General features: G+C 43.2%; 3 protein-coding genes, 2 long non-coding RNA genes and 1 pseudogene across 5 annotated transcripts; 3 read left to right on the forward strand and 3 right to left on the reverse strand.

Annotated features, from left to right (window-relative positions):
* The first annotated feature begins 31,950 nt into the window (after positions 1 to 31,950).
* On the forward strand, positions 31,951 to 234,895 carry LOC140849964 (lanC-like protein 2). The gene is made up of 7 exons (XM_073239173.1): positions 31,951 to 33,576; positions 186,291 to 186,408; positions 226,295 to 226,502; positions 227,322 to 227,469; positions 228,513 to 228,659; positions 231,303 to 231,485; positions 233,226 to 234,895. Exons 1-6 carry the CDS (start codon positions 33,391 to 33,393, stop codon positions 231,423 to 231,425), a joined length of 930 nt encoding a protein of 309 aa, XP_073095274.1. The 5' UTR covers positions 31,951 to 33,390; the 3' UTR covers positions 231,426 to 231,485; positions 233,226 to 234,895.
* On the forward strand, positions 33,583 to 43,826 carry LOC140849966 (uncharacterized). Its single transcript, XR_012132466.1, has 4 exons — positions 33,583 to 33,969; positions 34,677 to 34,738; positions 36,843 to 39,583; positions 42,628 to 43,826. It is a non-coding gene; the product is annotated as an uncharacterized lncRNA (long non-coding RNA).
* On the reverse strand, positions 53,355 to 68,269 carry LOC140849963 (neutral amino acid transporter B(0)-like). The gene is given in 9 exon segments (XM_073239172.1): positions 53,355 to 58,218; positions 58,221 to 58,342; positions 59,761 to 59,895; positions 60,038 to 60,229; positions 60,983 to 61,216; positions 63,126 to 63,292; positions 64,174 to 64,221; positions 64,646 to 64,688; positions 67,054 to 68,269. Coding segments are annotated over 9 exon segments (1,620 nt in total). The 5' UTR covers positions 67,620 to 68,269; the 3' UTR covers positions 53,355 to 58,105.
* LOC140849965 (uncharacterized) lies at positions 86,360 to 89,831 on the reverse strand. Its single transcript, XR_012132465.1, has 2 exons — positions 87,349 to 89,831; positions 86,360 to 87,096 (listed from the first exon to the last, which is right to left on the reverse strand). It is a non-coding gene; the product is annotated as an uncharacterized lncRNA (long non-coding RNA).
* On the forward strand, positions 117,916 to 130,358 carry LOC140850047 (small ribosomal subunit protein uS8-like; annotated as a pseudogene).
* A 14,887-nt stretch (positions 234,896 to 249,782) lies between the features above and the next one.
* LOC140849967 (neutral amino acid transporter B(0)-like) lies at positions 249,783 to 263,419 on the reverse strand. Its single transcript, XM_073239174.1, is given in 9 exon segments — positions 249,783 to 253,626; positions 253,629 to 253,750; positions 255,083 to 255,217; positions 255,360 to 255,551; positions 256,300 to 256,533; positions 258,395 to 258,561; positions 259,443 to 259,490; positions 259,915 to 259,957; positions 262,232 to 263,419. Coding segments are annotated over 9 exon segments (1,686 nt in total). The 5' UTR covers positions 262,798 to 263,419; the 3' UTR covers positions 249,783 to 253,447.
* Between the last annotated feature and the right edge of the window lie 24,939 nt (positions 263,420 to 288,358).

Below are 288,358 nucleotides of genomic sequence, written 5' to 3' on the forward strand. Positions count from 1 at the left end.
GCGGAGACACTCAAGGCGGAGCCAGGGGCTGGGCTCAGAAGAGCCTGACAATGGGCATGAGGGCAGGCAGAGCACAGGGTCAGGAGGGACTCTCACAGGACAATGCCACCCACTGGTAGAAAATACATAAAGAAGACCAGATTTGAAGGAAAAGATAGAATTCCACCTTGGGTTGGTGGAGTTTACGGTACCTCTTAAGGCCTCCGAGACATGCAAAGAAAAACAAATAAGGCCCTTGTCTTCCAGGAGTTAAGAGTCTAGAGAGGCTGACAAATCCATTAGTGACTGTAGGGTGAAATACTCCATTAGCTATGCTCACATGAGTTGGACACACAGACAGGTAATCAGATACCATTGCAGAAGTAGGCCAAGGGTGACTTCTCAAAGGAGCAGAAGCATGGACTGATTTTTAAAGGCTGAATTAAAATTAACTGGGTAGAGATAAAGGAGAGAAGAGAAAGGCAAATGTGAAAATTTGTGTAGCATGAAGCAGCATAATATATTCTGAAAATATAAGAAGCAGCTGAAATAAGGGCCTCAAACAAGACAGTGAAAATGTGGGCAGGATGGGTTTGAGACATTCTACTGAGGCCAGCTCCTCGAGACTCAAAGATTGCCTGGTTGTAGGGGTGGGAAGGGACCAGTCTTAACAGCGCCTAACACCACCAGGACATGGCTGGTGTTTCACTGAAACATTTGTTCTAGTAAATGTGGAACTATTCACCTAGTAGAGACTTCAGGTGAGACCTGGATTTGGTGAGAAGCTGGAGGTTAGGAACAGTGAGTTTGAGATTTGGGAAAGACAAGTGGGTAGCAGCTTGTCTCTGACTCTGTAACTGACCCGAGGTTTCTAAAATCTTTGTTCATTAGAGAAGGGATTCTGGCCCCAACCATGATCCCATGAATGACCCACAGAATCTAAGTTCTGTATTCTATGCTAATCTTTACTATTTTTCAAATATGTCCACAACCCACCCTGGTACACTTCTGGCTGGGATGTCACTTCCTTTCAAAAAAGGACTTGAGCTCTCCATGAGCCAAGGTCCAGAGGGGAGATTATGGGTCTGATCCACCTGCTTCACAGCACAACCCTGAAAATGACAGCATGAGCTCATGGGAGCCAGAGCCAGCATCTCCGTATTTGTACAGTGGAACACTTTGAATAGCTTCCCAACCTGGTACCTCATGACAGCATTTTACCCACAAGCTACTATTCCAGGTGAGCTTCTATGTCACACTCTCCGTACCCACCCAGGCTGGGCTTTTCCCCTAGGATTAAAGAATAGGTGGTAAGGAGGAAGGCCACAAGTGAGACAGAGGAAGGTGCTGCTCTTTCTCTCTCTGTGAACATTTAGTGCAGGTGTCACATCACGTCAGTAGAATTTCATAGCATGTTCTACAGCGCTGACACTGTTCTGGAAGCTACTGGGGACTCCTTATATTGCAACATTGTTCATTGTGTTTCCAGGGGAGAAATAAATTGGTAAAATGTGCATGTATGAAATGGAGATGAAATAGGTCAACTTGAAAACTACTTTAAAATTTTCTAAGGGAAAAAGATACAGCTTGCTGTCACCCTTTATAACCAAGAGTATCTTTTTTTCATCAATCCAAAAAATTGTGTTATAACTCATACACTGTCTCTTCTGTCTGTTGGTCACAATTTAATTTAAAAGGATAGCATAGGTAATATAGTCAATAATATTATAATGCTTTTATTTGATGACAGCTGGTAATTACACTTACCTTGGTGAGCACTTTGTAATGTATGTAAGCATGGATTCATGATGCTGCATACTGGAAACTACTGTAATATTGTATATCACCTATACTTAAATAAAAAAATTAAAATTAAGTTAAATTTTAAAAAGAATATCTGAAAGAACTGAGAAATTGTGTGTGGAGTAGGATTGCCAGAAAAATTATATACTATTCAGTTAAATTTAAATACCAGAAAAACAGCAAAAATGTTTTTAGTATAATTATGTTCCATATTGCATAAGACATACTTACACTAAAAAGTTATGAATTGTTTATATGAAATTCTAATTTAATGGGGCACCCTGTATTTTTGTTACTAGATCAGGCAACGCTAATATGGAGCAGTCTGAAATTTACCTTCAGCTTCCTAATACAGATACTTTAAATGTATTTATCCACTTGTTTAATGGGTCCTTCCTTGTTCCAGGAAGGATCTGAAGTAGCTGAATATCATTATGTCTTTCTAGGTGACAAGGTCACCACGACTCACTAACCCTTTCGAGCGAAGAGAAAGATCATCCTCAGACAGCAATGTGGGGGGCCCTCCCCTCAGGCTGTTGGAGACCCAGGCAGGGAATGACGGGCTCCTATTCTGGGAGACAACCGACACTCCCACACAGCAAATTCCGATTACATTTCATCCCTGGAACTTCTCTGCTCAGGGCATCTATTTTCTCATCATGAAGCTGGAGTTGAACTTACAACAAATGGGATGAGGGCCAAGAGTATCTATCTCACTTGCAGCCTTCCTCCCAACCCCCTATTCTTTAATCCTAGGGAAAAGGCTAAGCTTGTCACTTCCCAGTCTATTCGTTCATTCTGATCCCTAAGGATGGTTTCCCAGTAAGTCAAGCCGTCCTTCAAATACCCACGGATCCTGTCATTCATGCTGTGTGACATGGGACTGGCATTCTGAGCTGATTCCATTTAAGTCAGAAGTGGAGCCAGGGAGGGAGACACTCAGACAGTGGCATCTTTTAAAAGTTGTGTGTTATCATGACAACTGCAGAGATTATGAGCAGGACTTCAGAGAAGTGTGAAAGCAGCTGTGAGAAAGAGAGAGAGAAAGGGCCATTCCAACTTGCCCACTCTCCTAACAGGGCTGAGCCTACCCCCAGCCTTAGCCCTTTCAACGTTTAGAAACTGGTTGAACCTCTGAGGTAAGAAATGCCACTGAAAAGCTGTCCTTTCAGGTTTCAACTCTATCTGGCCTTCCTGGGAAGGGAGAGAGGACATGAAGAGCAGGGCTGGCTGTCTCCATTAAGGGCAAACATGACAAGGTCTGCAGAGGCCCAGGCCCACGCCTGATCTTGACACAACCTAAAGATCCTAGCAAGTTGCAGCTGCTAGGATGTCATCTTGAGTCACTCATTAGAAAAGTCTGAATAAGTACCGAAACCATATACCCTAGCCTACTCCAGATGGCTTGGAGCCCTTCTAGGCCATTATCATGTGAATAATTTTGGGGATTCACAACAGTGGTATATGATAAGTATGTGTAAATGTTATGTTTTTTTGTAATAGAGAAACAGAGGCATTGAGGTTACTTAAGATCCTATGTTAAAATATTTTTCATTTTTATTTTTAAAAAATATTACTAAAGTTTAAAATATACACAAAGTAGAATAATGAAGTAAACCCTCCATGCCCATCAATCAGCTACATTATCAACTCATGGCCCATCTTATTTCAACTCCCACTTTCCCCTGTCCCATATTATTTGAAAGCATATCCTAACCATTACAGCATTTCATCCAGAAATTCTGGTTTAGTATGATTCTACAAAAGATAAGAATTCCTTTTTAAACACAGCCACAAGAAAGAATTAATTTCCTCGGTAGCATCAATATCAAAGTTCAATGTTCAATTGCCCAAGGATTTCATAAATGTCATAAATTTATTTTTGGTTTGTTTGAACCGGGATCCAAATAAAATTTATATATTCAGATTGGCTGACATGGCTCTTGAATCTAAAAGGCTCCCTCTGCATTAGTTTCTTTCCTTGCAGTTTGCTTGTTGAAGAGTCCAAGGCCCTTGTGCAGCTGAGTTTGCCATAGTGTAGATTGCTTTGGTCAAGTCCATGAGGTGTCACTGAACATATTTCTCAGTCCTCTGTATTTCCTGCAGTTGATACCGGAGGCTTGATCCATTTTTTTCTCTTAAGATTTCTTCATAGGTGGTGCTGTCTACTTCCAGGAGGAAGTGTTTGTTGATCTGGTTCTCTCTCTCCTGAAGTTATCTTCCATTGACTGTTCAGACACTCAAGACCTAGATCTCTTAATACATTATTGGCTGTGGAAAGGTAATATTTATTCAGCCTTTCCTTTTCTATCTGTTAGCTCAAGTACAGCCACGACAGGAAACTGCCCATTTCTAGTGTCTGGCACAGTTCACAGGGAAAAGGCAGGTTAAAGCCTTGATTTTGTTTCTTTCACTTACATACCACTTTTCAATGAGCCACTTTCCAGAATGATGAGCTCACTCACCAGCACTTTCCAATAGTAGTCAGTGAAGCTTCTTGTGTGTGTGGTAGGATGGTCATGCACTTAAACATATTTGATAGATCAAATATAAAACAGAAGATTTTAAAAATTTGAAATGTAATCAACAAGCTTGCATCAATAATTGAATAAAATGCAATTTGAGAGATCACTCATATGTCATAAAATTCACCTTTTTAAAGTATACAATTCAGCAGTTTTTAGTATGTTCACAAGATTGTGCTACTATCACCACTAATTCCAGAGCATTCTTATAACCCCAAAAGAAACCTACAACTGCTACCAGTCATTCTCTACTCCTTCTTCCCCTCAGCCCTTGGCAACCACTAATCCACTTTCTGTTTCCATGGATTTGCCTGAAAATACATTATTTACAATCATGTTTGTAACACTGAAGAAAAATGACTGTATGTAAAGCCAGAAAGAAAATCTCAACAAATGTCAAAGGACTGATAGCATTCTCTGACTGCAATGCAAATCAGTTGGAAATAAATGACAAAAAATATCATGTGACTGGAAGATCAACAACACACTTATTTGATTCATGGATCAAAGAGTCAGTGGATCATAATATCAATATTTACAGTATGTAAGAAATTACTTCTTCTGCAGCAACTTAAACCCAAATTGAAAAATGTTAGACAGCAACATAAACATATAATAGAATTTTTCAGAATTCTTTTATGGAAGCATGGAAGAGAAAGAAAGGAAGAAATGGAGGAAGTTCACTGGTCTCAGGAACACTGGAAGGCCACAGGAGGGGCGGGAGCCTGTACATGAGCTGAACACTAGCTTGGTGGCTGGAACAGCAGAGGGAGAGGTAATGCGGCAGACCCATAGTTTCAGAATGCTGGAGGCACTGGACCGCAGGCAGCATCATTTTAAGCTGGGGTTGCCATACTGAAGTGAGTGCTTCCTGCAGCTCTGCTTTCTCCAATGTCTCCTCCACTGGAACCCCCTGCAGTCACGACAGACATCCCCACAGCTTTTTCCAAGTTCTGTCAGGGCAAGTGCTGGTGGCTTCCTGACTGGTTGCATGATGCATAAGAATCCCTCTCAAAAGTTAAACAGCTTTCAGCATTTCTGTATTTCTGATTTCATGCCAACTCACTCCAATAATTCATTAAAAGTTTCATGAAACCTACATTTTAGCTTGCATTTCAAACTTATGTTTAAAGTAGCAAGGTTGTAGGCATCTACAGCAATATCACTTGAATGACTTTGTCAACTAATTATGGATCAAACTGCTCAGATGAACATAGGGTAATGGAAGGAAGCGTGACCACAGCGATGGAGTGAACAGGTTGATCAGCACCTGGCAAGCTAAGGAAGCCACGCTTGGCCCTCCCTAGCCACTGAGACACATCTGACTCTACCATATCAGCTAATGATACAAGAATTATGTTACCTGTATTCTCTAGAATTCTAAAATTTTTAAATATATATTTCTGAGGGGAATGGAGCTGTTGTGATTCAGCCTGGGGGAGGTGGCTGAGCAGAGTTTGCATCAGATGGCATGGCTGGGCCCACGCTGGAGTACCTGTCACAGCTATTTTGCCAAGGCCTATGGTGGTGTCAGAATAGAAGGAACACCGTCCACAGGACACTGTGGGGGCAGCAGGAGTAATTCAGCATGCACAGCGGGTAGCAGACTCCGGTTCCAGGCCATGCTGGCAGCAAATTCCAGAAACCCATGATCAGCAAACATCTAAGAATGCTAAAACACTCTTTGGGCAGCAAGAATAGTCTGTGGGTCCTGCATGACCAAACCTAGATCCATGTTCCCTTGTCTTACCAGAAAACAAAAGTGACAGAAAGGTGGAGGCCTGGGGTTCCAATAATGACTGGTTTTGTTACCAAGGACAGGAAGGCTCATTCCTCTTTGCTCTGTTGTCCTTTCTTAGCATCATGGCCAAGAAAAAATTATAATTTATGGAACTTGAAAGTTCAAGTTGCTTGAAAAATTAGTGTAGAATAGTAGTGACTGGGTTTTCCTCTATCTTGCCAAAACGCATGTCAAGTGCCCTTCGCCCAAGCCACGGTGTGAGGGCTCACAGATGGGCAGCTGCCAGGCCACTGGCTAAGCACCCACAGTACACCTGCTCTGAGTCTGCAACTGAAGCATGAAAGTCAGACCTATGAATAAAATACTTTAAAATATTATTTTGCTCTGAACTTGATTTACAAAGCATAACAGAAGATATGGAAGGAATTTTTCCAAGATAAACAACCTGGAGAAGGGGGCAGGTCATGTTATTTTTGCTACTCATAGTAAATCACCAAGCATGGAGATCACAAAGGAGAATTCTTGATCCCCAAGATCAGGGAAAATTTCTCTTGGTGACAATGTTCATTATTTTATGCTAACTGTAATACATAACATTTCAACATAAGTCTAAAGAAGGTGCTAGTTAGAATAAACTGAGCCAGCATGTGGACATCTCCTGCCTGACAGGGTTTCCTGTACACTTAGCTTCTTCACAAGGAAGAGGGAATGAGTGGGAGGACTCCTCCAAGAAGCTGGCTCCTGGCTGCTGCTCTTCTCTCCTATTTCTACTCTCTCCTAATTCTCTCAAGGATGACATACACATAGGCATTTACAGAGTATAGCTACCATGTGACATTGTATGCAGACTTCAGGGTAAAATCATAAACACCATTTAAATAAATAACAGGTACACATTTTCTTAATCAATCCAGGCTCTAAGTATTAATCATATAAAATTTCCAATTAAGTCCCATCTATTTTTGAAAAATAATGTAGAGTCGTTTAAAAATATATAGTAGCAATAGTTGTTATCAAAAGCTTAAGAAACAAAAAGTTTGAATGGATAATCCTATCACCAGTGATTATTGCAGTATAACAGTGAGTGTAATGCATATGCATACACATGCACACACACACATACATGCAGAAATCTTGGTTCTGAGTTAAACATTTGCAATTTCAGTGAATCACAAGTAACTCCAAATTCCACAAGGTATAAATGTCACTTTGGTTTGGAAAAATGTCACTAAGTAATGAGAAGTCTTGCTCAAGTTCCTGCCTTGATTGCCTGGATATCTGGATGTCTTAAATAAGTATGTAAGAGGACCCAGATCCAATCCATGGAAGTATATTTATTTGAAAACCCTACTGATAGTGACAGAGACCCATTCACACTAAGCATGTAAAGAAAGTGCTGGGGATAATAAACAGTGATCTCACAAGCAGGAAACACATGTGGAACTCATAAGGAATGAAGAAAATGGGGAAGCCAAAAACCAGAGCTATACTCTCTCCCCTGTCTTAAGGATTTATTTGCCTCAATTTGCTCTGTCTGTATCTCTGTCCTCCTACCCCAGTTTTCTCTGCTTCCTCCTCTGGAAAGTGCCCAGAAAAGGCCCCCAAGGATAAATGAATCTTAGTCCTGTTACCCAGAGAAACTGTCAGATTTTCAGGGTCTCAGTTTCAACATCACTAGAGTGCAATCAGATTGGCACAGCTCTTCTCTGATGGCCAGACCAAGGACTGCTAGTTCTTTGCAAGAACTATCTTTTTTTCCCAGCTTTGAAACCATGTTTATATAATTCAGTAGAAGACAAGAGTTCATGCATCCATCCATCCCTGTTCTTATTCAACTGAGTTATGTCAATCTAGTGTTAATATGTTAACCTACTACATCTTTCAGGTATTTACAGTTTATTTATAAGTATAGATTGAAAAGTTTTATGTAAACTTATCTCAGGCAATTTTTCCTGCAGGCTGGGGGGAATGGGTGGTTTGAATAGAAGAAAAAGTGAACCAGAACTCAGAGTTGCCTTAAAAGTGATCTAACTCTGGGGGATCAGATTAAAGATGGTGGCGTGAGAGGTGAGACAGAGACCTCCTACAAAACCACACATGATATGAAAATATACTTAATATAACTAATCCTAACAGAGGAACAGGAAAGAAGGCTGCGCCAGACTGCATGCACTTGGAGAAAAGAGCAGACCTCAAGGAACCTCACGGAACAGGGTAACGTACCAGAGCCATGATCTAGAGGAACTCAAGCCCTTCCCCGATCCCAGCTCACCAATGGGATAAAGAGAAATGGAGCGGGGAGAGGAAGCCCTTGAGACCTCTCTGGGAGCACGAACCTACTTTGCATGGTGCTCTGGAGTTTTGTGGGATTGGAAAGCTAATACAGGTGGAATGCTTGGAGAGACAGAGATTCCAGCTGCTTGCGGAAAACAGGGATCCACATCCGGCTGCTCTGGGACAAAGGAAAGGCGGGCGGTCTGAGAGGCATCCTCACAGCCAGAGGACTGCTGAAGGGGCAGGGATTGCATGGGGCTTGCTGCTCAGGAGAAACGATAAGTGGATAAATTGTCCAGGCGCACTCTGCACAGCAGGTTGGGAACTTTCAGGAGCTTCAGGCGCTCCATCACCCTGCCAAAGCAATACTGAGAAGGAAGAATAAAGTGGGGAGGATTACACTCCCTGACTTCAAGCTCTACTACAAAGCCACAGCAATCAAGACAATTTGGTACTGGCACAATAACAGACCCATAGACCAGTGGAAAAGACTAGAGAGCCCAGATGTAAACCCAAGCATATGCGGTCAATTAATACATGATAAAGGAGCCATGGATGTATAAAGAGGAAATGACAGGCTCTTCAACAATGGGCGTTGGCAAAACTGGAGAGCTACATGCAAGAGAATGAAAGTGGATTATTGTCTAACCCCATACACAAAAGTAAACTTGAAATGGTTCAAAGAACTGACTATAAGTCATTAAACCATAAAACTCATAGAAGAAAACATAGGCAAAAATATCTTGAATATAAACATGAGCAACTTTTTCCTGAACGCATCTCCTCAGGCAAGGGAAACAAAATAAAAAATGAACAAATGGGAATACATCAGACTGAAAAGCTTCTGTACAGCAAAGGACACCATCAACAGAACAAAAAGGAATCCTACAGTATGGGAGAATATATTTGTAAATGACATATCTGACAAGGGGTTAACATCCAAAATATATAAAGAGCTCACACACCTCAACACCCAAAAAGTAAGTAACCCAATTAATAAATGGGCAGAGGATCTGAAGAGACAATTCTCCAAAGAAGAAATTCAGATGACCAACAGGCACATGAAAAGACACTCCACATCACTAATTATCAGGGAAATGCAAATTAAAACCACAATGAGATATCACCTCACACTACCTAGGATGGCCAACATTGAAAAGACTAGGAACAACAAATGCTGGTGAGGATGTGGAGAAAGGGGGATCTTCCTACACTGCTGGTGGGAATGTAAAATAGTTCAAACATTGTGGAAAGCAGTATGGAGGTGCATCAAAAAAACTAAAAATAGAAATACCATATGACCCAGAATTCCACTCCTAGGAATTTAGCCAAAGAAAACAACTTCTCAGATTCAAAAAGACATATACACCCCTGTGTTTATCGCAGCACTATTTACAGTAGCCAAGATACGGAAGCAATCTAAGTGTCCATCAGTAGATGAATGGATAAAGAAGAGGTGGTACATATACACAATGGAATACTATTCAGCCATAAGAAAGAAACAAATCCTACCATTTGCAACAACATGGATGGAGCTGGAGGGTATTATGCTCAGTGAAATAAGTCAAGCAGAGAAAGACAAGTGCTGAATGATTTCCCTCATTTGTGGAGTATAACAACAAAGCAAAACTGAAGGAACAAAACAGCAGCAGACTCACAGACTACAAGAAGGGACTAGCAGTTAACAAAGTGGAGGGGTGAGGGAAGGTAGGTGGGGATGGAAGGAGAAGGGGATTGAGGGATATCATGATTAGTGCACACGGTGTGTGTGGGGTCACAGGGAAGACAGTGTAGCACAGAGAAGACAAGTAGAGACTCTGTGGCATCTTACTACACTGATGGACAGTGATTGCAATGGGGTGTAAGGGGGGACTTGATAATGAGGATGAGTGTAGTAACCACATTGTTTTTCTTGTGAAGCCTTTGTAAGATTGTATATCAATGATACCTTAATAAAAAAAGTGATCTGACACTGTGTGCATGTCTGGACCCAGAAGAGTCCATTTCAGAGTCCCTTTCATGGAAGATGGAACTGGCCCAGGCAGGTGCTAGAGGCTTATTTCCACAAGAATTTAAAGGCTGAGAAAAACCCATCAATGACCTCTGAGACTTGGCATCAGCCCTGTCCTCCAGACAGAGGGCAATATAACAAGTTGGGCCTCTGTTGAAAGAATAGCCCTTGAATTGAATATCCACCCTGACCTTGGTCAGCTGTTCCTGCCCTCTTGTGAAGGGCAGCTTCCCATAGAAGGGACCATGGACTTCCTTGGTATACAGATTCTCAGCCATGAGAACCTGGCACTTTGTCTTTATTTTATTTTATTTTTTAGATTTTATTTATTTATTTATTTTAATTAAAATTTTTATTAAGGTATTATCAATATACACTCTTGAGAAGGTTTCACATGAAAAAACTATGTGGTTACTACATTTACCGATATTATCGAGTTTCCACTGATACCCCATTGCAGTCACTGTCCATCAGTATAGGAAGATGCCACAGATTCATTATTTGGTTCTCTGTGCTACACCGTCTTTCCTGTGACCCCTCACACCATGTGTACTAAACATAATACCCCTCAATCCCCTTCTTCCCTCCCCACTGGCCCTCCCACACTCCTCCTCCTATTTGGGAACCCCTAGTCCCTTCTTGGAGTCTGTGAGTCTGCTGCTATTTTGTTCCTTCACTTTTGCTTCATTGTTATGCTCCACAAATGAGGAAAATCATTTGGCACTTGTCTTTCTCTGCCTGGCTTACTCCAATGAGCATAATACCCTCTAGCCCCATCCATGTTTTTGCAAACGGTAGGGTTTGTTTCTTTCTTATGGCTGAATAAGTATTCTATTGTGTGTATATACCTCCTCTTCTTTATCCATTTTTCTACTGATGGACACTTAGGTTGTTTCCATATCTTGGCTATTGTAAATAGTGCTGTGGCAAACAAAGGAGTGCATATATGTCTTTGTCTTTTTCAAACTGGGCTGCTGCATTCTTAGGGTAAATTCCTAGGAGTAGAATTCCTGGATCAAATAGTATTTCTATTTTGAGTTTTTTGAGGAACCTCCATACTGCTTTCCATAAAGGTTGAATCAATTTATATTCCCACCAGCAGTGTAGGAGGGTTCCCGTTTCTCCACGTCCTCGCCAACATTTGTTGTTGTTTGTCATTTCGATGATGGCGATCCTTACTGGTGTAAGGTGATATCTCATTGTGATTTTAATTTGCATTTCTCTGATGATTAGTGATGTGGAGCATTTTTTCATGTGCGTGTTGGCCATCTGAATTTCTTCTTTGAAGAACTGTCTGTTCAGATCCTCTGCCCGTTTTTTAATTGGGTTATTTGCTTTTTGTTTGTTGAGGTGCATGACCTCTTTGTATATTTTGGATGTCAACCCCTTATCAGACATGTCATTTATGAACATATTCTTCCATACTGTAGGATGCCTCTTTGTTCTACTGATAGTATCCTTGGCTGTACAGAAGTTTTTAGTTTGATATAGTTTCACGCGTTCATTTTTGCTTTTGTTTCCCTTTCCCAGGAAGATATGTTCATGAAGAAGTTGCTCATGTTTGTATTCAAGAGAGTTTTGCCTATATTTTCTTCTAAGAGTTTTATGGTTTCATGACTTACATGCATGTCTTTGATCCATTTCGAGTTTACTTTTTTGCATGGAGTTAGAGATTAATCCAGTTTCATTCTCTTGCATGTAGTTGTCCAGTTTTGCCAACACCAGCTGTTGAAGAGGTTGTCATTTCCCCATTGTATATCCATGGCTCCTTTATCATATATTAATTGACCATATATGTTTGGGTTAATATCTGGAGTCTCTATTCTTTTCCACTGGTCTATGGATCTGTTCCTGTGCCAGTACCAAATTGTCTTGATTACTGTGGCTTTGTAGTAGAGCTTGAAGCTTGGAAACGAGATCCCCCTGCTTTATTCTTCCTTCTCAGGATTGCTCTGGCTATTTGGGGTCTTTGGTGGTTCCATATGATTTTTAGAACTGTTTGTTCAAGTTCTTGGAAGAATGCTGTCTGTATTTTGATAGGAATTGCGTTGAATCTATAGATTGCTTTAGGCAGGATGGCCATTTTGACAATATTCGTTCTTTCTAGCCAAGAGCATGGGATAAATTTCCATTTATTAGTATCCTCTTGGATTTATCTTAGGAGTGTCTTATAGTTTTCAGGGTATAGGTCTTTCACTTCCTTGGTTAGGTTTATTCCTAGGTATTTTATTCTTTTTGATGCAATTGTGAATGGAATTATTTTCCTGATTTCTCTTTCTGCTAGTTCATTGTTAGTGTATAGGAATACAATGGTTACTGTGTACTAATTTTGTATCCTGCAACATTGCTAAATTCAGATACTTATTCTAGTAGTTTTGGAGTGGAGTCTTTAGGGTTTCTTATGTACAATATCATGTCATCTGCAAACAGTGACAGTTTGACTTCTTCCTTACCAATCTGAATGCATTTTATTTCTTTGTGTTGTCTGAGTGCGGTGGCTAGGACCTCCAGTACTATGTTGAATAAAAGTGGGGGAGAGTTGGTGTCCTTGTCTTGTTCCCAATCTTACAGGAAAAGCTTTCAGCTTCTCACTGGTAAGTACAATGTTGGCTGTGGGTTTCTCATATATGGCCTTTTATTATGTTGAGGTACTTGCCCTCTATACCCATTTTATTCAGAGCTTTTATCATGAATGGATATGGTATTTTTGTCAAATGCTTTTTCTGCATCTATGGAAATGATCATTTGGTCTTTGTCCTTTTTCTTGATGTGGTCAATGATGATGGATTTTCTAATGCTGTACCATCCTTGCATCCCTAGGATGAATCCCACTTGATCATGGTGTGGGATTCCTCTAAGATCCTCTTGATGTATTTTTGAATTCAATTTGCTAATATTTTGTTGAATATTTTTGCATCTATGTTCATCAGGGATATTGGTCTGTCATTTTCTTTTTCTTGTGGTATGTTTGCCTGGTTTTGGTATTAGAGTGATGCTGCTTTCATAGAATGAGCTTGGAAGTATTCCCTCCTCTTCTGTTTTTTGGAAAACTTTAAGGAGAATGGGCATTATGTCTTGTCTAAATGTGTGATAAAATTTAGCAGTGAATCCATGTGGTCCGGGGGTTTTGTTCTTGGGTATTTTTTTGATTACCAGTTCAATTTCATTGCTGGCAATTGGTCTGTTTAGATTTTCTCTTTATTCCTGTGTCAGTTTTGGAAGGTTGTATTTTTCTACAAAGTTTTCCATTTCTTCTAGGTTATCCAGTTTGTTAGCATGTAGATTTTCATAGTATTACCTAACAATTCTTTGTGTTTCGGTGGTGTCCATTGTGGTTTTTTCCTTTCTCATTTCTGATTCTGTTTATGTGTATAGATTCTCTTTTTTCTTATTAAGTCTGGCTAGGGGTTTATCTATTTTGTTTATTTTTTCAAATAATCAGCTCTTGGTTTCATCAAGTTTTTCTATTTTTTTATTCTTTTTATTCAATTGTATTCAATTTTTTATTCAATTTTATTCATTTCTTCTCTGATTTTTATTATGTCCCTCCTTGTGCTTACTTTGGGCCTCATTTGTTGTTCTTTTTCCAATTTCAGTAATTGTGAATTTAGACTATTCATTTGGGATTTTTGTTCCTTCTTTAAATAGGCCAGGATTGCTATATACTTCCCTCTTAGAACTGCCTTCACTGTGTCCCACAGAATTTGGGGCTTTGTGCTGTTGTTTTCAGTTGCCTCCATATATTGCTTGATCTCTGTTTTAATTTGGTCATTGATCCATTGGTTATTTAGGAGCATGTTGTGAAGCCTCCATGTGTTTCTGAGCCTTTTTGTTTTCTTTGTAGAATTTATTTCTACTTTTATACCCTTTGTTCTGAGAAGTTCATTGGTAAAATTTCAATCTTTTTTAATTTACTGAGGCTCTTTTTGTGGCCCAGTAAGTTGTCAATTCTGGAAAATGTTCCATGTGCACTTGAGAAGAATGTGTATCCTACTGCTTTTGGTGTAGTGTTCTGTAGATGTGTGTTAGGTCCATCTGTTCTAATCTGTTCAATGCCTCTATCTCCTTACTTATTTTCTGTCTGGTTGATCTCTCCTTTGGAATGAGTGGAGTGTTGATGTCTCCTAGAATGACTGCATTACATTCTCTTTCCCCTTTTAATTCTGTTAGTATTTGTTTCACATATGTAGGTGCTCCTGTGTTGGGTGCACAGATATTTATAATGATTATATCCTCTTATTGCATTGACCCCTTTATCATTATGTAATATCCTTCTTTGTCTCATGATTTTCTTTGTTTTGAAGTCTATTTTGTCTGATACAAATACTGCAACACCTGCTTTTTTCTCCCTATTAATTGCATGAAATATATTTTTCCATCCCTTCACTTTTAGTCTGTGTATGTCTTTGGGTTTAAAGTGAGTCTCTTGTAGGCAGAATACAGTTGGCTCTTGTTTTTTTATCCATTCGGTGACTCTATGTCTTTTGATTAGTGCATTCAAATCATTTACATTTAGGGTGATTATCAAAAGGTATGTACTTATTGCCATTGCAGGCTTTAGATTCATGGTTACCAAAGGTTCAAGGGTAACTTGCTTACTATCTAAGAGTCTAGCTTAACTCACTTAGTATGCTATTACAAATACAATCTAAAGGTTCTTTCCCCCCTCCCCTGCTCTTTTTCTTCCTCCTCCATTCTTTATATATTAGGTATCATATTATGTACTCCTTGTCTATCTCTTGATTGACTTTGTGGGTAGTTGATTTAATTTTCCATTTACTTAGTAATTAATTGTTCTACTTTCTTTACTGTGGCTTTATTACCTCTGGTGACAGCTATTAAACCTTAGAAACTCTTCATCTATAGCAGTTCCTCCAAAATACTGTAGGGACAATTAGTGGTAGGCAAACTTAGCTTTTGCTTAACTGGAAATCACTTAATCCATCCTTCAAATTTAAATGATAGTCTTTCCAGGTAGAGTATTCTTGTTTGGTGGCCCTTTTGTTTCATTGCATTAAATATATCATGCCACTCCCTCTGGCCTGTAAGGTTTCTTTTGAGAAGTCTGATGATAGTCTGATGTGTTTTCCTTTGAATATGTTCTTTTTTCCATATCTGGCTGCTTTTAAAAGTCTGTCCTTATCCTTGATCTTTGCCATTTTAATTTTTATATGTCTTGGTGTTGTCTTCCTTGGGTCCCTTTTGTTGGGAGATTTGTGCATTTCCATGGCCTAAGAGATTATCTCCTTCCACGGATTGAGGAAGTTTTCAGCAATTACCTCTTCAAAGACACTTTCTATCCCTTTTTCTGTATCTTCTTTTCCTGGGATCTCTATAATGCAAATATTTTTCTGTTTGGATTGGTCACATAGTTCTCTCAATATTCTTTCATTCCTAGGGTTCCTTTTTTCTCTCTGTGCTCAGCTTCTTTTTACTCCTGTTTTCTAATTTCTATTTCATCTACCATCTGCTCTGCCTCATCTAATCTGCTTTTAAATCCCTCCATTGTATGTTTCATTTTGGCTACTGTATTTTTCATATTTTGTATCTCATTCTTGAATTCCTCCCTGAGTTAGTGAATATTTATCTGTAGCTCTATGATCATGTTTATGATTTTTATTTTGAAATCTCTTTCAGGAAGATTGATGAGTTCAGTTTCACTTGGCCCTCTTTCTGGTGTTTGTGAGATTTGGTTTGAACCAGGTTCTTTTGACATTTCACATTTGTAGGTGGCGCCCTCTAGGGCACAAGTCTCCACTCTCTGGAGATGCTCAGCCCCTGGAGCAATGGTGGGGGTTGCAGGGGATCAGTGCTGGTGCCTTTCAAGAGGAAAGAGCTCTTTACTGCTTCCCGGCTTCAGTGCCTGCCTCCACTGCCTGTTCCAGTGGGCTGAGTGTGCAGGGAGAATCTTCTATAGTTTGCACTTGTAGCTGCTATTGGCAGGGCTGCCCTCTGGGTGGCCTGGCCCAGTGGCAGGGGCAGCTGATTTGCTAGTGGGTGCCATCTGTGAGGAAGGAGTATTGTGCTGAATTTCAGGATGGGGGACCTCATAGTTGCACTGCCAGCGAGGAGAGTGGTGCACCTGAACCTTCTGAAAGTTCTCAACCTGCTGGACATAGTGTAACAGGACAATTTTGTCCAGCTATCCATTCTCATGAGTAGCAAGCTCTGTGAAATTCTTGCCATTTTAGCAGCCCTCTCACTGTTGGGAAGCCTCTCAGACTGCCCACCTTTCTTTTGTCCCAGAGAGGACAGTTGTGGATACCTGTTTTCCACAAGCTGCTAGAATCTCAATCTCTCCAATATTCCACCTGTCTTAGTTCTCCAATCCCACTAATGTCCATAGCACTAGGCAATGTAGGTTTGTGCTCCCAGAGCAGGTTTCCAGGGCTGGGTGTTCATCAGTCCTAGGCCTCCACCCCCTCCCTGCTCTGTTTCTCTTCCTCCACTGGTGAGCTGGAGTGAGGGAGGGGCTTGGATCCCTGTGGATCATGGCTTTGGTACTTTAACCTTTTCATTGAGGTCTGCTGTTTTGCCCAGGTGTAGGCAGTCTGGTGCAGGTTTCTTTCCTGTTGTTCTTTCAGGATTAGTTGTATTTGCTATATTTTCATATTATATGTGGTTTGTGAGGAGGCTCCTGCCTCATCTCTCATGCTTCCATCTTTAAGCCTATTCCATTCAGAAGCTTTTTAGTTTGATGTGAGTAATCCTGCTTCTTCATTTTTTATTGTTTCCCTTGCACAAGGGCATGTATACAGGAAAAACTGCTCATGCTTATGTTCTAGAGATTTTTGCCTATGCTTTCCTTTAAGAGTTTTATGTTTTCATGTCTTACATTTAGGTATTTGTTTCATTTTGAGTTTACTTTTGTGTATGGAGTGAGACAGTGATCCAGTTTGATTGTCTTTCATTTAGATGTCCAGTTTCCCCAAGAAAGTTGAAGAAACTGTCTTTTCCCCACTGTATATTCATCACTTCTTCATTATATATTAATTGACTATATGTGTGTGGGTTTATGTAGGGGCTCTCTATTCTGTTTCATTGATCTGTTGGTCTGTTCTTGTGCCAATACCATACCATTTTGATTATTGTAGCTTTGCAGTATACTTTGAAGTGAGGGGTGTAATACCCCTGGCTTTGTTCTTGTTTCCCAGGATTGCTTTGGCAGTTTGGGGTCATTTTTGGTTTCATATCAATGTTAGGATTACTTGCTCTAGTTCATTTAAAAAATGTCATTGGAGGGGGTGGAGCCAAAATGGCAGCGTGAGTAGAGCAGTGTAAATCTCCTCCCAAAACCACATATATTTTGGAAAATACAACAAAGAAAACTCTTCCTAGAAGAGAGACCAGAAGACACAGCACAACAGCCAGACCACATCCACACCTGCAAGAACCCAGCGCCTCACAAAAGGGGTAAGATACAAGCCCTGGCCCGAGCGCCCCACAGCCCAGCTCCGGGCGGGAGGAGAGGAGTCAAAGCGAGGAGGGAGAGGGAGCCCAGGACTGCTAAACAGCCCTAGCCATCCGCATCAGAGCACAGACACAGTGCATGCGTGGGGAGCTGGAAACTATGGAAACAGGAGAGTAAGACCTGCAAGCAGGTCCCTGCAGATGGCGAACCCAGGACAAAGAAAAGCGAGTGCTTTTTGGAAGTCTTAAAGGGATAGGGACCCCGCCACCTGACAGAAGCATCCTGAGACACTTAGTCCAGCAGTAGGGAATCTGGGGAACTCTGGGCACTCTAACACCTGGGCAGCAGGGAGCATGGAGGCCTCTCACAGAGATAAATAGACTCCCAACCATTCCCCCTCCAACATGGCTCCACCATATCAGAGCAGAAACCCGAGGCAGGCGACGCCCACAGCAACAGTGGAGATAAACTCCTTAGCAGCCGGGCAAGAATCAGAAGCCCTTTCTGCACCAGCACAAGCCATTAGGGGTCACTGTTCTCCCAGGAGAGGAAGGTGACAAACCAACAAGAAGGGAAGTTCTTCCAGCTGTCACTAGTCCCAGCTCTGCAAACTATCTCTATCACCATGAAAAGGCAAAATTACAGGCAAACAAAGATAACAGAGACAACACCAGAGAAGGAGACAGACCTAACCAGTCTTCCTGAAAAAGAACTCAAAATAAAAATCATAAACATGCTGATGGAGATGCAGAGAAATATACAAGAGCTAAGGGATGAAGGTCAGAGGGAGATTACAGATGCCAGGAAGGAGATTACAGAAGTGAAACAAACTCTGGAAGGATTTATAAACAGAATGGATAAGATGTAAGAGGCCATTGATGGAATAGAAACCAGAGAACAGGAATGCATAGAAGCTGACACAGAGAGAGATAAAAGGATCTCCAGGAATGAAACAATATTAAGAGAACTGTGTGACCACCCCAAAGGAACAATATCCGTATTTTAGGGGTACCAGAAGAAGAAGAGAGAGGAAAAGGGATGGAAAGTATCTTGGAAGAAATAATTGCTGAAAACTTCCTCAAACTGGGGGAGGAAATAATTGAACAGACCATGGAAATACACAGAACTCCCAACAGAAAGCACCCAAGGAGGACAACACTGACACATAATAATTAAAATGCAAAGATCAAGAACAAGGACAGAGTATTAAAGGCAGCCAGAGAGAGAAAAAAGGTCACCTACAAAGGAAAACACATCAGGCTATCATCAGACTTCTCAACAAAAACCTTAAAGACCAGAAGAGAATGGCATGATATATTTAATGCAATGAAACAGAAGGGCCTTGAACCAAGGATACTGTATCCAACATGACTATCATTTAAATATGAAGGAGGGATTAAACAATTCCCAGACAAGCAAAAGCTGAGGGAAATTGCTTCTCACAAACCACCTCAACAGGGTATTTTAGAGGGACTGTTCTAGATGGGATCACTCCTAAGACTAAACAGATGTCACCAAAGAAAATGAAATCACAGCAAAGAAAGCAGACGAACAAAATACTAACTAAAGGCAAAAATTAAAATCAACTACCCACTAAAAGCAGTTAAAGGAAACACGAAAGAGCACAGAATAAAACAACCAACATATGAAGAATGGAGGAGGAGGAATAAGAAGGTAGAGAAGAAAAGAATCTCCAGACAGTGTATATAACAGCTCAATAAGTGAGCTAAGTTAGGCAGTAAGATACTAAAGAAGCTAACCTTGAACCTTTGGTAACTGCAAATCTAAAGCCTGCAATGGTAATAAGTACATACTTTTCAATACTCACCCTAAATGTAAGTGAACTGAATGCACCAATCAAAAGACAAAGAGTAACAGAATGGATAAAAAAGCAAGACCCATCTATATGCTGCTTACAAGAAACTCACCTCAGACCCAAAGACATGCACAGACTAAAAGTCAAGGGATGGAAAAACATATTTCAGGCAAACAACAGAGAGAAGAAAGCAGGGGTTGCAGTACTAGTATCAGACAAAATAGATTTCAAAATAAAGACTGTAACAAGAGATAAAGAAAGACACTACATAATGATAAAGGGCTCAGCCCAATAAGAGGATATAACCATTATAAATATATATGCACCCAATACAGGAGCACCAGCATATGTAAAACAAATACTAACAGAACTAAAGGGGGAAATAGAATGCAATGCATTCATTTTAGGAGACTTCAACACACCACTCAGCCTAAAGGATAGATCCACTGGGCAATGAACAACACACTAGAACAGATGGACCTAATACACATTTATAGAACTCTACATCCAAAAGAAACACGATATACATTCTTCTCAAGTGCACATGGAACATTCTCCAGAATAGACCACATACTAGCTCACAAAAAGAGCCTCAGTAAATTCCAAATGATTGAAATTCTACCAACCAACTTTGCAGACCACAAAGGTATAAAACTAGAAATAAATTCTACAAAGAAAGCAAAGAGGCTCACAAACACATGGAGGCTTAACAACATGCTACTAAATAATCAATGGATCAATGAACAAATTCAAAGAGATCAAAGAATACATGGAAACAAATGACAACAACAACACAAAGCCCCAACTTCTGTGGGACGCAGCGAAAGCAGTCTTAAGAGGAAAGTATATAGCGATCCAGGCACACTTGAAGAAGGAAGAACAATCCCAAATGAAGTCTAACATCACAATTATTGAAACTGGAAAAAGAAGAACAAATGAGGCCTAAAGTCAGCAGAAGGAGGGACATAATAAAGATTAGAGAAGAAATAAACAAAATTGAGAAGAATAAAACAATAGCAAAAATCAATGAAACCAAGAGCTGGTTCTTTGAGAAAATAAACAAAATAGAAAAGCCCCTAGCCAAACTTATTAAGAGAAAAAGAGAATCAACACAAATCAACAGAATCAGAAATGAGAATGGAAAAATCACGACAGACTCCACAGAAATACAAAGAATTATCAAAGACTACTATGAAAACCTATATCCTAACAAGCTGGAAAACCTAGAAGAAATGGACAGTTTCCTAGAAAAATACAACCTACCAAGACTGACCAAGGAAGAAACACAAAAGTTAAACAAACCAATTACGAGCAAAGAAATTGAAACGGTAATCAAAAAACTACTCCAAGAACAAAACCCCCAGGCCAGACAGATTTACCTCGGAATTTTATCAGACATACAGAGAAGACATAATACCTAATCTCCTTAAAGTTTTCCAAAAAATAGAAGAGGAAGGAATACTCCCAAACTCATTCTATGAAGCCAACATCACTCTAATACCAAAACCAGGCAAAGACCCCACCAAAAAAAGAAAATTACAGACCAATATCCCTGATGAATTTAGATGAAAAAATACTCAATAAAATATTAGCAAACCGAATTCAAAAATATATCAAAAGGATCGTACACCATGACCAAGTGGGATTCATCCCAGGGATGCAAGGATGGTACAACATTTGAAAATCCATCAACATGATCCACCACATTAACAAAAAGAACAAAAACACATGATCATCTCCATAGATGCTGAAGAAGCATTTGATAAAATTCAACATCCATTCATGATAAAAACTCTCAGCAAAATGGGTATAGAGGGCAAGTACCTCAACATAACAAAGGCTACTTATGATAAACCCACAGCCAACATCATAGTGAACAGCAAGAAGCTGAAAGCTTTTCCTCTGAGATTGGGAACAAGACAGGGATGCCCACTCTCTGCACTGTTATTTAAGATAGTACTGGAGTTCCTAGCCATGGCAATTAGACAAAACAAAGACATACAAGGAATCCAGATTGGTAAAGAAGAAGTTAAACTGTCACTATTTGAAGATGACATGATATTGTATATAAAAAACCTTAAAGACTCCACTCCAATGCTACTAGAACTAATATCAGAATACAGCAAAGTTGCAGGATACAAAACTAACACACAGAAATCGGTGGCTTTCCTATACACTAACAATGAAACAATAGAAAGAGAAATAAGGAAAACAACTCCATTCACAATTGCATCAAAAAGAATAAAATACCTAGGAAAAAACCTAACCAAAGAAGTGAAAGACCTATACCCTGAAAACTACAAGACACTCTTAAGAGATATTAAAGGGGACACTAACAAATGGAAACTCATCCCATGCTCATGGCTAGGAAGAATTAATATCGTCAAAATGGCCATCCTGCCCAAAGCAATATATAGATTTGATGCAATCCCTATCAAATTACCAGCAACAATCTCCAACAAACTGGAACAAATAGTTCAAAAATTCATATGGAAACACCTAAGACCCCAAATAGCCAAAGCAATCCTGATAAGGAAGTATAAAGTGGGGGGGATCTCACTCCCCAACTTCAAGCTCTACTACAAAGCCATAGTAATCAAGACAATTTGTTACTGGCACAAGAACAGTGCCACAGACCAGTGGACCAGATGAGAGACTCCAGACATTAACCCAAACATATATGGTCAATTAATATTTAATGAAGGAGCAATGGACATACAATGGGGAAATGACAGTCTCTTCAACAGATGGTGCTGGCAAAACTGGACAGCTACATGTAGGAGAATGAAACTGGACCACTGTCTAACTCCATGCACAAAAATAAATTAGAAATGGATCAAAGACCTGAATGTAAGTTATGAAACCATAAAACGCTTAGAAAAAAACATAGACAAAAATCTCTTAGACAAAAACTTGAGTGACCTCTTGAACATATCTCCAAAGGCAAGGAAAACAAAAGCAAAAATGAACAAGTGGAACTATATGAAGCTGAAAAGCTTCTGTACAGCAAAAGACACCATCAATAGAACAAAAAGGTACCCTACAGTATGGGAGAATATATTTGTAAATGATAGATCCAATAAAGGCTTGACATCCAAAATATATAAAGAGCTCACCCACCTCAACAAACAAAAAACAAATAATCCAATTAAAAAATGGGCAGAGGAACTGAACAGACAGTTCTCCAAAAAAAATTCAGATGGCCAACAGACACATGAAAAGATGCTCCACATTGCTAATTATCAGAGTAATTCAAATTAAAACCACAATGAGATATCACCTCACACCAGTAAGGATGGCTACCATCCAAAAGACAAACAACAACAAATGTTGGCAAGGCTGTGGAGAAAGGGGAACCCTTCTACACTGCTGGTGGGAATGTAAATTAGTTCAACCATTGTGGAAAGCAGTATGGAGGTTCATTAAAATGCTCAGAATAGACTTACCATTTGACCCAGAAATTCCACTCCTAGGAATTTACCCTAAGAATGCAGCACTTCAGTTTGAAAAAGACAGATGCACCCCTATGTTTATCGTAGCACTATTTACAATAGCCAAGAATTGGAAGCAACCTAAGTGTCCATCAGTAGATGAATGGATAAAGAAGATGTGGTACATATGCACAATGGAACATTATTCAGCCATAAGAAGAAAACAGACCCTACCATTTGCAACAACATGGATGGAGCTAGAGGGTATTATGCTCCGTGAAATAAGCCAAGTGGAGAAAGATAAATATGAAATGATTTCACTCATATGGGGAGTGTAGAACAAAGAAAAACTGAAGGAACAAAACAGCAGCAGAATCACAGAACCCAAGAATGGACTAACAGGTACCAAAGGTAAACGGATTGGGGAGGATGGGTGGGTAGGGAGGGATAAGGGGGAGGAAGAAGAAAGGGGGTATTATGATTACCATGCATAATGTGGGGGGTGGGAGAAAGGGGAGGGCTGTGCAACACAGAGAAGACAAGTAGTGATTCTACAACATTTTGCTATGCTGAAGGACAGTGACTGTAATCGGGTTTGTGGTGGGGGGGACTTGGAATAGGGGAGAGCCTAGTAAACATAATATTCTTCATGTAATTGTAGATTAATGATAACAAAAAAAAGAGAGAAAGAAAAGGGGGATTACTCCCTGATAGGATAAAACTAACTGCAAATCAACGATTAATGCATGCTTTCCACATCCTTAATCTTGATCTTTCAAAGGGTGTCAGATGATCAGCTATGGAAGTACATTTTTCTGATAATATTCCTTCCTCTTAAAAAAAAAAGCAGCTCCTTGCAAACCGTTTGGTGTCAAGCTGCCTGTGAATCTGGGTTTAGTTTCACTGGTGATCTCCAATAGGTTCTTCACAGTGGTATAAATGTCATATCAAAGTGTGGGCAAGGGGTCTGTTTGTGTTTATACAGAGGATCAAAGCCTAATTTGGCTACACAGAAAATGAATTAAGGTACGATATGAAGAAGAACTTCCAACATCAACATCCTCTGGAAGAGTCATTCCAGAAGATGATCATCAAAAAACTTCAACTAAGATCCTGGCGCTGCTACAGTTGTAGCTGCAGTCATCCCACCGGTTCCTGGACTTGCCATTATAATGAAGAAGGAGATATCTAAGCTGGCCTGTGCATACAGTAAAACAACAAATTTGACTGGATCTATACTGTTGGAACTCAACCAAGAATTAGGAGAAGTGCAAGTTGCAGTGCTCCAAACTCTTGCGACTATAGACTATCTACTGTTAAAAGAACACATGGTATGTGAACAGTTCCCAGGAATGAGTTGTTTTAATTTGTCTGATTTTTCTCAAACTATTCAAATTCAGTTAGACAATATCCATTGTATCATTGATAAGTTTTCACAAATGCCTAGAGTACCTAACTGGTTTTCTTGGTTTCACTGGATATGGCTGGTAATTGTAGGTCTGCTTTTGTTATGTAGCTGTATTCCTATTATGTTAATGTATGTGCACAATTTAATTAGTAGTTTAAAACATATACATGCTTATGTTACTCTACAAGAAGATATGTCAAAGAAATAATCAATCTTCCCATGTTTTCTTCCATCTGCTATTTCTATAGCTTTTCTTCTTCCTTCCTAATTACAACCCTTTAGTATAATTCATGCCTCATATCGAAAATTACTGAGTATCATAATTCTTCCAAGTGGTAAAGATACCTCAAGACAAATGCTGGGCATAGAAGCCACAGGGCATAAATTTGGCAAGAAGTAAAAAGCTAACCTTTTCAAACAATGTGGCTTCTCTCTCACTTACCAACTTTACATTTCCCTGTATGGCCCCGGAAGATGACTGGTTAGCCAGAGACGGGTAAGATTCCTCAAGGGAGGAACAACCTAAGACAGGCACAGTCACAGGGGGGCCATCAGGAGAGAAATTGGGGACCAACAGAGGTGAGGCTTAGAACCTCACACCCCCTGTTTTGAGAGAAATCTTCCACATCTGTGGATGTTTTGTTGCCCTTGTCTAGCTTGGATTAATACTTAGTCTATAGGCACACACCTGATCATCTACATTTGCCCTCTTACAGCACTAAATTATGTTTTCTACCTTTATCTTGCATCTACTTACCACTTCAGCATTTTATTTAAAATAATAATAATAATAATAATAATAGTAATAATAATGGAGAAATGTGGGATTCACATATAAATCAAGTATAAAAATCAAACGAATAATCATATCTGACTTGATTGTTTATAGTTCATGATGCGTGATCAAAACCGAAAGTTTCTCTGATATGACTGCCCTTGCACTGTTCACCATGTAAAAACTTATTCACTATGTAAGAACTTGTTCACCATGTAAGAACTTGTTCGTTATGCTTCAGAAGATTGGAGACTGTTGAGAAATAGGCTTGGGGTTGATTAATGACTGTGCATTGAGTCCCCTGTACAGAATTTTATTGTTGTTAACAACCATTTGATCAATAAATATGAGAGATGCCCTCTCAAAAAAAAAATGTCGTTGGAATTTTGAGAAGGATTGCATTAAATCTATAAATTGCTTTCAGCAGGATAGTCATTTTGACAATATTAATTCTTCCTATCCATGAACATGGAATAGATTTCCATTTATTTGTATCTTCTTCAATTTCTTTTATGAGTGTCTATAGTTTTCAGAGTATAGGTCTTCACTTCCTTGGTTTAGGTTTATTCCTAGGTGTTTTACTCTTTTTGTGTAATTATAAATGGAGTTGTTTTCTGATTTCTTTTTCTGTTAGTTCATTGTTAGTGTAAAGGAATGCAGCAGATTTCTCTGTAATTTTTTATCCTTCAACTTTACTTAATCCAGTTATTAATTCTAACAATTTTTTGGTAGAGTCTTTAGTGTTTTCCGTATATAGTATCATGTCTTCTGCAAATAGTGACAGTTTAATTTCTTCCTTACCAATCTGGATGCCTTTTCTTTTCGTCTTGTCTGATTGCCATGGCTAGGACCTCCAGTACTATGTTGAATAAAAGTGGTGTGAGTAGTCATACATGTCTTGTTCCTGATCTAAGAGGAAAAGCTTTTCAGCTTTTTGGCATTAAGCATGTTTGCTGTGGGCTTGTTGTATATGACATTTATTATGTTGAGGTACATACCATCTATACCCATTTTGTTGAAAGGTTGTATCATGAAGGATGCTGAATTTTGTCAAATGTTTTCTCAGCATCTTTTGAAATGATCAGGTGGTTTTTTACCTTTCCTTTTGTTAATGTGGTGTATGGTATTGATTGATTGACAAACATAATGCCATCCTTGCATCCCTGGAATAAATCCCACCTGATCATTGTAGCTCCAGGAATAAGAGGGTTCCCAGCCCAGGGCAAGTTCTATATAAATCTGGTGAAACTGGAGATGGACAAGGGGAAAGGCAGGATGGGTTAAAAGGGTTTATTTCTCACAGCTTCATTAGCCAGACCCCACACCATCCATCCCCTCCCACTGTGACATGTACTACCTTCCCCTGCCCAATGGTGGATCCATGGTGACTGGCAAACACAAGATCAGTTATGTACCAGAAACAGAGGGGAGGAGAGAATGGCTCTTTCCTTTCCATCCCCTACCACAGATTGACCAGAAGCTCCACCATGGTAAACATCCATTGGCTATGTAAATAGACTAAGGTCAGGTGGGAAATTTTGGAAATTCTGGGTGAAAACTTCCATTTACCCCACAATTATGATGGATGATCCTTTTGATGTATTTTTGGATTCAGTTTGCTAATATTTTATTGAGAATTTTTTGCATTTATGTTCATCAGGAATATTGGTCTGTAATTTTCTTTTTTTGTAGTGACTTTGGTTTTGCTATTTGAGTGACGCTGGCCTCATTGAATGAGTTTGGAAGTATTCCCTTCTCTTCTACTTTTTGGGAAACTTTAAGGAGGATGGGTATTAGGTCTTTACTAAATGTTTGATAAAATTCAGTGGTGAAGCCATCTGGTCCTGGAATTTTGTTTGTTGAGAGTTTTTTTATTGCCAATTCCATTTCATTACTGGTACTTTTTCTGTTCAGGTTTTCTGTTTCTCCCTGGATCAGTCTTGCAAGGTTGTATTTTTCTAGGAATTGTCCAATTCTTCTATGTTGTCCAACTTACAGGCATACAATTTTTCATAGAACTCTCTAATTCTTTGTATTTCTTTGGTATCCATTGTGGATATTCACTTTTTGTTTCTGATTTTGTTAATTTGTGTCATCTTTCTTTTTTTCTTGGTAAGTCTGGTTACTTAGCCCATTTTGTTTATGTTCTCAAAGAATCAGCTCTTGGTTCCATTGCTTTTTTCCATTGTTTTATTCTTCTATTATTTATTTCTGCCCTGATCTTTATTATGTCTCTCATTCTACTAACTTTGGATTCATTTTTTTATTTTTCTAGTTTCTTTAATTGTGAGTTCAAACTGTTTATTTGGGATTGTTCTTGTTTCTTGTGGTAGGCCTGTATTGCTATGTACTTCTGTCCAAGAACCACTTTTGTGGTGACCCACAGATTTTGGACTGCTGCATTTTTGTTTTCATTTGTCTCCATGTAGTGCTTGATTTCTGTTTTGATTTGTTCATTGATCCATTGATGATTTAGAAGCATGTTATTTAGCATCCATGTGTCTGTGGGATTACTTTGTTTTTGTGTGTGTGTTATTTATTTTAGTTTCATAGCATTGTGGTCTAAGAAGTTGCTTGATACAATTTGATTCTTTTTGAATATATTGAGGCTCTTCTTGTAGCTTAGTATGTTATCTATTCTGAAGAACATTCCATGTAGACTTGATAAAAATGTGTATCTTGCTTCTTTTGGGTGGAATGTTCTGTACATATCTGTTAAGTCAATATGATCTAATGTGTTGTTTGTGCCTCTGTTTCCTCATTTATTTTTTGTTTGGCTGATCTGTCCATTGATATAAGTGGCATGTTAATGTCCCCTAATATGAATGTATTGCCATCTTTTTCCTCCTTTAGTTCTGTTAGTATTTGTTTCACATATTTAAGTGCTCCTATATTGAATGCCTAGATACTTATAATGGTTATATCCTCTTGTTGAACTGACCTGTTTATCATTATGTAATGTCATTCTTTGTCTCTTGTTAGTTTCTTTGTTTTGAAGTCTATTTTGTCTGGTATAAGCACTGCTATGCCTGCTTTTTCTCCCTATTATCTGCATGGAATATCTTTTTCCATCACTTCATTTCTTATCTGTGCATATTTTTGGGTCTGAAATGAGTCTCTTGTAGGTAGCATATAGATGGGTCTTATTTACATGTAAGTTATTTATTAAGAGGTATGTACTATTGCCATTTTATCAATTGTTTTCTGGTTCTTTTTATACCTCCTCTCTATTCCTTTCTTCTCTCCTGCTCTTTTCTTGTTATTTGATGTTTTCCTTTAGTGTTGTGATTGGATTTCTCTTTTTTAGTTTTTGTATATCTGTTATAGGCTTTAGGTTTGTGGTTACCATGAGGGACAAGGATAGTTTCCTAACTATATAACAATATATATTAAGTTGACAATTGCTCTATTTCAAACACCATCTAAAAGCACTTGTTTTTTATTCCTCTTCCTCCTCAACTTTTATGTATTAGATGCCATAATCTGCATTTTTTGTATGTGTTTAGTTGATTTTACTACTTTTGTTTTGTTTTGCTTTAATTTCATACTTGGTTGGTAAGTAATTGGTCTACTACTTTTACTGTGGGTTTAGTTTCACTGGTGAAAACTATTTGGGCTTAAGAAATACAAAAGTCCCTTTTACATATCTTGTAATGCTGGTGTAGTAGTGATGAATTCCTTCAGTCTTCATTTATCTGGGAAATTTTTAATCTCATTCAAATTTGAATGATAATCTTACCAAGTAGATTATTCTTGGTTGTATGTCCTTCTGTTTCAATACATTAAATATTTCAGGCCACTCCCTTCTGGCCTATAAAATTTCTGCTGAGAAGTCTGCTGATAGCCTGATGGAGTTTTTCTTATAAGTAAATTTTTTTCTCTATAGCTTCTTTCAGTACCATCTCCTTATCCTTAATCTTTGCCTCTTGACAAATTTTTAAATGTACAATATATTACTGTGGACTATAAGTACAGTGTGGTACAGCAGACCTCTGGAGCCTAGAGCCTATTCATTTTGCTTGATTGAAATTCTATGTATGTATGTTATGTAGTATCTTCCATTTTCCTCTTTCCCCAGTCCCTGACAACATCATTCCACTTCTTGATTGCATGAATTTGACTACTTCATTCAATTTAGGCCATTTTAAATCAGATTATTAGCTTTTTTATAATTGAGTTGTAAGAGTTCCTATATATTTTGAAGATTAACTCCTTATCAAATATATGGTTTGCAAATATTTTCTTCCATTTCATAAGTTACCTTTTCACTCTGGTGATTGTTTCCTTTACTGTGAGGAAAAGTTTTAGTTCAATGTAGTCCTACTTCTATATTTTGTTTTTGTCGCCCGTGCTTCTGGTATCATATTTGTGAAATCATTGCCAAGATCAATGTCATGAAAGTTTTACCCAATGTTTCATCTTAGGAGTTTTATAGTTTGCGGTCTTATGTTTAAGCCTTTAATCAATTTTGCATTGATTTTTGTATGGTATAAGGTAATAGTCTAACTTCAGTCTTTTGCATATGGACAAGCAGTGGATAACCATTTTCCCATACCACTCCTTGTAGAGAAATTTTGTATTCTTGTGTATCCTTGACACCCTTGTTCAAGGTCAGTTGACTCTAAATATTGAGTGGGACAGTCACATGGTGTTCTCCCTTCTCCAGTAATATTATTTCTGAAGTTGGAGAAGGTATTCCCTCAGGGTGTGTGGGGCGCAGGGCAAATAGTGTTTTGAGGGACCACTATTTACACAATCTGAATCATCCCAAGTCAGTGTATCAGCCCCATTCTGGTGGCCTAATCACTCTTAAGGCACTCTCCTAGAGCTTGGGTCCAGCCATGGGACCCAAGGAAAACCGCCAAGGAGAATGTAACTTATACTCATTACAGAAAAATACTGTAATTTTTTTCTGGAAAGTTTCTTACCTCTGCAACTGCTCTGTGTACCAAGTAGGACAGATCCCCCTAGCTTATGAACAAGGTTACATGAGAAGTAATTATTCATATTCTACTGTCTCATTACCTGCAAACTATCCCCCCACCCCAAATATGTCATTTCATGATACACCTCCAATGTTTGTGAAAAAGTCTGCCCTGAGTGCTGCCTCTGCTTTGCAGCAAGCCCCATTACCTGTGCCACCCTGACAGCTATGCCTGGTCTGAAGTAAGGAGGGGGAAATGCAGAGTTAAAGGTGAAGCCCATTCTTCCTTCAGCGTAATGACGTTCTCTTCGTATGACCAGTCCCATCATTGGTTGAGCTGGAGACAAGGCCAAGCCTCACACTGTTCTCAGAATCATGCCATGTCTGGAAACAACTGAGGCTTTCCTCCCAGGCCACGTGGTTGTTCCCAGCTCACAGAGTGTAAAGAAAAGACAAGCTCCTTGCAAACCGTTTGGTGTCGAGCTGCCTGTGAATCTGAAAACAGTCTTAGAGATGGCTGAACCACAGCAGTGAGTTCCCTGTTCCCTGCTGTATCTCTAATATCCAATCTGAGTAAATCCTTGTGTCTGTTATATTTTGGGGCACTCGAGTTTGTCCTGAAAGCATGTAGCTCTCAGTGTGGTGGCCAGAATGAGTCCTGCAGAGCTTCTGTGATGCCTCTTGCTCTCATAACCTTTCCTGTGATCTAACCAACTTCTGGGCTTCTTTTGTCTTCTTATCTGTGTGTTCATCTAGAACAAGTTAAATCCTCCAACTGATCCCTAAGGGATCTAGAAATCAAAGTAGATATTTCAGGCAGTCATGATTGATTTTGACCCTGTGAGGAAAGAGTATGGGAAGAGTATGAAATTGTCTTTTGATTCAGAAACTTTCAAGAATAATCATGCCCTCCACTGATAGGAGCCATTTAGGTGGTCCCCACCAGAAGTCCTATGACAGCAGTGCCCTGTCCTCAACAACCAGGTGTGTCCTCAGCCACAGTGAAGGGTGCTGAGAGCTGCCACAGGGACAGGAGCAGAATAAGATGTTCTCCAATCCACCATCACTTCTTCCTGGGAATGCCTACAGAACCCAAACTGGGTTAAAATCTATCACGCTTCTGGTTTCTACAACTATCATACAAGTATTAGCATCCAGCTTACATTCTAAATTTTGCCACAAGCTTTAAATCTAGTGGAGTATCCATGACTACACACAAAATGTGGTTCAGGGTCTCCAAACTGTCCTTTTATGTTTGAATGGATACCTAGCCTTTTTTTCATCTCAATTTCCGACATAAATTGAGTCCCACAAAGCAAGAAATTATACAAATGACATCAAAATCCATGAGCTGTCACAGGGAGACCTTGTAAAAAAGACAACAGGAAACAGCAAATATAAGATGAGGTAGGTGCTCTTTGCAGTATTCATCTGCACCTTGGACTGCACTGAATTTACTGTATCTCTGAAATGAAATATGCCGGGTGGAACAACTGAAGGCAGCGGTTCTCTAATTTTGTCTCAGAATCACATTATACTCTTAAAATTTATTGAGGATCCCAAATAATTTTTATAAGGGCAATATCTATCAATGTGTGCCAAATTAGCAATTAAAACAAAAAATTTAATTTTTTAAAAATTTGTCAAAATAGTACCTGCAGTCAGCAACATTTAGGGAAAGATGCCAGTTGCTTAAATAGGGTTTGGACTTTTTAGTTTTTGAAAATATTGGTTGTCCTTAGGACAAATTTGTGTATTTGCCCACAGCTTTCCACAAGTATCCATCAGATTTTAAAAAGAATGAGAAAAACAGTCTTCACCTCACACCAGGGGTAGAAAGAGATCAAAGGTCAGCAGGCTGAACGTGGCAGAAATGGCCATGGATGACTCAGCAGCACCTGCCAGTGTTACAGCCTGAAAGACTCAGGCTTTCGGGACCACCTGCCATAGGTTATTTTAATGAAGTCCCTGAGGTGGGAGAGGGACACCTCCTAAGGCAAGTATCAGTAGTTAGGGGACTGAACTTCCTACATGGGAAGTCATGAAAATTCGGGAGCAGTGAGGAAATTTCCTTAATTGAGGTTGGGGGAAAGATGGACTCTGGGCAGGGGAATGAAGCAATAAAGTCAGGCTGGCCCTCAAGGGATGCCCCTGTTACGGGCATCCGTTATGTCACTTCTTTTTTCCTGGACTTTGAGGATAGCTGTGCTGAGCACACTTTGTTTTCCAGTCTTCCCCTACCCTGGAATATCCCGTGGTCATCCTATCTGCAGGGGGTGTTCCTGCGCACAGCCCTGTGCAGCCGGGAGCCCATAGGGCAGGCAGCAGGGGGAAACCAGGCCAGAGGCAGGATTGGTCTTTTTCTGTGCTTGGTGCTGGTTTTCTCTATCACGTGACTTTTTGTTATGTTAATATATACTTTGCTTCGTTCCAGAAAAGAATTCATATCACTCTATGCTACAGTCCTTACCGAGAATTTCTCATCCAGTGACTTAGAATCCTAGGGGCAGAAACTATATTTTTAATCTCTACCTTGTCATCACCTAGTGCCATCTGGCATTCAACTAATGTCTAAACGGAAAAAAACGGAATTCTTTCCCTCAAGGAGAAATCATTACGTTTGGTTCCAAATAATTAAAGAAGCAATAAGAACAAAGAGAACCATTAAAGACTGATAAGTAATCATACTATTACTATATAAAGGTCAAGATTTCCTTGTGTCCTTTTATTATACATGTTATGCTCCCGGGCAATTAAATTAATATTGGAGGAATCTCTCGGGGTAATTAAATATTTAGATGATTAAGTATTCTTTCACATGATCTCCCGGTAGGCGGGAGAAAACGCGGGTCACTGACGGCGCGTCCACGCCGCACAGCGTGAGGGCGGCGAGCTCCTCGCTCCAGGCTGCCCGGGGGCACGTGCGGCGCCCGCTTCCCCGGAGAAGTCGCGTACAGGACGGGGCCGTGCAGGCGCTCGGAGGCCCCCCGGCTGCAGGGGCAGTGAGTGGGCGCCGCGGGCTCTGAGCGGCTGCGCGGGCGACGCCGGAGCCCTCGGAGCGCACCCGCCGCGGCCAGGCCCCGCAGGAGGCTCCGGCCGCTCCGAAGCCCCCCGCTCGTGGCCTTCCTAAAGGGCCCCTCGCTGCCCGCCGTGCGGGGCCCCGGAGAGAGGCTGCCCGCCGCCAGTGCGCCGCGGCCCGGCAGCGCCGCTCCGGTGGAAATGCGCCGGCAGGATACTTGTCCCGGTGCGCACGCCGTACCGCGCGGCCGCGGAGGTGAGGCGCGCGACGGAGATGGGGGAGGCCATGTCGAAGAGGCTGAAGCTGCATCTGAGCGCGGAGGCAGAAATGGAGGAGCGGGCGTTCGCCAATCCCTTCCTGGACTACGAGGCCGCCGCCGGAGCGGCCGAGGAGCCAGGCTTTGCTCGCCCCCCGCCCACCACCGACGAGCTCGGCCTGCCTTTCCACGACGACGGGAAGGTGAGTCCGTGGGCCGGGCGGGGTGTCGCGGGAGCTCGGGCGGTGGGACCGCCCACCCGCTCCGTGACGTCATCCGACCGCGCCCCGCGCCCCGCAGGGTGGGCCAGGGAACCGCGGTCAGCTAACGGCCCCAGGCTGGACGGGCCTGGAGGGCTGCTGCTCACCGGGACACTCTTCCAGGCGGGGTCCTTCCTAGTCTCCCGTGCCGTTGGAATGCACCTGTGGGGCGCTATGTTTCGTAGCCCTTGGAAGCGTCCGTCCAAGCTCCAGGGTCGGAGGATGTACAGGGCCCTGAGCACACGCCCACCTCGAGATGTGAAACGAGCCCGATGACAACCTGTAAGATAAATTCTAGCCGGAATAAGCAGGCAAAGAGAGGCAACAAAGGGCCAGGTAATTTATTTAAATACCCCCGGGTGAGGTTCTATGGCCTTCTTGCCGGAGGCCATAGAAGTCACGCCCGGTTAGGGAGGTGGGGCGCTTATAAGGGCTTAGGAGGGGGAGGAGTGGGCAAACTATCTTAGGAGGGTGTTGAGAGGTATGATTGGCTAAAGGTGACATAATAGACAACTAGAAACTTTTTTCCTTCCAAGAGGGAGGAGGCTGACATCCGGGTCCCTGTTGGCACATCAGGATGGAATTCAGGGAAAGCTATCCCATTTCCATATACGGCACGGACTTTGGGGTCTGGTCTGTTCTCCCCCTATGGCATCTCTCAGTTCTGTTTGCATGTCCTTGTTTTTCCTTTCTCCAGCCTAACATTCCAGCCTTTTGGTCATAATGGGCGATGACTCAATCTGGCTACTTTGCATGTCCTTGTTTTTCCTTTCTCCAGCCTAACACAACCGCTTATGGCTTTTCTGAGGCCAGCTCTTTCGTGGGGTCCGGCTCCTGGTCCCCTGACCTTGGAATTTATGGCTTAGAACCCACAAAAGCATAGTTCATACCTGGTAGCATCATTTTGATGGGTCGTGTGTGTGCCCAGGTATCTGAGTACACGTTAACATGGTAGGGGAAAAGTGGAAATAAAAGCGTGAATATCAGCAGAACTGTTTTCAGGTTTGGTAAAACCACGTTTACTAATCATCATTTCTTCACAGATCTCAGTGTTCTAAGTCTCACTTCCCCTCCGGAGCTCCCCATGTATTTTGTATTTGGAAAGGTAAAAGTTTGCCAAAACTACTAATAAAATTTTGAAGGGGGCATTTGTCTGAGTATGGAATCTTAGGCAAGTGAGGGTTCTCTAAATCCCTTTTCTTATATGTAATCAAAAACTGGATAAAAATAGGGGTGTTAGTGATCGAGTTAGCTAAAATGCCTAAGTTGACTTGCAAACTGCCTTATAAAGCACCTTCTATACCCCCAGTACATGTCAGTCTCTTTCTTCCCCGTGAAAATTCAGTCCTGTGGCTTAAAGTTCACATGCTATTAGTTTTTCTCTAGATTTCTTCTGTTTGCAAATACATAAGTGTAACTCCGGGAGACGAAATCACAGGATAAAATACCTCTAACACTGAAATCAGTCAAAGGGGAAAATAAAGCTTAAAACCCGTTTATTGCTTACAAACTGCAGACCAGGGCAGTTTGTTTCCTGATCAACCCAAAGTAAATTAGACCTCTTCCACACCTCTCAGGTTCAGATAAGCCCTCAGTTGGCTGGATAATGACCCATTGGCATCGAGATGAACCATTCTCCACCCCTGAGGAATGCCTATTGATGTGCAGATACCCTAAAGCGATACTTCTCTCCACCCCTGAGGATGCACTAAAGCCAGACAGGATATTCTGGAAACATAACAATTTTACCCACAGGCCACTCCTCCAGAAATCTGGCCTTACACTTTACTCATTCCCCCTTTTTCTCAGTGGCCCCTGGGCCTGAAATCTGAAACATTGTGACCAGACTAATGAATACAATAGCAACAGTAATAGAATCATGATAATCCTCAAGCCAGAGGATTCAGCCTATGCAGATTAAGTAAATGTGCTTTACAACACAATCTCTCACTAAGCACAAAATGTTTAATACACTAACACACTATTATTATTTGCTACACTTGTTTACTCATTCCTAACAACCATGCTAGATTACTCACAAAACTTTTACCGAACATTAGACAAAATCAAGCCGTCCAAAGCTCGTCTATTTCAGCTGTCACATGGCAGCTGCAGCCAGGGGGCACATCCTGGCCACAAGGACTGTAGAAGAAAATAACCATGATCTTTGGGGTCACTCTGCTGTTACTCCACAAATACACAGGAGGCCAGCTTCCAGGCCTTTTCCCCAAGATGCCAGAAGAGCCAGCCATCGCCAGTCTATGTGTTGAAATATCCACGGCCACGTCCATTTAACAGTATCTAATTTCCACTTTATTTCTAATTGCTGCACCCATATTTGCAATGCATGTCCAGTAAAGTGGGTATCTTGATCGGACTCGATCACTGGCAGCTGGCCATAGGCTGCAGAGAGACGCTCCAGGCTCCTCTTGGTGGTTTGCTGATCCTCATGACATGCAGAAAGAGAACCAATAGTCCAGTAGCCGTATCCACAAAAGTCATGGCATACTGATATCCTTTTGATATGGACAGAGGCTCATATAGTCTGTCTGCCAGCTGAGGAGGGCTGTTGTTCCCCTTACTACTGTCCCATGCTGCTGTGGGACTTGGTGTAAGTCCCTCTGAGAGCACACAAGGAGCTCTTTCCAGGCTCGGCTGGCTTCTTCAAAAGTCAATGGTAAGCCCAACCAATAGGCTATAGCCCACATTGTCTTTTGCCCCATGTGCAACAAATGTTGATATAGCCATTGGGCCACATCAGAGGCAGGCTTTCCTTCTAGCCAGAGCACCTGGGCCAATGTGTCTGCATTATTATTCCTTGGGGATGCCAAAGGCAAATGGCCAGTCACATGATATACGTAGGTGTCTGTGCCACACCACTCCGTGGCCTTTGTGTCCAGTCTCACACCCACCCTGCGATGGGACAGGTGGTTATTACCTTGGTTGGAGCTATTCCGTAATGGGCTCCATAGCCAGCAAGGCGTGGTACACAGCACCCAGTCGCTTCTCTATCAAGGTGTACCAGACCTCTGCTCCTTTCCATAGTTGTGACCAGGTTCCAGCTGACAGCAGGAGCAGCTGAAGCAGCCTGCGGCTTTGGCCATGGGCCTAGGTCAGCGCAGGCAGAGGTGGTGGTCACACCTCCATGACCACACAAGTGCAGACAAACGTTCCTCTGCGCAAGCGCCACTTCTCACCATTATCTCTAGGGGCAGCGCTCCCAAAGGACATCCACTATGACAGATTTCGGGTTCACAGATGCTGTCGACTACCACCAGATGTAACTCCAGGGAGAGGAAATCCCGAGACAAAATACCTCTATCAAATGGAGCAATAAAGTTTAAATCAGGCAAATGGAAAAATAAAGTTTAAAACCCATTTATTTCTTAGAAACTGCAGTTCAGGACCGTCTCTTTCCAGCTCTGGCTGAAGTAAATTACACCTCCCCCTCACCTCTCAGGTTCAGATAAGCCTTCTGTTGCCTAGGTAACTACCCATTGATATGGAGATGAACCATTATCCACCCCTGAGGAATGCCTATTGATACGCATATGCATTAAAGCCATACTTCTCTCTACCCCTGAGGATGCACTAAAGCCAGTTGAGATATTCTGGAAATATTACAATTTTACCCAAAGTAAGATTTCTCTTACGCTTGTGACTTAGTGATCAAATTTTTTATAATAAAAATAAATCTCTGCCAAGATTTAAAAAGACCCGTCGTTCATACTTCTCAGTTGCTATGTCAATACTCTTTGGAATAACAAGGCAATAACTGTTTACTTAAATGAACTTCTGACCACCATTTGAGTCTCCATGAGAACAATGAAGAGATGTGAGCACTCGAGTTTCATTTAATACCTCACAAAAGGAGATACACTCTGGTTCTGAAATTACATTCTTTTCTTTTTACCCTTTATATATGGTAAACTTGATTTTGACCTCAACTATATACGAAACTGACTTATGTAAAGAAAATAGAACCACAAATAACTAATTGGGCTTTGTTATTATTTATCTCTATGCAATTAAACAAAAGTTCGGGTGGACCCTGTACCAGTGTTTTGATCATATGATAAAGAAAGGGAAATGGAAATTGTGTTGTTCCTGGACATGCAAAGGAGAGCACATTAAGGTGAGAGGAGCATTGTGATTTTAAAAGGTGGAGACAATGCTTATTAGTTACAGGAAAATCATAAAAAGACAAGTTGTCTTCTGTATAGATATTTTATGATTGGCAGATTTACATTTGTAATTCTTAAAATGTTAAGATAGGAATGTAATTAAGATAGAAGATTTCAAATATATTTCCATTTGTTTTGATTGACATGAAGTCTTAAGAAAATTGAGGGTGTTATGGATTGAATTGTGTCTTCTAAAAAGGCATGTTGAAGTCAACTGCTGAATTTTCAGAATGTACCTTATTTGGAAATAAGGTCATAGCTGATGTAATTAGTTGAGACAAGGTCACACTAGAGTAGGGTGGGCTCAATCCATATAACTGGCATCCTCCTAAGAAGACAGAGACAGAAGGAGAAAAGATGGCCAACTGATGGTGGAGGAGAGATTGGAGAGGTGTGGCTACAAGGAAGTGAATGTCATAATTGCCAGCAAACTAGAAGATGTAGAAGGCAAGGAAGGATCCTCCTCTACAGGTTTCAGAGGGTGCATGGCCCTGCCACCAGTGTGATTTTGGACTTAGAACTGTGGAACTATACATTTGTGTCGTTTTAAGCGTCTAAATTTGTTTCAGCATCCCTAAGAATCTAATGCAGAGGGTAATTTGTAAATTAGGCATTGAGAAACAATTTTATCTTGATGATATGTGCAGTTAGTGAGGAAAGATTACATAAAATCTACCAACACAATACTAGCTTATTCTCAGTATTCTTTAAGACATTTACTCAATCCTATTTTAGATTAGTTGTATATATGTATGGTATAGTCAATCAGTAAAATTCACCTCCAATTCAAAAGCAGCTTGTCTGATTCTCTGAATCATGTTGGTGTGAGTAGGCTTTTGTAACATTTCTCACAACATTGGGACAGATATTATTGTAAGAATAGAAATAGGTTAGCATAAGCATAGCCATCTTAAAGGCCTAGAAGCCATTTTCTGAGTATGTGACTTAGAAAGAAAAACTGGAACTGGGTAAGGCCTTGAAAAACAAGTTAATCATGAGCACCGGGTGGTGGGCAGCTGTGACCCTTGGTCAGCTAACCTTGGTCAGTAAATCTTACATACCAAGCTTATCGTGCAGAACCTCCCTAACCATTGAGGAGTAGTCTTACCCTGCCCTTGCTTAACCCCAGGATATATGTCTTGCAAGAATAATGTATAGTTATAGAAAATTGCTATGAGTTAAGTGCTTTGAAATTGCTATATAAACCCTTGGCTCTGAGTGCTCGGGGTCCTTGTTGAGACCCACTGCATCGGGCTGACTTGGACCCCAACTAGTTGGCTGAATAAAGACTTTGCTTGAATTTACATCTCTATGCCTGTGTATTTTGTTCTCTGGGGAAGCCTCGGAAGCCTGCACCCTAACATTTGGGGGCTCGTCCGGGATACGAGCAGCTTCCCTGAGAACAAAGGACAGCTGGAGGCAAGGTCTAATTGTCCGGACGGGGCAGTGTAATTCGAGGGTCGCCCCCTCGTGTCTGCATAAATCCATTATAAAGCAGGAGTCGCCATCCCGTGTATGGTCTCGGGTTAGTGGTCCCGAGTGAGGAAGTCCGGGCTGGTAGTCCCGGCCCCCAGGTTAGCAACCCTGGGTGAAGCCCAGGTAACCAATCCTGGCCCTAGGGTCCGAGTGACTCGGCCTTAGGAAGGCAAATCCGATCGGCAGAAAACTGGCGCCCGAGGAGGAAAAGATCGAGCTCGTCACCCTGCGGCAGTCCGAGTGGACGCCCTTCAGGAGAATTACGAGAGTTTTTGAAGACCCTGAAAGTGGTGAGTGTGGTGCGCACCAGAGTGAGAGAAGGACCGGTCCGAACGAGTGCGATCAGATGTGGTGTGTGTGTGCTTGGTGTTATCATTGACTGTTTTACTGTGTTTTGGTTTCAGTTTATATTTTTTTTTGCGCTTCTCATTTTAAGTTTCCTTGTTCTAAGGTTCTCCTGCTCTCTCCGTTCCTCCTTTCTGCCACTACATCATTCCCCGCGGGCACGGGTCGGGCAATTAAGAGCCATTAGGGCGCCCGCCGCTAGAAGACTCCCGTGACAGGATAAGGGGGTCACAGCCGCGAATCCCAGATAAATTCGCGTCCCCCGTGGAAGAAAAACTGTGCAACGACAGGCACTCGTTCACAAGCACATACAACAGTCATTTTGTTTGAAGTGGCATCTTCATCCTTCGCCTTTGTCTCCCTCATATTCTTTTTCCTTCTTTCTCACCATGAGACAGACTCAGACGACCCCCTAAGTGTGTAAATGAATATATCTTTCTACCTCCGGATGGTATTAATGAAATTGATTTAAAGACAAGCGCTTGTGAAAATTGGGTATTCTAAAACTTCCAGAAAACCTGATAAAAAGTGTTAAGCATTAATGCTAATTTGAGTTTGCCTGAGGCGGGCATGTCCTTGTAGTTATCAGCTGCCTAAATTTACCTGAGGTCATTTAAGTCATGTTATCTGCTAAATCTTTTAAAAATAAAATGCTTAAAGGCTTAGCTTTGTCTAATATTCAGTAAAGGTCTTGTAAGTAATCTAGAATAGTTGTTACGAATGAGTGAACTAAATGACTGAAGCAAGTGAACCTCTTTTTAATTGTGTGTTACAGTGTGTATACCTACCTACTGCCTGAGAATCTTTGTAGAAACCTAAAACCTTAAAGTTTTGCTAAGTTAAGAAGATATACTCTATGAGAGATTGTGCTGTAAAGCTCATGGTTACAGAAATTATAAAATGTGTTCATAAATTTGTCAATCTAAAGAATGTTAGTTTAACAGTTTACAATAGCCTGCTTCTCGGTGTTCACTGGAAATTAAAGTTTCTAATGGTTTTAAGTTTTAATTAAAACTATTTAAAGTAATAAAACATTTCTCTATCTAAAAAATGTATGTTTTAATAAGAAAAAGTATAAAGAATGAAAAGTCTTCTGCATGCTAAAGAATGTGTTTTGTGATAAAGAAAGTAACTTTGTTCTAAAGTACAGCTATTTGTTTAAAGAGAGAAAACAGCGTGGTGCCTTTTGTTGTAGAAGACCCGCTCAGCATGTTGCTTTGGGGGGGAGGGTCAGGATGTTTAGAGATTAAGTGAGATAAACCCAGTCAAGCCGCAGGCAAGCCCAGGCTAATTCTCACCGGCTTATGTGCTTGGGACCATAGGGCAAATGAAGAATAAATTACTATATTCTTACAGATATAGTCGTGCCTAGTAAAATTAAAGCAAGTGAGTCTTGATATCAAGTGCACAGCAAAATTAGAATCTTGTTTCTAGTTAAACAGTTTTCTTTAACTGTTAGTCTGCTCTTAATGTTGAAAGATCAAAGCAGTTTCTCATGCTTAAAGTCTCAGTGAGTTGCCAGAATATTAAAAAAAAAAAAAAAAAATGAAATCATAATATTAAAAAGACGAAAAGCTAAAGTTTGTTAACAACTGTATAAGCTTTATTTGCCTTTGAAATATTTTGTTATTGAAAACGATTGCATGGCCTGAGAAATTGAATTATTTATTCCATATATTTTTATAAGTGGAAAAATCTCTAACCCACAAATGATTAAAGTTGTTACTGATTATTTGTTTTCTTAATTTATCCACCTAAGCAGAATGGTAACAAAGCTTTTTTCAGCTGATTAAATGCACTTAGTTAACAAACCAAAATTTATTCTTAAAAAATTAAACTAGAATCTAGACAAGATTATGTTTCTCCCAGAAAAACAAGTTTCACTGTAAAAGTTTAAATGGACAAACGTGTGACCACTTTTGAGAAAGGTTGTAATAGATTTTTTTGACAACCACCAGGTCTTCTTGTTTAATTTATATGCTGTATGTTTTAAAAGAAAAAAAACATGGGGGATGAAAGGAAAGGAGCGACACATAGCAGCAATTAACCGGAGAGTTCCGCTTTATTAGGGAAAAGTGCTAGGTTATATAGGAAGGGGCATGAATTGATTGAGGTGTCACTTCTACGGAGCTGGTGGCTGTTGGCTAGGTGCTGGGATTGGGAGGGGAGCGAGAGGTGATTGGGCTTCAGGTGGCGCCGGCGGAAACCAAGGACCCCGAAGAGAAGCCAGAAGTTTGCCATCTTACTAGTAGTAGTCCTTCAGAGGACTCTTCATATTTTTTTAATGCAAATGATCTTAGAGCTTTTAATAGAATTTGCATAGCAGCTTATATCTACTATTAAAGAGTAAAACATTCTTGAAGCTTTCAGAGAAGACCTGTAGACTTAAGCACTTTCTCTGCTTTTTTTGTATCTGGTCTTGGACACTTATGCTAAGTTCAAAAAAAAGTGCTTTTACCTCTAGTTAACTCTGATATTTTCCAGAGGGCCCCTGGAACATGTCAGAAGAATTTTTTTCTCATTAGAGAAAGTATTTGACTAATTTGGCTTATTTATCTGATATATATTTATTTATTTACCAGGAAAGCACTGTCAAAGAGAATGATGCTAAACTTTGTTACTAAATGTTTTGTATTACAGAAATAACAGAATTTCCTTATGTCAACTGTCTTACAGTAAACTCTCATCAGATCTTTAACCATTGTCATTTGTAAGTCTTTTGTCATTTATAGTATTATCCCTAAACTGGTAAAGAACTAGATTTCAGCAGAACGGGTATTAGTTACATAAGATTACATAAACTAAAGAAAATGATTTTGTGTCTTTTTGTTTCAAATGTTGCTGATAAAGTGTTTTAACCTTGTTCTCTTAAACTGACAACAGTTTAGTAAATGACTATCTTTATGAGCAGAATTGAAACTTCCTTCTCTCTACCTGATCCCTCCAGAGTTTAAAAACTTTCAGTGACTGTTTTTGTATTCCATGGCAGTATGTTTATTTGCATGAGTTCAATAAGAATCTGCTTTCCTTGTGAGAAGACTACTTAAGAACACTGGTTATACTGCCAGGGCTTTGACTGGAATGTCATACCTGAGAGACATGTGCATGGACTCAGATGTGAACAACTTTAAGGAACTAAGATTGACTTTATAAAGCCAACAAAGCCCCTTGGAAGAACTGGCCTAGTACCTTGCTTACAGAGTTCCCAGCAGCCTTACCAGAAGCCACAAAACTGCAAATAGTAATAGAAGCGCCAGCCTTCTGAAGCCCTCTCAACTGACCAGTAATAGAGACCTAGCTGCACCCTTTACTGCACCCCCTTCTCAGCACGAAGCAGCCAGAGCGGTCATCGCCCCTTTTCCCTAGCAGCAGCTAGAGTCCCTATCTGTAGAAGACAAAGACCGAGACTCACTTTATCCTCTGCAAGTAGGCAAAGAACCTGCATTAAGAGAGTTCCTAAAACTTACACCTCCCTCTACAACAAGACAGAAGTAATCAGCACCACCCCAGCTTATTCTAACAAGTAGTAGGCCCGCCAAACCGGAGTCACTCCATGTGTTACCTTTATCAAAGAACGCATTAGCACCGTGCAAATCATAGTGTTGAGACAGAACTATCAGAGTGTTAACCAAACAAATGACCCCTAATTTCATGATTGAAATAGATACAAGAAGAAGAGGGGAATGTAAGAATAGAAATAAGTTAGCATAAGCATAGCCATCTTAAAGGCCTAGAAGCCATTTTCTGAGTATGTGACTTAGAAAGAAAAACTGGAACTGGGTAAGGCCTTGAAAAACAAGTTAATCATGAGCACCGGGTGGTGGGCAGCTGTGACCCTTGGTCAGCTAACCTTGGTCAGTAAATCTTACATACCAAGCTTATCGTGCAGAACCTCCCTAACCATTGAGGAGTAGTCTTACCCTGCCCTTGCTTAACCCCAGGATATATGTCTTGCAAGAATAATGTATAGTTATAGAAAATTGCTATGAGTTAAGTGCTTTGAAATTGCTATATAAACCCTTGGCTCTGAGTGCTCGGGGTCCTTGTTGAGACCCACTGCATCGGGCTGACTTGGACCCCAACTAGTTGGCTGAATAAAGACTTTGCTTGAATTTACATCTCTATGCCTGTGTATTTTGTTCTCTGGGGAAGCCTCGGAAGCCTGCACCCTAACATTATAAGAAGCAATTGATCAATGTAGTAGCAGTTTTTTAAGAAATATGAAAGGTATCTAAGTAGACACTGTTGGCTGCTTACCTAAGAGCCATTTCTTCCCTTCCTTTTACTTCATTTTGTTGTGGCCATGGACTTTAGGCAAAGAGCCCAGCACCAGAGCAAAGTCATGATTAATCCGAGTCGGTGATTCTCAAAGTGTTCTTCTCTGTCCAACAGCATCACCTTTATCAAGTGTGTTGTCAGGATCTAATCTGGAGACACAAACCACACAGTAATTTGATAGGGAAAGTTCAATATAAAGAGTTATCATTAATCATAACAACATTGGAGCAATGAGAGATTGCCTCATAAGAAGTAAACAATTCTGAAGTGTAAGAACAGCAGATTTAAGGAGCAGGGCCATTCCTTAGTAACTGAACGAACATTTATTATCTCACACATTTCCTGAGGGTTAGGAATCTAGTTGCCAGATTCCTGAGAGTCTCTGGCTGAGGGTGGCAGCCAAGCTGTCAGCTCACAGTTGTCTGAAGGCTCAGCTGGGGCTGGAGGGCCTGCTTGCCCATCACTCTCAGGGCTGTGGGCAGGTTTCCCTACTTCCTGGTTGGAGGCTTCAGGTTGTCACCACAGGCGTCTCACCACAGGCTGCTGGCTTCCCCTAGAGTGACCGAAGAATGTGCTAGAGCACCCAGGATGGAAGCTGCAGTCATTAGCAATGTGACCTCAGAGGTGAAGCACCATCCCTTAAGCCAAGACCTTACATCCAGCCCACACTCACGGGAAGAGGTCGCACAAGACCATAAATACCCAAAGGCTTAGAGCCTTGCATCCAGGACAGAGATCTGGGTTTCTTGGGGAGGCAGAGGCATAGCCATAGCTCCCTGGCTGTAAGAAACGAAATGTTGCTGTTGAGCCAGTGGAACTTGCTGGAAATATATCCTCCAGAACCATGAAATGAGTGTTGTAGTAAGTGAGACTATATAAAGAATGTCATGGGGCACCAGAGAAGGAGGAAGAGAGATTAATTCTGCCTGTTGGCATGACAAGTAGCAGAATATGTTGCCCCAAAATACACTTCTTTGAACTGATTACTTTTGAGAAATTAAGAGGAGAATCTCTGAAAATAAAAGGGCAGATATCTTTTGTAAGAGACATGTGCATGTATAAAAGACATCTCCATTTGTAAGGACGTCTCCTTGTCAGTACCAGGTAAAGAAGGATGACTATGCAGAAACTCTCATCAGTGGAGGAGGCATAGATACAGATCTCTGTAAGAACCCCAGCCAGGTTTACTGTGCTTTTCCTGGTCACCTCCCCACTACATCTCTTTAATCTTTAGCTGAAGATGGTATTTAAATGGCAGCTTGAGCCCTCTTGGGGAGTTACTCATTTTCCTCTCTATCTCCCCTGCATATTTGAGGTATATATGGTACTAAACTTCTGTTTGTTCTTGTCATGTTAATCTATGTTTTATTACAGGGGGAGAGGTGGTCTCAACCAAGAAGAACCTAGAAGGAGGGAGGGAAAATTATTTTTTTTCCCCTCTAGGCATAAGGGAAGGCTTTTCAGATAAGATGACATTTATGTGGTGCTTGAAGGGTTAAGTGATGTTAAACTCAGGCATATTTTTAATTTTTTTTAAATTTTATTAAGGTATTATTGATATACACTCTTATGAAGGTTTCACATGAAAAAATGTGGTTACTACATTCATCCCTGTTATCGTGTTCCCCTATACCCCATTGCAGTCACTGCCCATCAGTGTAATTAAGATGCCACAGAGTCACTATTTGCCTTCTCTGTGCTATACTGTCTTTCCCCTGATCCCCCCACACCATGTGTGCCAATCATAATATCCCTGAAACCCCTTCTCCCTCCCCCCCAACCCACCCTCCCCCATCCCTCCCCTTTGGTAACCACTAGTCCCTTCTTGGAATCTTTGAGTCTGTTGCTGTTTTGTTCCTTCAGTTTTGCTTCATTGTTATATTTCACAAATGAGAGAAATCATTTGATACTTGTCTTTCTCCACGTGACTTATTTCACTGAGCATAATTCCATCTAGCTCCATCCATGTTGTTGCAAATGGTAGGATTTGTTTCTTTCTTATGGCTGAACAGTATTCCATTGTATGTATGTACCACTTCTTCTTTATCCATTCATCTACTGATGGACACTTAGGTTGCTTCTATATCTTGGCTATTGGAAATAGTGCTGCAGTAAACAGGTGCAAATGTCTTTTTGAATCTGAGAACTTGTATTCTTTGGGTAAATTCCTAGGAGTCGGATTCCTGTGTCAAATAGTATTTCTATTTTTAGTTTTTTGAAGAACCTCCATATTGCTTTCCACAGTGGCTGAAGTAGCTTACATTCCCACCAGCAGTGTAGGAGGGTTCCCCTTTCTCTGCATCCTCACCAGCATTTGTTGTTCTTAGTCTTTTCAATGCTGACCACCCTAACTGGTATGAGGTGGTATCTCCTTGTGGTTTTAATTTTCATTTCACTGATGATTAGTGCTGTAGAACATCTTTTCATGTGCCTGTTGGCCATCTGAATTTCTTCTTCAGAGAATTGTCTCTTCATATCCTCCACCTATTTTTTAATCGGGTTATTTGCTTTTTGGGTGTTGAGGTGTGTGAGTTCTTTATATATTTTGGATGTTAACCCCTTGTCAGGTGTTGTTTACAAATATATTCTCCTATACTGTAGATGCCTTTTTGTTCTGTTGATGGTATCCTTTGCCGTACAGAAGCTTTCAAGTTTGATGTAATCCCATGTGTTCATTTTTGCTTTTGTTTCCCTTGCTCGAGGAGATGAATTCAGAAAAATGTTGCTCATGTTTCTATTCAAGAGATTTTTGCCTATGTTATCTTCTTAGAGTTTTATGGTTTCATGACTTACATTCAGGCATTTGACCCATTTCAACTTTACTTTGGTGTATGGTGATAGACAATAATCCAATTTCATTCTCTTGCATGTAGCTGTCCAGTTTTGCCAATATCAGTTGTTGAAGAGGCTGTCCTTTTCCCATTGTATGTCCATGACTCCATTATCATGTATTAATTAACTATATATACTTGGGTTTATATCTGGGCTCTCTAGTCTTTTCCACTGATCTATGGGTCTGTTCTTGTGCCAGTACCAAATTGTCTTGATTACTGTGGCTTTGTAGTAGAGCTTGAAGTCGGGGAGCATAATCCCCCCAGCCTTATTCTTCCTTCTCAGGATTGCTTTGGCTATTTGGGGTCTTTTGTGGTTCCATATGAATTTTAGAATTATTTTCTCTAGTTCATTGAAGAATGCTGTAGGTATTTTGATAGGGATTGCATTGAATCTATAGATTGCTATAAGCAGGATGGCCATTTTAACAATATTAATTCTTCCTAGCCAAGAGCATGGGATGAATTTCCATTTATTCATGTCCTCTTTAATTTCTCTCATGTTTGTCTTGTAGTTTTCAGGTTATAGGTCTTTCACTTCCTTGGTTAGGTTTATTCCTAGGTTTGATGCAATTGTGAATGGAGTTATTTTCCTAATTTCTCTTTCTGCTAGTTCCTCATTAGTGTATAGAGATGCAACAAACAGATTTCTGTGCATTTTGTATCCTGCAACTTTGCTGAATTCAGATATTCTAGTAGTTTTGGAGTGGATTCTTTAGGGTTTTTTTATGTGCAATATCATATCATCTGCAAACAGGAACAGTTTAACTTCTTCCCTACCAATCTTGATGCCTTTTATTTCTTTGTGTTGTCTGATCGCCATGGCTAGGAACTCTGGTACTAAGTTGAATAAAAGTGGTGAGAGTGGGCATCCTTGTCTTTTCCTGATCTTAAAGGAAAACCTTTCAGCTTTTCACTATTAAGTATGATGTTTAATGTGAGTTTGTTGAATATCGCCTTTATTATGTTGAGGTACTTGCCCTCTATACCCATGCTGTTGAGAGTTTTTATCATGAATGGGTGTTGAATTTTGTTGAATGCTTTTTCAGAATCTATGGAGATGATCATGTGATTTTCTTCCTTTTTATTGATGTGGTGCATGATGTTGAGGGATTTTCAAATTTCATACCATTCTTGCATCCCTGGCATGAATCCCACATGATCATGATGTATGATCCTCTTGATGTATCTTTTAGTTCGGTTAGCAGATATTTTGTTGAGTATTTTTGCATCTATGTTCATCAGGGATATTGGTCTGTAGTTTTCTTTTGTTGTGGTGTCTTTGCCTCGTTGTGATATGAGAGTGATGGTGGCCTCATAGAATGGGGTGTATCTATTTTGTTTAATCTTTGAGAAAATAAACAAAATAGATAAGCCCCTAGCCAGACCAATCAAGAAAAAAAGAGAATCTACACACACAGACAGAATCAGAAATGAGAAAGGAAAAATTCCTCCAGACACCACAGAAATACAAAGAATTATTAAAGAATACTATGAAAAATTATATGCCAGCAAACTAGATAGCCTCAAAGAAATGGACTTTTTAGAAAAATACAACCTTTCAATGCTGACCCAGAAAGAAACAGAAAATCTGAATAGACCAATTACCAGCAACAATATTGAATCAGTAATCAAAAAACTAAGAACCAAAGACCTGGACCAGATGGCTTCATTGCTGAATTTTATTAAACATTTAGTGAAGACCTAATACCCATCCTCCTTAAAGTTTTCTGTTATCTTTTTTCGCCCCTTCACGTTTAGTTTGTGTATGTCTTTGGGTTTGAAGTGCATCTCTTGTAGGCAGCATATAAATGGGTCTTGCTTTTTTATCCATTCTGTAACTCTGTGTCTTTTGATTGGTGCATTCAGTCCATTTACATTTAGGGTGATTATTGATAGATACATACTTATTTCCATTGCAAGCTTTGGATTCGTGGTTACTAAAAGTTCAACAGCAGTCTCTTGCCTATCTAGCAGTCTGCCTTAACTCACTTATTATGCCATTATAAACACATTCTGAAGATTCCTTTTTCCCCCCTTCTTTTTCTTCCTCCTCCTTCTGTTTATATGTTAGGCGTCATATTCTGTATTCTTTGTGTATCCGTTGACTGACTTTGTGGGTAGCTGATTTAATTTTGCATTTGGTTAGTATTTAATGGGTCTACTTTCTTTGCTGGTGTTTTATTTTCTCTAGTGACAGTTATTTAGCCTTAGGCACACTTCCATCTATAACAGTCCCTTTAAAGTACACTGCGGAGATGGTTTGTGGAGGTAAATTCCCTCAACTTTTGCTTATCTGGGAATTGTTTAATCCCTCCTTCATATTTAACTGATAATCCTGCTGTATACAGTATTGTTGGTTCAAGGCCCTTCTGCTTCATTGCATTGGATATATCATGCCACTCCCTTCTGGACTATAAGGTTTCTGCTAAGAAGTCTGATGATAGCCTGATGGGTTTTCCTTTGTAGGTCAGCACAGGGCTCAAGTGGTTCAGTTGCAGCAAGGGCGCTCCCTGTAGCTTTGGGACCGTGGTGGGTAACACGCTGGCCTACCTCTATGAGGAGCATTGGATGCCCTTTGCTGCTTGTGCGCACTGTGTGAGACGGCACACTACTTGTTGGGCATTCTGGAGGCAGCCAGCATGTGCTACTAGCTGGAGGGCAGCTCACTGCTGCGTACGCCCACCGCAGGGACATCATTCCCTGGGACTACAACATGGACCTGGGCATCTACCTGGAGGACATGGGCAACTGTGAGCAGCTGCAGGGCGCCAAGGTGGGCTCAGTGTTGGACGAGTGCAGCTTTGTGTGGGAGAAGGCCGTAGAGAGTGACTTCAATGTGCAGTACAGCAAGAGCAATGACCTGCATGTGGACGTGTGTCCCTTCTACCCCCACAATGGGATCATGACCAAGGACATGTGGCTGGACCACCGGCAGGATGTCGAGATTCCCTAACACTTCCTGCAGCCTCTCGTGCCCCTGCCCTTTGCCGGCTGCATGGCACAGGTGCCTAGCAACTACCACTGCTCCCTAGAGCTCAGGTTCAGCCCGGGGGTCATCAAGAACGCTGAGTACCCCAATCCTGCACTCCTGAGTTTGGCAGGAAGTGTCTGAAGCTTCAGTGCCTACGCCTGGGGTTGGGGGGACATTCGGGCACCGGGAGCTGTCATTTTTCTTGGTGCTGCTGGAATTTGGTGGACAGGCCAGGGATGCCAAGCCGCCCTGTAGGGCCCAACACCATCCTGCACATCAAAGAAGTGCCCTGCCCAAGATTTCCAAGAAGCTGGGCTCTAGGGCATGGACAGTTTTGGAAAGAGAGGAAGAAAGTATAGGTTCTGGGGCTGAACTGCAGCAAGTCAAACTCCACCTCTACCACTTAGATTGTTGGCTTTGAGCAAGTCCTGTTTCTCTGTGCCTCTGTTTCCTCTAGAATTCAGGGAGTGCTATCAGTGTCCAGCACACGAAGAGCCCTCTGGACACTTGCTCGCTGGGGTTCTTTCTTCCACTAGAGGGCGCCATTGCCCTACTGTGGGGCCAGAGCCTCTGCTCCATAGCTCTTGCATTTCTTGAGCCTTTGGTCTTCTCTCCAATCCCCACTGCCTGGCCAGTCGGACAGGATGCCTACCCTATCTCCTCTTCTTCCAGAATGCGACCTCCTCCTGGGAGAGCCCTGTGAGGCCTGTGCTGCTTTTAACCCTATCTTGGGGATCAGGAAACAGGCTCAGATCTCTGAGGTGCAGCTGTGGTTAAGAACCACTCCATGTTAACTGTGTTACCTCGTTCTTTTAGTTCTCCGCACCCGTTAGCCTACTTGATTATTGGGTTAAACAATAATCAGAGTTCACATTTTCTGAGAACTTACTGTATGTCATCGTTCTCAGTGTTTCACACAGATGAACTGATCTATCCCTTGCCTCAGTCCTCTGAGGTGAGAGCTGCTATTGTTCCAATTTTACAGTTGAGCAAACTGTGGCCACAATGGTAATGTTACTTGCCCAAGGTCAGACAGCTCAAGAAGTGGCAGAGCGGGGAGTTGAACCCAGCCTGTCAGTCTAGGAGCCCACACGGAAGTTGCCCTCTGTGCCCCTCTCTACAATGGTTTGGAGAGGAACTTCTGGGAGGCCCCACCACACAGCGGGGAAAGCGATGGCTGCCTTCCTTTGGTAATGATGCACTTAAGAGTAAGTACTGTTGGGCCGTGTACCCCCAATGTGTGTATTTATTTATAAGTTATATACAGGTACCACTATCATTCTGTATGTTAGTAATAAGGCTTAAATTATTCCATTCTAAAATTAAAAATATATAAGTTTTGTTTACTTCTCATTATTCCAGTCACTTGTCCCACACACCTCCCAGGAATGTGCACCTGGCTTTTGGGACCACAGGCTCTGAAGTGCGGAGACCTGGGTTCAAACCCTGGTGCTGCTGCTTCCTGCCACACTGAACCTGGGCTGCCCTCACTGCCTCTCTGCAACTTGTTTTGCACCTGGAAATGGGGGTAATGAGTGCTTACCCCACGGGGGTGCTCTGAGGCACTGGAGTGGAGTCAGGGCTGGGTTTGGTTACTGTCTTGGCCACTTAACCTTCTTTGTGATCTTAGGCAAGTCACTGCCTCTTTCAGCCTCTAGGTTGGGCAGAGGGATTAGTGATATACTGCAGAAGTGTAAAGCCCTTGGAGGAGGAGGCAAGAGAAGAGAAGATGCAAATTTGGCCCAGGCTCCTGAGGCTCAGACTTCCAAAGCCTGACTTCTTATAACTCAGCCTCTGTTTTTAGCAACTAAACCTGCAAATGGCTGGCAGAGAGACTGTTGGGTTCTCATGGAGGCTTATAGGAACATAATGGGGATGATCTGGGTTATCCCTGTGATCGGGTGAGGGTTTTGGCTCTTGGAAGGCATGGCCTAGAGGTGGAGATGTCTTATAATATGCAGGGTGTCTCCACACAATGAAGTATTGTTCCTTGTCACACAGTTTTAAATGTGCCATTGGACTTTCATGATGCATGGGTGATACTCAAAATACTTGGCAACTGGCACAGTGATATAAATTAATATATAAATGTATGAACCAAAAATTTAAAATATTTTTTTCTCTAAATAATCAAAACCATCTACCTATATGTACGTATTTCTTTAAATCATTTGCCAAGAACATAAGTTGAAGCACGAATCATTCAGAAGTTATTGTAAGGATTTTGTTTTTAGAAATTGTTGGTGTGATTTTTTGATTGACATAGCTGCGTATTTCCTATAAACATACGCATGTTTATAATATAACCAAGTCTTAGAGGTGATTTGATTAGGGAACCACATCAAATGGTTCTAGCAATTTTCCATTAGACTGAGACCATCAGGTGACTTGAGTTATCAGTAGATGAAGAATTCTCTTAACATAGTGTTTTGATGTTTTTTCCGCTCTTTGTTGTCCCTCAGCTAACAGCAATTACATTAAAAACTTTTCTAGCCATTACAGTACTATCTCATAGTTTTGTATATTTAATATCTTTATTACCAACTAAGTAATGAGATGACAGGAAACCCGTTGCACCAATTAACTTGAACAATGAGTTTATATCAGAACATGTACTTTTGAATTTTACTGTTTGCTCAATTACTTTTGTACTATTAACCAGCCAGAACTGGAGTACTGCAGGATTTTAACCAGCACATCCCTACCAGTGCATACTAACTTAAGTTTTAAGGTTATTTGGAAAAATCAGGTTAAGAATTATCTGAGCTCAGGAACTAATTTTCTCCTCATGCAACGTCCTCTTTGTAAGGTTTTAATAGGTTCTGAATTTTCCAAGTGCCACTACCACGTTAAATGAGGGTAGCTTATATGTGTTTTGTTCAAAACTTGGCTAAAGATTGTCAACAATCTTGGAAAATCATGTTTCACATGGCCTGTGGTAATTAGACACTGATACCCCATGTTTCCAGCCATGATGAGAACTGCACGCATTACAGGTATAAACATCTGGCTACCTCCTTGGGTTCTGGGAGGTGGCCCCACACATTCATATATTGAAATGCATATTATAAATGAATATCCTGTTATTTCTCCTTTTTATTACAGTTAGAGCCATGTAGAGACTGTTTTTAAAATCATGTGCAGGTCATATTGTCTATGTAGTTCATTTCAGGAGAGCCAAGAGGACTTTCCCAAAGCCAGCCTTCAAGCCAGCCCAGGCACTGGTATGGCCATGCCAATGGGGAAAACATGAAAACATTATTGATTACTGTTCTGTTGGTCAATGTCACTGCCACGAGCTCCCTATTATTACCCTTCTGGCTCTTCCTGGGGACACACTGGGCACAGCAGGAGGGAAGGGGAACCATGTCCCAGATGCTGTTGGGGGGACTGATAGCCTGACCAAGTAGTAAATACTTTGTGTATGCCTCATCGCCCTGCGCATTACAAAACATTTGCTATGAAAAGTAAATGCCACTCAAAGATCTAGGTACAACACACGTTATACACAATGGCCCCAAGCTGGAACCCACCCATGTCTGTTAACAAGTGAGTGAGTAAACAAGTGGTGCATCCAGACAATAGAATACTCTTTGATGATTTAAAAAAATAAAAAAGGAATTAACTACTGATACATGCAAAAACATGACTAGATCTCAAAAGAATCATGCAAAGTACAAGAAATAGGATGCAAAAAGCTACATACTGTATGATTCCACTAATGTGAAATTCTAGAAGAGATCAAGCTGATCCTTAGTGACCAAAAGCAGCTCAGTGGTTGCCTGGGCCTGCGGTGGAGGGTGGGACAGACTGCAAAGGAGCAGGAAGAAATTTGGTGGTGGTGGGAATATTGTGTATCTAAGTTGTGGTTTTTCATGAGCATATGCATCTGTCAAAACTCCTCCAATTGTTGACTTTAATGAATGCAGTTTATTGTATCAAATTACACCTCAATAAGGTTGATCCCCGCTCCCCAAAGAAAGCAGACTGGGAGGGCAGTTCCACAAGCCTAGATATATTGATCGTTCTCTACAAGGGACGACGCTGAGTCATTAGTCCGTGCCTGCCTGCCCCCCCATACTGTTATTCTGAGTCCAGAACTCAGGACCAAGCCCAACCCAAGACCAGCCTGAGCCTCCCTCCCAAGTCAGGTTCCTTCAAAAGAACAAGAAGAGTGTCCCAGTAATAGGAGTAGGTGGATGAATGGAGGAAGGGAGGGAGAGGTGGGAGCCCCACCCCAGAGTGGCTGTCCAGGTGCTTTTCCTCTATTCTTATGTAATTTTCACCAGTGGCCTTTGGGTAAGACATAGCCATTGTCACCAGAGGGTGAGCCCCATGCTGTGCTGGGCGTATGGCAGTGAACAGGACAAAGGTGGCTCCCTCACGGAGTGATCACATCCTAGTGGAGGCCAGGTCTGGGAGCCACTGAAGCCCCGGTCCACCCTGGGTAGGTTGGGATGGTTCCCATCTTTCTGTATAACGTAGATCAGCATTTTAGGCAAATTAGTGGCATGTGCCCAACAAAGTTTTTAAATGGCATAGAAAAAAGTGGGTAGGTACTGTTTGGTGGAATTTAGCCCAGTTACAGAGTTTTCATATGGACACATAATGTGTACACAGATTGTATATGCAATACATTACATCTGCAGGTATGCACCTTTTTAAACAGGCATCCCTCAAATTCTAAATCTAATGCACTTCCAACAAAGCATTAAATAGTAACTATCTTAAGCAGGGAAAACGATGCCTTCACTGCTCCACCCAAAACCCCAACTGATTTCCCCACGTATCATTAAAACAATCTTAAACACTTCCATAACAACCCACAAAGGACTTTGGCATATTAGAAAGCATTGGAAATCTCACTGACTAAGTTATTCAACACTTAACAAACTCATTAGTGGTTATGCTGTGTGCAATACACGATTCTGCCCAGAACCAGATATGAATTATATTTTCCTTCTGCACTGCAATGATCATGAGATGTAACTAAATAAACTGAAAAATGATGCTAAAGATACTCAAGATACCATCTATAATGGAACCCAAATTGGTGCTGCCTCTAGGCACCTAGCAGAAGTCTACTTAGGGACCGAGGTTGGGGGCCATAGTATCAGTAGCGTGTGACATGCTGCAGCAGTGTGCAAGACAGTATCCTGCTTGGATAGGTGAGCCGCACCTGATATCATCCATACCCTGGATATCTACAGGAGTTCAGCAGTTGCAGAGCAGTTTTTTAATTCAAATAGCAAATTCTGGATTTAAAAAAGCACGTCATTATTGGGGATGATTTAAAAGTCAAAGTTCAGCTACCAATGGAATCTTGCATTCCCACATAGGTGATTATGGTGGAAAATGAATTCCCACCATGAGCTGTGAAAAATTCTTAACTGGAAGATGATATACATAGGATAAAATGCACACATTTTAAGTGTATGGGGTAATTCTCCCAAATATATACATCTATGTAAGCAGAACCCATATCAAGATATCGAACATTTGCTGTATCATTGAAAGCTGGCTTCTGTCCTCTCCTAGTCGGTAAGTTCCCCTCCTAGGTCACCACTGTTCCAGTTGCTCTCCCCATGGACAGTTTAACCTGTTCAAGATCCTCATATAAATGGAAATGTACAGTATGTACTATTTCCAGCTCCTTTCACTCAAAATATTATCTGAGAGATGCATCTAAGTTATCTAACTTGTATATCAATACTCTATTTTTGCTGAGTAGTTCACATCGTACTTTTGACTCTGCCAGTTTATACAACTGACTCATTTCCAAATGTTGACAATTTTGGAGAGAGCAGCTATACATATTACTATAACGGTAGTTTTATGAGTAGGATTTCATTTCTCTTCAGCAAATACCCAGTAGTGAAACTACTGAGCTGTAGGGCACATGCACATTTTAACTTGATAAGAAACTGCCCAGTGATTTTCCAAAGTGACCGGATTACTGTGCATTCACCCCAGCCACGTGTGAGCTGTCCAGTTGCTCCACATCAGCAGCATTTGGTACTGTTTTTTTTGTTTTGTTTTTGATTTTTGCCATTTCGATAGGTGGAAGTGCTATCTCCCTGTGGTTTACAATGGTGTTTTTTGATGAACACTTAGTTTATTTCAATGAAGTCCAACTTACCATGTTTGGGTTTTGTTTTTTCTGTGTGGCTAGTGCTTTTAGTCAAATTCTTAAAAACATCTGATGAGATATGCTTGACAATTTTATTACTCAAAAATGTCCTCTGCCCAAGCATATATAGTCAATTAATATACCTTAAAGGAGCCATGGATATACAATGGCAAAATGTCAGCCCCTTCAACAGCTGGTGTTGGAAAAACTGGACAGCTGCATGTAAGAGAATGAAACTGGATTATTCTCTAACTCCAAACACAAACTTGAAATGGATCAAAGACCTGAATGTAAGTCATGAAACCACTAAACTCTTAGAAGAAAACAGGCAAAACTCTCTTCAATATAAACATGAGCAACTTTTTCATGAGCATATCTCCCAGGACAAGGGAAACAAAAGCAAAAATGAACAAGTGGGACTACATCAAACTACAAAGCTCTGTACAGCAAAGGACACCATCAGTAGAATAAAAAAACATCCTACAGTATGGGAGAATATATTCATAAATGACATATCCAATAAGGGGTTGACAGCCAAAATATATTAAGAGCTCACAAGCCTCAGCAACCAAAAAGTAAATAATCTGATTAAAAAATGTGTAGAGGATCTGAACAGACAGTTCTCCAAAGAAGAAATTCAGATGGCCAACAGGCACATGAAAAGATACTCCACATCACTAGTCATCAGAAATGCAAATTAAAACCACAATGAGATACCACCTCACACCAGTTGGGATGGCCAGCATCCAAAAGACAACAAATGCTGGCAAGGATGTGTAGAAAGGGGAACCCTCCTACACTGTTGATGGGAATGTAAATTATTTCAACCATTGTGGAAAGCAGTATGGAGGTTCCTCAAAAACTAAAATAGAAATACCACTTGACCCTGGAATACCTCTCCTAGGAATTTACCCTAATAATGCAGGATCCCAGATTCAGAAAGACCCCTATGTTTATCGCAGCACTATTTAGAAGAGCCAAGAAATGGAAGCAACCTAAGTGTCCACCAGGACATGAATGGATAAAGAAGATATAGTACATATACACAATGGAGTATTCAGCCATAAGAAAACAAATCCTACCATTTGCAACAGCATGGATGGAGCTAGAGGGTATTATGCTCAGTGAAATAAGCCAGGTGGAGAAAGACAAGAACCAAATGATTTCACTCATCTGTAGAGGATAACAACAAAGCAAAAGCTGAAGGAACAAAACAGCAGCAGAATCACAGAACCCAAGAAGAGACTAACAGTTATCAAAGGGAAACAGACTGGTGACGGTGGGTGGGGAGGGAGGGAGAAGGAGATCAAGCGCATTGTGATTAGCACACATAATGTAGGGGGGGCATGGGGAAGGCAGTATAGCCCAGAGAAGAGGAGTAGTGACTCTATAGTATCTTACCACACAGATGCACAGTAACTATAATGGGGTATGTGGTGAGGACTTGATAAAGGGGAAAATCTAGTAACCACAGTGTGGCTCATGTAATTGTATATTGATGATACCATAAAAAACTGTCCTCTGGAGTTACAGTAGTACTTGTCCTGCTCTCCCTGAGTCCCCAGAGTTCCAGGAAGTGTTTCTCTTAAAAACAGTGAAGGGAACAAAAGGCCTGGGGACACCATGGGAAGTATCATGGAGAGAGTCACAGAATACTCACACAAACACACAACACACACACACACGCACACACACCAGCTACAGCCATCAAAAGAACTAGCAAAGGAGCCAGCAACCGGTCTGAACATCCTTCAAATCTGTATGGTGACCTGCGCCCTGTGCCCTGAGACAGGGAGGCCAGGCAGGCTCCCAGGATGGGGTGTAGAGGACACTCTTGCTGTTTCTAGCCTTGAGTGGAGGTGGGAGTTGAGGACTGGGGAGATTTGGGGAGATACACACACACACACACGTACATCCCAGCAATGAGACCTCTCCAATGTGATGTCAGGGAGGAGGCCGGAGCCCCTGGCTCCCTGGAGTGTGTGGGTAGGGCCCCCGGAGCCCAGTTTGTTTATTAATCCCTCCTCATGATCCCAGTGTTCAAAGTGCCCCTGCTCAGTGTAGGGAAGGTTCCTCATAGACCTTACATGAGGGATTCCCTCTTGTAAGTGTCAGCATCCCCCCCAGGTTCTGCACCACAGGGTTTGAGGAGGGGGTTTCCCTCCCCCGGAGCCCAGTTTGTTTATTAATCCCTCCTCATGATCCCAGTGTTCAAAGTGCCCCTGCTCAGTGTAGGGAAGGTTCCTCATAGACCTTACATGAGGGATTCCCTCTTGTAAGTGTCAGCATCCCCCCCAGGTCCTGCACCACAGGGTTTGAGGAGGGGGTTTCCCTCCCCAGTAGAGACTGGCAGCGGAGTCAGGGGCCTTCAATCTTCACTTGGATCAGCTCGGGCACCGGGCTCCGGGACTCTGTGCGATCCACACAACTTTGCAGGAGTCCTGCCCCAAAGGCGTCACCTTCCACATTGAGGATGGTACAAGACCGGTCTCTGAGGGGGTAGGAGTGATGGGGAAGTGAACGGGAGGGGAGAGGTCAGGGCTCAGCCCTACCTCCTGCTCCCTGAAATCTTGAATTCCCCAGCACACCCTTCATGGAAGCCTGTTCAACTCCTGGACCCAGAAGCTCATCCCTCCATCCTCCCTGGACCCCAAATGATCCTTCTGCCAACAAAGCACAAGACTTGTTCCTTCTGGAACCTAAGTCATCCCTCTCTTTTGCTGGAGCCCCAGGAGACCCATCTACTTCTCCTCTTCCCCCTGAAACCCTCAAGTCTCCCTCAGGCTCTTATTCCCCACTGGAATCCTAAGGATCTTTCCTTTGCTTCCTCTTTTACACTATGTATGTGCATGTGTGCGTGTGCGTGCCGCTTTAGAAAATGGAGCTATAATACTCATACCATAAAATTCACCCTTAGAAGTGTACAATCTAGTGGTTCTTAATATATTCAGACTTTTGCAACCATCAGCACTATTTAATTTCAGCATCTTTTCACCACTCCAGAAAGAAACCTCCACAACCCATTAAGCAAGTGACACCCACCCCCACCCCATCAATCCCCAGCCCTAGGTAACCACTGATCTATTTTCTGTCTATAGATCTGCCTACGCTGGACATCTCATACAAATGGAATCACACAGTATGTGGTCCTATGTGTGTGGCTTCTTTCACTTAGCATAGGGTCATCCATGAATATATACATGTATCAGAGCTTCATTCCATTTTATTGCTGAATAATATTTCATCATATGGATATGTGACATTATGCACCCATTCATCAACTGACAGACATTTGGGTTTCCACCTGTTTATTTGTTATTCTGAATAATGCTGCTATGAACATTCATGGACAAGTTTTTCTGAACGTTTTCAAATTCTCTCAAGTACATATCTAGGAGTAATATTGCTGAGACATATGGTAACTCTATATTTAACTTTTCAAACCAAATTGTTTTCTAATCTTTTATGTGTTTAAAAGCTAATCGTGATAGCTAACAATTATGTAGCATTTACTACTGACTATGGGCTGTTATAAAGCAGTTGCATGTATTATGTCATCCAATCCTCAAGGAGAGACTAGTCTTTCCATTTTACAGTTGGTGAAACTGAGACACAGAGATTAACTACTTGTCCAAGGTCACTAATAGCTAGCAAGGGTGGCAATGGGCTTTGAACACAGCAGCCTGGCCTACGGATCCACTTTAGTAACCACTGGTGTGTGTTACCATTTTACGGTTCTCAAAACCCCAGAGATCACTTCCGGCCCTCTGACTGGAATATTCAAGCTCTCATTCCCTTTTCTCTAGACCTCCTTCCTCTTTTCTAGCTAGAGGTGCTCAATGAACCTCCTGCTCCTCTCCACTCCCAGGGGTGCCCCTTACCCGCATTGAGCCACAAACCCACACTTACAGAAACCAGTCCACAGCCAGGAACAAGGAGATGTCATGAGCTGGGAGACCGACTACCTCGAGGAAGATGGCCACCGTGAGGACACCTCCACCGGGAATGGCCGCAGTACCCACGCTGGACGCTATACCGGTGACCCTGGGGGAGGTGGGGAGGTCACAGAGATGCCTCGGTGGTGGGAGAAGCTGCCACCCGAGCTCTGCTCCCCTCAGCCTGAGTTTACTCTCAGAGGAAGGGTCAGGTGCGTCGGGGCTACTAGCAGCAGTCACCCCGCACTCACAGGATGGTGATGATCTTCGCAAAGTCCAGGGACTGGTGGTTGAGCTGCGCAATGAACACCGCGGCCACACCGTGGAAGAGCGCACCACCATCCTTGTTGAACGCGGCACCGATGGGCAGGACGGAGCAGCTGATATGCTTGGCGACGCCATTCCTCTCCACGCACGTCGTCATCGTGTGCAGCGTGGTGGAGCTGCGAGGAACGGGACCACCCTGCAGTCATTTTGGGAGGTGCCCCCCGACCGCCCCACCCCTAGTCCCCCCCACGCAGGCCCGGTTCACAGCCAAGGCTCTGCCCAGCAGCCTACACATGTCCCCAACTACCCCCAGGCCTCCACCCACATGGCTCCCTAGCTCTCCAAGGCATTCCCTTTCCAGGGGCAGAACAGGGATCCCCAGAATGCAAAGATTCCAGCATGCCTGAGTCCTGGGCTCTCTGGGGTAGAACAGACTGCCGCCCTTCAAAATATACACAAAAATCCGTACCTAAATCCTGTGATGCCTGAGAGCTCACTGGCCCACACCCCCTTCCCACTGCACCTCAGACCACCCCTTGCTTTGGGGATGTCGCTGCAGGGAAGAACCGAGTTCTGGGGGGACAGGTGAGCAGAGACGGGTGAGATACCCAGGAGAGAAGGTGGAAGGCACTCCCAGAGGCTGGATGCAGGCTGGAGCACCCGCGTCCCAGGACCAGGCCTTGGCAGGGAGGAGGAGGGCTCTGAGGAAGGACAAAATCTCTACGGCAGTGGCTTCCTTAGAAATTCCTTATGGCGGCGGGGGTGGGGGTGGGGTGGAGGTTCGGGGTGGCAGGACCTTCTGAGAAACTTAGGAAAAGCATGGTCCCTGTACGTAGATCCAATGTCCCCAAATACAAAATTTCGGGGATCTTCTTCATATCAAAACCCTCAGCTTAAAAATGCTGGCCTGTCCTACCCCAAAGCCACACCTGGAGGCGGTCTTGAAGGCAGTGACCAGCGCTGTCCTGATGCCCCACAGGAAGCGGTAGGGGTTTTTGCAGGTGAAGACAAAGTAGATGAGGGGCAGCACCAGGAGCCCATGGAGGGCATGGCCCAGCAGGCAGCACAGGATGTATTTGCCAAGGATGGTGAAGAGCAGCCCCACGTCCTGCATCTCCACGATCATGCCAGCCACCAGGAACAAGATGCCCATAGGGGCATACCTAATTACCAAGGAGACAGATTGCAGTTTCTGACCACATGCTCACCCAGGGCCAGGCACTGCGCCCAGCACATGGCATGACCACAGACCCCTCATAGTCAGGAGGTGCCCAGAGCAATGTGTGCTGAGGTTGACACCTCCCCTGCCATCCTCTAGGCTTTCTCGCCTTGAAGATAGGGCAGCAGGGAGATAAAAGACACGTTCATCACCACTTGGAGGAAGGTCACTAAGCAGATTTGGACTTAACACATGATGGAGAAAGAAACATCCACTGTGTGTGGAGCCATTTACATTTTTGAGTTTCCTTTACTATAGTAGGCAGTATGACTTAACCCAATATAATTATCTCACCACATCATGAAAAATGAAACGGCTGTGGCTCATGTCTTAACAACAGCTCTCAGACATGAAGTATTACTGATGTGCTAAGCCCTTGAACGTGACTGAATCTTCACCACGACACTATGAGGGAGCTCTTATTTTAGCTTCTTGTAGCTACAGTTGAATTAAACAAAATCTTATAGGTCCGTAAAACAGGGATATTAATGCTACCAAGCTCATAAGAATGTTGGAAGGATAGAATGAAATGCCAGTTGAAATGACTTGAAAGCATTTTCTACATAATACAAGGTCTGTAAATTTCAGCTGGGATTACTATAACCGTCTCCTGAAATGACTTCCCTCAGGTGTTCGTGCCTCCCAAACAGGAGGCTTCCCAGGACTGCCTCCTTGACTGTTCAATTGCCAGGGCCAGTTGTCTCCCAACCCACTTCTCCTTAGTAGCAAAAGAAAGGCATCATTTCCCAGCCACCTGTGCAGCTAAGGTTTGGTTCTGGCCAATAAGATATGTCCAGCAGTTGTACAAGTAAAGTACTTGATAAATAGTAGCAAATATTGTTTACTGTGGACATGCTCTTTAGGTTAGTCACTGCCCCAAGAGCTTTATACTTTCCAATTCATTTGTGCCCAGTACAATAGGCCCCATTTTCCAGACAGAAACAGTCACAGCAGGAAAATCAGCCTCATTTTCCAGATGGGAAACAGTCACAGCAAGATAAGTAACTTGTGGTAGGGCACACAGCTGGGAAGTGGCAGCAGCACAGTGGGAACGCAGGCCGCTGCGACCCAGCCTCTCTGAGTAACTGCTCTTATTTGTCAAGGAGCACTACATTCCACACAGCAGCTTCTTCGATGTTAGCTACACTGGAACCAGGGAGGGTGGGGCTGTGTGATTCGTTAAAAATGCAGGAACCAGGGAGGGTGGGGCTGTGTGATTTGTTAAAAATGCAGCAACCCTGGTCCCTCTCCTGATTTCTGGCCTTCTAGATCTAGTGTAGGTCCTGAGAATCAGTGTGAGACTGTATGGAGATGAAACTGGGGAAAGGGGCAAAGGGGGAAAGTTGGATGTGTGTGCACGTCTTCTTTTCCCTCATTATCTGAGGTCATGTAACAAAACTCATGGATAACAACATAGCTAACCTGAAGTGAATGCTCACAGGTGCCAGGCAGTTAAAGCACTTTCTAATAGCTCCAACTGTACCTTAGTCACTCGTTTCTTCTTCGTAATAACCCTATAAAGTAGGCACTATTTTAGACCATTGATCCAAAGGCAAACATTTGATTACATTTACATCTCTGAAATTGAGATGCATTAGCTAAGCTGTGGTCAGAGGCTGTCTTTGTTATCTACCAGTAGGATCCAAAAGGTGCTAGCATCAGTCTTAGCTCTATGGACTACAACAGTGTCCGCATATAGAGGAGGAAATTGAAGCACAGGGAAGGTAGTCCACTTGGCCAAAGTCACACAGCCAGGGGATGGTCAACACTGGATTTGATGCAGGCCATTTGGCTTCAAGGAGAAGATAGAAGTTTGCCTCATCCCACATCCCCAGCCCCCACCCACCACTTACCACATGATCCAGGACACCAGCACCTCGGTGGCACCATTGAAGGAATTGAAGAAGTGGATGAGCAGCTCTCCCTCAGGCCCCAGCTTCTTCAGGGCCATGCCAAAAATGATGGCAAACATCACCAGGCCTAGAATGTTCATACCTTCCACCTCGCCTCCAACAGGCACCTTTGTGCAAGGAATAGATGGGGATAGGACGGCAACACTCGGTGAGCCTGCACAGTCACTAAGGGCCTCTCCTGGGTACTCCCAGGACCCAGCAGAGATAGGACAACACATAGGGCCCCTTCCTCCCAAAGCTCACAGTCCAGGTGCAAGGGAAATGGACCTGTCATCAGGGACCACCCAGAGTGGGCACGGGAACCCAGGGGAGTACAGGAGCTGAGAGAACGATGCCAGTTTGGCGGCGGTGGGGAGGAGAATCAGGGAGGGCTCCCTGGAAAGGGGCTAAGATCTGGACGGTGAACCAGGTAAACAGGGGTGCTGGAAGGTTCTGGAGAGATGAAACAGTGTGTAACAGACTAGAAATGCGGGCAACTTGAGCTTTCAAAGAACGTAGAGAAATGCACTGGGGGTGGAATGGAACGAGCCAGGCAAAGGTGGCTGGGCAAGGGCAGGGTCCCATGGACTGTGGTGAGGAGCAGGCTGGACTTTTCTCTGAGGGCACTAGGGAGCATGACAGGCTTTGTGGGGCAAGGGAGAGGCAGGGTCAGGTTTGTACTTTGGAAAAACTACCCTGGCTGCCAAGCTGAGGGTCGGGGAAGAGGGGCAGGCCTGGGAGCAGGCCAGGGTAAGATGGGGAGAAAAGAGACGCCTGGATCAGGGCCAGCCCATGGGGAGTGGGAAGAGGAGGGAAAATGCAGAATCCAGAAAGGCAAAAAAGACAGAAATGGGGAAGGGCCTACAGAGAGTTTAAAACAAATTCCACATGAATTATTAGAGACACTGAGAGCAAACAGAGGCAGAGCAACACCACAAAATGGGAAAATGGAAAAACCCCAACAGTGTGCCAAGGGGTGCGCCCCCCCCATCCCGCCTTCCGCTCTCACCTTCACCTTAGTTCCGTCGATCCCTCTCTCATCATAGGAGGTAGCATACTGCAGGTGGGGTTGGGAAGAGTCAGTGTCAATTGCCACCGGGACTCGCCCACCCCATGTTGACACTAGCAATGCTCAAAGGCTGCCCTAAATGTCCCTTAAACATGACCTCCCTTCATCCTGCCAGCAACCCTGCCGAGGTAGGTCTTTCATACCTCCATTTTCCAGAGACAGAAACCAAGGCCCAGAGAGGTAGAGGCACTTGCCTGGGGTCACAAAGCTAGAATTAGAACCCAGAGGGGCTCAGAACTCATATTGTCATTTCTACATAAGGAGCATGGGTGGGTTTCAGAGCCACCCAAGAACTCTGCAGTGTGGCCTGTGAATATGTGGGCATGTGTGCCTTTCCAGGCACCACGGTGCTGCATCTGGCTGTCTTGCTGCCGACCCACCACCCACTCCTCAGGATACCCCTCAGACTCACTGAGCGGAAGGCTGCAGACACCAGGTTGGAGGGGAAGACATTTCTGCAGAGATAGACATGGAGGTAGTTATTAGTAGCAAAGGGGGAACTCAGGGAGTATCTGGGGGCTGGCCTGGCCTTTGGAGGTAGGGGAGGTCCCATTTGCACCCAAATATGGCCCCCACACATGCCTGAGCCAGGTTCAGTCATGCGAAGTGTGGGGAGTCTGAGCTGGCCTCCTAGGACCCCAGTAGGCTGGTGGTCCAGCCCTGAGGGATTGTGGACTGTGAGTGAGGAATGCTGGCTGTGCAGTGCAGGCTGGGCAGGGTCACCAGGGGCCTCAGTTCCAGCCCACAAGGCAAACCTAAGACCCTGGTCATTTTGCATCAGCCTCTTCCTCCGGAGGGCTGGGAGGGCTGATAAAAGTGCTGGCCCTGGGGACTGGCTGTGGGTGGGAAGATGTGGGGGGAAATCTGGGTGTGCTAGAAAGAGGCAGTGAAAGAAGATGACAAGGGGCTGTTTGTGTGACAAATGTGCATCTGTGCTTCCATGGCCACTGGTGTGTGACCATGTCTGAGTGTTTCTTGGTGTGTAACAGCATTCATTAAACCCCAGTAAGTGTGTGACACAGCCAGATACTGGCCATTTGGATCTCATACTGTGACAGAAATAACAGCAAAAACGCATTTTCAGTAGCTGTAGTGAGTGCTTTGCATCGGTCTACTCATGTAATCCTCAAGCAGCCCTTTGGGATTTGCACTATTGTCCTTGTTTTACAGAGGCCCAGGTGAACTGGGGAGCCTTGGAGAAACTTACCCGGCTAGGAAGTGGTGGCGAGGGGATTTGAACCCAGGCCTAGTACTAACCATTCAAGGTCCTCCCTCTCCCCAATGATGTGGCTGTACAGTTCTTGCTGTGGGTCGGTAAACACTGTTGGTATCTGGCTGGGAGTATGGGTCAGTGTTCAGCTACGTGGGACAGTGTTGCTACATGGCCACGCAGATGTGTGTGTGAGTATGTGCTCTCGAACGTGTGTTCAGGCAGTGTTCAATGAATTGACATAGTCAGTGGCATCAATGCATGGCTGTTTGTGTAAAGGGGAGTCAGGACATGGTGTGTGTGTGGCAGCTGGTTTAAGACCATGTGTCAGTGTGAGATGTCGCAGTTGTGGCTGAGTGTCTGTGCCCCTGTGTCCAGCTGTGTGTTAGTTGGTATAAAGTTTTGTGGCTCTGAGATGTTCCAGCTAAGTCTGAGTGGCTGGCCAAGTATGAATTACATCTATTTTGGCACACGGGGGAAGCCCACACACGCAAACAGCCTTCAGGTGGGTGTGCCTGTCTGCAGTTTGGCCTGTACCCACCCAGGCTAGCCAGGGCCCGGCCATGGCCCAGCTAATCTCCCGCAGACAGGAGGTGCTCCTCCCACCCCACCCTGAGCGTGCTGCAACTTCTAAATAAGCCTGCCCAAGTCTCTCATCTCAGCCTGCACCCATGCCCCAAGGTGCTGGGGGAACCCAGTCCTGTGACTCGTCACTTCCTTCCCCCACCTCCAGGAAGTCCCCAACCAACCTGGAGCCACTGAATCAGCAGGCCCCAAAGGCAAGGCCATGTGGGCCCAGCAGTCTGTCCTCCTAAGAACAGGGAGGCCAGGGCTGGGTGAGGACAGTACTTTCTTGGGTGGAGGAGCAGAGGCCAGAAGGAAAAGGATCTGCCACTTTCTGATTGGCCCCCTTCTGGGCAGCCTTGTTGTGGGGAGCCCAGACAGAGGGGCGCAACAGGAAGGAAAGTTGGTGGAGGGGGCAGGACTCTCCAGGAGCAAATACAGGGGAAGCCACCAGGGCCCAGCTGCAGCGGGTGTGGTAGGGAGGCTGAGAAGGCAGCCTGGGCATGTCCAGATGGCGCACTGTGCAGGGAGCTCATGGGCTGGAAGGGGGCCTGGGGGAGGGTCACTCGGTTGTCCTCAGACCCTCCAGGGGCTCCTTACTCAGGGGTCCCAAGCCCTCTGACCCTAGACTCAGATCTTCATCCAGAAGCCCCATCCTGGAGCCTTAGCTGCCCGAAGATCTCCTTGCAGGTTCCCCACAGGGTGCCCTCCCCTCAGGAGAGACCCTCGTCTATGCTCCCGACCCTTCTGAGCGCTCCTCGTCCAACCCCCTCCAGGACTGTTGCCTATCACCCTCATGGCCCTTACAGCCCCAGGCCACACCTTTAGAAGCCTCCCTCCCCCAATCTGCCCTCACCCTCTGTGCCCTGACCCCACAGAGGGCCGGAGCTTCCCCCACCATCCATCCCATCGTGTCCTTCTGAGGCCCTGAAGATGCCCTGGCTCTGGAGGGCCCAAAGCCCCCCCTGTTCACGCGGTCCCTCCCGCCATCCCTAACGTGGCTGAAGCAGCCTCGTCTCCCCTCCACCGGGCGGGCGGGGTCTGACCTCACAAGATCCAGGAACGAATAGAGCACCTCCTCGCTGGAGTCCCCATCCGCGGCGTCCGTGGCTCCGAATGAGCTGCTGGCGGCGAAGGCGACGCCTGGCTGCATGGCCAGAGCCAAGCCCACCCCGAGCGCGGACGCCAGCAGTGTGGTGACCAGGAAAAAAAGCAGCGCCCAGGCGCCCAGACGGCCCAGCGCGCTCAGGTCCACGTTGGCGGCGCCTCTGATCAGGCTGCTCACCACCAACGGCAAGATGATCATCCTTAGCAGGCGCACTAGCAGCTCGCCCGGGAAGGCGAAGGCCACCAGGCCCGCGGGGCCCAGCGCTTGTGCGCCACCGGCCCCCGACACCCCTAGCCCCAGCGCCACGCCCGCCACCAGGGCCGTCACGGTCAGCAGCACCAGCAGGTTAGCGCGAAGGCAGCGGCGCAGCTGGTCGCGGGAACCGCAGCAGCCACCTCCCGCCGCGCCCGGGTCCTCTGTGGGGACCAACTCCGGGACATCGTTAGCGGTGGACTCTGCCGCCGCGAGCACCTTGGGGTCTCCCTTAGGTGGATCGGCCATCATGACGGATGCCTCGGGGCTCCCCAGCGCCCGGAAGCCGGGAGCTTCTTGGGGTTCCTTCCCAGGACGTACACGTTCCTCAGAACTGAGCCGAGTAACAGAGCCTGGAGGCGGAACTCGGGAGGGTTCCTTGGAGTGGTGAGTTCGCAGCGCCCAGGTTCCTTAGCCTTTGGGAGCTGGAGTGTCGGGGACTGCTAGGCTGGGCGCTGGGGCTCTGATCTTCCAGACTATGTCCGGTGCCCCAAAACCGTGACTTGGGAACCCCTGGGTTCTCTTGGGCGTCAGGCACACAGGAGATTCTCTGGCTGGAACCTGGGTCCTTTACTGCTGAAGAAGGTGCCCCCACGGCGGCGATCTTCAAGAGGTCCTGGAAGCGCAGATCCGGAACTTCCCAAGGTGCTGGAGGCGGCGACTAGGGTGCCTGGGTCCTGGAAACCAAGGGCTCGGGAGCCCAAGTCTGGGGCCCGGGAGGCCAGCTCCAGGAAATGGGGAGCCAGATCCCTGGGGCCGGGAGGGGAAATCCAGGCCCCTGGGTGCGGAAGGCGGCGGTCCGGGATCCCAGAAGATGGCTATTAGCAGAAAGGGAACCTGCCGCGCGCCTCTGAGCGGAGTTGGCGGAACCTAAAGGGATTAACGGCAGGCGTGAGGCTTTGAGAGGGCGGGAGGGGGTGGGGGGCGCTGGCCGAGGGCGCTGATTGGCTGCAGCGCGTTTGGAGGCCCCCCCTCTCCTGGGACCGAGGGGCGCGGCCCCGGTGACGGTGGGGCCCGAGACGGGGTGAAGGACAGACGCTTTTCCCCGGCAAAGTAATTGGGCGGATTGGGGCCCCTAAACTGCAACTAAACGCAGTCGCAAGAGTGTCCGCAAAGTGGAAGTGATCCGCCGGCGCTTAATTTGGAAACCTGCTCCTCCTGGGGCTCCTGAGTTCCATCTTCTGTCTCCCTGCAGATTTGAATTCCTCTAACGTAAAACGCAGATTAAAAAGCTCACCCCTCAAAGGATTGGTGTAAAATTAAAGTGAGATGGATGGAGTTATTAATTTTAAAATGTTAATAATTTTTAAGTAAGTGTTCCCCATTCGGATTCTGACCCAGCAATTAATGGCAGTTATTATATTTGGGATTGTAATCCACTTCGCCCAGGGTACCCAATTGGCAATTCAGCCAGTAAAAATTATAATTCAAATTAATGACTGTGCTAATACATTTACGAATGTTTCACCGAAAATTTCTTCTGTATTTCATTACAAAAATTTTCAAACGTACACAAAACTGTGAAGTATTTTACAGCACCCATTTCCCTTCCTCCTAGAGTTTACAACTACTGCATCATATACTTCTATATCGTACTTCCATCCATTGATCTCTCCGTCTGTCCATTCACCTTTTTTGATGAATGCCAAAGTAAGTTGCTCACATCAGTGTGCTTTCCCTTTAAACACATCGCCCCATTTGCATTAATTGATCAGAGTTCAATATTTGCACACAGTTCTTTTCTCTTTTTAGGTAAAATTTACATAAAATGCAAAAAAAAGTGCCATTCGCTGATTTTTGAACAGAAGTATTTGGGTGATTTCACTGGAATATTCATAACATCTTGGTGAGGTTGGACCTGTTATTATATCCATTCTCCAGATGGGTAAAACTGGCCAGAGGAACTTATGGGGGCTTACAGCCAAAGGAAGTCACTTGAGGCCACATCTGGGGAGGTTGGGAGTTGCACGCCTACCTGCCGAGGCCTAACCCTACCTGCGGGGCTGCCTCCCTAAATCCTTTTTGGTCACGTGGATGTTTCCAGTGAATCAATCATGACTCCCTGCTCTGCATAGCAGTGCTGAAATCCTACTTCCTTCCCCACCTGACAACATTTCAGGTTTTCACACTTGCTCCAAAATTAGGGATAGTGATAACCTCGGAAGCTTTCTCCTGCAGCAGCTATGGGGCCTCAGACAAGACACAACCTCAGTGAGCCTCAGTTTCCACATCTGTAAAGCGGGAGGAAGAATAATAGAGCAAAACTCCTTGGGTGCTGTGTAGATCAAATAAGATACGTTCAAAACATTCAGGCAGGGTACAGGGTACCCCTTAATAAAGTTAAGTAGTACTGCTAAGATGACTGCTATTATCGTTGTTATTGAAGGATATGGTTGAGGCCCGGACCAGCTCCAGATGCTGCTGGGCCCTAGTGGTGAGCTCTCCCTCCTGGTCACTGCCAACCCTAGACCTTCTTTCTGGAAGGAGTTTGAGAGCTTGTGGTGATTCCCTGCGAAATGTGAGGCACTGGGGTCAGGCTGCAGCCCTGAAGACCTCCTGTGTCTCTCAGATACTCTCCTCTCCCAAATCCTCCCATTCTTAACACCACCCACCTCCCATCCACATTCATTCAACAAACTCTTGTTAAAGCCTGGTGTGCTTGGTTCTGTGCTGGACACTGAGAGTGTGGGTCCTAGAGCCGCACAGACATGGGTATAAGTCCCACCTCCACCCCTTCCCAGTTGAACATCAGTTCCATTTGTCCTAGAGTCAAAATGAATATAAAAATTTGATCATGCACACTGTGACTGTGGATACAAAATATGAGGGCACAATTCCTGAGTATTCCATGCATTCTCTAAATATTCCTTCAGTATTTACTAAAGCCCAAGTGCTTTCCAAGGTGCTGGGGATTCAGCAGTGAGAGAAAGAAAAAGAAAAGAAAGATGAAGCTCCTTGTCGGCCTTCTAGTGAGAAGAAACAAGGAGATGAACTTAGGCTGTCAACGGGGTAAGTGCTGGAGAAAGTTCGAGCGTTGCATGGAAGAGAGAGATGCTGTGGTGAAGATGGGCCCCTTTGAGGAGGTAACATTTGCAGTGAGACCTAAATGAAAGAAGGAGCCCACTGGGACAGTATGGGAAGAACATTCCAGTGAGAGCAAAGAGCAGTTTCAAAGCCATCAGGCAGCAGTAGGAGGGGCTTCCTGCCCTGTTTGAAGTGCTGTTTGGTGTTATCTTATCTCCATTAAGCCTTGGGACCTCACTCTCCCATTTCACTGATTTGGTAGCAGAAAGGGGATTTGAACTCAGGTATCTGTGGTCCTGGTCCATGCCGTGAACGCCTATTGGTTACCATGGCTACCCCTGCATTTGGCTCCTTCCCACATACAGACATTTCCTTCAATGGACCATCATTTATTCTGAGCACAAATGGGTGGTGCCAGGGACCCAGTGGTGTCCAAGACAGACCCATCCCCAGAGAGTAATGATGCAGACTGAACAGGGCTGGGACAGTGGAACGAGGGAGGGATGTTTGACTTGGCCTGGGGTTCAGGGAGGGCTTCCTGGCAGAAGAGGCGTTAGAGCTGGGATAGGATGGGGTTAGACCAATCCCAGGAATCTGTATTCCAGGCAAAGAGAATGCTACAGGCAACAGTCCAGAGTTTAGAAGAGCCTGGGATGTTCCCAAGATCTAACATAGTCACCGCCACCCGCTGAGTGGCCCCAGCATCTTCCCTTGGTATAAAGTCGAAACACTTCAGCTGGGCACCTGTCTGTTTCACTAATACATTCCCTCAATCATTAAACAAACTACATCCACAGAACAGAGTGCTGAGAGAAGTCAGATGGAATGAGACAGACGGGGAACTTGGCTGAGGGTCTGTTTCTGTAATAAATCAGGTGGTCAAGAAATACTGTTAGGGAAGAAAAATTAAGGTTCAGAAAGTATATAGGACAGGGCACCTTGCCGTCTATGGGGACAAACACGAATATATAGCAGCTTCTGTTTCAAATGCACCGAGTGTCTCTACAATAATGCATAGACGCTGCCCAAAGCGGTTGCTTTAAGAGAGGAAAATTGTAGCTTTGCAGTTCAGTGTGAGCACCATGGTTTGCTCAACTGTGAAATGGGAATAGTCGTAGTGTCTGCCTCAGAGATCATGGGGAAGTGAACCAAGTTTGTGTGTGTTAAGTAACTGTGGTGGTGCCTGGAAAACCACAGAGTCAGGGTGTCTTTAGCAGTGAAGACTTTTTGAGATCAACATTTTATCTAAAATAAAATCAAAAAGGCCTTTTTCATACTTTCCTTCACACACAGACTGGGCTCCCCTCCCAGGAGTGTTCAAGTCCCAGGCCCTCGGGCAGAGGGAGCCTGAGAGGCACCAGGCGGGCCCCAGCAGCTGGTTTCAGGGCCTGCAGTAGCAGCTGGCCTGGCTGGGGGCAGGGAAGCTTCTGGGAACCCTTCCAGTGGTCAAGGCCCCAGGGTATGAAGAAGCAGCCCAGGCAGGGAGGAGAGGTGCAAGGAGGAGGCTGCAGGGTTGAGGGACTCCTGAATCCCAGAACCTGCAGGGAGTGTGGGATGGGTCAGGCCAAAAGGTTAGCGTTTGTGGTTTGGTCCCAGATTGGACAGGAGTGTCCCACCCCCTGCCCTCCTCAGGTTTAGAGAAGAAAATATACCAACTGGTCTCAGGCAGCTCTTCTCCCACGCAGTCAAACCTCCTACCCAGATTCAGATTTCATTATTGGGAAAAAAAAAAAAAAGAGGAAAGGCCTGGGGCTCTGGGAAAGAGGTGAGAAAGACCAATAGGAGGCTGGACTGAGAAGTGAGAAATCTCGGCTCCCCAGAACAGAGAGGCTTTTCCTAGCCTCAATTTCCCACCTGTGAAATGGGTATCATTCTGGAGGGTGTCCTTGAAGGGTCCCCACCAGTAAGATGGCAAACTTCCGGCTTCTCTTCGGGGTCCTCAGTTCCCGCCAGCGCCACCTGAAGCCCAATCACCTCTCGCCCCCCTCCCAATCCCAGCACCTAGCCAACAGCCACCAGCCCCGTAGAAGTGACACCTCAATCAATTCATGCCCCTTCCTATATAACCCAGCACCTTTCCCAATAAAGCGGAACTCTCCGGTGAATTGCTGCTATGTGTCGCTCCTTTCCTTTCATTGGTGCTGAAACCCGGGAAACAGGACACCCCAACTGGGCCCTGTCTTCCCCCCGACACCAGCAGCAGCTTGCCGTCATCCTCTTTTTCCGGCGCTGGCCCATCACACTCACCACTCCTCTCTGGCCTTTAGGTAAGTTTTCCCCCAGGAGTGGGCCACTCTTCCCCAAGCTATCACAGTGCCATTGACCGTGATCATCCGGCAAGGCCCTGACACTCGGGGATGAGGAGGGAACTCTCCCCGCCTCAGGCCTTCACGGCTGCGGCAGACCCTCAAGCCCCTCCTCCGACAGCCATAAATCCCCGCCTCAAGCCTTTACGGCTGCAGCGGACCCTCAGGCCCCTACTCCAACAGTCATAAACGCATTCACCGTCCCTTCCAACAGTGCTGAAACATTTTAAGCAAAATTTCCCCGGGGTGGGCCACTCTTCCCCGAGCTATCGCAGTGCCATTGACCGTGATCGTCCAGCAAGGTCCTGACGCTCGGGGATGAGGAGGGAACTCTCCCCGCCTCAGGCCTTCAGGGCTGCGGCGGACCCTCAGGCCCCTCCTCCGACAGCCATAAATCCCCGCCTCAAGCATTCAAGGCTGCTGCGGACCCTCAGGTCCCCCCTCCAACAGCCATAAACCAGTTGACTCCTTTGCGGATGAGAACGCTCCCTTTCCCCGCCCCCTCCTCCTTCTGTTCCGTCCTCCGAAATCTGTTCTGCCTGCCGAAAACGCGTAGCGCTAGGTACCTCGTGACTCCGGCACTCTGCCTTCTTAGGGAAGTCTGGGTGACGACCCACACTTCCTAAGAAATTCCGACTCGTATACGAGTTTCCGCAGACCACCAAGGATCATCGGAGACGCCCTTTGTCTCCTTGCAGTCTGCTTCCAGTCCGAGGATCTCCATTCGTCTTCCCCTGTTTGTCTCCTTCTCTGTCCTTTAGCCATGGGAGCCTCCTCATCCCTCCCTGAAAGTTCACCTCTTGAATACCTGCTTAAGCATCTGGCTACCCTCTCGCTGACGCCTGATATAAAACCAAAACTTCTCCATAAATATTGCTCCCAAGATTGGCCGACATACCCCCCCTAGACAATAACAACCAATGGCCTGCAGGGGGAACTCTTGATCCTAACATCACTCGCCATCTTTTTAACTACTGCCAGCACCTGAAAAAAATGGAAGGAGATTCCCTATATCGAAGCTTTCCGCCTCCTCCTCCCCCTGCCCCCTCCCAAGTTCTCCTAGCCTGCAAGCCGCTGCCCCCACAGAAGCCTCCCGTTCACTCCCTTCCCCTTCTCCTACAACAGCACTTCTCCCTTCCTCCCCAACCATCTCCTCACCCATCTCACCTCCTCCACCTTCATTACCTGCAGATTAAGCCTGAGCCTTTCAGCCCCCCTTTAACTAGGTCCCAGGGGCCTCTCAGTCTTTGCCCTCATCACCTGTTTCTCCCGTTAGGGACCGCCTTTGTCTTCTCACATGTTTGTAGAGAGAATGGGAAAGCACCTTCCCCCATGTCTAAATGCAGCATGGGAAAGCACAAGCTTGAGAACAACCGGTGCAGTCCTTAGAAGTTATCTGTCCACAAAAACATGTGCAGTCCTTAGAAGAAATCTGTCCACAAAAACATATCTTGCCAAGAATCCTCACTCTGAAAATAGGGAGACCTTGAAGATGTGTAGAAACACCACCCCTGCTTCTAAATATGCCCTTCCCCCACTTGCGGATGTGGCAGGAATGGAGAACAAAGAACATTCTGTTTACGCATTCCATAAGCAATTAACTGGAGCCCTGCTGTAGCTCAGTTAGTAGAGCATGGGACTCTTAATTTCAGAGTCATGAGTTCAAGCCCAACTAGAGCGGCAGAAGTAAGCAGCTGGGCTGTTAGCTGGCAACACGTGGGTCCGATTCTATCTTTATTTATTTTTTTGCCCCCTTCTGCACTTCAGAACCTGCTCGACTAGGCACGGCTGGACCGTGTCACTCCCCCACAGACTGAGCCACAACCCTTCAGTCCCCCTCAGACTCAGTCCTGAGAGCCTCCCAAAATTATCACCCCCCACCGGAAGGTAGCAAAATCCAAAGGCATCGTGCGCGTTCACATCCCTTTCTCCTTAGGAGATTTAGCCCAACTAGAGAAACGCCTAAGTTCCTTTTCCACTGATCCCATGACATACATCAGGGAGTTTCAATGGACACTCCAGTCTTACAGCCTCACGCATCATGACATTTTCATGCTCCTGGCCAATACTTTCCTCCCTGAAGAGCTTAGACGAGTTTGAGACTTCGCCCAAACGCATGCTACCGAAACCAACAGGACTGACCCCACCTATTCCCCTGGCGCCACTACTGTCCCTGAACAAGACCCACACTGGGATTATAACACTGCCGTAAGTCTCCGCTCTTGAGATATTTTTGCCTCCTGCTTAATACCAGGTCTGAAAAAGGCAGCTCGTAAAGTAGTCAATTTTCAAAAGCTCCAAGACATAATTCAAAAGAGAGACGAAATCCCCTCCGAGTTCTTAGACAGACTCACTCAAGCCCTATTACAGTATACCAGCCTGGACCCAGAAACACCTGAAAGAAGACGTATCCTTATGACATACTTCCTAGCTCAAAGCTACCCCAACATTAAAGCTAAACTCAGTAAGTTACAACAGGGCCCCGCTACCTCCCAGACTGAGATCCTAACAGTGGCTTTTAAAGTCTTCCATAACAGGGAGGAGGAGAAAGAACGCCGTAAACAAAAAGCTAATCAGGCCAATTTCCAGATGATGGCCCAGCTGATAAAACCACAACCTGGGCGCCCCTCTACAAATAAGCCCCCCCCCCCAGGAGCTTGTTTCAAGTGTGGAAAAGAGGGACATTGGTCAAGGGCGTGCCCCTCCCCCAGATCTCCAACCACCCCATACCCCAGATGCCACAAAATGGGCCACTGGGGATCTGATTGCCCAACCACACGAAGGGGAGGCTGGATGAACAACCCCCATCCTAAACCCGCCGTAGTGGGGCTGGCAGAAGAAGATTGATGGGGCCCGGGAGCTTCTCGCCCAACCATTTCCATCACCAAACAGGAGCCCAGGGTTACTTTAACAGTAGACAGTCGCCCCATCTCCTTCCTCCTAGATACAGGAGCCACCTTCTCACTCTTGTGAGAATACCGGAGCCCTACCATGCCAGCCATTACTCCTATAGTCGGGGTAGGAGGTAAACAGATTTTCCATTCAAACACCCCCCCCCCTTTTTATTCACAATCCTAGACAATCCCATACCTTTCTCCCACTCCTTCCTGGTTATGCTCCAGTGTCCCATCCCTTTACTAGGACGAGACATCCTTTCCCTCCTCCACGTTTCCATAACTATATCCACTCCCACAGCCCCCAGTACTCGCTTTCTGATGGCCCTCATAGCCGACGACACCCCTTTACCCAAAGAAAGCTCCATTTCCGCCCTCATACACCCTGTAAATCCCAAAGTTTGGGACATTACAAGCCCCTCTGTGGCCCTATGTCCCCCTGCATCTATCAAATTACGTGACCCCTCTCAGTATATCTCTCAGGCCCAATACCCCCTAACCACTTCAGCCCTCATAGGTCTCCAACCCATCATTCAAGATCTCTTAAACAAAAATTACCTCAGACCCACTCACTCCCCATTTAATACCCCCATATAAGCTGTTAAAAAAAACCAACAGATCTTACCGCTTTGTCCAAGACCTTCGCCTCATCAACATAGCCGTTGTCCCTATCCATCAATTAGTTCCAAATCCATACAGCCTTTTATCACAGATCCCTGCCTCAGCATCCCACTTCTCAGTCCTAGATCTCAAGGACCCATTTTTCTATCCCTCTAGACCCCTGCACCTGGACGGACCCATACACAAGACATTCTGAACAACTCACTTGGACAGTTTTCCCACAAAGCTTCCGAGATAGTCCCCATATTTTTAGACAGGTCCTAGCTCAGGACCTCAAACAGTTTCATCATGATCACACCAAGTCCACCTTATTACAATACATGGACAATCTTCTACTCTGCAGTCTCTCGTGAGAACAGTCTCAACTTGACACTGCCTCCCTACTTAACCTTCTAGCTTCCAGAAGTTACCAAGTATCCCTTGTCAAAGCTCAAATCTCTTCCCCTTCTGTCACTTACCTTAGATTCCTTCTATCTCAACAAAGAAAGTCCATTACCTTAGACAGAAAATAGCTCCTCTCCGACCTGCCCATTCCCAAAACCAAGACAGAAATCCTTTCCTTTCTAAGCCTAGCTGGATATTTTAGAGCATAGATCCCTAACTTCTCCCTGATTACTGTAGGCAAGACCCCTATACGACCTCAGCAAGAGCCCCCCTAAAAAACCATTATCCTCCTCACCCCGACACTCCTACATTAAGCTCCATCAAGCCCTTGTAGAAGAACCAGCTCTCCATCTTCCTGATTTGTCGAAGCCCTTCTCATTATACATTCATGAGAGGTCCAGTCAAGCTCTAGGAGTCCTAAGCCAATATTATGGCCCATCCTTTGCCCCAGTAGCTTATCTCTCCAAGCAATTAGACCCCACAGTTCAGGGATGGGCCCCCTGCCTACGAACATTAGCCGCTAGACAGCTCTAGCAGAAAGAAGCTCATAAACTGACATTAAGGGTGCCCCTTAAAATTCTGTCCCCACATCACCTAAAAGATCGCTTAACCTACAAAAGTTTACAGACTCTCCCTCCCTCCAGACTCCTCACCTTACTGTCCTCTTTCCTCCAAAATCCCATTCACCCCCTTTGCCATCCATATCCGAATCATGATTTTTTCCTTCTTTACTGCTCTCTCGCTTTTTTCCCTCATTCCTATTGTCTTCCCCACCACCCCAGCCTCCTTTGTACGGCGATTCAAAGTCAGACAGACTTACACACAGCATCAAACAAAAGTTACTGCCCTCATTGCCACACCAGACTGCCCTCTGAAAAGCTGCTCTGAGCCTTTATACCTCCACTTTCCTCCCTCCACCGAAGTGTTCACTAGCAGCTACCCTCATTCTCCCTACCTCTGCTTCCTCTATGACCAAAAACAAGCCTATTGCAGGCGATGGCCAGACACCTACAGGAGATGTCCCTAGTAGTCTTGCGCCATTCACTACATGGGTAACTTCCAGTACCCACAGTATTACTCCTCAAACTGTTTCATGAAATATCCCAACGGCTCATTCTCCTTATCAATCCCAGATCCCTGGGACTCTCGATGGGCTGCCAGAGTCACAGCCTCAGTTTACTACGGGGGATCCTCGACCCCCCACGGTACCCTTCATATCTCTTGAAAGTATATTCCGTCTCATTCCCAGATCTCTCAAGTTGCATCAGATATCAGACATTCCGAAAAAGTCTTTATCCAAACTCTTGACGGCGCCTCTTCATCTTCTTATCCCCACCCCTCTTCCAATTTCTCCTACTCTTCATTACAGCACATTCAGGACACCACCATCTTTCTCAACCACACCCTTAACACAGCCAATTGTTTCTTGTGTGCATCACTACAGCGCCCACTGCTGGCCACCGTGCCCCTTAATATTTCCAACTACTCCTTCCATGCAGAAAGACAATCCCTCTGCCCCCTGGCAGACATACCCCTATGGGAACCAGAATACGTAGATAATCTCACCATCCACCACTGTGTAGGCCCAACTCCACCCACCTCCAGCGCACTTCACTGCCTCTCTATCTACACCCCTACCTCCGGCTCTAAGACTTTTACACAACCGGGACACTTCTTTTGGTGTAATGGCAGTCTTTTCAACTCACTGCCTCTCAACTCCAATACACCCTGCATTCTCGTCACCCTAATCCCACAGTTTACACTTTACAGCATGGCAGAATTCCTTGAGCTCCAACCTCCCTTGCCCTCGTGCACAAAAAGAGCTGCTTTCCTTCCCATCATGGTCGGTATCTCTTAGATCACCTCAGCCATTAGAGCAAGGTTTTCGGGAGAAGCCTTGGGTCACTCTCTATGGGCAGTAGACATCTCAACGCCAAACTTGAGGTAGCCCTGACATCCACTGCCGATTCCCTAGCCTCTCTCCAAAGACAAGTCACTTGGCTAGCTAAGGTCACCCTTCAAAACCGGCGGGCCCTAGATCTGCTTACAGCAGAGAAGGGCAGCACCTGCGTCTTCCTCCAAGAAGAGTGCTGCTATTACATCAATGAATCCGGCATTGTAGAAACTGACATTACCAAACTCACCGACCTTGCCTCCAGTCTCCACTCTGCTTCCAATTCCAACCCATTCTCGTCAATACTAACAAACACCCTCCTCACCTGGCTCTGGCCCATTGCAGGCCCCATAATAATCATTCTTCTCGCCTGTCTCTTCTTACCCTGTATAATAAAGTTCATCAAATCCCAAGTCGGAAAAATCTCTAATCAAGCTTTCAACCAGTTTTTACTCAGGAACTACCAGCTTCTGGCCACAGAAGATCCCTCACCCTCATGTGACCTCCTCATCACATGCTGAGATAGACCCCTCTCTCCACTAGAAACTGTTCCTGGAAACAATGGCTGCAGACGCCTGGCTCCTGACACCCATATCCTCTTAGCACCATTGGAATCAACAGATCCTCAACCTATGGTTACAGGGAACCTTCATTGATTTCCAAACCTAAAGAAGTCCACATCTACTCATCCTTACTGTGGGGAGTCCTATCAACCCTTTCCTCCCAATCCTCAAGCCCTCACTCCCTTCTCCGCCCCCGTTCAGCAGGAAGCAGTCAGAGAGAAAGCAACGTCCACAAACCCATAGAGGAGAAAGGGGGGAATGAAGGGTCCCCACCAGTAAGATGGCAAACTTCCGGCTTCTCTTCGGGGTCCTCAGTTCCCGCCGGCGCCACCTGAAGCCCAATCACCTCTCGCCCCCCTCCCAATCCCAGCACCTAGCCAACAGCCAACAGCCCGTAGAAGTGACACCTCAATCAATTCGTGCCCCTTCCTATATAACCCAGCACCTTTCCCTAATAAAGCGGAACTCTCCGGTGAATTGCTGCCCTGTGTCGCTCCTTTCCTTTCAGTCCTCCTGGAGAAGACTGGTGTCTGACAACAGGTCGGGATTGAACAACGTCCAGGCCTTCAGCCTTCTCCATCAGACCTGTGATCAGGAGCCCCCAGAGGATATGGCCTCTCCTCCTCCCTCAGATGTGCATCTGTGTGTTCAGCAAATGTTTTATGAGCACCTTCTGTGAGCCCAGTCCTGCACTGGGTGGTACTGGGTACCCAGCCATGACTGATACAGGCCTAGCCCCTGCCACCCTGGTTTCATAGTCCAGTGAGGGGACAGACAGTGATGACCCAGAGAAGCGTTGGCACGGAGGAGCTCAGAGGGGAAGCCCATCCGGGGAAGACAGGACAAGAAGGGCTTCCTAGAGGAGGGGGCATGTGAACTACATTTTGAAGGATGTCAGAACTGATCAGTGAAGGTAAGAGGAAAAGGGCATAGGCGGAGGACACAGGTGAGAAATGTATGGAACCAAGAATAGTCCCATTTGGTTGGAGAGGAAAATTCAAGGGGAAATCTGCCAAGAAATGAGGTTGGTGTGGTGGGGATGGGCCATATCAGGTAGGAGAAATAAAAAGGCTGAAGTTAAAACCATTCACTGAACATGTTTTACCAAAGTGTCTGGCCCTGTGGTGGGTCCTGCTGGGGTTACAGTGATGGCCAAGGTGGGCTCCGCCCTGTCCTCTCGGAGTTCATCACCTGTGTCACTGTTTCTCAAACTTCCTGTCTCACAACCCCCTTTGCACGTTAGAATGCAGATTCCTGGGCTCCAAGGCTACTTCAAAATGGAGGGAAGTAAATTCCTACCACCTGCCGAGTAGGAGAGGAGAATGCAAATATTGGTGAACATCCCTATAGGCGGTCACACTTTGCTGATTCTAGAATTCTGCTCCTTTGATCAGAGTCCAGGGGTTCTTAGTACACTCTGGTTACCTATATTTTCAAACTTCCTGTGTTAACCTATTGGTAAGACAGGAAATAAAGTAATTGCTCTCAAGTATCTAATTAGAAAAATATTAAATATCAGAGCATATTGCAGAAGTTCGTTGTTTCATGAAATTTTAATTCACGTGTGTGTGATCATGCTTGTACATACACGTACTATGTTGTAAGTAATATATACATTCTGCTGTGTGTTAAGAGTCTTCAATTCAAAACAGTTTGAAAACTGTAGGCTACTGGCCCTATGATCTGATCCACTCCGAGCTTCTAAGTCCTTTCTCGTCCTCCCTTTTTTCCACACACCTTTCTCTTCACTTAACGGACATCAGATTTTTACTCAGAAATGCCCTGAGCAGTCCTCCAGACCCTCAGGCTGGGTCAGATTTCCCTCCAGTCTCCTGCAACCCCCTGGACTCCCTCCATCCCAGCCCTGTCCGTTCTGGGTGATTCATGGTCTGTCCCCTTGTAAGTCCAGGGAGAGGAAATCCCAGGGCAAAATACCTCTAAGAACCGAAATCAGTCAAAGGGAGAAATAAAGTTTAAAACCCATTTATTGTTTACAAACTGCAATGCAGGGCTACCTCTCTCCTCGGCTCTGGAAGAACCAAGCCAGTAAACAACCCAGCTCCTCCCTTTAACTCTCAGATTCAGCCACACCCACGGCTGCCCAGGTAATTACTCATTGACATGGAGATGAACTTCCGTCAGCCCCTGAGGATATGCAAATGACCCAAAGCCTGGAGAGATATTCTGGAAATGTTACAATTTTACCCACAGGCCACCCATCCAGAAATCTCGCTTTACAATCTACTTGTTCCCCTTCTTCTGTTGGATTCCCCTGAGGAAGGCGCTGCCCCAAATCACTCACCAAAGACGTTTCTTGATGCAACAAGCAAGAGGAATTTATTCGGAAGCCAACTAGTTGGGGTCCAAGTCAGCCCGTCCAGCAGGTCTCAACGAGGACCCTGAGTACTTACAACTAAGTGGTTATATAGGATTTTCTGACGCATTCAGCCCTAGAGATTTACCATGGTTACAGATTATGTTGTAGTAACAAGATAACAATACTACATAGCAAGATAACAATACTACAAAGGCAGTAATTTTTCAAACCTACGATTTCTGGGTTAGTGCCACGTCCTGGGGGTGTAGCAAGGTAGGGTCAGCTTTTATGCTTAACTAACCGAAAGGTTAGCGCTGCCAGCAGTCATGATTGATTAACTTGTTTTTCCAGAGGAGTTACCTGGTTTCAGTTGTTCCCTCTGAGTCATATATCAGAATGGCTTTTTTGGGCTTCAAGATGGCCACTCTTAAGCTAACTTATTTCTCAGGGAGGTTGGGGTCCTACATTCCCCACTTCTTTTTCTGAACATTCTAATCATGGAATGTTGGTTTCTTCTTGTTGTGTGAGGGTATGATACTGTTGTCTCAGCATTAGCACCTGCACAGCACTTACTCTTTCTCTAATAAAGGTTATTACTCGATTTAAAATGCAGGGACTTAAGGTGAGGAGCAATATTAAAATAAGCAGGGGTCCTGCCAAAGTGGATATTAGAGTTGTAAGCCATGGGGATCTAGAAAACCAGGATTCAAACAGGCTCTGGTTAGCTTCTCGTTCTCGCTTTCGCTGATTTAATCTTTCTCTTAATTTAGACATTGAGTCTCTTACTACTCCAGTATGGTCTGCATAGAAGCAGCACTCTTCCTTTAGAGCTGCACACAATCTACTTTCTTTTAGAAATAGTAAATCTAACTCTCGTCTATTTTGTAGCACTACTTCAGAGAGAGGTTAGGGACTTTTCAAGTTTAGAAATAGACTGTTCTATAGTTCTCAAATCTTCACCGATAGCTATTCTTAGTCCTTCATAATGTTGGTTTCCTTGTATAATTGCAGCTGCCCCTGGTCCTACTCCGGCTGCGACTCTTACTCTTAGTAATACAGCTAGAGTGAGTGAGACTGGCTCTCTTTTATACCTTAGTTTAGGTTCTAATTCTGCCACGAATGATAAGTCATCATGATACATTAGTCTGGGTACTAACTGGACCATGATACAGAAATCACGGGAGGAGTTGAAGGCAGAAGTAGAGACACATGGGGTCACTCCAGTGTTACAAGCCCACCATCTCTTGGGAGGAGGGATTAAATACCTGTTTTTACCAGGGAAGGCTATGGGTATGGTCTCATTCTTTCTTCTACAGATAGAGACTCTAGCTGCTGCTAGGGAAAAGGGGCGATGACCGCTCTGGCTGCTTCGTGCTGAGAAGGGGGCGCAGTAAAGGGTGCAGCTAGGTCTCCATCACTGGTCAGTTGAGAGGGCTTCAGAAGGCTGGCGCTTCTATTCTGGGTTTCATTTTTATTACTATTTGCAGTTTTGTGGCTTCTAGGCAAGATAAAACAAATTGTGTTATTAGGTTATGTAGCAACATCTGGAGTTGGATTTTTTATTCTGGAAGGAGGCTACATTATTGAAATGATACTTCTCTCTAAAATCACTCTCATTTTTACTAGAAGTAACTAGGTTAAGAAAATAATTAACAGCTGGCTTGATTATTTGCACAGGTGCAGCAAGAAGAGCAATTGATTACACAGGCTCTTTTAAATATGCTTTGCTGGAACTTTTTGTAAGGAATTTCAGATTGAACTTTTAAAGGCCTCCTGAGGCCAGACAGCCAAGCCAGACTTGCCATCAGGCTTTACCTGCAGTACCTGTAGATTTGGATGAATTCTTCTCTTCTCGAGGTCTCTGCACCTGCCAGGAAGTGACCTTCTTTACTCACCTGGTAAGGCTGCTGGGAACTCTGTAAGCAAGGTACCAGGCCAGTTCTTCCAAGGGGCTTTGTTGGCTTTATAAAGTCAATCTTAGTTCTTTAAAGTTGTTCACATCTGAGTCTATGCACATGTTTCTCAGGTATGACATTCCAGTCAAAGCCCTGGTAGTATAACCAGTGTTCTTAAGTAGTCTTCTCACAAGGAAAGCAGATTCTTATTGAACTCGTGCAAATAAACATACTGCCATGGAATACAAAAACAGTCACTGAAAGTTTTTAAACTCTGGAGGGATCAAGTAGAGAGAAGGATGTTTCAATTCTGCTCATAAAGATAGTCATTTACTAAACTGTTGTCAGTTTAAGAGAACAAGGTTAAAACACTTTACCAGCAACATTTGAAACAAAAAGACACAAAATCATTTTCTTTAGTTTATGTAATCTTATGTAACTAATACCTGTTCTGCTGAAATCTAGTTCTTTACCAGTTTAGGGATAATACTATAAATGACAAAAGACTTACAAATGACAATGGTCAAAGATCTGATGAGAGCTTACTGTAAAACAGTTGACATAAGGAAATTCTGATATTTCTGTAATACAAAACATTTAGTAACAAAGTTTAGCATCATTCTCTTTGACAGTGCTTTCCTGGTAAATAAATATATATATATCAGATAAATAAGCCAAATTAGTCAAATACTTTCTCTAGTGAGAAAAAATTCTTCTGACATGTTCCAGGGGCCCTCTGGAAAATATCAGAGTTAACTAGAGGTAAAAGCACCTTTTTGCATTTAATTTTTTTAGAACTATCATTACACATTTATTGTCTATATACTCAGCACAGTAAACAAGATATCTTAAAAAGTGGGGCAGCAGGGGAGACTGCTGCTGTCAATTTTTAAAGACAACATACAGAAAGTCAAACTAATTCTAGGTTACTAAGCATTCTTGAGAGAATGGTAGCAGATGGTAGATTCTTCTGCTTTCATCTTCAGGAGGGGAAAAAAGCTACAATAAGAATTCATATTTAGCTGAAAGAACTGTCTAAACTCAAGGCAGAGTATAATATCACCAGGCATACAAAAGACTTGTTAGAGATACATACAAAGAATGAATATGGCTATAGTCAAATTCAACTTAAAAGTTTAAGCAGAATCTCAAATTTAAATGTCTCTTTCTTTCACACAGATATTCAGATATGACCAGAAATATGATTTGAGATGAAAGAGATCAGGCATTTTACTTCTTCATTTAGGGACTGAGAAATGATGACCTTTGGCTTACAATCAATAGCTTACAAACAGTGAAAATAATAAGAACATAACTCAGCATAAGTGTCTAAGACCAGATACAAAAAAGCAGAGAAAGTGCTTAAGTTTACAGGTTTTCCCTGAAAGCTTCAAGAATGTTTTACTCTTTAATAGTAGATATAAGCTGCTATGCAAATTCTATTAAAAGCTCTAAGATTATTTGCATTAAAAAATATGGAGAGTCCCCCATGTTTTTTTTTTAAAACATACAGCATATAAATTAAACAAGAAGACCTGGTGGTTCTCAAAAAATCTATTACAACTTTTCTCAAAAGTGGTCACACGTTCGTCTATCTAAACTTTTACAGTGAAACCTGTTTTTCTGGGAGAAACATAATCTTGTCCAGATTCTACAGTTTAATAAATTTTGGTTTGTTAACTAAGTGCATTTAATCAGCTGAAAAAAGCTTTGTTACTATTCTGCTTAGGAATTCAATTTTTCAGGCCATGCAATTATTTTTAATAACAAAATATTTCAAAGGCAAATAAAGGTTATACAGTTGTTAACAAACTTTAGCTTTTAGTCCCTTTAACATTACGATTTCATGGCAACTCACTGAGACTTTAAGCATGAGAAACTGCTGTGATCTTTCAACATAGAGAAATGCCCTCTCTATCACTTTAAGCAGTTCTAACCAGAACTCAAAACTATTAGAAACTTCAAGCTCCAGTGAACACTGAGAAGCAGGACACTGCAAACTGTCAAACCAACATTTCCTAGACTGACAAACTTACGAACACATTCTACAATTTCTGCAACCATGAGCTTCACAGCACAATCTCCCAGCAAACACAGAGCACATCTTCTCAACTTAACAAAACTCTAAGGCTTTAAGTTACTACAAAGATTCTCAGGCTGCAGGTAGGCATACACACTGCAACACACAATTAAAAAGGTGTTCACTTGCCACACTTATCCAGTTCACTTACCTGCAACAACTATGCTAGCCTACTCACAAGACCCCCACTGAACACTAGACAAAGCCAAGCTTCTAAGCATTCTATTCTTAAAAGATTTAGCAGATAACATGACTCAAATGACTCTAGGTAAACTCAGGCAGCCGACAACTACCAGGACATGCCCGTCTCAGGCAAACCCAAATTAGCATTAATGCTTAACACTTTTTTATCAGGTTTTCTGGAAGTTTTAGAACACTCAATTTTCACAAGCGCTTGTCTTTAAATCAATTTCATTAATACCATCCGGAGGTAGAAAGATATATTCATTTACACACTTAGGGGGTTGTCTGAGTCTGTCCCATTGTCAGTATAACAATTATTAGGCACATGAAAGACACAAAAAACAGAGACACACACAGATTAGACACACAGCGGCCGCTTTTTGTTTTTTTTTTCCTCAGATTTTCAAACAGAAACCGAAAGGAATCAGAGGGTTGATATTCCTGGCGCCTGAAAATCATCCCTATCTCATCAGATTTACCTTGCCAGAAAAACAGACGGGAGGCTACCAGGCGTCCCTGGCCTCCCAACCTCCCCGAGGCGTCCCTCAGGGTTGCAGCCTGCGGTGCTCCTAGTACGTCTACCGACCGCAGTCTCGACCCCTTTACAGGATCGGGACAGCTGCCAGACAGTGGGTACCCCTTTACAGAATTCTGACCGGTCTCACTGAAAACAGAAGACAGAACACAGACAACTCAAGGCGCCACTAATCTTACCTCTTCCTCCAAGAGCGACTTCGGGAGTGAAGCGGGGTGAGCGCATGATCCCGGACGAGCCCCCAAATGTTGGATTCCCCTGAGGAAGGCGCTGCCCCAAATCACTCACCAAAGACATTTCTTGATGCAACAAGCAAGAGGAATTTATTCGGAAGCCAACTAGTTGGGGTCCAAGTCAGCCCGTCCAGCAGGTCTCAACGAGGACCCTGAGTACTTACAACTAAGTGGTTATATAGGATTTTCTGAGGCATTCAGCCCTAGAGATTTACCATGGTTACAGATTATGTTGTAGTAACAAGATAACAATACTACATAGCAAGATAACAATACTACAAAGGCAGTAATTTTTCAAACCTACGATTTCTGGGTTAGTGCCACGTCCTGGGGGTGTAGCAAGGTAGGGTCAGCTTTTATGCTTAACTAACCGAAAGGTTAGCGCTGCCAGCAGTCATGATTGATTAACTTGTTTTTCCAGAGGAGTTACCTGGTTTCAGTTGTTCCCTCTGAGTCATATATCAGAATGGCTTTTTTGGGCTTCAAGATGGCCACTCTTAAGCTAACTTATTTCTCAGGGAGGTTGGGGTCCTACACTTCCACAAAGGTCCCTGCGCGAGAAAACTGGATCACTGTGACCAGACTAATGACATAACAATAGCAACAGCAATAAAATCATGACAATCCTCTAGCCAAAGGATTCAGCTAGGTTCAAAGTCTTATGCAGATTAAGTCCATAGCTCATCCATTCCATAGGCAGTCAGTAGGCAGGCAGTAGTGGAGGGTTCAGAGCAATCATCATGCAGCAGCTGCACCCAGGGGGGCCCATTCAGGCCACAAGGGCAGTAGGAGAAAATAACCTTAAGGGCAATAAGATACATGTTTTAATGATGCCAGCATAGGTAAATCTTGTCCATCAGGTAGGATACATGCAAGAGAGTTGTCCTGTGATAATAAAACAGTGGCACGAATGGGATCTTGTCCTGCTCTAGTATACCAGAATTTCACCCCGCTCCCAGTGGGAATTATAGATGGGTCAATATATAGGGCTATGGGAGGTACATGCACTGGTCATAAAGATAAAACAAAACTTCACCGCAAGATGCTCTTACCTTCTGGATGTTTTGGGTACACTGCTGTGACCTTGGGGGTCATTCAGCTGATACTCCAGGAATATACAGGAGGCCAGCTTCCAGGCCTTTCCCCCAAAGTGGGAGAATTGCCAGCCATTGCTGGTCCAAGTGTCAAAATGTCCAGTGCCAGGTCCAATCAACAGTGTCTCCAGGGCTCAGTGCCATAGGGGCTGGCAGAAGGATGTTGCTCTGCTGCCCATATCCTAGTTTCAATAACTCTAATTTGGTTTGGACGTACTATTGGATTCCCCTGAGGAAGGCGCCGCCCCAAATCACTCACTAAAGACGTTTCTTGATGCAACAAGCAAGAGGAATTTATTCGGAAGCCAACTAGTTGGGGTCCAAGTCAGCCGGTCGCAGCGGGTCTCAACGAGGACCCAGAGCACACAAAGCCAGAAGGTTTTATAGCATTTTCAAAAGGGGTAAAATTTTCCATAATTACAATACAGGGTTTTTTCTATAGGCTCATAAATCTTTTGCTGGCGCCACATCCTGGGGTCTGGTTAGATGAGATTGTTGGATTCCCCTGAGGAAGGCGCCGCCCCAAATCACTCACCAAAGATGTTTCTTGATGCAACAAGCAAGAGGAATTTATTCAGAAGCCAACTAGTTGGGGTCCAAGTCGGCCCGTCGCAGCGGGTCTCAACGAGGACCCTGAGCACTTACAACTAAGTGGTTATATAGGATTTTCTGAGGCATTCAGCCCTAGAGGATTACCATGGTTACAGATTGTTTTGTAATAACAAGATAACAATACTACATAGCAAGATAACAATACTACAAAGGCAGTAATTTTTCAAACCTACGATTTCTGGGTTAGTGCCACGTCCTGGGGGTGTAGCAAGGTAGGGTCGGCATTTATGATTAACTAACCGAGAGGTTAGCGCTGCCAGCAGTCATGATTGATTAACTTGTTTTTCCAGAGGAGTTACCTGGTTTCAGTTGTTCCCTCTGAGTCATATATCAGAATGGCTTTTTGGGCTTCAAGATGGCTACTCTTAGGCTAACTTATTTCTCAGGGAGGTTGGGGTCCTACATTCCCCACTTCTTTTTCTGAACATTCTAATCATGGAATGTTGGTTTCTTCTTGTTGTGTGAGGGTATGATACTGTTGTCTCAGCATTAGCACCTGCACAGCACTTACTCTTTCTCTAATAAAGGTTATTACTCGATTTAAAATGCAGGGACCTAAGGTGAGGAGCAATATTGAAATAAGCAGGGGTCCTGCCAAAGTGGATATTAGAGTTGTAAGCCATGGGGATCTAGAAAACCAGGATTCAAACAGGCTCTGGTTAGCTTCTCGTTCTCGCTTTCGCTGATCTAATCTTTCTCTTAATTTAGGCATTGAGTCTCTTACTACTCCAGTATGGTCTGCATAGAAGCAGCACTCTTCCTTTAGAGCTGCACACAATCCACTTTCTTTTAGAAATAGTAAATCTAACCCTCGTCTATTTTGCAGCACTACTTCAGAGAGAGAGGTTAGGGACTTTTCAAGTTTAGAAATAGACTGTTCTATAGTTCTCAAATCTTCATCGATAGCTATTCTTAGTCCTTCGTAATGTTGGTTTCCTTGTATAATTGCAGCTGCCCCTGGTCCTACTCCGGCTGCAACTCCTACTCTTGGTAATACAGCTAGAGTGAGTGAGACTGGCTCTCTTTTATACCTTAGTTTAGGTTCTAATTCTGCCACGAATGATAAGTCATCATGATACATTAGTCTGGGTACTAACTGGACCATGATACAGAAATCACGGGAGGAGTTGAAGGCAGAAGTAGAGACACATGGGGTCACTCCAGTGTTACAAGCCCACCATCCCTTGGGAGGAGGGATTAAATACCTGTTTTTACCAGGGAAGGCTATGGGTATGGTCTCATTCTTTCTTCTACAGATAGAGACACTCTAGCTGCTGCTAGGGAAAAGGGGCGATGACCGCTCTGGCTGCTTCGTGCTGAGAAGGGGGCACAGTAAAGGGTGCAGCTAGGTCTCCATCACTGGTCAGTTGAGAGGGCTTCAGAAGGCTGGCGCTTCTATTCTGGGTTTCATTTTTATTACTATTTGCAGTTTTGTGGCTTCTAGGCAAGATAAAACAAATTGTGTTATTAGGTTATGTAGCAACATCTGGAGTTAGATTTTTTATTCTGGAAAGAGGCTACATTATTGAAACGATACTTCTCTCTAAAATCACTCTCATTTTTACTAGAAGTAACTAGGTTAAGAAAATAATTAACAGCTGGCTTGATTATTTGCACAGGTGCAGCAAGAAGAGCAATTGATTACACAGGCTCTTTTAAATATGCTTTGCTGGAACTTTTTGTAAGGAATTTCAGATTGAACTTTTAAAGGCCTCTTGAGGCCAGACAGCCAAGCCAGACTTGCCATCAGGCTTTGCCTGCAGTACCTGTAGATTTGGATGAATTCTTCTCTTCTCGAGGTCTCTGCACCTGCCAGGAAGTGACCTTCTTTACTCACCTGGTAAGGCTGCTGGGAACTCTGTAAGCAAGGTACCAGGCCAGTTCTTCCAAGGGGCTTTGTTGGCTTAATAAAGTCAATCTTAGTTCTTTAAAGTTGTTCACATCTGAGTCTATGCACATGTCTCTCAGGTACGACATTCCAATCAAAGCCCTGGTAGTATAACCAGTGTTCTTAAGTAGTCTTCTCACAAGGAAAGCAGATTCTTACTGAACTCGTGCAAATAAACATACTGCCATGGAATACAAAAACAGTCACTGAAAGTTTTTAAACTCTGGAGGGATCAAGTAGAGAGAAGGATGTTTCAATTCTGCTCATAAAGATAGTCATTTACTAAACTGTTGTCAGTTTAAGAGAACAAGGTTAAAACACTTTACCAGCAACATTTGAAACAAAAAGACACAAAATCATTTTCTTTAGTTTATGTAATCTTATGTAACTAATACCTGTTCTGCTGAAATCTAGTTCTTTACCAGTTTAGGGATAATACTATAAATGATAAAAGACTTACAAATGACAATGGTTAAAGATCTGATGAGAGCTTACTGTAAAACAGTTGACATAAGGAAATTCTGATATTTCTGTAATACAAAACATTCAGTAACAAAGTTTAGCATCATTCTCTTTGACAGTGCTTTCCTGGTAAATAAATATATATATATCAGATAAATAAGCCAAATTAGTCAAATACTTTCTCTAGTGAGAAAAAATTCTTCTGACATGTTCCAGGGGCCCTCTGGAAAATATCAGAGTTAACTAGAGGTAAAAGCACCTTTTTGCATTTAATTTTTTTAGAACTATCATTACACATTTATTGTCTATATACTCAGCACAGTAAACAAGATATCTTAAAAAGTGGGGCAGCAGGGGAGACTGCTGCTGTCAATTTTTAAAGACAACATACAGAAAGTCAAACTAATTCTAGGTTACTAAGCATTCTTGAGAGAATGGTAGCAGATGGTAGATTCTTCTGCTTTCATCTTCAGGAGGGGAAAAAAGCTACAATAAGAATTCATATTTAGCTGAAAGAACTGTCTAAACTCAAGGCAGAGTATAATATCACCAGGCATACAAAAGACTTGTTAGAGATACATACAAAGAATGAATATGGCTATAGTCAAATTCAACTTAAAAGTTTAAGCAGAATCTCAAATTTAAATGTCTCTTTCTTTCACACAGATATTCAGATATGACCAGAAATATGATTTGAGATGAAAGAGATCAGGCATTTTACTTCTTCATTTAGGGACTGAGAAATGATGACCTTTGGCTTACAATCAATAGCTTACAAACAGTGAAAATAATAAGAACATAACTCAGCATAAGTGTCTAAGACCAGATACAAAAAAGCAGAGAAAGTGCTTAAGTTTACAGGTCTTCCCTGAAAGCTTCAAGAATGTTTTACTTTTTAATAGTAGATATAAGCTGCTATGCAAATTCTATTAAAAGCTCTAAGATTATTTGCATTAAAAAATATGGAGAGTCCCCCATGTTTTTTTTTTTTTTAAACATACAGCATATAAATTAAACAAGAAGACCTGGTGGTTCTCAAAAAAATCTATTACAACTTTTCTCAAAAGTGGTCACACGTTCGTCTATCTAAACCTTTACAGTGAAACCTGTTTTTCTGGGAGAAACATAATCTTGTCCAGATTCTACAGTTTAATAAATTTTGGTTTGTTAACTAAGTGCATTTAATCAGCTGAAAAAAACTTTGTTACTATTCTGCTTAGGAATTCAATTTTTCAGGCCATGCAATCATTTTTAATAACAAAATATTTCAAAGGCAAATAAAGGTTATACAGTTGTTAACAAACTTTAGCTTTTAGTCCCTTTAACATTACGATTTCATGGCAACTCACTGAGACTTTAAGCATGAGAAACTGCTGTGATCTTTCAACATTAAGAGCAGACTAACAGTTAAAGAAAACTGTTTAACTGGAAACGAGATTTTAATTTTGCTGTGCACTTGATATCAAGACTCACTTGCTTTAATTTCACTAGGCACGACTATATCTGTAAGAATATAGTAATTTATTCTTCATTTGCCCCATGGTCCCAAGCACATAAGCCGGTGAGAATTATGCCTAGGCTTGCCTGCGGCTTGACTGGGTTTATCTCACTTTATCTCTAAACATCTTAACCCTCCCCCCAAAGCAACAGGCTGAGCGGATCTTCCACAACAAAAGGCACCAGGCTGTTTTCTCTCTTTGTCTCTCTTTAAATAAATAGCTGTACTTTAGAACAAAGTTACTTTCTTTTACTTTCAACAAAACGAATTTCCATTCTTTACACTTTCTCTCATTAAAACATACATCTTCCAGCATAGAGAAATGCCCTATCACTTTAAGCAGTTCTAACCAGAACTCAAAACTATTAGAAACTTCAAGCTCCAGTGAACACTGAGAAGCAGGACACTGCAAACTGTCAAACCAACATTTCCTAGACTGACAAACTTACGAACACATTCTACAATTTCTGCAACCATGAGCTTCACAGCACAATCTCCCAGCAAACACAGAGCACATCTTCTCAACTTAACAAAACTCTAAGGCCTTAAGTTACTACAAAGATTCTCAGGCTGCAGGTAGGCATACACACTGCAACACACAGTTAAAAAGGTGTTCACTTGCCACACTTATCCAGTTCACCTACCTGCAACAACTATGCTAGTCTACTCACAAGACCCCCACTGAACACTAGACAAAGCCAAGCTTCTAAGCATTCTATTCTTAAAAGATTTAGCAGATAACATGACTCAAATGACTCTAGGTAAACTCAGGCAGCCGACAACTACCAGGACATGCCCGCCTCAGGCAAACTCAAATTAGCATTAATGCTTAACACTTTTTTATCAGGTTTTCTGGAAGTTTTAGAACACTCAATTTTCACAAGCGCTTGTCTTTAAATCAATTTCATTAATACCATCCAGAGGTAGAAAGATATATTCATTTACACACTTAGGGGGTTGTCTGAGTCTGTCCCATTGTCAGTATAACAATTATTAGGCACATGAAAGACACAAAAAACAGAGACACACACAGATTAGACACACAGCGGCCGCTTTTTGTTTTTTCTCAGATTTTCAAACAGAAACCGAAAGGAATCAGAGGGTTGATATTCCTGGCGCCTGAAAATCAACCCTATCTCATCAGATTCACCTTGCCGGAAAAACAGACTGGAGGCTACCAGGCGTCCCTGGCCTCCCAACCTCCCCGAGGCGTCCCCCAGGGTTGCAGCCTGCGGTGCTCCTAGTACGTCTACCGACCGCAGTCTCGACCCCTTTACGGGATCGGGACAGCTGCCAGACAGTGGGTACCCCTTTTCAGAATTCTGACCGGTCTCACTGAAAAACAGAAGACAGAACACAGACAACTCAAGGCGCCACTAATCTTACCTCTTCCTCCAAGAGCGACTTCGGGAGTGAAGCGGGGTGAAAGCATGATCCCGGACGAGCCCCCAAATGTTGGATTCCCCTGAGGAAGGCGCCGCCCCAAATCACTCACCAAAGACGTTTCTTGATGCAACAAGCAAGAGGAATTTATTCAGAAGCCAACTAGTTGGGGTCCAAGTCGGCCCGTCGCAGCGGGTCTCAACGAGGACCCTGAGCACTTACAACTAAGTGGTTATATAGGATTTTCTGAGGCATTCAGCCCTAGAGGATTACCATGGTTACAGATTGTTTTGTAATAACAAGATAACAATACTACATAGCAAGATAACAATACTACAAAGGCAGTAATTTTTCAAACCTACGATTTCTGGGTTAGTGCCACGTCCTGGGGGGGTGTAGCAAGGTAGGGTCGGCATTTATGATTAACTAACCGAGAGGTTAGCGCTGCCAGCAGTCATGATTGATTAACTTGTTTTTCCAGAGGAGTTACCTGGTTTCAGTTGTTCCCTCTGAGTCATATATCAGAATGGCTTTTTGGGCTTCAAGATGGCTACTCTTAGGCTAACTTATTTCTCAGGGAGGTTGGGGTCCTACAAGATCACCTTTGGAATGTCTAGGGTGGTTCTAGCAAGATAAGCTAGGCATGTATGATTAACTGATTTACGGTTGGCTAACTAAAGGTCACTACAATTGACACAGGCTAACTAACTTGTTTTTCAAGATTCTAATGATTTTCCTTCTTCTGGGTTAGGGGGTGGTATTTAGGCCTTAAGATGGCTGTACTTATGCTAACTTTTGATTCTTCAGATCCTACAGTACAATTGTATAGGAGAGGCAGCAAGGTATGTGAGCATATCCACAGGGCTCAAAGCTCCTTTACATGGCTTCTCATTCAAATTCCACAGCACTGTCCATAGGGGAACCGACCAATCCCATAGGCTATTGCTGTCTGACTTCAGGCCAGGTTTCAACAAACCGTTGTGTCTCTCTATCATGCCTGCCCCAGTAGGATTATATGGTACATGAAATTTCCACTTTATTCCTAATTGCTGCACCCATTCTTGTAATGCATGTCCAGTAAAGTGGGTGCCTTGATCGCTGTCAATCACCTCCATCTGGCCATAGGCTGCAAACAGATGATCCAGCCCCCTCTTGGTGGTTTGCTTATCTGTACAACATGCAGGAAAAGAAACCAAGTCCAGTAGACTTGTACACACAAATCATGGCATACCAATATCCTTCTGATATGGGCAGAGGCCCCATATACTCTATTTGCCACCTGACAAGAAGTACTGGTCCCCTTACTATTGTCCCATGTTGCTGTGGGACTCGGTGTAGTAAGAATAGAAATAGGTTAGGAGGGAGCCAAGATGGCGGCGTGAGTAGAGCAGTGGAAATCTCCTCCCAAAAACACATAGAGCTATGAAAATATAACAAAGAAAAATCTTCCTAAAATAGAGACCACAGGACACAGGACAACATCCAGACCACATCCACACCTGCAAGAACCCAGCGCCTTGTGAAGGGGGTAAGATACAAGCCCCAGCCCGGCGGGACCCGAGCGCCTCTCCCCCCGGCTCCCGGCGGGTGGAGAGAAACCGGAGCGGTTTTTTTTTTTTTTTTTTTTTGGCGAGCGCTTTTTGGAAGCCTTAGAGGGACGGGCCCCCGTTGCTGGGGAGGCAGGGTGGCGGGACCGGTGAGGAGGTGCCTGGGAATGGCGCCAGAGGACAAAGAATATCCCGCGTTTCTCCCTGCGAGACCTAGGGGCGGGTGCCTGAGACCGGTGCCTGAGGACGGAGGAGGTCGCGCGTTTTTCCCCTTTTTTTCTTTTTCTCTTTTTGGCGAGCGCTTTTTGGAAGCCTTGAAGGGACGGGGACCCCAGTGCTAGGGAGGCACGGTGGCGGGACTGGTGAGCGGGTGGCTGGGACCGGCGCCTGAGGACAAAGAATATCCCCCGTTTTTCCCTGCGGGACCGGTGGGCGGGTGCCTGAGACCGGCACTTGAGGACAGAGGAAATCGCGCGTTTTCCCCCTTTTTTTTTCTCTTTTCTGCGAGTGCTTTTTGGAAGCCTAAAAGGGACAGGGACCCCGGTGCTAGGGAGGCAGGGCGGCGGGACTGGTGAGCGGGTGCCTGGGACCGGCACCTGAGGACAAAGAATATCCCGCATTTTTCCCTGTGGGACCGGTGGGTGGGTGCCTGAGACCAGCACCTGAGGACGGAAGAAATCGCGCGTTTTTCCCCTTTTTTTCCTCTCTTTTTGCCGAGTGCTTTTTGGAAGCCTTGAAGGGACAGGGACCCCGGTGCTAGGGAGGCAGGGCGGCGGGACTGGTGAGCGGGTGCGTGGGACCAGTGCCTGAGGACAAAGAATATTGAGCGTTCCTTCCCTGCGGGACCGGTGGGTGGGTGCTTTTTGGAAGCCTTGAAAGGACAGGGACCCTGGTGCTAGGGAGACAGGGCAGCAGGACCAGTGAGCGGGTGCCTGGGACCGGCACCTGAGGACAAAAAAAAAAAAAAAAAAAAAATCGCTTGTTTTTTCCTTTTTTTTCCTTTTTTTTTTTTCTCTTTGTTTCTGTTCCCTCTCTCATTGTTGCTGCTGTTGTTTTGGTTTGGAGAGTGCTTTTTGGAAATCTTAAAGGGGCAGGACAGGTCACTTAGACCAGAAGCAGGGAATCTGGGGATCTCTGGGCACTCTAACCCCCTGGGCAGCAGGGAGCACAGAGGCCCCTTACGGAGATAAATAGTCTCCTGGCTGCTCCCCCTCCAACGGGGCTCCACCATTTTGGAGGAACAGCCCCAGCCAGGCCAAGCCCACAGCAACAGCGGAGATAAACCCCAAAGCAACTGGGCAGGAAGCAGAAGCCCTGTCTGCGCACAGCTGCCCAGCACAAGCCACTAGAGGTCGCTATTCTCCCAGGAAAAGGCTACAAACCAACAAGAAGGGAAGCTCTTCCAGCGGTCACTTGTACCAGCTCTGCAAACTATCTCTATCACCATGAAAAGGCAAAACTACAGGCAGACAAAGATCACAGAGACAACACCTGAGAAGGAGACAGACCTAACTAGTCTTCCTGAAAAAGAATTCAAAATAAAAATCATGAACATGCTGACAGAGATGCAGAAAAAAATGCAAGAACAATGGGATGAGATGCAGAGAAAAACGCAAGAGCAGTGGGATGAAGTCCGGAAGGAGATCACAGATGTCAGGAAAGAGATCACAGAAGTGAAACAATCCCTGGAAGGATTTATAAGCAGAATGGATAAGATGCAAGAGGCCATTGAAGGAATAGAAGCCAGAGAACAGGAACGTATAGAAGCTGACAGAGAGAGAGATAAAAGGATCTCCAGGAATGAAACAACACTAAGAGAAATATGTGACCAATACAAAAGGAAAAACATTCATATTATAGGGATACCAGAAGAGGAAGAAAGAGGAAAAGGGATAGAAAGTGTCTTTGAAGAAATAATTGCTGAAAACTTCCCCAAACTGGGGGAGGAAATAATCGAACAGACCATGGAATTATACAGAACCCCCAACAGAAAGGATCCAAGGAGGACAACACCAAGACACATAATAATTAAAATGGCAAGGATCAAGGACAAGGAAAGAGTTTTAAAGGCAGCTAGAGAGAAAAAGGTCACCTATAAAGGAAAACCAATCAGGCTAACATCAGACTTCTCAACAGAAACCCTACAGGCCAGAAGAGAATGGCATGATATACTTAATGCAATGAAACAGAAGGGCCTTGAACCAAGGATACTGTATCCAGCACGACTATCATTTAAATATGATGGTGGGATCAAACAATTCCCAGACAAGCAAAAGCTGAGGGAATTTGCTTCCCACAAACCACCTCTACAGGGCATCCTACAGGGACTGCTCTAGATGGGAGCACCCCTAAAAAGAGCACAGAACAAAACACACAACATATGAAGAATGGAGGAGGAGGAATAAGTAGGGAGAGAAGAAAAGACTCTCCAGACAGTGTATATAACAGCTCAATAAGCGAGCTAAGTTAGGCAGTAAGATACTAAAGAAGCTAACCTTGAACCTTTGGTAACCACGAATCTAAAGCCTGCAATGGCAATAAGTACATATCTTTCAATAGTCACCCTAAATGTAAATGGACTTAATGCACCAATCAAAAGACATAGAGTAATAGAATGGATAAAAAAGCAAGACCCATCTATATGCTGCTTACAAGAAACTCACCTTAAACCCAAAGATAAGCATAGACTAAAAGTCAAGGGATGGAAAAACATATTTCAGGCAAACAACAGTGAGAAGAAAGCAGGGGTTGCAGTACTAATATCAGACAAAATAGACTTCAAAACAAAGAAAGTAATAAGAGATAAAGAAGGCCACTACATAATGATAAAGGGCTTAGTCCAACAAGAGGATATAACCATTCTAAATATACATGCACCCAATACAGGAGCACCAGCATATGTGAAGCAAATACTAACAGAACTAAAGAGGGAAATAGACTGCAATGCATTCATTGTAGGAGACTTCAACACACCACTCACCCCAAAGGATAGATCCACCGGGCAGAAAATAAGCAAAGACACACAGGCACTGAACAACACACTAGAACAGATGGACCTAATAGACATCTATAGAACTTTACATCCAAAAGCAACAGGATATACATTCTTCTCAAGTGCACATGGAACATTCTCCAGAATAGACCACATACTAGCTCACAAAAAGAGCCTCAGTAAATTCCACAATATTGAAATTCTACCAACCAATTTTTCAGACCACAAAGGTATGAAAGTAGAAATAAATTCTACAAAGAAAACAAAAAGGCTCACAAACACATGGAGGCTTAACAACATGCTACTAAATAATCAATGGATCAATGAACAAATCAAAATAGAGATCAAGGAATATATAGAAACAAATGACAACAACAACACTAAGCCCCAACTTCTGTGGGATGCAGCGAAAGCAGTCTTAAGAGGAAAGTATATAGCAATCCAGGCACACTTGAAGAAGGAAGAACAATCCCAAATGAATAGTCTAACATCACAACTATTAAAACTGGAAAAAGAAGAACAAATGAGGCCTAAAGTCAGCAGAAGGAGGGACATAATAAAGATCAGAGAAGAAATAAACAAAATTGAGAAGAATAAAACAATAGCAAAAATCAACGAAACCAAGAGCTGGTTCTTTGAGAAAATAAACAAAATAGATAAGCCTCTAGCCCAACTTATTAAGAGAAAAAGAGAGTCAACACAAATCAACATAATCAGAAATGAGAATGGAAAAATCACGACAGACTCCACAGAAATACAAAGAATTATTAAAGACTACTAAGAAAACCTATATGCCAACAAGCTGGAAAACCTAGAAGAAATGGACAACTTCCTAGAAAAATACAACCTCCCAAGACTGACCAAGGAAGAAACACAAAAGTTAAACAAACCAATTACAAGCAAAGAAATTGAAACGGTAATCAAAAAACTACCCAAGAACAAAACCCCGGGGCCGGACGGATTTACCTAGGAATTTTATCACACACACAGAGAAGACATAATACCCATTCTCCTTAAAGTGTTCCACAAAATAGAAGAAGAGGGAATACTCCCAAACTCATTCTATGAAGCCAACATCACCCTAATACCAAAACCAGGAAAAGACCCCACCAAAAAAGAAAATTACAGACCAATATCCCTGATGAATGTAGATGCAAAAATACTCAATAAAATATTAGCAAACAGAATTCAACAGTATATCAAAAGGATCATACACCATGACCAAGTGGGGTTCATCCCAGGGATGCAAGGATGGTACAACATTCGAAAATCCATCAACATCATCCACCACATCAACAAAAAGAAAGACAAAAACCACATGATCATCTCCATAGATGCTGAAAAAGCATTTGACAAAATTCAACATCCATTCATGATAAAAACTCTCAGCAAAATGGGAATAGAGGGCAAGTACCTCAACATAATAAAGGCCATATATGATAAACCCACAGCCAGCATTATACTGAACAGCGAGAAGCTGAAAGCATTTCCACTGAGATCGGGAACCAGACAGGGATGCCCACTCTCCCCACTGTTATTTAACATAGTACTGGAGGTCCTAGCCACGGCAATCAGACAAAACAAAGAAATACAAGGAATCCAGATTGGTAAAGAAGAAGTTAAACTGTCACTATTTGCAGATGATATGATACTGTACATAAAAAACCCTAAAGACTCCACTCCAAAACTACTAGAACTGATATCGGAATACAGCAAAGTTGCAGGATACAAAATCAACACACAGAAATCTGTAGCTTTCCTATACACTAACAACGAATCAATAGAAAGAGAAATCAGGAAAACAATTCCATTCACCATTGCATCAAAAAGAATAAAATACCTAGGAATAAACCTAACCAAGGAAGTGAAAGACTTATACTCTGAAAACTACAAGTCACTCTTAAGAGAAATTAAAGGGGACACTAATAAATGGAAACTCATCCCATGCTCATGGCTAGGAAGAATTAATATCGTCAAAATGGCCATCCTGCCGAAAGCAATATACAAATTTGATGCAATCCCTCTCAAATTACCAGCAACATTCTTCAATGAATTGGAACAAATAATTCAAAAATTCATATGGAAACACCAAAGACCCCGAATAGCCAAAGCAATCCTAAAAAAGAAGAATAAAGTAGGGGGGATCTCACTCCCCAACTTCAAGCTCTACTACAAAGCCATAGTAATCAAGACAATTTGGTACTGGCACAAGAACAGAGCCACAGACCAGTGGAACAGATTAGAGACCCCAGAAATTAACCCAAACATATATGGTCAATTAATATTTGATAAAGGAGCCATGGACATACAATGGCAAAATGACAGTCTCTTCAACAGATGGTGCTGGCAAAACTGGACAGCTACATGTAGGAGAATGAAACTGGACCATTGTCTAACCCCATATACAAAGGTAAACTCAAAATGGATCAAAGACCTGAATGTAGGTCACGAAACCATTAAACTCTTGGAAAAAAACATAGGCAAAAACCTCTTAGATATAAACATGAGTGATCTCTTCTTGAACATATCTCCCCGGGCAAGGAAAACAACAGCAAAAATGAGCAAGTGGGACTACATTAAGCTGAAAAGCTTCTGTACAGCGAAAGACACCATCAATAGAACAAAAAGGAACCCTACAGTATGGGAGAATATATTTGAAAATGACAGATCTGATAAAGGCTTGACGTCCAGAATATATAAAGAGCTCACACGCCTCAACAAACAAAAAACAAATAACCCAATTAAAAATGGGCAGAGGAACTGAACAGACAGTTCTCCAAAAAAGAAATACAGATGGCCAAGAGACACATGAAAAGATGCTCCACATCGCTAATTATCAGAGAAATGCAAATTAAAACTACAATGAGGTATCACCTCACACCAGTAAGGATAGCTGCCATCCAAAAGACAAACAACAACAAATGTTGGCGAGGCTGTGGAGAAAGGGGAACCCTCCTACACTGCTGGTGGGAATGTAAATTAGTTCAACCATTGTGGAAAGCAGTATGGAGGTGCATCAAAATGCTCAAAACAGACCTACCATTTGACCCAGGAATTCCACTCCTAGGAATTTACCCTAAGAACGCAGCAATCAAGTTTGAGAAAGACAGATGCACTCCTATGTTTATCGCAGCACTATTTACAATAGCCAAGAATTGGAAGCAACCTAAATGTCCATCTGTAGATGAATGGATAAAGAAGATGTGGTACATATACACAATGGAATACTACTCAGCCATAAGAAGTGGAAAAATCCAACCATTTGCAGCAACATGGATGGAGCTGGAGAGTATTATGCTCAGTGAAATAAGCCAAGCGGAGAAAGAGAAATACCAAATGATTTCACTCATCTGAGGAGTATAGGAACAAAGGAAAAACTGAAGGAACAAAACAGCAGCAGAATTACAGAACCCAAAAATGGACTAACAGGTACCAAAGGGAAAGGAACTGGGGAGGATGGGTGGGCAGGGAGGGATAGGGGGGGGAAGAAGAAAGGGGTATTAAGATTAGCATGCATGGGGGGAGGGAGAAAGGGGAGGGTGGGCTGCACAACACAGAGAGGACAAGTAGTGACTCTACAACATTTTGCTAAGCTGATGGACAGTAACCGTAATGTGGTTTTTAGGGGGGACCTGATATAGGGGAGAGCATAGTAAACATAGTATTCTTCATGTAAATATAGATTAAAAATTAAAAAAAAAAAAGAGAAAGAAAGAAAGAAAAGGGGGATTACTCCTTAACAGGATAAAACTATTGGTAAATCAAAGATCAACGCATGCTTTAAATATCCTTAATGTTGATCACTTAAAGGGTGTCAGATGATCAGCTATGGAGGTACTCTTTTCTGATAATATTCCTTTCTCTTAATTAAAAAAAAAAAAAAAAAAGAGCAGTTACTGTGTGCTGACCTCCAATGAGTTCTGCACAGTGGTATAGAGGGCATGTCAAAGTGTTTGCAAAGGGTCTGTTTGTTTCTACGCAGAAGATCAAGGCCTAGCTTGGATACCCAGAAAATGAACTAAGATACGATATGAGGAGGAGCTTCCGGCATCAGCACTCTCTGGAGGACTCGTGCCGGGGGATGATCATCAAAAAGCCTCCACAGGGATCCGGACGATGCTGCGGTTGTGGCTGCATCCAGCCCACCGTCTCCTGGACTTGCCATAAGAAGGAGGAGGGAGATGTCTAGGCTGGCATGTGCATACAGTGAGACAACGAATTTGACTGGATCTGTACTGTTGGAACTCAACCAGGAGTTGGGAGGGGTGCAAGTTGTAGCACCCCAAAATCTCATGACTATAGACTATCTATGGTTAAAAGAATATATGGGATGTGAACAGATCCCAGAAATGGGCTGCTTTAATTTGTCTGATGGTTCAAGTACAGTTGGACAATATCCATCATATCATAGATAAATTTTCACAAATGCCTAGGGTGCCTAAATGGTTTTCTTGGCTTCACTGGAGATGGCTGGTAATTATAGATTTGCTTTGTTTATGTCACCGTATTCCTATTATGTTAATATGTGTGTGCAAATTAGTTAGTAGTTTAAAACCTATACATACTTAAGGTACTATACAAGAAGATATGTCAAAGAAATAATCAATCCTCCCAAGTTTCCTTCATATGCTACATCTATAGCTTTTCTTCTTCCTTCCTAATTACAAACCTTAAATAGAATTCGTGCCTCATATCGAATTTACCGAGTATCATAATTCCTCCAGGTGGTAAAGATACCTCGAGACAAGTGCTGGGCATAGAAGCCACAGGGCATAAATCTGCAAAGAAGTAAAAAGCTAACCTTTGCAAACAATATGGCTTCTCTCTCACTTACCAACTTTACATTTCCCTGTATGGCCCCGGAAGATGACTGGTTAGCCAGAGACGGGTAAGATTCCTCAAGGGAGGAACAACCTAAGACAGGCACAGTCGCAGGGGGGCCATCAGGTGAGAATTTGGGGATCAACAGAGGTGAGGCTCAGAACCTCACCCCCCCTGCTTTGAGAGAAATCTTCTGCATCCGTGGATGTCTTGCTGCCCTTGTCTAGCCTGGATTAATACTTAGTCCATAGGCACACACCTGATCATCTGATCATCTATATTTGCCTTCTTACAGCACTAAACTATGTTTTCTACCTTTATCTTGCATCTACCTACCACTTCAGCATTTTATTAAAAATAAAAATAATAATAATAATAGGAGAAATGTGGGATCAACATATAAATCAAGTACAAAAATCAAATGAATATTCATATTTGACCTGATGGTTTATAGGTCATATTGCATGATCAAAACCGAAAGTTTCTGTGATGACTGCCCTTGTACTGTTCACCATGTAAGAATTTATTCACTCTGTAAGAATTCGTTCACCATGTAAGAACTTGTTCGTTATGCTTCAGAAGATTGGAGACTGACGAGAATTAGGCTTGAGATGGATTAATGATTGTACATTGAGCATTGACCCCCCTATACTGAATTTTATTGTTGTTAACAACCATTTGATCAATAAATATGAGAGATGCCCTCTCAAAAAAAAAAAAAAAAAAAAAAAGAATAGAAATAGGTTAGCATAAGCATAGCCATCTTAAAGGCCTAGAAGCCATTTTCTGAGTATGTGACTTAGAAAGAAAAACTGGAACTGGGTAAGGCCTTGAAAAACAAGTTAATCATGAACACCAGGTGGTGGGCAGCTGTGGACTTTAGTCAGCTAACCTTGGTCAGCTAATCTTACATACCAAGCTTATCGTGCAGAACCTCCCTGACAATTTAGGAGTGGTCTTATCTTGCTCCTGCCTAACCCCAGGATGTATGTCTTGCAAGAATAATGTGTAGCTGTGGAAAATTACTATGAGTTAAGTGTTTTGAAAATGCTATATAAACCCTTGGCTTTGAGTGCTTGGGGTCCTTGAGACCCGCTGCGTCAGGCTGACACTTGGACCCCAGCTAGCTGGCTGAATAAAGACTTTGCTTGAATTTACATCTCTATGCCTGTGTAGATTGTTCTCTGGAGAAGCCTCGTAAGCCCGGACCCTAACAGTGTAAGTCCCTCTTACAGCACACAAGGCACTCCTTCTGGGCTCTGCTGACTTCTTCAAAGGTCAATGGCAAGCCCCACCTACGGACTACAGCCCACATTGTCTTTTGCTCCACGTGCAGCAAATGCTTGTGTAGCCATTGGGCCACATCAGAGGCAGGCTTTCCTTGTAGCCAGTGCACCTGGGCCAATGTGTCTGCTTCATCATTCCCCATGGATGCCAAAGGCAAATGGCCAGACACACAATATACCATAACAGTCTTAGTCTGACCAGAGGCCCATAGGTCTTGCACAACTGTTACCCCTAAAGGGGCTGGTGACCATCCAAGGTGGCATGATACCATGTCAGTAGCCACAGGGTCAAGCCTTGATATATGGCCCAGCTGTCAGTGCAGACAACTATGAGAGAAGGTTCCTGGGTGATCACAAGTCATACTGCCCGCAACTCAGAATTCCCCTCTCCATTCTCCATTCATACTATCTCAGTCTTAGGATGGAAAGCCACAGCCCTCTACTTTGGGGGCTGCCCATGACTATAGTCATCTGTGTACCAAGCAACCTCAGGTATAGGGGGGCTTTTTCCTCCTGATAAGGACTCTCAGCTACCAATGGCTCAAAAGCAAGTTCATTGTGCTTTAGACTGCTATAGGCCACTGGCCCCAGTAAGCGTTGGAGTTCTCCACTTAAGTGCTGCTAAAGAGGGGTCCACCTACTGTAAATATGTGCCCCCTTGGCCAGTGTAGGTGTCTGTGTCATGCCTCTCTGTGGCCTTTGGGTCCAGTCTTGTACCAACCCCACAACGGGATAGGTGTTTATTACCTTGGTCAGAGTGGTTCCAGTGATGGGCTCCATAGCCACAAAGGCATGGTACACAGCAGCCACTTGCTTCTCTACCAAGGTGTACCAGACCTCTGCTCCTTTCCATACTTGTGACCAGAATCAAATAGGTTGGCGTGTCCATTCATCCAAAACAATCTTTGATTACAAGAACATCAAGCTCACAGGGCCTTGATGGGCCCATTACATTCAAGGCCTGTACAGCCTTAACTGATGACTTGGCAGCAGTAAAAGTAGCTGCACATACCTCATCCCAGTCCCACCTGATGCCCCTTCATACCAACCAGTACAAATGAAAGGAAAGCAGCGAAACAAAGCAGCAATTCACCGGAGAATTCCACTTTATTAGGGAAAGGTACTGGGTTATATAGGAAGGGGCATAGGGTGATTGTGGTGTTACTTCTATGGGGCTGGTGGCTGTTGCGTACGTGCTGGGATTGGGAGAGGGGCGAGAGGTGATGGGGCTTCAGGTGGTGCCAGCAGGAACCAAGGACCCTGAAGAGAAGCCGGAAGTTTGCCATCTTATTGGTGGGTGCCCTTCATTACCCCCTTTCTCCTCTATGGGATTGTGGACGTTGCTTTCTCTCTGACTGCTTCCTGCTGAATGGGGGTGGAGAAGGGAGTGAGGGCTTGAGGATCGGGAGGAAAGGGTTGATAGGACTCCCCACAGTAAGAACGAGTAGATGTGGACTTCTTCAGGTTGGAAATCAATGAAGGTTCCTTGTAACCATAGGTCGAGGACCTGTTGATTCCAATGGTGCCAAGAGGATATGGGTGTCAGGAGCTAGGCATCTGTGGCCATTGTTTCCAAGAACAGTTTCCAGCGGGGAGAGGGGTCCATCTCAGCATGTGGTGAGGAGGTTATGTGAGGGTAAGGGATCTTCTGTGGCCAGAAGCTGGTAGTTCCTGAGTAAAAGCTGGTTGAAAGCTTGATTAGAGATTTTTCCGACTTGGGATTTGATGGACTTTATTATGCAGGGTAAGAAGAGACAGGCGAGAAGAATGATTATTATGGGGCCTACAATGGGCCACAGCTAGGTGAGGAGGGGGTTTGTTAGTATTGAAGAGAATGGGTTGGAACTAAAGCAGAGTGGAGGCTGGAGGCAAGGTCAGTGAGTTTGGTGATGTCAGTTTCTACAATGACAGATTCGTTGATGTAATAGCAGCACTCTTCCCGGAAGAAGACACAGGTGCCGCCCTTCTCTGCTGTAAGCAGATCTAGGGCCCACCGGTTTTGAAGGATGACCTTAGCTAGCGAAGTGACCTGTCTTTGAAGAGAGGCTGGGGAATCGGCAGTGGATGTCAGGGCTCCCTCAGCTTTGGTGTTGAGATCTCTAACTGCCCATAGAGAGTGACCCAAGGCTTCTACTGAAAACCCTGCCCCAATGGCTGAGGTGGTCAAAGAGATACCGACCATGTTGGGAAGGAAAGCAGCTCTTTTTGTGGGCGAGGGCAAGGGAGGTTGGAGCTCAAGAAATTCTGCCATACTGTAAAGTGTAAGCTGTGGGATTAGGGTGATGAGAATGCAGGATGTATCGGAGTTGAGAGGCAGTGAGTTGAAAAGACTGCCATTACACCAAAAGAAGTGTCCCGGTTGTGTAAAAGTCTTAGAGCCGGAGGTAGGGGTGTAGATAGAGAGGCAGTGAAGTGCACTGGAGGGGGGTGGAGTTGGGCCTACACAGTGGTGGATGGTGAGATTATCTACGTATTCTGGTTCCCATAGGGGTATGTCTGCCAGGGGGCAGAGGGGTTGTCTTTCTGCATGGAAGGAGTAGTTGGAAATATTAAGGGGCACGGTGGCCAGCAGTGGGCGCTGTAGTGATGCACACAAGAAACAATTGGCTGTGTTAAGGGTGTGGTTGAGAAAGATGGTGGTGTCCTGAATGAGCTGTAATGAAGAGTAGGAGAAATGGGAAGAGGGGTGGGGATAAGAAGATGAAGAGGCGCTGTCAAGAGTTTGGATAAAGACTTTTTCGGAATGTCTGATATCTGATGCAACTTGAGAGATCAGGGAATGAGAGGGAACATACTTTCGAGACATATGAAGGGTACCGTAGGAGGTCAAGGACTCCCCGTAGTAAACTGAGACTGTGACTCTGGCAGCCCATCGAGAGTCTCAGGGATCTGGGATTGATAAGGAGAATGAGCCGTTGGGATATTTCATGAAATGGTTGGAGGAGTAATACTGTGGGTACTGGAAGTTACCCATGCAGTGAATGGTGCAAGACTACTAGGGACATCTCCTGTAGGTGTCTGGCCATCGCCTGCAATAGGCTTGTTTTTGGTCATAGAGGAAGCAGAGGTAGGGAGAATGAGGGTAGCTGCTAGTGAACACTTCGGTGGAGGGAGGAAAGTGGAGGTATAAAGGCTCAGAGCAGTTTTTTAGAGGGCAGTCTGGTGTGGCAATGAGGGCAGTAACTTTTGTTTGATGCTGTGTGTAAGTCTGTCTGACTTTGAATCACCATACAAAGGAGGCTGGGGTGGTGGAGAAGACAATAGGAATGCGGAAAAAAAGCGAGAGGGCAGTAAAGGATAAAAAAGTCATGATTCGGGTATGGATGGCAAAGAGGGTGAACGGGATTTTGGAGGAAACAGGACAGTAAGGTGAGGAGTCTGGAGGGAGGGAGAGTCTGTAAACTTTTGTAGGTTAAGAGATCTTTTAGGTGATGTGGGGACAGAATGGTAAGGGGCGCCCTGAATGTCAGTTTAGTAGCTTCCTTCTGCAAGAGCAGTCTAGTGGCTAATGCTCGTAGGCAGGGGGCCCATCCCTGAGCCGTGGGGTCTAATTGCTTGGAGAGATAAGCTACTGGGGCAAAGGATGGGCCATAATATTGGCCTAGGACTCCTAGAGGATGACTGGACCTCTCATGGATGTATAATGAGAAGGGCTTTGACAAATCAGGAAGATGGAGAGCTGGGGCTTCCACAAGGGCTTGTTGGAGCTTAATGAAGGAGTGTTGGGGTGAGGAGGATGGTTCTTCAGGGGGGCCCTTGCAGAGGTCGTACAGGGGTCTTGCCAACAGGGAGAAGTTAGGGATCCACGCTCTAAAATACCTAGCCAGGCCTAGAAAGGAAAGGATTTCTGTCTTAGTTTTGGGAACGGGCAGCTCAGAGAGGAGTCATTTTCTGTCTAAGGTAATGGACTTTCTTTGTTGAGATAGAAGGAATCTGAGGTAAGTGACAAGAGGGGAAGAGATTTGAGCTTTGACGGGGGATACTCAGTAACCTCTGGAAGCTAGAAGGTTAAGTAGGGAGGCAGTGTCAAGTTGAGATTGTTCCCACAAGGGACTGCAGAGTAGAAGATTGTCCATGTATTTTAATAAGGTGGACTTGGAGTGATCATGATGAAACTGTTTGAGGTCTTGAGCTAGGACCTGTCTAAAAATAAGGGGACTATCTTGGAAGCTTTGTGGCAAAACTGTCCAAGTGAGTTGTTGAGAATGTCTTGTGTATGGGTCCATCTAGGTAAAGGTGAAAACATCTTGGGAGGAGGGGTCCAGAGGGATAGGAAAAATGCATCTTTGAGATCTAGGACTGAGAAGTGGGAGGCCAAGGCAAGGATCTGCAATTAAAGGGTGTACGGATTTGGAACTAAGGGATGGATAGGGACAATGGCCATGTTGATGAGGCAAAGGTCTTGGAGAAGGCAAAAAGATATGTTGGTTTTTTAACAGCTAATATGGGGGTATTAAATGAAGAATGAGTGGGTCTGAGGTAATTTTTGTTTAAGAGATCTTGAATGAGGGAGGAACAACCTAAGACAGGCACAGTCGCAGGGGGGCCATCAGGTGAGAATTTGGGGATCAACAGAGGTGAGGCTCAGAACCTCACCCCCCCCTGCTTTGAGAGAAATCTTCTGCATCCGTGGATGTCTTGCTGCCCTTGTCTAGCCTGGATTAATACTTAGTCCATAGGCACACACCTGATCATCTGATCATCTACATTTGCCTTCTTACAGCACTAAACTATGTTTTCTACCTTTATCTTGCATCTACCTACCACTTCAGCATTTTATTAAAAATAAAAATAATAATAATAATAGGAGAAATGTGGGATCAACATATAAATCAAGTACAAAAATCAAACGAATATTCATATTTGACCTGATTGTTTATAGGTCATATTGCATGATCAAAACCGAAAGTTTCTGTGATGACTGCCCTTGTACTGTTCACCATGTAAGAATTTATTCATTATGTAAGAATTCGTTCACCATGTAAGAACTTGTTCGTTATGCTTCAGAAGATTGGAGACTGACGAGAATTAGGCTTGAGATGGATTAATGATTGTACATTGAGCGTTGACCCCCCTATACTGAATTTTATTGTTGTTAACAACCATTTGATGAATAAATATGAGAGATGCCCTCTCAAAAAAAAAAAAAAAAAAGAGATCTTGAATGATGGTTTGGAGGCCTATGAGGGCTGAAGTGGTTAGGGGGTATAGGGCCTGACAGATATACTGAGAGGGTTCACATAATTTGATAGACGCAGGAGGACACAGAGCCATGGAGAGGCTTGTAATGTCCCAAGCTTTGGGATTTACAGGGTGTATGAGGGCGGAACCGGAGCTTTCATTGGGTAAAGGGCGGTCGTCCGCTATGAGGGCCATCAGAAAGGGAGTACTGGTGGCTGTGGGAGTGGATATAGTTATGGAAATGTGGAGGAGAGAAAGGATGTCCCGTCCTAGTAAAGGGATGGGACACTGGGGCATAACCATGAAGGAGTGGGAGAAAGGTATGGGATTCTCTTGGATTGTGCATAAAAGGGTGGGTGGGGGGGGGTTTAAAGGGAAAATCTGTTTACCTCCTACCCCAACTATAGGAGTAATGGCTGGCATGGTAGGGCCCCAGTATTCTCGCAATACTGAGAAGGGGGCTCCTGTATCTAGGAGGAAGGAGATGGGGCGACCGTCTACTGTTAAAGTAACCCTGGGCTTGTTTGGTGATGGAAATGGTCGGGCAAGAAGCCTCCAGGCCCCATCAATCTTCTTCTACCAGCCCCACTACGGCAGTCTTAGGATGGGGTTTGTTCATCCAGCCTCCCCTTCTGGTGGTTGGGCAATCAGACCCGCAGTGGCCTTTTTTGTGGCATCTGGGGCATGGGGTGGTAGGAGATCTGGGGGAGGGGCACGCCCTTGACCAATGTCCCTCTTTTCTGCACTTGAAACAAGCTCCTGGGGGGGGGGGGGGCTTGTTTGTAGAGGGACGCCCAGGTTGTGGTTTTATCAGCTGGGCCAACATTTGGAAATTGGCCTGATCAGCCTTTTGTTTACAGCGCTCTTTCTCCTCCTTCCTGTTATGGAAGACTTTAAAGGTCACTGTTAGGATCTCAGTCTGTGGGGTAGTGGGGCCCTGTTCTAACTTTTTGAGTTTAGCTTTAATATCGGGGTAGCTTTGAGCTAGGAAGTATGTCATAAGGACATGTTTTCCTTCAGGTGTTTCTGGGTCTAGGCTGGTATACTGTAATAGGGCTTGAGTGAGTCTGTCTAAGAACTCAGAGGGGGTTTTATCTCTCTTTTGAATTATGTCTTGGAGCTTTTGAAAATTGACTACTTTACAAGCTGCCCTTTTCAGACATGCTATTAAGCAGGAGGCAAAAATATCTCGAGAGTGGAGACTTACAGCGGTGTTATAATCCCAGTGTGGGTCTTGTTCAGAGAAAGCAGTGGGGCCAGGGGAATAGGTGGGGTCAGTCCTGTTGGTTTCAGTAGCGTGCATTTGGGCAAAGTCCCAAACTCGTCTAAGCTCTTCAGGGAGAAAAGTATTGGCCAGGAGCATGAAAATGTCATGGTGCATGAGGCTGTAAGACTGGAGGGTCCATTGAAACTCCCTAATGTATGTCGTGGGATCAGTGGAAAAGGAACCTAGGCGTTTCTCTAGTTGGGCTAAATCTCCTAAGGAGAAAGGTATATGAACGCGCACGACACCTTCAGATTGTGCTACCTCCCGGAGAGGGGGCGATAATTTTGGGAGGCCCTTGGGACCGAGTCTGAGGGGTCTGAAGGGTTCTGGCTCAGTGTGTGGGGGAGTGACACGGTCTAGCCATGCCTAGTTGAGCAGGTCCTGAAGTGCGGAAGGGGGCAAAGAAAATAAAGAAAGATAGAATCAGACCCACGTGTTGCCAGCCTGCAGCCCAGCTGCTTGCCTCTGCTGCTTTAGTTGGGCTTGAACTCATGACTCTGAGGTTAAGAGTCCCATGCTCTACTAACTGAGCTACAGCAGGGCTCCAGTTAATTGCTTATGGAATGTGTAAACAGAATGTTTTTGTTCTCCATTCCTGCCACATCGGCAAGTGGGAGAAGGGCATAGCTAGAAGCAGGGGTGGTGTTTCTACACATCTTCAAGGTCTCCCCATTTTCAGAGTGAGATGTTTTGGCTCATCTTCGAGGACAAGATATGTTTTTGTGAACAGATAACTTCTAAGGACTGCACCGGTTGTTCTCTTGCTTGTGCATCCCCATGCTACGTTCAGACATGGGGGAAGGTGCTTTTCCGTTCTCCCTGCAAACATGTGAGAAGACAAAGGCGGTCCCTAATAGGGGAGAAACAGGTGATGAGGGCAAAGATGGAGGAGGCCCCCGGGACCTAGTTAAAGGGGGGCTGAAAGGCTCAGGCTTAATCTGTGGGGGACGAAGGCAAAGGAGGTGAGATGGGGGAGGTGATGGTGGGGGAGGAAGGGAGAAGGGCTGTTGTAGGAGAAGAAGGGGAAGGGAGTGAACAGGAGGCTTCTGCAGGGGCGGCGGCTTGCAGGCTAGGAGAACTTGGGAGGGGGCGGGGGGAGGAGGAGGCGGAAAGCTTCGATATAGGGAATCTCCTTCCATTTTTTCAGGCGCTGGCAGTAGTTAAAAAGATCACGAGTGATGTTAGGATCAAGAGTTCTCCCTGCGGGCCATTGGTTGTTATTGTCTAGGGGGTATGTCGGCCAATCTTGGGAGCAATATTTACGGAGAAGTTTTGGTTTTATATCAGGCTTCAGGGAGAGCGTAGCCAGATGCTTAAGCAGGCATTTAAGAGGTGAACTTTCAAGGAGGGATGAGGAGGCTCCCATGGCTAAAGGACAGAGAAGGAGACAAACAGGGGAAGATGAACGGAGATCCTCGGACTGGAAGCAGACCGCAAGGATACAAAGGGCATCCCCGATGATCCTTGGTGGTCTGCGGAAACTCGTATATGAGTCGGAGTCACAAGGTACCTAGCGCTAGGAATTTTCAGCAGACAGAACAGATTTTGGTGGATGGAACAGAAGGAGGGGGGGAAAATGGGAGCATTCTCATTTGCAAAGGAGTCACCTAGTTTATGGCTGTTGGAGGGGGGCCTGAGGATCTGCTCTAGCAGTGAAGGCCTGAGGCACGTATTTATGGCTGTTGGAGGAGGGGCCTGAGGGTCCGCCGCAGCTGTGAAGGCCTGAGGCGGGGAGAGTTCCCTCCTCGTCCTCGAGCATCAGGGCCTTGCCGGACGATCACGGTCAATGGCACTGCGATAGCTCAGGGAAGAGTGGCCCACCCCAGGTAAATTTTGCTTAAAAAGTTTCAGCAGTGATGGAAGGGACGGTGACTGCATTTATGACTGTCGGAGGAGGGGCCTGAGGGTCTGCCGCAGCCATGAAGGCCTGTGGTGGGGATTTATGGCTGCTGGAGGGGGGCCTGAGGGTCCGTCACAGCCGTGAAGGCCTGAGGCAGGGAGACTTCCCTCCTCGTCCCCGAGCGTCAGGGCCTTGCCGGATGATCATGGTCAATGGCACTGTGATAGCTCGGGGAAGAGTGGCCCACTCGGGGGGAAAACTTACCTAAAGGCCAGAGAGGAGTGGTGAGTGTGATGAGCCAGTGCCGGAAAAAGAGGATGAGGGCAAGCTGCTGCTGGTTGTCGGGGGGAAGACGGGGCCCAGTTGGGGTGTCCCATCTCCCGGGTTTCAGCACCAGTGAAAGGAAAGGAGCGACACACAGCAGCAATACACCAGAGAATTCCGCTTTATTAGGGAAAGGTGCTGGGTTATATAGGAATGAGCATAGGGTGATTGTGGTGTTACTTCTACGGGGCTGGTGGCTGTTGGCTAGGTGCTGGGATTGGGAGGGGGGCGAGAGGTGATTGGGCTTCAGGTGGCGCCTGCGGGAACTGAGTACCCCGAAGAGAAGCCGGAAGTTTGCCATCTTACTGGTGGGGACCCTTCAATAAGGGCTTCAGAATTTGTGCCAACTGTGGGATAAACACACTCCAGTAGCCTAAAACACCCAAAAACTCTTGTAATAGTCACAGTGGTAGGGGTGGGGAAAGCCTTGACTTTGTCTATGACTGCTTCAGGAACAACTTTAGTTTTACCTGACCAGACAACCCCCAAGAATTTCACAGACAAACCAGATTCCTGAAACTTGGTGCTGTTTACAGTCCATCCTTTTCCTGTAGATGTTACAACATTCTAGGAACTAGCCCTTCTAAATCTGAAAGAGAATCAGATGTGAGCATATCATCAATGTAGTGATACAACTGCATCGTTTGCAGTTTCCTCCATGTGGCCAAGTCCTGGGCTAAAAGTCTATGACAGATGATGGGACTGTGAAGATATCCCTGTGGAAAGTTAGTGAATGTCCTCTGCTGGCCTTCCCACATGAAGGCACACTGTTCCTGGCATTCCTGTGCTATGTCTATAGAGAAGAAAGCATTGGCAAGGTCTACTACATAATGATACATTTCCAGTTCATGGCTGAGGGTGTCCAGAATGTCTGCTGTAGAGGGGACAGCAGCATGCAAAGGCGGGGCTGACTTTATTCAAGTCCCTGTAGTCTACAGTCATATGCCAGGAGCTGTCTGGCTTTCTCACTGGCCACACTGGGGAGTTAAAAGGACTATAAGTGGGCTTTATGATGCCCACCCTCTCCAACTCCTACAGAAATTTCCAATTTCCTTGTGCCCCCCCAGACAATTTATACTGCTTAATATTTGTCACCCACTGGGGTACAGGCAGAGCTACAGGTGGGTGCTTAGCCTGTCCTCTTAGAACTGCCTTTACCACACATACCCTCAGTCTGAACTCACCTGCAGTGGTCTGTAACCACAGGCCCTGCAGGATACCTACCCCCAAAATACATTCAGGAATGGGAGAAATGTATACAGTATACTCCTCTGGGGGTAAACGCCCTATCCCCAGTAGGATCTGGGCTTTCTTCACTCTAATTGCCTTACTCCCATAGTCATCTATCATAGCAGGGGTACCAGGAAAACACTCTGGGTTGCCGTGAATCAGAGAACACTCAGCTCCAGTGTACACCAGTGCCAGACAAATTGTGCATTCACAGGGGACCAATGAATTGCTAATTCTACATGTGGACTCTGGTCCCCACCATGTCCCCCAAGGTGGGGACTTTGACCACTCCCTCAGTCTAACTGCGATGCCAAATTGTCTTCCTGTGAGGGTGAGGGCTCAGGCAAATCCTGAGTACTGTCTCCATGAAGTTTTGCAGGGACACAGGCCGGGCATGAGGCTTTGACTCTGGTTTTCATGTCCTGGACCTCAGCGGCTGGAACTGCTGCTCTGGCTTTAATTGGTGCCACAGTTCTAACAATATTCTATTGGGCTTCCCATTGAGTTTTTCTTTCACTACCCTGGCCTTTATCAAATCAACCCACATGTGGGTCCTCGAGACCTTCATGGGGCCTTTTGCACCAATTCTTTCAGTTGTGCCCTGTACTTTCCTATGTGCCCTTATTGTTTCAAACTCCCCCAGATCTGTCAAAGTACAAGCAGCCTCTCTTATGGGTTGTCCTAGGTGGGGGGCAAGAGTATTCACTAGGGACGCAAAGAGAGATGTGGGAGCTGTATGCAACACCAGGTTTCTCATTCCTATAGTGAACACCTCCTCATCAGGGCCCTGGGGGTCCATATTATAGATGATATTTTTCATACCCAATTCCCTCAGTACCTGTTGGACCTCTGCATACATTTTCCAACTACTGGGAAAATATGTAAAATCACCCTGATTAGGCCAAACTGTCCTGAGGGCAGCTGTCAGCCATTCCAGGAGTGTCTGATTCCCTGATGTGTGACCGGCATTTTGCAACCATCGCTGGAGGGACGGGTGAGTCATTACCCGACACAACAATGTTTTCCACCCCCACATCCCAGAGGTGTAAAAACCATTGAGGCAGAGATTCTGATGGCCTCTGCCAATACTGGACCCCCTCATGCCCACCAGCTCATCCTGGGTATAGGGGTGGAGTATGGAGTGCTCCACAACCTGGAGAGGGGGCTGCTACTCCCCAGGGAGCCTGCAGTTGTTTCATTTGTATTATCTTAATTGCAGCTCAGCAGGCCTTTAAAACAAGAAAAGATGGTACCTCCAGCAGTGGCCTGGGTAGCACATCTGTCAATGGCCCCGCCTCCTACTCTTCTCCCTCCAGCTCCTTCACCAACGGCTCCTCTTCAACCATTTCCAGGGCTGAAGGGACTGCTCTTTCCTCCCCCTCCCCCATGGCCTCCTGCAACATGACTTTTCCTGCTGTCTCTCCCTTTACCCCCCACACCACTAAGGAATCTTCTAGGAGCCTGACCTGTCTTTTCAGTAACTCTCTTCTTTAATAGCATCCCATAGGTAATCTCTCAGCTCCTCCAAGGGATGCTGAAGTGTGTCTCTCTCCTGCCCAAGTCCCTTGATAATCCTCTTTCTCCTGTATAACATTTTCCACTATTTCAATGAAAAGGGAACCTACAATGCCAGCCACTACATGGCCTCCTAAGGTCTCCAAGCAGTCTTCCAACTCACAGAGGGCTAATTGTGCAGCTTCCGGTGTTCCCACCCTTCCCCAGTTTTGGGGAAGGCCCCCCTTCTCTGGGAGGTACTTTACTAGACCAATTCCCCACTAGGGGTTCCCAAGTTAGAAGCCCCACAACTGTGGTGATAATAACAGGTGAAGCAGCACCCTCTGCTGCTGCATCTGCTGGAACGTCACCACCATCCACAGAGCAGTGCTCTCAGAGCTTGCACCCATTATGACAGATTTTGGGTACATAGGAATCCTGCTGACTGCTGCCAGATGTAAGTCTGGGGAGAGGAAATCCCAGGGCAAAATACCTCTAAACACCGAAATCAGTCAAAGGGAGAAATAAAGTTTAAAACCTGTTTATTGCTTACCAACTGTAGTCCAGCACCATCTCTCCCCACTGCTCTGAAAAAAGCAAGCCAGCCAGCAAACGAGTCTTCCCTTTAAATTCTCAGGTTCAGACACACCCTCGGTTGCCCAGGTAATTACCCATTGACATGGAGATGAACTTCTCTTCACCCCTGAGGATATGAAAATGCCCCAAAGCCAGGTAAGATACTCTGGAAATGTTAGAATTTTACCCACAGCTATCCATTGGGCTGGGGGAGAGGATGTGTCAACCACTGTGAATTCCCCAGCAATGCCGGGTGTGGGGCCAGGCAGACAGTAGGAACCCTGGAAATGTGGGCTGACATTTTAGATACAGGAAGAAAAGGAGGGAACAGATGCTGGGGTATATCAAGGGGAGGATGCACAGACCTTGCTTAGGTCTTCTGTGCCGGCTAGAAAGCTGCAGTCTAGGGCAATGGAGTCAGACACAGACACCTGGCTCCTACCTTTCTAATTACTTCTTTAACAGCTTGTTGTCTGGGCTGCTCCACCCTGCTTTCCCCAGCTGCAGGCTCTCAGGCCTCTGAGGCTTGTAGTATAACAATAACTCAGGTTTCCGGGCTTTGAGGCCTTGTGGGGTGGGGGCAGCGGTGGCAGGTACTACCCTCCCTGCAGATCCTGCCAAGTTTGTCGGAGCTCTTTCCAGGGCAGCTGCCAAGCCACCACTCCAAGCCCTGCCCTGGGGTCCCACAGGTGTCCTGGGGCCTGGATGACCTGGATAGAGGACCCCACAGCCCATTCACTGAGAGTATGTGGGTGTCCTCTCTGAGGGCTGCTGGCCTGAAGGACCAGGATATTGTGAGTCTGGAGACATGGCCACCTGAGACCGTCTGAAGCTGGAGGAGTCCTCAGGTGTGGAGTAAGTCTCACACTGTAAGCAGCCAGCTGGGTCTCCTGAGAAGAAGCCAAAGGGCCACTGCCTCACTTCCTGAGAGGACTGTGGGGCCAGCGGCCTGACTCTGTGAGGCATGAGAACTTGCCTTTCGGCCCGAGATGAGGGGGCAGTCCGAGGGCTGACTAAGGGTACTGGACAACGTCCTGCCAGTGCTGGATGGAGGGCTGCAGTGTGGGCTGGGAAAGGCAGGCCTGAAGGCCTTGTCACCCTGGGCTCAAGGACGGCCTCAGCTCATGAAATTTGAAGGCTCACAAGAAACCAACAGGGTCCTTCCCCCTCTTGGTACAGACAAGAAAACTAAGTCACCAAGTCCCACAGCATACCATTGGAAGAGCCAGGGGAGAAGCTGGGTATGGGGAGGGGGAAGGGGAGGTGGGGTATCAGGCCAGGAAGAGGGAGGGGCACAAGGCTTCCAGAACAGGACAAGCCATGAGGTTTCACAGCCTGAGAAGAACAAACAGATACCATCCACTCCGTTTTTTTCCAAAGTGCCAATTAAAAAATAAATTTTTTTGAGGTGAAAGTCATTTGACATAAAAAGTAACCATTTGGAAGCGTACAAGTCAGCGGCATTTAATACATTCCCCATGTCTAGTTCCAAATCATTTCCATCACCCTGCCGAGGAAACCGAGTAGCCATTAAGTAGTCACTGTCCATCCCCCCTCCCAGCCCCCAGCCTCCTTTAGTGTGCTTTCTGTCTCTGTGGGTTTGCCTCTTGTGGACATTTCATGCAAATGGAATCCTACACTCTGTGCTTATGATGGTCTGAATGTTTGTGTCCCGGCCAAATTCACGTGTGGCAACCTAGCCCCACAGTAATGGTATTAGGACAGGCCTTTGGGAAGTGATCAGTCATGCATGGCACATGCAGCCTTATCAAAGAGGCTCCAGAAAGCTCCCTCACCCCTTCCACCACGGAAGATACAAGTCTGCAGCCAAAACAGGGCCCCGCCCTGCCAGTGCTGGCCCCTGACACCCAACTCGCAGCCTCCAGACCCATGCACAACAAATTTCTGTTGTTTATAAGCCACCCAGTCTGTGGTATTCCGTGGAAGCAGGACCAAGACGGTGACCTATTCCCTCTGGTTTCTCTTATTTGGCAATCCACCCAATATTTTGATTTAATAGCAGTAACTAACGTTTATTGAACACTTGCTGCATCCCAGGTGCTGCTCTCAGCACTGTTCATGTATTAACCTATTTGAGCCTCTCGGCAAGCCTGTAAGGTGCTCATGATTGTTAACCTCATTTTACAGTCCAACGAAGAGACTACGGGAGAGGCGGCCCGACCTGCCCCAGGTCACAGGGCTGGTAAGTGGTTGAGCCGGGACTTTTGTTTTTCTCCTTTTTATTTTATCTTATTATTATTTGTTAGCATCTAGAACCTCATTCTCTTGGTACTGTGGTAAAATGTGAGTAAAATGTCACTGACTATTCAGCCATCTTAAAGAGAACAATTCAGCAGCTTTGAGCACATTCACAGTGTTTGAGATTGTCCCACTTTCTATCTCTGAACCTTTCACCACCGCAAAGAGCAGAAACAGGATTTGAACCCAGCTGCATCCAGAGCCCTAGCACTGGCTCTCCACCCACTCTGTTCCCACTCTGCCTCTCAATTGAAGAATTTAGCAAGTGGGCAGGACCAGGTCCCCTCTTTGGAGTTAGGCCTGCAGGGTGGCGTGTGGCTATTGGGTTGTTGGTGAGGGGCAACCAGGGTCTGGGATCTGGCACCAGGTCTGGCACTCCATGGGCTCTTCTCTCTGCCTGGAACTTTCCCTCCATTCCCAGCTCTTTGCCTCCTGTGACCATGAAGGGGATCTCTAAAAGCAGAGGTTACCAAAGTGTGCTGATGCAGAAGAGAACAGAGCCAACAAGCCAAGACTGGCCTCATGGCATCATTCAAGCCCCTGGAGCCAGCTGTGCCTGAAGCCGGAAAATGTGATGATTTTTCACTCAGAGGAGCCAATCAATTCATGATTTTTCAGAAGACAGTTACAGTGGGGATTTCATCTTCTTGGAACAGAAAGGGCCAAAGTGAATGAGTGGGAGTTTGTGTGGTGATAGGTGCTGGGAAGTAAGCTCTCAGAGAAGGGAAATAAAGGTATGAGCAAGCAAGTGTGGATGGGAGCATGGCCCATGCCAGGGACAGGCAGAAGATTACCAAGGTGGCTATCATGTGGAGTTTATGAAGGGTCATGGTGCAGACTTCCAGTTGCAAGACAAACAGACAAGATCCGCCAGTGAAGGGCCTCTGCCTTGGGAAGATCAGAGGCTTCATCCTGGGCGCAGTGGGAGCCATCACAAGGTTTAAGCAGCAGAGTTTGCATCTCTAAGAGAAGCCTCTGCAGCCTGACCCACTGCTGGTGGGTGTGGAAATTGGTGCAGCCTCCATGGGAAGACATTAGGCAACAGGTATTCATGTGAGAACACCCATACCCTTGACACAGCCCTTCTTAGAGGGGTTTATTCCTGGGCAACAGTCGTATGTGTGGGAGTTCACCAAAGCACTGTCAGTGTTAGCAGAAGACCGGAAACAAATTAATAGCTCATCAGCAAAATATCTATGGCCTACCCATACCATGCAGCTTTACAAAAGAATGAGCCAAATCCCTGTGCATTACAGTGGTCGCGAGCTGGGAAATAATCACTGGCTTTCTGGGAGTGGATACAGCGCTGCTTTGTATGGGTTGCCAATGTCACTGGTGTAAATACTCCCACCATGGCTGATTTGAAGCCATCAATGTGACACTGACTGCAGCGTTTGCAAGAAACAGCAATAGCTCACCACTATGTAGTATTTCTACCAGCAGACACAATAGATGTAAAACCTCTAGGGCAGAAATGGTAGTAAAATGTGCTGCAATAATTAGGAAGCAGTATTTTTTTTTTGGTATCATTAATCTACAGTTACATGAGCAACATTAAGTTTACTAAACTCCCCCCATCATCAAGTCCCCCACACATACCCCATTACAGTCACTGTCCATCAGCATAGTAAGATGCTATAGAATCACTACTTGTCTTCTCTGTGTTGTATAGCCCTCCCCGTACCCCCACACACATTATGTCTGCTAATAGTAATGCCCCTTTTTTTCCTCTTATCCATTGCTTTCCAACCATCCTCCCCAGTCCCTTTCCCTTTGGTAACTGTTACTCCATTCTTGGGTTCTGTGACTCTGGTGCTGTTTTGTTCCTTCCGTTTTTTTTTTTCTTTGTTCTCATACTCCACAGATGAGTGAAATCATTTGATACTTGTGTTTTCAACCTGGCTTATTTCACTAATACCCTCTAGCTCCATCCATGTTGTTGCAAATGGTAGGATTTGTTTTCTTCTGATGGCTGAATGATATTCCATTGTGTATATGTACCACATTTTCTTTACCATTCATCTACTGATGAACACTTGGGTAGGAAGCAGCAAGTTTTTGACTACTTATTATCTTTGTGTTTTATACCATTTTTTACTTAAAAGTTTAATTTAATCTTTAGTAATGGTGATGTTTAACAAGTTGCTTTCAAAATACCCCAAATCTTAGCAGTCAGCTCTCACAAACTGTTACAAGCCAGGCCCAGCATGCCAGTGAGGCATTTCCAAAGTGAGAAAGCAAAAGCCTGCTTCTGGACAGGGCTCTGCAGGATTGAATCTGACCCCCAACACTCCCTCTCACTCATTCTTCTCCAGTCACACTGCTTTCCTTCCTGGATCTGAAAACACTTCAGGTTCACTCCTGCCTCAGGACCTTTGTACTTGCTGTCTTCTCTGCTGTTCCCACCCTTACACCCAGATTTCTAAATGACTTGCTCCCTTACCAGTATCAGGCCTTTCCTCAGATGTCACCTGTTAGTGGGGCTTTCTCTGACCACCTTGTCAAAAAATAGTAACCTGCTTCCTTAATATTCCAATGCTTTTGCCTGCTTTATGTTTTGTTAATCACACTTACCATTGCTTTTTGACCTATTAAGTAGTTCAATGTACTTGTCATTTTATCTGTCTCCTGTCTGTCTCCCCGACTAGAATGTTAGCTCCAGGAAAGCAGGGAATTTTGTCTGTTTTCTTCTGTGCTGTATCCCCAGTGCCTAGAACAGTGCCTGGCATATAGTAGATTCTCAATAAACATGTGTTGAATAAATGAAAATACTCTTGAGCAAAAATCTAAGGTGTAGAATCCTGTGAATAACCTGAACAGTATTACCTCATATTCGCTTACATACAATAGCCTAGCTCTGGGAGAAATCTCTTGAAACTGGTGGCCCCAGTGCCTCCCAGAGGGGGGCCTTGGAGAAGGGAGAAGAGAAGGCTTACACTGTATCTCTGCTTGGACTTATAGAAATCTGTGCCATGTGCCTTTAATTATCTATTAACATTTTTTTCAAGAGTTCTGTGAAAAATACCACCTCCGACTGTTGTGGAGACCAGGGTCAGTGTGGAGGAGAGCAAGCCCAGGCTGTGAGAAGGTGGGGACAGTGACCTGAGAGAGGGGACCAGACAGTGCTGCTAAGCTGTTGTGGCCTGTTCTAGAAGGTCATGTGGTGGAATGTTCTGCACACAGCCCTTAGAAGGTCCTGGGAAGCCAGATCTGTCCCTTAGGACCTGCCCTCTGCCCATGGCAGCTACAAGCCAGCCACAGGCTCTTCCAAAAACATACATTGGTCACCTCGCCCCTAAGTAGAACGATCCCTCTAAGTTCCTCCACCTCCAGCTGGCCTGAGGACCAAAGCTCGGGGCCTTTCACACGCGGAGTCCTGCCGGAGTCCTCCCTAGTCCTCCTCCTCACTTCCTCTCTGCCCTCCTTCCTTCTCCTGCTCCTCCTCCGAGCCCCACACAGCCTGCCCCAGGGCCTCGGAATCACCAGCTCTCTTTGCTCCACACCTTTGCCTGTGCTGTTCCCTCTGCATGGAACTCCCTCCTCCAACCTCCTCACCAGACTGTGGTTTTATCCCAGAAATTCTGGCTTCCTTCTTTCACATACCAAAGATTTGCCAGGCATCAGGCTCTCTGCCAGGGATTAGGGAGCAGGGGCCGAGGAGAGGTCACTTCCTAGCTGGAAGGCAGGAAAAAAAGTGTCAACAGAAACTAGAAACAAAGGACTTTCTTGAAAGAGTTAAATGCTGCAAGGACAATTGTTCTGCAATCTGACAGAGGAGGAGATGCCTGGTGAGGAAGTGAGAAGAGAGCATCACGCACAGGGAACAGCAAGTGCAATGGTGCAGAGGTTGGGGAATAAGCTTGGAGAGTACAGGAATCAGAAAGAAGGCCCTGTGGCTGGCTTCAAGGGAGTGAGAGAAAGTGTCATCAGTTGGGGCTGAAGAGCTGGATTGCCATGGGTGTCGGACTCTATGAGGAGCTTGGCGGCCGCTTCCCCAGGAAGACCTCCTTGACTGCATCAGATACCCCTCCCTCGCATCTCGATCCTGTTCATTCTAGGTTGTCACTCTCTCGTCACTCATGTGTCTCTTCTACTGCCCTGTGATGGCAGGGCTGTCACCACTATATTCCCAGCACATGCCTAGGTACACAGCAGGGGCCCAGAAAATGCCCAGCACATGCCTGGGTATATAGCAGGTGCTCAGTAAATGCCCTGGTCACCACAGGAAGGCTCGCCTTCTCTACCTCCCTACCTTCCCTCAGCCTTCACCTCTTCCTGGCCCAGCCCCCGTGTTCCTGAGCTCCCTGCCTGGCCACTTTCTTTCATCCCACCACCAAAGGCCATTCTACGGGAGGATTCCCAGCTTCAGCCACCTCTGCTGGGCTGCATGCCTGTGGTGAAGGCTCTGAAGTGGTCAGATAAACAGGGATAGCCTTGGGTTGGACCAGAGTCAGGGAGTCTTAAAGGACACAGAGGTTTCTAGGAATTATAATTCAGGGGGAAGATGGATGGGAGACAGGCAGGGTGTGGAGCCAGCAAAGGGGCTCGTACATTTCCCGATCGTAACTACGTCCAGGTGCTGACTCATTTCATGTCAGCTCCTTTTTAAAAATAGTGTAACTCATTAATTTAAATACGTGAGATATGGTCAGGGTGCAAAGTTCTTAAGACTTAAAAGGCAAGGGGAAAAGTATCTATTTCACAATTTTTAAAAATTAGAAAAAATGCCTCTCCCATTGGGTGGAGGCAAGTCAGATTGTTAAATAACATTTATCTGTTCTCCACCCATTTCCCCCTCCTGGAGGCAACTACTAACACCAGTTTCACCAAGAACATTTGTTCAAAAAATATAAATTGAGCAGCTACTATGTGCCAGCACTGTTCTGTGGGCTGAGGGTATAGATGATGGTGAGCAATGGAGGCTGGAGTCCCAGCTATTGAGCTGATACTCTAATAGAAGACAGACTAGGGGAATATGGACTGTAGCAGATGTTAAAACACTGAGTGGAGAAAAGTTAAGTATAGTTGGGACACAGGGGCTAGGGAGTCAAGTTTTTGTTTTTGTTTCTGATAAATCAAAAGAGATTAAACATCAGTTTTGTGTGCTGATGGGGATGATCTAGATTCCTAGACTCTGGAGGAGAAGCAGAGGGGAGAAGGGAGAATGGCTGGAATGTTATCCTTAAGCAGGCAAGAGGGGAAAGGAGCCTGGACTCAGGGTCATAGTTCATCATTAGTAGGGAGATGTGTTCTCTAAAGATGGCCACAACAATCATTCCCATCCCACATGCTCTCAGAGTGTGACTTTGACATTTCTCCCATTGAAACACAAAAGTGTTTTTTGTGAAGTTGTGTTCCCTCCCTTTTCTTAAGCTTATTTTTTCTTAAAGTATCATTAATATGCAATCTTATGTTGGTTTCATAGGTACATCGCAGTGGTTCAACAGTCCCCATGATCAACTTATACTGTGATTGTGAATTATTGTGCCCTTTTATCCCCCTCCCCTTCCCCTGGCAACCACGGTCACTTCTCTGTGTCTATAAGTCTAATGCTGTTTTGTTCCTTTTGTTTTGCTTTTTTTTCATATTCCACAAATAAGTGAAATCATATGGTATTTGTCTTTCTCTCCCTGGCTTATTTCACTAAGCATAATAGCCTCTAGATCCATCCTAGTTGTTACAAATGGTAGGATATCTTCTCTTTTTATGGGTGAATAAAATTCCATGGTATACATGAACCACCTCTTTATCCATTCATCTATTGATGGACACTTACATTGCTTCCATATCTTGGCTATTGAAAATAGTGCCACTATAAACATAGGGGTGCATATATCTTTTCAAATTGGGGATTTTGTTTTCTTCTGGTAAATTGCTAGGAGTGGAATTACTGGGTCAAATGGTATTTTTATTTTTAGTTTTTTGAGGAAGCTTTCCACAGCAGTTGTACCAATTTGCAGTACCACCAACGTTGTAGGAGGGTTCCTATTTCTCTGTGCCCTCACCAGCATTTATTGTTTCTTGTCTTTTGGATAGTGGCCATTCTATCTGGTGTGAAGTGATAACTCATTGTGGTTTTAATTTGCACTTTCCTGATGATTAGCAATGTGGAGCAATTTTTCATGTGCCTGTTGGCCATTTGTATTTCTTCTTTGGAGAAGTGTCTGTTCAGGACCTTTGCCCATTTGTTAACTGGCTTATTTGTTTTTTGGGTGTTGAAGTGTACAAGTTCTTTTTATATTTTGGATGTTCACACCATATCAGATGAATCATTTACAAATATATTCTCCCATATTGCAGGATGCCTTTTTGTCCTGCTGATGGTGTCCTTTCTGTACAGAAGCATTTTAGTTTGATGTAGTCCCACTTGTTCATTTTTTGTTTCCCTTGCCCAAGGAGACGCGTCCAGGAAAACATTGCTCATGCTTATATTCAAGAGATTTTTGCCTATGTTTTCTTCTAAGAGTTTTATGGTTTCATGACTTACATTCAGGTCTTTGATCCATTTCAAGTTTGTTTTTGTGTATGGAGTTAGACAATAATCCAGGTTTCATTCTCTTACATGTAGCTGTCCAGTTTTGCCTACACCAGTTGCTGAAGAGGCTGTCTTTCCCCATTGTATATAAATGGCTCCTTTATTGTATATTAATTGGTCATATGTGCATGGGTTTATCTCTGGTCTCTTTATTCTGTTCCGTTGATCTATGTGTCTGTTCTTGCGCCAGTGCCAATTTGTTTTGATTACTGGAGCTTTGTAGTAGAGTTTGAAATCAGGGAGTGTAATCCCGCCAGCTTTGCTCTTCTTGCACAGGATTGCTTTGGCTATTCAGGGTCTTTTGTGGTTCCATATGAATTTTAAACTACTCTAGTTCGTTGCAGAATGCTGTTGGTATTTTGATTGGGATTGCATTGAATCTGTAAATTGCTTTGAGCAGGATGGCCATTTTGACAATATTAATTCTTCTTACCCATGAGCATGGGATACATTTTCATTTTTTGGTGTCTTTTATAATTTCTCTCATGAGTGTCTTGTAGTTTTCAGAGTATAGGTCTTACACCTCTGTGGTTAGGTTTACTTCTAGGTATTTTATTCTTTTTGATGAAGTTGTAAATGTAATTGTTATCCTGATTTCTCTTCTCACTAGTTTGTTGTTTGTATATAGGAATGCAACAGATTTCTGTGTATTAATTTTGTATCCTGCAACTTTGCTGAGTTCAGTTATTAGTTCTACTAGTTTTTCTCAGGGTTTTCTATGTATAATATCATGTCATGTGCAAATAGTGAGAGTTTAATCACTTCCTTACCAGTTTGGGTGCCTTTTATCTCTCTGTGTTGTCTGATTGCTGTGGCCGGAATCTCCAGTACTATGTTGAATGAAAATAGTGAGAGTGGACATCTTTGTCTTGTTCCTGATCTTAGAGGAAAAGCTTTCAGCTTTTTGCTGTTAGGTATGATGTTAGCTGTGGGTTTGTTGTATATGGCCTCTATTATGTTGAGGTAGTCTCTATACTCATTTTGTTGAGAGCTTTTATCATGAATGGATGTTGAATTTTGTCAAATGCTTTTACAGCATCTACAGAGATGATCATGTGATTTTTATCCTCCTTTTTGTTATTGTGGTATATGATATTGATGGATATGTGAATATTGTACCATGCTTGCATCCTGGAATAAATCCCACTTAGTCATGATAGATGGCTTTTTTGATGTATTTTTTTAATTCAGTTTGTTAATATTTTGTTCAGTATTTTTGCATCTATGTTCATCATGTATATTGGTCTGTAATTTTATCTTTTTGTGGACACACAGAATGAGTTTGGAAGTTTTCCCTCCTCTTCTAGTTTTTGGAATGCTTTAAGAAAGGTGGGTATTAGCTCTTCTTTAAGTATTTGGTAGAATTTGGCTATGACACTGTCTGGTACTGGAGTTTTGTTTTGGGGACTTTTTTTTTCTTTCATTACCAGTTCTATTTCATTGCTAGTAATCAGACTGTTCAGAGTTTCTCTTTCTTCCTGGGTCAGTCTTGGAAGGTTGTATTTTTCTAGGATCTTGTCCATTTTTTCTAAGTTGTCCAATTTATTGGCTTATAATTTTTCATAGTATTCTCTACTAACTGTTTGTGTTTCTGGGGTATCTGCTATGATTATTCTTTCTTCATTTCCGTTTCTGTTTATTTGTGTACACTCTCTTTTTTCTTGATAAGTCTGGCTAGGGGGTCTATCTATTTTGTTTATTTTCTCAAAGAACCAGCTCCTGGTTTTATTGGTTTTTCTATTGTTTTATTCTTCTCAATTTATTTATGTGCTGATCTTTATCATGTCCCTCCTTCACTGACTTCAGGTTTCATTTGTCTTTCTTTTTCTAGTTTCTTTAATTGTGATTTTAGACTGTTTATTTAGGATTGTTCTTGTTTCTTGAGGTAAGCTTTATTGCTGTGTACTTTCCTCTTAGAACTGCCTTTGCCATGTCCCACAGATTTGGGGCTGTTGTGTTTTGTTTTCATTTGTCTCCATGTATTGCTTGATTTCTTTTTTAATTTTTTCATTGATCCATTGATTATTTAGAAGCATGCTCTTTAGCCTTCATTTGTTTGTAGGTCGTTTTGTTTCCTTTGTGTAATTTATCTAATCCTGCTTCTCTCTCCCTATTATTTGCATGGAATATCTTTTTCCACCCTATCATTTTTAATCTCTGTATGTGTTTGGGTCGGAAATGAGTCTCTTGTAGACAGGCTATAGATGGATCCTGTTTCTTTATCCATTGTGCCACTCTATGTCTTTTGATTGGTGCATTCAGTCCATTTACATTTAAGGTGACTATTGATAGATAAGTACTTATTGGCATTTTATTAATTGTTTTCTGGTTGTTTTTTAAAAATCCCTGTTTGTTTCTCTCATACTTTCCTCTAGTTATTGATGGTTTTCCTTTGTGTTGTAAGTGTATTTCTCTCTTTTTTTTTTTACATTTATTTTTGTGTGTGTGCGTATTTATTGTAGGCTTTAGTTTTGTGGTTACCAAAGAATCAAGGATAGCTTCTTACTACATAATAGTCTATCTTAAATTGCTGATTACTCTATTTCAAACACAATCTGAAGGTACTTTTTTTCCTTCTTATTCCTCCTCCACATTTTTCATATTAGATGTCATAATATGCACTTTTTGTGTATCCCTTGACTGATTTTCTGCATAGTCAATTTTGCTTCTTTTTTGCTTTAATTTCATACTTGATAATTAGTTGGTCTACAACCTTTACTCTGGGCTTATTTTCACTGGTGAAAGGTACTTAGCCTTAGGGTCATTCCCATCTAGAGCAGTCCCTTTGCTATATTGTGTAACACTAGCTCGTGACGGCATATTCCTTCAACTTTTATTCATCTAGAAATTGTTTAATACCTGCTTCAAATTTAAATGATAATCTTGCCAGGTAAAGGATTCTTGGTTGGAGGTCCTTGTGTTTCAATATATTAAATGTATTTTGCCACTACCTTCTTGCCTGTAGAGTTTCTGTTAAGAAGTCTGCTGATAGCCTGATGGGATTTGCTGTGTAAGTAAACTTTTTTCTCTCTCTGGCTGCTTTCAACCCTCTCTCCTTATCTTTGATCTTTGCTATTTTAATTATTATGGTGGTGTTGTCTTGCTGGGCGTTTTCTTTTGTTACAGGATCTCTGCACTTCCATGACCTGAGTGTCTATTCTTTTTCCTAAATGGGGAAGTTTTCAAGAATTCTTTCCTTAAAGAGAGTTTTTAACCCTTTGTATTTCTCTTCTTCTTGTACCCCTATTAAGCAAAGATTGTTTTGTTTGGATTGGTCACTTAACTCTCTTATCATTCTTCTACTTCTAGAAATCCTTTTTTTCTCTGTTTCTCAGCTTCTTTGTTTTCGTGTTCTCTGATTTCCAACTCTATCACCATTTCCTCTACCTGACCAATCTACTCTTAAATCCCTCCATTGTAGATATTGTCTCAGATACTGTATTCTTCAGCTCTGAGTGGCCCTTTTTCAGTTCTTCTATCTCTTTGTTGAAGTCCTCCCTGAGATCTTGAATACTCTCCTGGAAATCCGTGAGCATGTTCATGACTTTTATTTTGAAATATTTGTCAATAAGATTGGTGATCGCTGTCTCATTTAGCCCTCTTTCTGGGGATCTGTCCTGCAGTTTTTTTAGATCATTTTCCTCTACCTGCTCATTTTCTCAGGGATTCTGTGTTTCTTCCTTTCTATTAGATGTCTCTGCTGTGCTTTCTGGTATAGAGTAATAGCTTTATGAAGAAGGTGTGCTCTGGTGCCCAGAAGCTCAAATTATTTACTCTTTAGAGCCTGGTTCTATTTTGCAGTGGCCCCAGCTACTGTCATGCCATGGGTGGGGCGCCTTTCTGTCTGGTGTCTGTAATGGCCCAAGTCTGTGTGGGCAGTGGCTTGAGCTGTTGCCTTTGTGATCACCTCAGAAATCTCTGTTGGGCTCACTGTGGATGGGGCTGCCCTCCACCTGGCCTGCAGCAATGGCAGGGCTGCAGGGCTAATGGGGTAGGCAGACAGATGTGTGGTCCTGCCCCACCTGGACACACAGTACTGGGTTTGGACACCCACAGGGAGGAAGGAGCTCTTGGGGATGGCTCCTCTGGACACTCCCTGGGTGGGCTGAAATGGAGCCAAGGAAGCTGGGAGAGTCTCCCTCTGCATGCCAGGCAGTAAACTCTGATACTGCTGCTGTGCCAAGTGGGCTGGCTCCCAGCCGTGCATGCAAGGGGGATCCTCTGGGACAGCACTGCCACCAACGGGGATGGAGTATCTGGAGCTCTCAAGTGTTCCTTATCTGCTGGGCCAAGGAAGGGCTGTGGAGGTATCTTCTACCTGCCCTTTCTCCTGGGGAGAGAGTTCCGGCCAACCCTTGCCCTTCTGCTATTCCTCCCACTGGTGGCAGGTCATTCAGACTGCTGCCTCTGCTTTGGGTATCTGGACTAGCATACTGGCTAGAGTCTCAGCCTCATAGTGTTCTTCCTGTACCTGGAGTCCAGCCCTACTAGTTACCAGTACCCAATATACGGTGGGCTTGTGCTCCCAGAGCAGATCTCCAGGGCCAGGTGTGCAGCACTCCTGGGTTTCTACCCACTGCCTGCTCTGTTCCTCTTTCTCCTGCCCTGTTGGATGGGGTCGGGGGAGGGCTTGGGTCTTGCCCAATCTCAGCTTTGCAACTTTACCTTTTTCTCTGTGCTCCTCTCTTCTTCCTCCAGTGCATGGGGTCTGTTCTTCAGGCTTCGGGTCATTTTCAAGTTTCATTGTATTTGCTGTATTTTCTTCTTCTATGTGTTCCTGGGAGGAGGTTTCCACCTTGAATTCCTCTTCCACCATCTTTAAGCCCTACACCGTGTTCCCTCTCTTTGAACCTGGGCAAAACTTTGTGTCTGCCTTGACCAATAAATTGTAGTAGAGGTGAAGCTTCCAAGGCTACCTCATTAAATGGCAGGCACTTCCCACTTGCTCTTAGGGCACTCACTCTTGGCACTCAGCCACCGTGCTGTGAGGAAGATCAGCTAGTCAGAGAAGTTGTATGGAGATGTTCCAGCAGTGAGCTCAGCTGAGGTCCCAGCCAGCAACTGCCAGCACCAACTGCTGGACACGAGTAAAGCCTCCTCCAGCTGATTCTAGCCACCAGCCATCAAGTCATAGCTGGTGTACAAGTCTTGCCAGGTAAGGCCCCAGACATCACAGAGCAGAGACAAGCTCTCTTTACTGTGCCCTGTGCAAATTTCTGATGTACAGGACCAGTGAATATAATACAAGGGTTGTTTAATGTTTGGGGCTCTTTGGTATACAGTAGCAGATAACTGGCATACCATGTAATAGGAGAAAATGAGGGTTGAAGGGTGATAGGATTCTGGTGAACTTTTCTTCTGATTAGTTCTCTTTTGAGGTAGGAAGCAAGATCCCCATTGACAGTGGGCAGGAAGACAAGAGGTGCAGGAATTTGAGAAAAGAGGAGAAGGTATTAAAACATCCAGGGACCAGGCCTACTGCACATCCTGGCCACAGCTCTCAAGAGCTCAAAAGCATTAATGCCAAAAAGAGAGGCACATGCCAAGTTCTTGTTAGGCTGTGCTTCAGAGTTATTTTCCAGTTTCTAATTGTGATAATGAGGCATGATTACATTGGCAAATTTGAAATCATCGATGTTTACAGAGGTGGGAATTTGGTGAACCTCACAGGTGGTTTGGTTTTATTGTGCCAATAACCAGAGCTGGCATAGTGGACCAAGAGGAGGCACAAGAAAAACACACAGGAGAGAAAGTTCTGGGATTTTTTTTCTAGGGTGTGGTACATACATAGAAATAAAATACCTCAAAGAAAAAAAATGAAATGACATTCTGGCTCATGCTACAACTATACATGAACCTTGAAAATATTAGGCTAAGTGCAATAAGCCAGACATAAAAAAACAAATATTGCATGATTCAATTTACATGAAATATTCAGACTAAACAAATCTGTACATACTGAAAGTAGATTAGTCGTTACCAGGGGGCTGGGGAAAGGAGAGAATGGGGAATTAGTGTGTAATGTGAACAGTTTCTTTGGTGTAATGAAAAAGTTCTCGGGAGGAATTCTGGAGTGGGATGCCAGATGGAGTGACCTGCGAATGTTGATGATTGCACAACATTGTGAACATGGTTTATGGCACTGAATTGTGTCCTCTAAAATAGTATATTTTAGGTTATGTACCTTTTGCTACAATTTCAATTTTTTAAGGATACTGAAAGAGCAAATGGGCTAAGGTTCTTAGAGCGATTTGCCAGACATTAGCACCCCCTTGAGGTCCAAGTTCCTGAAGGTCAAGGAGATGTGTCAACATGATTAAGGGTTTTTCTCCAGCCACTCATCTGAGCAGGGACAGCCCACATTAGGCGGATAGTTGGGGTCCTTCCTCTGAGTGAGAGGAGCAAAAGGAGTTCAGGACGGGTGCAGGGAAGCAATTGCAGTGATCAGCCACAGGTTGTAAACTGGGTGAGGGCAAAGTGGCCCCAAAGTAGGCGGAAAGGACAGAAAGCAGTTGGATTAGTGGAACGGAGGTCCTGGTCCGGTTGAAGGAACTCTGGAGTGGGACGCCTGATGGAGTGATCTGGAAAAGCCCAGGTGGGGTGCTGGTGTGGATAGCCTGAAGCTGAGGTTGTGCAGGGAGCGGGTGTGGGTGCTGGTTGAGACTGGAGTCCGCTCTGGTCATGGAGGGAGGACGGGACTGAGGAATGCTGGAGGCAAGGTGTTTGGGGGAGGAGAGGTCCAGGCGCTGAGGTGCCAGGGCCCTGGGACAGTCATCTCCGTGCATTCGGAAATGCCCCAGACGTTCCAAATGGAAAAGACAGGAAAGCATAACCACAGCTGGAAGACTGAGAGCCAGGGTGCCAGGGTCCCGTTAGACTGCCCCCAGCCAGCATGATAGGTGGTACAGTGGGATTCATAACCTTCAAAAATAGGTCAGAAACACGGGAAGATAGTGGCATGAGTAGTTCATTGGAAATCTCCTCCCCAAAACATATATATTTATGAAAAATACAATAAATACAACTATTCCTAAAAGGGACACCAATGGATACAATACAATAGCCAGGATACATCTACATCTGTGAGAACTCAACAGCATACGAAGGGGGTAAGATACAAGCTGCGGCCAGGCGGGACCCGAACGCCCCCCCACCCCCACCCCAGAACCTGGCAGAAAGAAAGGAGTCAGAATGGGAAGCTAGTGAAAACCCAGGACTGCTAAACAAACAGCTCTAGAAATCTGCACCCAGAGTGCAGACACAAGGTGCACTTGTATATTAGAGAAACAGAAAAGAAAAATCTGCAGGCAGGTCCCGGCAACTGGCGCCCCTAAGACAAAAGATAAGGGAGTGCTTTTTGCAAGTCTTAAAGAGACAGGGACCGCATAGCTGGACGACTTCGTCCCGGCACAAACAGCCAGCAGCTGGGAATCCCGAGGAACTTTAGGTGTCCTACGTCCCTGGGCAGCAGCGCAGCTCTGAAGCCCCTCGTGGCACTACACAGCCTGCCAGTCGTTCCCCCAACTGGTCTGGACCCCGACACACTGGCCCAGTAGTGGGAGAGTGGCAGCATGCACTGGGGACGGTTTGGCCCAAGGGGACCAGGAGTGACCCGCATGTGCCAGCGGTGCCAGAGGGGACTGGGAGAGGTCCACGCAGGCCCTCGGTGGTGGCAGCGACTGAGCAGCCTGGGAGTGGCCCATGCATGCCAGCAGAGGCAGCGCTAGAGGGCCAAGGCAGAGGCCCATGCACACCTGCAGCGGTGCCAGAGGGAGCAGCCATGCTCCCAGGAGTCATGCAGAATCCCAGCCTGACTCACAGCCACCCAGGCCACACCCAAAGGCTGCTGCTGGCACACAGCTGCCGGGCAGGTGTGCCGATATCACGGAGGAGTGCACCTGGTGTGCCTGCCACTCCCTGGAGGGCTCTGCGCTGCTCTGACAGAGACCCCATCCACAGCAGCTTAGGGGACTAACCCAGTGGCTACTCCAGGAGTGCAGGTAACAGTCACAGGCAGTGGAGAAGGGCAAGGCCTCCAGTAAGCAGGAAAGGGCTTTCTTCTCCCAGCTGACACACCCACAACCTGCCTACAGCCACCCCTATCACCATTAAGAGGCAAAAAAATTTAGTCCAGTCCAAGATAGTTCACACAACACCTGAAAGAGAATCTGCAGAGACAGACCTAACCAGTCTCCCTGAAAAAGAATTCGACATAAAAATCATAAACATGCTATTGTAGCTTCAGAGAAATATACAAGAGCTAAGGGATGACGTCTGGAGGGAGTTTACAGAAATGAAACAATCTCTGGAAGGATTTATAAGCAGAATGCATAAGATGTAGAGGCCATTGATGGAATAGAAACCAGAGAACAGGAACACATAGAGGCTGATGCAGAGAGAGATAAAAGGATATCCAGATATGAAACAAAATTAAGAGAACTCTATGACCAATCCAAAAGGAACAGTATCTGCATTGTAGGGGTAGCAGTAGAAGAAGAGAGAGAAAAAGGGATAGAAAGTGTTTTCAAGAAATAATTGCTGAGAACTTCCCCAAACTGGGGGAGGAAATAGTTGCACAGACTACCGAAGCACACAGAACTCCCCAGAGAAGGGATCCAAAGAGGACAACACCAAGACACATAATAATAAAAATGGCAAAAGTCAAGGACAAGGACAAAGTATTAAAGGCACCAGAGAGAGAAAAACGGTCACCTACAAAGGAAAACCCATCAGGATATCATCAGACTTCTCAACAGAAACCTTACAGGCCAGAAGAGAATGGCATGATATATTGCAATGAAACAGAAGGGCCTTGAACCAAGGATACTGTATCCAGTACGATTATCATTAAAATATGAAGGAGGGATTAAACAATTCCCAGACAAGCAAAAGTTGAGTGAATTTGCCTCCTGTTACCACCTCTACAGGGTATTTTAGAGAGACTGCTCTAGATGGGAGTACTCCTAAAAAGAGCACAGAAAAAAAACCCCAACATATGAAGAATAGAGGAGGAGGAATAAGAAGTGAGAGAAATAAATAATCAACAGACTGTGTTTATAATAGCTCAATAAGCGAGTTAAGTAAGACATTAAGGTAGCAAAAAAGCAAACCTTGAACCTTTGGGAATCACAAATCTAAAGCCTGCAATGACAATAAGTAATAAGTACATATCTTTCAATAATCACCCTAAATATAAATGGACTGAATGCACCAATCAAAACACACAGAGTAATAGAATGAATAACATAGCAAGACCTATCTCTATGCTGCTTACAAGAGACTCACCTCAAACCCAAAGACATGCACAGATTAAAAGTCAAGGGCTGGAAAAAGATATTTCATGCAAACAACAGGGAGAAAAAACCAGGTGTTGCAATACTAGTATCAGACAAAATAGACTTCAAAACAAAGAAAGTAACAAGAGATAAAGAAGGACATTACATAATGATAAAGGGCTCAGTCCAACAAGAGGATATAACCATTATAAATATATATGCACCCAACACAGGAGCTCCAACATATGTGAAACAAATACTAACAGAACTAAAGGAGGAAATAGAATGCAATGCATTCATTTTGGGAGACTTCAACACACCACTCACTCCAAAGGACAGATCCACCAGACAGAAAATAAGTAAGGACCCAGGGGCACTCAACAACACATTAGAACAGATGGACCTAATAGACATCTATAGAACTCTACATCCAAAAGCAACAGGATACACATTCTTCTCAAGTGCACATGAAACATTCTCCAGAAGAGACCATATACTAGGCCACAAAAAGAGCCTCAGTAAATTCCAAAAGATTGAAATCCTACCAACCAACTTTTCAGATAACAAAGATATAAAACTAGAAATAAATTGTACAAAGAAAGCAAAACAGCTCACAAACACAGGGAGGCTTAACAACAGGCTCCTAAATAATCAATGGATCAATGACCAAATTAAAATGGAGATCCAGCAATATATGGCAACAAATGACAACAACAACACAAAGCCCCAACTTCTGTGGGACACAGCAAAAGCAGTATTAAGAGGAAAGTATATAGCAATCCAGGCATATTTAAAGAAGGAAGAATAATCCAAAATGAATAGTCTGATGTCACAATTATAAAAATTCAAAAAGAAGAACAAATGAGGCCTAAGGTCAGCAGAAGGAGGGAGATAATAAAGATCAGAGAAGAAATAAATAAAATTGAGAAGAATAAAACAATAGAAGAAAATCAATGAAACCAAGAGCTGGTTCTTCGAGAGAATAAAGAAAATAGATAAGCCTTTAGCCAGACTTATTAAGAGAAACAGAGAATCAACACACATCAACAGAATTAGAAACGAGAAAGGAAAAATCACGACAGACCCCAGAGAAATACAAAGAATTATTAGAGAATACTATGAATACCTATATGCTAACAAGGTGCAAAACCTAGGAGAAATGGACAACTTCCTAAAAAAATACAACCTCCAAGACTGACCCAGAAAGAAACAGAAAATCTAAACAGACCAATTACCAGCAACGAAACTGAAGCAGTAATCAAAAACTACCTAAGAACAAAATCCCGGGCCTGATGGATTTACCTCAGAATTTTATCAGACATACAGACAAGACATAAAACCTATTCTCCTTAAAGTTTTCCAACATACAGAAGAGGAGGGAATACTCCCAAATTCATTCTATGAAGCCAACGTCACCCTAATACCAAAACCAGGCAAAGACCCCACCAAAAAATAAAACTACTGACCAATATCCCTGATGAAGGTAGATGCAAAAATACTCAACAAAATATTAGCAAACTGAATTCAAAAATACATCAAAAGGATCATACACCATGACCAAGTGGGATTCATCCCAGGGATGCAAGGATGGTACAACATTCGAAAATCCATCAACATCATCCACCACATCAACAAAAAGGACAAAAACCACATGATCATCTCCATAGATGCTGAAAAAGCATTCGACAAAATTCAACATCCATTCATGATAAAAACTCTCAACAAAATGGGTATAGAGGGCAAGGACCTCAACGTAATAAAGGCCCTATATGATAAACCCACAGCCAACATTATACTGAACAGCGAGAAGCTGAAAGCATTTCCTCTGAGATCGGGAACAAGACAGGGATACCCACTCTCCCCACTGTTATTTAACATAGTACTGGAGGTCCTAGCCACGGCAATCAGACAAAACAAAGAAATACAAGGAATCCAGATTGGTAAAGAAGAAGTTAAACTGTCACTATTTGCAGATGATATGATACTGTACATAAAAAACCCTAAAGACTCCACTCCAAAACTACTAGAACTGATACCGGAATACAGGAAAGTTGCAGGATACAAAATTAACACACAGAAGTCGGAGGCTTTCCTACACACTAACAATGAACTAATAGAAAGAGAAATCAGGAAAACAATTCCATTCACAATAGCATCAAAAAGAATAAAATACCTAGGAATAAACCTAACCAAGGAAGTGAAAGTCCTATACCCTGAAAACTACAAGACCCCTTTAAGAGAAATTAAAGAGGTCACTAACAAATGGAAACTCATCCCGTGCTCCTGGCTAGGAAGAATTAATATTGTCAAACTGGCCATCCTGCCCAAAACAATATACAGATTTGATGCAATATCAAATTACCAACAGCATTCTTCAATGAACTGGAACAAATAGTTCAAAAGTTTGTATGGAAACACCAAAGACCTCGAATAGCTAAAGCAACCTTGACAAGGAAGAATAAAGTGGGGGTGATCTCACTCCCAACTTCAAGCTCTACTACAAAGCCACAATAATCAAAACAATTTGGTACTGGCACAAGTACAGAGCCACAGACGAAGGGAACAGAATAGAGACTCCAAACATTAACTCAAACATATATGGTCAATTAATATTCGATAAAGGAACCATGGACATACAATGGGGAAATGACAGTCTTTTCAACAGATGGTGCTGGCAAAACTGGACAGCTGCATTTAAGAGAATGAAAGTGAATCACTGTCTAACCCCATACACAAAAGTAAATTCAAAATAGATCAACAACTTGAACGTAAGTCATGAACCCATAAAACTCTTAGAAAAAAACATAGGCAAAAATCTCTTAGACATAAAAATGAGTGACCTCTTCTTGAACATATCTCCCTGGGCAAGAGAAACAAAAGTAAAAATGAACAAGTGGGACTATATCAAGCTGGAAAGCTTCTGTATAGCAGAGGACACCATCAATAGAACAAAAAGGTATCCTACAGTATGGGAGAACATATTCATAAATGACAGATCTGATAAATGACATCCAAAATATATAAAGAGCTCACACAGTTCAACCAACAGAAAGCAAATAATCCTATTAAAAATGGGCAGAGGAACTGAATAGACAGTTCTCTAAAGAAGAAATTCAGATGGCCAACAGACACATGAAAACATGCTCCACATCTCTTTTCATCAGAGAAATGCGAATTAAAACCACAATGAGATATCACCTCACACCAGTAAGGATGGCTACCATCCAAAAGACAAACAACAACAAATGTAGGTGAGGTTGTCGAGAAAGGGGCACCCTCCTACACTGCTGGTGGGAATGTAAGTTAGTTCAACCATTGTGGAAAGCAGTATGGAGGTTCCTCAAAATGCTCAAAATAGAAATAACATTTAACCCAGGAATTCCACTTCTAGGAATTTAACTTAAGAATGCAGGAGCCCAGTTTGAAAAAGACAGATGCACCCCTACATTTATCGCAGCCCTATTTACAATAGCAAAGAAATGGATGCAACGTAAGTGTCCATCAGTAGATGAATGGATAAAGAAGATGTGGTACATATACACAATGGAATATTATTCAGCCATAAGAAGAAAACAAATCCTACCATTTGTAACAACATGGATGGAGCTAGATTGTATTATGCTCAGTGAAATAAGCCAGGCAGAGAAAGACAAGTACCAAATAATTTCACTCATCTGTGGAGTATAAGAACAAAGGAAAAACTGAAGGAAGAAAACAGCAGCAGACTCACAGAACCCAAGAATGAACTAACAGTTACCAAAGGGAAAGGGACTGGGGATGATGGGTGGGAAGGGAGGGTTAAGGGCAGGAAAAAGAAAGGGGGCATTACAATTGGCATGTATAATTGTGGACGGGGTACGGGGCGGGCTCTACAACACAGAGAAGACAAGTAGTGATTTTTCAGCATCTTATTATGCTGATGGACAGTGACTGTGAAGGGGATGTGGGTGGGACTTGGTGAAGGGGGTAGCCTAGTATACATAATGTTCTTCATGTAATTGTGGATTAATGATACCAAAATTTTAAAAATGGAAGGTTTAGCTCCTCACTGAGCTGCTTTTTTATCCCACATCACTCTAATTCACCCAAAGGGCATCTGGCTGGAACAGACCCTGCCATCCTGAGGATGTGGAGTTGTCATGACAGCCGCATCTCCATCACCATTGCATTGGGCCAGGGGGTGGGGCCTGACATCTGCCTCCATGGAAACAGCCAGGTTCACATTCTGTAGGGAGAGCGTCAACATCTGGAAGACCTTTACTGATCTGGGATTCTTTTTCTAACCAGCCTTACTGTCTCCTTTAGGAAGCCTTCCAGGATTGTTCCATAGCCCTCCTCCCTGGCCCAATCTGGCTTCTACCCTGGGTCCCTGATTTGGGGAGAAGAGGAGGAAGCCATGCAGGGAGTAGGGGGTGTCTGAGGGTTCATGCGAGAGAGAGGTCATCAGGAGAGACATCCCTAATATTTCATTCAACCAATATTTATTAAGGACCCACTATGTTCTGGGAATTGTGCCAGTGCCAGAGACATAGTGGTAAATAAAATGAAATCCCAGTCTTCATGGAGGGGACATTCTATTAGTAGGAAGAAGACAGATAATTAGACTAGCAAAACATACAGAGCAGTGCTGTCCAGTAGAAACAGAGTGGGAGCCACACAGGTAATTTTTACTTTTGTGGTAGCCACATTAAAAAAAGAAAAAGAAAAAGGCAAAAATAACTTTAATAATACATTTACTTCACCCAATTAAGGTAGGCAGCATAAAGACTCCCAAAGATACACACATACCAATTCCCTGGACTTGTGAAAGTGTGACCTCACATGGCAAGAGGGACTGCAGAAGTGACTAAAAAGCTGGAGATGGGGAGATCATTCTGGATCATCTGGATGCACCCAGTGAAGTCAAGGATCCTCAGAAGGGAGAGAGGGAGGCAGGAGAGCCCCAGAGAGAGGGAGTTGTGCTGACGGAGGCAGAGGTTGGAGTGAGGCAGAGGGCACTGAGAGCAAAGGAATTCGGACAGCTTCTAGAAGCTGGAAAAGGCAAGGGAACAGACTCCTCCCTAGAGCCTCCAGAAGAGACACAGCTTGATTTTAGCCCTGTAAGACTCATTTGGGACCTCCAGAACTGTAAGATGATATATCTGTCTTCTAATGAGCCACTAAGTGTGTGGTAATTTGTTACAGCAGCAGTAAGAAACTAATACACCCATATTTCCAAATTACTATCATTTCAACATGTAATCAACATAAAAATTTAGAGATTTTTGCATTCTGTTTTTTCATTTATACTACATCTTCAAAGTCTGATGTGTATTTTGTACTTAGAGCATGTCTTAATTTAGATTGGCTACATTTCAAGTGTTAATAGTCACATGTGGCTGGTGGCTCACCTATTTGCACAGGTGTAGAATGTCAAATGGTGATAAATGCAGGGGAGAAAGCTAGGAAGTGCTGGCAATAGTTAGGAAGGGGAATACTTTGGAATTTTAGGTAGGGTGTTTAGGGCAAATGCCAGAAATGTGAGAAGGATCCAGTTGTGCGAGCAGCTGAGGAAAGGGCATTCCAGGAGAGGGAAGAGCTGGAGTGAACACCAAGCCAGAAGCCAGCAGGTGGAGCAGAGTAAGGGCAAGAGTGGCAGTAAATGACATGGGGACGTTAGGCAGGGTGACAGGTCATGTGGGGCCTTGGGGGACTTTGGCTTTGCTCTGAGGAATTGTGGAAGTGTTTTGAGCAGGGAAAAGACTTGATTGCCTTGGGTTTTAACAGAGTTATTGTGACTGCTGGGTGGGGGACAGGCTGTGAAGGCAGAAGACAGGAAGCAAAGTCATAATCACTAAAGCTATTTTAGTTATTGAACTCTAACCACCACTACTGGCTGATATTTACTGGGGGTTCCCCTATGTGCCAGGTGCTGTGCTAAATGTATTTGGTGCCTGGCTCATGAATTTCCTCACATCACTGTGATCCCGTTTTAAGGATGAACAGACTGAGGCTCAAAGAGATACAGTTGCCACGTTAGCCAAGTTCATTCAGCCCTTAAGTGCCAGAGCTGCAGTTTGAACCCATGGCTGTCTGACTCCAAAGCTCCTGCTTTTCCAAGGTTTCCATGTATGGTAGCTCAGGTTGGACACTGCACAATTCTAGAGGGCACCATTCCCATAGTGGACATAATATCTTTGTTTATGTTTTTTAACCATTGCCAGCAGATGACATGAAATGTCTCGCTCTAGCAAAATTATTATATTATGATAATTTTCCAGAAATAGAAGTAAAGTATCTTGAAGAGAGGACACCTTTTCTAATTTGTTGAAAGAAGCTGTAAGGGCTAGTGATGACTCTGCTTAATTCCTATATAAGTCTCTGTGTCACTACCTACTGCTGCCATTGTGCTGAGTAACAAACAACCGCAAAATCTCAGTGACTTTTAAGAATATATATTGGTTTTTGCTCCTTAGTCTATGGGTCAGCTGGTTAGCTCTGCTAAATTGGCTGGGCTCCATCTTATATCTGGGACTGCAGCAGGTATCATGAGTCCTCAAAGCCCTTGGCTCTTCCCACATCTTTCATCCTCAGGCAAGCTAGCCTGAGCATGTTCTCATGGCAGAGGAGCAAGAGAAAACATGTGCACCCTCTTGAGGACCAGGCTCGTCTGTAATCACTTGCACTGCGTTGTGTTGGCAGAAGCCACTTACATGGTCAGCCCAGACTCAAGGAAAGGAAGGAGGCTCTCACTCTCGATGGGAGATGCTGCACATTGTAGAAGGCGCAGAAATGGAAAGGAGAGAACTGAGAACATTTTTTCAGTCAGTTTACCACAGGCTTCTTTGACTCGTAGAAAAAGATTCCAGAAAAACTAGGTCTTCCAGAAGCCGCTCAATTGATGATGAGGTTAGGACCCTACCTGGGGGATCCCACCATCTGAGGAAAGAGGCAGATCCACCCACTTGCACCCACAGCAGCAGGCTAGCCCCATGCAGGCTAAGTTTTCAGGGGATAGGATTTCTGGAAGAAGTAAGTGTGGCACACTCAGCACTATTTTCTCCACGTTCCTCAAACACCCAAGTTTGATCCCACCTCAGAGCCTTTGGGCTTGCTGTTCCTCCTACCTGAAACGGAAAAAATTCGCACTTGTGTATCACTGACTACAATGAGAATTGTTACAGCCTTTCTGAAAGGGAATCTGGTAGCATCAGTTACAATCGGAAATGCATTTTATCCTTGACTCAGCAACTCCATTCTTCGGAATGCATCCCACTGAAATCAAACCTCCAGAATGAAGTAAAGGTATATATGGAAGGGTGTTTGCTGGAGGACTACGGTAACAGGAAACTGAGAATCAAAGATAGAAACCTATCTTTGGGTCAAATAAATGACGGTCCACCCACTTGGTGAACAATTAATGCAGTCATTCCAAAGAGTAACCTAGAATCCATTCTAATGGGCTTGGTTCATTGGTCCCAACTCCAGCTGCACAGTAGCATCACCTGGGAATGTTTAAAAATGCTCATTTTCAGACCATACCCCAACAGCCATCAGAGTCCATGAGGCCAGAGCATCAGTATTTTGTAAAACTCCAAGTGATTCCAAACTGCAGCCAGAGTGGGAACCACTGACTTGTAGGGCTTTCCTGTGGCATAGAGTGAGGAAAGAAGGAGGCAGGGGTGTGAGTGCAGCGAGCCCAAAAGGAAGCCCCCACAGATTGGTTTATCAAGCTATGTGTCAGGCTGTCTTCTGTGCATTTAGTTGTCATAACAACTCTATGATGAGTGACTGTTGTTATCCCCATTTTACAGATGGAAAAACTGAATCACAGAATGATTTAGGCATTTGCCCAAAGCCACAGGCTATTAAGTGGCAGATTGGGACTTGAATCCAGGCCATCTGGTTCCAGAAACTGCTGTGCTCTGATTACTAAACTTCATATATGTACATATATATGTATTTAAATATAGATTCACGTATTCATGTATGTAATATTCCTATATATATATTTCTACATCTCTAGTCTTCCTATATGCAGAATACCCTTATGTTTCTATATACAGTATTTATATATAATGCCTATATACTTTTCAAATAATATTTATGCATATTACTATAATATAGTTTTCTTATATATGATATTCCTATTATAGGCATACTACTTACAGGCGTAATTCTTTATAGGTGTAATGTCCCTATGTATTCATATATAATACTGCTATATAAAATATTCTCAAATATTTCTTGCTTTATGATATTCCTTTGTATATAACATTCATAAATGTAAAATATTCATTTTTATAATATTCTACGTGTTTCTGTACATAATGTGCCTAAACCAACATTTCCATATATATTCCTATAAAGTTGACCCTTGAACAACATGGGTTTGAGTTGCCCGGGTACACTTCACACACTGACTTTCTTCAATAAATATACTGGAAAAGTGTTTGGAGATATACAACAATTTAGAAAGACATTTTCTTTTCTCTAGCTTACGTTATTCTAAAAATACAGTATATAACACACATAACATACAAAATATGTGTCAATCAATGGTTTATGTTGTTGGTAAGGCTTCTGGCCAACAGGAGACTATTAGTAGTTAAGTTTGGGGGGAGTCAAAAGTTATACACAAATTTTCAACTGCACATAGGGTCAGCACCCCTAACCCTTGCATTACTTAAGGATCAATTGTATATACAATGTTCATATATATATGAGTATATATACATAGTATTCCTATATACAACAGTCTTATATATAGTATTCTTTTGTATTCCTATACATAAAACTTCTTTTTAAGTAATGTTCATATATATTATGTAAAAAACCCTTTTCCAGTGAAAAATGAACATTCCATGTGGTTTAAACTATGATTATATGCACTGGAGGAAGGATCCCAGGTTTTTGGGATGGGGCAGGAGGTGTCAGGGGGAGAAAGATGGGAGAAGAAAAAGAAGAGCTGATTGGAGAAAGGTAGCAGAGGTCTCCCAGCCCAAAGGGAAGGCAGGCCGGGCTGGGGGGCTCACCAGAGGGACACCGACCGGCCCAGGCCACCCTGGACCAACCACCAAGGGGCTCTTCCCAGCTCCCTGGGGAGGACGAACTGGGGAGCACAAAATAACCATGTTCAGCAAATTGAAGAGTCCTCATTTAAACTTTAAATGAAAAGATTTTCTTTAATTTCCCTTCTAAGCCCCCTGGCCTTGGCCCCAGTTCACACACTCATTCCTTCACTCATTCACGTCACCACTGTATCCCCAGCACCTCTGTGGCACGGTAGACACCTCTGTAGACCCTTCCAGGCACTAGGGAGGCAGTGGTGAGCAGACTAAAGTCCCACCCTGGGAAGCAGTGCACGATGACAGGCAGTGTAGAGTCAGCTTTATGGGCTTAAGTGCTGGGCAGTCGGGGGAGCAGACAGAGAAGGGGGCTCTGCTGGGGGTGGGGAGGCACAATAATAAAAGGCTCCTCAGGGAAGCCCTGGGAAGAAGGGTGCCCTTGACAGACAACCTGAAGGAGGTGAGAGGGTGACATATGATGATCTGTAGGGAAGAGGGATTCAGGCAGTGGGACAGCATGTGCAAAGGCTCTGAGGCGGGAGCATGTCTGCTGTGTCAAAAAATGGCAAGGCAGCCAGTATTGTTTCCTCTCTCCCTACCATGTGATATCTTGGCCCACGTTCCTCCCCTGCTCAAATCCCTTCTGAGAACCCGCACCCCAGGCCTGCTTGGATAGGGAGAACTTCCAGCCTTGCCACCTCTCTCACTTCTTTGAAGGGTGTCCTACAAATTCAGCTCAAATCTGACACTATCTACATAGCCTTGAATCCCACTGGTAAAGGGCACCGTCCATAAGGCCATCCCTATGTCAGAGCCAATCAAAGTCCAGGCTGTCACCTGTGCTTCTAGCCCACTGGCTAAAAATCAGAGGTTCACACAACCTCAGTTGGGTCATTTGTTAGAACGACTCACAAAATTTGGATCATTTTTAGAACAACTCCCAAAATTCAGAGAACTTATTATAAAGGATATGGGCTGGACAACCAGATAAAGACGTAGCTAGGGCAAGGTCCGGAAGGGTCTCCAATGCAAGGAGCTACTGTCCCCGTGGAACTGGGATGCGCTGCCCTCCATCCACAAGGATGTGTTCACCAGCTCAGAAGCTCATCAAAACTTGTTCAACAGTTTCTATAGACGAGAGGACAATTCAAGATGATGAAAAGAGAACATATAAATGGAGCTCTAGGTTAAGATGTGGCCACATACCTGAGGTGAATAAACACCTACAATTACATACTACATATTTAGGACAGAAAAATCACAAGTGGTAACACACAGGGCTGCACATCTTTTACTGTCCAATAAAATTAAATAGGTAAAAGTCCTTGCTGACTTTTGAATCTAAACGTAGATGCAATTTATATCTAATTGCAGAATCTATATTCAAGACGTCATTTGTTTCATGGTTGTAGCAGAAAGGGCATTGTGAAATAAAGTGAATCTCAACTACTGTGCTACTTGGGAAAGAGGAGCCCCCCAGAAAGGAAAGTGAACAATTTAAATTAACTGTCAAGGAAAATTTTTGGCCGTGCTGCAAACAAACTAGAAATCTTTCAGAAGACGCACCTACAGACACACACACAAAGACCGAGCAATTAGAATGGAATCAAATAACCAAAATCACAGGAAACTTCATTACTATTTTAAAGTCCATATAATGCTCCACTACTATTGAAATGACTCATCTCTCCTATACAGTGCAAATGAAGAGGCTGTCACAATTTTGCTCATGAGAATACTGTTGGCTTTCTTTTTCCAAATTTTCAGTAATAAAACTTTAAAGTATGTTATCTGTGATTACAAAGAGAAAATTAACCAATGTAAAATTGACCTAAATTAACATGGAAAGTAAACGGGTGGGGAGAGAGAAGGGTTTTTATAAACTATCGAGTGTAACGCCCCATCCCCTTCCCAGAGGGTGGAGAGTGGGGCTAAAAACCCAACCTCTTTTCCCTGGGTCTTCCTAGTGATGGGCTCCAGCCTGAAGCTACGTGGGGGCCCCACACTAAGTCACCTCGCTAGCATGTTTGATCACTCAGGGGTGGTCAAAAGGGTTCCTGATGAATAATAAGACACTCCTATCACTTAGGAAATTCTGAGGAGTTCAGGAGCTCTACGCCAGGAAAGGGGACGAAGTGGGAGAAAGATGGACGCTGGACAGGAGAATGAAGCAAGAAAGTCAGGCTGGCCCTCAAGGGATGCCCCTGTAACGGGCATCCCGTTATGTCACTTCTATTTTCTTGAACTTTGAGGATAGTTATGCTGAGTACACTTTGTTTTCCATTTTTCCCCTACCCTGGGATATCCCGTGGTCATCCTCTCTGCAAGGGGTGTTCCTGCGCACAGCCCTGTGCAGCCGGGAGCCCATAGGGCAGGCAGCAGGGGGAAGCCAGGCCAGAGGCAGGATTGGTCCTTTTCTGCGCTTGGTGCTGTTTTTCTCTATCACGTGACTTTTTATGTTATGTTAATATATACTTTGCTTTGTTCCAGAAAAGAATTAATACCACTCTATGCTACAATCCTTACCTTTCCCAACCACTGACTTGGAATCCTGAGGGCAGAAACTCTTTTCAATCTCTATTTTGTCATCACCTAGTGCCGTCTGGCATTCAACTGTTTAAATTGAAAAAAAAAAGGAATTATTTCCCTCAAGGAGAAATCATTACGTTTGGTCCCAAATAATTAAAGAAGCAATAAGAAGAAAGAGAACCAGTAAAGACTGATAAGTAATCGTACTGTTACTATATAAATGTCAAGATTTGCTTGTGTCCTTTTATTATACATATTACGTTCCCGGGCAATTAAATTAATATTGGAGGAATCTCTCGGAGCAGTTTAAGTATTTAGATGACTGAGTATTCTTTCACATGATGTTCCCCTACCAAAGACATCCGTTTATTCAAAACAAAGGGATTTAAAAAAAAAAAAAAAAAAGGCCGGTGGCTCCTCCTCCAGACACCCCCCTCCCAACAGTGGTGAACAGAAGGGGCTTTTCCCGCCAGAGGCACTATCCTTGCAGTGTTTGGGGCTGTTCAGAAACTCTCATCCTTAGAAGAGATTTTTTCCTAATATCAAACACAGAGCTGCTGCTATTCCCGGGGTCTGTGCGCCCCGGGCCGAGGACACCTTTCCCCAGTCTGCGGGAGAAAACGCGGGTCGCTGACGGCGCGTCCACGCCGCACACAGCGTGAAGGTGGCGAGCTCCTCGCTCCAAGATGCCCGGGGGCACGTGCGGCGCCCACTTCCCCGAGGAAGCCGCGGACGGGACGGGGCCGTGTAGGCGCTCGGAGGCCCCCGGATTCAGGGGCGGCGGGTGGGCGCAGCGGGCTCTGAGCCCCGCAGGGTGGGCCAGGGAACCGCGGTCAGCGCACCGCCTGGGCTGGACAGGCCTGGAGGGCTGCGACTCGGAGGGACACTCTCCCTGGCGGGGCCCTTCCATGTCGCTCGTGCTGTTGGAATGCACCGGTGGGGCGCTCTATTTCGTGGCCCTTGTAAGTGTCCGTCCGAGCTCCAGGGTCGGAGGATATGCTTGGCCCTGAGCATGGTCCCACCTCGAGCTGCGAAACGAGCCCGCTGACAACCGCTTATGGCTTTCCTGAGGCCGGCTCTTTCGTGGGGCCCGGCTCCTTGTCCCCTGACCTTGGAATTTATGGCTTAGGAACCGCAAAAGCATAGTTCATTCACGGTAGCGTCATTTTTTTTTTTTTTTTTTTTTTTTTTTTTTTTTTACCCAGCACTTTTTTTTATTGTGGTAAAATATACATAACATAAATTTTACCATTATAACCATCATTAGGTTACAATCCAGTGGAAATAAGAATATTTACTATGTCATACAACTACCACCACATTTCTACAACTTTTTCATCATTCCAAACAGGAACTCTGTACCTGTTAAAAATAACTCTGCATTTCCCTCTTCCCCCAGACCCTGGTAACGTCTGTACTACTTACTGTCTCTATGACTTTGCTTATTCTAGGTATCTTATATAAAAGTACAATCCTATAGTATTTCTCCTTTTGTGTCTGGCTTATTTCACTTAGAGTATTTTCAAGGTTTATATTGTAGTACGTATCAGAATTTTTTCCTTTTTAAAGTTTAATAATATTCCCTTGTATGTATAAGCCACATTTTGTTTATCCATTCATCTATTGATGGACATTTATGTTGTTTCCACCTTTCGACTCTTGTGAATAATGATGTTATAACCATTAGTACATACTATCTGTTTGAGTCCCCACTTTCAATTCTTTGGGTACATACAGAGAAATGGAATCACTGGATCAACCCAGCACTTTTTTTTTTTTTTTTTTTTTTTCTCCTATTATTATTATTATTTTTATTTTTAATAAAATGCTGAAGTGGTAGGTAGATGCAAGATAAAGGTAGAAAACATAGTTTAGTGCTGTAAGAAGGCAAATGTAGATGATCAGATGATCAGGTGTGTGCCTATGGACTAAGTATTAATCCAGGCTAGACAAGGGCAGCAAGACATCCACGGATGCAGAAGATTTCTCTCAAAGCAGGGGGGGTGAGGTTCTGAGCCTCACCTCTGTTGATCCCCAAATTCTCACCTGATGGCCCCCCTGCGACTGTGCCTGTCTTAGGTTGTTCCTCCCTTGAGGAATCTTACCCGTCTCTGGCTAACCAGTCATCTTCCGGGGCCATACAGGGAAATGTAAAGTTGGTAAGTGAGAGAGAAGCCATATTGTTTGCAAAGGTTAGCTTTTTACTTCTTTGCAGATTTATGCCCTGTGGCTTCTATGCCCAGCACTTGTCTCGAGGTATCTTTACCACCTGGAGGAATTATGATACTCGGTAAATTCGATATGAGGCACGAATTTTATTTAAGGTTTGTAATTAGGAAGGAAGAAGAAAAGCTATAGATGTAGCATATGAAGGAAACTTGGGAGGATTGATTATTTCTTTGACATATCTTCTTGTATAGTACCTTAAGTATGTATAGGTTTTAAACTACTAACTAATTTGCACACACATATTAACATAATAGGAATACGGTGACATAAACAAAGCAAATCTATAATTACCAGCCATCTCCAGTGAAGCCAAGAAAACCATTTAGGCACCCTAGGCATTTGTGAAAAGTTATCTATGATATGATGGATATTGTCCAACTGTACTTGAACCATCAGACAAATTAAAGCAGCCCATTTCTGGGATCTGTTCACATCCCATATGTTCTTTTAACCATAGATAGTCTATAGTCATGAGATTTTGGGGTGCTACAACTTGCACCCCTCCCAACTCCTGGTTGAGTTCCAACAGTACAGATCCAGTCAAATTCGTTGTCTCACTGTATGCACATGCCAGCCTAGACATCTCCCTCCTCCTTCTTATGGCAAGTCCAGGAGACGGTGGGCTGGATGCAGCCACAACCGCAGCATCGTCCGGATCCCTGTGGAGGCTTTTTGATGATCATCCCCCGGCACGAGTCCTCCAGAGAGTGCTGATGCCGGAAGCTCCTCCTCATATCGTATCTTATTTCATTTTCTGGGTATCCAAGCTAGGCCTTGATCTTCTGCGTAGAAACAAACAGACCCTTTGCCCACACTTTGACATGCCCTCTATACCACTGTGCAGAACTCATTGGAGGTCAGCACACAGGAACTGCTTTTTTTTTTTTTTTTTTAATTAAGAGAAAGGAATATTATCAGAAAAGAGTACCTCCATAGCTGATCATCTGACACCCTTTAAGTGATCAACATTAAGGATATTTAAAGCATGCGTTGATCTTTGATTTACCAATAGTTTTATCCTGTTAACGAGTAATCCCCTTTTCTTTCTTTCTTTCTTTCTTTTTTTTTTTTTTTTTTTAATTTTTAATCTACCCTTACATGAAGAATACTATGTTTACTATGCTCTCCCCTATATCAGGTCCCCCCTAACAACCCCATTACGGTTACTGTCCATCAGCTTAGCAAAATGTGGTAGAGTCACTACTTGTCCTCTCTGTGTTGTGCAGCCCACCCTCCCCTTTCTCCCTCCCCCCCATGCATGCTAATCTTAATACCCCCCTTCTTCTTCCCCCCCCTTATCCCTCCCTGCCCACCCATCCTCCCCAGTTCCTTTCCCTTTGGTACCTGTTAGTCCATTTTTGGGTTCTGTAATTCTGCTGCTGTTTTGTTCCTTCAGTTTTTCCTTTGTTCCTATACTCCTCAGATGAGTGACATCATTTGGTATTTCTCTTTCTCCGCTTGGCTTATTTCACTGAGCATAATACTCTCCAGCTCCATCCATGTTGCTGCAAATGGTTGGATTTTTCCACTTCTTATGGCTGAGTAGTATTCCATTGTGTATATGTACCACATCTTCTTTATCCATTCATCTACAGATGGACATTTAGGTTGCTTCCAATTCTTGGCTATTGTAAATAGTGCTGCGATAAACATAGGAGTGCATCTGTCTTTCTCAAACTTGATTGCTGCGTTCTTAGGGTAAATTCCTAGGAGTGGAATTCCTGGGTCAAATGGTAGGTCTGTTTTGAGCATTTTGATGCACCTCCATACTGCTTTCCACAATGGTTGAACTAATTTACATTCCCACCAGCAGTGTAGGAGGGTTCCCCTTTCTCCACAGCCTCGCCAACATTTGTTGTTGTTTGTCTTTTGGATGGCAGCTATCCTTACTGGTGTGAGGTGATACCTCATTGTAGTTTTAATTTGCATTTCTCTGATAATTAGCGATGTGGAGCATCTTTTCATGTGTCTCTTGGCCATCTGTATTTCTTTTTTGGAGAACTGTCTGTTCAGTTCCTCTGCCCATTTTTTAATTGGGTTATTTGTTTTTTGTTTGTTGAGGCGTGTGAGCTCTTTATATATTCTGGACGTCAAGCCTTTATCGGATCTGTCATTTTCAAATATATTCTCCCATACTGTAGGGTTCCTTTTTGTTCTATTGATGGTGTCTTTCGCTGTACAGAAGCTTTTCAGCTTAATGTAGTCCCACTTGCTCATTTTTGCTGTTGTTTTCCTTGCCCGGGGAGATACGTTCAAGAAGAGATCACTCATGTTTATGTCTAAGAGGTTTTTGCCTATGTTTTTTTCCAAGAGTTTAATGGTTTCGTGACTTACATTCAGGTCTTTGATCCATTTTGAGTTTACCTTTGTATATGGGGTTAGACAGTGGTCCAGTTTCATTCTCCTACATGTAGCTGTCCAGTTTTGCCAGCACCATCTGTTGAAGAGACTGTCATTTTGCCATTGTATGTCCATGGCTCCTTTATCAAATATTAATTGACCATATATGTTTGGGTTAATTTCTGGGGTCTCTAATCTGTTCCACTGGTCTGTGGCTCTGTTCTTGTGCCAGTACCAAATTGTCTTGATTACTATGGCTTTGTAGTAGAGCTTGAAGTTGGGGAGTGAGATCCCCCCTACTTTATTCTTCTTTTTCAGGATTGCTTTGGCTATTCGGGGTCTTTGGTGTTTCCATATGAATTTTTGAATTATTTGTTCCAATTCATTGAAGAATGTTGCTGGTAATTTGAGAGGGATTGCATCAAATTTGTATATTGCTTTCGGCAGGATGGCCATTTTGACGATATTAATTCTTCCTAGCCATGAGCATGGGATGAGTTTCCATTTATTAGTGTCCCCTTTAATTTCTCTTAAGAGTGACTTGTAGTTTTCAGAGTATAAGTCTTTCACTTCCTTGGTTAGGTTTATTCCTAGGTATTTTATTCTTTTTGATGCAATGGTGAATGGAATTGTTTTCCTGATTTCTCTTTCTATTGATTCGTTGTTAGTGTATAGGAAAGCTACAGATTTCTGTGTGTTGATTTTGTATCCTGCAACTTTGCTGTATTCCGATATCAGTTCTAGTAGTTTTGGAGTGGAGTCTTTAGGGTTTTTTATGTACAGTATCATATCATCTGCAAATAGTGACAGTTTAACTTCTTCTTTACCAATCTGGATTCCTTGTATTTCTTTGTTTTGTCTGATTGCTGTGGCTAGGACCTCCAGTACTATGTTAAATAACAGTGGGGAGAGTGGGCATCCCTGTCTGGTTCCCGATCTCAGTGGAAATGCTTTCAGCTTCTCGCTGTTCAGTATAATGCTGGCTGTGGGTTTATCATAGATGGCCTTTATTATGTTGAGGTACTTGCCCTCTATTCCCATTTTGCTGAGAGTTTTTATCATGAATGGATGTTGAATTTTGTCAAATGCTTTTTCAGCATCTATGGAGATGATCATGTGGTTTTTGTCCTTCTTTTTGTTGATGTGGTGGATGATGTTGATGGATTTTCGAATGTTGTACCATCCTTGCATCCCTGGGATGAACCCCACTTGGTCATGGTGTATGATCCTTTTGATATACTGTTGAATTCTGTTTGCTAATATTTTATTGAGTATTTTTGCATCTACATTCATCAGGGATATTGGTCTGTAATTTTCTTTTTTGGTGGGGTCTTTGCCTGGTTTTGGTATTAGGGTGATGTTGGCGTCATAGAATGAGTTTGGGAGTATTCCCTCTTCTTCTATATTGTGGAACACTTTAAGGAGAATGGGTATTATGTCTTCTCTGTGTGTCTGATAAAATTCCGAGGTAAATCCGTCCGGCCCCGGGGTTTTGTTCTTGGGTAGTTTTTTGATTACTGTTTCAATTTCTTTGCTTGTAATTGGTTTGTTTAACTTTTGTGTTTCTTCCTTGGTCAGTCTTGGGAGGTTGTATTTTTCTAGGAAGTTGTCCATTTCTTCTAGGTTTTCCAGCTTGTTGGCATATAGGTTTTCATAGTAGTCTTTAATAATTCTTTGTATTTCTGTGGAGTCTGTCGTGATTTTTCCATTCTCATTTCTGATTATGTTGATTTGTGTTGACTCTCTTTTTCTCTTAATAAGTTGGGCTAGAGGCTTATCTATTTTGTTTATTTTCTCAAAGAACCAGCTCTTGGTTTCGTTGATTTTTGCTATTGTTTTATTCTTCTCAATTTTGTTTATTTCTTCTCTGATCTTTATTATGTCCCTCCTTCTGCTGACTTTAGGCCTCATTTGTTCTTCTTTTTCCAGTTTTAATAATTGTGATGTTAGACTATTCATTTGGGATTGTTCTTCCTTCTTCAAGTGTGCCTGGATTGCTATATACTTTCCTCTTAAGACTGCTTTCGCTGCATCCCACAGAAGTTGGGGCTTAGTGTTGTTGTTGTCATTTGTTTCTATATATTCCTTGATCTCTATTTTGATTTGTTCATTGATCCATTGATTATTTAGTAGCATGTTGTTAAGCCTCCATGTGTTTGTGAGCCTTTTTGTTTTCTTTGTAGAATTTATTTCTACTTTCATACCTTTGTGGTCTGAAAAATTAGTTGGTAGAATTTCAATATTGTGGAATTTACTGAGGCTCTTTTTGTGAGCTAGTATGTGGTCTATTCTGGAGAATGTTCCATGTGCACTTGAGAAGAATGTATATCCTGTTGCTTTTGGATGTAAAGTTCTATAGATGTCTATTAGGTCCATCTGTTCTAGTGTGTTGTTCAGTGCCTGTGTGTCTTTGCTTATTTTCTGCCCGGTGGATCTATCCTTTGGGGTGAGTGGTGTGTTGAAGTCTCCTACAATGAATGCATTGCAGTCTATTTCCCTCTTTAGTTCTGTTAGTATTTGCTTCACATATGCTGGTGCTCCTGTATTGGGTGCATATATATTTAGAATGGTTATATCCTCTTGTTGGACTAAGCCCTTTATCATTATGTAGTGGCCTTCTTTATCTCTTGTTACTTTCTTTGTTTTGAAGTCTATTTTGTCTGATATTAGTACTGCAACCCCTGCTTTCTTCTCACTGTTGTTTGCCTGAAATATGTTTTTCCATCCCTTGACTTTTAGTCTATGCTTATCTTTGGGTTTAAGGTGAGTTTCTTGTAAGCAGCATATAGATGGGTCTTGCTTTTTTATCCATTCTATTACTCTATGTCTTTTGATTGGTGCATTAAGTCCATTTACATTTAGGGTGACTATTGAAAGATATGTACTTATTGCCATTGCAGGCTTTAGATTCGTGGTTACCAAAGGTTCAAGGTTAGCTTCTTTAGTATCTTACTGCCTAACTTAGCTCGCTTATTGAGCTGTTATATACACTGTCTGGAGAGTCTTTTCTTCTCTCCCTTCTTATTCCTCCTCCTCCATTCTTCATATGTTGTGTGTTTTGTTCTGTGCTCTTTTTAGGGGTGCTCCCATCTAGAGCAGTCCCTGTAGGATGCCCTGTAGAGGTGGTTTGTGGGAAGCAAATTCCCTCAGCTTTTGCTTGTCTGGGAATTGTTTGATCCCACCATCATATTTAAATGATAGTCGTGCTGGATACAGTATCCTTGGTTCAAGGCCCTTCTGTTTCATTGCATTAAGTATATCATGCCATTCTCTTCTGGCCTGTAGGGTTTCTGTTGAGAAGTCTGATGTTAGCCTGATTGGTTTTCCTTTATAGGTGACCTTTTTCTCTCTAGCTGCCTTTAAAACTCTTTCCTTGTCCTTGATCCTTGCCATTTTAATTATTATGTGTCTTGGTGTTGTCCTCCTTGGATCCTTTCTGTTGGGGGTTCTGTATAATTCCATGGTCTGTTCGATTATTTCCTCCCCCAGTTTGGGGAAGTTTTCAGCAATTATTTCTTCAAAGACACTTTCTATCCCTTTTCCTCTTTCTTCCTCTTCTGGTATCCCTATAATACGAATGTTTTTCCTTTTGTATTGGTCACATATTTCTCTTAGTGTTGTTTCATTCCTGGAGATCCTTTTATCTCTCTCTTTGTCAGCTTCTATACGTTCCTGTTCTCTGGCTTCTATTCCTTCAATGGCCTCTTGCATCTTATCCATTCTGCTTATAAATCCTTCCAGGGATTGTTTCACTTCTGTGATCTCTTTCCTGACATCTGTGATCTCCTTCCGGACTTCATCCCACTGCTCTTGCATTTTTCTCTGCATCTCATCCCACTGCTCTTGCATTTTTCTCTGCATCTCATCCCATTGCTCTTGCATTTTTTTCTGCATCTCTGTCAGCATGTTCATGATTTTTATTTTGAATTCTTTTTCAGGAGGACTAGTTAGGTCTGTCTCCTTCTCAGGTGTTGTCTCTGTGATCTTTGTCTGCCTGTAGTTTTGCCTTTTCATGGTGATAGAGATAGTTTGCAGAGCTGGTACAAGTGACCGCTGGAAGAGCTTCCCTTCTTGTTGGTTTGTAGCCTTTTCCTGGGAGAATAGCGACCTCTAGTGGCTTGTGCTGGGCAGCTGTGCGCAGACAGGGCTTCTGCTTCCTGCCCAGTTGCTTTGGGGTTTATCTCCGCTGTTGCTGTGGGCTTGGCCTGGCTGGGGCTGTTCCTCCAAAATGGTGGAGCCCCGTTGGAGGGGGAGCAGCCAGGAGACTATTTATCTCCGTAAGGGGCCTCTGTGCTCCCTGCTGCCCAGGGGGTTAGAGTGCCCAGAGATCCCCAGATTCCCTGCTTCTGGTCTAAGTGACCTGTCCTGCCCCTTTAAGATTTCCAAAAAGCACTCCCCAAACCAAAACAACAACAGCAACAATGAGAGAAGGAACAGAAAGAAAGAGAAAAAAAAAAAGGAAAAAAAAAGGAAAAAACAAGCGATTTTTTTTTTTTTTTTTTTTGTCCTCAGGTGCCGGTCCCAGGCACCCGCTCACTGGTCCTGCTGCCCTGTCTCCCTAGCACCAGGGTCCCTGTCCTTTCAAGGCTTCCAAAAAGCACCCACCCACCGGTCCCGCAGGGAAGGAACGCTCAATATTCTTTGTCCTCAGGCACTGGTCCCACGCACCCGCTCACCAGTCCCGCCGCCCTGCCTCCCTAGCACCGGGGTCCCTGTCCCTTCAAGGCTTCCAAAAAGCACTCGGCAAAAAGAGAGAAAAAAAAGGGGAAAAACGCGCGATTTCTTCCGTCCTCAGGTGCTGGTCTCAGGCACCCACCCACTGGTCCCACAGGGAAAAATGCGGGATATTCTTTGTCCTCAGGTGCCGGTCCCAGGCACCCGCTCACCAGTCCCGCCGCCCTGCCTCCCTAGCACCGGGGTCCCTGTCCCTTTTAGGCTTCCAAAAAGCACTCGCAGAAAAGAGAAAAAAAAAAGGGGAAAAACGCGCGATTTCCTCTGTCCTCAAGTGCCGATCTCAGGCACCCGCCCACCGGTCCCGCAGGGAAAAACGGGGGATATTCTTTGTCCTCAGGCGCCGGTCCCAGCCACCCGCTCACCAGTCCCGCCACCGTGCCTCCCTAGCACTGGGGTCCCCGTCCCTTCAAGGCTTCCAAAAAGCGCTCGCCAAAAAGAGAGAAAAAAAAAAGGGGAAAAACGCGCGACCTCCTCCGTTCTCAGGCACCAGTCTCAGGCACCCGCCCCCAGGTCTCGCAGGGAGAAACGCGGGATATTCTTTGTCCTCCGGCGCCGTTCCCAGGCACCTCCTCACCGGTCCCGCCACCCTGCCTCCCCAGCAACGGGGGCCCGTCCCTCTAAGGCTTCCAAAAAGCGCTCGCCAAAAAAAAAACCGCTCCGGTTTCTCTCCACCCGCCGGGAGCCGGGGGGAGGGGCGCTCGGGTCCCGCCGGGCTGGGGCTTGTATCTTACCCCCTTCACAAGGCGCTGGGTTCTTGCAGGTGTGGGTGTGGTCTGGATGTTGTCCTGTGTCCTGTGGTCTCTATTTTAGGAAGATTTTTCTTTGTTATATTTTCATAGCTCTATGTGTTTTTGGGAGGAGATTTCCACTGCTCTACTCACGCCGCCATCTTCACGGTAGCGTCATTTTGATGGGTCGAGTGTGTGCCCATGTATCTGAGTACACGTTAACTTGCTAGGGGAAAAGTGGAAATACAGGAAAGCGTGAACATCAGCATAACTGTTTTCAGGTTTGGTAAAACCACGTTTACTAATCATCATTTCTTCACCTGTCTCAGTGTTCTAAGTCCCACTTCCCCTGTGGAGCTCCCCATGTATTTTGTATTTGGAAAGGTACTGAAAGGAAAGGAGCGACACACAGCAGCAATTCACCAGAGAAATCCACTTTATTAGGGAAAGGTCCTGGGTTATATAGGAAGGGGCATGGGGTGATTGTGGTGTTACTTCTACGGGGCTGGTGGCTATTGGCTAGGTGCTGGGATTGGGAGGGGGGCGAGAGGTGATTGGGCTTCAGGTGGCACCGGCGGGAACCGAGGACCCCCGAAGAGAAGCTGGAAGTTCGCCATCTTACTGGTGGGGGCCCTTCATTTCTCCCTTTCTCTTCTATGGGGTTGTGGACGTTGCTTTCTCTCTGACTGCTTCTTGCTGAACCGGGGTAGAGAAGGGAGTGAGGGCTTGAGGATTGGGAGGAAAGGGTTGATAGGACTCCCCACAGTAAGGATGAGTAGATGTGGACTTCTTCAGGTTGGAAATCAATGAAGGTTCCCTGTAACCATAGGTCGAAGACCTGTTGATTCCAACGGTTCCAAGAGGATATGGGTGTCAGGAGCTAGGCATCTGCGGCCATTGTTTCCAGGAACAGTTTCCAGCGGGGAGAGGGGTCCATCTCAGCGTGTGGTGAGGAGGTTATGTGAGGGTAAGGGATCTTCTGTGGCCAGAAGCTGGTAGTTCCTGAGTAAAAGCTGGTTGAAAGCTTGATTAGAGATTTTTCCGACTTGGGATTTGATGGACTTTATTATGCAGGGTAAGAAGAGACAGGTGAGAAGAATGATTATTATGGGGCCTGCAACGGGCCAGACCCAGGTAAGGAGGGCGTTTGTTAGTATTGACGAGAATGGGTTGGAATTGGAAGCAGAGTGGAGGCTGGAGGCAAGGTCGGTGAGTTTGGCAATGTCAGTTTCTACAATGCTGGATTCGTTTATGTAATAGCAGCACTCTTCCCAGAGGAAGACGCAGGTGCCGCCCTTCTCAGCTGTAAGCAGATATAAGCCCCGCCAGTTATGAAGGGTGACTTTAGCTAGCGAACTGACCTGTCTTTGGAGAGAGGCCAGGGAACTGGCAGTGGATGTCAGGGCTCTCTCAAGTTTGGCATTGATATCTCTAACTGCCCATAGAGAGTGACCCAAGTCTCCTCCCGAAAACCCTGCCCCAATGGCTGAGGTGGTCAAAGAGATACCAACCATGATATGAAGGAAAGCAGCCCTTTTTGTGCACGAGGTCAAGGGAGGTTGGAGCTCAAGAAATTCTGCCATGCTGTAAAGTGTAAGCTGTGGGATTAGGGTGACGAGAATGCAGGGTGTATCAGAGTTGGGAGGCAGCGAGTTGAAAATTCTCCCATTACACCAAAAGTGTCCCAGTTGAGTAAAAGTCTTAGAGCCGGAAGTAGGGGTGTAGATAGAGAGGCAGTGAAGTGCACTGGAGGGGGGTGGAGTTGGGCCTACACAGTGGTGGATGGTGAGATTATCTGTGTATTCTGGTTCTCATAGGGGTATGTCTGCCAGGGGGAAGAGGGGTTGTTCTTCTGCATGGAAGGAGTAGTTGGAAATATTAAGGGGCACGGCGGCCAGCAGTGGGTGCTGTAGTCATGCGCACAAGAAACAATTGGCAGTGTTGAGGGTGTGGTTGAGAAAGATGGTGGTGTCTTGAATAAGCTGTAACCAAGAGTAGGAGGAATAAGAAGATGAAGAGGCACCGTCAAGAGTTTGGATAATGACTTTTTCGGAATGTCTGATATCTGATGCAACTTGACAGATCTGGGAGTGAGAGGGAACATACTCTCGAGAGATATGAAGGGTACCGGGGGTCAGGGACCCCCCATAGTAAACTGAGGCTGTGACTCCGGCGGCCCATCGAGAGTCCCAGGGATCTGGGATTGATAAGGAGAATGAGCCGTTTGGATATTTCATGAAACGGTTGGAGGAGTAATACTGTGGGTACTGGAAGTTACCCATGTAGTGAATGGCACAAGACCAGTAGGGACATCCCCCGTAGGTGTCTTGCCATCGCCTGCAATAGGCTTGTCTTTGGTCATAGAGGAAGCAGAGGTAGGGAGAATAAGGGTAGCTGTTAGTGAACACTTTGGTGGAGGGAGGAAAGTGGAGGTATAAAGCTCAGAGCAGCCTTTCAGAGAGCAGTCTGATGTGGCAATGAGGGCAGTAACTTTTGTTTGATGCTGTGTGTAAGTCTGTCTGACATTGAATTGCCATACAAATGAGGCTGGGGTGGCGGAGAAGACAATAGGAATGAGGGAAAAAAGCAAGAGAGCGGTAAAGGAGGAAAAAGTCATGATTAGGGTATGGATGGCAAAGGGGGTGAACAGGAGATGCGGAGTTTCAAGGGATCAGAGGGATGAGGCATGGTAGAGTAGACAGCGTCTTGGGCTGTATCCGAAGTACTCTGGATTGTGACTGATGGGTCTTCGGTGTCCAGAGAAGGTGGGTGCTGGGTATTTGGTTTCAACCTGGAGATATGAATCCAAGGGGTGACAGAGTTATCAGGCAGTGAGAGCTTGGCAGCCGAGGGGGTGCAGAGAATAACTGGGTATGGACCTTCCCATTTCGGGGTGAGAGAGGGCCGATCTTCTGGCGCCTTATAAAACACTAGTTGGCCAGGCTGTAAGACAGGAGGATTTTGGGAGGCGGATGGATCAGGAAGGAGCCAAACTTGGTATTTCTACAATTCAGTGCGGAGGAGAGAGAGTAGTGGAAGGGCCATATTGGGAGGAATTGGTCTTTTGTGGGAAGGGAGCCCCAGGGGTAGAATTGGGCGGCCATACATGATCTCAAATGGCGACAAGAAGGAAGGTTTCTTTGGGAGGGCCCAAATGCGGAGTAGAGCTAAGGGAAGTAAGCGAACCCAGTCAAGGTGTAGTTCTAGAGATAGTTTGGTCAGGATGTCCTTTAGAGTCCTATTGGTTCTTTCTACTTTTCCCGAAGCCTGTGGTTGATAAGGACAATGTAAATGCCAGGGGAGTGAGAGCGACTTGGAGAGGTTCTGGATAATTTGGGCAGTGAACTCAGGGCCGTTATCTGATTGGAGGGAAGTGGGTATCCCGAACCTAGGAAAGATCTGGGTGAGGAGGATAGAGGCAACCGCAGACACTCGTTTGTTAGTGGTGGGGAAAGCTTCGACCCATCCTGAAAATGTATCTACTAACACGAGTAGGTATCTGGTACGCCATACAGAGGGGATGTTAGTGAAGTCTATTTGCCAATCTGCAGTGGGGACATTACCCCTTGCTTGATGAGCTGGAAAGGGTTGGGCCTTGAGGGGGGTATTAGAGTTAGTGCATTGGCAGATGGTGCACCTGCAGGTGATTTGGTTTTGTCTTCAGGAGAGAGAGAAAAAAATATTATAAAAAATGGATCAAGGATTGGGGGCTGGAATGGAACAGATCATGTAAGAGGTGGAAGAGAGACTCTTTGTCCTGGGAACAGAGGGTGTCTTGTGATAAGGCTAAAACCACAAGGGCAGATGGATTGTTGTCTGGTGTGTCTTCTGATAGGGCAACTGACTGGGCTACTCTGTCAGCTTTGTTGTTACCTCTTGCAATGGGGGAGTCATCCTTTTGATGTGATTTGCAGTGGACTATGCCTAGTCGGTGTGGGAGTTGCAAAGCCTCTGGAAGTTTAGTAATTAAAGCTGAATTAGTTATGGAATTTCCTTTTGTGGTGAGGAGGCCTCGTTCTTTCCATACTGCCGTGTGAGACAAGAGAATGTGGAATACGTACTTGGAGTCAGTGTACAATGTGAGAGACGTGTCGCGGGCCAGAGTGCAAGCTCTGGTGGCTGCAATGAGTTCGGCCTGTTGATTGGTTGTACCAGGGGGTCGGGCTCGTGCGTCAATGACATCATCGAGGGAGACTACTGCGTATCGTGCGTAGTGGGTGCCCTCATGTTTAAAGGAGGACCCATCAGTAAACCAGATGAGGTCGGAGTGTGAGAGGGCTCCTTCGGAGATCGTGGAGTGGCACGGAAGGAAGTTGTGAAGGGCTTCTAGGCAATCATGCGAGGGAGTATGAGGAGAGTAGGGTAGAGGAAGAAGAGTGGCCGGATTCAGGGGCTCGCAGGAGAGGAAAGAAATGTCTGGATTTTGGAGGAAAGAGGACAGTAAGGTCAGGAGTCTGGAAGGAGGGAGAATCTGTAAACTTTTGTAGGTTAAGAGATCTTTTAGGTGATGTGGGGACAGAATGGTAAGGGGCGCTCTGAATGTCAGTTTATGAGCTTCCTTCTGCAAGAGCTGTCTAGTGGCTAATGCTCGTAGGCAGGGGGCTCATCCCCGAAATGTGGGGTCTAATTGCTTGGAGAGATAAGCTACTGGGGCAAAGGATGGGCCATAATATTGGCCTAGGACTCCTAGAGCATGACTGGACCTCTCATGAATGTATAATGAGAAGGGCTTAGACAAATCAGAAAGATGGAGAGCTGGCGCTTCCACAAGGGCTTGATGGAGCTTAATGAAGGAGTGCCGGGGTGAGGAGGATAATGGTTCTTCAGGGGGGCCCTTGCTGAGGTCGTATGGGGGTCTTGCCAACAGGGAGAAGTTAGGGATCCACGCTCTAAAATACCCAGCCAGGCCTAGAAAGGAAAGGATTTCTGTCTTGCTTTTGGGAATGGGAAGATTAGAGAGGAGCCATTTTCTGTCTAAGGTAATGGACTTTCTTTGTTGAGATAGAAGGACTCTGAGGTAAGTGACAGGAGGGGAAGAGATTTGAGCTTTGACAGGGGATACTCGGTAACCTCTGGAAGCTAGAAAGTTAAGTAGGGAGGCAGTGTCAAGTTGAGACTGTTCCCACAAGGGACTGCAGAGTAGAAGATTGTCCATGTATTGTAATAAGGTGGACTTGGAGTGATCATGATGAAACTGTTTGAGGTCCTGAGCTAGGACCTGTCTAAAAATATGAGGACTATCTCAGAAGCTTTGTGGGAAAACTGTCCAAGTGAGTTGTTCAGAATGTCTTGTGTATGGATCCATCCAGGTGAAGGCGAAAAAATCTTGGGAGGAGGGGTCCAGAGGGGTAGGAAAAATGCGTCCTTGAGATCTAGGACTGAGAAGTGGGAGGCTGAGGCAGGGATCTGCGATTAAAGGGTGTATGGATTTGGAACTAAGGGATGGATAGGGACAACGGCCATCTTGATGAGGCAAAGGTCTTGGACAAGGCGGAAAGATCTGTTGGTCTTTTTAACAGCTAATATGGGGTATTTAACAGGGAGTGAGTGGGTCTGAGGTAATTTTTGTTTAAGAGATCTTGAATGATGGGTTGGAGACCTATGAGGGCTGAAGTTGTTAGGGGGTATTGTGCCTGACAGATATACTGAGAGGGGTCATGTAATTTGATAGAGGCAGGAGGACATAGAGCCATGGAGGGGCTTGTAATGTCTCAAACATTGGGATTTACAGGGTGTATGAGGGCAGAACTGGAGCTTTCATTGGTTAAAGGGGGGTCGTCGGCTATGAGGGCCATCAGAAAGGGAGTACTGGGGGCTGTGGGAGTGGATATAGTTATGGAAATGTGGAGGAGGGAAAGGATGTCCCGTCTTAGTAAAGGGATGGGACACTGTGGCATAACCAGGAAAGAGTGGGAGAAAAGTATGGGATTGTCTTGGATTGTGCATAAAAGGGAGGGGGTTTAATGGGAAAATCTGTTTACCTCTTACTCCGACTATAGGAGTAATGGCTGGCATGGTAGGGCCCCGGTATTCTCGCAACACTGAGAAGGTGGCTTCTGTATCTAGGAGGAAGGAGATGGGGCGACCGTCTACTGTTAAAGTAACCCTGAGCTCCTGTTTGGTGATGGAAATGGTCGGGCAAGAAGCCCCCGGGCCCCATCAATCTTCTTCTGCCAGCCCCACTACGGCGGGCTTAGGATGGGAGTTGTTCATCCAGCCTCCCCTTCTGGTGGTTGGGCAATCAGACCCCCAGTGACCCTTTTTGTGGCTACTGGGGCATGGGGTGGTAGGAGATCTGGGGGAGGGGCATGCCCTTGACCAATGTCCCTCTTTTCCACACTTGAAACAAGCTCCTGGGGGGGGGTGGCTTGTTTGTAGAGGGGCGCCCAGGTTGTGGTTTTATCAGCTGGGCCAACATTTGGAAATTGGCCTGATCAGCCTTTTGTTTACGGCGTTCTTTCTCCTCCTCCCAGTTATGGAAGACTTTAAAGGCCACTGTTAGGATCTCAGTCTGTGGGGTAGTGGGGCCCTGTTCTAACTTTTTGAGTTTAGCTTTAATATCGGGGTAGCTTTGAGCTAGGAAGTATGTCATAAGGACACGTCTTCTTTCAGGTGTTTCTGGGTCCAGGCTGGTGTGCTGTAATAGGGCTTGAGTGAGTCTGTCTAAGGACTCAGAGGGGGTTTCATCTCTCTTTTGAATTATGTCTTGGAGCTTTTGAAAATTGACTACTTTATGAGCTACCTTTTTCAAACCTGCTATTAAGCAAGAGGCAAATATATCTCGAGAGCGGAGACCCACAGCAGTGTTATAATCCCAGTGTCGGTCTTGTTCGGGGACAGCGGTGGGGCCAGGGGGATAGTTGGGGTCAGTCCTGTGGGTTTCGGTAGCATGTGTTTGGGCGAAGTCTCAAACTTGTCTATGCTCTTCAGGGAGGAGAGTATTGGCCAGGAGCATGAAAATGTCATGATGCGTGAGGCTGTAAGACTGGAAGGTCCATTGAAACTCCCTGATGTATGTTGTGGGATCAGTGGAAAAGAAACCTAGGCGTTCCTCTAGCTGGGATAAATCTCTTAAGGAGAAAGGGACGTGAACGCGCACAATGCCTTCGGATCCTGCTACCTCCTGGAGGGGGGTGATAATTTTGGGAGGCGCTCGGGACCAAGTCTGCGGGGGACTGAATGGTTCTGGCTCAGTCTGTGGGGGGGAAACAGGTGATGGGGGCAAAGATGCGATAATTTTGGGAGGCCCTTGGGACCGAGTCTGAGGGGGCAAAGATGGAGGAGACTCCTGGAACTTAGTTAGAGCGGGGCTGAAAGGCTCAGGCTCGATCTGCGGGAGGGGGTGAGGTGAGGGGGATGGAGGAGGAGGGGTGAGGTGGGGGAGGAGATGGTGGTGGAGGAGAGGAGGAGGAAGGGAGAGGACGGGAGGCTTCTGCAGGGGTGGAGGCAGCAGTCGTGGCGGTGGTAGAGGAAGGGGGAGGGGCTGTTGTAGGAGAAGAGGGGGAAGGGAGAAGACGGGAGGCTTCTGCGGGGGTGGAGGCAGTGGCGGCAGTGGAGGGTGGAGGGTTTGTAGGAGGGGGAGGGGCCAAAGGGGGAATCCTGTATCGCGCGGAGGCTTGTCTGCTGGGTCAAAGGTAATTGAAGAGGGACTGGGAGTTAGGGCGGGGGGGAAGACCGCTTGCAGGCTAGGAGAACTTGGGGCGGGGAGCAGGTGGTGCAGAGGCTGGGATTTTGACCTAGGAGGCGGAAAGCTTCCATATAGGGAATCTCTTTCCATTTTTTCAGGTGCTGGCAGTAGTTAAAAAGATTGCGAGTGATGTTAGGATCAAGAGTTCCCCCTGCGGGCCATTGGTTGTTATTGTCTAAGGGGTATGTTGGCCAATCTTGGGAGCAATATTTACGGAGAAGTTTTGGTTTTATATCAGGCGTCAGGGAGAGGGTAGCCAGATGCTTAAGCAGGCATTCAAGAGGTGAACTTTCAAGGAGGGATGAGGAGGCTCCTATGGCTAAAGGACAGAGAAGGAGACAAGCAGGGGAAGACGAATGGAGATCCTCGGACTGGAAGCAGACCGCAAGGAGACAAAGGGCATCTCCGATGATCCTTGGTGGTCTGCAGAAACTCGTATACGAGTCAGAATTTCTTAGGAAGTGTGGGTCATCACCCAGACTTCTCTAAGAAGGCTGAGTGCCGGACTCACGAGGTACCTAGTACTAGGAATTTTTGGCAGACAGAATGGATTTCGGCAGGCAGAATGGAAGGAGGAGGGGAGAAAAAAGGGAGCGTTCTCATCCGCAAAGGAGTCACCTTGTTTATGGCTGTTGGAGGGGGGCCTAAGGGTCCGCCACAGCTCTGAAGGCCTGAGGCGGGGAGAGTTCCCTCCTCATCCCCGAGCGTCAGGGCCTTGCTGGACGATCACGGTCAATGGCACTGCAATAGCTCGGAGGAGAGTGGCCCTCCCCAGGGAAATTTTGCTTAAAAAGTTTCGGCACTGATGGAAGGGACGGTGAGTGAGTTTATGACTGTCAGAGGGGGGGCCTGAGGGTCCACCGCAGCTGTGAAGGCCTGAGGCGGGGAGAGTTCCCTCTTCGCCCCCGAGTGTCAGGGCCTTGCCGGACGATCACAGTCAATGGCACTGCGATAGCTCTGGGAAGAGTGGCCCACTCCAGGGGGAAAACTTACCTAAAGGCCAGAGAAGAGTCGTGAGTGTGATGAGCCAGCACCAGAAAAAGAGGACAAGGGCAAGCTGCTGCTGGTGTAGGGGGAAAGACGGGTCCCAGTTGGTGTGCCCCATCTCCCGGGTTTCAGCACCAATGAAAGGAAAGGAGCGACACACAGCAGCAATACACCGGAGAATTCCGCTTTATTAGGGAAAGGTGCTGGGTTATATAGGAATAGGCATAGGGTGATTGTGGTGTTACTTCTATGAGGCTGGTGGCTGTTAGCTAGGTGCTGGGATTGGGAGGGGTGCAAGAGGTGATTGGGCTTCAGGTGGTGCCAGAGGGAACCAAGGACCCCGAAGAGAAGCCGGAAGTTTTCCATCTTACTGGTGGGGGCCCTTCAGGTACAAGTTTGCCAAAACTATTAATAAAATTTTGTAGGGGCCATTTGTCTGAGTACAGAATCTTAGGCAAGTGAGGGCTTCTCTAAACCTCTCTTATCTTATATGTGATTAAAAACTGGATAAAAAAAAAGTTAACTCACAGTGGTGTTAGTGATTGAATTAGGTAAAATACCTAAGTTGACTGGCAAACTGCCTTATAAAGTACCTAGTAGACCTTCAATACATGTTAGTCTCTTTCTTCCCCTTGGAAATTCAGCCTTACAGCTTAGAGTTCATATGCTAATATTAATTTTTCTCTAGATTTCTTCTGTTGTCAAATACATAAGTGTAATTCCGGGGAGAGGAAATCCCAGGACAAAATACCTCTAACAACAAAATCAAAGGGAGAAATAAAGTTTAAAACCTGTTTATTGCTTACAAACTGCAGCCCAGGGCCATCTGTTTCCTGTTCAACCAGAAGTAAATTAGACCTTGCCCTCACCTCTCAGGTTCAGATAAGCCCTCAATTGCCTGGGTAATGACCCATTGGCATGGACATGAACCATTTTCCACCCTAGAGGAATGCCTATTGTTGTGCAGATACCCTAAAGCGATACTTCTCTCCACCCCTGAGGATGCACTAAAGCCAGGCAGGATATTCTGGAAACATTACAATTTTACCCATAGGCCACCCCTCCAGAAATTCCACCTTACACTTTACTTGTTCCCCCTCTTTTGCAATGGTCCCTGGGCCAGAAAACTGAAGCATTGTGACCAGACTGATGACATACAATAGTAACAGCAATAGAATCATGATAATCCTCAAGCCAGAGGATTCAGCCTATGCAGATTAAGTAAATATGCTTTATAGCACAATCTCTCACTAAGCACAAAATGTTTAATACACTAACACACTATTATTATTATTGGCTACACTTGTTTACTCATTCGTAACAACCATGCTAGATTACTCAAAAACCTTTTACCAAACATTAGACAAAGTCAAGCCTCCTAAGCATTTTTTTCTTGACAATAGCAGTAAAAGGGCCATAGGATTCAGCTAGGTTCAAAGTCCTATGCAGGTTAAGTCCAAAGCTCGTCCATTCCAACCATCACGCAGCAGCTGCAGCCTGGGGGCACATCCAAGCCACAGGGACTGTAGAAGAAAATAACCATGATCTTTGGGGTCACTCTGCTGTTACTCCAGGAATACACAGGAGGCCAGCTTCCAGGCCTTTTCTCCTAGATGCCAGAAGAGCCAGCCATCGCCAGTCCATGTGTCAAAATGTCTAGGGCCACATCCATTTAACAGTATCTAGTTTCCACTTTATTTCTAATTGCTGCTCCCATCTTTACAATGCATGTCCAGTCAAGTGGGTGCCTTGATCACTCTCAATCATCAGTGGCCCGTCATAGGCTGCAAAGAGATGCTCCAGGCTCCTCTTAGTGGTTTGCTGATCCTTACGACGTGCAGAAAGAGCAACCAATAGCCCAGTGGCTGTATCCACACATGACATGGCATACTGATATCCTTTTGACATGGGCAGAGGCCCATATAGTCTGTCTGCCACTTGAGGAGGGCTGTTGGCCCCCTTACTATTGTCTCCTGCTGCTGTGGGACTCAGTGTAAGTCCCTCTGAGAGGACAAAAGGCACTCTTTCCAGGCTCTGCTGACTTCCTCAAAGGTCAGCAGGCTACAGCCCACGTCGTCTTTAGTGCCACATGCAACAAACAGTAATGTAGCCATTGGGCCACATCAGAGGCAGACATTCCTTTTAGCCAGAACACCTGGGCCAGTGTGTCTGCCTCATCATTCCCTGGAAATGCCAAAGGCAAATGGCCAGTCGCATTATATACAGTAGGTGTCTGTGCCACACCACTCCATGGCCTTTGGGTCCAGTCTCACACCCACCCTGTGATGAGATAGGTAGTTATTATCTTGGTCAGACTGTTCTGGTGATGGGTTCTGTAGCCAGCAAGGCATGGTACACAGCACACATTTGTTTCTCTATCAAGGTCTACCGGACCTCTGCTCCTTTCCATAGTTGTGACCAGGTTCCAGCCGGCAGTAGGAGCAGCAGAAGCAGCCTTCAGCTTGGGCCGCAGTCCAGGGTCGGCATGGCCAGAAGAGGTGGTGGCACCTTCACGACCACACAAGTGCAGACAAATGTCCCTCAGCACGAACGCCACTTCTCACCATCATCTCTAGGGGCAGCACTCCCAAAGGTCACCCCTGTGACAGATTTAGGGTTCAGAGATGCTGTTGACTACCGCCAGATTAACTCCAGGGAGACGAAATCCCGAGACAGAATGCCTCTAAAACTGAAATCAGTCAAATGGAGAAATAAAGTTTAAAACCCCTTTATTTCTATTTTTTCTTAAATTTTTTATTAAGGTATGATTGATATACACTCTTATGAAGGTTTCACGTGAAAAAACAATGTGGTTACTACATTTACCCATATTATCAAGTCCCCACCCATACCCCAATGCAGTCACTGTCCATCAGTGCAGCAAGGTGCCACAGATCCACTAAGTGCCTTCTCTGTGCTACACTGTTCTCCTGTGATTCCCCACACCATGTGTACTAAACATAACACCCTTCAATCCCCTTTGCCCTCCCACACCCCTCCCCTTTCATAACCACTAGTCCCTTCTTGGAGTCTCTGTGTCTGCTGCTATTTTGTTCCTTCAGTTTTGCCTCATTGTTATACTCCACAAATGAGGGAAATCATTTGACATTTGTCTTTCTCTGCATGGCTTATTTCCCAGAGCATAATATCCTACAGCTCCATCCATGTTGTTGCAAATGGTAGGATTTGTTTCCTTCTTATGGCCAAATAGTATTCCATTGTGTATATGTACCACATCCTGTTTATTCATTCATCTACTGATGAACACTTAGGTTGCTTCCATATCTTGGCTATTGTGAAAATTGCTGCTATAAACATAGGGGTGCATATGTCTTTTTGAATCTGATAACTTGTATTCTTTGGGTAAATTCGAAGGAGTGGGATTCCCAAGTCAAATGGTATTTCTATTTTTAGTTTTTGAGAAACCTCCATATTGCTTTCCACAATGGTTGAACTAGCTTACATTCTCACCAGCAGCATAGGAGAGTTCCCCTTCTCCACATCCTCACCAGCATTTGTTGTTCTTACTTTTTTTGATGCTGGCCATCCTTACTGGTGTGAGATGATATCTCATTGTGGTTTTAATTTGCATTTCTCTGATGATGAGTGATGTGGAGCATCTTTTCATGTGTCTGTTAGCCATCTGAATTTCTTCTTTGGAGATCTGTCTCTTCATATCCTCTGCCCATTTGTTAATCAGGTTATTGCTTTTTGCGTGTTCAGGCATGTAAGTTCTTTATATATTTTGTATGTCAGATATGTCATTTACAAATATATTTTCCCATACTGGAGGATGCCTTTTTGTTCTGTTGATGATGTCCTTTGCCATACAGAAACTTTTTAGTTTGATGTATTCCCATGAGTTTATTTTTGCTTTTGTTTCCCTTGCACAATGAGATGTGTTCAGGAAGAAGTTGCTCATACTTATATTCAGGAGATGTTTGCCTATGTTGTTTTCTAAGAGTGTTATGGTTTCATGACTTACATTCAAGTCTTTAATCCATCTTGAGTTTACTTTTGTGTATCGGGTTAGACAATAATCCAGTTTCATTCTCTTGCGTGTAGGTGTCCGTTTTCACCCACACCACCTGTTGAAGAGGCTGTCATTTCCCCATTGTATATCCATGGCTCCATTATTGTATATTAATTCATCATATATGGTTGGGTTTATATCAGGGTTTTCTAGTCTGTTCCATTGGTCTATGGGTCTGTTTTTGTGCCAGTGCCAAATTCTCTTGATTACTGTGGCTTTGTAGTAGCGCTTGAAGTTGGGGAGTGTAATGCCCCCAGATTTATTCTTCTTTCTCAGGATTGCTTTGGCGATTCGTGGTCTTTTGTGGTTCCATATGAATTTTAGAATGATTTTCTCTAGTTCATTGAAGAATGCTGTTGGTATTTTGTTAGGAATTGCATTGAATCTGTAGATTGCTTTAGGCATGATTGCCATTTTGACAATATTAGTTCTTCCTATCCATGAGCATGGGATGTATTTCCATTTATTGGTATCTTCTTTAGTTTCTCTTAAGAGTGTCCTGTAGTTTTCAGGGTATAGGTCTTTCACTTCCTTGGTTAAGTTTATTCCTAGGTATTTTAGTCTTTTTGATGCAATTGTGAGTGGAATTGTTTTCCTGATTTCTCTCTCTGCTAGTTCATTGTTAGTGTATAGGAATGCAACAGATTTCTGCGTATTAATTTTGTATCCTGCAACTTTTCTGAATTCAGATATTAGATCTAGTAGTTTTGGAGTGGATTTCTTTGGGTTTTTTATGTACAATACCATGTCATCTGCAAACCAGGACAGTTTAACTTCTTCCTTGGCAGTTTGGATGCCTTTTATTTCTTTGTGTTTTGATTGCTGTGGCTAGGACCTCCAGCACTAGGTTGAATAAAAGTGGGGATAGTGGGCATCCTTTTCTTGTTACTGATCTTAAAGGAAAAGCTTTCAGCTCCTCGCTGTTAAGTATAATGTTGGCTGTGGGTTTGTCATAAATGACCTTTATTATGTTGAGGTACTTGCACTCTATACCCATTTTGTTGAGAGTTTTTATCATGAATGGATATTGAATTTTGCTGAATGCTTTTTCAGCATCTGTGGAGATGATCATGTGGTTTTTGTCCTTCTTTTTGTTGATGTGATGGATGATGTTGATGGATATTCGAATGTTGTACCACCCTTCCATCCTTGGAATTAATATTACTTGATCATGATGGATGATCTTTTTGATGTATTTTTTGAATTCAGTTTGCTAATATTTTGTTGAGTATTTTTGCATCTATGTTCATCAGGGATATTGGTCTGTAATTTTCTTTTTTGTGGTCTCTTTGCCTGGTTTTGGTATTAGAGTGTTGCTGGTCTCATATGATGAGTTTGGAAGTATTCCCTGTTCCTGTACTCTGGAAAACTTTAAGGTGGAGGATGGTCTTCACTAAATGTTTGATAAAATCAGCAGTGAAGCCATCTGGGCCAGGAGTTTTGTTCTTAGGTAGTTTTTTGATTACTCATTTGATTTCATTGCTGGTAAGTGGTCTGTTCAGATTTTCTGTTTCTTCCTTAGTCAGCCTTGGAAGGTTGTATTTTTTAGAAAGTTGGCCATTTCTTCTAGGTTATCCAGTTTATTAGCATATAACTTTTCATAGTGTTCTCCATTAATTCTTTGTATTTCTGTGGTTTCTGTAGTGATTTTTCCTTTCTCATTTCTGATTCTGTTTATGTGTGTAGACTCTCTTTTTTTCTTGATAAGTCTGGCCAGGGGTTTATCTATTTTTTTAATTTTCTCTAAGAACCACCTCCTGCTTTCATTGATTCTATTGTTTTATTCTCAATTTTATTGCTGCTCTAATCTTTATTATGTCCCTCCTACTGACTTTGGGCCTCATTTGTTCTTATTTTTCTAGTTTCATTAATTGTAAGTTTCAAATGCTTACATGTGATTGTTCTTCTTTCCTGAAGTAGGGCTGTATTGCAATTTACTTTCCTCTTAGCACGGCCTTGGCTGCATCCCATACATTTCTTGGTGTTGAATTGCTATTGTCATTTGTCTCCTTATATTGCTTGATCTCTGTTTTTATTTGGTCATTGATCCATTGGTTATTTAGGATCATGTTGTGAAGGCTCTATGTGTTTGTGGGATTTTTCATTTTCTTTGTGTAATTTATTTCTAGTTTCAAAGCTTTGTTGTCTGATAAACTGGTTGGTACAATTTCAATCTTTTTGAATTTACTGAGGCTCTTTTGTGGCTTAGTAGGTGATCTATTCTTAAAAATGTTCCATGTGCACTTGAGAACAACATGCATTCTGCTGCTTTTGGGTTTAGAGTTCTGTAGATGTCTGTTAGGTCTATCTGTTACAATGTGTTATTCAGTGCCTCTGTCTCCTTACTTATTTTGTGTGGTTGATCTGTCCTTTGGAGTGAGTGGAGTGTTGAAGTCTCCTAGAATGAATGCATTGCATTCTATTTCCCCTTTTAACTCAGTTAGTATTTGTTTCACATATGTAGGTGCTCCTGTGTTGGGACCATAGATATTTATAATGGTTATATCTTCTTGTTAGATTGACCCCTTTATCATTATGTAATGTCCTTCTTTGTCTCTTGTGACTTTGTTTTGAAGTCTATTCTGTCTCATACAAATACTGCAACTCCTGCTTTTTTCTCTCTGTTATTTGCATGAAATATCTTTTTACATCCCTTTACTTTTGATCTGTGTATGTCTTTGGGTTTAAAGTGAGTCTCTTGTAGGCAGCATATAGATGGGTCTTGTTTTTTATCCATTCAGTGACTCTGTGTCTTTTGATTGGTTCATTTAGCCCATTTACATTTAGGGTGATTATCGATAGGTATATACTTATTGCCATTGCAGGCTTTAGATTTGTGGTTACCAAAGGTACAAGGTTAATTTCCTTACTATCTAAGAGACTAACTTTACTCACTTAGTGTGCTGTTGAAAACACAATCTTAAGATTCTTTTCTTTTTCTCCTTTTCCTTCCTCCTCCATTCTTTATATGTTAGGTATCATATTCTATACTCTTTGTCTAGCCCTTTATTGACTTTGGGGATAGTTAATCTAATTTTATATTTGCTTAGTAATTAGCTGTTCTACTTTCTTTACTGTGGTTTAATTGCCTTTGGTGACAGTTATTCAACCTTAGGAACACTTCCATCTATAGCAGTCCCTCCAAAATAGAGTGTAGAAATGGTTTGTAGGGGGTTAATTCTCTCAGCTTTTGCTTATCTGGAAATTGTTTAATCCCTCCCTCAAATTTAAATGATAATCTTGCCGGATAATGTAATCTTGGTTGCAGGCCCTTCTGCTTCATGGCATTAAATACATTGTGTCACTCCCTTCTGGCCTGTAAGGTTTCTGCTGGGAAGTCTGATGTTAGCCTGATGGGCTTTCCTTTGTATGTGATCTTATTTCTCTCACTGGCTGCTTTTAATAGTCTGTCCTTATCCTTGTTGTTTGCCATTTTAATAACTGTATGTCTTGGTGTGGTCTTCCTTGGCTACCTTGTGTTGGGATATCTGTGCACCTCCATGGCCTGAGAGACTATCTCCTTCCCCAGATTGGGGAAGTTTTCAGCAATTACCTCCTCAAAGACACTTTCTATCCCTTTTTCTCTCTCTTTTTCTTCTGGCACCCCTGTAATATGAATATTGTTCCATTTGGATTGGTCACACAGATCTCTCAGTATTCTTTCATTCTTAGAGATCCTTTTTTCTCTCTGTGCCTCACCCTCTTTGTATTCCTCTTCTCTAGTTTCTATTTTGGTTATCATCTCCTCCACTGTATCCAGTCTGCTTTTAATACCCTTCATTGCACTTTTCAATGATTGGCTCTCCAACTGAAATACATTCCTGACTTCTTGAATATCTTTCCATACCTCCATGAGCATGATAATGATTTTTATTTTGAACTCCCTTTCAGGAAGGGTCATGAGGTCCATATCATCTTTCTCAGGGGTTATATTAATTTTACTCTGGACCAGGTTCCTTTGGCATTTCATATTTGTGTATGGTGCCCTCTAGTGTCCAGAATATCTACTCTCTGGAGCTGCTCAGCCCCTGAGGCAATGTTGGGGATGGCAGAGGAGTGGTATTGGTGCCTGGGGGGAGGAAAGAGCTAAAACCTGTTTATTTTGTACAAATTGCAGTCAAGGGCCGTCTCTTTCCTGTTTGGCTGAAGTAAATTAGACCTCCCCTTAACCCCTCAGGTTCAGATAATTCCTAGGTTGCCCAGGTAATTACCCATTGATATGTAGACGATCTGCTTTCTACCCCTGAGGAATGCCTATTGATATGCAGATGCATTAAAGCCTGGTGAGGAATTATGGAAATATTACAATTTTACCCACAGTAAGATTTCTCTTGTGCTTTTGATTTAGTGTTCAAATTGTTTAAAATAAAAATAAATCTCTGCCAAGCATTAAAAAGACTCATCGTTCATACTTACCAGTTGCTATGTCAATACTCTTTAGAATAACAAGGCTATAGCAGTGTTTACTGAAATGAACTTCTGACCACTATTTGTGTCTCCATGAGAACAATAAGGAGATTTGAGCACTTGAGTTTCATTTAATACCTCACAAAAGGAGATACACACTGGTTCTGAAATTATGTACTTTTCTTTTTACCCTTTATATCTGGTAAATTTGATTTTTGACCTCAACTATATACTAAACTGATTTATGTAAAAATATATGGAACCACAAATAACTAATTGGGTTTGTTATTATTTATCTCTATGCAATTAAGCAAAAGAGGTTGGAGTGGACACCGTACCAGTAGTTTGATCATATGATAAAGAAAGGGAAATGGAAATTGTGTTGTTCCTGAACATGCAAAGGAGAGCACGTTAAGGTGAGAGGAGCATTGTGATTTTAAAAGGTGGAGACAATGCTTATTAGTTACAGGAAAATCATAGAAAGACAAGTTGTCTTCTGTATAGATATTTTATGATTGGCAGATTATTATACTTTTAATTCTTAAAATGTTAAGTTAGGAATGTAATTAAGATAAAAGATATCAAATATGTTTGCATTTGTTTTGATAGACATGAAGTTTTCTGAAAATTAAGGGTGTTTGGATTGAATTGTGTCTTCTAAAAAGGCATGTTGCAGTCATAACTGCTGGAATTTCTGAATGTACCTTATTTGGAAATAAAGTCATAGCTGATGTAATTAGTTGAGACAAGGTCACACTGGAGCAGGGTGGGCTCTTAATCTGTATAACTCGCATCCTCCTAAGAAGACAGAGACAGAGGGAGAAAACATGGCCAACTGATGGTGGAGGAGAGACTGGAGAGGCGCAGCTGCAAGGAAGTGAATCTCACGGATTGCCAACAAACTGGAAGATGTAAAAGGCAAGGAAGGATCCTCCTCTACATGTTTCAGAGGGTGCATGGCCCTGCCCCCGGTGTGATTTTGGACTTAGAACTGTGAAACTATACATTTGTGTCGTTTTAAGCCTCTAAATTTGTTTCAGCATCCCTAAGAATCTAATGCAGTGGGCAATTTGTAAATTAGGCATTGAGAAACAATTTTATCTTGATGATATATGCAGTTAGTGAGGAAAGATTACATAAAATCTACCAACACAATACTAGCTTATTCTTAGTATTCTTTAAGATATTTACTCAATCATATTTTAGATTAGTTATATGTATGTGTGGTATAATTAATCAGTAAAATTCACCTCCAGTTCTACAGAAGCTTGTCTGATTCTCTGAATCATGTTGGTATAAGTAGGTTTTTGTAACATTTCTCACAACATTGGGACAGATATTATAAGAAGCAATTGATCAATGTAGTAGCAGTTTTTTAAGAAATATGAAAGGTATCTAAGTAGACACTGTTGGCTGCTTACCTAACAGCCATTTCTCCCTTCCTTTTACTTCATTTTGTTGTGGCCATGGACTTTAGGCAAAGAGCCCAGCACCAGAGCAAAGTCATGATTAATCTGAGTCAGTGGTTCTCAAAGTGTTCTTCTCTGTCCAACAGCATCAGCTTTATCAAGTGTGTTGTCAGGATCTAATCTGGAGACACAAACCACACAGTAATTTGATAGGGAAAGTTCAATATATTAAAGAGTTACACTAATCATAACAACATTGGAGCAATGAGAGATTGCCTTATAAGATGTAAACAGAATTCTGAAGTACAGTAATAGCAGATTTAAGGAGCACACCCATTCCTTAGTAACTGAGCAAACATTTATTATCTCACACATTTCCTGAGGGTTAGGAATCTAGTTGCCAGATTCCTGAGAGTCTCTGGCAGAGGGTGACAACCAAGCTGTCAGCTCACAGTTGTCTGAAGGCTCAGCTGGGGCTGGAGGGCCTGCTTGTCCATCACTCACAGGGCTGTGGGCAGGATTCTCTAGTTCCTGGTTGGAGGCTTCAGGTTTTCACCACAGGAGTCTCATCACAAACTGCTGGCTTCCCCTAGAGTGACCGAAGAATGTGCTAGAGCACCCAGGATGGAAGCTGCAGTCATTAGCAATGTGACCTCAGAGGTGAAGCACCATCCCTTAAGCCAAGACCTTACACCCAGCCCACACTCACGGGAAGAGGTCGCACAAGAGTGTAAATACCCAAAGGCTTAGAGCCCTGCATCCAGGACAGAGATCTGGGTTTCATGGGGAGGCAGAGGCATAGCCATAGCTCCCTGCTGTAAAAAATGAAATGTTGCTGTTGAGTCAGTGAAACTTGCGGAAATACATCCTCCAGAACCATGAAATGAGTGTTGCAGTAAGTGAGACTATATAAAGAATGTCATGGGGCATCAGAGAAGGAAGAGGAGAGATTAACATTCTGCCTGTTGGCATGACGAGTAGCAGAATATGTCGCCCCAAAATACACTTCTTTGAACTGATTACTTTTGAGAAATGCAGAGGAGAATCTCTGAAAATAAGGGTAGATATCTTTTGTAAGAGACGTGCATGTATAAAAGACATCTCCATTTGTAAGGACGTCTCCTTGTCAGTACCAGGTAAAGAAGGATGACTAAATATGCAGAAACTCTCGTCAGTGGAGGAGGCATAGATGCAGATCTCTGTAAGAACCCCAGCCGTGTTTACTGTGCTTTTCCTGGTCACCTCCCCGCTACATCTCTTTCATCTTTAGCTGAAGATGGTATTTAAGTGGCAGCTTGAGCCCTCTTGGGAAGTTACTCATTTTCCTGGTTATATCTCCCCCGCATATATGAGGTATACATGGTATACCTTTTGTTTGGAAACTTCTGTTTGTTTTTCTCTTGTTTATCTGTGTTTTATTACAGGGGGAGAGGTGGTCTCAGGTAAGAATAACCTAGAAGGAGAGAGGCAAAATTTTTTACCCCTGTAGGCATAAGGAAAGGCTTTTCAGATAAGATGACATTTATGTGGCACTTGAAGGGTTAAGTGATGTTAAAAGATAAACTCAGGCATATTTTTAAAAATTTTCATTGAGGTATCATTGATATACAATGTCACATTGCTTTCAAGTATTCAACACAGTGGTTCAACCGTTACCCATATTATTAAATCCTCACCCCTTCTAGTACACTTACTATCTGTCAGCATAGGAAAATGTTGCAGAACCATTGGCTATATTCTCCATGCTGTACTACCATCCCCATGACCAACTTACATTATGACTGAGAATTTTTGTGCCTTTTTATTTCCCTCACCTTCCTCACCCACCTACCCAAACCCCACCCCCATGATAACCACCAATCACTTTTCAGTGTCTGTGAATCTACTGCTATTTTGTTCATTTTGTTTTCTTTTGTTTTTAGATTCCACAAATAGGTGAAATCATGTGGTATATGTATTACTCCGCCTGGCTTATTTCACTTAGTATAGTACGCTCTGGGTCCATCCATGTTTTTGCAAATGGCAGGATTCCCTTTTATTATGACTGAATAATATTCCATTGTGTATGTGTACCACCTATTCTTTATCCATTCATCTATTGTTGGACATTTAGATTGCTTCCATAACTTGGCTATTGTAAATAGTGCTGTAATAAACATAGGGGTGCATATGTCATTTTGAATCAGGAATATTTTCTTTGGGTAAATTCCTAGGTGTGGGATTACTGGGTTAAATGGTATTTCTGTTTTTAGTATTTTTAGGAACCTCCACACTGGTTTCCACAGTGACCGCACCAACTGTCATTCTTGCCAGCAGTGTAGGAGGCTCCCTTTTCTCCGCATCCTTGCTAACACTTGTTATTTTTTTCTTTCGGATAGTGGCCATTCTAACTGGTGTGAGGTGATACGTCATTGCGATTTTCATTTACATTTCCCTGATAAACAGTTATGTGGAGCATCTTTTCATGTGCTTAGAAAAATGTTTTCAGGTCCTCTGCCCATTTCTTAACTTGGTTATTTATTTATTTTTTGGTGTTGAGGTATTATGTAAGCTTTTTATTTTGGATGTTAACCCTTATTATATGAATCATTTAGTAATATATTCTCCCAAACTGTAGGGTGGTTTTTTTGTTCTGCTGATGGAGGTCTTTCCTGTACACACGCTTTTTAGTTTAATGTAGTCGCACTTGTTCATTTTTTATGTTGTTTCCCTTGCCCGAGTACATTTATCGAGGAAAAAGCTTCTCGTCCTTACATTCAAGAGATTTTTGCCTGTTTTCTTCTAATAGTTTTATGGTTTCATGTCTTACATTCAGGTCTTTGATCCATTTCAAGTTTACTTTTGTGTATGGAGTTAATCCAGTTTCATTCTCTTACATGTAGTTGTCCAGTTTTCCCGACAAGAGTTATTGAAGAGGCAGTCTTTTCCCCATTGTATATCCACAGCTCCTTTATCATGTATTGATTGGCCATATATATATATGTGGGTTTATATCTGGGCTCTTTATTGTGTTCTATTGATCTGTGGGTCTGTTCTTGTGCCAGTACCAAATTGTCTTGATTACTGTAGCTTTGTAGTAGAGCTTGAAGTTGGGGAGTGTAATCCCCTCTGTTTTATTCTTCCTTCTCAGGATTGCTTTGGCTATTTGGGGTCTTTGGTGGTTCCATATGAATTTTAGAACTGTTTGTTCAAGTTCTTTGAAGAATGCTGTTGGTATTTTGATAGGAATTTTATTGAATGTAGATTGCTTTAGGCAGGGTGGCCATTTTGACAATATTAGTTCTTCCTAGCCAAAAGCATAGGATGAATTTCCATTTATTTGTATCCTCTCTAATTTATCTTAGGAGTGTCTTGCAGTTTTCAGAGTATAGGTCTTTCACTTCCTTGGTTAGGTTTATTCCTAGGTATTTTATTCTTTTTGATGCTATTGTGAATGGAATTGTTTTCCTGATTTCTCTCTCTGCTAGTTCATTGATAGTGTATAGGAATGCAACAGATTTCTGTGTATTTATTTTGTATCCTGCAACTTTGCTGAATTCAGATAATAGATCTAGTAATTTTGGAGTGGATTCTTTAGGGTTCTTTATGTACAATATTATGTCATCTGTAGACAGGGACAGTTTAACTTCTTCCTTACCAATCTGGATGCCTTTTATTTCTTTTGTTGTCCGATTGTCATGGCTGGGACTTCTAGTACTGTGTTGAATAAAAATGGGGAGAGTGGGCATTCTTGTCTTGCTCCTGATCTTAGAGGAAAACTTTCCTGCTTTACACTATTAAGTATGATCTTGGCTGCAGGTTTCTCATATATGGCCTTTATTATGTTGAGGTACTTGCCCTCTATACCCATTTTGTTGAGAGTTTTTATCATGAATGGATGTTGAATTTTGCTGAATGCTTTTTCAGCATCTATGAAGATGATCATGTGGTTTTTCTCCTTGTTTTTGTTGATGTAATGGGTGATGTTGATGGATTTTCAAATGTCGTACCATCCTTGCATCCCTGGGATGAATCCCACTTGATCATGATGTATGATCCTCTTGATGTATTTTTGAATTTGATTTGCTAATATTTTGTTGAGTTTTTTGCCTCTTTGTTCATCAGGGATATTGGTCTCTAGTTTTCCTTTTTTGTGGTATCTTTGCCTGGTTTCGGTATTAGAGTGTTGCTGGATTCATAGAATGAATTTGGAAGTATTCCCTCCTAATTTTTGGAAAAGTTTAAGGAAAATGGGTATTATGTCTTCTTTAAATGTCTGATAAATTCAGCGGTGAATACATCTGGTCTGGAGATTCTTTTCCTTGGGTAGTTTTTTGATTACTGATTCAATTTCATTGCTGGTAATTGGTCTTTTCAAATTTTCAGTTTCTTCCTGGGTCAGCCTCAGAAGGTTGTATTTTTCTAGAAAGTTGTTCATTTCTTCTACATTATCCAGGTTGTTAGGAAATAATTTTTCAGAGTATTCTCTAATAATTCTTCTTATTTCTGTGGTGTCTGTCATGATTTTTCCTTTTCTTATTTCTGATTTTTTTGTGTTTAAATTCTCTTTTTTTCTTGATAAGTCTGGCTAGAGATTTATCTATTTTGTTATTTTTTTCAAAGAATCACCTCCTGCTTTCATTGATTCTTTCTGTTGTTTTATTCTTCTCAATTTTGTATATTTCTTCTCTGATCTTTATTATGTCCCTACTTCTACTGACTTTGGGCCTTATTTGTTCTTTTTCCAGTTCCAATAATTGTGAATTTAGACTCTTCATTTGGTATTGATTTTCCTTCTTTAAATAGGCCTCGATATCTATATACTTTCCTCTTAGAACTGCCTTCACTGCATGTCACAGAATTTGGGGTGTTCAACTGTTGTTTTCTCTTATCTCCATATATTGGTTGATCTCTTTTAATTTGGTCATTGATCCATTGATTATTTAGGGGCATACTGTCTAGCCTCCATGAGTTTGTGAACCTTTTTGTTTTCTTTGTACAATTTATTTCTAGATTCATACCTTTGTGATCTAAGACATTGGTTGGTACAATTTCAATGTTTTTGAATTTTTTGAGGCTCTTTTTGTGGCCCTGTATGTGATCTATTCTTGAAAATGTTCCATGTGCTCTTGAGAAAAATGGGTATCCTGCTATTTTTGGATGGAGTGTTCTATAGATGTCTGTTAGGTTCATCTGTTCTAATGTGTTGTTTAGTGCCTCTGTCTCTTTATTTTCTGTGTGGTTGATTTGTCTTTGGAGTGAGTTTTTGTACATATTGTGTGCTCCTATGTTGGGTGAATAGCTATTTAGAATGGTTATATCTTCTTGATGAACTGACTCCTTTATCATTGTATAATGTACTTCTTTGTCTGTGGTTACTTTCTTGTTTTGTGGTCTGTTTTATCTGACACAAGTATTGCATCTCCTTCCTTTTTCTCCCTATTGTTTGCATGAAATATCCTTTTCTATCCCTTCACTTTTAGTCTGTGTATGCCTTTGGGTTTGAAGTGGGTCTCTTGTAAGTAGCATATAGATGGGTCTTTCTTTTTTATCCATTCTTTCTATGTGTGTCTTTTGGTTGGTGCATTCAGACCATTTACTTTTAGGCTTATTATCAATAGATATGTACTTATTGCCATTGCAGGCTTTGGATTTGTGGTTACTAAAGCTACAATGGCAGCTTTACTATCTACAGTCTACCTTATTATGCTCTTATAAACACAATCTGAAGATTCTTTTTTTCCCTCCCTTATTTTTATTCCTTCTCCTCTGTTTATATGTTAAGTGTCATATTCTGTATTCTTTGTGTAATCCTTGACTGACTTTGTGGGTAGCTGATTTAATTTTGCATTTGGTTAGTACTTAATGGGTCTTCTTCCTTTGCTGTGAATTTATTTTCTCTGGTGACTGCTATTTAGCCTTAGGCACACTTCCATCCAGACCAGCCCCTTTAAAATACACTGTAGAGATTGTTTGTGGGAGATAAATTCCCTGAAATTTTGCTTATCTTGAAATTGTTTAATCCCTCCTTCAAATTTAAATGTAATCTTGCAGGGTAGAGTATTCTTGGTTTAAGGCTCTTCTTTTTTATTATTTTGAATATATCATGTCTCTCCCTTCTGGCCTATAAGGTTTCTGCTGAGAAGTCTGATGATACCCTGATAGGTTTTCCTTTGTAGGTGATCTTTTTCTCTCTGTAGCTGCCTTTAATACTCTGTCCTTGTCCTTGATCTTTGCCATTTTTTTTATTATATGCTTGGTGTTGTCTTCCTTGGGTCCCTTGTGTTGGGAGGTCTGTGGACTTCCATGGCCTGAGAAACTATTTCCTTCCCCATATTGGGGACATTTTCAGTAATTATTTCTTCAGAGACAATTTCTGTCCCTTTTTCTCTCTTCTTCTTCTGATACCCCTATAATGCGAATATTGTTCTGTTTGGATTGGTCACACAGTTTTCTTATTATTTTCATTCCTAGAGATCCTTTTTTCTCTCTCTGCCTCAGCTTCTTTGTATTCCTGTTCTCTAATTTATATTCCATTTACCATTTCCTCTACCTCATCTAATCTGCTTTTAAATCCCTCCTTTGTTTCATTACAGTTACTGTATTTTTTAAGGTATCTGTTTCCCTCCTGAATTTGTCCCTTAGGTGTTCAGTACATTTTGTAGCTCCATTAGCATGCTTATGACTTTTATTTTGAAATATTTTTCAGGAAGACTAGTAATTTCAGTCTCTCTCACCAAGCCCTGTTTCTGGTGTTTGAGGGGTTTTTCACTGAACAAGGTTCTTCTGTCTTTTCATAGTTCTGGAGCAATGGGAGTGGTGGCAGGCAAATGGCCCAGGTGTCAGCTGGGAGGGCAAAGTTCCTTCCTGCTTACTGGATGTAGTGCCTTTCTCCACTGTCTGTTCCAGTTAACCGCGTGCAGGGAGCAGCCTCTGGGTTAGTCCCCTTATCTGCTGTGGGTGGGGCCACCTTCAGGAAGGCCTATGGTGACAGCTGGGGTCACAGGTGAGCAGCGCAGGTTTTGCCACGAGGACAAAGCCCTTTTGTGCTTCTCTGCCGCAGTGCCTGTCTCCACTTTCTGGGCTAGTTAGCCACTCCGAGAGAGTGACCTGTGGGTTAATCCCTTAAACTGCCATGGATAGGGCTGCTCTCCTGCTGACCTAGGCTATGGCGGGGGTCACAGGTAAGTTGCACAGGTGTTTGCAGGGAGGGAAAAGCCCTTTTGTTCTCCCCTGTCACTGTGCCTGTCTCCACTGTCTGGGCTGGTTTGCCGTGTGCAGAGAAATGCCTCTGTGTTATGCTGTGTAGTTTCTGTAGGCGGGGCTGCCCACCTTCTCGTCTGCAGCAATGGTGAGGACAGTGGGTTTGTGCTCAGGTGGCAATGGGGAGGAAGGAGAAGCAGGCTGTTTGTCATGGTGAGGGACCTCAGGATGCATTGCCAGCCAGGGGGATGGAGCACGTGAAGCTCCTGAAAGTTCCCAACCTGCTGGGCTGAAGGTGCCAGGATGATTTTGTCCACCTGTTCCTTCTCCTAAATGCTGGCCCCTTCAGCAGCCCTGTGTTGAGAAGTCCTACAAAGCTCCTGCTTTTCTTTTGTCCCAGGGCAGCCATTTGTGGGAAGTTGTTCACAGTCTTAGTCTCTTTGGTTTTTAACCCCTCTAATCTCCAGAGCACCATGCAGTGTGGGTCTGTGCTCTCCGGGTAGATTTCTAGCGCTGGTTAACAGTCCTGTGCTTCCACTCCCTCCCCACTCTGATTCTCTTCCTCCTGCCGGTGAGCTGGGGAGGGGGGAGTGCTTGGGTCCTGATGGCTTGTGGCTTTTTACTTTACCCTTTTCCGTGAGGTGTTGACTTCTCCCAGAAGTAGGCTGCCTAGTGTACCGTTACTTCTAGTCACTCTTTTAGGAATAGTTGTGTTTGCTGTATTTTCAAAATATATGTGGTTTGGGGGAGATTTCTGTCACACTTCTCAAGCCATCTTTTTTCCTCTCCCCTGTGTTATTTCATTTTAATCACCTGTAATATTTGTAAAATTTATATATTCTTTTTATTTTTTCTGAATGTAATATGGAACACAGCCTATGAACATGCTAGCCTAAATGCACACCTCATGTAGAACCTGCAGGTGAGGCAGAGAGGTGCACAGTATGTGTGTATGTACATGTTTAGGAGACAACAGACAGAAAAAAATTATTTCCCCATAATTTTTCTCATGAAGTATGTAGAAAAAATATGGCTGAAGAAGAATTTGACTTCCTGAAAGTTTTTTCAAGATCTGAACTGGGGTGGTTGGTTTGCCTAACATCATGCAATGTTTGTTTATCTGTCTTTTTCTCTTTCTCTCTCTCTCTCTCTCTCTCTCTCTCTCTCTCTCTCTCTCTCTCTCTCTTACTCTCTCTGTGAAAAGAGCACTCTCATCCTGATTCAAAGATTGATACCATGAAAACACTGAAGAAGAAATGTACGTCTTCTTTTGAACATGCTTTGCATATTAAGTGGGATAAGAGTTGCAGCCAAATCTTAGGAGGAGTCTTAAAGCCAGTGATTGATATCTATTCCAGTGTGGTTTTGCTTTATACCACTTTGAAGCATCCTTGTTTGGGAAAATTCTGTCCCTCCCTTTCAGTACATTAAAAGATTTCATGCCACTCCCTTCTAGCCTGTAAAGTTTCTGCTGAGAAATCTGCTGATAGCCCAATGGGGTTTTCTTTGTAGATAACTGTCTGCCTCTTTTTCTGCTTTAATATTCTCTCTCTTATCTTTAGTCTTTGCCATTTTAATTACTGTGTGTCTTGGTTTTGTTTTCCTGGGGCTCCTTTTGTTAGGCGCTCTCTGTACTTCCAGAACCTGGGTGTCTATTTCCTTCCCCAGTGTAGCTCCAGGGAGGGAACGGGTATTCCTGGCTCTGGGCGAATGAACCAGCGGAGCCAAAATCAGTCAAGAGAAAAGGCAGGTTGGGAGAAAGGGCTTTTTATTGCTCATAATGCTGCCACTCTTGCTCCTTCCCTTTCTTCTGGGTCTCCACTAGCACATCCCTCTTCGTGTTCTCTGTCTCTGCCTCTGCAGTCACTTCTCCACCTGCCCCTTCTTGGCAAGTCCCCGGCAACTGACAGATGCCAGACCTATTATGTACCAGGATCAGAGGGAAGGAGAGGATGGCCATCCTCTCTCCACCCCTTGCCCCAGAGGCTGTGAGAAGCTGCAGTAGTAAATACCTATTGACATGTAAATGGACTAAGGCCAGGTGGGAGATTCTGAAAATTCTGTACTTTACCCCCACACTGAAATTGGAGAAATTTCTTGCTATGATTTCTTCAAGAGACTTTCTGTCCTCTTCTCCTCTGGTACCCCTATTATGCAAATATTTTTTGGAGTAGTCACAGCTCTCAACATCCTTTCATTCCTAGAGATTCTTTATTCTCTCTGTTCCTCAGATTCATTGTTTTCTTGTTTCCTAATTTCCATCTCATTGACTCTCTCCTCTACTTGTAGCAACCTATTATTCATTCCCTCCACTGTATATTTCATTTCAGTTACTGTATTCTTCAGCTCTCAGTGACTCTTTCTCAAGTGTTCTCTCTTGTTGATATTCTCACTGAGACAGTCAATACTATTCACAGATCAGTGAGCATATTAGGACTGTTACTTTGAAATCTTTGTCAAGAAGACTGGTGGTCTCTGTTTCACTTAGCCTTCTTTCTGGTGTCTTATTTTGTTCTTTTGTTTGGGAACATTCCTGGGCTCTTCATTTAGTCAGGGTTTCTGTGTTTCTTCCTTTGTATTAGATGGATCTGCTCTGCTTCCTCATCTAGATAGTAATGGCTTTATGAAGAAGTCACCCTGTGGTGCCCAGAAACTCATCTCTTTGCTCACCTGTGCATGGTTCTCCTTTGTGGGGGAGCTGCATTTGCTGTTGGTGGGCTGTGGGCGGGGCCGCCTTTCTGCCTGTCTGCAGGCAGTGGCTGATCTGTCAGCAGGGGCCTTTTGTGAGCATTGCAGTGCATCTGGGAAGTCGTGGGCAGGGTTGCCTCTGCCTGCCAGGCAGCATTGGTGGGGATGCTGGCCCGGTGGGGTGGGCATGGTAAGTATGTAGGGGGGGTGCACCAGTGAGGGAAATTGGGCACTTGGAGCTGTCTCTCACAGGTGCCTCCCCATTTGGGCTGAGAGAGAGCCAAGAAAGTTGTGAAAACCTCCCTTTGCCTGCCAGACAGTGAAGTCTGACCGTTTCTGACCACTGCTGGGCCAAGCAGCTGGCTGGGTATGCGAGGAAGCACACCCCAGCTCTGAGCCACCAGTGAGGGAGATGGAGCATTTGGAGCTGACTTTGCAAACACTCAACCAGATGGGCTGAGGATAGCTGGGAAAGTATAGTTCACTTGCTGGTTCCTCTGTGGAGAGTGTCCCGTCTTACCCTCACTCCTCTGGCACCCCTCCCACTGCTGGCAAGTCTTTCAAACCACCATGTCTGTGTTGAGTCTCAGTGGGACTGCTGAAGCATGCCTGACCTCCACAAGCAGCAGGAGTATCAGGCTCCGCAAGTGTTCCCACTCTTCCTGGTGTCCAGCCCTGGTAATCACCAAAGCCTGATTCAGTATGGACTCCTGTTCCCAGAGCAGATCTATCGGGTCATGTGTGCAGAGTTACTGGGCGCCTGTCAACTCCCCACTCCATTCCTCTCCCTTTCATCTGTGAGCTGGGATGGGGGAATGGCTGGGGTCCTGATTGATTGTTGCTCTGCCGCTTTACCCTTGTCAGTGTGGTCTCCTCTTCTTCCCCAGGTGTAGGTGGTCTGTTCTGCAGGCTTCAGGTCATTTTCAGGGTCAGTTGTATTCACTGTAGTGGCTTCCTTGGCATGTGTATGGGAGGAGGGTTTTGCCTTGCCTTCCTACTCTGCCATTTTTTCCACATTCCAATTGTAACTTAAATTCTAGGGTTGGCTTTTGTCCAGATGCCCAAATTTCAGTAAAATTTGCACTGAAAGCCCTAACTGCAGTAACATAATTTCTCTAAAGTACTACAGGACTCATTCCATTATGGTAATGGGTCAGTTATCAGGGAGACATCACGGTGATAAATTTTTCTGTGCGTAATGGTAGAAAAAAAGTATACATCAAAAAATATTGGAGTAGACAATTCCATAGACATAATCAGTATTTTAATTACCATACCAATTGATACAGCAACTGGATTTTTAAAAAATCATTAACAGCAGAAAAACCTGAATAGTACTATATCAACTGTGAGTTTGGGAATATTGCTAAATTTCCCCTGGGAAAGACTACCAGATGCAAGAGTATCTGTTTCCTTAGCTTGTAGCCTTGTTGTTCAAATATTTTAAGTGGTTTTATTATTTAGACAATCTGTAGTATTTGTACTTACTTACATTTCATTAATTGCTAAGTGATTGGAGATTTTTCCATAAGCTTGTCATTTTTTTTTTTAGGAGGTACATTGATCTATTTTGTATTATTCTGGTCCTTTTTGTGTTTTATATTGCAAATATTTCTACTTTTCATTAACTTTTAAACCATCTTTCTTTTTTTTTGAGAGGGCATCTCTCATATTTATTGATCATATGGTTGTTAACAACAATAAAAATCTGTATAGGGGACTCAATGCACAATCATTAATCAACCCCGAGCCTAATTCTCAACAGTCTCCAATCTTCTGAAGCATAACGAACAAGTTTTTACATGGTGAACAAGTTCTTACATAGTGAATAAGTTCTTACATGGTGAACAGTGCAAGGGCAGTCATCACAGAAACTTTCAGTTTTGATCACTCATCATGAACTATAAACAATCAGGTCAATTATGATTATTCGTTTGATTTTTATACTTGATTTATATGTGAATCCCACATTTCTCCATTATTATTATTATTATTATTATTATTATTATTATTATTTTAAATAAAATGCTGAAGTGGTAGGTAGATGCAAGATAAAGGTAGAAAACATAGTTTAGTGCTGTAAGAGGGCAAATGTAGATGATCAAAAACCATCTTTCTTATGTTCTTTCACTCATAGAAGTTAAAATATCTGTGTAGTCAAATCCATTTTTTTCTTGTTTCTTTCATTTTTTTTCTTTGGTACTTACAACTTGTGTAATCCTGCTTGTGATTTATAGTTCATATAGGGCATTATTTCATTTAAATTTACCTTATAAAACCAAAGTAGACTCCCTCTAGTCAATGAAGTACTGAAATGGGCCAAGTAATATAATTTGTCTGTTACATTCTTACTATTCAGACTGAAAGTATTTGCTACCACACTGTTCTATTCTTGTGCAATTTAAATTTGTGTCTTCTTTTGGTTCTCAGATTATTTATAATTTTGCAAGGAGGATCCAGAACAAAATCAAAGATCTTCTACAGCAAATGGAAGAAGGGCTGAAGACAGCTGATCCACATGATTGCTCTACCTATACTGGTTGGACAGGTGAGAATATGGGGTATAAGTAATTGGTATGTTTTACTTTTAGATTATGATACATAAGACTGGGATTTGAATTTTTTTCTTTTAAAATGCTAAAGGTTTATATCCTTTAAATAAAGTTTCAAACTGTCTTCATTGACAAGATGCTTTGGAATTATATTTCTAAGGAAATTCTGCCAAAGATTGAACTTCAACATAGTATGTCATATTTCTATAACATGATGTATTTGACTAATATATTATTGTTCATGAAAATGTGTAATAAGTGCAAACTTGCTCTAGGGTCATTTTTTTGTTTGCTTTTGCCGCTTTGATCTTTGTGTCAAGTTTCAGTTTTGTGATTTCTCTGGTTCATTATCTATAAACTAACTTATTGCTTGTACACATTTGGCTCTAAAATAAAACAAAGATTTTAATTTTTATTTTGATAAAAATAATTAAGCAACCAGTAATACACTTTACATTGAAAAACTTAATTTCAAAATTAGTTTACCTGAACTAATCTTTACATCCTTCTTATTTATTTACCATATAACCAGAACATTGGAATTGCTATTTAGGGAATACAAAAGTAACAAAAGACAGACCTTGTCTTGAAGAATTAGATTACCATATGATTACTGCTAATGACAGTATACCTATAAATTTATAATGTTTTTTGCTAATTTTTAAGTCTAATTATTCCTTTTTTTAATTTCGGTATCATTAATATACAATCACATGAGCAACATCATAGTTACTAGAGTCCCCCCATTATCAAGTCCCCACCACATGTCCCATTACAGTCACTGTCCATCATCATAGTAAAATGCTATAGAGTCACTACTTGTCTCCTCTGTGCTATACTGTCTTCCCCATAACGCCCCCTACATTATGTGTGCTAATCACAATGCCCCTTAAGCCTCTTCTCCCTCCCTTCCCACACACCCTCTACAGTCCCTTTCTCTTTGGCAACTATTAGTGCATTCTTCGGTTCTGTGAGTCTGCTGCTGTTTTGTTCCTTCAGTTTTTGCTTTGCTCTATGCTCCACAGATGAATGAAACCACTGGGTACTTGTATTTCTCCACCTTCCTTATTTCACTGAGCATAATACCCTCTAGCTCCATCCATGTTGTTGCAAATGGTAGGAGTTTTTTTCTATTTACGGCTGAATAATATTCCATTGTGTATATGTACCACATCTTCTTTATCCATTCATCTACTGACAGACACTTAGGTTGCTTCCATTTCTTGGCTATTGTAAATAGTGCTGCAATAAACATAGGGGTGCATATGTCTTTTTGAAACGGGAATCCTGCATACTTAGCATAAATTCCAAGGAGTGGGATTCCCGGATTAAATGGTATTTCTATTTTTAGTTTTTTGAGGAACGTCCATATTGCTTTCCACAATTGTTGAACTAATTTACACTCCCACCAGCAGTGTAGGAGGATTCCCTTTTTTCTGCATCCTTGTCAGCATTTGTTGTTCCTATTCTTTTCTATGTTGGCCATCCTAACTGGCATGAGGTGATATCATCTCATTTCTCTGATAATTAGCAATGTGGAAAATCTTCTCATGTGCCTGCTGGCCATCTGAATTTCATCTTTGGAGAATTGTCTCTTCATATCCTCCGCCCACTTTTTAATAGGGTTAGTTGCTTTTTGGGTGTTGAGGCGTGTGAGTTCTTTGTATATTTTAGATGTTAACTCCTTGTCAGATATGTCATTTACAAATATATTCTCCTATACTGTAGGATGTCTTTTTGTTCTGCTGATGGTGTCCTTTGTTGTACAGAATCTCTATAGCATGATGTAGTCCCATTTGTTCATTTTTTATTTTGTTTCCTTTGCCCAAGGAGATGCATTCAGGATAAAGTTTCTCATGTTTATATTCAAGAGATTTTTGCCTGTGTTTTCTTCTAAGAGTTTTATGGTTTCATGACTTACATTCAGATCTTTGATCCACTTTGAGTTTATTTTTGTGTATGGGGTTAGATAATAATCCAGTTTAATTCTCTTACATGTAGCTGTCCAATTTTCACAACACCAGCTGTTGAAGAGGCTGTCATTTACCCATTGTATGTCCATGGCTCTTTATCGTATATTAATTTACCATATATGCTTGGAATTTTATCTGGGCTCTCTAGTCTTTTCCATTGGTCTATAGGTCTGTTCCTGTGCCAGTACCAATTGTCTTGATTCTTGTGGCTTTGTAGTGGAGCTTGAAGTTGGGGAGCGTAATCCCCCTAGCTTTATTCTTCCTTCTCAGGACTGCTTTGGCTATTCAGAGTCTTTTGTGGTTCCATATGAATTTTAGAACTATTTGCTCTACTTCATTGAAGAATGCTGTTGGTATTTTGATAGGGATTGTATTGAATCTGTAGATTGCTTTAGGCAGAATGGCCATTTTGACAATATTAATTCTTCATATCCTTGAGGATGGGATGTGTTTCCATTTATTGGTGTCTTCTTTATTTTCTCTCATGTGTGTCTTGTGGTTTTCAGAGTATAGGTCTTTCACTTCCTTGGTTAGGTTTATTCTTAGGTATTTTTTTCTTTTTGATGCAATTGTGAATAAAATTGTTTTCCTCATTTCTCTTTCTGCTAGTTCTTTGTTAGTGTATAGGAATGCAACAGATTTCTGTGTATTAATTTTGTATCCTGCAGCTTTACTGAATTCAGATATTAGATCTAGTAGTTTTGGAGTGGATTCTTTAGAGTTTTTTATGTACAATATCATGTCATCTGCAAACAGGGACAGTTTAACTTCTTCCTTGCCATTCTGGATGCCTTTTATTTCTTTGTGTTGTCTGATTGCCGGGGCTAGGTCCTCCAGAACTATGTTGAATAAAAGTGGGGAGAGTGAGCATTCTTGTATTGTTCCTGACCTTAGAGGAAAAGGTTTCAGCTTCTCCCTGTGAACTATGATATCATATATGGTCTTTATTATGTTGAGGTACTTGCCCTCTATACCCATTTTGTTGAGAGTTTTTATCATGAATGGATGTTGAAATTTGTCAATGTTTTTTCAGCATCTATGGAGATGACATGTGGTTTTTGTCCTTTTTGTTGATATGGTGAATGATGTTGATGGATTTTTGAATGTGGTACCATCCTTGCATCCATGGAATAAATCCTACATGAGTATGATGGAAGACCTTTTTGATGTATTTTTTGAATTTGGTTTCCTAATATTTTGTTGAGTATATTTGCATCTATGTTCATCAGGATATTGGTCTGGAATTTTCTTTTTTTGTGGTATCTTTGTCTGGTTTTGGTATTAGGGTGATTCTGGCCTCATAGAATGAGTTTGGGAGTATTCTCTCCTCTTCAACTTTTTGAATAATGTTGAGGAGGATGGGTATTAGGTCTTCACTAAATGTTTGATAAAATTTAGCAGTGAAACCATCTGGTGCAGAGATTTTATTCTTAGGTAATTTTTGATTACCAATTAAATTTCCTTGCTGGTAATTTGTCTATTTAGATTTTCAGTTTCTTCCTTGGTCAGCCTTGGAAGGTTGTATTTTTCTAGAAAGTTGTCCATTTCTTCTAGGTTTTCCAGTTTATTAGCATATAATTTTTCATAGTGTTCTCTCATAATTCTTTCTATTTCTCTGGTGTCTGTAGTGATTTTTACTTTCTCATTTTGTATTGTTTATGTGTGTAGACTGTCTTTTTTTCTTGATAAGACTGCCTAGGAGTTTATCTATTCTGTTTATTTTTTCAAAGAACCACCTCCTGCTTTCATTTATTCTTTCTATTGTTATTTCTCTCAATTTTATTTATTTCTGCTTCAGTCTTTATTATGTCCTTGCTTCTACAGACATTAGGCTTCATTTGTTCTTCTTTTTCTACTTTTAATTGTGAGTTTAAACTGTTCATTTGGGATTGTTCTTCCTTCCTGAGGTAGGCCCGTATTGCAATATACTTCCTTCTTAGCCTAGCCTTTGCTGTGTCCCACAGATTTTGTGGTGTTGCATTATTGTTGTCATTTGTCTCCATATCTTGCTTGATCTCTGTTTTTATTCAGTCATTGATTCATTTATTATTTAGGAGCATGTTATTTAGATTCCATGTGTTTGTGGACTTTTTCATTTTCTTTGTGTATTTTATTTCTCATTTCATACCTTTGTGATCTGAGAAGCTAGTTGGTACAATTTCATTCTTTCTGAATTTACTGAGGCTCTTTTTGTGGCCTAGTATATGATCTATTCTTGAAAATGTTCCATGTGCACTTGAGAAGAATGTGTATCCTGTTGCTTTGGATGGAGTATTCTGCAGATGTCTGTTAGGTCCATTTTTTTTTAATATGTTGTTCAGTGCCTCTGTCTCCTTACTAATTTTCTGTGTGGTTGATCTGTCCTTTGGAGTGAGTGGTGTGTTGAAGTCTCCTAAAATGAATGCATTGAATTCTATTACCCCCTTTCATTCTGTTTGTATTTGTTTCACATATGTAGGTGATCCTGTGTTGGGTGCATACATATTTATAATAGTTATATCCTCTTGTTGGACTGACTCCTATATCATTATGTAATGACCTTCTTTGTCTCTTGTTACTTTCTTCATTTTAAGTCTATTTTGTCTGATAAAAGTACTGCAGCTCTTGCTTTTTTCTATTAGTTGCATGAAATTTCTTTTTCCATCCCTTTACTTTCAGTCTGTGTATGTCTTTGGGTTTGAAGTGAGTCTCCTGTAGGCAGCATATAGACAGGTCTTGTTTTTCTATCTATTCAGTGACTCTGTCTTTTGATTGGTCCTTTCAGACCATTTACATTTAGAGGAATTATCTATAGCTAGGTACTTACCGCTTTTGCATGCTTTAGATTCGTGGTTAGCAAAGGTTCAAGGGTAATTCCCTTACTATGTAACAGTCTTATTTATCTCACTTAGTATTCTACCACAAACACAACCTAAAGGTTCTTTTTTTTCCTCCTTTTTCTTCTTCATCTATTCTCACATATTAGGTATCATAATCTGTACTCTTTGTCTATCCCTTGACTGACTTTAGGCGTAGTTGATTTGATTTTGCATGTGCTTAGAAATTGGTTGTTTTACTTTGCTTTGGTTTTATTTCCCTTGCTGATAGCTATTTAGCCTTAGGAATACTTCCAACTATAGCAGGTCCTCTAAAATGCATGGTAGAGGTGATTTGTGGGAGGTAAATTCTCTCAGCTTTTGCTTATCTGAAAATTATTTAATCCCCCCTTTAAATTTAAATTATAATCTTGCCAGGTAGAGTATTCATGGTTCACGGCCCTTCTGCTTCATTGCATTAAATATATCATGCCACTACCTTCTGGCCTGTAAGTTTTCTGTTGAGAAATCTGATCCAGCCTGATGGGTTTCCTTTGCATATGATCTTATTTCTCTCTCTAGCTACTTTTAAAGGTCTCTCCTTTGATCTTCATCATTTTAATTATTTATATGTCTTGGTGTTGTCTTCCTTGGGTCCCTTGTGTTGGGAGATCTGTGCACCTCCATGGCCTAAGAGACTATCTCCTTCTCCAGATTGGGAAAGTTTTCAGCAATTACCTCCTCAAAGACACTTTTTATATATTTTTTTCTCTCTTCTTCTTCTGGTACCCTTATAATACAAATATTGTTCCATTTGGATTAGTGACATAGTTCCCTCAATACTCTTTCATTCTTAGGGGTCCTTTTTTCTCCTGTGCCTCAGCTTCTATGTATTCCTCTTCTCTATTTTCCATTCCATTTAACATCTCTTCTACTACATCTAATCTACTTTTAAATCCCTCCATTTTATGTTTCATTTCAGATATGGAATTTCTTAATGATTGTATTTCCATCCTAAATTCGTTCGTGAGTTCTTGAATATTTTTCTGTACCTCCATGAGCATGTTTATGATTTTTATTTTGAACTCTCTTTCAGGAAGATTGGTGAGTTCAGTTTCATTTGGCCCTTTTTCTGGGGTTTGTGAGATTTTGTTCAAAGGAGACATTTCATATTTCTATGTGGCGCCCTCTAGTGCCCTGAAGCTCTGTTTCTTAGGCTGCTCAGCCCCTGGAGTGGGGTCAGGGGTCGCAGGGGTGCAGTGCTGGTGCCTGGGGTATTGCTAAATTTTTATGGTCTAACCAATGAAAGTATAGCCACAGTATAGATGTTAGAGTCACCATGAACAAGATACCTAGTTTTACAATGCACAACCACACATGGTGATCCTGGTCTTTCTTTATTGGTTTTTATATTTAAATTAATTTATGTGATGCTTTATTTAATGTTTTCCTTTTATGAATACAACATTTACATAGTGACATTAGACTTATATTTTTCTAAGTTTTAAACCCAGACAGACATGGAGCTAGGTCACTTAACAGCGCCAAATAAATTTATCCTAAGTGTATAATTAGTTAATTTTAGCTAAGTTGATGTAAAATACAAAGAATAAGGATGTTTTGAAAGGAAAATAAAACATACTTATTGTAGTGCAGGTTTCCCTTAAAAAAATTACACTTAAAGTACTTCCCATTGAAAATGGGGTTTTAACTGTGACTGTTCAGTCCCAAATTTGCCATTCATCAGAATCTTTCAGAGAGCTTTACAATAAATAAAAATTGCTTCATAAAAATAATAAAAGATACAATGAACAGCTTCCACTCCAGAAGAGCTACATCAGGAACTCTGGGAAGGATTCAAAGAGTCAGAATTTTTTTTAATCCCCATTTTTTTGGAATCACTAAAAGAGCAATCATGGAGATATTTTGTTTGAATGGTTTAAAATATTTAGGGTTTTGGGCTTCAGGTAGCAGTATGGAATCCATCTGGACCTATACCTCCCTTTCTTTTCTCCTAAAACTATACAATATAAGAAGAGTGAATGAAGCATACACAATTTATCCCTTTAGCTAAATCATGAAATAGGAAATACACAAGTAATACTGGGTGAAAAAAAAAGCAGCACCCAAAATGTCTGTGGAAAACCATAATGTGTCGCTGGTTAGGAAAGCAAAGAATCCGGGGGTGGCAAAAGTCTGTCCTGCTGCTACCCCCTCCCAGATCAACAGATAATTATTTCCAGTAGTGAAACACACCCTGACGGGGATTTTTTGAGGCTCTATCTATGTGTGAAGTGGACGAGAGATGCAGGGAAAAAGGCATGGAGAGTGTATAGGGAACAATGGTTACAAGCTTTCTTTAAAAACAGTATTCTAAGAAAAGAGGATTAACTTATAAGGCAGGAGGCTCATCCCTGGTGGCACTGGGTAACATGGTGTAAGTAATGAGTGAAACAGCGATGATAGGAGCCCTTCTGAAATGAGAACAAGTATGGGCATTAAAGGAAATTTGGACTCCAAAGTCACCATGTATTAAATAAACTGTTCATCACTTAATAAGAGAGTATCCTTGATACCAAAAAAACCTGGAAAGCTACTCAAACCATTTTTGTTAGAGCATCTTCCTGTTAATTGTTGATCCGGAAACATACATCTAATTCAAATTCATGAAAAAAATCAACAATTTTATATATATTAGGGGAAAAAAGAAAAATCAAAGGTTTTTAATGGAAGAAGAAAATGTATCAGGAAAATATCACTACAATGTGGAGGAAGGTTACACTATTTTGAACATCAATTTTGTAGCTTAAATTCAGCAGGATTCCCAAAGCAGAAGTAATGGAACTCAAAGATGGAAAAACAATAGGACGATGTGAAATAAGAATTGACAGAACTAAAAAAGTGAAGAAAAGGACAAAAATCACTTTAGAAATGAACTAATTACAAAGAACTGAAGAAAGAACTGATACCACAGAAATCACAGCAAACCATACAAAGAAAAAGGAAGAAAAATTAATTGAAAATGGACATCCAATTTCCTGTCTGACATGTAAGGGCCTCAGAAGGTGCCACAACATCCTAACAAATAGAAAGCTGAACTGAAAAATCAACAGCTTTTTTTAGATCTGTCAGAGAGTTAGGTTACAGGGGAGAAGGTGACATCAGAAATAGGAGGAATAGGGAGATGACAAAGAATGACAGTTCACTGGAGCACAAACCCACAAGGTCTGCACAGGAACCAATGTGGGGATAAGAAACCTAAGCTGCAATTGAAAAATTGCTGGAGGCTCAGTGTGGGTAAATATGGGAACTAAAAAACTGGAGGGGTCCCAGTCATAGGGAAGTATACTTATTTTGTTAGGTTAACTCCAGTTCACTTTGAATACTGGAGAAAAATCCCCTCAGGCTTCCAGAAGGCAGGGGTAGGGAAAAGCAAAGCAGTTTTGAAATATGCCAGAGCATTCTGTTCTTCACAAAGCTAACCCTCACAAGAAACTAGTTTACCAGAGCCTAACCTCCCTGGGAGAAGGGAGTACCTAACTACAGTTTCCTCTAGCCTTCTGTGTGGGAGAAAGGAAGCACCAAATTCCAGCCCCTGTAGCCATGCCACCCAACCTAAGGGGAGAAAAACACTGAGAAGCACTGGTGATGTTCATGGTTTATGGGCATAGGCTCACCATTCAACTGACACTTAATCAGAACCATAAAACCCTTCCATTTCCACACTCCTTAATAAAACATTGCTAAACAGCTATTTACTGCAGTTTTTTAACCAGTTTAAAATGTCCACTTTTCAGTAAAAAATTACAAGGCATAATAAAAGGGAAATAAAAGTTTGAAGACACTAAACAAACATCAGAATCTGATATGACAGGAATGTTAGAATTATAAAAAGAGAAATTTTGAAATACCGTGATTACTGTGATAAGGATTTTAGTGAAAAAAGTAGACAACATGCAAGAAATCCTGAATAATGTATGCAGAGATATGGAAATGCTAAAGAACGAATCGAACGAAAGTGCTAAAAATCAAATACACTCTAACAGAACTGAAGACTTCCTTTGATAGGCTCATTAAAATACCTGATACAGATAAGGAAAGAATCACAGAGCTTGAGGATATGACAATTAGAACTTCCAAAACTGAAAAGCAAATTTTTTAAAATTAATTTACAATTACATGAAGAACATTAAGTTTACTAGGCTCCCCCCTTCACCAAGTCCTCCCAACATACCCCTTCACAGTCACTGTCCATCTGCGTAGTAAGATGCTCTAAAATCACTACATGTCTTCTCTATGTTGCACAGCCTTCCCCGTGCCCCCTAACACATTATATATGCTAATCGTAATGTCCCCTTTCCTTCTCCTGCCCTTATCCCTCCCTCCCCACCCATCCTCCCCAGTCCCTTTCCCTTTCGTAACTGTTAGTCCATTCTTGGGTTTTGTGATTCTGTGCTGTTTTGTTCCTTCAGTTTTTCTTTGTTCTTATACTCCACAGGTGAGTGAAATCATTTGGGACTTGTCTTTCTCCGCCTGGCTTATTTCACTGAGCATAATACAATCTAGCTCCATCCATGTTGTTGCAAATGGTAGGATTTGTTTTCCTCTTATGTATGAATAATGTTCCATTGTGTATATGTACCACATCTACTTTATCCATTCATCTACTGATGGACATTTAGGTTGCTTCCATTCTTCGCTATTGTAAAAAGTGCTGCAATAAACATAGACGTGCATCTGTCTTTTTCAAACTGGGCTGTTTCATTCTTAGGGTAAATTCCTAGAGGTAGAATTCCTGGGTCAAATGGTATTTCTATTTTGAGCAATCTGAGGAACCTCCATACTGCTTTGCACAATGGTTGAACTAATTTACATTCTCACCAGCACTGTAGGAGGGATCCCCTTTCTCCACAACCTCACCAACATTTCTAGTTCTTTTCGATGATGGCGATCCTTACTGGTGTAAGGTGATATATCATTGTGGTTTTAATTTGCATTTCTCTGATGATTAGCGATGTGGAGCATCTTTTCATGTGCCTGTTGGCCATCTGGATTTCTTCTTTAGAGAACTGTCTATTCAGCTCCTCTGCCCATTTATAATTGGATTATTTGCTTTTTGTTTGTTGAGGTGTGTGAGCTCTTTATATATTTTGGATGTCAATCCTTTATCAGATCTGTCATTTATGAATATGTTCTCCCATACTGTAGGATACCTTTCTGTTCTATTGATGGCGTCCTTTGCTGTACAGAGCTTTTTAGCTTGATATAGTCCCACTTATTCATTTTTGCTTTGTTTCCTTTGCCCAGGGAGATATGTTCATGAAGAAGTCACTGATGTTTATGTCCATGAGATTTTTGCCTATGTTTTTTTCTAAGAGTTTTATGGTTTCATGACTTACATTCAGGTCTTTGATCCATTTGGAGTTTACTTTTGTGTATAGGGTTAGACAGTGATCCAGTTTCATCCTCTTACATGTAGCTGTCCACTTTTGCCAGCACCATCTGTTGAAGAGACTGTCATTTCCCCATTGTATGTCCATGGCTCCTTTATCGAATATTAGTTGACCATATATGCTTGGGTTAATGTTTGGAGTTTCTATTCAGTTCCACTGGTCTGTGACTCTGTTCTTCTTCCAGTACCAAATTATCTTGATTACCGTGGCTTTGTAGTAGAGCTTGAAGTTGGGGAGCGAGATCCCCCCACTTTGTTCTTCCTTCTCAGGATTCCTTTGGCTATTTGGGGTCTTTGGCGGTTCCATACGAATTTTTGAACTATTTGTTCCAGTTCGTTGAAGAATGCTGTTGGTAATTTAATAGGGATTGCATTGAATCTGTATATTGCTTTGGGTAGGATGGCCATTTTGACGATATTAATTCTTCCCAGCCAGGAGTATGGGATGTGTTTCCATTTGTTAGTAACCTCTTTAATTTCTCTTAAGAGTGTCTTATAGTTTTCAGGGTATAGGTCTTTCACTTCCTTGGTTAGGTTTATTCCTAGTTATTTTATTCTTTTTGATGAAATTGTGAATGGAATTGTTTTCCTGATTTCTCTTTCTATTAGTTCATTGTTAGTGTATAGGAAAGCTACAGATTTCTGTGTGTTAATTTTGTATCCTGCAATGTGGCTGAATTCCGATATTAGTTCTAGTAGTTTTGCAGTGGAGTCTTTAGGGTTTTTTATGTACAATATCATGTCATCTGCAAATAGTGACAGTTTGACTTCTTTACCAATCTGGATTCCTTGTATTTCTTTGTTTTGTCTGATTGCTGTGGCTGGGACCTCCAGTAGTAAGCTGAATAACAGTGGGGATAGTGGGTATCCCTGTCTTGTTCCTGATCTCAGAGGAAAAGCTTTCAGCCTCTCGCTGTTCAGTATGATGTTAGCTGTGGGTTTATCGTATATGACCTGTATTATGTTGAGGTACTTGCCCTCTATGCCCATTTTGTTGAGAGTTTTTATCATGAATGGATGTTGAATTTTGTTGAATACTTTTTCAGCATCTATGGAGATGATCATGTGGTTTTTGTCCTTCTTTTTGTTGATGTGGTGGATGATGTTGATGGATTTTCGAATGTTGTACCATCCTTGCGTCCCTGGGATGAATCCCACTTGGTCATGGTGTATGATCCTCTTGATGTAGTTTTGAATTCAGTTTGCTAATATTTTATTGAGTATTTTTGGATCTACATTCATCAGGGATATTGGTCTGTAATTTTCTTTTTTGGTGGGGTCTTTGCCTGGTTTTGGTATTAGGGTGATGTTGGCTTCATAGAATGAGTTTGGGAGTATTCCCTCCTCTTCTATTTGTTGGAAAACTTTAAGGAGAATGGGTGATATGTCTTTTCTGTATGTCTGAAAAAATTCCGAGGTAAATCCATCTGGCCTGGGGGTTCTGTTCTTGGGTAGTTTTTTGATTACCAATTCAATTTCATTGCTGGTAATTGGCCTGTTTAGATTTTCTGTTTCTTTCTGGGTCAGTCTTAGAAGGTTGTATTTTTCTAGGAACCTCCTAGAAAACCTCCTGTATTATTCCTCCTTCTCCATTCTTCATATGTTGGGTGTTTTGTTTTGTGCTATTTTTAGGGGTGCTCCCATCTAGCACAGTCCCTCTAAGATACTGTGTATTGATGGTTTGTGGGGAGCAACTTCCCTCAAGTTTTGATTTTCTGGGAATTGTTTAATCCCTTCTTCATATTTAAATGATAATCGTGCTGGATACAGTATCCTTGGTTCAAGGTCCTTCTGTTTCATTGCATTAAATATATCATGCCACAGTCCATTTCTCCTAGGTTTCCCAGCTTGTTAGCATATAGGTTTTCATAGTATTCTCTAATAATTCTTTGTATTTCTGTTGGGTCTGTCATGATTTTTCTTTTCTTGTTTCTGATTCTGTTGATGTGTGTTGACTCTCTTTTCCTCTTAATAAGTCTCGCTAGAGGCTTATCTATTTTGTTTATTTTCTCGAAGAACCAGCTTTTGATTTCATTGGTTTTTTTCTATTGTTTTATTCTTCTCAATTTTATTTATTTCTTCTCTGATCTTTATTGTGTCCCTCCTTCTGCTGACATTAGGCCTCATTTGTTCTTCTTTTCCAATTTCGATAATTGTGATATTAGACTATTCATTTGGAATTGTTATGCCTTCTTTAAATATGCCTGGATTGCTGTATACTTTCCACTTAAGACTGCTTTTGCTGCGTCCCACAGATGTTGGGGCTTTATTTTGTTGTCATTTGTTTCCATATATTGCTGGATCTCCATTTTAATTTGGTCATTGATCCATTGATTATTTAGGAGCATGTTGTTAAGCCTCCATGCGTTTGTGAGCTGTTTTGCTTTATTTGTACAATTTATTTCTAGTTTTATATCTTTGTGGTCTGCAAAGTTGGTTGGTAGGATTTCGATCTTTTGGAATTTACTGAGGCTCTTTTTGTGGCCTAGTATATGGTCTCTTCAGGAGAATGTTCCATGTACACTTGAGAAGAATGTGTATCCTGTTGCTTTTGGATGTAGAGTTCTATAGATGTCTATTAGGTCCATCTGTTCTAGTGTGTTGTTCAATGCCTCTGCATCCTTACTTATTTTGTGTCTGGTGGGTCCTTTGGAGTGAGTGGTGTGTTGAAGTCTCCCAAAATAAATGCATTGCATTCTATTTCCTCCTTTAATTCTGTTAGTATTTGTTTCATATATATTGGTGCTCCTGTATTGGGTGCATATGTATTTATAATGGTTATATTCTCTTGTTTGACTGAGCCCTTTATCATTATGTAATGTCCTTCTTTATCTCTTGTTACTTTATTTTGAAGTCTATTTTGTCTGATACTAGTATTGCAACACCTGCTTTTCTCTCTCTGTTGTTTGCATGAAATATCTGTCTCTATCCCTTGACTTTTAATCTGTGCATGTCTTTGGGTTTGAGGTGAGTCTCTTGTAAGCAGCTTATAGATGGGTCTTTCTTTTTTATCCATTCTGTTACTCTCTGTCTTTTAAATGATGCATTCAGTCCATTTACATTTAGGGGGATTCTTGAAAGATATGTATTTATTGCCATTGCAGACTTTAGGTTCATTGTTACCAAAGGTTCAATGTTAGCTTCCTTACTACCTTACTGTCTAACTTAACTTGCTCATTGAGCTATTATAAACACAGTCTGATGATTATTTCTCTCCCATCTTATTCCTCCTTCTCCATTCTTCATATGTTGGGTGTTTTGTTTTGTGCTATTTTTAGGAGTGCTCCCATCTAGTGCAGTCCCTCTAAGATACTGTGTATTGATGGTTTGTGGGAAGCAAATTCCCTCAAGTTTTTGATTTTCTGGGAATTGTTTAATCCCTTCTTCATATTTAAATGATAATCATGCTGGATACAGTATCCTTGGTTCAAGGTCCTTCTGTTTCATTGCATTAAATATATCATGCCATTCTCTTCTGGCCTGGAAGGTTTCTGTTGAGAAGTCTGATGAGAGCCTGATGGGTTTTCCTTCGTAGGTGATCATTTCCCTCTCTCTGGTGCCTTTAATACTCTGTCCTTGTCCTTGATCTTTGCCATTTTAATTATTATGTGTCTTGGTGTTGTCCTTTTGGATCCTTTCTCTCGGGAGTTCTGTGCACTTCGGTAGTTTGAGCAACTATTTCCTTCCCCAGTTTGGGGAAGTTCTTAGCAATTATTTCTTCAAGGACACTTTCTATCCCTTTTTCTCTCTCTTCTTCTTCTGGTACCCCTATAATGCAGATATTGTTCCTTTTGGGCTCTCTTAATATTGTTTCATTCCTGGAGATCCATTTATCTCTCTCTGCGTCAGCTTCTATGCATTCTTATTCTCTGGTTTCTATTCCATCAGTGGCCTCTTGCATCTTATCCATTCTGCTAATAAACCCTTCCAGAGATTGTTTCACTTCTGTAATATCCCTCCGGACATCATCCCTTAGCTCTTGTATATTTCTCTGCAGCTCTGTCAGCATGTTTATGATTTTTATTTTGGATTCTTTTTCAGGGAAACTGGTTAGGTCTGTCTCTGCAGATCCTCTCTCAGGTGTTGTCTGAACTGTCTTGGACTGAACTAAATTTTTTTGCCTTTTCATGGTGATAGCGGTGTGTGCATGCAGGTTGCATGTGTGTCAGCTGGGAAAAGAAAGCCCTTTCCTGCTTGCTGGAGTCCTTGCCCTTCTCCACTGCCTGTGTCAGTTACCCACACTCCTGGAGCAGCCACTGGGTTAGTCCCCTAAGCTGCTGTGGGTGGGGTCTCTGTTAGAGCAGTGCAGAGCCATGCAGGGAGTGGCAGGCACATTAGGTGTGCTCCTCCGCAATAGCGGCACCCCTTCCAGGCAGCTGTGTTGAAGCAGTAGCCTTTGGGTCTGGCCCAGGCGGCTGTGCATCAGGCTGGGATTCTGCTCGGCTGCTGGGAGTGCGGTGCTTCCTCTGGCACCGCTGTAGGTGCGTGTGCGCCTCTCCCGTGCAGACTTTTCCTGGGCTCCTCTGGCACCACTGCCACCGGCGCACACAGGCCGCACACAGGCTGTTCGGTCGCCTTCACGGCAGCCTCGCATGAGCTGCTCCTTTGGCGCCGCCTGCACACACGATCCGCTCCCGGTCCCCCGGCACTGCCGCCGCCAGCACTCACTGCCACTCTCCCACTACTGGGCTGGTGTGTCAGGGTCCATGCCAGTTGGAGGAACGACTGGCAGGCTGCTTAGTTTTGTGAGGGGTTTCAGAGCTGCACTGCCGCCCCTTCAATTCTGTTAGTATTTGTTTCACATATATTGGTGCTATATATATATGTGATGCCTAAAGTTTAGGATGCCTAAAGTTCCCCAGAATTCCCTGCTGCTGGCTATGTGTGCCGGGATGACTTCGTCCAGCTGTGGGATCCCTGTCTCTTTAAGAGTTGCAGAAAGCACTTGCTTTTCTTTTGTCGCAGGAGCACCAGTTACGGGGACCTGCCCACAGGTTTTGCTTTTCCATTTCTCTAATATACAGCACCCCATGCACCTTGTGTCTGCACTCCGGGAGCAGATTTCTATAGCTGGTTGTTTAAAAGTCCTGGGCTTTCACTCCCTCCCTGTTCCAACTCCTTTCTTCCCACCGGGTTCTGGGGTGGGAGAGCATTTGGGTCCTGCCTGGCCATGGCTTGTATCTTACCCACTTCGTGTGATGTTGAGTTCTCACAGACATAGATGTATCCTGACTGCTGTACTGCATCCACTGGTGTCTCTTTTAGGAAAAGTTGTATTTATTGTATTTTCATAAATACATATGTTTTGGGGACAAGATTTCCACTGAAGTACTCATGCCGCCATCTTCCTGTGATGAAAAGCAAATTTTTAAGAGGCTGAATAAAAAACAATTCAAGAACTGTGGGACAATGACAAAAGGTGTAAATATATGAAATGGGAAAACCAGAAAGAGAAGGAACAGAAGTAATATTTGGAGCAATAATGATTGAGAATTTACCTGAATTAATATCAGACACCAAATCATAGATCTAAGAAGGTCAAAGAATACCATAGAGGATAAATGTGAGAAAAACAAAAGACAAAAAATTGCACATAGTCATATCATATTCAAAATTCATAAAACAGAAGGAAGACAGAGAAAGAAGTCACCCTGCTTATAGAGGAACAGAGATAAGAATTACACCAAACTTCTCTTCAGCAACAATGCAAGCAAGATGAGAGTGGGATGAAATTTTTTAAGTATTTAGAGGAAGACCACCCCCCCACAGCAGCCTACAATTCTGTACTCTGCAAACTTATCCTTAAAATGTGAAGGAGAAACAAAACCTTTCTCAAACAAAAGCCACAGGAATTTGTTGCCAAAAGACCTGACTTGCAAGAAATGTTAAAATAAGTTCTTCTAAGGATAAAAATGATCTAGGTTAGAAACTTGAATCTACAAACAGAAAGGAAGAACATCAGAGAATGAATAAGTGAAGGTGAAATATAAACTTGCATTTTGGTTAATCTGAGAAATCAAAATGTATGTTCAAAATATTTGTTCAGAATAATAGTAACAATGTATTTTTAAAAAAGCATATTTTTATATATATGCTTATATGGACATGTTACATATAAGTAAATGAATGACAAGATACAGTGATGGAAAGTAGATGAATGGATAAAGGAGATATGGTACATATACACAATGGAATATTACTCAGCCATACAAGAAAACAAATCATCCCATTCACAACAACATGGATGGAGCGAGAGGGTATTATGCTCAGTCAAATAAGCCAGGCAGAGAAAGACAAGTACCAAATGATTTCACTCATTTGTGGAGTATAACAACAAAGTAAAACTGAAGGAACAAAACAGCAGCAGACTTACAGACTCCAAGAAGGGACTAGTTGTCACCAGAGGGAAGGGGTTGGGGATGGTGGTTGGGTAGGGAGAGAGAAGGGGATTAAGGGGCATTATAATTAGCACTCATAGGTAGGTCACAGGGAAGGCAATATAGCACAGAGAAGACAAGTAATGACTCTGTAGCACCTTACTACACTGATGGACAGTGATACATTGGGGTGTGAGGGGGGGAGTTGATAATAATATGGGTGAATGTTGAAACCACAATGTTACTCATGTGAAACCTTCCTAACATTGTGTATCAATGATACCTTAATTTTAAAAATAATTAATTTAGAAAGATACAGTGATGGGAGGGAGGAATTAGGCATATTTCTCTTACATCCTAGCCAAAGTAAGACTGTCTAGTTGGTCATTCTTGCAAAAAGACCAAATCATTCATGTCAGGGAGATTATGTTACTGTCAAACCTCTCAGTGGCTACAGGATATTCAAGGAAAACAAGTACAAAGAAAAGATTTTAAGTTTGACTAAGTCACCGCCTTTCAGGCATATAAGATACAACAGGAACCTAGAAAATGTCCCCAGAAGCATTCCTGAGGACTTAAGTGGAGGAGTTAAGTGATGGCTTACTGAGCCAAATTTGGGACACAACCTGTTTTTCTACAGGCTGTGAGCAAGACATGTATTTAAATTATTAAGAATTTTGAAACAGAGGAATATGCAATAAAGACTAAATGTGGCCTTCAAAGCCTAACATAAAAATCTGTCTAGCCCTTTTCAGAAAAATATTTGTTGACTTCTGTACTAGAGGACTGGCTAAGATATGAATGAGAAAGCATGTGCATAGGTTTATAATGGCATTGATTATATTTAGTTATAAAAGTAAGATTTAAACAGAAGTTTGCAGATGGGGAAGAAAGCACAGTAACATCAGTGAAATGGGGAAACCATTGAAACAGGAAATTTTGGAAATTATTTCACAACTTTTCACTCTACATAAATTTATTTCATATTGTCTATGAAATAGGTAAATCTCTGAATATATAATCTACCAAACCTAACCCTAGAAGAGATAGAATGTCTAAATAGACAAATTTTCAAATAAAAGCTAAGGATGTTATCAAAGATCTACCCAAAATATTTCACTCAGGAATTTTACCAAACCTTTAAAGAACAGGAAACCCCCAGGAAAGGGACATAGCATGATAGAACAAGAGTTTTCTACTGTCTTCCCCTCAAAAAAACCTGATTTTGACAATCACACCCAGATGAGCATACCTTTGTGGGACCTAGATTCAAGCGGAGAAGTCCCAGCACATTGCTGGAGTAAAAATATCAGAGATTAGACACACTGAAGAGAACAAGAGGAGTAGTTTTACTTTACCTATATTACCCCACCCTCAAGGTGCACAGCTCAGTGCCAAGAGAGATGCACTCATCCTGATTTCTCCTACAGGAGAAAGTGAGAACATATGAGTGAGTGTCCGATTTCCCCAGCTATACAGGACATTTCTAAAGACACCCACTTCTTTCTCATCCCTTTCAGAGTACAGAGGTGATCTGTATAACTGAGGGGCAAGGAGAGTCTGGGAGCATAGTAGCCAAGTTTCAGAACTCAACCAGGAGAAACCACTTTCCACGCTCCATCAGAAAGCCTGCCCATTAGCCACTGGGGGTCCCTTACCTGTGCCCACAGGCACCTTTTACATTCTACATTCCTCATCCACAGACTGTCCCACCCCATAACTGTGTGCACCTGCGGGCCATAAATGCAAGCCTTTGCAGACAGAGAATCTGGGCAGAAAGCTTGTTCAACCTTGCACAAATGAGAGAAAGCAAAAAAAAAACTCAAGTATTTAGTACTGCCCTAGCAAAAGACAACAGAAGGCTGTCAACACTCAGCTTAGCTTTGTGGAATCAGAATAAGGCATCCAATTTAAGAACTTTCCCCTAAGAGGGAACAAGAATTATGGAGCACACATATCCATAACGAAGGTCTGAGAAAGCCTCAGAATTCCTAAGAGGGTGGCTGATAGAAGACATTTGTTTCCTGAAATCAGTCAGTAAAGACTAGAGGAGATAGTTGCTGCTTTAAATGCTGATAGCACAACACTTCAAGGAAACATACTACCATCAAAGGAACAAAACAATTCCTAGTAAACACCCCCAAAGAAATGGAAAACTATTTGCCTGATAAAGAATTCAAATGAGTTGTTTTGAGGAAGCTTAGTAAGCCACAAGAAGACACAGAAAGACATTTCAATGAAATCAGGAAAACAATATGAAAACTAAACAATATGAAGTTAAACTGAGAGAGAAATCCTAAAAGAAACCAAACAACAGAGGCGGAGCCAAGATTGCTGCGTGAGTAGAGCAGTGGAAATCTCCTCCCAAAAACACATAGATCTATGAACATATAACAAAGAAAACTCTTCCTAAAATAGAGACCAGAGGCCACAGGACAACATCCAGACCACATCCACACATGCAAGAACCCAGCGCCTTGCGAAGGGGGTAAGATACAAACCCCGGCCCAGCGGGACCCGAGCGCCCCTCCCCCTGGCTCCCGATGGGTGGAAAGAAACCGGAGTGGTTTTTTTTTGGCGAGTGCTTTTTGGAAGCCTTAAAGGGACAGGGACCCCGGTGCTAGGGAGGCAGGGCAGCAGGACCGGGGAGCGGGTGCCTTGGACCGTCGCCTGAGGGCAAAGAATATCGCGCTTTTTTCCCTTATTTTTTTTTTTTTTTTTTTGGCGAGTGCTTTTTAGAAGCCTTAAAGGGATGGGGACCCGGATGCCAGGGAGGCAGGGTGGCGGGACTGGTGGGCAGGTGCCTGAGACCGGTGCCTGAGGACGGAGAAAATCGTGCGTTTCTCCCCTTTTTTTTTCTTTTTGGTGAGTGCTTTTTGGAAGCCTTAAAGGGACAGGGACCCCAATACCAGCGAAACAGGGCAGCAAGTCTGGTGAGCGGGTGCCTGAGACCAGCACCTGGGGACAAAGAAAATCACGCATTTTTCCCAATACTAGGGAGGCAGGGCGGTGGGACCGGTGGCGGGGGCCTGGGGCCGGTGCCGGAGGACAAAGAAAATCGCGCGTTTTTCCCTTTTTTTTTTTTGGAGAGTGCTTGTTGGAAGCCTTGGAGGGACGGGGACCCCAATACTAGGGAGGCAGGGCAGCAAGACCGGTGGGCGGGTGCCTGGGAGGGGCACCTGAGGACAAAGAAAATCGCACGTTTCTACCTTTTTTTTTTCTTTTTGGCAAATGCTTTTTGGAGGCCTCAGAGGGACAGGAACTCCAGTGCCAGGGAGGCAGGGTGGCAGGGCTGGTGAGCGGGTGCCTGGGACCGGCACCTGGGGACGGAGAGAGTCGTGAATCTTTCCCTTTTTTTTTTGGCGAGTGTTTTTTGGAGGCCTTGGAGGGACCAGGACCCCAGTGATAGGGAGGCAGGGCGGCAGGACCAGTGGGCGGGTGCCTGGGACCGGCACCTGAGGACAAACAATATCGCGCGTTTTTCCCTTTTTTTTTTTTTTTTTTTTGGCGGGTGCTTTTTGGAATCCTTGAAGGGACAGGGACCCCGGTGCTAGGGAGGCAGGGCAGCAGGACCGGTGAGCGGGTGCCTGAGACTGGCACCGGAGGATGGAGGAAATTGCGCAGATTTTCCTTTATTTTTTTTTTCTTTTTCCTCTTTCATTGTTGCTGTTGTTGTTTTGGTTTGGAGAGTGCTTTTTGGAAGTCTTAAAGGGGCAGGACAGGACACTTAGATCAGAGGCAGGGAATCTGGGGATCTCTGGGCACTCTAACCCCCTGGGCAACAGGGAGCACAGAGGACCCTTATGGAGATAAATAGCCTCCTGGCCGCTCCCCCTCCAACGGGGCTCCACAATTTTGAAGGAGCAGCCCCAGCGAGGCCACGCCCACAGAAACAGCGGAGATAAACCCCATAGCAAATGGGCAGGTAGCAGAAGCGCTGTCTGCACACAGCAGACAAGCATAAGCCACTAGAGGTCGCTATTCTCCAAGGAGAGGAAGGCCACAAACCAACAAGAAGGGAAGCTCTTCCAGCAGTCACTTGTACCAGCTCTGCAAACTATCTCTATCACCATGAAAAGGCAAAACTACAGGCATACAAAGATCACAGAGACAACACCTGAGAAGGAGAAAGACCTAACCAGTCCTCCTGAAAAAGAATTCAAAATAAAAATCATGAACATGCTGACAGAGATGCAGAGAAAAATGCAAGAGCAATGTGATGAAGTCCGGAGGGACATCACAGATGTCAGGAAGGAGATCACAGAAGTGAAACAATCCCTGGAAGGATTTATAAGCAGAATGGATAAGATGCAAGAGGCCATTGAAGGAATAGAAACCAGAGAACAGGAACGTATAAAAGCTGACATAGAGAGAGATAAAAGGATCTCCAGGAATGAAACAACACTAAGAGAACTATGTGACCAATCCAAAAGGAATAGTATATGTATTATAGGGGTACCAGAAGAAGAAGAAGAAAGAAGAAAAGGGATAGAAAGTCTCTTTGAAGAAATAATTGCTGAAAACTTCCCCAAACTGGGGGAGGAAATAATCGAACAGATCACGGAATTACACAGAACCCCGAACAGAAAGGATCCAAGGAGGACAACAACAAGACACATAATAATTTAAATGACAAGGATCAAGGACAAGGAAAGAGTTTTAAAGGCAGCTAGAGAGAAAAAGGTCACCTATAAAGGAAAACCCATCAGGCTAACATCAGACTTCTCGACAGAAAACCTACAGGCCAGAAGAGAATGGCATGATATACTTAATGCAATGAAACAGAAGGGCCTTGAACCAAGGATACTCTATCCAGCATGACTATCATTTAAATATGATGGCAGGATTAAACAATTCCCAGACAAGCAAAAGCTGAGGGAAATTGCTTCCCACAAATCACCTCTACAGGGCATCCTACAGGGACTGCTCTAGATGGGAGCACTCCTAAAAAGAGCACAGAACAAAACACACAACATATGAAGAATGGAGGAGGAGGAATAAGAAGGGAGAGAAGAAAAGAATCTCCAGACGGTGTATATAACAGCTCAATAGCGACCTAAGTTAGGCAGTAAGATACTAAAGAGGCTAACCTTGAGCCTTTGGTAACCACGAACCTAAAGCCTGCAATAGCAATAAATACATATCTCTCAATAGTCACCCTAAATGTAAATGGACTTAATGCACCAATCAAAAGACATAGAGTAATAGAATGGATAAAAAAGCAAGACCCATCTATATGCGGCTTACAAGAAACTCACCTCAGACCCAAAGATAAGCATAGACTAAAAGTCAAGGGATGGAAAAACATATTTCAGGCAAACAACAGTGAGAAGAAAGCAGGGGTTGCAGTACTAATATCAGACAAAATAGACTTCAAAACAAAGAAAGTAACAAGAGATAAAGAAGGATACTACATAATGATAAAGGGCTCAGTCCAACAAGAGGATATAACCATTCTAAATATATATGCACCCAATACAGGAGCACCAGCATATGTGAAACAAATACTAACAGAACTAAAGAGGGGAATAGACTGCAATGCATTCATTTTAGGAGACTTCAACACACCACTCACCCCGAAGGATAGATCCACCGGACAGAAAATAAGTAATGACACACAGGGACTGAACAACACACTAGAACAGATGGACCTAATAGACATCTATAGAACTCTACATCCAAAAGCAACAGGACATACATTCTTCTCAAGTGCGCATGGAACATTCTCCAGAATAGACCACATACTAGCTCACAAAAAGAGCCTCAGTAAATTTCAAAATATTGGAATTCTACCAACCAATTTCTCAGACCACAAAGGTATAAAAGTAGAAATAAATTCTACAAAGAAAACAAAAAGGCTCACAAACATATGGAGGCTTAACAACATGCTACTAAATAATCAATGGATCAATGAACAAATCAAAATAGAGATCAAGGAATATATAGAAACAAATGGCAACAACACTAAGCCCCAACTTCTGTGGGATGCAGCGAAAGCAGTGTTAAGAGGAAAGTATATAGCAATCCAGGCACACTTGAAGAAGGAAGAACAATCCCAAATGAATAGTCTAACATCACAATTATCGAAACTGGAAAAAGAAGAATAAATGAGGCCTAAAGTCAGCAGAAGGAGGGACATGATAAAGATCAGAGAAGAAATAAACAAAATCGAGAAGAATAAAACAATAGCAAAAATCAACGAAACCAAGAGCTGGTTCTTTGAGAAAATAAACAGAATAGATAAGCCTCTAGCCAAACTTATTAAGAGAAAAAGAGAATCAACAGAATCAGAAATGAGAATGGAAAAATCACGACAGACTCCACAAAAATACAAAGAATTATTAAAGACTACTATGAAAACCTATATGCCAACAAGCTGGAAAACCTAGAAGAAATTGACAACTTCCTAGAAAAATACAATCTCCCAAGACTGACCATGGAAGAAACACAGAAGTTAAACAAACTAATTACGAGCAAAGAAATTGAAACGGTTATCAAAAAACCCAAGAACAAAACCCCGGGGCCGGATGGATTTACCTCGGAATCTTATCAGACACACAGAGAAGACAGAATACCCATTCTCCTTGAAGTGTTCCAAAAAATAGAAGAGGGAATACTCCCAAACTCATTCTATGAAGCCAACATCACCCTAATACCAAAAATAGGGAAAGACTCCACCAAAAAAGAAAATTACAGAAAAATATCCCTGATGAATGTAGATGCAAAAATACTCAATAAAATATTAGCAAAAAGAATTCAACAGTATATCAAAAGGATCATACACCATGACCAAGTGGGATTCATCCCAGGGATGCAAGGATGGTACAACATTCGAAAATTCATCAACATCATCCACCACATCAACAAAAAGAAAGACAAAAACCACATGATCATCTCCATAGATGCTGAAGAAGCATTTGACAAAATTCAACATCCATTCATGATAAAAACTCTCAGGAAAATGGGAATACAGGGCAAGTACCTCAACATAATAAAGGCCACATATGATAAACCCACAGCCAGCATTATACTAAACAGCAAGAAGCTGAAAGCATTTCCTCTGAGATCGGGAACAAGACAGGGATGCCTACTCTCCCCACTGTTATTTAACATAGTACTGGAGGTCCTAGCCACGGCAATCAGACAAAACAAAGAAATACAAGGAATCCAGATTGGTAAAGAAGAAGTTAAACTGTCACTATTTGCAGATGATATGATACTGTACATAAAAAACCCTAAAGACTCCACTCCAAAACTACTAGAACTGATATCAGAATACAGCAAAGTTGCAGGATACAAAATTAACACACAGAAATCTGTAGCTTTCCTATACACTAACAATGAACCAATAGAAAGAGAAATCAGGAAAACAACTCCATTCACCATTGCATCAAAAAGAATAAAATACCTAGGAATAAACCTAACCAAAGAAGTTTAAGACTTATACTCTGAAAACTACAAGTCACTCTTAAGAGAAATTAAAGGGGACACTAATAAATGGAAACTCATCCCATGCTCATGGCTAGGAAGAATTAATGTCATCAAAATGGCCATCATGCCAAAAGCAATATACAGATTTGATGCAATCCCTCTCAAATTACCAGCAACATTCCTCAATGAATTGGAACAAATAATTCAAAAATTCATTTGGAAACACCAAAGACCCCGAATAGCCAAAGCAATCCTGAAAAAGAAGAATAAAGTAGGGGGGATCTCACTCCCCAAATTCAAGCTCTACTACAAAGCCATAGTAATCAAGACAATCTGGTACTGGCACAAGAACAGAGCCACAGACCAGTGGAACAGATTAGAGACTCCAGAAATTAACCCAAATATATATGGTCAATTAATATTTGATAAAGGAGCCATGGACATACAATGGCAAAATGACCGTCTCTTCAACAGATGGTACTGGCAAAACTGGACAGCTACATGTAGGAGAATTAAACTGGACCATTGTCTCACCCCATATGCAAAGATAAACTCAAAATGGGTCAAAGACCTGAATGTAAGTCATGAAACCATTAAACTCTTGGAAAAAAACATAGGCAAAAGCCTCCTAGACATAAACATGAGTGACCTCTTCTTGAACATATCTCCCCGGGCAAGGAAAACAACAGCAAAAATGAACAAGTGGGACTAAATTAAGCTGAAATGCTTCTGTACATCGAAAGACACCATCAATAGAACAAAAAGGAACCCTACAGTATGGGAGAATATATTTGAAAATTGCATATCCAATAAAGGCTTGACGTCCAGAATATATAAAGAGCTCACATGCCTCAACAAACAAAAAACAAATAACCCAATTAAAAAATGGGCAGACAAACTGAACAGACAGTTCTCTATAAAAGAAATACAGATGGCCAACAGACACATGAAAAGATGCTCCATATCGCTAATTATCAGAGAAATGCAAATTAAAACTACAATGAGGTATCACCTCACACTAGTAAGGATAGCTGCCATCCAAAAGACAAACAACAACAAATGTTGGCGAGGCTGTGGAGAAAGGGGAACCCTCCTACACTGCTGGTGGGAATGTAAATTAGTTCAACCATTGTGGAAAGCAGTATGGAGGTTCATCAAAATGCTCAGAACAGACCTACCATTTGACACAGGAATAGCACTCCTAGGAATTTACCCTAAGAACACAGCAATCAAGTTTAAGAAAGACAGATGCACCCCTATGTTTATTGCAGCACTATTTACAATAGCCAAGAATTGGAAGCAACCTAAATGTCCATCGGTAGATGAATGGATAAAGAAGATGTGGTACATATACACAATGGAATACTACTCAGCCAAAAGAAGTGGAAAAATCCAACCATTTGCAGCAACATGGATGGAGCTGGAGAGTATTATGCTCAGTGAAATAAGCCAAGCGGAGAAAGAGAAATACCAAATGATTTCACTCATCTGAGGAGTATAAGAACAAAGGAAAAACTGAAGGAACAAAACAGCAGCGGAATTACAGAACCCCAAAATGGACTAACAGGTACCAAAGGGAAAGGAACTGGGGAGGGTGGGTGGGCAGGGAGGGATAAGGAGGGGGGAAGAAGAACGTGGTATTAAGAGTACCATGCATGGAGGGGGAGGGAGCAAGGGGAGGGTGGGCTGTACAACACAGAGAGGACAAGTAGTGATTCTACAACATTTTGCTAAGCTGATGGACAGTAACCGTAATGTGGTTGTTAGGGGGGACCTGATATAGGGGAGAGCATAGTAAACATAGTATTCTTCATATAAGTGTAGATTAAAGATTTAAAAAAAAGAAAGAAAGAAAGAAAAGGGGGATTACTCCTTGATAGGATAAAACTATTGGTAAATCAAAGATCAATGCATGCTTTAAATATCCTTAATGTTGATCACTTAAAGGGTGTCAGATGATCAGCTATGGAGGTACTCTTTTCTGATAATATTCCTTTCTCTTAATTTAAAAAAAAAAAAGCAGTTCCTGTGTGCTGACCTCCAATGAGTTCTCACAGTGGTATAGAGGGCATGTCAAATTGTGGGCAAAGGGTCTGTTTGTTTCTATGCTGAAGATCAAGGCCTAGCTTGGCTACCCAGAAAATGAACTAAGATACGATATGAGGAGAAGCTTCCGGCATCAGCACTCTCTGGAGGACTTGTGCCAGGGGATGATCATCAAAAAGCCTCCACAGGGATCTGGACGATGCTGCGGTTGTGGCTGCATCCGCCCCACCCTTTCCTGGATTTGCCATTGGAATGAGGAGGGAGATGTCTAGGCTGGCATGTGCATACAGTGAGACAACAAATTTGACCGGATCTGTACTGTTGGAACTCAACCAGGAGTTGGGAGGGGTGCAAGTTGTAGCACTCCAAAATCTTATGACTATACACTATCTACGGTTAAAAGAATATATGGGATGTGAACAGATCCCAGAAATGGGTTGCTTTAATTTGTCTGATTTCTCTCAGACTGTTCAAGTACAGTTGGACAATATGAATCATATCATAGACAAATTTTCACAAATGCCTAGGGTGCCTAAATGGTTTTCTTGGCGTCACTGGAGATGGATGGTAATTATAGATTTGCTTTGTTTATGTCACCGTATTCCTATTATGTTAATATGTGAGCACAAGTTAGTTAGTAGTATAAAACCTATACATGCTTAAGGTACTCTACAAGAAGATATATCAAAGAAATAATCAATCCTCCCATGTTTTCTTCCATATGCTACCTCTATAGCTTTTCTTCTTCCTTCCTAATTACAACCCTTAAATAGAATTCGTGCCTCATATCGAATTTACCGAGTATCATAATTCCTCCAGGTGGTAAAGATACCTTGAAACAAGTGCTGGGCATAGAAGCCACAGGGCATAAATCTGCAAAGAAGTAAAAAGCTAACCTTTTCAAACAATATGGCTTCTCTCTCACTTACCAACTTTACATTTCCCTGTATGGCCCCGGAAGATGACTGGTTATCCAGAGACGGGTAAGATTCTTCAAGGGAGGAACAACCTAAGACAGGCACAGTCGCAGGGGAGCCATCGGGTGAGAAATCGGGGATCAACAGAGTTGAGGCTCAGAACCTCACCCCCCTGTTTTGAGAGAAATGTTCTGCATCCGTGGATGTTTTGATGCCCTTGTCTAGCTTGGATTAATATTTAGTCCATAGGCACACACCTGATCATCTACATTTGCCCTCTTACAGCACTAAACTATGCTTTCTACCTTTATCTTGCATCTACCTACCACTTCAGCATTTTATTAAAAATAAAAAAAATAATAATAATAAAGGGAGAAATGTGGGATCCACATATAAATCAAGTATAAAAATCAAACGAATATTCATATTTGACCTGAATGTTTATAGTTCATAATGTGTGATCAAAACTGAAAGTTTCTGTGATGAATGCCCTTGTACTGTTCACCATGTAAGAATTTATTTACTATGTAAGAATTCGTTCACCATGTAAGAACTTGTTCGTTATGCTTCAGAAGATTGGAGACTGACAAGAATTAGGCTTGAGATGGATTAATGATTGTGCATTGAGCATTCACCCCCCTATACAGAATTTTATTGTTGTTAACAACCATTTGATCAATAAATATGAGAGATGCTCTCTCAAAAAAAAAAAAGAAAGAAAGAAAGAAACCAAACAGGAATTCTGGGGCTGAAGAATACAGTGAATGGAAAAAAATGCAATAGAGAGCAGTAGCAGAATGTATCAAGGATAAAAAAGAATCTGTGAATTTGGAGACAGGCCATTTGTAATTATTCAATCAGAGGAGGAAAAAGTAAAAAACATGAAAAAGAGTGAAGGAAGCCTATGTGAATTATGGGATAGCAGCAAATGAAACTATTTATGCATTATGGCTGACAGTTTTTCAAATCTGGGGAGAGAGATGGACATCAAAGTTCATGAAGCCCATAATTCCCAATTCAAAGATTCAATGTAAAGAAGACTTCACTGAAACACATTATATAATATATATAATAAAACTGTGTAGAATCAAACACAAAATTTTGAAAGCAATAAGAGACAAAAAAAAACTCTTCACATGCAAAGGAACTCCCATAAGGCCATCTGTGTATCTCTCAGGAGAAACCTTACAGGTCAGGAGAGAGTGTGGGTTGATATGTTCAAAGTGCTTAAAGCAAAACAAAACAAAACAAAAAGCCAGTCAAAAATACTATACCCAGCAAAGCTGTCCTCCAGAAGTGAAAGAGAAAAACTTCCACAGACAATAGGTGAGGGGTTCATAACCACTAGACCTACCTTACAAGGAAAAGTGAAAAACTTCTTCAAGCTGATATGAGAGGATATTATTAAAATATAAATCATGTTGTTACAGTCCAATATGTAATCAAATTCAGATACCATAATAATGTAAGATGGCCATGTGTAAATGGCTTAACTCTACTATAAAGGTTAAAGTACAGAAGTATTAAAAATAACTTAAACTACAACAATTTTTAATGGGTACACTATAAAATACGTAAATTGTGACATCAGAATCGTAAAGTGGTGGGGTGATTAGAATTTTTGTATGATAGAAGAAACTTAACAATTTAAAATGGAGGTTTGTAACTATAAGATGTTTTATTTAAATCTCATGGTAACCACAAAGCAAAAACTTATAGTAGGTACACAAGCAGTTTTTCAAAAAGAGATCAAAGTATACCAATATGGAAAATTATAAAATCAGAAAGGAAGACAATAATAGATGAAGAAAGGAACCAAAACAGCCAGGAAATTAATAAGATGTGTTAGTAAGTCTTTGCATCTCAGTAAAAACTTTAAATTTAAATGGATTCTCAAATCAAGGCATAGTGTGTTTGAATGGATAACAAAGAAGACCTAACTGTATTTTGCTCACAACAGACTCATGTCAGCTTTATTGAGATAGACTGAAAGTGAAGACATGGAAAAGATACTCCATGCAAAGGGAAACCAAAATAGAGAAGCAATAGGTATACTTATGTCAGAACTAATAGACTTTAACTTCAAAACCTTATAATAAGAGGTAAAGAAGGTCATTATATAATGATGAAAGAGTCAGCCGAAGAGGATACAACAATTGTAACTACATATGTACCCACCAGCAGAGCACTTAAATATATTAAGCAAATGCTAACAAATATTAATGGGAAAGTATATAACAGTATATATAATAGGAAACTTCTATATCCCTCTTCCAACCCTGGCTAGATTATCCAGATCATGACTAGGAAGCATTGGAATTGAACTGTACCTTAGACTGAATGAATCTAACAGACATATACAACATCCCATCCAACAGCAGAGTACATTCTTCTCAAGTACACTAGAACATTCTCCAGGATGGATCATGAGTTATGGCTCAAAAAGAAGTATCAACAAATTTAAGATAGAAACTATATCAAGTATCTTTTTGACAGCAGTGGAACAAAACTAGAAATCAGTAATCCTAAAAAAAACAAAACAAAACAAAAAACTGGAAAAATTTACAAAATATATGGAGACTAAACAAAAAGCCCCTGAACAACAATGGGTGAAAGAACAAACCGAAGTTAACTCAAAAAATATCTTGAAACAAATGAAAATAGAAACATAACATACTAAAACTTACCAGATGTAGTCAAAGCAATCTAAAAGGGAAGTATTCACAATAAACAATGTTAAGAGAAAGGGAATATCTCAGATAACAACCTAAACTTACATGAAGTATAAAAACATAAAGAAATTAAGGCCAGAGATAGTAGAAGGAAGGAGATTGCAAAGAGGGCAAAAATAAGTGAAATAGAAACAAGAAAAACAATGGAAAAGACTGACAAAACTGAAGAGTTGGTTTTTTTTGAAGATAAAAAAACTGGCAAAACTTTACCAAGGCTAGATGGGAAAGCAAGAGAAGATTCAACTAAATACAGCCTGAAATAAAACAGGAGGCTTTATAATTGATACCACAGAAATACAAAGGGTCATAAGACACTTCCATGAACAATTATAAGCCAACCAATCGGATAACCTAGGAGAAATGGATAAATTCCTAGAAACAGAATATACCAATACTGAGTCATGAAGAATAGAAAATCTGAAAAGATCATCAAGGAGATGGAATCAGTAATCAAAAACTTCCCTATAAAGAAAGTGCCATGACCTGACGACTTTATTGCTGAATTCTGTCAGACATTTAAAAGAGAATTAATACCAGTCCTTCTCAGACTTTTCCCCAAAGTCAAAGTGGAGAGAACACTTTCTTTTCTTTTCTTTTTTGCCATTCACCAGAGGAACTTCTATTTATTTATTTATTCATTCATTTTGGCCAATATTATATTTTATTTACATGTAGTATTAACACAATGCATTAAATATGTAGAAAGACAGTTGCATGAATTTTTTTTATATCATCAATGTACAATTATTGGAACATTATGGTTACCAGACTCCCCCTATTATCAAATCCCCCTGACATACCCCACTACAGTCACTGTCCATCAGTGTAGTAAGATGCTATAGAATCATTACTTGTCTTCTCTGTATATACTGCCTTCCCCATGTGTGCTCCTACATTATGTGTGCTAATCGTAATACCCCATTTTTCCCCTTATCACTCCCTTCCCACACATCATCCCCAGTCCCTTTCCCTTTGGTAACTGTTACTCCATTCTTGGGTTCTGTAATTCTGCTGCTGTTTTGTTCTTTCAGTTTTTTCTTTGTTCTTATACTCCACATATGAGTGAAATCATTTGGTACTTGTCTTTCACCACCTGGCTTATTTCACTGAGCATAATACCCTCTAGTTCCATCCATGTTGTTGCAAATGGTAGGATTTGTTTTCTTCTTATGGCTGAATAATATTCCATTGTGTATATGTACCACATCTTCTTTATCCATTCATCTACTGATGGACACTTAGGTTGCTTCCATTTCTTGGCTATTGTAAGTAGTGCTGTGATAAACATAGGAGTGCATATGTCTTTTTCAAACTTGACTGCTGTATTCTTAGGGTAAATTCCTAGAAGTGGAATTCCTAGGTCAAATGGTATTTCTATTTTGAGTTTTTTGAGGAACCACCATACTGCTTTCCACAATGGTTGAACTAGTTTACATTTCCACCAGCAGTGTAGGAGGGTTCCCCTTGGAGAGAACACTTTCAAACTCTTTATCAGCACAACCCTAATGCCAATGCAAATGATGCTACTAGAAAAGAAAATTACAGGTCAGTATCTCTAATGAACACAGATACACAAATCCTAAAAAAATACTAGCAAACAGCACTTTGAAAGGGTCATACATCATGGTAAAAGTAGGCTGTATCCCAGAGATGCTAGGATGTTTCAACATATGCAAGTCAAATGTGATATACAACATTAACAGAATAAAGGATAAAAATCATAATCATGTCAATAGATGCAAAAGGCATTTGATAATATTCATCATTGTTTCTTGATAAAAACTCAACAAATTCAGTATAGAAGGAATTAACTTGAACATAAAGACAATATATGGATTCAAGATGGTGGCATGAGAGGTGAGACAGAGAACTCCTCCCAAAACCACATATAGTACAAAAATATAGTTAATACAACTAACCCTGGAAGAGCAACAGGAGGGAAGGCTGCACCAGACTGCATATAGACCTCCGCGACAGAGCGGACCTCACGAAGCAGGGTAATGTACCAAAGCCTTGATCCAGTGGGACCCAAGCCCTTCCCCCACCCCAGCTCACTAGCAGGAGGAAGAGAAATGGAACAGGGAGGGGGTGGAAGCCTAGGACTGCCAAACACCCAGCCCTGGAGGTCTGCTTTGGACCACAAACCTACACTGTGTGGTGCTCTGGAGGTTGGTGGGGTTGGGGAACCTGGACTTTATTTAAGGCAGAGTGCTTGAGAAACTGAGATTCCAGCCATTTGTGGAGGATGGGAATCCACATCCGGTGGCTCTGGAACAAAGAAAGGCAGGGAGTCTGAGAGGCTTCCTAGCAGCAAGAGGGCTGCTAAAGGGGCAGGGTTTGCATGGAGCTTGCTGTGCAGGAGAAGGGATAGGTGGACAAGATAGGGTCCGGTCAGCCCAGCAGGTTGAGAATTCTGAAGAGCATCAGGCGCCCCATTCCCCTGGCTGGCTACTGAGATTGAGGCTCCCACTGTAACACACAGCCTGCTGCACCTTCCTCCTGGCCTGCAGGCACTGGCTTGCAAACCGACAGTCACTGTGCTGGTGTAAAGACAGCCAGAGGGAGTCCCCACCTACAACAGCTAGAGACACCGAGCACAGAGGCTAACACCTGTGTGCTTGGCCCACTGGCTCTGACACAGGAGACAGGCAATGAAGCTGGAAATTAGGAAACAGATCTTTCCTCACCCCAGGCACCAGCACTGCTCCCCTATGACCCCCCAACCTCACTCTAGGGGCTGAGAAGATCCAGAGACTAGAGCTTCTGGGCACTAGGGTACACCACAGAAATATGAAACATCAAAGGAGCCTGGTTCAGACCAAAAAAGGGATGAATGAAAGTGCACTCACCAATTTCCTGAGAGTTCAAAATAAAAATCATAAACATGCTCATGGAGGTACAGAAAAATATTCAAGAACTCAGGAACGAATTTAAGATGGAGCTTCAAATCATTAAAAATTCCATACCTGAAATGAAACATAAAATGGAGGGATTTAAAAGCAGATTCGATGTAGTAGAAAGAGATGGTAAATGGAATAGGAATTACAGAAGAGAAATACAAAGAAGCTGAGGCACTGAGAGACAAAAGGATCTCTAAGAATGAAAGAATATTGAGAGAACTGTGTGACCAATCCAGATGGAACAATATTTGCATTATAGGGATACCAAAAAAGAAGAGAGAGAAAAAGGGATACAAAATGTCTTTGATGAGATAATTGCTGAAAACTTCCCCAATCTGGGGAAGAAGATAGTCCCTTAAGCCATGGAGGTGCACAAGGGACCCAAGGAAGACAATATCAAGACATATAATAATTAAAATGGCAAAGATCAAGGATAAAGACAGTCTTTTAAAAGCAGTTAGAGAGAGAAAAAAGATCACATACAAAGGAAAGCCCATCACGCTATCATCAGATTTCTCAACAGAAACCTTACAGGCCAGAGAGAGTGGCATGACATATTTAATGCAATGAAGCAGAAGGGCCTGGAACCAAGAATACTCTACCTGGCAAGGTGATCATTTAAATTTGAAGAAGGGATTAAACAATTTTCAGATAAGCAAAAGTTAGAATTTACCTCCCACAAACCACCTCTACAGTGCATTTTGGAGGGACTCCTATAGATGGAAGTATTCCTAAGGTTAAATAAATAGATGTCACCATGGGAAATAAAGCCACAGCACACTAGAACAATTAATTACTAAGCACATGCAAAATCAAATGACTTACCCTCAAAGTCAATGAAGGGATAGACAAAGAGTACAGAAGATGCTACCTAACATATAAAGAATGGAGGACGAAGAAGAAGGAGGAAAAAAAGAAAAGAACTTTTAGGTTGTGTTTGTAGTAACATATGAAGGGAGTTAAATTAGAATGTTACATAGTAAGGGAATTACCCTTGAACCTTTGCTAACCACGAATCTAAAGCCTGCAATGGCAATAAGTACATACCTATCGATAATCACCCTAAATATAAATGGTCTGAATGCACCAATTAAGAGATAGTCACGAATGGACAAAAAAAACAAGACCCATCTATATGCTGCCTATAGGAGACTCACTTCAAACCCAAAGACATACACAGATTGAAAGTAAAGGAATGGAAAAAAGATATTTCATGCAACTAATAGGGAGCAAAAAGCAGGAGTTGCACTACTTGTATCACAAAATAGACTACAAAACAAAGAAAATAATAAGAGACAAAAAAGGACATTACATAATGATAAAGGGGTCAGTCCAAGAGGATATAACTATTATAAATACCTATGCAGTGAACACAGGATCACCTACATATGTGAAACAAATACTAAGAGAATTAATGGGGGAAATAGAATGCAATGTATTCATTTTAGGAGACTTCAAAACACCACTCACTCCAAAGGACAGATCAATCAGACAGGAAATAAGCAAAGAGACAGATGCATTGATCAACGTATTAGAACAGATGGACCTAACAGACATATACAGAACTCTCCATCCAAAAGCAACAGGATACATGTTCTTCTCAAGAGCACGTGGAACATTTTCAAGAATAGATCATATACTAGACCACAAAAAGAACCTCAGTAAATTAAAAAATATTGAAATTGTACCAACCAGCTTCCCAGATCACAAAGGTATGAAATGAGAAATAAATTACACAAGGAAAATGAAAAAGCCCACAAACACATGGAGGCTTAATAAATCCCCCTTAAATAATCAATGGGTCAATGACCAACTAAAAACAGAGATTAAGGAATATATGGAGACAAATGAAACCAATAATTCAACACCACAGAATCTGTGGGATGCAGCCAAGTCCATGCTAAGAGGCAAGTATATTGCAATACAGTCCTACCTCAGGAAAGAACAGTCCCATATGAACAGTCTAAACTCACAATTAGCAAAACTAGAAAAGGAAGAACAGATGATGGCCAAAGTCAGTAGAAGCAGGGACATAATGAAGATTGGAGCAGAAATAATGTCGAGAAGAATAAAACAATAGAAAGAATCAATGAAAGCAGGAGCTGATTCTTTGAGAAAATAAACAAAATAAATAAACACCTAGCCAGACCTATCAAGAAAATAAGAGAGTGTACACACATAATTAGAATCAGAAATGAGAAAGGAAAAATCACTACAGACACCACAGAAATACAAAGAATAATGAGGGAATCTATGAAAAATTATATGCTATCAAATTGCATAACTAGAAGAAATGGACAACTTTCTAGAAAAATACAGCCTTCCAAGGCTGACCCAGGAAGAAACAGAAAATCTGAATAGACCAATTACCAGCAAGGAAATTGAATTGGTAATAAAAAAACTACCTAAGAACAAAACCACTGGACCACATGGCTTCACCGCTGAATTTTATCAAACATTTAGTGAAGACCTAATACCCATCCTTCTTAAAGTTTTCCAAAAAGTGGAAGAGGAGGGAATACTTCTAAACTCACTCTTCTATGCCAAAATCACTCTAATACCAAAACCAGGCAAAGACAACACAAAAAAGAAAAGTACACAACAATATCCCTGATGAACATAGATGCAAAAATACTCAACAAAATATTAGCAAACCGAATTCAAAAATACATCAACAGAATCATCCATCATGATCAAAGGGGATTCATCACAAGACTGCAAGGATGGTACAACATTTGAAAATACATCAACATCATCCACCATATTGACAAAAAGGACAAAAACCACATAATCATCTCCATAGATGCTGAAAAAGCATTTGACAAAACCCAACATCCATTCATGATAAAAAAAAGTCCCAACAAAATGGGTAGAGAGGGCAAGTACCTCAACATAATAAGGGCCATATATGAGAAACCCACAACTAACATCATACTTAATGGCAAGAAGCTGAAAGGTTTTCCTTTAAGATTGACAACAAGACAAGGATGCCCACAGTCCCCACTTTTATTCACCACAGTTCTGGAGGTCCTAGCCATGGCAATCAGACAACACAAAGAAACAAAAGACATCCAGATTGGCAAGGAAGATGTCAAATTGTCCCTGGTTGCAAATGACATGATATTGTACATAAAAAACCCGAAAGAATCCACTCCAAAACTACTAGATCTAATATCTGAATTCAGCAAAGTTGTGGGATACAAAATTAATACACAGTAATCTGTTGCATTCCTATACACTAACGATGAACCAGCAGAAAGAGAAATCAGGAAAGCAATTCCATACACAATTGCATCAAAAAGAATAAAATACCTAGGATGAAACTTAACCAAGAAAGTGAAAGACCCATACTTTGAAAACTACAAGACACTCATGAGAGAAATTAAAGAAGATACCAATAAATGGAAACTCATCCTGTGCTCATGGTAGGAAGAATTAATATTGTCAAAATGGCCATCCTGCCTAATGCGATCTACAGATTCAATGCAATCCCTATCAAAATACCAACAGCATTTTTCAATGAACTAGAGAAAATCGTTCTAAAATTCGTCTGGAACCTGAAAAGATCCCAAATAGCCAAAGCAATCCCAAGAAGGCAGAATAAAGCTGGGGTGATTATACTTCCCAACATTAAGCTGTAATACAAAGCCACAGTAATCAAGACAATTTGGTACCGGCACAAGAACAGACCCATAGACCAATGGAAAAGACTAGAGAGCCCAGATATAAACCCAAGGATATATGGTCAATTAATATATGATAAAGGAGCCATGGATATACAATGGGGAAATGACCACCTCTTCAACAGCTGGTGTTGTCATAATTGGACAGCTACATGTAAGAGAATGAAACTGGATTATTGTCTAACCCCATACATAAAAGTAAACTCAAAATGGATCAAAGACCTGAATGTAAGTCATGAAACCATAAAACTCTTAGAAAAAAACATAGGCAAAAATCTCTTGGACATAAACATGAGCAACTTCTTCATGAACATATTTCCCCGGGCAAGGGAAACAAAAGCAAAAAATGAACAAGTGGGACTGTATCAAACTAAAGAGCTTCTGTACAGCAAAGAACACCAACAGTAGAACAAAAAGAAATCCTACAGTATGGGAGAATATATTCATAAATGACATATCCAGTAAGGGGTTGACATCCAAAATATACAAAGAGCTCACACAACTCAGCAAGCAAAAAGCAAATAAGCCAATTAAAAAATGGGCAGAGGAGCTAAACAGACACTTCTGCAAAAAAGAAATTCAGATGGCCAACAGGCACATGAAAAGATGCTCCACATCGCTTATCATCAGAGAAATGCAAATTAAAACCACAATGAGATATCACCTCACACCAGTTAGGATGACCACCATCCAAAAGACAAAGGACAATAAATATTGGCGAGGATGTGGAGAAAGGGGAACCCTCCTACACTGCTAGTTTGAATGTAAATTAGTTCAAGCATTGTGGAAAGCAGTATTCAGGTTCCTCAAGAAACTAAAAATAGAAATACCATTTGACCCAGGAATTCCACTCTTAGGAATTCACCCTAAGAATGTTGGTGCCCAGTTTGAGAAAACATATGCACCCCTATGTTTGTCGCTGCATTACTTACAGTAGCCAAGAAATGGAAGCAACCTAAGTGTCCATTAGTAGATGAATGGATGAAGAAGATGTGGTATGTATACACAATGGAATATTATTCAGCCATAAGAATAAAACAAATCCTACCATTTGCAACAACACTGGTGGGCCAACAGGGTATTATGTTCAGTGAAATTAGCCAGGCAGAGAAAGACAAGTATGAAATGATTTCACTCATCTGTGGAGTATAACAACAAAGAAAAAACTGAAGGAACAAAACAGCAGCAGACTCACAGAACCCACGAATGGACTAACAATTACCAAAGGGAGAGGGACTGGGGAGGATGGGTTGGAAGGGAGGGATAAGGTGGAAAAATGGACATTACAATTAGCACACATAATGTAAGAGGTCAGGATATGGGGAAGACAGTAAGTATAATAAAGAAAACACAAACAGTGATTCTATAGCATCTTATTATGGTATTGGACAGTGACTCTAATGGGGTATGTGGTGGGGACTTGCTAATAGGGGGAGTCTAGTAACCATAATGTTGCCCATGTAATTGTGCATTAATGATACCAAAAAAAGACAATAAATGATAAACCCATCGTACTGTCATCATACTCAGTGATATTCATACACAGCTAACATCATACTCGGCATTTAAGATAAGAAACAAGGTAATGCGTGTAGGAACTTGTTCGCTATGTAGGAATTTGTTCACCATGTGGGAGCTTGTTCATTGTGCTTTGGAAGATTGGAGACTGTTGAGAGTGGGGCTTGGGGTTGATTGGTGATTGTGCATTGGGTCCCCTATACAGAGTTTTGTTGTTGTTAACAACCATTTGATCAATAAATATGAGAGATGCCCTCTCATAAAAAAAAAAAGAAACAAGGTAATGATGCCCCTTCTCACCACTTATATTCAGCATACTACTGGAAGTCCTAGCCAGAGCAATTAGGCAGGAAAAAGAAATAAAGGCATCCAAATGAGAAAGAAGTTAAATTGTCTCTCTTTCTAGATGGCATGGTCTTATATATAGAAAACCCTGAAGACTCCACCAAAAAGTTGTTAGAACTGATAATTTCAGTAAAGTTGCAGAATACAAAATGAATCTACAAAGATTAATTGTGTTTACACACTAACGACTACCTTTTGGAGAATAAAATTAAGAAAACATTTCCATTTACAATAACATAAAAAAAACGTTTGGAATAAATTTAACCAAGAAGGTAAAAGACCTGTACAGCATAAATTATAAGACATTGAATAAAGAAATAGAGGAAAAACACAAATAAATGGGAAAATATTTATGGATTGGAAGGATTTATGTTGTTAAAACATTGATAGTATCCAAAGTGATCTACGTGTTTAATACAGTCCCTATCAAAATTCTAATTGTATCTTTCATAGAAATTGAAGAAAACAATCCTAAAATCATATGGGAAGTACAAAAGACTCAGGGAAGCCCATGCAATCTTGAGAAAGAACAAAGTTGGAAGCATCTAGCCACATGCAAAAGAATGAAACAGGACTTTATCTTATACTTCCAAAAGTTAACTCAAAGTGGATTAAAGACTTTTAATCCACTTTTAATCAAAGTGGATTAAATGTAAGACCTGAAGCATAAAACTCCTAGAAGAAAACAGGGAAAATGCATTTGGCAATGATTTTTTGGATATGACACCAAAAGTACAGCAATAAAAAACAAAAAGTAACCAACTAGGATGACATCAAACCAAGAAGCTACAACACTGCAAGGGAAACAGTCAACAAAATGAAAAGGCAATTTACAAGATGGGAGAAAATATTTGCAAACTATATTCTGCTAAGGGGGTAGAACCAAAATATATAAGGAACTCACACAATGCAGTAGCAAAGAAAAAAAATACAGTTAAAAAATGGGCAAAAGACTTGAGTGAACATTTTTCCAAAGAAGACATACAAATGACTAACACATATATAAGAAAGTGTTCAACATGTAATCATCAAGGAAATCAAGACCACAATGAGATACCACTTCACACTTGTTAGGATGACTTTTATCAAAAAGACAGTATATAACAGTGTTAGCATGGACCTGGAGTAAAGTTAATCCTAGTACACTGTTGGTGGGAATGTAAATTAGTACAGTCATTATGGAAAAGTGTGGAGGTTTGTCAAAAAGCTGAAAAAATGGAATGATCCACTGGTTAGTTGGTCATTTGGATGGTTTGGTCATTAAAGAAAACTGAAAACTTGTGAGAAATAGAAAACTTGGAAAGAGAGGATATAAAATTCAGAAAGTAATTTAATTTGGGATAACATAGGAGAAAATAATTACATCAGAAATAAAAAGAAAAGGATCCAAATTAGCTTCAGATACAACGGGAAATGAATGAAAATTAGATGGAAATGAATGGGAAGTCTCACGTCTCCCTTTGTTGGGGAGCTATTGATTCACTATGTCAGAACAATAGCAAACTAATACATTTAAAGTTATTTAAAATTTTTTTCTACCCTAAGTTCTTTTATCTTCCCCCATTTTTAAGAAATATGTTATATGAGAGTGTTTGATGTTGCCCCTTCACAAACAGGCTTTATTCAAGTTTTTCATGCATCATAAAATAATGTCCTGAAGGTAAAAAGGAAAGGTAATAATGCTTTTCTTTTGGGGTGGGGGAATCATTCCAGGCATAGCCCTTTTGTACCTGCAGTTGTACCGAGTCACGTGTGACCAGACCTACCTGCTCCGATCCCTGGATTACGTAAAGAGGACCCTTTGGAATCTGAATGGCCGCAAGGTCACTTTCCTCTGTGGAGATGCTGGGCCCCTTGCTGTAGGAGCTGTGGTATATCATAAACTCAAAAGTGATTGTGAATCCCAGGAATGCATCTCAAAGTGAGTTTTGAGAACTGGAAGTATTTTTCTCCAAATTCTCAGTTGTAGGTCTTGCTATAGAAATACATTCAAAAAAGAAATTATTTCTTAATTTATCTACTGTTTCAAACAGGTTTCTCCAAGAATTGAAGAGGGTTATATATTACTTCTGAACATAATGGTGGGGTTGTGTCCTTTCTTTCTATCCAAGCATATAGTTGCCCTAATTTTGGGGAGAATAAACATATTTCTTTGCCTTACTTTAATCATTTTTCCTGTGATTCTTGATTGCTTCAAAATGCATGAAAATTAGCTAAATGCCTGAGATTCACTATTACAACTAAGTTAATCTTAGGGCCCCTTATTATGGAACAGTTAGAGTGTGTAAACTTTCATTGTACCTATTGGTTTATTTTCAAGGAAAATGCAGAAATCAGGACTCAATCCACATTCTGGCACATGCTAGTCAATGTTTGTTGAAAGACAGAATGACTAGATCTAATTCCCAAGTTTTGGCTACTGAAAATTTAGGTACTATTTTCATTTATATTTTAAATCAACTTTCTTCTAATTCTGGATATCAAAATTGAGTTTCTTCTCTTACATAGTTTAGAGTAGATATAAAGGTAGAAATTTTGGTTTTAATTTTGGTATCTGAGAATAAAATAGTAAAGTGGAGAAGTTTTTGTTGTTTTCTGGGGTTTTCTGTGTATTTTTTAAAAATCAGTCTTAAACTAAAACTAAATGACAGGTAGTTCCTAAAGTGATAGGTTTACTTAGAGTTTCAAGAAGAGGTATTTTAGACATCGTCTGGAAAACAGCATTTTTCTTGTCTGGTAGACTTTTGCAGCTCCAGAGAACCATTGTCTGCCAAGACTCAGAGCTTCCCGATGAGCTGCTCTATGGACGGGAAGGGTACCTGTATGCCTTACTCTACCTGAATACGGAGATTGGTCCAGGCACCGTGTGTGAGTCTGCTGTTAAAGAGGTATGTGGGATTACTGACAGCTACAGGCATCCCTGTCACTGCCATTTGAACCTATCTGTTAGCACAGAGTAACTATAGTGGCTGGACTGTGCTTGTAGGTGGAGTAATTTCTTAAGGCATCTTGTAAAATTAATAAATAGCTTCTTTTTTTTCCTTTCTAAGAATGTGTCTTAAAAATCTGTACTCCTCTTAGGCCTGTATTCAGCTGTTTTTACTAGAAGCAAACAACAGCAGCTTTGAAAAGATAGAATGTTTATTTCTCTTTCATGAGTCGTCTGGAGTGGTAGGAGCCCAGGTGAATATGGCTCTTGTGTCGTGTCTGCCATGTCCTAGGGGCATGCCCTTACCTGCATGACCGAAGCTACTGAGCACCCCCGGCCCAGGGGACAGGTGAGGAAGTGAAGGTTGAGGAGCTTTCTTTTTAAGGCCATGAGCTAGAAGTTGCCAACCTCACTTTGCTCACATCCCACTTCCAGAACTTAGTCAAGTGTTCAGCTATATATAGCTCAGAGGCCAGACGCATAGCTAAAACTTGGAGCACTGTTACCAACAGTATGAGGCGGAGGAAGGATATGAAGAAAAAGTTAGTCTTTGCCACATTGTCATTTCAGATATGGTATTCTTTTGATATAATACCTGCAGACTACAGTGACACATCTCATTTTATTAGCCTTTCATAAAGAAAACTAATTCCTCCAGCCTTTCCTGGAAGATGTACGTGCCAGTCTTTGGGGGGAAATATTTACAGCTACAAAACAACTAAGTCTAGAGCAGTTGTTATAGAAAGTTATCCTAGGTTCTAGCAAACTGTTGATACAAAGAACTTTTGATTTCTTTGACTTGTTAATGTCTTTTTACTCTGAAATTATCTTCCAGTTTTTCTCTGTATTTATTAATTTATAAAATAAATAAATGTTGGCTACTAACTGCTTAAAGATTTTAGATTAAATTCTGTCTAAAGACAGGTTGTTAGTGTTAATTAAAGTAGAACAGGATACATGTAAGGTGTTTAGACTTAGGCTGCTGCCTCTTTATCTCTGTAGGTTGTCAATGCTGTTATTGAATCAGGCAAAGCCTTGTCAAGGGAAGAAAGGAAGGCTGAGCGCTGTCCCCTGTTATACCAGTGGCACAGGAAGCAGTATGTTGGTGCTGCTCACGGCATGACTGGGATCTACTACATGCTACTGCAGGTAAGTTACAATTCTCAGAAATACTAATATCAGTGACTGCATTATAAAATATTAGATCAAAGAGGGAATGGGAAGTTAAATTTTAGTACAAACCACACAGGCTGATATGAAATACGGATACTACTTTGAATTACAATGTTTAAGCTCTGCATCATGAGCCCCAAGCTGTGAACCCGAGAGCACATTCCATATGCAGTTTTGTACAGGCGAGGTGTCTACTGGCCACAAGTCTCTTCTGTGTGTGTCCCGCTGCTGATTGACGCAGTCACCCTTGTAACAGTGAAAGCCTTCAAGTGGCTTCCAGAGTCTTTCTCTGAATCTCTGGAGACTTTTCACTGTCAGATACCCCCAGTCACTCTCAGTTGTGTTCTTGATTTTTAAGTAGTTTATTGTAGAGGTTATGATCTTGTCTGTCAGTCATCCCTGACATCTGCTTAATTAAGTACTGGCTCTTCTGTCAGGCAGTCAGAGACCCCCACCCAAAGACCACTTCAGCCTGCAGCCAGCCAAATGGCCTGTGATTCCTTCCCTTCCTTGCTCTGTATGTGGCCCAATTTTTTTTTTCCATTAAGGCTTGCTCAAAAATCACGAAGTTATTAAGGAACATGGATTAGAGTTTAGATCTTTTTTGACTAAAAGCCTATATATTCCCTTTTTAAAATTTTACTTCAAATTTCTTTTTTTAAAAGAAAACTTATTGCGTCATGCTGCTACTCACTAAAGGAAAATTGTGTAGATATGAAAAAATTCATATCTACACAGGACTAAAACCACTTTTTCTGGTTATGAGTTGTTTTTGTGAATCATTGTAGAAGGTAAAATATGTATATATTCTAATTTGTGAATTTTCCTTACAGTGCAGACATGTTTTCAAAATAACCAAAATTCCATATCTCACTTAATAATGGCATGTTATTCTGGCAGATTGTGTATATTCTCTTTTGCCAGAAAAATGTTTTAGCAGCAGCTTTTGAAACTTTTTTTTTTAATGATAATACTCTTAGGGGCAACAGAATCCTATGAGAACCATGCCCCAGAAAAACAGCTTAACTTAGATTTCAGTGTCAGGTTGATTTTGTTGGATACAAGGGGTTTCCTTGAGAGAAACACAAATCGTAAAATTGTCCCCTCATCTGCTTATAAAGTGAAGAACATGGAAATACCGTTTGGTAAGCATTATATTTAGAAATTGGTATTGGGCTTCTTATAGCAGTCAGTGAGCAGTAGCATGCTAGAGCGAGCTCATAAGCAGACTGCATGCCAATTCCCTGTTCAGCGGGAGTACCGGCTAGGCAGAGCGGCACCCAGCCATGCAGCAGTCAGCCGGCAGTGCACCACCGTAGGTCCTGTGTACACTTCCATTTGGAAGGCTAGTGGAGCAATAGACACAAAACTTCTAAAATAGCACTTAAACAGATAAACTTTCATGATACAGAATGATATTGGTCAAACATCATTCTGGATGTTTCTGTGAGAGCATTTTGGGTGAGATTTACACTTAATTCTCTTCAAAATCATCTCAAAATAACAAGGAAAACAAAAAATAGAAACCCAGCTTCTTTGATGAAACTAGGAGACATCTGGCTCCCCAAACTACAAATATGTAGACTGAGAAAATAGATGAAAGAATGGCAGACGCCCTGGTGGGGTAGAGGAAGGCCACACTCCAGGAGGTGCCTGAAGAGAGGGGACCAGCAAGGAGCAAGCAGTTTGCCCTGCAGGCCCCTTGCCCTCAGGAATCTTAAGTGCCATGTACTGTTGGAGGCAGTGCCAGACATCAGGTCTGGTATATGGAGGATGAGGGCTGGGCAGTGGGAGTGTGGGGGCTGGGCAGCAAGAAATCTGTATATGGAGCATTAGGCCTGTTGGTAAGGTCACCCTGTACACTGAGGTGGCTGCCCCCCACCCAGCTCCTGCTATGGAGGAAATGGTCTACAGGAACTGAACCAGCTCTTTCAACTCAAGAAAGCCAGGTGTGGAGGGAGTTGAAGTTAAGCATACAACTGAAAACGGGGGGTTTGAAGAATGTCCACATGGTGAGTGGTGAGACTTCCTGCTGCCATAGCCACTCATGCACACCTTCTTCACCCTATTTGACAAGACCACTTTCACCTCAGGAAGGGAGTTAAAGTCTCTTTTTTGGGGGGGAAACAGCTCAGATTAAAGATTCATAGATACATGTATTTTGAAAGTCCCCAGTGAAAATGCCAGCTATCTGTGACGCTTAATCTTACATGTTAAATTGGCTGGGCCAATGGTGCCTAGATATTGGTCAAACATTATTCTGGATGTTTCTGTGAGAGCATTTTGGGTGAGATTTACACTTAAATGTGTGAACTTGTAGTAAAGCAGTTTTCTCACCATAACGTAGGGGACCCATCTAATCAGTTGAAGGCCTCCCCCATGCAAGAGGGAATTTTCCAGAAGATGGCCTTCTTACTTGTCAGTGACATCAGAAAGACACAAAAAAAAGGTCTGCCCAAGTCTTAAATAACCAGTTAATTGAATTAATTACAATTTTATATACTTCTCGGTATTCCCGGTAATTGATGCCTTCTTATATCAGCCACAAAACAGATTTTTTAAAAAGGAAACTTAAGGAAAAATTAATGTTTTTTTGTTTGTTTGTTTGTTTGTTCAAAGCCATCAGCAAAAGTGGACCAAGAAACCTTGACAGAAATGGTGAAACCTAGTATTGATTATGTGCACCACAAAAGATTCCGATCTGGGAATTATCCATCTTCATTAAGCAATGAAACAGATTGATTGGTCCACTGGTGCCACGGTGCTCCAGGTGTCATCCACATGCTTATGCAAGCCCACAAGGTCAGTGCTTCAGCTTGTGCCACAAGCATCCAGTGTCCATAGGTCCACTTTTCTCTGCCAGGTTTTCAGTTTGATTTTGGTTGCAAACTAAACACCTTGTAGAATTACTGTTTTTACAAAATAAATAGAAAGTCTCTTTATTTCACTGTTCCTCACCACTGTAGTTAGAGCTATAAGTACATGTGTGTGTGTTTTAACAGAAATCGTATTCATGTATAGAGTCCTGGATGACAGCATAGTAATGATTTATATTCTGAGCATAAGTTCAGTAAGGCAGAAGGAAGTGTTATAAACAGAATGCCTTTTTGTCTTAACATTTTATTTTCTTACTTGACTACTCCTCTATTGCTGGATTATTATTATAAGTCAAGGGCTTTTAAGTTTGAATTTAAAATTTTTGTAAAATTATGCACACGAGAAAGGTATGGCACTCATATTCTTACACATACAGGGTATTATAGGAAAACAGGAGGTACCTTTACTGATAATTCTAGTAGACACTTTAATATTGGGCACAATTTAATATTGGGCACAATATTAAAAATACTTGATTTCTTTTCTGGACTAAGAATTATAGCTTGAAAGTAAATAATGCTTTTTTTACAATTTTATTTTTCTTTTGATACACCTTATTTATAACATTTGATGTTAGAGATTGTTGCTCATATATCAAAGCATAGAATTATAACCACAATGAATGTGTTTTGGTAAGGTTTCTTGGTTTTGCAGAAATAAATGGAATTAATGGAGCAGAATTCAAGTTTCTACCTGAAAATAAAAAACTGGTCCCTGAATCATTTTTATTTTTTCTCTGTGGCTAACTAATAAATTAGACAAATTGTGGGGAATTATCTCTCATGATTTAGACTAATTTCTCAGAATTTTTTAGTCCTACAACAATAACATAAAAAATATTCTAATAATACAAAAGTCAGGTGTGGGCATTCAAGAAAATAATGTCGACAGTTGTGATAGTTGATGAGAGAGAAGCACAATGAAACATACACCTTGGCATGCAGAAGAGCTTAATCATGCATTTTCTTAACACCACCTTAGCTTTTAAATTAAAACGTCTGTTCAAATCACTGCTTCCCCTTTTTTAGAGCTTTAGAGCAATTGTAGCTTTAGTGGCATAGATATGAGTCTGTAATATCAGAAATATCCAGCCATAATAACCGAGCATGCTGTTGGCAGTATAAGCAAGGGTCCCTTCATATTCAAAACAGATGTATGACTGTTAAAAGATGTATTTTGTTTGTCATACTTCTTTGTCATACTTCTTTCCCCTTTCCCTTTAAAGAGAATCAGCTATAGAGGTGGGCACTCCTAGTAGCTGATGATCTTGGCTTCTGGAGGTCTCCTCCAACCCATCCCCAGGTTTCAACAGCTGAACCCTTGTGCAGCAAGCAGGTGATCAAGAGGCATGGCTCCCTGGGGGCCCTTCTTCTGGGCCATTCTGTTCCCCTTAGCCCTGTTGACATTTCCCACTGTCCCTCTCCACCACTGCTGGTAGCACAGGGAGCAGTCAGGGCAGAGCTCGGCTGCCGGCAGTGCCACAGCTGTCTCAGTCCAGCTGCCGTCTACGGGCTTCTGCTGAGAACACCATCTGGGTGCCTTTCCCTGCCCTGCACATTCCAAAACAGAAATTTCTTTCGTCTAGAAAATAGGGAGCCAAATACATTAAGGTGCCATACTTAGTCATTAAAACTTAATTTTGTCCATTTATATCAAAATTCTCAGACATGAGGAAGGAGAGGAATAGCAGAATCTTCTCAAGCAGAAGATATCGGTGGTGATTTGAAAAAGCACAATATAGTTTTACAGGTGGGTAACACTATGTCTTCATGGTCTAGGTCAGTGAGTGAGATGTGAAATTTGTGTTTGGCAAGGCCAGGGGGTGGTGACGGGTGGGTGCACAGAGCTAGAGAACATGGTTCTAGACTCTATTTTCTCTCACGTTAGTAATTCAAATTAAGAGCGTCTATATTCACCGAAGCTGTCTCTTAAAATTAGAAAGTGTTTAAATTATATGTCATAAACTTTCTACAGTTTCCTATGCTGGCATATGAAGTCACAAGGTTTCTTCAAGAATGCATATGAAGGCACAAGATTTTCAAGTACTTGAAAAAATATTAATATCCTTTACCAAAAAAACTATGAGTCCAGATTCACTAACTTTATTTTCCCTTGCTGTAGATGCTAATCATGTTTTAGTCATTAGCTAGGGTATACTTGTCTTTTTATGAGCATGACTTGTTAATTTAAAATTTTAGTATTTTAGGTGATTTTGGACAAAAAGTCAAGGTTTTAACAGTCCTCTTTATTGTAATAAGAATTTTGTTAATTGCAAATGTTTTTCTAACAAATTACATTTGTGGACTCACAATGATGTATACTTATAATAAGCTCTGGATTATCTGACAGTAAACTAGAGGTAATGGTAACAAATTCTACCTTCTAACCATAATTTGGGCCCTTGGGCATTAGCAATTTGGGTGGACTGAGCCACTACAAACAAATGTTAACATTCCTCAAATGAAATTGGAAGGGTTAATATGCTGCCAAGAAAACCATGCCGGTTACATCCAAGTTCTCTCAGCATGATCCTTTGGTTCTGGAGTAAACGCGTGAAACAACCGTACCTTCCCTCTCTTGTCCCCCCATGCCGACACTCTGAACATCTCAGAAAAGAAAAGGTGGTCAACTGTTTCTGACTCTGTTTTCATACGGATTGTGTTCCAAAAGCTCATTTGTAAGTTGATTATTTGAAACAGGGAACATCTTTGGGGTGGGGTGGAGTGTGGTGTAGAATAATCACCTGGAGAGATTTTTTTCAAACTGTGCTGCTTCTTCAAGATTCTGATAACATCCTAAGTTTAAGCATTGTTTATGTAAATATACCACAGTTTATCCATTTGTTTTTCAGTTTTTAGGTGTTTGCTTTTAGGAATCAATTGCTATGAACATTCTTAGAAGGTCTTTTTGTAGACATATGTTTTCATTTCTTTTAAGCTAATACCTAGGAGTGTAATTGCTGGATCAGAGGGTAGATGTATATTTAGTGTTATGAGAAACTGCCAGACCTCTTCTCAAAGTAGTGGTCATACGTTTTACATTCCATCAACAGCATAAGAGTTCCAGTTGTTCCACGTCTTTGTCTTTTTAACTCTGTTCTGGTGAGGATTCCATTGTGGTTTTGATTTGCATCTTCCTGATTTATAGTGTTGAGCAGTTTTGCTTGTGCTCATGGGTCATTTGTATATCTTTCTTTGTTGAATGTCTGTTCATATTTTTACCTGCGTTGTTTTATTTATTTATTTTGTCTTTTTATTATTGAGTTATAAGAATTCTTAATGTGTCTGGCTACAAGCCATTTTGTCAGATACAGGTTTTGGAAATAATTTTTCCCATGCTGTTTGGTGTGCTCAAATTCCTGATAGTATCTGATAGTTTTTAATTCTGATAAAGTCTATTTTATCAGTGTTCTTTTTGTGGTAATTATTTTCTGTATCTTTTTTTTTTTCATTGAAGGGTAGTTGACACACAGTATTACATTAGTTTCAGGTGTACAATACAGTGATTTAACATTTATATACATGATAATTCTAGGTACCAGCTATCACCATACCAAGTTGTTACAATATTTTGACTATATTCCTTATGCTATACATTACATCCCGGTTACTTATTTATTTTACAATTGGAAGTGTGTACTTTTTTTTTTTGTGAGGGCATCTCTCATATTTATTAATCAAATGGTTGTTAACCACAATAAAATTCTGTATAGGGGGGTCAATGCTCAATGCACAATCATTAATCCACCCCAAGCCTAATTTTCATCAGTCTCCAATCTTCTGAAGCATAACAAACAAGTTCTTACATGGAGAACAAATTCTTACATAGTGAATAAGTTACATGGTGAACATTACAAGGGCAGTCATCACAGAGGCTTTTGGTTTTGATCATGCATTATGGACCATAAACAGTCAGTTCAAATATGAATATTCATTTGATTTTTATACTTGATTTATATGTGGATACCACATTTCTCTCTTTATTATTATTATTTTTAATAAAATGCTGAAGTGGTAGGTAGATACAAGATAAAGGTAGAAAACATAGTTTAGTGTTGTAAGAGAGCAAGTGTAGATGATCAGGTGTGTGCCTGTAGACTATGTGTTAATCCAAGCTAGACAAGGGCAATAAAACATTCACGTATGCAAAAGATTTCTCTCAGAACAGGGGGAGGGGGGAGGTTCTAAGCCTCACCTCTGTTGATCCCCATTTTCTCACCTGATGGCCCTCCTGCGACTGTGCCTGTCTTAGGTTGTTCCTCCCTTGAGGAATCTTACCCGTCTCTGGCTAACCAGTCATCTTCTGGGGCCATACAGGGAAATGTTAAGTTGGTAAGTGAGAGAGAAGCCTTATTGTTTGAAAAGGTTAGCTTTTTACTTCTTTGCATATTTTATGCCCTGTGGCTTCTGTGCCCAGCATTTGTCTTGAGGTGTCTTTACCACTTGGAAGAATTATGATACTCGGTAAATTCGATATGAGGCACGAATTCTACTTAAGGGTTATAATTAGGAAGGAAGAAGAAAAGCTATAGAAGTAGCAGGTGGAAGAAAACCTGGGAAGATTGATTATTTCTTTGAAATACCTTCTTGTAGAGTAACTTCAGCATGTATAGGTTTTAAACTACTAATTAATTTGAACACACACATTAACATAATAGGAGTACAGTTACGTAACCAAAGCATACCTGTAATTACCAGCCATCTCCAGTGAAACCAAGAAAACCAGTTAGGCACCTTAGGCATTTGTGAAAACTTATCTATAATATGGTGAATATTGTCCAACTGAACTTGAACAGTCTGAGAGAAATGAGACAAATTAAAACAACCCATTCCTGGGGACTGTTCACATCCCATATGTTCTTTCAACAGTAAATAGTCTGTAGTTGTAAGATTTTGGAGCGCTACAATTTGCACTTCTCCTAATTCTTGGTTGGGTTCCAACAGTTTAGATCCAGTCAAATTTGTTGTTTTGCTATATGCACAGGCCAGCTTAGATATCTCCTTCTTCATTCCCATGGCAAGTCCAGGAACTGGTGGGATGAGTGCATCTACACCTGTAGCAGTGCATGGATCTTTGTTGGGGTTTTTTGATGGTCATCTTCTGGGATGAGTCTTCCCAAAAGTGCTGATGTTGGAAGTTCTTTTTCATATCGTATCTTAGTTCATTTTCAGGGTAGCCAAATTAGGATTTGATCCTCTGTATAAACACAAACAGACCCTATGCCTACACTTTTATATGCCCTTTATATCATTGTGTAGAACTCACTGGAGGTCACCACACAGGAACTGCTTTTTTTTTTTATCATTAATCTACACTTACATTACGAATATTTTGTTTACTAGGCTCTCCCCTATACCAGGTCCCCCCTATATACCCCTTTACAGTCACTGCCCATCAGCGTAGCAAAATATTGTAGAATCAATACTTGTCTTCTCTGTGTTGTACAGCCCTCCCCTTTCTCCCATACCCCCATGCATGGTACTCTTAATACCCCCTTTTTCTCCTCCTCCCTTATCCCTCCCTACCCACCCATCCTCCCCAGTCCCTTTCCCTTTGGTACCTGTTAGTCCATTCTTGAGTTCTGTGATTCTGTTGCTATTTTGTTCCTTCAGTTTTTCCTTTGTTCTTATACTCCTCAAATGAGTGAAATCATTTGGTATTTCTCTTTCTCCACTTAGTTTGTTTCACTGAGCATAATACCCTCCAGCTCCATCCATGTTTGCTGCAAATGGTAGGGTTTTCCCTTTTCTTATGGCTGAGTAGTATTCCATTGTGTATATGTACCACATCTTCTTTATCCATTCATCTACTGATGGACATTTAGGTTGCTTCCAATTCTTGGCTATTGTAAATAGTGCTGCGATAAACATAGGGGTGCATTGGTCTTTCTCATACTTGATTGCTGCATTCTTAGGGTAAATTCCTAGGAGTAGAATTCCTGGGTCAAATGGTAAGTCTATTTTGAGCATTTTGATGTACCTCCATACTGCTTTCCACAATGGTTGAATTAATTTACATTCCCACCAGCAGTGTAGGAGGGTTCCCCTTTCTCCACAGCCTCGCCAACATTTGTTGTTGTTTGTCTTTTGGATGGCAGCCATCCTTACTGGTGTGAGATGATACCTCATTGTAGTTTTAATTTGCATTTCTCTGATAATTAGCGATGTGGAGCATCTTTTCATGTGTCTGTTGGCCATCTGTATTTCTTTTTTGGAGAACCATCTGTTCAGTTCCTCTGCCCATTTTTTAATTGGGTTATTTGTTTTTTGTTTGTTGAGGCATGTGAGCTCTTTATATATTCTGGATGTCAAGCCTTTATCGGATGTGTCATTTTCAAATATATTCTCTCATACTGTAGGGTTCCTTTTTGTTCTATTGATGGTGTCTTTTTCTGTACAGAAGCTTTTCAGCTTAATATAGTCCCACTTGTTCATTTTTACTCTCTGTATCTTTCTAAGAAATTTTACATGCTTTCAGATTATCCAGATAATACTCTGCTACAGGGTTCATGGATTTAGATTTGACATTTAGAACTGTGATCTGTCTCAAGTTTTGTGTATTATGTGAGGTAAAGAGTGAGATTTTTTTTTAACTTGTAGGGACACCTGGTTATTTCCACATCATTTGTTGAAAGACTTATTTCCCTAGGTGGATTAATTTTGGAGCCTTTATAAAAATCAAATTAACTAGTAAGCATGAGTTTATTTCTGGCCTCTCTGTATCGTTATTTTACCCTGTTTTTTCCTGTCATTATGACACGATTTCAATTACACTAGCTTAACTGTAAGTATTGAAGTCAGGTAATTTAAGACTTCAACTGTATTCTTTTTCAAAAGCACCTTAAACAATCCAGATCCTTTGCATTCCCATATAACTTTTAGAGTCAGTTTGTCAATTTCTGCAAAAGAGGCCTTTTGGGCTTAAGAGTGAGATTGTCTTGAATCTATGGATAAATTTTGGTAGAATTGATCCATGTGGAATCTTACTCACAAATACAGTATATCTCTCCATTTATTGATACTTTCATTTCTGTCAGCAATGTTTTATAGTTTTTGATGTCTTTAAAGTATATCTCTTTACACTTGGACTTGTCTGAAAATCCAGTCTAACAATGTGACCTTTAGTTTGGAAAGTTATTATACATTTATTGTTTAATCTATATATAATGTTTAATATACATATACAATGTATGTATATACATATACATATCTATAAATTCATACTGTTTAGAATACACATACATACACAGGAATTATTTATATGGTTAAATTTAGCTTTGCCATTTTCCACTTGGTTTCTATGGGCTACATCTTGGAATTTTCTTCCTCCTGTTTTTCCTTTCTTTCCTTTTGTAGGGAAATAGGAGAGATTAATTGAATATTGTCTAGAATTTCATTTTAATTTCTCTCTTGACTCTAATTGTATTTTTTATGTTATCATTAATCTACAATTACATGAGGAACATTATGTTTCCTAGACTCCCCGCTTCACCAAGTCCCCCCCACAAACCCCATTACAGTCACTGTCCATCAGCATAGTAAGATGCTGTAGAATCACTACTTGTCTTGTTGCACAGCCCTCCCCATGCCTCCCCCAACATTATACACCAACATTATACATGCTAATCATAATACCCCCTTTCTTTTTCCCCACCCTTATCCCTCCCTTCCCAACCATCCTCCTCAGTCCCTTTCCCTTTGGTAACTGTTAGTTCATTCTTGGGTTCTGTGATTCTTCTGCTGTTTTGTTCCTTCAGTTTTTCTTTGTTCTTATACTACACAGATGAGTGAAATCATTTGGTACTTGTCTTTCTCTGCCTGGCTTATTTCACTGAGCATAATACCCTCTAGCTCCATCCATGGTGTTGCAAAATGGTAGGATTTGTTTTCTTCTTATGGCTGAATAATATTCCATTGTGTATACGTACCACATCTTCTTCATCCATTCATCTACTGATGGACACTTAGGCTGCTTCCATTTCTTGGCTATTGTAAATAATGCTGTGATAAACATAGAGGTACATCTGTCTTTTTCAAACTGGGCTGCTGCATTCTTAGGGTAAATTCCTAGAAGTAGAATTCCTGGGTCAAATGGTATTTCTATTTTGAGCATTTTAGGAACCTCTATACTGCTTTCCACAATGGTTAAACTAACTTACATTCCCACCAGCAGTATAGGAGGGTTCCCCTTTCTCCACAACCTTGCCAACATTTGTTGTTGTTTGTCTTTTGGATTGTGGCAATTCTCACTGGTGTAAGGCGATATCTCATTGTGGTTTTAATTTGCATTTCTCTGATGACAAGTGATGTGGAGCATCGTTTCATGTGTCTGCTGGCCATCTGAATTTCTTCTTTAGAGAACTGTCTATTCAGCTCCTCTGCCCATTTTTTATCTGGATTATTTGCTTTTTGTTTGTTGAGGTGCATGAGCTCTTTATATATTTTTTGGATGTCGGGCCTTTATCAGATCTGTCCTATATAGATATATTCTCCCATACTGTAGGATACCTTTTTGTTCTATTGATGGTGTCCTTTGCTGTACAGAAGCTTTTCAGATTGATATAGTCCCACTGTTCATTTTTGCTTTTGTTTCCCTTGCCCAGGGAGATATGTTCATGAAGAAGTCACTCACATTTATGTCTAAGAGATTTTTCCTATGTTTTTTTCTAAGAGTTTTATGGTTTCATGACTTACATTCAGGTCTTTGATCCATTTCGAATTTACTTTTGTGTATGGGGTTAGACAATGGTCCAGTTTCATTCTCTTCCATGTAACTGTCCAGTTTTTCCAGCACCATCTGTTGAAGAGACTGTCATTTCCCCATTGTATGCCCATGGCTCCTTTATCATATATTAATTGACTACATATGTTTGGGTTAATGTCTGGAGTCTCTATTCTGTTCCACTGGTCTGTGGCTCTGTTCTTGTGCCAGTACCAGTCTGTCTTGATTACTGTGGCTTTGTAGTAGAGTTTGACGTTGGGGAGTGACATCATCCCCCCTTTTTTCTTCCCCCCCAATTTTATTTATGATCCTTTTGATGTATTTTTTAATTCGGTTTGCAAATATTTGGCTATTCGGGGCCTTTGGTGGTTCCATATGAATTTTTGAACTCTTTATTCCAGTTCATTGAAGAATGCTATTGGTAATTTGATAGGGATTACATAGACTCTATATTGCTTTGGGCAGGATGGCCATTTTGACGATATTAATTCTTCCTAGCCAGGAGCATGGGATGAGTTTCCATTTGTTAATGTCCTCTTTAATTTCTCTTAAGAGTGTCTTATAGTTTTCAGGATATAGGTCTTTCACTTCCTTGGTTAGGTTTATTCCTAGGTATTTTATTCTTTTTTTTTTTCAGTTTTACTTTTGAGTGCTGGATATTCTTTTTTTTTTTAATTTTATTTTGGTATCATTAATCTACAATTTCATGAAGGACATTATGTTTACTAGGCTTCCCCCTTCACCAAGCCCCCCCACATCCCCATTCACAGTCACTGTCCATCAACATACTAAGATGCTGTAAAATCACTACTAGTCTTCTCTGTGTTGCACAGCCCTCCCCATGACCCCACACACACACTATACATGCTCATCGTAATGCCCACTTTCTTTTTTTCCCTCCCTTATCCCTCCCTTCCCACCCATCCTCACCAGTCCCTTTTCCTTTGGTAACTATTAGTCCATTCTTGGGTTCACTGGTTCTGCTGCTGCTTTGATCCTTCAGTTTTCTTATGTTCTTATACTCCACATATGAGTGAAATCATTTGGTACTTGTCTTTCTCCACCTGGCTTATTTCACTGAGCATAACACCCTCTAGCTCCATCCATGTTGTTGCGAATGGTAGGATTTGTTTTTTTCTTATGGCTGAGTAATATTCCATTGTGTATATGTACCACATCTTCTTCATCCATTAATCTACTGATGGACATTTAGGTTGCTTCCATATCATGGCTATTGTAAATAGTGCAGTGATAAAAATAGGGGTGCATCTGTCTTTTTCAAACTGGAGGGCTGCATTCTTGGGGTAAATTCCTAGAAGTGGAATTCCTGGGTCAAATGGTATTTCTATTTTGAGCATTTTGAGGAACCTCTATACTGCTTTCCACAATGGTTGAACTAATTTGCATTCCCACCAGCAGTGTAGGAGGGTTCCCCTTTCTCCACAACCTTGCCAACATTTGTTGTTGTTTGTCTTTTGGATGGCAGCCATCCTTACTGGTGTGAGATGATATCTCATTGTGGTTTTAATTTGCATTTCTCTGATGACAAGCGATGTGGAGCATTATTTCATGTATCTGTTGGCCATGTGAATTTCTTTTTTAGAGAACTGTCTATTCAGCTCCTCTGCCCATTTTTTAATTGGGTTATTTGCTTTTTGTTTGTTGAGGTGTGTGAGCTCTTTATATATTCTGAACGTCAAGCCTTTATCGGATGCGTCATTTTCAAATATATTCTCCCATACTGTAAGGTTCCTTTTTGTTCTATTGATGGTGTCCTTTGCTGTACAGAAGCTTTTCAGCTTGATATAGTCCCATTTGTTCACTTTTGCATTTGTTTCCCTTGCCTGGGGAGATATGTTCAAGAAATGGTCACTCATGTTTATATCTAAGAGATTTTTTGCCTATGTTTTCTTCTAAGAGTTTTATGGTTTCGTGACTTACATTCAAGTCTTTGATCCATTCGAATTTACTTTTGTGTATGGGGTTAGACAGTGATCCAGTTTCATTTTCTTACATGTAGCTGTCCAGTTTTGCCAGCACCTTCTGTTGAAGAGACTGTCCTTTCCCCATTGTATGTCCATGGCCCCTTTATTGAATATTAGTTGACCATATATGTTTGGGTTAATGTTTGGAGTCTCTGTTCTGTTCCATTGGTCTGTGGCTCTGTTCTTCTGCCAGTACCAAATTGTCTTGTTTACTGTGGCTTTGTAGTAGAGCTTGAAGTTGGGGAGTGAGATCCCCCCCCAACTTTATTCTTCCTTCTGAGGATTGCTTTAGCTCTTCGAGGTCTTTGGTGTTTCCATGTGAATTTTTGAACTCTTTGTTCCAGTTCATTGAAGAATGCTGTTGGTAGTTTGATAGGGATTGCATCGAATCTGTATATTGCTTTGGGTAGGATGGCCATTTTGACGATATTAATTCTTCCTAGCCAGGAGCATGGGATGAGTTTCCATTTGTTAGTGACCTCTTTAATTTCTCTTAAGAGTGTCTGTCTTATAGTTTTCAGGGTATAAGTCTTTCACTTCCTTGGTTAGGTTTATTCCTAGGTATTTTATTCTTTTTGATGCTATTGTGAATGGAATTGTTTTCCTGATTTCTCTTTCTATTAGTTCATTGTTAGTGTATAGGAAAGCCTCCAGCTTCTGTGTATTAATTTTGTATCCTGCAACTTTGCTGAATTCCTGTATTAGTTCTAATAGTTTTGGAGTGGAGTCATTAGGGTTTTTTATGTACAATATCATGTCATCTGCAAATAGTGACAGTTTAACTACTTCTTTACCAATCTGGTTTCCTTGTATTTCTTTGTTTTGTCTGATTGCTGTGGCTATTACCTGCAGTACTATGTTAAATAACAGTGGGGAGAGTGGGCATCCCTGTCTGGTTCCTGATCTCAGAGGAAATGCTTTCAGCTTCTCGCTGTTCAGTATAATGCTGGCTGTGAGTTTATCATATATTTCCTTTATTATGTTGAGGTACTTGCCCTCTATTCCCATTTTGCTGAGAGATTTTATCATGAATGGATGTTGAATTTTGTCAAATGCTTTTTCAGCATCTATGGAGATGATCATGTGGTTTTTGTCCTTCTTTTTGTTGATATGGTGGATGATGTTTATGGATTTTTGAATGTTGTACCATCTTTGCATCCCTGGGATGAATACCACTTGGTCATGGTGTATGATCCTTTTGATATACTGTTGAATTCTGTTTGCTAATATTTTACTGAGTATTTTTGCATCTACATTCATCAGGGATATTGGTCTGTAATTTTCTTTTTTGGTGAGGTCTTTGCCTGGTTTTGGTATTAGGGTGATGTTGGCTTCATAGAATGAGTTTGGGAGTATTCCCTCTTCTTCTATTTTTTGGAACACTTTAAGGAGAATGGGTTTAATGTCTTCTCTGTGTGTCTGATAAAATTCCGAGGTAAATCCGTCCGGCCCCGGGGTTTTGTTCTTGGGTAGTTTTTTGATTATGACTTCAATTTCGTTGCTGGTAACTAGTTTGTTTAGATTTTCTGTTTCTTCCTTGATCAGTCTTGGAAGGTTGTATTTTTCTAGGAAGTTGTCCATTTCTTCTAGGTTTTCCAGCTTGTTAGTATATAGGTTTTCATAGTACTCTCTAATAATTCTTTGTATTTTTGTGGGGTCAATCGTGGCTCTTCCTTTCTCGTTTCAGATTCTGCTGTGGTATGTTGATTATGTTTTCTCTTAATAAGTCCGGCTAGAGGCTTATCTATTTTGTTTATTTTCTGAAAGTACCAGCTCTTGATTTCACTGAGTTTTTTCTATTATTTTATCCTTCTTAATTTTTTTTATTTCTTCTCTGGTTTTTATTATGTCCCTCGTTCTGCTGACTTTAGGTCTCATTTGTTCTTCTTTTCCAGTTTTGGTAATTGGGATGTTAGACTATTCATTTGGGATTGTTCTTCCTTCTTTAAATATGCTATATACTTTCCTCTTAAGACTGCTTTCACTGTATCCCACAGAAGTTGGGTATTTGTGTTGTTGTTGTCATTTGTTTCCATATATTGCTTGATCTCTATTTTAATTTGGTCATTGATCCATTGGTTATTTAGGAGCATATTGTTAAGCCTTCATGTGGTTGTGAGCCTTTTTGCTTTCTTTATACAATTTATTTCTAGTTTCATACCTTTGTGGTTTTGAAAAGTTGGTTGGTAGGATTTCAGTCTTTTTGATTTTACTGAGGCTCTTTTTGTGGCCTAGTATGTGGTCTATTCTGGAAAATGTTCCATGTGCACTTGAGAAGAATGTGTATCCTGTTGCTTTTGGGTGTAGAGTTCTATAGATGTCTATTAGGTCTATCTGTTCTAGTGTGTTGTTCAGTGCCTCTGTGTCCTTACTTATTTTCTGTCTGGTGGATATGTCCTTTGGAGTGAGTGTTGTGTTGAAGTCTCCCAAAATGAATGGATTGCATTCTGTTTCCTCCTTTAATTCTGTTAGAATTTTTTCCACATATGCTGGTGCTGCTGTATTGGGTGCATATGTATTTATAATGGTTATCCTCTTGTTGGACTGATCACTTTATCATTATGTAATGTCCTTCTTTATCTCTTGTTACTTTCTTTGTTTTGAAGTCTATTTTGTCTGATACTAGTACTGCAACACCTGCTTTTTTTCTCACTGTTGTTTGCATGAAATATGTTTTTCCATCCCTTGACTTTTAGTCTGTGCATGTCTTTGGGTTTGAGGTGAGTCTCTTGTAAGCAGCAAATAGATGGGTCTTGCTTTTTTATCCATTCTATTACTCTGTGTCTTTTGATTGGTGCATTCAGTGCATTTACATTTAGGGTGATTATTGAGAGATATGTACTTTTTGCCATTGCAGGCTTTAGGTTCATGGTTACCAAAGTTTCAAGATTAGCTTCTTTACTATCTTACTGTCTAACTTAACTCGCTTATTGAGCTATTATAATCACTGTCTGATGATTCTTTATTTCTCTCCCTTCTTATTCCTCCTCCTCCATTCTTCATATTTTGGGTGTTTTGTTCTGTACTCTTTTTTGTTTCCTTTGACTGCTTTTGTGGGTAGTTGATTTTATTTTTTGCCTTTAGTTAGTATTTGGTTGGTCTGCTTTCCCTGCTGTGATTTTATTTTCTCTGGTGACATCTGTTTAGTCTTAGGAGTGCTCCCGTCTAGAATAGTCCCTCTAGAATACCCTGTAGAGGTGGTTTGGGGGAGGCAAATTCCCTCTACTTTTGCTTGTCTGGGAATTGTTTAACCCCTCCTTCATATTTAAATGATAATCATGCTGTATATAGTACTCTTGGTTCAAGGCCCTTCTGTTTCATTGCATTAAATATATCATGCCATTCTCTTCTGGCCTGTAAGGTTTCTGTTGAGAAGTCTGATGATAGCCTGATGGGTTTTTCTTTGTAGGTGACCTTTTTCTTCTCTCTAGCTGCCTTTAAAACTCTTTCCTTGTCCTTGATCTTTGCCATTTTAATTATTATGTGTCTTGGTGTTGTCCTCCTTGGGTCCTTTCTTTGGGAGTTCTGTGTACTTCCATGGTCTGATCAATTATTTCCTCCCCCAGTTTGGGGAAGTTCTCAGCAATTATTTCATCAAAGACACTTTCTATCCCTTTTTCTCTTTCTTCTTCCTCCTGTACCCCTATAATGCAGATATTGTTCCTTTTAGACTGGTCACACAGTTCTCTTAATATTGTTTCATTCCTGGAGATCCTTTTATCTCTCTCTGTGTCAGCTTCTATGCGTTCCTGTTCTCTGTTTTCTATTTCATCAATGGCCTCCTGCATCTTATCCATTCTGCTTATAAATCCTTCCAAAGTTTGTTTCACTTGTGTAATCTCCCTCCGGACGTCTGTAATCTCCCTCCGGACTTCATCCCTTAGCTCTTGTATATTTCTCTGCATCTCCTTCAGCATGTTTATGATTTTTATTTTGAATTCTTTTCCAGGAAGACTGGTTAAGTCTGTCTCCTCAGGTGTTGTCTCTGTGATCTTTGTCTGCCTCAAAGTCTGCCTTTTCATGGCGATAGGGATAGTTTGCAGAGCTGGCATGAGTGACGGCTGGGAGAATGTCCCTTCTTGTTTGTTTATGGCCTTCCTCTCCTGGGAGAACAGTGACCTCTAGCAGCTTGTGCTGGGCAGCTGTGCGCAGATGGGGCTTCTGATTCTTGCCCAGCCACTATGGAGTTTATCTCCACTGTTGCTGTGGGCATGGCCTGCCTCGGGCTGCTGCTCCGATATGATGGAGCCACGTTGGAGGGGGAATGGCTGGGAGGCTGTTCATCTCCATGAGGTTCCTCTCAGCTGCCCTGCTATCCAGGGGTTTAGGGTGTCCAGAGTTCCCTACTGCTGGGCTAAGTATCCCAGGATGCTTCTATCTGGCTGTGGGGTCCCTGTCCCTTTATGACTTCCAGAAAGAACTCACTTTTCTTTGTCCCCTGGGCACCAGCTGCGGGGACCTGCTTACAGGTCTTACTGTCCTGTTTCCCTAGTTTTCAGCACCCCATGCATGCACTATGTCTGCAGTCTGGTGTGGATGGCTAGGGCTGGCTATTTAGCAGTCCTGGGCTCCCTCTCCCTAACTGCTCCAACTCGTCTCCTTCTGCCAGGAGCTGGGGTGTGGGGTGCTTGTGTCCCGCCAGGCTGCAGCTTGTATCTTACCCCCTTCACGAGGCACTGGATTCTAGCAGGTGTGGATGTAGTCTGGCTGTTGTCCTGTGTCTTCTAGTCTCTCTCTTTTAGTAAGAGTTGTCTTTGTTGTATTTTCAAAAATATACGTGGTTTTGGGAGGAGATTTCTGCTGCTCTACTCATGCTGCCATCTTGGCTCCGCCCTCTAGATGTATTTTTTAATTCAGTTTGCAAATATTTTGTTGAGTATTTTTGCATCTATGTTCATCAGGGATATTGGTCTGTAGTTTTCTTTTTTTGTGGTGAGTTTGCCTGGTTTTGGTATTATAGTGATGCTGGTGTCATAGAATGGGGTTTATTTATTTTGTTTAATCTTTGAGAAAATAAACAAAATAGATAGGCCCCTTGCCAGACTTATCAAGAAAAAAAGAGAATCTACATACATGAACAGAATCAGAAATGAGAAAGTAAAAATCACTACAGACACCCACAGAAATAGAAAGAATTATTAGAGAATACTATGAAAAATTATATGCCAGCAAACTGGATATCCTAGAAGAAATGGACAACTTTTTTAGAAAAATACAACCTTCCAATGCTGACCCAGAAAGAAACAGAAAATCTGAATAGACCAATTACGAGGAACAATATTGAATTGGTAATCAAAAAAAACTACCTAAGAACCAAACTCCTGAACCAGATGGCTTCACTGCTGAATTTTATCAAACATTTAGTGAAGACCTAATACTCATCCTCCTTAAAGTTTTCCAAAAAGAAGAAGAGGAGGGAATACTTCCAAACTCATTCTAATATCTTTTTCCATCCCTTCACTTTTAGTTTGTGTATATCTTTGGGTTTGAAGTGGTTCTCTTGAAGGCAGAATATAGACAGGTCTTGATTTTTTACCCATTTTGTAACTCTGTCTTTTGATTGATACAGTCATTCCATTTACATTTAGGGTGATTATCGATAGATATGTACTTATCGCCATTGCAAGCTTTGGGTTCATGGTTACCAAAGGTTCAACAGCAACTTCTTGCCTGTCTAGCAGTCTACCTTAACTCTCTTTTTATGCTATTATGAACACAATCTGAAGATTCTTTTTCCCCCCCTTCTTTTTCTTCCTCCTCTGTTTATATATTAGGTGTCATACTCTGTATTCTTTGTGTATCCTTTGACTGACTTTGTGAGTAGGTGATTTAATTTTTCATTTCATTTGTATTTAATGTGTCTACTTTCTTTGCTGTGGTTTTATTTCCTCTAGTGACAGCTATTTAGCCTTAGGCACACTTCCATCTATAGCAGTCTCTTTAAAATACACTGTAGAGATGGTTTGTGGGAAGTAATTTCCCTCAACTTTTGCTTATCTGGGAATTGTTTAGTCCCTCCTTCAAATTTAAATGATAATCTTGCTGGGTAGAGTAATCTTGGTTTGAGGCCCTTCTGCTTCATTGCATTGGATATATCATGCCACTCCTTCTTTCCTATGAGGTTTCTGCTGAGATGTCTGATGATAGCTTGATTGGTTTTCCTTAGTAGGTGAGCACATGGCTCAAGTGGTTTGGTTGCAGCAAGGAGGCTCACTGCAGCTTCGGGACCGTGGTAGAAGACCTTTGGATGCCCCGTGCTGCCTGCATGCACTGCATGAGACTGCACTCTACCTGGTGGGCATTCTGGAGGCAGCCAGTGTGCACTACTAGCTGAAGGGCGGCTCGCTGTTGGGCATGCCCGCCATGTGGACATCATTCCCTGGGACTATGACACGGGCCTGGGAATCTACCTGGAGGATGTGGCAAATGCAAGCAGCTGCAGGGCGCTGATGTGGGCTCAGTGTTGGACGAGTGCAGCTTCGTGTGGGAGAAGGCCATAGAGGGTGACTTCTTCCATGTGCAGTACAGCAAGAGCAACCACCTGCACATGGCCCTGTGGCCCTTCTTTCCCCGCAATGGGGTCATGACCAAGGATATGTGACTGGACCACTGGCAGGATGTAGACTTTCCTTAAAACTTCCTGCAGCCTCTCGTGTCCCTGCCCTTTGATGGCTACATGGCACAGGCACCTAACAACTACCACTATTCCTTGGAGCTCATGCTCAGCCCGGGGGTCATCGAGAACCCTTAGTACCCCAATCCCACATTCCTAAGCATGACAGGAAGTGACTGAAACTTCACCACCTGCACCTGAGGTTTGGGGGGGACATTAGGGCACTGGGAGCTGTCGTTTATCTTGGTGCTGCTGGCATTTGGTGGACGGGCCAGGGATGCCAAGCTGCCCTGTAGGGCCCAGCACAGTCCTGCACATCAAAGAAGTGCCCTGCCCAAGATTTCCAAGAACTTGGGCTCTAGGGCATGGACAGTTTTGGGAAAAGAGGAAGAAAGAGTAGTTTCTGGGGCTGGACTGCAGCAAGTCAAACTCCACCTCCACCACTTAGTTTGTTGGCTTTGAGCAAGTGTCCTAGTTTCTCTGTGCCTGTTTCCTCTAGAATTCAGGGAGTGCTATCAGTGTCCAGAGCACGAAGAGCCCTCTGGACAGTTGCTCGCTGGGGCTCTTTCCTCCACTAGAGGGCGCCGTTGTCCTACTGTGGGGCCAGAGCCTCTGCTCCATAGCTCTTGCATCTCTTGAGCCTTTGGTCTTCTATCCAATCCCCATTGCCCGGCCAGTCGGACAGGATACCTATCTCCTCTTCTTCCAGAACGTGACCTCCTCCTGGGAGAGCACTGTGACTAAAACATTTGCTATGAAAAGTAAATGCCACTCATAGATCTATGTACAACACACGTTATGCACAATGGAGCCAAACTGGAACCCACCAATGTCTGTTAACAAGTGAGTGAGTAAACAAATGGTGCATCCAGACAATGGAATACTCTTTCGTGATTAAAAAAAAAAGGAATAAACTACTGATACATACACAAACATGTCTGGATCTCAAAAGCATCATGCAAAGTACAAGAAACAGGATGCAAAAAGCTACATACTGTATGATTCCACTAATGTAAAATTCTAGAAGAGATGAAACTGATCCTTAGTGAACAAAAGCAGCTCAGTGGTTGCCTGGGCCTGGGGTGGAGGGTGGGACACACTGCAAAGGAGCAGGAAGAAATTTGGTTGTGGTGGGAATATTGTGTGTCTAAGTTGTGGTGGTGGTTTTTCATGAGCTTTTGCTTCTGTCAACTCATCCAATTGTTGACTTCAATGAACGCAGTTTATTGTATCAAATTACACCTCAATAAGGTTGATCCCCACCCCCAAAGAAAGCAGACTGAGAGGGCAGTTCAACAAGCCTACATATATTTATCTTTCTGTAGAAGAGATGAACCTGAGTCATTAGCCTGTGCCTGCCTGCCCCCCATACTGTTATTCTGAGTCCAGAACTCAGGTCCAAGACCAACCCAAGACCAGCCTGAGCCTCCCTCCCAAGTCAGGTTCCTTCAAAAGAGCAAGAAGAGTGTCCCAGTAATAGGAGTGGGTGTCGCAATGGAGGAAGGGAGGGAGAGGTGGGAGCCCCACCCCAGAGTGGCTGTCCAGGTGCTTTTCCTCTGTTCTTATGTAACCTTCACCAGTGGCCTTTGGGTAAGACATAGCCATTGTCACCACAGGGTAAGCGCCATGTTGTGCTGGGCATATGGTAGTGAACAGGACAAAGGTGGCTCCCTCACAGAGTGATCACATCCTAGTGGAGGCCAGGTCTGGGAGCCACTGAAGCCCTGGTCCACCCTGGGAAGGTTGGTATGGTTCTAATCTTTCTGTATAACATAGATCAGCATTTCAGGCGAATTAGTGGCAATTGCCCAACAAATTTTTTAAATGGCAGAGAAAAAGTGGGTAGGTACTGTTTGGTGGAATTTAGCCCAGTTACAGAGTTTTCGTATGGACACACATTGTATATACAGATTGTATATGCAATATATTACATCTGCAGGTATGCACCTTTTTAAACAGGCATCCCTCAAATTCTAAATCTAATGCACTTCCAACAAAGCATTAAATAGTAACTATCTTAAGCAGGGAAAATGATGCCTTCGCAGCTCCACCCAAAAGCCCAACTGATTTCCCCATGTATCATTAAAACAATCTTAAACACTTCCATAACAACCCACAAAGGACTTTGGCATACGAGAAAGCATTGGAAATCTCAGTGACTAAGTTATTCAACACTTAACAAACTCATTAGTGGTTATGCTGTGTGCAATACACGATTTTGCCCAGAACCAGACATGAATTATATTTTCCTTCTGCACTGCAATGACCATGAGATGTAACTAAATAAACTGAAAAATGATGCTAAAGATACTCAAGATACCATCTATAATGGAACCCAAATTGGTGCTGCCTCTAGGCACCTAGCAGAAGTCTATTTAGGGACAGAGGTTGGTGGCCACAGATTCGATGCAATCCCTATCAAATTACCAGCAACATTCTTGAACGAACTGGAACAAATAGTTCAAAAATTCATATGGAAACACCAAAGACCCTGAACAGCCAAAGCTATCCTGAGAAAGAAGAATAAAGTGGTGGGGGGGGATCTCACTCCCCAACTTCAAGCTCTACTACAAAGCCATAGTAATCAAGACAATTTGGTACTGGCACAAGAACAGAGCCACAGATCAGTGGAACAGATTAGAGACTCCAGACATTAACCCAAACATATATGGTCGATTAATATTTGGTAAAGGAGCCATGGACATACAATGGGAAAACAACAGTCTCTTCAACAGATGGTGCTGGCAAAACTGGACAGTTACATGGAAGAGAATGAAACTGGACCATTGTCTAACCCCATACACAAAAGTAAATTCAAAATGGATCAAAGACCTGAATGTAAGCCATGAAACCATAAAACTCTTAGAAAAAAACATAGGCAAAAATCTCTTAGACATAAACATGAGTGACCTCTTCTTGAACATATCTCCCTGGGCAAGGAAAACAAAAACAAAAATGAACAGGTGGGACTATATTAAGCTGAAAACCTTCTGTACAGCAAAAGACACCATCAATAGAACAAAAAGGTACCCTAGAGTATGGGAGAATATATTTGTAAATGACAGATCTGATAAAGGCTTGACATCCAACATATATAAAGAGCTCACCCACCTCAACAAACAAAAAAACGAATAATCCAATTAAAAAATGGGCAGAGGAACTGAACAGACAGTTCTCCAAAAAAGAAATTTAGATGGCCAACAGATACATGGAAAGATGCTCCACATCACTTGTCATCAGAGAAATGCAAATTAAAACCACAATGAGATATCATCTCAGACCAGTAAGGATCGCCATCATCGAAAAGACAAACAACAACAAATGTTGGCGAGGTTGTGGAGAAAGGGGACACTCCTACACTGCTGATGGGAACGTAAACTAGTTCAACCATTGTGGAAAGCAGTATGGAGGTTCCTCAAAATGTTCAAAATAGAAATAGCGTTTGAGCCAGAAATTCCACTTCTAGGAATTTACCCTAAGAGTGCAGCACTCCAGTTTGAAAAAGACAGATGCTTATCGCTGCACTATTTACAATAGCGAAGATATGGAAGCAACCTAAGTGTCCATCAGTAGATGAATGGATAAAGAAGATGGAATATTACTCAGCCATAAGAAAAAGCCAGATCCTACCATTTGCAACAACATGGATAGAGCTAGAGGGAATTATGCTCAGTGAAATAAGCCAGGCACAGAAAGACAAGTACCAAATGATTTCACTCATATGTGGAGTATAAGAACAAAAGAAAACTGAAGGAACAAACTAGCAGCAGAATCACAGAACCCAAGAATGGACTAACAGTTACCAAAGGGAAAGGGACTGGGGAGTGTAGGTGGGAAGGGAGGGATAAGGGAATTCAGGGGCATTGCGATTAGCACACATAATGTTGGGTGGGCATGGGGAGGGCAGTGTAGCACAGAGAAGACAAGAAGTGACTATAGCATCTTACTACACTGATGGACAGTGACAGTAACGAGGGTGTGGTGGGGTTTTGATAATGGGGGGTATCTAGTAACCACAACGTTGCTCATGTAATTGTATATTAATGATACCATTTTAAAAAATGTCCTCTGGAGTTACAGTAGTACTTGTCCTGCTCTTCCAGCGTCCCCAGAGTTCCAGGGAGTGTGTCTGTTAAAAACAGTGAAGGGAACAAAAGGCCTGGGGACAGAGTGGGAAGTATATGGAGAGAGTCACAGACTACTCACACACACACACACACACACACACACACACACACACCACCTACAGCCACCAAAAGAACCAGCAAAGGAGCCAACAACCAGTCCAAACATCCTTCAAATCCATATGGTGACCTGCGCCCTGTGCCCTGAGACAGGGAGGCCAGGCAGGCTCCCAGGATGGGGTGTAGAGGACACTATTGCTCCATCTTGCTGTTTCTAGCCTTGGGTGGAGGCAGGAGTTGAGGACTGGGGAGATTTGGGGAGATGCACACACACACATGTACATCCCAGCAATGAGGCCTCTCTGATGTGATGTCAGGGAGGAGGCCGGAGCCCCCGGCTCCCTGAAGTGTGTGGGTAAGGCCCCCAGAGCCCAGTTTGTTTATTCATCCCTCCTCATGATCCCAGTGTTCAAAGGGCCCCTGGACAGGGTAGGGAAGGTTCCTCATAGAGCAATACATGAGGGATTCCATCTCATAAGTGTCAGCATCCCCCTCAGGTCCTGCACCACAGGGTTTGAAGAGGGGGTTCCTCTCGGTCGAGACTGGCAGTGGAGTCAGGGTCCCTCACTCGTCACTTGGATCAGCTCAGGCACCGGGCTCCGGAACTCTGTGCGATCCACATAACTTTGCAGGAGTCCTGCCCCAAAGGCGTCACCTTCCACATTGAGGATGGTACTAGACCGGTCTCTGAGGGGGTAGGAGTGATGGGGAAGTGAGCAGGAGAGGAGAGGTCAGGGCCCAGCCCCACCCCCTGCTTCCTGGAATCTTGAATTCCCCAGCACACACTTCATGGAAGCCCGTTCTACTCCTGGACCCAGAAGCTCATCCCTAAATCCTCCCTGGAATCCAAATGATCCTTTTCCTAACAAACCACAAGATTTCTTCCTTCTGGAACCTAAGGCATCCCTCTCTTTTGCTGGGGCCCCAGGAGACCCATCTACCTCTCCTCTTCCCCCTGAAACCCTAAAGTTTTCCTCAGGCTCTTCTGACCCCTGGAATCCTAAGGATCTTCCCTTTGCTTCCTCTTTTACACTATGTGTGTGCACGTGTGCATGTGCATGCCATTTTAGAAAATGGAGCTATAATTCATTTACCATAAAATTCACCCTTAAAAGTGTATAGTCTAGTGGTTCTTAATATATTCAGAGTTGTGCAACCATCAACACTATTTAATTTCAGGATCTTTTCACCACTCCAGAAAGAAACCACCACAAACCATTAAGCACTGACAGCCCACCCCCACCCCACCATTCCCCCTCCTCCCAGCCCTAGCTAACCACTGATCTATGATCTGCCTACTCTGGACATCTCATACAAATGGAATTATACAGTATGTGGCCCTATGTGTCTCCTTCTTTCACTTAGCATAGTGTTTTCAAGGGCCAACCATGAATGTATACGTGTATCAGAGCTTCAGTACATTTTATTGCTGAATAATATTCAATCACGGGTATGTGACATTATGTACCCATTCATCCACTGACAGACATTTGGGTTTCCACCTGTTTATTTGTTATTATGAATAATGCTACTATGAACATTCATGGACAAGTTATTGTGAACATTTTCAAATTCTCTCAAGTATATACCTAGGAGTAATATTGCTGAGACATATGGTAACTCTATATTTAACTTTTGAAACCAAATAGTTTCATGTATTAAGTCATCTAATCCTCAAAGAGAGACTAGTCTTTCCATTTTACAGATGGTGAAACTGAGACACAGAGGTTAAATTACTTGCCCAAGATCACTAATAGCTAGCAAGGTTGGCAATGGAATCTGAACACAAGCAGCCTGGCCTATGGATCCACTTTATTACCTACTGGTGTGTGTTACCTTTCTAAGGTTCTTAGAACCCCGAAGACACTTCCGGCCCTCTGACAGGAATATTCAAGCTCTCATTCCCTTTTCTCTAGACCTCCTTCCTCTTTTCTAGCTAGAGGTGCTCAATGAACCTCCTGCTCCTCTCCTCTCCCAGAGGTGCCCCTTACCCGCATTGAGCCACAAACCCACACTTACACAACCCAGTCCACAGCCAGGAACAAGGAGACATCACGGGCTGGGAAACCGACTACCTCGAGGATGATGGCCACCGTGAGGACACCTCCAGCGGGAATGCCCGCAGCGCCCACGCTGGATGCTATACCGGTGACCCTGGAGAAGGCGGGGAGGTCATGGAGATGCCTTGGTAGTAGGAGAAGCTGCTACCGGAGCCCTGCTCCCCTCAGCCTGAGTTTACTCTCAGAGGAGGGGTCAGGTGTGTCGAGGGTACTAGCAGCAGTCACCCCGCACTCACAGGATGGTGATGATCTTCACAAAGTCCAGGGACTGATGGTTAAGCTGTGCAATGAACACCGCAGCCACACCGTGGAAGAGCGCGGCACCGTCCTTGTTGACATCGGCACCGAAGGGCAGGACGGAGCGGCTGATATGCTTGGTGACGCCATTCCTTTCCATGCACTTCATCATCGCGGGCAGCGTGGTGGAGCTACGAGGAATGGGACCACCCTGCAGTCATTTCGGGAGGTGCCCCCTGACCGCCCCGCCCCTGGTCCCGCCCCCGCAGGCCGGCTCCCAGCCAAGGCTCTGCCCAGCAGCCTACACATGTGCCCAACTACCCGCAGGCCTCCACCCACACAGCTCCCTAGCTCTCCATGGCATTCCCTTTTCAGGGCCAGAACAGGGATCCCCCAGAATGCAAGGATTCCAGCATGCCTGAGTCCTGGGCTCCCTGGGGTAGAATAGACTGCTGCCCTTCAAAATACACACAAAATCCGTACGTAAATCCTGTGATGCCTGAGAGCGCACTGGCCCACACTCCCTTCCCACTCCATCCAACTCAGACGTCCCCTTGCTTTGGGGATGTTGCTGCGGGGAAGGACCGAGTTCTGGGGGGACAGATGAGCAGAGACGGGTGAGATACCCAGGAGAGACGGTGGAAGGCGCTCCCAGAGGCTGGATGCAGGGTGGGGCACTAGCGTCCCAGGACCAGGCCTTGGCAGGGAGGAGGAGAGCACTGAGGAAGGATGAAATCTCTACAGCGGTGGCTTCCTTAGAAATTCCTATGGCAGCGGGGGTGGGGGGTGGAGGTTGGGGGTGGCAGGAACTTCTGAAAAACTTAGGAAAAGTATGGTCCCTGTACCCAGATACAATGTCCCCAAATACAAAATTTCAGGGATCTTCATATCAGGCCCCTTAGCTTAAAACTCCTGGCCTGTCCTACCCCAAGGCCACACCTGGAGGCGGTCCTGAAGGCAGTGGCCAGCGCTGTCCTCATGCCCCACAGGAAGTGGTAGGGATTTTTGTGGCTGAAGACGAAGTAGATGAGGGGCAGCACCAGGAGCCCATGGATGGCATGGCCCAGCAGGCAGCACAGGACATATTTGCCGAGGATGGTGAAGAGCACCCCCACATCCTTCATCTCCATGATCGTGACAGCCACCAGGAACAAGATGCCCACAGGGGCATACCTAATTACCCAGGAGACAGATTGCAGTTTCTGACCACATGCTCACCCAGGGCCAGGCACTGAGCCCAGCACAGGGCATGACCACAGCGTCCCTCATAGTCAGGAGGTGCCCAGAGCAATGTGTGCCGAGGTTGCACCTCCCCTGCCATCCTCCAGGCTCACCCGCCTTTAAGATAGGGCAGCAGAGAGATAAAAGACACCTTCATCACCACTTGGAGGAAGGTCACTAAGCAGATTTGGACTTAACACATGATGGAGAAAGAAACATCCACCGTGTGTGAAGCCATTTACATTTTTGAGTTTGTTTTACTATAGTAGCCAGTATGACTTAAACCAATATAATAATCTCACCAGATCATGAAAAATGAAAAGGCTATGGCTCATGTCTTAATAACAGCTCTCAGACCTGAAGCATTACTGATGTGCTAAGTCCTTGACGTTACTGAATTCTCACCACAACACTATGAGGGAGCTCCTATTTTAGCTTCTTGCAGCTATAGTTGAATTAAACAAAATCTAATAAGTCTGTAAAACAGGGACATTAATGCTACCAAGCTCACAGGAATGTTGGAAGCATAGAACGAGATGCCAGTTGAAATGACTTGAAAGCATTTTGTACATAATACATGGTCTATAAATTTCAGCTGGGATTATTATAACCGTCTTGTGAAATGAGATCCCGGGGGAGTTTGTGCCTCCCAAACAGGAGAATTCCCAGGATTGCCTTCTTGACTGCTCAATTGCCACGGCCAGTTGTCCCCAACCCACTTCTCCTTAGTAACAAAACAAAGGCATCGTTTCCCAGCCACCTGTGCAGCTAAGGTTTGATTCTGGCCAATAGGATATGCCCAGCACTTGTATAAATGAAGTACTTGATAAATATGAGCAAATATTGTTTACTGTGGACATGCCATAAAGGTTAGTCATTGCTCCAAGAACTTTATACTTTCCAATTCATTTGTGCCTGGTACGATAGACACCATTTTCCAGATTGAAACAGTCACAGCGGGACAATCAGCCTCATTTCCCAGATGGGAAACAGTCACAGCAGGATAAGTAACTTCTCATAGGGCACACTGCTGGGAGGTGGCAGCAGCACAGTGGGAACCCAAGCCTTCCCGACCCAGCCTCTCTGGGTAAGTGCTTTTATTCATCAAGGAGCACTACATTCCACACAGCAACTTCTTAGATTTTAGCTACACTAGAACCAGGGGTGCAATTTGTTAAAAATGCAGCAACCCCCATCCCTCTCCTGATTTCTGACCTTCTAGCTATAGCGTAGGTCCTGAGAATAAGTGTGAGACTGTGTGGAGATGAAACTGGGGAAAGGGGCAAAAAGGGGGAAAGTTGGATGTGTGTGCACGTCTTCTTTTCCCTCATTATCTGAGGTCATGTAACAAAACTGATGGCTAACAATCACAGCTAACCTGAAGTGAATGCTCTCAGGTGCCAGGCAGTTAAAGCACTTTCTAAGAGCTCCAACTCTACCTTAGTCACTCATTTCATCTTTGTAATAACCCTATAAAGTGGGCACTATTTTAGACCATTGATTCAAAGGCAATTATTTGATTACATTTAAATCTCTGAAATTGACATGCATTAGCTAAGCTGTGCTCACAGCTTGGCTGTCTTTGTTATTTTCCAGTAGGATCCAGAAGGTGCTAGCATCAGTCTTAGCTCTATGGACTACAACAGTGTCCTTTCATAGAGGAGGAAATTGAACCACAGAGAAGGTAGTTCACTTGCCCAAAGTCACACAGCCAGGGAATGGTCAACACTGGATTTGATGCAGGCCATTTGGTTTCAAGGAGAGGATAGAAGTTTGCCTCATCCCACATCCCCAGCCCCCACCCACCACTTACCACATGATCCAGGACACCAGCACCATGGTGGCATCATTGAAGGAATTGAAGAAGCGGATGAGCAGCTCTCCCTCAGGCCCCAGCTTCTGCAGGGCCACGCCAAACACGACGGCAAACACCACCAGGCCTAGAATGTTCATACCTTCCACCTCGCCTCCAACAGGCACCTTTAGGCAAGGAACAGATGGGGCTAGGACGGCAACACTCGGTGAGCCTGCACAGTCACTCAGGGCTTCTCCTGGGTACTGCCAGGACCCAGCAGAGATAGGACAACACCTAGGGCCCCTTCCGCCCAAGGCTCACAGTCCAGGTGCAAGGGCAATGGACCTGTCATCAGGGACCACCCAGAGTGGGCACGGGAACCCAGGGAAGTACAGGAGCTAAGAGAAGGATACCAGCTTGGCAGTGGTGGGGAGGAGAATCAGGGAGGGCTCCCTGTAAAAGGGCTAAAATCTGGACAACTGGAGGGTGAACCAGTTAAACAGGGGTGGTGGAAGGTTCTGGAGAGAGGAAACACTGTGTAACAACCTAGAAATCCAGCCAACTTGAGCTTTCAAAGAACATAGAGAAATCCACTGGGGCTGGAATGGAATGAGCCAGGCATACGTGGCTGGGCAAGGGCAGGGTCCCATGGACTGTGGTGAGGAGCAGGCTGGACCTTTTTCAGAGGGAACTAGGGAGCATGACAGGGCTTTGGGGGGCTAGGGAGAGGCAGGGTCAGATTTGTACTTTGGAAGGACAACCCTGGCTGCCAGGCTGAGGGTCAGGGAGGAGGGGAAGGCCTGGGAGCGTGCCATGGTAAGATGGGGAGAAAAGAGATGCCTGGACCAGGGCCAAGCCATGCGGAGTGGGAAGAGGAGGCAAAATGCAGACTCCAGAAAGGCAAAAAAGACAGAAATGGGGAAGGGACTACAGAGAGTTTAAAACAAATTCCACACCAAATATTAGAGACACTGAGAGCAAACAGAGGCAGAGGGACACCATAAAATGGAAAAACCCAAGCAGTGGGCCAAGGGGTGCGCCCCCCCATCCCGCCTTCCGCTCTCACCTTCACCTTAGTTCCGTCGATCCCTCTCTCATCATAGGAGGTAGCATACTGCAGGTGGGGTTGGGAAGAGTCAGAGTCAGTTGCCACAGGGACTCTCCCACCCCATGTTGACACTAGCAATGCTCAAAGGCTGCCCTAAGCATCCCTTAAACATGACCTCACTTCATCCTGCCAACAACCCTGCTGAGGTAGGACTTTCATACCTCCATTTTCCAGAGACAGAAACCAAGGCCCAGAGAGGTAGAGGCACTTGCCTGGGGTCACACAACTAGAATTAGAACCCAGAGGGACTTAGAACTCATATTGTCGTTTCTCGATAAGGAGCATGGGTGAGTTTCAGAGCCACCCAAGAACCCTGCAGTGTGGCCTGTGAATATGTGGGCATGTGTGCCTTTCCAGGCACCACCATGCTGCATCTGGCTGTCTTGCTCCCGGCCAACCACCCACCCCTTGGGATACCCCTCGGACTCACTGAGCGGAAGGCTGCAGACACCAGGTTGGAGGGGAAGACATTTCTGCAGAGATAGACATGAGGTTGGTTATTAGTACCAAAGGGGGAGGTCAAGGAGTATCTGGAGGCTGGCGTGGCCTTTGGGGGTAGGGGTGGTCCCATTTGCACCCACATATGGCCCCCACCCATGCCTGAGCCAGGTTCAGTCATGTGAAGTGTGGGGATTCTGAGCTGGCCTCCTAGGACCCCAGCAGGCTGGTAGTCTAGCCCGGAGAGTTTATGGATTGGGAGTGAGGAATGCAGGCTGTGCAGGGCAGGCTGTGCAGGGTCACCAGGGGCCTCAGCTCCAGCCCATGAGGCAAACCTAAGACCCTGGTCATTTTGCATCACCCTCCTCCTCTGGAAGGCTGGGAGGTAAAGAGGACAAGGGGCTGTTTGCGTGATGAATGTCAGGACATGGTGTGTGCATCTGTGCTTCCGTGGCCACCGGTGTGTGACCATGTCTGAGTGTGACTCAGTGTGTAACAGCATTCATTAAACCCCACTGAGGGTTTTACAGGGCCAGACACTGGCCATCTGGATCTCATACTGAGACAGAAATGACAGCAAAACACATTTACAGTCTCTGTAGTAAATACTTTGCATCAATCTACTCGTAATCCTCAAACAGCCCTGTGGGATTTGCACTATTGTCCTCATTTTACAGAGGCCCAGGTGAACCGGGGAGCCTTGAAGAAACTTGACTGGGTAGGAAGTGGCGGCGGCCGATTTGAATCCATTCAACTGGCTGCCTAGCCCTAACCACTCAGCCTCCTCCCTCTCCCCAATGAGGTGGGTGTACAGCTCTTGCTGTGGGTCAGTAGACAGTGTTGGTATCTGGCTGGGAGTATGGGTCAGTGTTCAGCTACGTGGGACAGTGTTGCTACGTGGCCATGCAGATGTGTGTGTGTATGTGCTCTCGAACGTGTGTTCAGGCAGTGCTCAATGTATTGACATAGTCAGTGGCATCACTGCGTGGCTGTTTGTGTAAAGGGAAGTCAGGACATGGTGTGTGTGTGGCACCTGGTTTAAAACCATGTGTCAGTGTGAGATGTCACAGTTGTGGCTGAGTGTCTGTGGGCGTGTCCAGCTGTGTGTTTGTTGGTTATAAAGTTTTGTGGCTCTGAGATGTTCCAGCTAAGTCTGTGTGGCTGGCCAAGTATGAATTACATCTATTTTGGCACACGGGGGAAGCCCACACACGCAAACAGCCTTCAGGTGGGTGTGCCTGTCTGCAGTTTGACCTGTACCCACCCAGGCTAGCCAGGGCCCGGCCATGGCCCAGCTAATCTCCCGCAGACAGGAGGTGCTCCTCCCACCCCACCCTGAGCGTGCTGCAACTTCTAAATAAGCCTGCCCAAGTCTCTCATCTCAGCCTGCACCCATGCCCCAAGGTGCTGGGGGAACCCAGTCCCGTGACTCATCACTTCCTTCCCCCATTTCCAGGAAGTCCCCAACCATCCTGGAGTCACTGAATCAGCAGGCCCCAAAGGCAAGGCCATGTGGGCCCAGCAGTCTGTCCTCCTAAAAACAGGGAGGCCAGGGCTGGGTGGGGACGGTACTTTCTTGGGTGGAGGTGCAGAGGCCAGAAGGAAAAGGATCTGCCACTTTCTGATTGGCCCCCTTCTGGGCAGCCTTGATGTGGGGAGCCCAGACAGAGGGGGGCAACAGGAAGGAGACCCGGTGGAGGGAGCAGGGCTCTCCAGGAGCAAATACAGGGCCCAGCTGCAGCAGGTGTGAATGTGCGGGGAGCTCTGCAGCAGGTGGCGCACTGTGCGGGGAGCTCTGGGGCTGGAAGGGAGCCTGGGGGACGGTCACTCGGGTGTCCTCAGACCCTCCAGGGGCTCCTTACTCAGGGGTCCCAAGCCCTCTGACCCTAGACTCAGATCTTCAACCAGATGCCCCATCCTGGAGCCTTCGCTGCCTGAAGATCCCTTTCCAGGTTCCCCCCAGGGTGCCCTCCCCTCAGGAGAGACCCTCGTCTGTGCTCCCGACCCTTCTGAGCGCTCCTCGTCCTCCCCCCTCCAGGACTGTTGCCTATCACCCTCATCGCCCTTACAGCCACAGGCCGCACTTTTAGAAGCCTCCCTCCTCCAATCTGCCCTCACCCTCTGTACCCTGACTCCACAGAAGGGCGGAGCTTCCTCCACCATCCCTCCCCAGGCGTCCTTCTGAGGCCCTGGAGATGCCCTGACTCTGGAGGGCCCAAAATCCCCCCCTGTTCACGTGGTCCCTCCCGCCATCCCTAACGTGGCTGAAGCAGCCCCGTCTCCTCTCCACCAGGCAGGCGGGGTCTGACCTCAGAAGATCCAGTAACGAATAGAGCACCTCCTCGCTGGAGTTCCCATCCACGGCGTCCATGGCTCCGAATGAGCTGCTGGCGGCGAAGGCGACGCCTGGCTGCAAGGCCAGAGCCAAGACCACCCCGAGCGCGGACGCCAGCAGTGTGGTGACCAGGAAAAAGAGCAGCGTCCAGGCGCCCAGGCGTCCCAGCGCGCCCGGGTCCAGGCTGGCGGCGCACCTGATCAGGCTGCACACCACCAGCGGCAAGATGATCATCCTTAGCAGACGCACTAGCAGCTCGCCCGGGAAGGCGAAGGCCACCAGGCCCGCGGGGCCCAGCGCTTGTGCGCCACCGGCCCCCGACACCCCTAGTCCCAGCGCCACGCCCGCCCCCACGGCCGTCACGGTCAGCAGCACCAGCAGGTTGGCGCGAAGGCAGCGGCGCAGCTGGTCGCGGGAACCGCAACAGCCACCTCCCGCCGCGCCCGTGTCCTCTGTGGGGACCAACTCCGGGACATCGTTAGCGGTGGGCTCCGCCGCCGCGAGCACCTTGGGGTCTCCCTTAGGTGGATGGGCCATCATGACGGATGCCTCGGGGCTCCCCAGCGCCCGGAAGCTGAGAGCTTCTTGGGGGTCCTTCCCAGGACGTACACGTTCCTCAGAACTGAGCCGAGTAACAGAGCCTGGAGGCGGAACTCGGGAGGGTTCCTTGGAGTGGTGAGTTCGCAGCGCCTAAGCTCCCTGGCCCTTGGGAGCTGGGGTGCCGGGGACTGCTAGGCTGGGCGCTGGGGCTCTGATCTTCCAGACTGCGTCCAGTGCCCCAAAGCTGTGACTTGGGAACCCCTGGGTTATCCTGGGCGTCAGGCACACAGGAGATTCTCACGCTGGAACCTTGGGTCCTTGACTGCTGAAGAAGGCGCCCCCACGGCGGCGATCTTCAAGAGGTCCTGGAGGCGCAGACCCGGGACCCCTGGATCCGGAAGGCGACGACTAGGGTGCCTGGGTCCTGGAAACCAAGCGCTCGGGAGCCCGAGTCTGGGGCTCGGGAGGCGCAGCTCCGGGAAATGGGGAGCCAATTCCCTGGGGCCGAGAGGGGAAATCCAGGCCCCTGGGTGCGGAAGGCGGCGGTCCGGGATCCCAGAAGATGACGGCTATTAGCCCAATGGGAACCTGCTGCGCGGGCAGTGCGGCTCTGAGGGGAGTTGGCGGAACCTACAGGGATTAAGGGCAGGGGTGAGGCTTTGAGAAGGTGTAGGGCTGGCCGAGGGCGCTGATTGGCTGCAGCGCGTTTGGAGGCCCCCCTACTCCTCGGACCGGGGGGCCCGGGTGAGGGTGGGTCCCGGGGCGGGGAGTCGGGCAGACGCTTTTCCCTGCCAAAGGAATTGGGCGGATTGGGACCCCTAAACTACAACTTAACGCAGTCGCAAGGGTGTCCACAAAGTGCAAGTTATCCGCCTGCGCTTTATTTGGAAACCTGCTCCTCCTGGGTCTCCTCCCTGAGTTCCATCTTCTGACTCCTTTCAGAATTTGAATTCCTCTAACGGAAAACGCAGATTAAAAAGCTCATCCCTCATATGATTGGTGTAAAATTTAAGTGAGATGGAGTTACTGATTTTAAAATGTTAATAATTTTAAACTAAGTGTTCCCCATTCGGATTCTGACCCAGCAATTAATGGCAGTTATTATATTTGGGATTGTAATCCACTTCTCCTAAGGTACCCAATTGGCAATTCAGTCACTAAAAATTATAATTCAAATTAATGACTGTGCTCATACATTTACAAATGCTTTCACAGAATATTTCTTTATAGTTCATTACGAAAATTTTCAAATGTACACAAAACTGTAAAGTATTTTACAGCACCCATTTTCCTTCCTCCTGGATCTTACAATTACTGCATCGTATACTTCTATATCCTACTTCTATCCATTGATCTCTCGGTCTGTCCATTCACCTTTTTTGATGAATGCCAAAGTAAGTTGCACATATCAGTGTGCTTTCCCTCTAAACACATCGCCCCATGTGCATTAATTGATCAGAGTTCAATATTTGCACACAGTTCTTTACTCTTTTTAGGTAAGATTTACATACAATAAAGTGCAAAAAAAAATGCCATTCGCTAATTTTTGACAGAAGTATTTGGGTGATTTCACTGGAATATTCATAACTTCTTGGTGAGGTGGGGCCTGATATTATATCCATTCTCCATATGGGTAAAACTGGCCAGAGGAACTTTTGGGGGCTTACAGCCAAAGGAAGTCACTTGAGGCCACATCTGGGGAGGCTGGGAGTTGCAGGCCTACCTGCTGAGGCCCTAACCCTACCTGCGGGGCGCCTCCCTAAATCCTTTTTGGTCACGTGGATGTTTCCAGTGAATCAATCATGACTCCCTGCTCCACAGAGCAGTGCTGAAATCCTACTTCCTTCCCCATCTGTCCTGTTATCTGACATTTCAAGTTTTCACACTTGCTCCAAGATTAGGGATAGTGATAACCTCAGAAGCTTACTCCTGCAGCAGCTATGGGGCCACAGGCAAGACACAACCTCAGTGAGCCTCAGTTTCCACATCTGTAAAGCAGGAGGAAGATTAATAGAGCAAAACTCCTTGGGTGTTGTGTAGATCAAATGAGATATGTTCAGAACATTCAGGCAGAGTACAGGGTACCGCTCAATAAAGTTAAGTAGTACTGCTAAGATGACTGCTATTATCATTGTTATTGAAGAATATGGTTGAGGGCCGGACCAGCTCCAGACGCTGCTGGGCCCTAGTGGTGAGGTCTCCCTCATGGTCACTGCCAGCCCTAGACTTTCTGGGAGGAGTTTGAGAGCTTGTGGTGATTCCCTGCAAAATGTGAGGCATTGGGGTCAGGCCACAGCCCTGAAGACCTCCTGTGTCTCTCAGACACTCTCCCCACCCAAATCCTCCCATTCTTAACAACACCAACCTCCCATCCCACACTGAATTCTGAAGCCACATTCATTCAACAAACTCTTGTTAAAGCCTAGTGTACTTAGTTCTGTGCTGGACACTGAGAGTGTGGGGCCTAGAGCCGCACAGACATGGGTGCAGACTCCGGCTCCACCACTTCCCAGTTGAACATCAGTTCTATTTGTCCTAGAGTCAAAATGAGCATAAAAATTTGATCATGCACGCTGTGACCCTGAATACAAAATATGAGGGCAAAATTCCTGAGTATTCCATGCATTCTCTAAATATTCCTTGAGCATTTACTAAAGGCCAAGTGCTTTCCAAGGTGCTGGGGATTCAGCAGTGAGAGAAAGAAAAAGAAAAGAAAGACAAAGCTCATTGCCAGCCTTCTAGTGAGAAGACACAAGGAGATGAACTTGGGCTGTCAGGCAGGTAAGTGCTGGAGAAAGCTCGGGCGTTGCATGGCAGAGACAGATGGCATGGTCAGGACAGACCACTTTGAGGAGGCACTCTTTGCAGTGAGAACTGCATGACAGGAAGGAGCCCACTGGGACAGTATGGGAAGAACATTCCAGTGAGAGAAAAGAGCAGTTTCAAAGCCATCAGGCAGCAGTAGGAGGGGCTTCCCGCCCTGTTTGAAGTGCTGTTTGGTGTTATCTCATCTCCACTAAGCCTTGGGACCTCACTCTCCCATTTCACTGATTTGGTAGCAGAAAGGGGATTTGAACTCAGGTATCTGTGGTCCTGGTCCATGCTGTGAACGCCTATTGGTTACCATGGCTACCCCTGCATTTGGCTCCTTCCCACATACAGACATTTCCTTCAATGGACCATCATTTATTCTGAACACTAATGGGTGGTGCCAGGGACCCAGCAGTGTCCAAGACAGACCCATCCCCAGAGAGTAATGATGCAGACTCAACAGGGCTAGGAGTGGAACGAGGGAGGGATGTTTGACTTGGCCTGGGGTTCAGGGAGGGCTTCCTGGAAGAGGAGGCATTACAGCTGGGATAGGACAGGGTTAGTCCAATCCCAGGAATCTGTATTCCAGGCAAAGAGAACACTACAGGCAACAGTCCAAAGTTTAGAAGAGCCTGGAATGTTCCCTAGATCTAACCTAGTCACCCCCACCCACTGAGTGGCCCCAGCATCTTCCCTTGGGATAAAGTCCAAATGCTTGAGCTGGGCACCTGTCTGTTTCACTAATTCATTCCCTCAATCATTTAACAAACCACATCCACAGAACAAAGTGCTGAGAGACGTCAGATGGAATGAGACAGATGTGGAACTGGGCTGAGGGCCCGTTTCAGTAATAAATCAGGTGGTCAAGAAATACTGTTAGGGAGGAAAACTTAAGGTTCAGGAAGTGTATAGGACAGGGCACCTTACCATCTATGGGGACAAACAGACGAATATGTAGCAGCTTCTGTTTCAAATGCACTGTCTGTACAAGAATGCATAGACGCTGCCCAAAGTGGTTGCTTTCAGGGAGGAAAACTGTAGCTTTCCAGTTCAGCGTGAGCACCCCGGTTTGCTCAACTGTGAAATGGGAATAGTCATAGCGTCTGCCTCAGAGATCATGGGGAAGTGAACCACGTTTGTGTGTTAAGTAACTGCGGTTGTGCCTGGAAAACCACAGAGTCAGGGTGTCTTCAGCAGTGAAGACTTTTTGAGATCAACATTTTATCTAAAATAAAATGAAAAAGCCTTTTTCATACTTTCCCTCAGACATAGACTTGGGCTCCCCTCCCAGGAGTGTTCAAGTCCCAGGCCCTTGGGCAGAGGGAGCCTGAGAGGCACCAGGTGGGCCCCAGCAGCTGGTTTCAGGGCCTGCAGTAGCAGCTGGCCTGGCTGGGGGCAGGGAAGCTTCTGGCAACCCTCCCAGTGGTCAAGGCCCCAGGGTATGAAGAAGCAGCCCAGGCAGGGAGGAGAGGTGCAAGGAGGAGGCTACAGGGGTTCAGGGACTCCTGAATCCCAGAACCTGCAGGGAGTGTGGGATGGGTCTGGGCCAAGAGGTCAGCCTTTGGGGTTTGGTCCCAGATTGGCCAGGAGTGTCCCACCCCCTGCCCTCCTCAGGTTTAGAGAAGAAAATATACCAACTGGTCTCAGCCAGCTCTCCTCCCATGCAGTCAAACCTCTACCCAGATTCAGATTTCATCATTGAAATAAAAAAAAAGAAAAGGCCTGGGGCTCTGGGAAAGAGGTGAGAAGAGGTGAGAAGGACCATAGGAGGCTGGACTGAGCAGTGGGAAATCTGGGCTCCACAAAACAGAGGCCCTTCCTGGCCTCAATTTCCCACCTGTGAAATGGGTATCATTCTGGAGGGTGTCCTCCTGGAGAAGACTGGTATCTGACAACAGATGGGGACTGAGCAATGCCCAGGCCTTCAGCCTTCTCCATCAGATCTGTGATCAGGAGCCCCCAGAGGATACAGCCTCTCCTCCTCCCTCAGATGTGCATCCGTGTGTTCAGCAAATGTTTTCTGAGCACCTTCTGTGTGCACAGTCCTGCACTGAGTGGCACTGGGTACCCAGCCATGACTGAGGCAGGCCTAGCTCCTGCCACCCTGGCTCATAGTCTAGTGAGGGGACAGACAGTGATGACCCAGAGAAGCGTTGGAAGGGATGAGCTCAGACGGGAAGCCCAGCCTGGGAAGACAGGTTAAGGAGGGCTTCCTGGAGGAGGGCTGCATCTGAGCTACATTTTGAAGGATGTCAGAACTGATCAGTGAAAGGAAGAGGAAAAGGGCATAGGCACAGGACACAGGTGAGAAATGCATGAAACCAAGAATAGTCCCATTTGGTTGGAGAGGAAAATTCAAGGGGAAATCTGCCAAGAAATGAGGCCAGTGTGGTGGGGATGGGCCAGATCAGGTACGTGAAATAAAAAGGCTGAAGTTAAAACCATTCACTGAACATATTTTACCAAAGTGCCCGGACTTGTGGTGGGTCCTGCTGGGGTTACAGTGATGGCCAAGGGGGGCTCCACCCTGTACTCTCAGAGTTCATCATCTGTGTCACTGTTTCTCAAAATTTCCTGTCTCACAGCTCCCTTTGCATGTTTGAATGCAGATTCCTGGGCTCCAAGGCTACTTCGAAATGGAGGGAAGTAAATTCCGACCACCTGCCGAGTAGGAGAGGAGAATGGGAATATTGGTGAACATCCCTAGAGGCGGTCACACTTTGCTGATTCTAGAATTCTGCTCCTTTGATCAGAGTCCAGGGGTTCTTAGTACACTCTGGTCACCTATATTTTCAAACTTCCTGTGTTAACCTATTGGTAGGACAGGAAATAAAGTAATTGCTCTCAAGCATCTAATTAGAAAAATATTAAATATCAGAGCATATTGCAGAAGCTCTTTGTTTCATGAAATTTTAATTCACGTGTGTGTGATCATGCTTGTACATACACGTACTGTGGTGTAAGTAAAATACACATTCTGCTGTGTGTTAAGAGTCTTAAATTCAAAACAGTTTGAAAACTCTAGGCTACTGGCCCTATGATCTGATCCACCCCGAGCTTCTAAATCCTATCTCATCCTCCCTTTTCTCCACACACCTTTCTCTTCACTTAAGGAACATCTTCAGATTTTGACTCAGAAATCTCCTGAGCAGTACTCCAGACCCTCAGGCTGGGTCAGATGTCCCTTCAGTCTCCTGCAGCCCCCTGGACTCCCTCCATCCCAGCCCTATCTGCTCTGGGTGATCATGGTCTGTCCCCTTGTAAGTCCAGGGAGAGGAAATCCCAGGGCAAAATACCTCTAAGAACCGAAGTCATTCAAAAGGAGAAATAAAGTTCAAAACCCGTTTATTGTTTACAAACTGCAATTCAGGGATGCCTTTCTCCTCTGGTCTGGAAAAAACAAGCCAGCAAGCAAGCCAGCTCCTCCCTTTAAACTCTCAGATTCAGACATACCCTTGGTTGCCCAGGTAATTACCTATTGACATGGAGATGAACTTCCGTCCACCCTGGGGATATACAAATGCTCTAAAGCCAGGAGAGATATTCTGGAAATGTTACAATTTTACCCACAGGCCACCCCTCCAGAAATTGCACTTTACAATCAACTTGTTTCCCTTCTTCCGCAATGGTCCCTGGGCAAGAAAACTGGATCACTGTGACCAGATTAATGATGTAACAATAGCAACAGCAATACAATCATGACAATCCTCAAATCGGAGGATTCAGCTAGGTTTAAGTCTCATGCAGATTATGTCCATAGCTCATCAATTCCATAGACAGGCAGTAGCTGAGGGTTCAGAGCAATCATCATGCAGCAGCTGCACCCAGGGGGGCCCATTCAGGCCACAAGGGCTGTAGGAGAAAATAACCTTAAGGGCAATAAGATACATGTTTTAATGATGCCAGCATAGGTAAATCTTGTCCATCAGGTAGGATACACGGAAGAGAGTTGTCCTGTGATAAAACAGTGGCACGAATGGGATCTTGTCCTGCTCTAGTTTTCCACCCCCAGACTTTCACCCCCCTCCCAGTGGGAGTTATAGATGGGTCAATATATAGGGCTATGGGAGGTACATGCGCTGGTCATAAAGATAAAACAAAACTTCACCACAAGATGCTCTTAACTTCTGGATGTTTTGGGTACACTTCTGTGACCTTTGGGGCCATTCAGCTGTTACTCCAGGAATATACAGGAGGCCAGCTCCCAGGCCTTTCCCCAAAGGTGCCAGAATTGCCAGCCATCGCTGGTCCAAGTGTCAAAATGTCCAGGGCCAGGTCCATTCAACAGTGTCTCCAGGGCTCAGTGCAGTAGGGGCTGGCAGCAGGATGGTGCTCTGCTGCCCATATCCTAGTTTCAATAACTCTAATTTGGTTTGGATGTACAATTGTATAGGTGAGGCAGCAAGGTTGGTGAGCATATCCACAGGGCTCAAAGCTCCTTTACATGGCTTCTCATTCAAATGCCACAGCACTGTCCATAGGGGAACCAACCAATGCCGTAGGCTTTTGCTGTCTGACTTTAGGCCAGATTTCAACAAACTGTTGTACCTCTCTATCACGCCTGCCCCAGTAGGATTATATGGTACATGAAATTTCCACTTTATTCCTAATTGCTGCACCCATTCTTGTAATGCATGTCCAGTAAAGTGGGTGCCTTGATTGCTGTCAATCACCTCCGTCCGGCCATAGGCTGCAAAGAGATGCTCCAGCCCCCTCTTGGTGGTTTGCTGATCTGCACAACATGCAGGAAAAGCAACCAAGTTCAGTAGACTTGTCCACACAAGTCATGGCATACCAATATCCTTCTGATATGGGCAGAGGCCCTATATAGTCTATTTGTCACCTGACAAGGGGGACTGACCCCCTTACTATTGTCTCATGTTGCTGTGGGACTCGGTGTAAGTCCCTCTTACAGCACACAAGGCACTCCTTCCGGGCTCTGCTGACTTCTTCAAAGGTCAATGGCAAGCCCCACCTACGGACTACAGCCCACATTGTCTTTTGCTCCACGTGCAGCAAATGCTTGTGTAGCCATTGGGCCACATCAGAAGCAGGCTTTCCTTGTAGCCAGTGCACATGGGCCAATGTGTCCACTTCATCATTCCCTGTGGATGCCAAAGGCAAATGGCCAGACACACGATATACCATAACAGTCTTAGTCTGACCAGAGGCCCATAGGTCTTGCCACAACTGTTGCCCCTAAAAGGGCTGGTGACCATCCAAGGTGGCATGATACCATGTCGATAGCCACAGGGTCAAGCCTCGATATATGGCCCAGCTGTCAGTGCAAACAACTATGAAAGAAGGCTCCTGGGTGATCATAAGCCATACTGCCCACAACTAAGCCCATTGACTGTTCTTCCCGTCTCCGTCCTCCATCCATACTATCTCAGTCTTAGGATGGAAAGCCACAGCCCTCCACTTTGGGGGCTGCCCATGACTGTAGCCATCTGTGTACCAAGCAACCTCAGGTATAGGAGGGCTTTTTTCTCCTGATAAGGACTCTCAGCTACCAATGGCTCAAAAGCAAGTTCTTTGTGCTTTCCACTGCTATAGGTCACTGGCCCCAGTAAGCATTTGAGTTCTCCACTTAAGGGCTGGTAGAGAGGGTGCCACCTACTGTAAATATGCGCCCCTATGGCCAGTGTAGGTATCTGTGCCATGCCACTCTGTTGTCTTTGGGTCCAGTCTTGTATGCACCCCACAATGGGATACGTGGTTATTACCTCGGTCAGAGTGGTTCCAGTGAAGGGCTCCATACCCAGCAAGGCGTGGTACACAGCAGCCAGTTGCTTCTCTACCAGGGTGTACTGGACCTCTTCTTTCCATAGTTGTGACCAGAATCCAATGGGTTGGTGTGTCCATTCATCCATAACTATCTTCCGTTACAAGAACATCAAGCTCACAGGGCCTTGATGGGTCCATTACATTCCAGCCCTGTACAGCCTTAACTGCTCACTTGGCAGCAGTAAAAGCAGCTGCACATTCCTCATCCCAGTCCCACCTGATGCCCTTTCATGCCAAGCAGTATAAGGGCTTCAGAATCTGTCCCAACTGTGGGATAAACACACTCCAGTAGCCAAAAACACCCAAAAACTCTTGTAATACAGCCACAGTGGTAGGGGTGGGGAAAGCCTGGACTTTGTCTATGACTGCTTCAGGAACAACTTTAGTTTTACCTGACCAGACAACCCCCAAGAATTTCACAGACAGACCAGATCCCTGAAACTTGGTGCTGTTCACAGTCCATCCTTTTCCTGTAGATGTTATAGCATTCTAGGAACTAGTCCTTCTAAATCTGAAAGAGAATCAGATGTGAGCATATAGTCAATATAGTGATACAACTGCATTGTTTGCAGTTTCCTCCATGTGGCCAAGTCCTGGGCTACAAGTCTATGACAGATGGTGGGACTGTGGAGATGTCCCTGTGGAAAGTTAGTGAATGTCCTCTGCTGGCCTTCCCACGTGAAGGCACACTCTTCCTGGCATTCCTGTGCTATGTCAATAGAGAAGAAAGCACTGGCAAGGTCTACTACATAATGGTACATTTCCAGTTCATGGCTGAGGGTGTCCAGAATGTCTACTATAGAGGGGACAGCAGGGTGCCAAGGGGGTGGGGGGTAACTTTATTCAAGTCCCTGTAGTCTACAGTCATATGCCAGGAGCTGTCTGGCTTTCTCACTGGCCACACTGGGGAATTAAAAGGACTATGAGTGGGCTTTATGATGCCCACCCTCTTGAACTCCTGCAGAAATTCTCCAATTTCCTTGTGCCCCCCCAGACAATTTATACTGCTTAATATTTGTCACCCACTGGGGTACAGGCAGAGCTACAGGTGGATGCTTAGCCTGTCCCCTCAGAACTGCCTTTACCACACATACCCTCAGTCTGAACTCACCTGCAGTGGTCTGTAACCACAGGCCCTGCAGGATATCTACCCCCAAAATATATTCAGGGATGGGAGAAATATACATGGTATACTCCTCTGGGGGTAAACGCCCTATCCCCAGTAGGATCTGGGTTTTCTTCACTCTAATTGCCTTACTCCCATAGTCATCTATCATAGCAGGGGTACCAGGAAAACACTCCGGGTTGCCATGAATCAAAGAACACTCAGCTCCAGTGTACACCAGTGCCAGACAAGTTGCGCATTCACAGGGGACCAATGAATTGCTAATTCTACATGTGGCCTCTGGTCCCCACCATGTCCCCCAAGGTGGGGACTTTGACCACCCCCTCAGTCTAACTGCGATGCCAAATTGTCCTCCTGTGGGGGTGAGGGCTCTGGCGAATCCTGAGTACTGTCTCCATGAAGTTTTGCAGGGACACAGGCCGGGCATGAGGCCTTGACTCTGGTTTCCATGTCCTGGACCTCAGCAGCTGGAACTGCTGCTCTGGCTTTAATTGGTGCCACAGTTCTAACAATATTCTATTGGGCTTCCCATTGAGTTTTTCTTTCACTACCCTGGCCTTTATCAAATCAACCCACATCTGGGTCCTCGAGACCTTCACAGGGCCTTTTGCACCAATTCTTTCAGTCATGGCCTGTACTTTCCTATGTGCCCTTATTGTTTCAAACTCCCCCAGATCTGTCAAAGTACAAGTAGCCTCTCTTATGGGTTGTCCTAGGTGGGGGGCAAGAGTATTCACTAGGGACAGAAGGAGAGATGTGGGAGCTGTATGCAGCACCAGGTTTCTCATTCCTATAGTGAACACCACCTCATCAGGGCCCTGGGGTCCATATTATAGCTGATATTTTTCATATCCAATTCCCGCAGTACCTGTTGGAACTCTGCATACATTTTCCAAGTACTGGGAAAATATGGTAAATCACCCTGATTAGGCCAAACTGTCCTGATGGCAGTTGTGAGCCATTCCAGGAGTGTCTGATTCCCTGATGTGTGACGGGCATTTTGCAACCGCTGCTGGAGGGATGGGTGAGTCATCAGGGAAGCCATTCTACTCATCTCAGTACCCAACACAACAATGTTTTACACCCCCACATCCCAGAGATGTAAAAACCATTGAGGCAGAGATTCTGATGGCCTCTGCCAATACTGGACGCTCTCATGCCCACCAGCTCATCCTGGGTATAGGGGTGGAGTATGGAGTGCTCCACAACCTGGGGAGGGGGCTGCTACTCCCCCTGAGGAGCCTGCAGTTGTTTCATTTGTATTTTCTTAATTGCAGCTCAGCAGGCCTTTAAAACAAGAAAAGATGGTACCTCCAGTGGTGTCCTGGGTAGCACATCTGTCAATGGCCCCGCCTCCTACTCTTCTCCCTCCAGCTCCTTCACCAACGGCTCCTCTTCAACCATTTCCAGGGCTGAAGGGACTGCTCTTTCCTCCCCCTCCCCCATGGCCTCCTGCAACATGACTTTTCCTGCTGTCTCTCCCCTTACCCCCCTCGCCTCTAAGGAATATTCTAGGAGAGTGACCTGTCTTTTCAGTAACTCTCTTCTTTAATAGCATCCCATAGGTAATCACTCAGCTCCTCCAAGGGATGCTGAAGTGTGTCTCTCTCCCTTGATAATCCTCTTTCTCCTGTATAACATTTTCCACTATTTCAATGAAAAGGGAACCTACAATGCCAGCCACTACATGGCCTCCTAAGGTCTCCAAGCAATCTTCCAACTCACAGAGGGCTAATTGTGCAGCTTCCGGTGTTCCCACCCTTCCCCAGTTTTGGGGAAGGCCCCCCTTCTCTAGGAGGTACTTTACTAGACCAATTCCCCACTAGGGGTTCCCAAGTTAGAAGCCCCACAACTGGGGTGATAATAACAGGTGAAGCGGCACCCTCTGCTGCTGCATCTACTGGAGCGTCCCCACCATCCACAGAGCAGTGCTCCCAGAGCTTGCACCCATTATGACAGATTTCGGGTACATAGGAATCCTGCTGACTGCTGCCAGATGTAAGTCTGGGGAGAGGAAATCCCAGGGCAAAATACCTCTAAACACCGAAATCAGTCAAAGGGAGAAATAAAGTTTAAAACCTGTTTATTGCTTACCAACTGCAGTCCAGTACCATCTCTCCCCACTGCTCTGGAAAAAGCAAGCCAGCCAGCAAACGAGTCTTCCCTTTAAATTCTCAGGTTCAGACACACCCTCGGTTGCCCAGGTAATTACCCATTGACATGGAGATGAACTTCTCTTCACCCCTGAGGATATGAAAATGCCCCAAAGCCAGGTAAGATACTCTGGAAATGTTAGAATTTTACCCACAGCCATCCATTGGGCTGGGGGAGAGGATGTGTCAACCACTGTGAATTCCCCAGCAATGCCGGGTGCAGGGCCAGGCAGACAGTAGGAACCCTGGAAATGTGGGCTGACATTTTAGATACAGGAAGAAAAGGAGGAAACAGATGCCGGGGTATATCAAGGGGAGGATGCACAGACCTTGCTTAGGTCTTCTGTGCCGGCTAGAAAGCTGCAGTCTAGGGCAATGGAGTCAGACACAGACACCTGGCTCCTACCTTTCTAATTACTTCTTTAACAGCTTGTTGTCTGGGCTGCTCCACCCTGCTTTCCCCAGCTGCAGGCTCTCAGGCCTCTGAGGCTTGTAGTATAACAATAACTCAGGTTTCTGGGCTTTGAGGCCCTGGGGGGGTGGGGGCAGCGGTGGCAGGTACTACCCTCCCTGCAGATCCTGCCAAGATTGTCGGAGCTCTATCTCAGGGCAGCTGCCAAGCCACCACTCCAAGCCCTGCCCTGGGGTCCCACAGGTGTCCTGGGGCCTGGATGACCTGGATAGAGGACCCCACAGCCCATTCACGGAGAGTATGTGGGTGTCCTCTCTGAGGGCTGCCGGCCTGAAGGACCAGGACATTGTGAGTCTGGAGACATGGCCACCTCAGACCGTCTGAAGCCGGAGGAGTCCTCAGGTGTGGAGTAAGTCTCACACTGTAAGCAGCCAGCTGGGTCTCCTGAGAAGAAGCCAAAGGGCCACTGCCTCACTTCCTGAGAGGACTGTGGGGCCAGTGGCCTGGCTCTGCGAGGCATGAGAACTTGCCTTTCGGCCCGAGACGAGGGGGCAGTCTGAGTGCTGACTAAGGGTCCTGGACAAAGTCCTGACAGTGCTGGATGGAGGGGCTGCAGTGTGGGCTGGGAAAGGGCAGGCCTGAAGGCCTTGTCACCCTGGGCTGAAGGACGGCCTCACCCCATGAAATTTGAGGGCTCACAAGAAACCAACAGTGTCCTGCCCCCTTTTGGTACAGACAAGGAAACTAAGTCACCACATTCCAAAGCAAACCATTGGAAGAGCCAGGGGAGAAGCTGGGGGGTGGGGAGGGGGTGGAGGAAGTGGGGTATCAGGCCAGGAAGAGGCAGGGGCACAAGGCTTCCAGAACAAGACAAGCCATGAGGCTTCACAGCCTGAGAAGAACATACAGATACTGTTCACCCCGTTTTTTTTCCCAAAGTGCCAATTAAAATCTATATTTTTTAAGGTGAAAGTCACTTGACATAAAAATTAACCATTTGGAAGTGTACAAGTCAGCGGCATTTAATACATTCCCCATGTCTAGTTCCAAATTATTTCCATCATCCTGCCGAGGAAACCGAGTAGCCATTAAGTAGTCACTCTCCTTCCCCTCTGCCAGCCCCCGGCCACCATTAGTGTGCTTTCTGTCTCTGTGGGTTTGCCTCATGTGGACATTTCATTCAAATGGAATCCTACACTTGCACTTGTGATGGTCTGAATGTTTGTGTCCCACCCAAATTCACGTGTGGAAACCTAGCCCCACGGTGATGGTATTAGGACAGGCCTTTGGGAAGTGATCAGTCATGCATGGCACAAGCGGCCTTATCAAAGAGGCTCCAGAAAGCTCCCTCACCCCTTCCACCACGGAAGGTACAAGTCTGCAGCCCAGAACAGGGCCCCGCCCTGCCAGTGCTGGCCCCTGACACCCAACTCGCAGCCTCCAGAACCATGCGCAACAAATTTCTGTTGTTTATAAGCCACCCAGTCTGTGGTATTCTGTGGAAGCAGGACCAAAACGGTGACCTATTCCCTCTGGTTTCTCTCATTTGGCAATCCGCCCAATATTTTGATTTAATAGCAGTAACTAACGTTTACTGAACACTTACTGTATCCCAGTTGCTGCTCTCAGCACTGTTCATGTATTAACCTATTTGAGCCTCTCGGCAAGCCTGTGAGGTGCTCATGATTGTTAACCTCATTTTACAGTCCAACGAAGAGACTACGGGAGAGGCGGCCCGACCTGCCCCAGGTCACAGGGCTGGTAAGTGAGCTGAGACTTTTTTTTTCTTTTTATTTTATCTTATTCATTATTATTTGTTAGCATCTTGAACCTCATTCTCTTGGTAATGTGGTAAAATATAAGTAACACGTCACTGACTGTTTAGCTATCTTAAAGAGAACAATTCAGTGGCTTTGAGCACATTCAGTGTTTGTGACTGTCCTGCTTTCTAGCTTCAAACCTTTTAACACTGCAAAAACAGAACCAGAATTTGAACCGAACTGCGTCCAGAGTCCTAGCACTGGCTCTCTGCCCACTCTGTTCCCACTCTGCCTCTCAAATGAAGAATTTAGCAAGTGGGCAAGACCAGGTCCCCTCTTTGGAGTTAGGCCTGCAGGGTGGCGTGTGGCTCTTGGGTTGTTGATGAGGGGCAACCAGGGTCTGGGATCTGGCACCAGGTCTGGCACTCCATGGGCTCTTCTCTCTGCCTGGAACCTTCCCTCCACTCCCAGCTCTTTGCCTCCTGTGACCATGAAGGGGAACTCTAAAAGCAGAGGTTACCGAAGTGTGCTGATGCAGAAGAGAACAGAGTCAACAAGCCAAGACTGGCCTCATGGCATCACTCAAGCCCCTGGAGCCAGCTATGCCTGAAGCCGGGAAATGTGATGATTTTTCACTCAGAGGAACCAGTCAATTCCTGATTTTTCAGAAGACAGTTACAGTGGGGATTTCATCTTTTTGGAACTCTTTTGGAAAGGGCCAAAGTGAATGAGTGGGAGTTTGTGTGGTAATAGGCACTGGCAAGTAAGCTCTCAGAGAAGGGAAATAAAGGCGTGAGTGAACAAGTGTGGATGGGAGTATGGCCCATGCCAGGAGACAGACAGCAGATTATCAAGTTGGCTATAATGTGGAGTTTATGAAGGGTCATGGTGCAGACTTCCAGTTCCAAGACAGACAAGACCCACCAGTGAAGGACCTCTGCCTTGGGAAAATCTGAGGCTTCATCCTGGGTTCTGTGGGAGCCATCACAGGGTTTAAGCAGCAGAGTTTGCATCTTTTGGAGAAGCCTCTATAGCCTGACCCACTGCTGGTGGGTGTGGAAATTGGTACAGCCTCCATGGAAAGACATTAGGCAACAGGCATTCATATGAGAACACCCATACCCTTTGACACAGCCCTTCTTAGAGGGGTTTATTCTAGGGTGACAGTCCATGTGTGGGAGATCACCAAAGCACTGTCATTGTTAGCAAAAGACCAGAAACAAATTAAGAGCTCATCAGCAAAATATTTATGGTCTACCCATGCAATGAAATACCATGCAGCTTTACAAAAGAATGAGCCAAATCACTGTGCATTACAGTCGTCGTGAGCTGGGAAATAATCACTGGCTCTCTGGGGGTGGAAACAGCTCTGCTTTGTACGGGTTGTCAATGTCTCTGGTGTAAATACTCCCACCACGGCTGATTTGAAGCCATCAATGCAACATTGACTGCAGCGTTTGGAAGAAACAGCAATAGCTCACCACTATGTAGTTCTGCCAGGCAGACACAATAGACATAAAACCTCTATGGCAGGAATGGTAGTAAAATGTGGTGCAATAATTAGGAAGCCATATTTTGTTGGTATCATTAATCTACAATTACATGAGCAACATTAAGTTTACTAAACTCCCCCCATCATCAAGTACCCCACACTTAACCCATTATAGTCACTGTCCATCAGCAAAGATGCTGTAGAATCACTACTTGTCTTTTCTATGTTGTACAGCCCTTCCTGTGCCCCCCAAATTATGTCTGTTAATAGTAATACCCTTTTTTTCCCTCTTATCCCTCCCTTCCCTCCCATCCTCCCCAGTCCCTTTCCCTTTGGTAACTGTTAATCCATTCTTGAGTTCTGTGAGTCTGCTGCTGTTTTGCTCCTTCAGTTTTTTTTTCTTTGTTCTCATACTCCACAGATGAGTGAAATCATTTGATACTTGTCTTTCTCCGCCTAGCTTATTTCACTGAGCGTAATACTCTCTATCTCCACCCATGTTGTTGCAAATGGTAGGATTTGTTTTCTTCTTATGGCTGAATAATACTCCATTGTATATATGTACCACATTTTCTTTATCCATTCATCTACTGATGGACACTTAGGTAGGAAGTAAGTTTTTGACTACTTATTATCTTTGTGTTTGATACCATTTTTTAGTTGAAAGTTTAATTTAACTTTTAGTAATGGTGATGTTAACAAGTGGCTTTCAAAATTCCCCAAAATTTAGCCATCGGCTCTCACAAACTGTTACAAGCCAGGCCCAGCACGCCACTGAGGCATTTCCAAAGTGAGAAAGCAAAAGCCAGCTTCTGGACAGGGTTCTGCAGGATAGAGTCTCACCCCCAACACTCTCTCACACTCATTCTTCTCCAGTCATACTGCTTTCCTTTCTGGATCTGCAAACACTTCAGATTCACTCCTGCCTCAGGACCTTTGTACTTGCTGTCTTCTCTGCTGTTCCCGCCCTTACCCCTGGATTTCTAAATGACTCACTTCCTTATCACTGTCAGGCCTGTCCTCAAATGTCACCTTTTAGTGGGGCTTCCTCTGACCACCTTGTCAAAATATAGAAATCTGCTTCCTTAATACTCCAATGTTTTTGCCTGATTTATGTTTTGTTAATTGCATTTACCATTGCCTTTCGACCCATTAAGGAGTTCAATGTACTTGTCATTTTATCTGTCTCCTGTCTGTCTCCCCCACTAGAATGTTACCTCCAGGGAAGCAGGGAATTTTGTCTGTTTTGCTCTGTGCTGTATCCCCAGTGCCTAGAACAGTGCCTGGCATACAGTAGGTTCTCAATAAACATGTGTTAAATAAATGAAAATACTCTTGAGCAAAAATCTAAGATGTAGAGTCTTGTGAATAACCTGAACAGTATTACCTCATCTTTGCTTACTTACGATAGCCTAGCTCTGGGAGAAAACCTTAGAAACCGGTGGCCCCAGTGCCTCCCAGTGGGGGGCCTTGGAGAAGGGAGAAGAGAAGGCTTGCACTGTATCTCAACTTGGACTTTTAGAAATCTGTGCCATGTGCCTTTAATTATCTATTAACATTTTTTTCAAGAGTTCTGTAAAAAGTACCACCTCCGACTGTTGTGGAGACCAGGGACGGCATGGAGGAGGGCAAGCCCAGGCTGTGTGAAGGCAGGGACAGTGACCAGGTGAGGGGACCACATGGGGCTGCCAAGCTCTTGAGGCCTGTTTCAGAACGTCCTGCAGTGGAATGTTCCACGCACAGCCCTTAGAAGGTCCTGGGAGGTGAGGCCTGTCCCTTAGGGCCCACCCTCTCCCTCCAGCAGGTACAAGTCAGCCACAGGGTCTTCCAAAAAGGTACATTGGTCACCTCTCCCCTACGTAAAAAGATCCCTATAAGTTCCTCAACCTCCAGCTACTTGGAGAACCAAAGCTCCGGGCCTTTCACACGCAGTGTCCTGCCGGAGTCCTCCCTAGTCCTCCACTTCACTTCCTCTCCACCCTCCTTCCTTCTCCTGCTCCTCCTCTGAGCCCTGCACAGCCTTTCCCAGGGCCTTGGAATCACCAGCTCTCTTTGCTCCACACCTTTGCCGGTGCTGTTCCCTCTGCATGGAACTCCCTCGTACCACCTCTTCACCCGACTGTGGTTTTATCCTAGAAATTCTGGCTTCCTTCTTTCACTCACCAAAGATTTGCCAGGCATCATTTCTTTATCAGGCTCTCTGCCAGGGATTAGGGAGCAGGGGCTGAGAAGAGGCCACTTCCTAGCTGGGAGGCAGGAAAATAAGTTTCAACAGGAACTAGAAACAAGGGACTTTCATAAAGGAGTTAAATGCTGCAAGGACAATTGGTTTGCAATCTGACAGAGGAGGAGCTGCCTGGTGAGGAGTGAGAAGAGAACGCAGGGAACAGCAAGTGCAATGGCTCAGAGGTAAGGAAATAAGCTTGGAGAGTTCAGGAATCAGAAAGAAGGCCATCTGGTTGACTTCAAGGGGGTGAGAGAAAGTGTCATCAGTTGAGGCTAAGATCTGGATCTCCATGGGTGTCAGACTCTATGAGGAGCTTGGTGGCCACTTCTCCAGGAAGACCTCCTTGACTGCATCAAGTACCCCTCCCCTGCATCTCGACCCTGTTCATTCTAGGTTGTCACTCTCTCTCTAGTCACTGATCTGTCTCTTCTACTGCCCTTTGAGGGCAGGGCTGTCACCACTATGTTCCCAGCACATGGCCTAGGTACACAGCTGGGGACCAGTAAATGCCCAGCACATGCCTGGGCACACAGCAGGTGCTCAGTAAATGCCCTGTCACCACAGGAAGGCTCGCCTTTTCTACCTCCCTGCCTTCCCTCAGCCTCCACCTCTTCCTGGCCCAACCCCAGCATTCCTGAGCTCCATGCCTGGCCACTTTCTTTCATTCCACCCCCAAAAGCCCATCTAGGGGAGGATTCCCAGCTTCAGCCACCTGTGCTGGGCTGCATACCTGCGGTGAAGGCTCTGAAGTGGTCAGATCAAACAGGGCTAGCCTTGGGTTGGACCAGAGTCAGGGAGTCTCAGAGGAGACAGAGGTTTCTAGGCATGAGTATTCAGGGGGAGGATGGACGGGAGACAGGCAGGGTGTGGAGCCAGCACAGGGGCCTGTACATTTCTCCATCATCACTCGTCCAGCTGCTGACTCATTTCATGTAAGCTCCTTTTTAAAAATAGTGTAACTCATTAATTTAATAGGTGTGATATGGTAAGGGAGCAAAGTTCTTAAGACTTAAAAGGCAAGGGGAAAAGTATCTATTTCACAATTTTTAAAAATTGGAAAAAATGCCTCTCCCATTGGGTGGAGGCAACTCACATTATTAAATAACATGTATCTGCTCTCCAACCATTTCACTTTCCTGGAGGCAACTATTATCACCAGTTTCACCACGAACATTTGTCCAAAAAATGTTAATTGAGGGTGGAGCCAGGATGGCGGCGTGAGTAGAGCAGTGGAAATCTCCTCCCAAAAACACATAGAGCTATGAAAATATAACAAAGAAAACTCTTCCTAAAATAGAGACCAGAGGACACAGGACAACATCCAGACCACATCCACACCTGCAAGAACACAGCGTCTTGCGAAGGGGGTAAGATACAAGCCCCGGCCCTGCAGGACCTGAATTCCCCTCCCCCCGGCTCCCGGTGGGTGGAAAGAAACCAGAGCGGTCTTTTTTTTTGGCAAGTGCTATTTGGAAGCCTTAAAGGGACAGGGACCCCGTTGCTAGGGAGGCAGGGCGGCGGGACCGGTGAGCAGGTACCTGGGACCAGCGCCTGAGGACAAAGAATATCGCGCATTTTTCCCTATGGGACCGGTGGGCGGGTGCCTGAGACCGGCACCTGAGGACGGAGGAAATTGCGCATTTTCCCCATTTTTTTTTCTCTTTTTGGCGAGTGCGTTTTGGAAGCCTTAAAGGGACAGGTACCCTGGTGCTAGGGAGGCAGAGCAGCAGGACCGGTGAGTGGGTGCCTGGGACCGGCACCTGAGGACAAAGAATATCGCGCGTTTTCTCCTGCCGGACCGGTGGACAGGTGCCTGAGACCGGAACCTGAGGATGGAGGAAATCATACGTTTTTCCCCTTTTTTTTCTCTTTTTGGCGAGTGCTTTTTGGAAGCCTTAAAGGGAATGGATCCCGGTGCTAGGGAGGCAGAGCAGCAGGACAGGTGAGCGGGTGCGTGGGACCAGAGCCTGAGGACAGAGGAAATTGCGTGTTTTCCCCCCTTTTTTCTTTCTCTTTTCGGTGAGTGCTTTTTGGAAGCCTTAAAGGGACAGGGACCCCGGTGCTAGGGAGGTAGGGCACGGGACCGGTGAGTGGGTGCCTCTGAGGACAAAAAAAATCGCTTGTGTTTCCTTTTTTTTTTTTTTTCTCTGTTCCCTCTCTCATTGTTGCCGTTGTTGTTTTGGTTTGGAGAGGGCCTTTTGGGAGTCCTAAAGGGGCAGGACAGGACACTTAGGCCAGAGGCAGGGAATCTGGGAATCTCTGGGCACTCTAAGCCCCTGGGCAACAGGGAGCACAGAGGCCCCTTACAGATATAAATAGCCTCCCAGCAGCTCAACCTCCAACAGGGCTCCACCACTTAGGAGGAGCAGCCCCAGCCAGGCCACCCTCAGAGCAACAGCAGAGATAAACTCCATAGCGAACGGGCAGGTAGGAGAAGCCCTGTCTGTGCACAGCTGCACAGCACAAGCCACTAGAGGTCGCTATTCTCCCAGGAGAGGAAGGCCACAAACCAACAAGAAGGGACGCTCTTCCAGCGGCCACTCGTACCAGCTTTGCAAACTATCTCTATCACCATGAAAAGGCAAAACTACAGGCAGACGAAGATCACAGAGACAACACCTGAGAAGGAGACAGACCTAACCAGTCCACCTGAAAAACAATTCAAAATAAAAATCATGAACATGCTGACAGAGATGCAGAGAAAAATGCAAGAGCAATGGGATGAGATGCAGAGAAAAATGCAAGAGCAATGGGATGAAGTCCAGAGGGAGATCACTGATGTCAGGAAGGAGATCACAGAAGTGAAACAATCCCTGGAAGGATTTATAAGCAGAATGGATAAGATGCAAGAGGCCATTGAAGGAATAGAAGCCAGAGAACAGGAACGTATAGAAGCTGACATAGAGAGAGATAAAAGGATCTCCAGGAATGAAACAACACTAAGAGAACTATGTGACCAAGCCAAAAGGAATAATATTCGTATTATAGGGTTACCAGAAGAAGAAGAAAGAGGAAAAGGGATAGAAAGTCTCTTTGAAGAAATAATTGCTGAAAACTTCCCCAAACAGGGGGAGGAAATAATCAAACAGACCACGGAAATACACAGAACCCACAACAGAAAGGATCCAAGAAAGACAACACCAAGACACATAATAATTAAAATGGCAAGGATCAAGGACAAGAAAAGAGTTTTAAAGGCAGCTAGAGAGAAAAAGGTCACCTATAAAGGAAAACCCATCAGGCTAACATCAGACTTCTCAACAGAAACCCTACAGGCCAGAAGAGAATGGCATGATATACTTAATGCAATGAAACAGAAGGGCCTTGAACCAAGGATACTGTATCCAGCATGACTATCATTTAAATATGATGGCGGGATTAAACAATTCCCAGAAAAGCAAAAGCTGAGGGAATTTGCTTCCCACAAAGCACCTCTACAGGGCATCCTACAGGGACTGCTCTAGATGGGAGCACTCCTAAAAAGAGCACAGAACAAAACACACAACATATGAAGAATGGAGGAGGAGGAATAAGAAGGCAGAGAAGAAAAGAATCTCCACACAGTGTATATAACAGCTCAGTAAGCGAGCTAAGTTAGGCAGTAAGATACTAAAGAAGCTAACCTTGAACCTTTGGTAACCATGAATCTAAAGCCTGCAATGGCAATAAGTACATATCTCTCAATAGTCACCCTAAATGTAAATAGACTTAATGCACCAATCAAAAGACACAGAGTAATAGAATGGATAAAAAAGCAAGACCCATCTATATGCTACTTACAGGAAACTCACCTTAAACCCAAAGACAAGCATAGACTAAAAGTCAAGGGATTGAAAAACATATTTCAGGCAAACAACAGTGAGAAGAAAGCAGGGGTTGCAGTACTAATATCAGACAAAATAGACTTCAAAACAAAGAAAGTAACAAGAGATAAAGAAGGATACTACATAATGATAAAGGGCTCAGTCCAACAAGAGGATATAACCATTCTAAATATATATGCACCCAATACAGGAGCACCAGCATATGTGAAGCAAATACTAACAGAACTAATGAGGGAAATAGACTGCAATGCATTCATTTTAGGAGACTTCAACACACCACTCACCCCAAAGGATAGATCCACCGGGCAGAAAATAAGTAAGGACACACAGGCACTGAACAACACACTAGAACAGATGGACCTAATAGACATCTATAGAATTCTACATCCAAAAGCAACAGGATATACATTCTTCTCAAGTGCACATGGAACATTCTCCAGAATAGACCACATACTAGCTCACAAAAACAGCCTCAGTAAATTCCAAAATATTGAAATTCTTCCAACCAACTTTTCAGACCACAAAGGTATAAAAGTGGAAATGAATTCTACAAAGAAACCAAAAAGGCTCACAAACACATGGAGGCTTAACAACATACTCTTAAATAATCAATGGAACAATGAACAAACCGAAAAAGAGATCAAGGAATATATAGAAACAAATGACAACAACAACACTAAGCCCCAACTTCTGTGGGATGCAGTGAAAGCAGTCTTAAGAGGAAAGTATATAACAATCCAGGCACACTTGAAGAAGGAAGAACAATCCCAAATGAATAGTCTAATATCACAATTATCAAAACTGGAAAAAGAAGAACAAATGAGGCCTAAAGTCAGCAGAAGGAGGGACGTAATAAAGATCAGAGAAGAAATAAACAAAATTGAGAAGAATAAAACAATAGCAAAAATCAACAAAATCAAGAGTTGGTTCTTTGAGAAAATAAACAAAATAGATAAGCCTCTAGCCAAACTTATTAAGAGAAAAAGAGAATCAACACAAATCAACATAATCAGAAATGAGAATGGAAAAATCACAACAGACTCCACAGAAATACAAAGAATTATTAAAGACTACTATGAAAACCTATATGCCAACAAGCTGGAAAACCTAGAAGAACTGGACAACTTCTTAGAAAAATACCACCTCCCAAGAATGACCAAGGAAGAAACACAAAAGTTGAACAAACCAATTACGAGCAAAGAAATTGAAACGGTAATCAAAAAACTACCCAAGAACAAAACCCCGGGGCCGGACGGATTTACCTCAGAATTTTATCAGACACACAGAGAAGACATAAAACCCATTCTCCTTAAAGTGTTCCAAAAAATAGAAGAAGAGGGAATACTCCCAAACTCATTCTATGAAGCCAAAATCACCCTAATACCAAAACCAGGCAAAGACCTCACCAAAAAAGAAAATTACAGACCAATATCCCTGATGAATGTAGATGCAAAAATACTCAGTAAAATATTAGCAAACAGAATTCAACAGTATATCAAAAGGATCATACACCATGACCAAATGGGATTCATCCCAGGGATGCAAGGATGGTACAACATTCGAAAATCCATCAACATCATCCACCACATCAACAAAAAGAAGGACAAAAACCACATGATGATCTCCATAGATGCTGAAAAAGCATTTGACAAAATTCAACATCCATTCATGATAAAATCTCTCAGCAAAATGGGAATAGAGGGCAAGTACCTCAACATAATAAAGGCCACATATGGTAAAACCACAGCCAGTATTATACTGAACAGCGAGAAGCTGAAAGCATTTCCTCTGAGATCGGGACCCAGACAGGGATGCCCACTCTCCCCACTGTTATTTAACATAGTACTGGAGGTACTAGCCACGGCAATCAGACAAAACAAAGAAATACAAGGAATCCAGATTGGTAAAGAAGAAGTTAAACTGTCACTATCTGCAGATAATATGATACTGTACACAAAAAACCCTAAAGACTCTACTCCAAAACTACTAGAACTGATATCGGAATACAGCAAAGTTGCAGGATACAAAGTTAACACACAGAAATCTGTAGCTTTCCTATACACTAACAATGAACCAATAGAAAGAGAAATCAGGAAAACAATTCCATTCACCATTGCATCAAAAAGAATAAAATACCTAGGAATAAACCTAACCAAAGAAGTGAAAGACTTATACTCTGAAAACTACAAGTCACTCTTAAGAGAAATTAAAGGGGACACTAATAAATGGAAACTCATCCCATGCTCCTGGCTAGGAAGAATTAATATCATCAAAATGGCCATCCTGTCCAAAGCAATATACAGATTTGATGCAATCCCTCTCAAATTACCAGCAACATTCTTCAATGAATTGGAACAAATAATTCAAAAATTCATATGGAAACTACAAAGACCCCGAATAGCCAAAGCAATCCTGAAAAAGAAGAATAAAGTAGGGGGGATCTCACTCCCCAACTTCAAGCTCTACTACAAAGCCATAGTAATCAAGACAATTTGGTACTGGCAAAAGAACAGAGCCACAGACCAGTGGAACAGATTAGAGACTCCAGAAATTAACCCAAACATATATGGTCAATTAATATTTGATAAAGGAGCCATGGACATACAATGGCAAAATGACCATCTCTTCAACAGATGGTGCTGGCAAAACTGGACAGCTACATGTAGGAGAATGAAACTGGACCATTGTCTAACCCCATATACAAAGGTAAACTCGAAATGGATCAACGACCTGAATGTAAGTCATGAAACCATTAAACTCTTGGAAAAAAACATAGGCAAAAACCTCTTAGACATAAACATGAGTGACCTCTTCTTGAACATATCTCCCCGGGCAAGGAAAACAACACCAAAAATGAGCAAGTGGGACTACATTAAGCAGAAAAGCTTCTATACAGCGAAAGACACCATCAATAGAACAAAAAGGAACCCTACAGTATGGGAGAATATATTTGAAAATGACAGATCCGATAAAGGCTTGACGTCCAGAATATATAAAGAGCTCACATGCCTCAACAAACAAAAAACAAATAACCCAATTAAAAAATGGGCAGAGGAACTGAACAGACAGTTCTCTAAGAAAGAAATACAGATGGCCAAGAGACACATGAAAAGATGCTCCACATCACTAATTATCAGAGAAATGCAAATTAAAACTACAATGAGGTATCATCTCACACCAGTAAGGATGGCTGCCATCCAAAAGACAAACAACAACAAATGTTGGCGAGGCTGTGGAGAAAGGGGAACCCTCCTACACTGCTGGTGGGAATGTAAATTAGTTCAACCATTGTGGAAAGCAGTATGGAGGTTCATCAAAATGCTCAAAACAGACCTACCATTTGACACAGGAATAGCACTCCTAGGAATTTACCCTAAGAACGCAGCAATCAAGTTTAAGAAAGACAGATGCACCCCTATGTTTATTGCAGCACTATTTACAATAGCCAAGAATTGGAAGCAACCTAAATGTCCATCGGTAGATGAATGGATAAAGAAGATGTGGTACATATACACAATGGAATACTACTCAGCCATAAGAAATGGAAAAATCCAACCATTTGCAGCAACATGGATGGAGCTGGAGAGTATTATGCTCAGTGAAATAAGCCAAGCGGAGAAAGAGAAATACCAAATGATTTCACTCATCTGAGGAGTATAAGAACAAAGGAAAAACTGAAGGAACAAAACAGCAGTGGAATTACAGAACCCAAAAATGGACTAACGGGTACCAAAGGGAAAGGAACTTGGGAGGATGAGTGGGCAGGGAGGGATAAGGGTGGGGGGAAGAAGAAGGGAGGGGTATTAAGATTAGCATGCATGGGGGGAGGGAGAAAGGGGAGGGTGGGCTGCACAACACAGAGAGGACAAGTAGTGACTCTACAACATTTCACTAAGCTGATGGACAGTAATGGTAATGTGGTTGTTAGGAGGGACCTGATATAGGGGAGAGCATAGTAAACATAGTACT

This window comes from Manis javanica, chromosome 6 (genome assembly GCF_040802235.1).
Source record: "Manis javanica isolate MJ-LG chromosome 6, MJ_LKY, whole genome shotgun sequence".
Taxonomy (NCBI): Eukaryota; Metazoa; Chordata; class Mammalia; order Pholidota; family Manidae; genus Manis; species Manis javanica.

What these genes read in the sequence shown, in the direction of transcription:
- LOC140849964 (XM_073239173.1), top strand. Translation starts at nt 33,391, where the DNA reads ATGGGGGAGGCCATGTCGAAGAGGCTGAAGCTGCATCTGAGCGCGGAG. An exon ending in CTTTCCACGACGACGGGAAG is followed by an intron (nt 33,577 to 186,290) that starts GTGAGTCCGTGG and finishes TTTGGTTCTCAG; the next exon opens with ATTATTTATAATTTTGCAAG. An exon ending in GTGAGTCTGCTGTTAAAGAG is followed by an intron (nt 227,470 to 228,512) that starts GTATGTGGGATT and finishes TTATCTCTGTAG; the next exon opens with GTTGTCAATGCTGTTATTGA.